Below are 288358 nucleotides of genomic sequence, written 5' to 3' on the forward strand. Positions count from 1 at the left end.
CAATTCACATTACACTAGGATAATTGGGTGCATGAGATCATGCCTCTGAAGTGATATAAAAGCATAGCTTGGATGTACTGACTGACAGCAGAAATGCAGAGACGTCACCACAAACTGATCTACAGGTGAAAGTTGCATCAGTACAGCTGCTAATGTGGAGTCACACCTGGATCGTTAAAGTAATCCCAAAGGCTATGTGAGTACATATTTCAGCAGCAGAATTGCTTACTTTAGACTGTCTTGTGACTGGGTCTAAAAGGCGTAAGCTGTTTGCCAGAACTATTTTTGGAATATTTCTTGCACCAAAGCTATCCCAAAATAAAAATCTCCATTATGATACAAACCAAACTCTGCATCACACCCCTTTAGTCCCTTTTAAACACTGCTGTCAGGCAATCAGCACTCTTTCTTTCACTTCTGTCAAGGTACAGCTGCTTGGGAACTAGGTCTCACTCTCTCAGCCACACTTACACCTCCAAGAAACTCCTCTGGGAAGCTTTTGACCAGCTGCTGAGGAAAGTGATGTAAAAGATCTTTGTCAAAATGAAGGATTGCTTATTTACTCAAACAGCTGCCAGAGGAGAGGGTTAGCCCAAGAGCAAAGCTTCATCGAGTCTAACTAAAGTTCACAATCTCCTTACAAATTTAGAATGTTCTTGTTTAATTCGAACAGCCAGGCTCATTGCCTGGCACTTCCTGGTCCTCCTTTACCTCTCTTGGTCTCACTCCTGCAACATCTTCCTCAAATAACTTTTTTGCTGCCTCACTTACTTCCCTATGCCAGCTTCTGCTTCCCCCCTAACCGTATATAGAAATGGTTTGTAAGAGTTCACTTATTTTTTGATCTTAGACCCAATGCTGCAGCCAGATAAATAGGCACTTCCCCTAAGCCTCTTCTGTTCTTTAAAGGCCTTCTGATTTTTTCTTTTGAAGATATTTTATCTCTGCCCTTGCTTCATTTCTGACTGCTCTTACCAACAACCCTTTGTCTGTAGTTCCTTGTAGCAATGTAAACAATAGCAAGTAGGTAAATTGAAGGATGTACACAATACTTAAAAATGAAACAGACACTTCCATCATCTATGAACTCTTTTATGAAGTACTATTCCAAAAGGTGGCTCTGAGCTGAAATAATTACAGTACTTTGAAAGCAAAGTAATTATTTCCAATTAAATCACTTTTATTGTGCAATTAGAGTGCCATATGGAAGAGTTTTTGTCTTCAGAACAGCTAGAAGTCAACTGAAGGATTGTAAAGACGCTGGTCGATTTCTCCTATGAAGGCAGGAGGAAGGTTCCTTAGGAACAAGCCTAACTCATCTGCTCACTGTCTTTTGCAGCCTCAGGTAGCAATTCAACTGGATGAATTAAAATCTGGTTCAGATACATTAGCACTACCTTTAAGCTCCTCTGGGAGAAAAGTCTCAACTCCTTATTGCAGTGTTTCCAACTTCCAGACTGCTTTAAGACACTAATGACAGAAAACAACCTGATACATACTTATGACTGATAAAAGGTGAGTAGGAGTCTGACAATTTTTTCATTCTACAGCTGGAGAGGTTAAGAATAGAACTCCTGAAAAAAGACGAGCCGGCATGTACAAAACTAGTAAGCTTTACTGTCCATTTCTAAGAAGAATGGGGAAAAAACCAACACCAATGTTTCCATGAATAGGTAAGAGTGAAGGCGGGAGAAATAAAGAAAAAGCACCCCTTCCCCACTCCCAGATTAGCTAATTTCAAGGCTCACTGTTCCCAGGCTTTGTGCTTTGCCGCAGATGTTGGCTGTGCAGGGGGATCAGAGCAGCAAGCTCTGGTGTGGCAGTTCTGAGGGATGGCTGTGAATGTTAGGGGCTGGTCCTGATGGAAGGAGCTATCTCACATCAAAGCAGCTGTGTCCTGCCGTGCAGCTGTTACAGTCTAATTAGTCTGCTGTTCCTTGCAGTTCCTAGGTAAATAACTGATGTTCTTCTGGACTTATTTTTATTCTGTGTTTGGGTGAAGCTTTATTGGCTATGCCAGTGTACAGCCTACACATAGTGCAAATGCAATTTGTATTCAACTACGTACATTGAACATGTGGCATCAGACATGAGAAGCTGGGAGTGTAGCTTCATCAAAAGCAAGCCCCAAAATCTGTGATCAATTTTTAGGCCTTCTCCTGTGTTGTAACTGGAGTTTATAACTGCTTTTTGACATTTTCCAGCCTTGCTCCACAAAAGCCAACAAGTTATATTACATAATTCCAATTCGTTATTGCAGACAACTTTTTTTTTTCCGTACATATTCATCTTCAAAGGTTTATCAGGAAGAGATTCTAAAATTCCAGGCTTCACTAACACAGTTGTCTCCTCAATAGAGCATCTTCTTGTGGCATACTTTATAGTTCTTAAAAAGGCTTTGTTCTTCCTCCCTGTGTCTCAAATAAGTTTCAGCAAAGAGGGACCAAAACCAGTCATGCTCTGCAAAACATTTTATAAAGGGAAGACCAAATGAAACCTATGTATGATTTTTTTTTTTTAAATGTTTAGCTTTGGCATAATTGTGTTCCCACTGATTAGACTGTTTTTTAATCCCATCTTTACCTTTTCCTGATGTTAAAATTTTGAAAGAATCATGTCTTAAGATTCCAAATACTACCTGAAAAATTTACATCAAAACTACCTAGTAGAAGAAAATTTGGACTACCAAGGAAATTATTATTTTATAGTGTCTGTTTTCTGCAGAACATTCTGGCTTTTTACTGAAAATGGAGCACAAGTCAAAATACTTCCCTTGGTTCTAAAAAGCTTCTGTAGTGACTCATGATGATTATAGTTTAAGTGCACTGCTCTCCTTTCTGGACAAGTTTATCTGTCAGCATCCCAGTTTCCATAGTCAAGGATGTGCTGCCAGTGTAACAGAAGCCAGTTCTGAAGATGAGAATTAGGGCTATAGCATGGAGGCAAGAATGGGACTGGGTTGCATATAACTGAGGAGGAATGGAGAGGATTGTATCACAGAGTTTCCAGGACAAACATGATCTTCTTCCACACCCACTGTCCATGTTCCTGTAAAATCCCTGCCCTAGTCTGAGATCAGTGGATGGTTTGTCCATGTGGTGAAAGGAGAGAGAGAGAAGGAAGAACATGAATCATTTGCCAAAATCATTATGAGATAGGGACTTTCAGAGCTGAGCGTGACAAAGAAAAGATAAGACTATTATACCAGCATGGAAAGTTCTCATCTCCATGTTGAGTTTGTCAGACAGCTCATCCCTGGTGTCTAAAATGCGCTTAGATACTGGCTATAGGCAGCTGAATTGAATGCTAGGAACTTTTCAGCTCAGTATGTCTGCAACAGCCACTGACAACATGACTGCCTGATCAGAATGCCTGGGGCCAGCTGAGTTGCCCTAGGGATTCCCATCTGGCCTCCAGCACTTCAGAGATGTGCGCATAGTCTCCAGCCAGATCCCTGTAGACATTTCAGATTTGCTTATGTGTGGAAAATAACCTATGGCCTATGTTTAAGCAGATTTATTAAACTCTTGGTGCATATCAACTCTAATGGAGCTTAGACAACAATCACACATGCATGTGGATAAGAAGGTTTAGGTGCCTTAACCTTCAGTCGGTTGCCATCCTGAGCAGATGAATGTTGGAGCCCTGAGAGCACTAATAGGCATAGATGCCACTGAGCAGTCTCAGCTGGGGCTTCTGCCTGCATCCTCTGCCCATGGTCCCAGGATAGAATCATAGAATCATTTCGGTTGGAAAAGACCCTTAACACCATCGAGTCCAACGTTAACCTAACACTACCAAGTCCAACCATTAAACCATGCCCCTAATCATCGCATCTACACGTCTTCTAAATATCTCCAGGGATGGTGACTCAACCACTTCCCTAGGCACCCTCTTCCAATGATTGACAACCCTTTCGGTGAAGAAATTTTTCCAATATATCCAATCTAAACCTCCCCTGGCACAACTTCAGGCCATTTCCTCTTGTCCTGTTACTTGTAACTTGGGAGAAGAGACTGACAACCACCTCGCTACAGCCTCCTTTCAGGTAGTTGCAGAGAGCGATAAGGTCTCCCCTCAGCCTCCTTTTCCCCAGGCTCAACAACCCCAGTTCCCTCAGCTGCTCCTCATAAGACTTCTGCTCTAGACCCTTCACCAGCTTTGTTCATCCACATTTCAGCTCAGCCCTGGACCTTCAGTCTCTGCTTGTGCTGTGTCATAGGAGTACCAGTCTCTAGCCTGTCTTTGGGCCTCACTGCTGGATGGACCTTAAATCTACACTGTACGTAGCTTCCCTCTTGGATGGACTCAACCCCTGAGTTCAATGCTGAAATTGTCCTTAGCCCTGTCTTTAGTGGTCTCAACTGAAGGGACTCAGGAGCCCAGTCTTCTTGTAGCCCAATCACCAGTTCTCTCCCTTGCTCCATCACCTTCTGCTCATGACTGAAATTCTTGCATGGACCCTGGCTGTGGGTCATCATTTGCCATATCTGGGACTGCCAATGGACCCTGTTACCAGAACCCAGCTCTGTCCATCATGTCAAGACCCTGCGGGATTCTGTCCTATTAGTGATGGCACTGCCTGCCCAAGCATCACCCTTAGGTCATCTATCTCTCTTCCTTAGGGGAACAGCCAGTCCTCACTGCTCCCTGACAGTGGACAGTATTTTTTTGGTGTAGGTGCTATTCATCTCATGGACCTATCGCAGATGCAGAATCTGGCTAAATATTTATAAATTGGAATACACAGCGGGATCACAGACATCATTGAAGATATCTTCCTCCCATAAGGTAACATAAAGAGGGTGTAAATAGTGTGTGAGAAGCTTTATAAGTGCTCTCCAAAATCGTGCATTCTGAAAGGTTGCACTGAAAACTTTTAAAACATCAAGCAGAAAATACTCAATCTGTCTCAGACTACAGAAAGCCAGGAACAACAAATCTGAAGGAAGAAAATGATTTAGCACCTGTGGGCCAGCATATCTTTACAACTACTTGGTGCCAACATTTGCTATTCTGCTGTTCGCATGACATGAGAGGAGAAAAAAATTTTTCATAACACAATAGCACATCAAAGTTAGCTTAAGTATTCCAATATGAGAAGAAGAAATATTTTAGAGGACTACCTGGCAGAAGGAGATATTTGAGAAGTTCAGCACGACCCAGCAGCTTGCAGCTCAGAAAGCCAACCATGTCCTGGGCTGCACCAAAAGAAGAGTGACCAGCAGGTCGAGGGAGGTGATCCTGCCCCTCTACTCCACTCTTGTCAGACCCCACATGCAGTACTGCGTCCAGCTCTGGGGTGCCCAGTACAAGAAAGACATGGAGCTGTTGGAGAGAGTCCAGAGGAGGGCCATGAAGACAATCAGAGGGCTGGAGCACCTCTCCTATGAACACAGGCTGAGAGAGTTGGGGTTGTTCAGCCTAGGGAAGAGGAGGCTCGGGGGAGACCTTCTAGCAGCCTTCCAGTACCTGAAGGGGCCTACAGGAAATGTGGACAGGGACTGTTTACCCGTTACCCATTACCAGGGGTAATGGCTTTAAACTGAAAGAGGGTAGTGTCGTGGTTTAGGCCCAGCCAGCAGCTGAGCGCCACGCGGCCGCTCACTCACTCCTTCCCCAGCATGATGGGGAGGAGAAGTTAACAAAAGGCTCGGGTCGAGATAAGGACAGGGAGAGCTAATTATCATCACGAGCAAAACAAACTGAACTTAGAAAGAGGGATTCATCTTATTTATTACTAAACAGAATAGAGCAAAAAAAAAACCCAAGTAACACCAAGCCTTAAAACACCTCCCCCACCCCTCCCCCCTTCCCGGGCTCAACTTCACTCCCGGCTTCAAACCTCCTCCCCCCCTCAGCGGCGGGGGGGGGGGGAATGGGGGGAGGGGGATGGGGGTTGCGGTCAGTGCAGCGCACGTTGTTTCTGCCGCTTCGTTGTCCTCGGGGGGAGGACTCCTCTCATCCTTCCCCTGCTCCAAAATGGAGCCTCTCCCACGGGCTACAGTCCTTCCCGAACTGCTACAGCGTGGTCTCTTCCATGGGGTGCAGACCTTTAGGAGAAAACTGTTCCAGCATGGGTCTCCCACGGGGTCACAAGTCCTGCCACCAAAACCTGCCCTGGCGTGGGCTCCCCTCTCCACGGGTCTACCGGTCCGGCCAGGGACTTGCTTCAGCCCGGGCTTCCCACAGGCCACAGCCTCCCTCGGGTACCTCCACCTGCTCCAGCGTGGGGTCCTCCACGGGCTGCAGGTGGAATCTCTACACCCCCTCATCCTTCCTGCATGGGCTGCAGGGGGACAGCCTGCTTCACCATGGTCTTCGCCACGGGCTGCAGGGGGATCTCTGCTCCGGTGTCTGGAGCGCCTCCTCCTCCCCCCTCCTCCTGCACTGACCTTGATGTTACATCTCCGCACTTCCCCCTCCGGATGTAAAAAAACTTCCCACCTTCTTAAATATGTTATCACAGAGGCGCTGATTGGCTTGGCCTTGGCCAGGGGCGGGTCCGTCTTGGGGCTGGCTGGCATTGGCTCTGTCAGACACTGTGGAAGCTTCTAGAAGCTCCTCACAGGAGCCACCCCTATAACCCATGCCCCCACCCACTACCAAAACCTTGTCACACAAACCCAACACAGGTAGATTTAGATTAGATATAAGGAGAAAATTCCTCCCTGTGAGGGTAGTGAGACTCTGGAACAGGTTGCCCAGAGAGGTTGTGGAGGCCCCATCGCGGGAGGTGTTTAAGACCAGGTTGCATGGGGCTTTGGGCAACCTGGTCTAGTGGAGGGTGTCCCTGCCCGTGGCAGGGGGGTTGGAACTAGATGATCTTTAAGGTCCCTTCCAACCCAAACCATTCTATGATGATTCTATGGTGATTCTATGATGAATCTATGAAAGTGAAGCTGTTATTAACATACACCACAACTGTGGGCAGTTGTCATCGGTTTTCCTGACATACATGAATGGAGATTTCCGATATTGAGAAACTACTGCCCACTGGGAAGGAAAATAAACAACATGTTTTTTTCTAGCATTTGTTAAATCCTAAATTAGACAATAACAGAGCACATGTATGAAAAATTTGGCACAACCACCTCCACACACAGCAGGAGCCGAAGAGAGTACTGAAGTATAGCACTGGTGGTTAGCACAGTGATAGGGTTCCTGTCATCCTCAGTGAGGCATAAGTTTTAAATTACATGCAAGACAAAAAAGGCATCTGTTCATGGACACCCTCATTGGCTAGTAAAACTTTACACTTTGGAAGTGCACATTGCTTCAGCTACAGAAGGAGCTCATGGAGTTGTTCTGAAGTGACCTGTCGTGGTCTGTTACTTCTGGACCTACTGTGACTTACTTTAATCAGAAAAACAAAGAAATAGGGATAAACAAACAATGGGACAATGATATAGTAAATCGTTGATAAAATATTTCCTTGAACTATTGACTTCTCTTTCTAGATGCTGCCAATGCATCTGAGAGGCAACCTACAATTCAAAATATTACAGATTCTAATCAGGCACATTCAGCTTTCATCCTTATCCCTGGCAATTATATTAGAGGTATAGGTATCCCAATAAACCTCTGTTTTGGAGGCAAGAGAATTATAAATATAATGTTGTGTACACACAAGCTGTTCTTTTCCCAACCTTGAAACTCCTTCCACCTGCTCTGCTGCATACTGAGGAGACTGTTGAAAAGATAGTGTCTAAATTGGAGCGTCTTTCTGGTAGCCCTGTCAGAAAAACAATTCTGTGTATTCTAATGCTCAAAGGATTTGCTCTTTAACACAGTTTTAAGATCTTGGAGAATGTATGGGGCCCAAAGCCAGGGAATAGGTCTACTGAAGCAAATTAAAAAGACAAAATATGGGGGGGTCATACTATATAAAACAAACAAGCAAACAAAAAACAAAACTGAAGAGGTTGTGTGTTACTTGATCAAAGAGAGGTAAACACATACGAGACAAAAATAATATCTGTTATTTTGTTCTGGAGATGGAAGAACAAGAGTTATTTTATGGTGGAGGAAGAGAAACAGAAGGTATAGAATGACACAGAGAAAAAATACCTGTAGATTGACCTCTAAGAAATAGATTAATGGTAATGACTGTTAGCCAGAGAGAAACATGCCCATGGTAGGCAGCGCTTCATTTTAGTCATTGAAAACTGGGCAAAACGAAACAAGAAGTCAATCTTGTATAAGCAGAGAGATGGAGGAGGTTACTGAATAACAAAACTTACCCTTCAATCTTATCTCTGACTTGAAAATATGACAGGCAGTCAGGAATGAAGCTGTAGAACAATACACACTGAGTTTCATTGTCTTCAGGAGGATGCGTGTAGGATTGATTTTGTATTTGGCAACTGGAAACAGAAACTCTTTTATTCAAAGAGAGAAAATAAAGAGCATGGATGATTTTTTGATTGCAGCTGAGTCAGAAAAGTCTCTAGATCTCAGTCAAAACAGACCTGTTAAAGGCACTGCAATAGCTGCTGCCAAAGTTGGTAAAAGCCTGGAGACATGTTCAGCCTATCTCTGTGCTAGGCTCAGTTTCATCCTTAGATATACCTGTAGGACTCTTGTTTCCCAGTTTAGTCATGGAGGCTGGTAACAGGACTTCAGGACTTACCCCGTGAGCTCAGGCTGCACAGCGTTACTGACTAAAAAAAGAGAAACTTTCAATCAGCAGCTGCAGAGAAATGTTTGGATAGCTTGGACTGACCTAGTGTTTCTGCCAAGTGAAATTCAATCATCATGCTATATTTAATTCTTTACAGTACTGAACTTTGTGATTCCTTTGTGATTGTGATTCCGTTGTTTTGTTTGGGCTTCTCTGTCCCTGCCCACTAGATGGCCTGATTGGGGTAGATGAGAGAGATTGCTCCAGCCTTGCAAAGGGAGTTGGAAGCTGTGCTGGGGGATGCCCTGACAAAGTTTCCATCATGATGAGTGAGATGCTTGCATCAGCAAGCCATCAGCAAGACACCCAGAAAGAGGCAGAGTCAATTAAAGGATCATAGAATCATAGAATGGTTTGGGTTGGAAGGGACCTTAAAGATCATCTAGTTCCAACCCCCCTGCTGTGAGCAGGAACACCCTCCACTAGACCAGGTTGCCCAAAGCCCCATCCAACCTTGTCTTAAATGCTTCCAGGCAGGGGGCCTCCACAACCTCTCTGGGCAACCTGTTCCAGTGCCTCACCACCCTCACAGTAAAGAATTTCTTTCTAACATCTAATCTAAATCGATCCTCCTTCAGCTTAAACCCATTACCCCTTGTCCTGTCACTACACTCCCTGATAAACAGTCCCTCTCCATCTATCCTGTAGGCCCCTTCAGGTACTGGAAGGCTGCTAGAAGGTCTCCCCGGAGCCTTCTCTTCTCCAGGCTGAACCCCAACTCTCTCAGCCTGTCCTCATAGGAGAGGTGCTCCAGCCCTTTGATCAGCTTCGTGGCCCTCCTCTGGACTCGCTCCAACATCTCGAAGTCTCTCCTGTACTGGGACCCCCAGAGCTGGATGCAGTACTCCAGGTGGGGTCTCACAAGAGCAGAGTAGAGGGGCAGGATCGCCTCTGTTGACCTGCTGGTCACTCTTCTTTTGGTGCAGCCCAGGACACGGCTGGCTTTCTGGGCTGCAAGCGCACACTGCGAGCTCATGTTCAGCTTCCCATCAATCAATACCCCCAAGTCCTTCTCCTTGGGGCTGCTTTCAATCCATTCCTCCCCAGCCTATAGTCGTGCTTGGGATTGCGCTGACCCACATGCAGAGACCTTGCATTTGGCCTTGTTGAACTTCATGCAGTTTGCACGGGCCCACCGTCTGGTGTTCCAGACCAAACAACCCCTTCATAGACACAGCTCCAAGCAGCTCTGGCGAATTCCAGGAGAGACAGGAGCAAGAAAGTGTTCTTTAGATGAACAAATTTCTCCTAGCTATATGTCATGGAGCATTCAACCAAGATATCCCCTTGCTCCTGGCTTCTTTGTGCGGCTCGTCTTCACCCAGACACTTCCCACTCTTCTTCTGTGTTCCCAGGCCTTTGTAAGGGCAGGTAACATTCTTCCTGTAATTGCTCCTCTTAACACAGAGGGGCCTCTTACCCTGTTGGCAGTCTCATTTCTGTGAATAGAGAAACATCACCCTTTTTTTCATTAAAAGTATGAGGCAGAAATGCAAGAAACTCACTCCATTCTCCCTGGACACTCAATTAATCCTCAAAGCCCACTTCCCAGCATTTAAGTGCAGCTTTCACCTCCAACTCATCAAGCTGTGGAGGAGCTATTTTAGTTCAGATCTCATTTAGCCAAAGGGTCTCTTGAGTGTGTCCTCTGCATTGGCAGTTGAGATCCTAGCCACCAGCCCTCCTCAAATAAATGGGAGAATTTAACTATGACATGGATAATGATGTTTTGTTTTTCTAATCTGCTGACTTGAAACTCTGCCTGATGTTTTTAGGATCCCACAGCTCTGCTGAAACCACCTGTTTTCAGCCTAGATCATTCTGCACATTTACTGCTCATCCAACTAAAGTGATTATTATTCTGCATTAGAAATATTCATTTGCATTTCACTCTCTTCATTGCAGTGAAATCAAAGGTCTTGCACAATACAGCTCTAGCTTTCCAAATTGTTGTGGGGACAGCAAACACCTCTGATGTCAAAGTGTATATTTTAGGGAAGGCATTGCAGGTATATATCATCCCTGGTGTTTTTACCAAGTTTAATGGCACAAACCACACTAATTGTACTATCTCCAGCCCATCCAGCATTCCTCTGGCTGCACGGTACTTTTAAGGGGAAAAAAACATAAAGGTCATTCTGTTTTTCTGAGGCAGCTACTCTAATATAAATGGAAAAATTCTGAGGGTGCCCAGCAGGTTTTCCCAAATCCAAAGGACTCAGAGAGTGAAGTGGTTTCAAAGAAGATATTATCAAAATCATCTTGGTAATCCTGACTAAATGTATGACGTGAATCGAGTGCTTAGGTGAATGAAACCTGCATATCAATGACATTGTGGTATCCCCCTACAACTCCTGGTACTAACTACTTCAACATGAGGCAGAGTCATGGGTAGTTGGGAAAGAGTGGAGTCACTCTGGGGGGGGTCAGTTTCATGCTCCTGTTCAAGCAGTTCTCCTTTGTGTAAATGGTTCCACACTCAGTGGGTCAGGCAAAGATTGTCAGCACCTGTGTGATGAGGGGCCCACAAGACATCTGAAGATGTAGCTTCAAATCCTGCTCTGCATCAGACAGAATAAGAATTGGAAGATTAATTTCACCTATTTCAGATGAATATCTAAATCACTAGATCTCTGCTAGGAATACCTTTGAAAACCTTTCTCATTTTGACAAGAAATGCCAACAAAACTTTTCTTGGTAGGGATTTGTGGGGAAAAAAAAAAATCATCTGTGGTCAAACATGCCTGACTATGCTATGACTAGCACTGAGTAAAACACCAGTACTGTTCTTTGGTGCTGTCTCAGGCTCCTGCCTTGGGCCATACTCATCATATACCTCTGATATTTCCTCACTTGTGATTTACTTTTCCTTTCAGTGGCTTGAACCACACCTTCTTCAAATTCCTCTCCTAGAAAAAGAGCAGTAGAGTCTGAAGTTTTTCCGCTGGGCTCTTTTCTTCACTTCCTGTAACAGGGCACAAGTGATGCTGCTGAGCCACTTCTCTCATGCATGAGTCCCTTAATCCTGGGATCTCCCAAGGGACAAAGATCTTCCCAAGCTGGCAGTACCTCCACCTTCCCAGGTTCTATCTCTGCTATTCTCTTTCTCTCCTTTTCTGGACTCACACTATAATGATTGTATGACTCAGGAGACTGTTGGAGTGAGAATTTCTCTGTGTGCTTCGATCTCACCATACCATCAGCTTCTGAAAAGCCATGACAAAGGAAAGCAACATCCACCACATGATCTTGGGGTGAGCTAAGAGAAGTTTGTTGGGAATCCACCTCCTCAATATACCTCCTCTGTGGGAAACATCATTCTACATTACAGAGGAGGAAGCAAAATGAAAGTTCTATCCTAGATAAAGATTTACTCCAGTGAGCCATTCGCTGAGTGTCCTCAGCTGGTGTGTAGCCAGGAGCCAGACTGAAACACAGATACACAAGTCATAGGCATTCCCTGATGTCACACTTTAGAATATGTGGGAAAAAATTGACTCTGCTTGCTACTTTGCAAAGGGGCAGCAAAAGCTCTGCAATGACCTGTCTTTGAAGTGTCCTTTTGTTTGGTTACAGGCACTGCCTGCATGGAAGTCCCGTTCCACAGTGTCCAAGTAAATGCATTTCAGAATATAGATTGTCAGTAATGCCATCAATCATTCAATGATATCAATGTCAGAATTTTATAGTTTCAGGCATCTGGAGTTCAGCATAACACTGATAACCCATGGCTATGTAAAAATAAATTGGGAGACAAGCTGGCAAGGTGGAACAGATTTACTCTTTGGGTGAAAATAGTGCTTCCCAGGAGAGTGCAGCAAAGCAAGATGCGTGCAAGCATTTCTGTACTGAGAAGACCAGAACAGGTGTCAGTGGAGCTGGCTTGGGAACGAATGAGTTGAGCTAAAGGATTCAGCGCTGCCATTCAGCAGCCTTTGTTCTGCTGTTCCTGAGAAACCATGATAGCAAATGAGAGGGAGTAAAGAGAAGTCCAGCTGAATGGTCACTCGATCTGCTACGTCACTGCTCTAAGATACAGTAAGAAACAAAATATACCTAGACACACACTGCACCCCAAAGGATGAATCCTGCCTGCTGAGGATTACTCGCTTTCCAGGGATGGGTGACTATGTTGGGTCTGGCCCTATGCCAAACACAGAACCGGAGAGAAGTTGTTGGACTTCCGCCAGCCTCTCTCTTTGCTGAGTCAAGAGAGTCTCAGTGGAATGAGAACGTGGCCTTGTATGTTCAGCTCATACAAAACACTGAGGTCTGCAAAAATACAAAGTATTATGAGAATAAATGTACAAGCGCCTATGACTCTGAGCTACTGAAATAATGAACAATGAATAGCTATATTTCAACAGTGATTATCCATCAATGATTAAAAAAAAAAATCCTCCCCGTGCTGCAGAAATTGTTAAAATTGAGCTGCTAGAAGCTGACTTTTTTAAAAGGAAATTCTTAACTTGTCCCCTTCCCATACTGCTGTATGTACAATTTAAATTGTAAGTAAATGAAGTTTTGAAATGCAAAGGTGAATATGAGTCAAGAATACATTATGCATAAAGTTTACATATCATGATGACAAGTGTCATCACATCTAAGTAACATCCACTGCACTCTTCAGAAAATTACTAATGCAGTTTGAATGCCTTCTTTCTCTAGTGAAATATGTACCAGTCAGATAGAAATACCTAAATACCAATATCCTCTACAGTTATAAAACATTAATACTTGCTTTATGTTGCTTTATTTCTTTATTCTTCTCATAATACTGTTATTTAATTTTATTAGGAGACAACATTTCAAGGCAATACCTGAACACAGCCAAACAAGTGTTCCTTTCAAACTCTCCTACTTGGTTACCTTTCCTACATCTCAGATCATGCTTCTCTTAACTGTTTCTGGAAGGTCCAGTATTTCTTGATGTGCACCTCCCAAAAATGGTGTCTGGCCCCTGAGGGAACCAGGTCTCTTTACTGGCCCTCATTCACCTCACTCAGGGCTTCCTCCACCCCTGCCCGTGACCCAGGACCTCATCACAGCCCATCTCAGGTGCCATCAGTCCCTGCCCCAGTGATGCCCTAACATGCCAGTCCCCAGCTCCACTGGCTGATGTCTCATCCTTAGCCCGTCTCTGTCCCCACAGAGGTGCCTGATGACCTGGGCTGGGGCTGCACGGTCCCACCAGCGGAGCGTCCCCTGTACCCATCCCCCAGAGAGTCCCCAGCCCACACTGTACCCTTACAACTGGACAGGGTCCAGCCACGACCTTACCAGTACGGAACAGAATGGCAGGATTATTTCACAAGCTTAAAAGACTACCTTTCTGCTTATGCACCACAACGTTTGTTTTTCCTGCAACAGCATGACACTGTTGGCTAAATTTCAATAACCCCCAGATCATTTCTTGCAGAACTGCTATTTAAGCAGCTGTTCCCCATCATGTGCTAATGTAACTGATTATTTCTGCCTATCTACAGTACCTTCCACTTGCCCCTAGTGAATTGCATCTCCTGTTCTTTTCTTTGTTTTTCTAGACTGTATCTTGAATTAGCCAAAATTATTTTTAAATCTGGTTGTGCCCTTCAACTACTGGTGCTCCTGCTCGGCCTAGTACTTAGTGTGAACAGCACTTACCCCATCATCCAGGCTTTTACCTCTGGTAGATATTTTAATGTGTAAATAATGCAATGCTACTGAAGTTAAAAAAAAGTCAATGATCTATAATCATAGACAAAATGATGCACCAGGATGTTTGTTAAGAGTTCCCGATTTTAGCTGGCAAAAGCATGCAAGCTGAATGATCAGGAGTACATTTACTACTGGAGTGGTTTTGGACAACTCTCAGTTCAAATCTGAGAAAGACTTCAATTTTCTATCCTGAATTTGTGGCACTAAAGCTTCACCACTTTGCCAGCCTTTTGCTAAGACTGTTAGCTTCCGTAAAAATAAGCAAAGCTATCGTCTTGCCCACTAAATATTTAAATACTTCCCTGCCATAATTACTGCAAAAAACTGAAAAGAGGTCAACTGTTATGTAAAGGCCATTGCTTGCAACTGCTCCCACACTTACTTCTCTTGTTTTCTATAATTCCATACCATTCTTCACTACATCTAAGTGCTGTGTCCCATCCTGGGCTGTAAATCCATTGGAACCAGAAATGTTTTGTTGTTACACATTTGTAGAGAGAGTTATGCAATGGGGTTGTAGTCACAAGTTCAGAGTGTAATTCAAAGAAAAAAAAAAGTATGCAAAAGCTTAGAGCTATCAAAAACACACTGTGCTTTCATTTTAGAGGCATCTCTCATATACTGTGATGTTACTCCGTGTTGGAGTAACACTTGGGATCAACAGACAGTAGTACTATAGGGTTCTTTTACTGCTAAAAGAAAATGTTTGAGCTATTGTATGCTGAAAACATCCACTGGAAATGTCTTGATTAGAGTGATGCCAAAAAACTTACAGCAGAGTGTAGTGTAACGTGGAGCTTCCTCCTTACAAAGCACTGCAATTTAAGATATTTTGTCTCCCCTTATGATTCCAGAACAAATAATTTTGTTTGCTTCCCTGTACAACTGATAGCAGCCACAAGCATCCTCTGTGTAAATTATTCATGTTGCCATTATAAACAATATTAATCATAATAACAGTACCTGTAGTTTTATTCTTATATGAAGCTATTTAACCTGGCTTTAGAGCCCTATAGGTGTCATAGGCATTCTCCATACCTGTTTCCTGGAAAAGGTTTTTGGATGTTCTGTAGATCCCTGTGTCACCTGGCAGTGAGATGATAATCTCCTTCGCTCTTTGGTAACGTCACAATGTTGAAAACAGTAGATGCAACCTTTAAGGCTGACATTGCCTTTTCTAGTCATGTAAGAGAAGATGAAATTAATCTCATGTGTAGGGTAGACCATCTACAGGCCAGTTTTAAATCTTCCTCTGGAGCACCAGCAACCTGCCGTTGCTATCAAAAGGAGACCAGATTTAATCTCCTACGGCAAATCCTGCAACACGAGAAAATGACAGGTTTTGGTGATTTAGAGAAATGCAATATCAAATAGTTTGCTCAAACATGAATCTGTTATCCTCTCCCTATGCCAAGGAAGATGTTATTGAATGTAAAAACAAGATAATAGAAAGGAGAAACAAGTACTCTGCTGATCCCATACACATTAATAGTATCATTTCAGAGAATGACTAAAGATTACCATGAGTCAACGATTCCTCCTAAACATTTTGTCTAAGAACACCTACCATCCCCAGCTTGACTGGCAATGAGCAGATTAACATGCTTCAGTTATGATGGGAGCTCAGTTTGAAATAAATAACTGTTAATATCAGCACACCAGGCATCAGTGAGCTCTCTGTGATACGGCAAGTCACTTAAAGGGTTATTTCACATACTCTTCATTTTCTAATGCAAGAAACCTTCATGTGGAAGATAAGGGAGTGAGGGGCAAGAGTTTTGTTGCTTGAGAAAAGTACTGCCTATGAACCCAGCTGAATTAAACCTTGTGCTAATCTGCAGGCCAGCAAAACACAGAGTCCTACACATTCGCATATGCAAATACCTGATGAAGCAATGTTTCAGAAACATAAGCCAGGTTCTTTCAAAAACCTGCCTGGCCTCCTGTCAGCTCCATAAAGAACTTCTTGAGAGCTCAACTCAGGGGCTCTGCAGCTAAGATGACATAGCGCAGTCTTTTTCGGCCCAGACTCACAGTATTTCTGTAGCTTTTACCATCCGTGCAACCCCAGCATCCCTGGAAGCAGGGAAGTCCAGCCCAGCTTCCAGGTTTCCTGGTTCGTGAAAGAAACAGGGCTGCAAAGAATGTTCCCAAGAGCCAAAAAGTTGGCTTCATATTTTATTTAAAAATTGAACAGAATTATTTTCCCCTAGACAGAAGAAGAAGGAGAAGAAACAAAAAGGAATTTCCTTTCCCTTGGAAACATGAATGTTTCTAGTTTTTGTTCCTGTTCCAAGGTTTAATACACGCACATAAGCACATGCATACACAACCCTACCAGACCTTCCCCCCTTTGATCTGACTGACAGGGGGATTTCCTCTTAGGATATATCTTATACTGCAGTAACTGCAGGATACTGATCTGGATGGATTTAAAATCTCATACAATATAACAGCTGCCTATTTGCAACCTAATTAGATTTATTGTATACATCCACAGGAAACATCTCCATCCTGTAACCAGAAAAACACTTTGAGATCTGCTTATGAAAACCTCTACATAGAGCTAAGAATAATTGTTCCAAATAAAAAAAAGTTATACAGAATAGCCTTACATGTGCTCTTTGGGGTTTTTAGTTTCTTTCTAATGTCTCAAATTCAAGTCTCCTTTCTAGTATTAATTTCAATTGTAGCTTCACCTATCGGGCTCTCACTCCTACCACTTGCTGCTTCAGACGATAGCAATTCAAGAATAAAACGCTTGCAAATGGTCTGTCTGCTGTAGATTGTAAAGATTTCACGTGCCGTGCGTTGAGAGGTGAATTTAATAGTTCACTTCCTTTTAACTTCTGTTGAAATTTACGTGCAAGTCAAAGGTCTTTTGTATTAAGAGGAAAAAAAAAAATCTCTTCTTCAAAGGAATCCCATAAAGCATCAAGAACTGCCCATTGCTTTGTAAAAAGTGTTATTCATTCAGCAATGCAGGTGCCCCAGGGATTCACCAGTTTTAACAGCGTTACAGGAGAGCGATGGCATGCGTAGAGGAGAGAGACGAGCGAAGAAACAGCTACTCTCTCAAACCTGGTTGGAAAAGGGTGAAAGGGTGGAGGGAAACTTCTAGGTGGTCCAGAGACCAATGTGAAGGATGGCAGTTCTGTTTTGGGAAGTTTTTTTTTTCAAATTATTGAAACTGCACTTGTTTTTAAATTAGGATAAAGGTCCTCCTTTCCCAACACAGAAGAATGGTCTTCTTTCTAATCAGTCTTGTTTGCTTTAAGGACTCCATCTTGTTTCATCTCTGGTTCTGAAAAAAAACATACCATCCACAAGGAAAATTTGAAAGAATAATTTGAAAATGAAAAATTTAAATTCACTGTTTGAATTTTTTTTCTCCTAAAAGAAGTTGAAAAATTCTATCATGTTAATGCCTTTCTGAAGGTTAATTTTCAGGGAAAGTGCAACAATTGAATGAATAGACAGATAGATATTTTTCAGTACAAAACAGCCTGGTTAATGTATTCCTGGTCAGCACCAGTGACCATGAAGTCATAAGTAAAAGACTTGCAATGATCACAGCTGCTAATCCACTTTGAAACTGGAGTAATAGCTGGGTGGATGGGGAAAGAGTAGACTTGGAAGAGAGAGGGCAAAAGCACAGTTCCACCCATTGGTTAAAAGGTGGATTATTCATCTCCAGTCCCTTACGTCCCTCGATGAAATTCACATGCTTAGACTGCCTTCTGACCCTTGTATGTGGGTACGTGTAGCTGTGAAGGGAGAGAGGGAGAAGAAATTCATTTGCATATGAGGTTGCTTCACAACAGGGAGAAGCTACAGCATGCACAGAAAAAAGAAAGGCAAAATAAAAAGAAAAAAAAATTCTTGTAAAATATAGATATTAAAAAATGACATTTCTTGCTACCCCTTTATTCTATAACTGACAAAAAAAAATATTTTTTCTTTCTTTTTTCTTTCATTTTGCTTTTTTTACCCCCCTGCCATATGGTATCATTGAGGTATGCAATAATTTAGCTTCATTGCCTGCAATGTTTAAAATATTTCATTGATATTTTTACTGTACTGAGAAAAATCATCTACAAACCCCAGCAAATGTTGGTTGTTTCTATCATCTGTTCAGCTATGTGTCCTCATCCTCTTTCTCTTGGATCTTTCAGTCCATGAAGCCCTGCTTTTCTTTTACCATGGCTTTCATTAATCAGTCTGAGTGCTTTGACTAGCTAGTGTTACAATTTTTAATCCATTCCCTTATGCCCTTTGCTTGCTTTCATACAGACATCATATTGAGATGTGCATTCATTTGAGAAAAATGATAGACAGGTCTTTAAAAAAGAGACTCAATCAATACCAGAAGTTTTTTTATTTTTCATTACTATTAGAATGTCTAAATTGTCACCAAGAAGAAAAGAAAAAAAAAAAAAAAGTTATAGAAAAAAACCCCAAACAGGTATGGAGGAAATGAAAGCTAATTTGCTCATATTCTGCATTTCCATCATTACTAAAGTTTCACATTTCATGCGTGCATGAAGGGATAGATAGGCTATATGTCGATTGTTCACTTTTCCTTTTTTTAATTATTTTGTGAAATCTGTATTTAAATAAAGAAGATATATAGTAGCACAAGTGTTCCTTCATAATGTGTTAGATATTGAGGCTACTTTTTATTGGAGAGCCCTGGAGTGCTTTGCAGAGCACAATGCCAGGCTTGCAATCCTGAGGACATAAATAGTCCCACTAAAGTGAATGAGATCATTATTTGCATGATTAAATATCATAACATTAAATTGTACATAAATGTTACTGCTGTGGGTAGAGAGGGGGAAGGAGTGTGACATAAACTTTCAGGTGACAGAAGAGGAATGAATTCTGCCTGATTTCATCCTTCAAAAGCCTTCTAGTGACAGTATTATTTTTAAATGGCTTTTAGTGATTTTGTGACACTGCCAAGTCATTTAGCTCTATTTTAAAAAAAAAAAAAAATCCAACAGCAACAAAGATTGAATAATGCACACTACTAATCCAGGGCCAACTGAGCCCTATCAGGACTTACAGGACTCAGGAAGTATGTGTGAAATTCCCTTGTTGGACCCCCAGCTCGTCCACCCTTCAGTGGCAACCAGGACTTTGGCAGTCCCACCTCTCTCCGGCTCCCCAGGATGGTTGGCCTTCCTCCTTGCTCTGCAGAGCCCAGAGCATTGCTGCAGTGGGTCCCTACACTCAGAAAGATCTTGGTAGCCTTGCATAAAGATGTCCAGTACTTCAGAAGCTGATATTCAGAAATATGTGCAGGAAATGTGCACGCCAATGGTTACCTAAACACACTGCACTGCTTTGCCATCACCACTGAAGAGAGAGTAGACTCACCAAACATGCAGATGGCACAGAGGTGTAGAGGACTGTGGGCATGGAGGAGGGCAGGTTTAGTATTCAACATGTTCTAAGCAAATTGGGCATACAGGATGGAAAAACTACACTGCATTTTAGTGAGGGCAAATGCAAGGTACTTCTTGTAGGCTGTTAGGCACATATGGAGCAAGTAACATCTGCCCAGGCCTTGAGGACAGCAAAGACGTTTCAGTAGGTCATCAGTTGTGGATAAGCCTGTGATGGGAGGAAGGCAGACATCTCACAGGATGTATAAATAGGAGTATAGATCATAAGATGCGGTTTTTAGACATAAGACATGTTTTAACTGAGATGAGTTGTGGGCATCTCACAGAGGGGAACAAAGAAACCATGAAACAAGCGTACAGAATCCAGCACAAACCAAAAACAACAATCAGAGACCTAGAAAATGTGACTCGTGGAGGAAAAAAAATAATGACAGAAATTAGGTTGTTTAGCTTAAGAAATGAGAAGAGGAGGAGGGAACGGATGGAAGAGGCATTCGTTAAATATGTATAGACTACTGCCATGATAATCTGTTCTCCCTGTCCATGGTGGGCAGGACAAGAAGTAATGTGCTTAGTGAATGCTGCAAGGAAAATTCGGGTTAGATATGAAAATTATGAGGATGGAGAAGCATAGAAATAGACTGCCTGGGGAGGTACAGAGCCTCGGTCGCAGGAACAATGGTGAGGGTAGAGCTCACTCTGCCATGGGGTCCAAGGACCCCCCCCCAGCACAGTAATTCAGTGATTACAGCAACATTAGAGAACTGAGAACTCTCTGTCTTGGCTTCATCTTATCTCTTTTCACTGGGTGTCTCCTTAAGATGCATTACATAATTGTCTCCTTTTCCTTTGATTTAGCATGATTCGTGTTGAGGAATCTGAATGAGCAAGATGCTTTCTTTCTGTGATCTGGGGTAATACCACCAATACTTATAATTTCTTTTATAAAAGAAATATATATCGTTATATAACATTTCCCCACTTATAGTAACATTTTCATCTTCAAGTAGTGCTGTGATTTCCATGGGATTTATCTAGGAGTAAGGATGTGTGTCTCTATTATTATTGTGAAACTAGTATTAACCCTTTCCAGGTTAGAGAGGTCATGCCAAACCACAGGAAAGACCCATCCCTGCTCACAAAAGCACCACTCATTCCTTATCTGAGCTCTCAAGAACAAGAATTTCCTCTGCTCATATCTGTACAAAACCTGCCTCACACATGGGACACAGACTTGGCTGGAGTCCCCAAATCCATTGTAGAGCAAATACAGAAACAATCAGTGAAATCCTTCCTAAATCTCCGTGCCTTCCTTACAATACTAATAAAAGGTGAGTTAATGACAGTCAGAGGCGTGTTCATGGAGGCTCAGGCCCACCGCAAGTCAAGCATCACATGCCATGTTCAAGCACCTGGACCGAAGCCAGCGCTCCGAGCAGGGTAGCACAGCGCCTTCCAGGCAGTGCCTCTGTCCACGCACATCCTCACTGCTGACAGAAGGCAGCTGCACATGTATCTCAGAGAATTCAGCTGGCATCACTCTTGTCTTTCGAAACACAAAGAAAACACCTCTCCCTCAATTTGCAACAGTCTAGTGTGTGGACTATTTCTGTTTCAGCTGCTTCTAGCAGCAGGGTTTCAGCCCCAAAGTTGTCTTTCCCCCAGGACAGGGTTCAGCCTCTTTGACAAGGTACATCCTGGGCAGAGGAGGGATGGGAGAGGTAAAGATGGATACCTCCTACCCCTCTTTGCCAGGCTGTGCCACTGTGCACAAAGCATTCCTGTTTGCTGGCACAGACAGAACCCACAAGCAGTGGAGCAGGGACAATCTCCTCTGCCAACGTGAGGGGTGTGAGGAGTGGCTCTCACTCCGGTCTCTGTGCACGGGACAGTTTCTGTTCTTCATCCAGTGGCTTTAATGTAAACGCTGACAGGATGGGAGCCATCAAACGTGCAAACACGCTCACTTAACCCAGAGTGGTTAAAGCCACAGTGCTGGCAGCGACAGCACCTTTCTCAGCGGGTCCGAGCTTGCCCAGGCAGAGGTGGGGTTGGCCCCCAAGGTTCCTCCACCCTGGGCAAGAGCACTAACTCCCAAGCAAGGCCTGAGGCAGCTCTCCCTTGTGCCTAGGCAGAGGGATGCCCGACTTCAGCATCTAGTCTCACTTATCGTGACAGATGGACGAATCTGCTAGGCACAGTGGGACAGCCCGGGGCACCCTACAGAAGCGCAACTTGGAGAAACAGAAGTGACAAACGGAGGATCCTGCTGGGAGCAGGGAACCTGCCCCGGACCAACCCCCTCCCGAACGCCCCAAGAGCCTCCGCCCGCCGTCCCCTTCGCGGCGCCGCTGCTGCGGCTGCTTTAACCGGGCAGGGGGGTGCGGGCAGCCCCGCCGACGTCGCGGGCATCAGCTGACCGCGCCGGGCTCTGCCTCCTCCCGGGCCGCCCGCCCGCAGCACCACTCCGGCGGCGGCGGCGGCGGCGGCTGGCGGCTCCGCCGTGCCGGTCCCCGCGGCTCCCGGGGCAGCACCCGCCGCCGGCTCCCCGCAGCCCTGCAGCCGCCGCGCTCCTTCCGCGCCTGCCCCTTGTCCTTTCCTCCGTCTCCTCCTCCCTGCTGCCGGGGGAAGCCACAGAGCCGGAGCCCTCCCTGCCCTGACCCGCGGAGAAGTTGGGATTCTCCCAGCGGTCTTCCCAGAGCTCTGAGTTTAGGACGGGATTTTCGTTCCCTGCTCTTTCGCTTTTTTTTCGGTGGGATTTTTTTTTTTTTTTTCCCTTCCTTTCTTTCTTTCCCTCCTTTTTTCTCGTTACCAAGCAAGCCGAGCGTCTGCGATGGATGGCAGCCCCGAGCCCCCGCCGGGCAGAGGCACCCCGTGAGCCAGGGCGGCGCGCCCTGTGGGGCATGCCCCGCCGCCGGGGGGATGCGGGCGGGCAGCCCCCGGCCGGCGGCTCCGGTGCCGTGACCGAGGATGCCCGCGACCCGGCCGCCTCTCCCCTCCGGCCCCAGCTCGCAGGGCTCCCGCTGACCGCAGCCGCGGGGATTACAGCAGCTCCCGAGGACCAGACCTCGGAGCGGAGCCCCGGGATCCCCGGAGAGAGGAGCTGCCCGCTGTGAACGGCTCTCTGCAAGGCGGCTCCCCCACCCCTCCGCGCCTCCAGCCTCCGGATGGGGCCAAGGATCGCCCGCCGGGCAGCGGGGCTGCGACCGTAGATGCTCCGCTCCTCCCTCCTCCTCTCCGGACCCGCGGCTCGGTTCCCTCCCTGCTCACCGCCCCGAGGAGGGCGCGCACCCAGCCCGCCGGGCCGCCGGAGCTGCGTTGCAGCCGGGCTCCGCGGGATGCGGCTCCGCGGGGCGCCGCGGGAGAGGGCGCGGGGCGAGGGCCGCCCGCGTTGAGCCAGCGCAGCCGCCCCGCGGACCCCAGCGGCAAACCAGCCCCGCCGCCAGCCAAACCGCCGGACCCAGGGACCTGCCTATAAATGTGATCCCCCCGCCGCCACCCCGCTGCCGCCACCCGCCTTTCTCCATCCCCTCCCTCCTCTCCCGCGGCTCCATCCCTCCCGCCCCCCCCCCCCCCCCCCGCTCCCCTCCCCAAAGACGGTGTCGTTCCCCCCCCCCCCCCCTCGCCCCCCCGCCGGTGTTCTGCCCCCCGCCAGTCACCGCCATGGAGCTCTCGGAGGTGCGGTGCCTGAGCGACAGCGATGAACTTTACACCATCAACAGGACCCCCCCCGGCAGCGGCAGACCCCAGCGCCTGCTGTGGCAGACGGCCGTGCGCCACATCACCGAGCAGCGCTTCATCCAGGAGCACAGCAGCAGCAGCGGCGGCAGCAGCAGCGGTGGGGGCAAGGGCTTCAGCTCCGAGGAGACCTGCTGCCCCAACCATCACCCCCACCCGCCGCACCACCACCACCACCACCACCACCTCCGGCGACAGTCGGCTGGCCGGAGTTTGGGCGGCGAGCGCCACAACAACGGAGGCACCAAAGTCTTCCCAGAGCGCACGAGCAGCAGCGGGGACCTGGGCTTCCTGCCCCTGGACTGTGCCCCCAGCAACTCGGACTTCTTCCTCAACTGGGGCTATACCTATCGCGGGGTGATCTTCCCCACTCTCCGCAACTCCTTCAAGTCCCGGGACTTGGAGCGCCTTTACCAGCGCTACTTCTTGGGCCAGCGGCGTAAATCCGAGGTGGTCATGAACATCCTGGATGTGCTGACCAAGCTGACCCTGCTGTTCCTCCACCTGACCCTGGCCTCTGCTCCCATGGACCCCATTAAGGGCATCCTCTTGGGCTTCTTCACTGGCATCGAGGTGGTGATCTGTGCCTTAGTGGTGGTCAGGAAGGACACGACCTCGTACACCTACCTGCAGTACAGCGGTGTGGTCACTTGGGTGGCCATGGCCACGCAGATCCTGGCGGCCGGCCTGGGCTGTGGCCTCCTTGGGGACGGCATTGGCTATGTGCTCTTCACGCTTTTTGCAACCTACAGCATGCTCCCGCTGCCACTCACCTGGGCCATCCTGGCTGGGCTGGTCACCTCTGTCCTGCAGCTCGTCATGCAGCTGGTTATCCCCAGGTTGGCCGTGACTTCCCTCAACCAGGTACCGTGGTGAGGAAAGGGTGGGAACCTTCCTCTTTCACCATCATTCTGGGTGAGAGGAGATGTGGGGTGTCCCGAGAGATCCTCTCCCTTTTAGTCAGGTGCTCAGAGGTTCGTTACCTGGAGGGGAGACTACAGGCAAAATGCAACCTTCTCCTCTCCCCCTCCTTGCTCCCCCACTGCCTATCCCAAGGTTTCACCTCAAGCTGGGGATGGGGACACTTGCTAACCACTCTGTCCCCTTTTGTACATTCACTGTCCCTTGAAATAGCTTTGGGGAGAGGAACTCCTGGGACAAATGGGGAGGATGGGTCATTTACCATTGTGGTGGGTTGACAACCAACACAACCATTCCCCTTCCATACTTCCAGCAGTGGTCCGTGGCATGAGATGACTCTGTCTTGGCCAAACTCTCCCACTGCTCATCTCTCATTTTACTTCCTCGTGCCTTTTGACTCTGCGTCTGCTGGGATGACTGATCCTCTCATATGTGCAGCGTAGCTTGATCTTGGCTATGGGAAAACAGGAGCAAGGCATGCTGCTCTTTTGCCAGGAGAGCAAACCAATGCCCCAGTGAAATCAGGGGAAGGTTCCCCTTGGAGGTTTTTTGTGGGATCCTAGACTGTCTTTGGAGGGCACCAGGAAGCCTCTTCTACTGACGGTCGAGGGGCAAACATTGTTGTGCTGCATCCTTACAAGTGATGTCTAGGACAGAGTACTGGTTACATGGGGGGAGCAGTGGTGCAGTGCAAACCTCTGAGAGGCACCAGGCAAGATACAGGTCTGAGGAGTTAAAAACAGGACTAACCTGACTTCACACTCATCTGGCTTCTTCTACACAAAACTGAGAAAGCACTGAACTCCCAACATCCCTGTAAGGCAAAAAACCCACTGCCTTTCTCGGGCAACTTAATCCTGGAGATTCTTGCTGCTCCCTCCCTCCCTTTTCCAGACTGTCACAGCTCTGCGCTACCAGTATTTCACAGCAGATTATCATCTCCATTTGGCTAGCTCCGGGGAGTCGGGGAGAAGGGGGTGGAGGTACTGGCAGATAATCCCCAAAGGAGGGAGGGTGCCGAGGAATGTGGTGTTGGTAGCATGTTGTTTATGTGAATGCCAGGAAGTGGCTGATCTTGCACCTGGAAGTTTTGATGATGATGGTCCTTGGCGCACATCTACCTCGCTCAGACCCTGGCCCTCCTGAAAACCCTGCCTACCCCTGTCCACCCCCTTCCTCCACGCACTCCTTAGTTGTGAGCTGCCCTGACCGCACTTCCCAGTGGCCAGGCTCACCCTGTTTGGGAAAACCTGGCCAGTGTGTTGTGCCTGGCTGAGCCCTGTGGATGTGAGACAATTAGATTGCGCGGAGTTAATCCCCAGCTCTCGGTAACGTGCTGATGAATGAAGTGCAGCTGCGCGCCGTGTCCCACTCCCATGCACTGCTGGCTGTTAGTGCTGGGTCAAAAGCTGTGTGAGTTATACTGATTTCTTAATTTACTTCCCTGTCCTATCCTGGAGCTATGAGTAATGCACTGCTATCTCATTACGCACAGGTATCATGGCTGTTTAGCTGTCTACACACACTCATGCATTTCCCACAGACATTTCTAACAGAGATGTTTCATTTTGCAGCCCGATACCTTGCCAGTTGTGTGAATGAACTGCCTTTGAGTGGTGCACAATGAGACATTACCAGCCAGTTCATTGCCTTCATGAACTACATATATAAATCTCCTTAACAGGAGCCGCACAGCTTGCCACACGTCGATGTGTTGATTTACACCGGCTCCTGCCTTCCCAGAGCCCACTTAACATCGCCTCATTACGCACCGCTTCGGCCGTTTGCCTCCGACCCCTTATAGCAGAGGCCGGATCCTTCCCCGCCCCGGGGTTTGCTCCCCACCCCGATGCAAAGGGGGGGAGCTCGGAGGGGGACGGGGACCCGCTGCCCCCCGCACCAGCCTCAGCGAACCCACCGCGGGCAGCGCTGCCTCCCCGCCGCGGCCAGATGCGCGGGGCGCGGAGCGGGGGAGGGCCGCCCGGGCGCTGTCCGCCGACGCGGTGCTGAAACCGCCGCGGCGCTGCGCGACCGCTGCGCGACCGCTGCGCGACCGCTGCGCAGCCCGGGGGCTCCCTCCAGCGGCCCCGGCGGGAGCCTGCCCGCCCCTTCCCGACCCCGGCCGCGGCCCCCGCCGGCTGCGCCCCCCGCGCACCCTCCGCGCCTCCCGGCTTAGGCACCGTGTCCTCACCGCGGGGGGTACCGCTCGGCCTGGGGGGCTCTGGGGGAGCCGGACTCGGCGCCCAGGGAGATGCGCAGCCCTACTTAGTTACTTTGTAGTGTTGCACCATTTTTTTTCGGGGTTTTTTTTCCAGAGAATTGCAGAGCACTTTCAAGTATTAGGGAGTGAGGGCTTTTACGGCTGATGAAGGGTATATACCTATTACTTCACAGGTGAACACAAAGAATTTAAATGACTGTGTCATCAAGGTTATATAGGAAATCTTTCAGACAGCGCAGATTTCTTCATCTTGCAGGCAAAGCACTCCCTTTTATCACAGGGCTTATTTTCCCAGGTGAAATACTGCATCTTCCCTTCAGGGAAGCCTTACAAGACTAAATGAACTATTATTTCATTATATAGCAATACCTGTCACTGGCTTGCTATGCCTCAGAATGCAGAGAACTGCTTACGCTGGACCAAAACCAGGAATTAAAGTATACAATGAAAGAAAAAAAAACAGAGGGTAAAACTCTGATCGTGGTACAGATAATGGGTTTTCCACTGATTTTTATGAGACCAGGATTTCATGCAGAGAAAATACTGAATTCAGTTCTGAACAGAAAGAATCGTCTACCTTGGAGTCAGTTTATTACTGTACCCAGTAGTATCCATGGGGACAATGATTCTGATCCTCTTCTCAGTCACACAGGTATAAATCAGTTATAAGTCTATCTAAACTTATAATGTTGCAACAGTTTATACAAGAGAAAAATCAAGTGCTGTGGTCTGTTTTCCCTTAATCTCTTAATTAATCTTAGTTTTCATTGATAAATACGTTCACAAGGAGTTTAAATCATTAGTAACGCTGAACACAAATATGCAGTACTACTGCCTGATTCAGCTTTTTGTTGAAGTTAACAAAGTGTGCATTACAATGAATACAAATAATGCCCATTGTTCACCATTTTTTCTTGCAGTAACACTTAAGAGGTCATCTGATTTTTCCTCCCTTACATCTCCAAAATTAATTTGAACCAGCATCCTAGGTAAAGATGAAGGAGAAAGATTGCCTTGAAAAGAGATTTAAAAAAAAAAAAAAAACCAACCCAAGTGCAACAAGACAAACATAAGCTCGCTAGTTTCAATCCTGCCAAGTGCTCAGTGCTTCTGCGGAGATATGACCCCCCCTTAAACCCAACTGACCCCAGCCTGAAATGCTGAGCAATGTACTGCTGCTCAACCAAGGGAGAGCCATGAAAAAAGGGCCTGATGCTGTGATTTAGGTAAAGGCAACACTGGTACTGACTTGACTAAAGATTCTGTCAGGAAGCAAATGAGAAACGCAAGTTCTTACCAGTAAACAAGTAAAGTGCATTGATTTGTGTGACTGGTCAGGTGCCGTGCTGGGGGAGGTGTTTGCCTCTGACATTCCCCAAAATGAAAGCTTCATTTGTATTGCATTCATTCTTACTTTTTCCTTGGTGATAATGTGGTATACAATCCAATATTTCTAAGACCATATATGTGTTTCAGGCATATGGGGAAGAAAAAACAACTCAGAGCTTCTTAGTGTTATGTAACGTAGGCAGATGATAATATAAATATGAATTTTGACAGGCTTGAAATTATGTAAGATATAAACATATTCTGGATTTAATCCTCTGCCTGTGCACTCTTCACTCATGTGAGTAAATGCTGCAGTCAGTAAGTCTACTCTTGTAAGTCACCTCCATAAGGGATACCTTGATGGATCAAGTCCTAAATTACGCATATTAAATAAATTTTTGAAAATACATTTAGAAATAACCTTGAAGTGGATAATACCAAGACTGGGAAACTCATTTTTTTTCCCTCTGTTAACATCTGTCATTCCAAGTCTAGGCACTTCTGTGAATTAATATAGCAATGTTTGCTTGCTTGTTGTTTTTTTTTTCCCCAATCCCTCTCTCAGACTTGTTTATTACTAATAGAGCAAAAAGTAAAATTAATGCAGTCACAAGGAGTCTTATAGAGTTAAATCTGTATAATTACGCAATGGTAACTGACAGCTTTTATATGCGTATATCACTTACATCTTTTCCAAAATCTGATCATAGATATCAGTATATGAGTATGTACAAAACACACTCATCTCTTCAAAATTTCTGCCAAATGCTTGTGCAGTATCTGTTAAATCTGTTCGATATAAGGATATCTCAAAGTTGGCTATCATTTGAGGATCAGAATCAAAACACTCCACCTTTATCCCCATGGTTGCTTTGACAGCATTACTTTTTGGTTTTCTGTCATAGTCCATTATGGATGACTTATAACCTGATCGTGTGATTTGAGACTGGCTTTTGATCTGGTTTCCTTTTATATCCTGTACTATCACCTGACCAGTATCAGTGGGTCACAGCATAATTAGATTAGAATTGGATACACTTTTCTCTGAAGCAGCTGCATCATTGTTGTGCTAAGTAGGGCAAATGCATCAGTTATATTTACAATTTGATGGTTAATTGCTTTCAGAGAGTTCCTCCATTTTGGAGGAACTCAGGCAGAAACATGAATGAAACCTGCTTTTATCAGTGAGTTTCAGCCTACAACATTTAGTGCACTTGTTCTCAGTGAAAGTTAGTTTGCTAGATTCAATGTGATATTTTTTTCTGCTATCAGGACAGACAACTTTTGGGTTGTTTTTAAGGTTTTGTTTATTGCTTGCCTGTTGTTTCTCATGGCCTAGAAAGAGGCATATGCTCTAAAATAGCAGCATCTAATACAAAATAATCACACACCAGAGCAGCGCACTTACAGCTGACAGTTAACAGCAGATCATGCTGGAATGATCCTTATTAGCCTGTACAGAAGACTGAGGGGATAAACATCTCCAATCCATCCTCTTACTGCACTTCTGAACCCTGTCAATGATGTGGTCTGAACAGGAAATATAAGAGGGCAAAACTAGAACCATTTAATGGATTCTTCTTCCAGAGGGCAGAGAAGGTGACAAGTGGAAGGACTCCTTCCTCCATTTTCTTTATTTCCAGTACAAGTACAAGAAAAACTAGAGTGTTTCATGTAAAAGGTGAATTTTAGTAAACAGAAGGGAATTAAGCTTTTAAAGTGATGCTTAGGCTAATGGAAACTCCAAACCTGAAAACGTTTATTCAGCTGCTGCCTAGCACCCCATCCCTGCAGGCACCTTGTTAACATCACATTTCTTCAAGTGCAGTCTTCTTGCACTCAACTGCACTTCTGTTTCTGAGCATCCCATGAAGTGCCTCAATGACTCAATGTTAAAGTTACCATTCAGCCTAGCCGGAATCCAAACACCGTTCTACTGGGGACGTGTTGTGGTTGTACTACACACAAAGTTCCTGCCTGATTTCCAAGCCAGATGAGAAGGGGATTGTGCTCTTCCTTTGTGTAACAAATGTGGTGATGAAAATGTTCCTGGAATGTGGCAGACAAAGGTTTAAATCCCTTTTTCCCCAGAGGGGAATGAAATCCACCTCTCTTACCTCACCAGAGAGTTTCCAAAGCAAACCTTCCCCCATTCTTAGCACAGTTGGTCTTCTGGGAAGACAAAAGGTTAAGATCCAGAGGGCCAAAAAAAGAAAGAAAGAACAATCCTGACTCTGTAACCAACTGATTAAGGAATTCATCTCTGGTGGTGTCCTTGCTGAACATTTTAGTGTTTTATATAATGCTGTTAAATCATTCCCTGGAGCACATGTTCCAACCAGCAGACTGTACAGTCTGGTCCCCTCTCTATGACCTGATGAACCTTGCATCTCTTTTTCAGAGTGATGCAGCTTCCCCAGAGAATTTCTCTCCCTCCTTACCTGCTGCCCCTCCAGCTCCTCAAAAGCAAATACAGCCTACAAGGAGGGCATTTCCTAGGGGGGCAGGAGATACTGAATGAGGGGTGAGCCTCCAGTCATTGAGCTGCTATATAGAAGATATATAGCTATTTTAAAAGACAATAGTAGGCCCTATTCAATATTTGAACAAAAAGATATAGACAGTGCCCTTGGGGATGGAAGGGATGGGGGTTTGGGACTTAGAATCCCAAATACAGGGAAAAAAAACTTCACAGTGAATCTCTAAATCCGGAGGAAAAACAAGGTTTAAGTCATACTCTCTGTCTTTCATAGTTCCCTCCTAGCTAGCTCTGTTCCCATCCATCATGCTGGTTATTTTGTATTCAGTCTGAGACATTAGATTATTTGTGCATGTTGTGTAAGGACCCATAAGAACATGGTGGCAGTCGACATAGGCTTCTGGCTTAAACTTTAGTAATCACATGGCTGCAAGTGAGGTGCACAAGGACCTTGATTTGTGACTTCTGAGCCTTTTTTTCTTCATCTAGCCCTTCCTTCAGGGACAAACTCTGTTTCACCTGCTCTGTTCTTGGTGCAGTGCAGTTTGTACCCATCCCCAGTGCAGAAGGGCCCGTAGAGCTGCAATCTGTCCCGAGGAGGGAGATGGACGCAAACCTCTGAGTTAGTGGTGCAGTGAACCTTGAGCGTTTTGGTACCAGCCTCACTCATTCAAACCAGGGATAAAAGAGATCTGGCTGGTCAAAAGGGATCAAGGACAAAACGTACCGAGTACTAAGCATTTCTTGGAACTAAGGATCTTACTAAGGGATCTCATTAGGGCCTGACTGACTCACAACAGCTTGATTTAGGGACCTGATTGAAAGTCCACAGAGTATAACATAAAGAATCCCACAGACATTAGGATCTTCAGGTGAACCAAGAAGATGATTTCTCAGGACCCTCTTTACGGAAAGCATTGCTCTGAATCCACATTTCTTCTGAAAGAGAACACAAACGTGGACATCCAGCTCCTTCAGGGATCTCTTGGAGTGAGCTCTGTCACTCTTATCTCTCCAAACACCCAGGTCTGCAGACAGAGATACCACTGCGGTGCTGCCTAATCTAGAACAAAAAATATCAGGAAATGTACACAAGGCAAGCTGCAAAGCCAGGCAGCCATTGGCTGACAGAGAAATATTTCATCATGCAAGTTTTGTTTATTAGCAACTATTTTAAGAAGTGCTGCTATTTCATTTGCCAGCTTCTTCTGCTGCAAGGTTTCCCACAGTTAGCCCTAGAGGAGAGAAGAAGGCTGCTCAGTTCATTAATTAACCATTGCTGCAGTCTGAGAAACAGCTGAAGCATATCAGTACAAAAAAATAAAGTACCCAAGCCAATTTCTTTTTTTTTTTTTTTCCACAACCCCAATTGTGCTTCTCTCAAACAGCCTGATGTTGATGTTATAATTTTATATGATGGTCTTCGTTTTAATCTAGAGAACAATTGCTCCTGGTATTAATGAAACACTATTTGAATGAGTTTAATGATTTAATTCTTCTACCCACTTGATTTTGTTTTTCAATTTTGAATTAACCATTACTTTATAGTTTGGGATTTTTCAAAAAAAATCTTCACTTTCCTTTGTTTTAACAGCACAGTCCCTTAAAAATAAAATGCATAAATCCCTCTTTACTGAAATCAATGGAAGCATTCAACAGCGGCAGAATCCTGATTAGGAAAATCAGTTTGTATCTTTGGAGACATTTGATCTCTAGGCACTTAATTTTTTCTCCTTTGTTCAAACTCTGCTGCTTCTACCTGGGAGCTACTCAGGGATGGAGCTATCTAGTCTGTGCTGCTTGCTGTAGGTCTACCACAGTGGGAGCTTCATCCACCAGTCCAGAGGTATCACCACAATGCAAATAAGAACTAATAATAATCAGGAAAATCAATCATCACAGAAGAACTACATGATATTATACTGTGTACCAGGTGTTTTATAACTCTGTAGTAAGGATCTTAGGTAAAGAAATTACTTAGATCTCATGGCAGTTATTCAAATAACTGTACAAGATCTAGATATACACATTCTTTTACCCTATGGTTCTCTGTCATATGTGAAAGTACATCTAACGCTTATTAGTATTAATAATCTTCATAAGCATACTAGATAGGGTTATAATTGGCATAGAAATCATCCCATATGTGCACAGTATGGATCTAATTTAATGTGCCAGATATGCATATTCTTTTAGAGGAAGGAGTGACATTCACCACAGATTTCAGCTAGGGACTGGGAATGAGGATCATTTCCATTTCATCACTAAATTTATCATTGGCCTGTGCTGACCCACACACATCACTTTGTGTTTCTGTGCTTCATTTGATTTGAAAATTTGCCTTTCTCAGTTGCTGTAATATGTGACTAATACATTCAATTTCTTAGTGATTTTTGTGCAAAACATGCCCATCACCTTCCATGATGCATCAAAAGAGGAATACTCTATTGACTTCTGTCAGCCACACATATTTTTTGTTAAATAGTGAATACATTGAATGTAGTGGGAATGTTTGCATATAACTTTATTTTATTATTATTTTTTTAAAGACCACATTCCACATAATTCTCTTAAGGGCTGGAAGGCATGTCCTATGAGGAGTAGCTAAGGACCCTGGATTTGTGTAGATTGGAGAAAAGGAGGCTGAGGGGCGACCTCATTGCTCTCTGCAGCTTCCTGAGGAGGCAAAGTGGAAAGGGAGGTGCTGAGCTCTTCTCCCTGGTACCCAGTGATAGGATACTTGGGAATGGCTCAAAGCTGCACCAGGGGAGATTTAGACTGGACATTAGGAAGCATTTCTTTACCAAGAGGGTGGTCAAACACTGGAACAGGCTTCCTAGAGAGGAGGTCGATCCCCCAAGCCTGTCAGTGTTTAAGAGGCATTTGGACAAAGCCCTTAACAACATGCTTTAACTTTTGGTCAGCCCTGAAGTGGTCAGGCCGTTGGACTAGATGATTGTTGTAGGTCCCTTCCAACTGAAATATTCTATTCTATTCTATTCTATTCTATTCTATTCTATTCTATTCTATTCTATTCTATTCTATTCTATTCTATTCTATTCCATTCCATTCCATTCCATTCCATTCCATTCCATTCCAGTGACTCCAGGATCCCTTTACATTAGACCATCTGTGCTGAGGGGATTTTAAAGTAGATGCCATATAGTTTATACAAGGCTGTGCTTTCAGCACTGGGCTACAGAGCCAGCCACCTCCTCAGCTGGCCTCTTTGTGATCCCACGCTTCCTGCTTTCACATCCATGCAGCTGACCAGTTTCAATGGGAGGATTGGAGAACATTGCCACCTTGATTGATCTGTTGCCTTAAGAGGCCTCTTTCCTAGGACTGGGATCCATAGATTCACACTGCTTTGCCTAGAACTCAGAGAAAAAAACAGAAATCAATGCCTGATCTTTGTGCAAAAGCTGTAAGTTCTTGAGCAGGAAGAAATTCCCTCCTTCCTGGGCACAGAGTGAAATTGTCTGAAGAAGATTGTAGGTCTCAGGTTAAGCTCTGTGCTGCCCAAAGAGTTAAGCAAAGTTAGGACATGTTTCAGCCTTCAGTCGATCCCTCTCCCCAAAGGCTGTAGCTATATTACCTCCTCCCAAGGAAGGTGCCTACATCCAGCCTGTGAGGTGGGAAAAGCAGCTCTGTGATGACTGCCGAACTACACGTGGGAATTGTGGAGGGAGGGTTGGTTGACCAAGGCCAGAAGAGTGCCTGCAACTGTTCTGGCAGTTTAGCAGCATAGGTGATTGCATTCCAAAGGTGTCCCTTGATGCTGTTTAGTGCACTGCAGGGTTGCAGCCTCCCCAGCTGCCTGCTCTCCTCTGAACTGCAATGAAGCAGACGGGGAGGTGTATACTTGGTTTGCCTGATCAAGGTGCTAAGGACATATAGTAGCCTATACTGTAAGCATTAAGGGAGCAGTATATCCCAAAATGGACAGAGATTTATAGTAGATTCCTCCAAGATCTGAAGGACCTTGAGAGTAGCCAGTGAAAATTGTTCTTTGAGACTTAGGCAGAACTTCTCATACGAAGTCTGCCCAAGGACATTACTGTAACATTTTTTTGACATTTCCAGAATGTAGCTAAATGCCACTCTGACTGATGCTATGATAGTTTCCATGTTGTCGCCAATCCCTAGAGTAATAGCAGCTTGTTGACAATAACAGGAAGAGAAGAATTTATTATATGTATTTACTTTGTGCTAATGTAATTGCTTTTTCTGCCATTTCATTAATCACCTGAGAGGCTACAAGAAATGGTAGAAGAACACATGAAGTGTTCCCATTTTCTTTGTGATGGTACAGGATGATAAAGCCTCCAATGATCTTCTTATAATCTTAATAGCTCTTCATGCTTAGAAATGATTTTTCCAATGACTTATCACTTTCTTTCCTGTAAAAATTTACTTGTGTCTGCTTATTCTTAAGGGATCCTTATGTACATTATCTGATGACAGCCACTCTTCTTTGCTATCCCTCCATAGTAGAATATCTAACTTAAGCATTCATTTACTCCAAATCCCATCAACAATCAACACAATAACATTTAAAAGCTTTAAGAGAGGACTCTCAGTGGTAATGTGACTTTGAAGAAGGGTTGCAAAAGAATGCATCTTAATTTTAAAGTCAAGAAAAGCACTCATATGCATAAAGATGAGTATAAATTTAAGTTGTTTGATGGCCTGAAGCCTTGAAACTTAGTGCAAGGATTTTTAAAGTAGCTGTTCTTTCGTCTTCAAGCAGCTAACAAAGCTTTTGTTGGCCAGATTGCTTTCCATGGCACTAGAATATGCTAACTTCCTTATTGCATTTCCAAATTGTCTATCCAAGTGTCATTTATTAAAGAACTATTTTGATGTTGTACAAGAAGGAAGAGTATTTGAGATACCTTCTGATTTTCTTCTGCAACACAAGACTTCCATAATTAAACTTGACACAGTTGATTTTTTAAAATCAAAAAGCAACCAATATATTTAATAAAATTGAGTAATAACCCATGTTTAAATTTCTAAAGGTCCAAACCACTTGATAGATTTACATATATTTGTATTAGACACAAATATTCAGCAAAGGCAATGCTGTGGAATTTTATGCTTTATTCTTTTTTTTGCAACTTGCTTTCAGGTTCAGTAATTACATTTGCAAGTCAAAATAATATTTACTATGTTCCTAAAGTTTGTGTATATCTAAAGAGAGTTTATAGGTGCAATTTAAAAATGGAAAATACACACAGCATTAATTAAGAGACATGCTTTCTAATTGCTATCATTAAAAACTCAAACTATAATCTGGAAATCAAACTGTCATCTTCTGGCTAACAGCAATATGGATTTAGTAGTTGTGGATTTGTAGAGAACCCGCAAGGTGCTTAGTCAGAGCTTAGTGGCCTTTACCATATAATGACAAGTCAAAGAATCTCAGACAAAAAAAAGAAAATGCTAGAGAAGCCTACAAATAAGGAAAGGATTAAAAATCCAAATCATAAACACAAACACAAATTCTCATAGACTTTGTAGGAACCCTGTGGTCTACAAAACACAGAAAGATAGGTGGTCATAGCAATTATTCCCAGGATAGTCATCTGGCCTAGAGTGCATTTTTCAATGTGATCTGGGTCTTAAAAGTACAAGGAGGCAGCAAGTGAGATTTTCAACACTCCACAAGCTAAGGGACTCCTGAAACCACTTAAGTGACTATAAGAGTATCTTGTGGGATTCCTTAAGTCCCTCTGACTCCCACCAAACTGAATAGAGTTAAGTGGTCTTATATGGTGTAGGCAATACAAAACTGGGAGGAGTGACTGATGCACTGGATGATTGCACTGCCATTCAGAGGGACCTCAATGAGCTGGAGAAATGGGCTGACAGGAACATCATGGAGTTCAACAGAACGGAAATGCAAAGTTCTGCACTTGTGGGGGAATAACAGCTCTGCAGAGAAGGTCCTGGGGGTCCTGGTGGACATCAGATTTATATCTGTGGTTTGCTAAGGACATATTGGATCAACCATCAGCCAGTAATATTGCTGATGGTGAAAGAAAATGACAGAATCTAATCATCTCTTCCAAGAGTCTAACAACTGATGAAAGGACTGTATTGTCAATAAAGTCCTGTTGAAGGCAAAGAAGTAGGAAAGAGTGAATCCAATGAATAAGGAGGGACCATTTTTACACAGTGAAAAATATTTTTCAGGTCATCATCAGCTCATTTTAATTGACCTTCAATCTTCCTCATCTTACGTTGTGAACCTGGTCTGATTTGTCTTATTAATATAAACAAAAAATAGATATAATTTTTATATATATATATCCCTGCCCGCAGCAAGGGGGTTGGAACTAGATGATCTTTAAAGTCCCTTCCAACCCAAACCATTCTATGATTCTATGATTCTATATATAAAATATATATAAATATATTCAGAGGATCATTATTATTGTACATTCTGTTCATTATATACATTTGTGGTGCATAGGCCACGTAATTACAAAGAATAAGAATTTTCCTGGTTGTTCCTGCTCTAAGCAAAGTATGTAAGTACCTGTGTACATTGAAAGATACGGCTATTGTCTCTGAAATCTTTGGGACTACAACTGACTTTAGAACTATTCTTAGATATATGGTATACATGAAAATAATGAAAAAATATAGCCATACAGTGACATAAGTAAATATAGAGATTAGTTCATGGCTCTTCTTTTGCATCTATATCCCCCTACACACTGGGAAGCCTCATGGGATAGTTTGTTGCTTGCAAAGTTGCTCCATATGTAACACCTACAATAGGTCTATTAGACCAGAGGCTGCTTTCTGTTCCCAGAGTAGCATAACACCTTCCCTAGGGCTGAGCATCCCATCCTGCCAGAAAGCAGGGAATTGGGCTTTTACTTTTGAAAAAACACAAAATCTTCCCTTCCTTCTCCAACAAAGAAAAAGCCCTTAGCAGCACACAATTGTAATTCAGGGAACATGGTGGCTAATGTTCTCTTCAAGGGCAATAAACTCTGACCTTGCCAGGATATTTTAATCATGTTTTTCATGTTGTGAAGGGCAATTCAGTCTTTCAGCAAAATGCCTTTATTTCCAGACTACAAAATCAGCATCAGCAGTTCAGAGCAACTACAGAGAAACCTTTAATGAAAGATTTTTAGGCAGCCATTTCTACTCCTGCCAGATACAGGAATCTCTTTGTAATGATGAATACTTTGCAAATTCATGCTGGGTTTTCTGTTCAGAGTAGAGCATGGCATAAAATACACATGTGGAATATGGGTGGTTTTTTTCTTAGTGAAAGTAGGGTGGTAGGTAGAGGTAGGTCATCCTGGGTTTTTTTTTATCGTTATCATCATTTGGAAGATAGGCACATCAACAGTGTCAACAGCGTGCCCAGGCTGCCAGGAAGGCCAACCGTATCCTGGGGTGCATCAAGCATGGCATTGCTAGCCGGTCTAGGGGAGTGATTGTCCCACTCCACACTGCGCTGGTGCGGCCTCACCTCGAGTACTGCATGCAGTTTTGGGCGCCACAGTACAAAAAGGACATAAAACTATTGGAGAGTGTCCAAAGGAGGGCAACAAAGATGGTGAAGGGTCTAGAGGGGAAGACATATGAGGAGAGGCTGAAGTCCCTTGGTTTGTTCAGCCTAGAGAAGAGGAGACTGAGGGGAGACCTCATCGCGGCCTACAGCTTCCTCACGAGGGGGAGCGAAGGGGCAGGCGCTGATCTCCTCCCACTGGTGACCAGTGATAGAACCCAAGGGAACAGAATGAAGCTGCGACGGGGGAGGTTTAGGTTGGATATCAGGAAAAGGTTCTTCACTGAGAGGGTGGTCGGGCGCTGGAACAGGCTCCCCAGGGAAGTGGTCACAGCACCGAGTTTGACTGAGTTCAGGAAGCATCTGGACAACACTCTCAGTCATATGCTCTGATTCGGCTGGTCCTGTGTGGAGCCAGGAGTTGGACTCGATGATCCTTATGGGTCCCTTCCAACTCAGGATATTCTATGATTCTATGAACAGTTTATGGCTTAGGAAACATTTTTCCAGAATGTCTGGATGATCCCATTCACATCCAGTGGTACTGCTACATTGCTGCAAGCTCTGGACTGGCCCCTGAGTTACCACCTCTCACAATTGCAAGTCCTGCAGATCAGCAATGTCTGCCCTTGTGATTCAGCAGAGTTTTTATTGAATACTGAGGTCAGCAGGAGCGCCCATCTCCCAGAGGAGGGATTGTCCAACTCTGAGTGGTAATGACTCTGCCATTTCAATTTCCAGTTGAACTCAGTATGCTGCCCACATGCTATAGGTGTCTTCTGAATCTTAAATATCTCTAGGTAACCACATTTTTCCTTCAGGGTGTTACCAGAGTTCTACCAGTCTTAGAAAGGCATTTGCACACCCACAAGGCTGAGCTGCTCGGAAGTGCAGTAGTTGCACCTCGTTGCTATTAACTAGAGAGAAAAAGAAAAAAAAAAAAAAGTAGTTTGGCGGGGTTTTTTTTAGAATCTGCCAAGAACTGAAAATTTTAAAACACAGACACAGATGCACATACTGTTTAGCTTTCATTAAAGAATTTCTTTTAAAAGAAACCTTCATAAAATTTTTCCAGTTGTCCAAATTTGTCTTGCCCATCTCCAGACATAGTTCCCAAATTTATTTATTTTTTTAATATCATCTTTTGAGGTATTTAGTCTGACTGGTTCTACTTTTTTATTAATATTTTTCTCTTTGAAGAAAATAATTGGCATGACTTAGAGGTTTTGTCTTTTTTATAAACTCTTTGTGGAAATAATACATAGGAACATGTCAGAAGGCAAGAAAGAAGGCCAGAATGCGTGACAAAAGTTATTTATGATACAAATACATTGCGCATTCATTGCAAGGATATGTTAGTTTTATGTTCACATAGCAATTAATTGAGCTGACTTTAACAAATGGATGTGGATGTTCACGAGGAGGGCAACATAAAGGAGTAATTTGAGCTTGTTCTTTTTTTTTTTACCCAGAATTTAATGTCGGTTACAGATGTGGTTACTGTCCAGTGTCGGCTATCAGATGCCAGCTTACTACGACAACTGACGTGTTTGTAGTGCTGTCTGTGGACACGGTTTTGCTTTCAGCACTGCATTGTCTGCACAGAAAGAAAAGAACTTGAACAGTGGGGCCTGGCTGGGGCCTTATTTTCCACTCCAAGAACTGATTTCATCCTTCTAAGGAAAAAAATTAGTTCAAATTGTTATCAAGAAGGAGACATAAGTGATTCCCTAGGATATCTGAAATGCTTCATTTCACTTGCGTTCTGATAGCTAACAAACCAAGATTGTTGGAGGAAACTGCTTAAAAAGCCATGAGAGCCAGCAGGCATATCTCCATCAAACAGAACAGGCAGTAAACACTAGAAAATGTCTCACCCTGTCATTAAATGTGTCCTTTCTCCTTGAGCCCTTTCATAGATTTAACTGTTAGTACTGTCTATTTCCAAAACCCATCAACCAAACGGGCAGGTGAGTTTCTAAAACTGATTGTCTTTGGTTTTCTTTTTAAAGGCTCGGCAGTAATGTTCTCTCCACTGCCTGAAATTCCAGTAAGAAATCCACTTTCCTGGCTAGTTCTTGACTTAAATTCTGACATTCTTTTTGTGCATTTTCAGCCTTGGTATTCATACCCCAGCATGTTCGAGGCCACACACAATTTCTTTTCAAGCACTCATCTTCTGAGTGCTCCTAAGAGAGCAATGTTTACGTATCATGACTGCTGCTACATCGATCTAAATAGTAGATAGATGAGCTAAATACTCACTAAGACCAAAACCTGCTTTGCCCAAGTGAAGTTCCCTTTGAAGCCAATGAGCTTCTGTGTGAGCAGGTTAAGATTGACCTTGCTCTGAAGTGGGTGCCTTTAAACAACCTGAACTGCAAAAATGTGGACAGCATTCATAGCCATGCAGTGGATCAAACCCTGTATGAATTTACAGCTATGCTGATGTAAAACATCTGGGGGGCTTCTCTTGTTAGTTTATGTCCATCAAGATTTAATACTCTCCGGCAGCTCTCACTGGTATCAGCAGGATTCATTATTCAACATCAGAGACAGCAGTTGTTTTGTCTTGTATCATTTATTTAATGTTCCACGAACAGTCCAGTTTCTATTCGCGTGCTTACACAAGCAGGGAAAACAAAGGCATGGCTTGTATTGTCAGGCAAGGAGAATTTGGCCCACAGTAAATATCAGGGTTTGATGTTAATCCCATCCTTATTTTACATCAGAATAAACCACTCTCTTCAAAGGAATTAGTCCTAGGTCATACCAGTGTCAATGCAGAATGAATCCTGTGCTATATGTCTCCTCTGCTAGCGAAGTGGCAGAAGAAACCTAATCCTTCATTATTTGTCTGTGGTGTATTCTGCCAGCCAAAGGACTGAGTCAACTTTTTCCCACAGCACTCTCTGTACTTTTGATGTCAGTCTGACTTCTTCTAGCTCACCACACTGAAGCATTCACCGTGACTAATAGCAAAACAACACCCACAGGTTTCACAAAGGAAAATGTTTGTCCTCGCCTAAATCTCTGAGATAAAGTTTTAATCCAGCTGGTCTGGAATGCTGTAACCTCTCATGGCTTTTCTCTGGTACATTTCCATTTGCTTCCACGTTCCTTGTCTATTTTCTCTCCAGGATAGTTTCTAATTGAGAGTAAAAAATTTTGAGATAAAACAGACTTCAAGAGAATATTGAGTCACGTTCAATTGTTCTGAACAAAATTCCCATTTAACTTTGAATGATTCATATCTTCTGCTGTGCCTAAGCTGCGTTCAGCTCATCTCTGGAGGACAAAGGCTCCTGGACCCTATTACCCCATCCCCAACCATCCTAAAGTTTTCCTTGGAGGTATATCCATATCTTCACAGGCTCTCCATTTTCTTCAGTCTCCTAAGGTCATATCAGCACTGGTTCTCAGTATGGTTAAGGATGCCTGGAATTCTGTGTACACTGAAGTCAGACTACAATTCACTACCTTTATGCTACCCAAGATTTCTCCAAAGTAAGGGCAGGCCTTAGGTGTTACTATCTGCCATGATTACAGCCCAATGTTAGCATCAAGGTTAGCTGAGAAAGTAGGTGTTCAGGATTTTTGTTGATTTTTTTTTAATGTTTTGCTAGGAAAGAACTCTAAAAATGCCTTTGCTAAGTTCTATCTTTTCTTGATTTTCAGAGGATCACCATAGTCAACAACAAAAGGAGATACTAAGGGAAAAAATAAACATAGGCAATATTAAATTGCTTTCATTGGGGCTTTCAGGTCACTTTTCAAAAAATAATTTAAAACGGAAGCAGAGCAGCCATAATGGGAAATTTGGAGAGAGGAGATATTTTCCTTATGATTTCGGGGCTAGCAAGCCTGCAGCCTGATCTGGGATCTGTAAGTCTACTCTTACCGTATCACACATCAATCAGCTCCAGATTCAGTGGGGAAACTCTGTCTCTAATGAGACCTGTGAAAAATGACAACCACTTACAGGTGCAACTGTGGGAAAAATTTAGTCTTACCATTCGCCTTTATTTAAAAATGCTGATAATAAAGTGTAAACAGCTTTTGTTTCCAACACTGTTTTGGCTTTTTTTGGGGGTGAATAGTTTAAAAAAAGATCGGCTGTGGGGGGTGGTTTGTTTGCCAGCAGGTATAACTGATTAACACAAACAGCCGATCAGTAGAGCTTTCCCATCAGAGTAGAAGCAGGCTTTGAAGGACAAGGGTGGTTTGGAAAAGGACACTCAACACTATGATATCCCTCATCTATTTTTCATTACCAATATTTTTCAGTATTTTTCAATTTACTTTTTAATAGGTATTAGTCTCAGTCTCACCCAGACTGGAGTGGCTTTCATAAGACAGTCTTTATTTCTTGATAGAGTCTAAGAGTAATTTAAGATCATTACGTTTTGCTATTTTTTTTTTTCCATTGCAATACCAAAGAGGAAAAAATATTTGCAAAATCTTGCCTCTTTCCTCCACCTATGGCCACAGCTTGATAATTTAGAGGAAAACACAGAGGACCTGGCCTAGCATAGCTTTTCATAGAAAAATGAAATCTTCTCTTGTGCAGTCTGTTGTTATAACTCTGAAGAATGCACCGAAGCAGGATGACCTGTACACAAATCATGACGATTGCCAGTTCCGTTGGGAAGAAACACAGAGTACATACTGCAGGTAATTCCTGGGATACGCATACATGTGATCAGATGAAAACAGCAATGATGTGTGTCAGAAAAGATGAACTGCTGTCAGCCCTACAAAAGTAATTATTGCTTGCTCAATTTTGACATCTAAGAGCCATTATCTAGAGCAATAAAAACAGCTGTGCAGAGCACCACCCTAAACTCACTTAGCAGAAATGCAGACTACCTAATTCTGTTTTCCTTAAAATGTAGTTAAACTCTTTCCAATGCTGCAAAGCAGCTTTGATGAATTTTATTATTTTTTTTCCTACCATTACTCCTAATCAGTTGTATAATCTATTAAGGAAAGTACTAGGAGTTCTTCTGCCTTGGCTATCTTGGATTGTCTCAGACAGAACTACTGAGATAATTTGAGGAAAATTTCCAAAGGTGACTTTCACTTTAGAGGTCCTAGTTTTACAGTGTACAGGCTCACCCTAAAACTCAGTGATGGTCTCAGACATTTCCAGACTGGGAGTCAGCTGGAATTTTTTGTCGCTGGAAAGTTATCTAAGATGTCTGATGCCCGGTCCCCAAACACTGGTACCTCTGAATTGGGAGACAGTTATTTACAATTCAGATATCCATGTATGTAATGCAAGGGGAAAAATTAGCATTTCCTAAGGGTTGGTTAAAAAAAAAAACGGGAATTATTTTTTATTCTTAATATTTAGGATATTGTGAGTGTGCTTCCCCACTTCAGATTAATTTATTATAAATCTTTGTTTAGATGGTGTAACTTTTATTAGGAGTAATTATTGCTCTAGTGGCTTTAAATGGAATGTGGCTTCTCTTGAATGTAATTACTTTGGTATTTGTTTTGAACAGTAAATGTGCAACTTGTAAGGGAGATCATCTTCTGCATAAAAAAAAGTGTAGGGAAAATTTTAGTGTCAGACTGACCTCCATGAGTCTGAAATATGGAAGTGCAGAAAGAGAAACTCCATGGCTGCCTAACACTCCCTTCTGAGCAGTGAGCAGGGGAATACCATCACTTCAACAGTTTCCCAACCTACCCTGATACACAGATTCACAGATTGGAAGGGGTTGGATGGGACCTCTGGAGACCATCTAGTCCAATGCCCCTGCTAAAGCAGGATCACCTAGAGCAGGTTGCACAGGATCACATCCAGGTGGGTTTGGATCTCTCCAGAGAAGGAGACTCCACAACCTCTCTGGGCAGCCTGTCCCAGTGCTCGGTCACCCTCAAAGGGAAGAAGTTTTTCCTCATATTCAGATGGAACTTCCTGTGTTCCAGTTTGCCCCCATTGCCCGTTGTCCTGTCGCTGGGCACCATAGAGAAGAGTCTGGCCCCTTCCTCTAGACATCCAGCCTTTAGATATTTATAAGCATTAACAAGATCCCCTCTCAGTCTTCTCTTCTCCAGGCTAAACAGACCCAGCTTGGGTTGCCATGGGCTGTTTCCAGTGTTTCTCTGTTGCACCAGCATTTGTGCTCTGCCTTGTTTTTTGCTGGGGTTTTTTTTTTTTTTTTTTTTTTGGGTTGTGTGTGTGCTGTTACAGGATCTCCTCCTTGTTAGATAGCACAGGTAATTTAAAGTAATTCCATAGTGTATCTATCTACTATGGTTTCAAAGTTACATACATTTGGAAAAGAAAACAGAGATTCCTATCTGAGCCTTTTACGTTTATCTAAATGCACTAAATGAGGTGAAGTTTTTGGACAATAAAATGATGACATCTGGAAGGTTTGGCTTTAAATTTCTCCTTGTAATTACCCTGCAATGCAGCTGTCTCAGAGTAGGGGCAGAAGGTACACAACCAGCACGCAGAAAACACTGAATAGGGAAAGCTATTCACATCAGAGGATAAGATCGTTCATCCTAAATAGGAACATTTCAGGTGTCCGTAATAGCATCCTGTGTGCAAAAAGATGACAAAAGAATGCTGTGCTGCTGAGTGAACGGGAGACGTGATCACCAGATTTCCTTGTGTAGTTCAGGACCAGTTCCTAGATGAGGGTCAGAGAGTTCAGCAGAGTACCCTGTAGCCATGGAGCACAGGTGCTAAAAATTGAAGATCATTTACTCGCCTCTGTCCATTCACCCGTATGCATGGGCTATGACCCTACTACTGACATTGTCCCAGACATGCCTAGTCACTTTAATATCTATAAAAAGATAAGTGCCAAAAAAAGGTTACCCAAAGTCCTAGAATAGATTATTTTTTTTTTTTTAATTAAGATTATGCCTGAATCCTAAATTTTGGAGAAGCTCAAGGTGAGTTAGAGGAGATGTGCTGAAAATCATTTGCCATTTGGGGCTGCTTGATGGCACTAGCAAGGTATATACTTGCTTGACTGCCTCTATGCATCACTCAAGTTATGTCAGCCCTTGTGTATCTGATATGATACGATTTTCCTGAAAGATCTCTTGTACCACACCATCTTGCAAAACTCTTGACATAGCTGATAGCTGACTTATTAAATTTTATGGTTTGAGCTACCTATGAACAATGTAATCAGACATTCAATTTTCTGCATTTCTAATGGATTCAATGAGAGGAAGAGCAAGAAGGAAATAGCTGTTTTTCTAACAGCAAATTAAACCCTTGTTCTGAATATTAAAAATACATATTTCGGAATTCTGCCTTGAACTAGAACAATTGATTTTATGCAAACGTGTCATAGTTCAGAGGAAAAATGGTCTTTGTTTTCTAAATCATTAGCGGTGCAGGGGCAATAAGCATGTTAGGATATTCTGCAATAGAAACAGAGAAAACAGTGTCTAGGATCAGTTACTCTCATTGAGGGTAATCTAATAATTCTTTGGGGTACACCCTGTGTTTTGATACGGCCAGCCTGCCTTGCAGGCTACAGATTTCATGCACATTAAAGGCCAGACTGTGTCCCTAAGTACATAGTGAAGTCCTCTAATGCCTGCTCTGGAAGCAACAAGACCAGGCTTCTTAAAAGATTTCAGCTCTCCTAGAGGCATAAATAAGATCTGAGTTTTTGAAGAATGAGCCAATGTTCTCATGGGAGCTGTGCACAGCTGAACCACAAAACTCGGTTCTAAACACAAAATCAGTAGCTGACACTGATACAAATGGGTTCTTTCTCATTTAGCAAATCAAGGGTGGGTAGGGTAACGCGCTGCTCTTAACCACCATAGTCTGAGCTTCGCTAAATTTACCATGAATAAACAATATACCTTTCTCCATCCCTGTCTTCTCAGGTGTATGGTATATTCCTGTCTTTCAGTAAACTATGACTATGTAGATCAGATAGAAGAGTTAGCGCTCACTCCAGCTGTGAGTAGGAGTTAAACAGCTGTTGTACTTATGCATTGGACGCTGTTTCTTCACTGAAAGGGTTGTCAAGCACTGGAACAGGCTGCCCAGGGAAGTGGTTGAGTCACCATCCCTGGAGATATTTAAAAGACATGTAAACATGGCACTTGGGGACATGGTTTAGTGGTGCACTTGGCAGTATCAGATTTATGGTTGGACTCGATGATCTTAAAGGTCTTTTCCAACCTAAATGATTCTGTGATTCTGTGATTGATTCCATGATTCTATGATTCTATGTAGAGGATCAGGGAAAGATGAGCTTTCTGGAAAGCCATGGCAGCAGTTTGAGCACCTTTGTGGGACACGTTGGTTTTCAATAAATGTTGATGAAGAAGCACCCATAAGCTAAAAAAAGAAAGGAAAAAAAAAAAAAAAGCCCTGCTATCATGGCCATTGGCATTTAGATGTTAGACCCAGGAGAGGTCAGAAGGAGTGAACCTGGGAAATAAAAAACCTCCTTACAAGGTGATTTAACAATAAGGCAGCAGTGATTTCAGTTTAATGAGTTGGCAGCAGTGCCAAGTATGAATGTTCACGTGCTTCCTCTCCCTGTGGAGGCTGTGCTGCGAACTCAATCAGACGACTGCTCTAGATAGGAAAATCACTGCCAACACCAAATGTTTGTTTTTAAGTTGGCCAGGTTCCCTGATATAGTTCACAGTATGGTCCCACAAATAATTGATCTGGCACGACAAAGGGGAAGCTGTGCTGAGGGATCAAGGTGGGCAAGAAGTAGTACAGAGATACAGGTACTTACTAGTTTCGCTGCCAGGAGCTTTGATTCATAAAAGCATGGTCTCAGCTGGAGATAGAATCTTGCTGCAGCCCAATAATGAGAGAGTGGTAGAGTCCGTGCTGCCAGATGTTCGTGTTCTGTACAAAGTAAAGCATTTTGGTCTCAAATCCCACACTTCTCATGCGACCCTCAGTTCATTCCTCGTGATCGGTTATTATAAGAGCATAAGTTATTTTCCCTCAAAGTAACCTAAGCAAGGGGGTGATGGAGAAGGGACAGAGGGCAATGGGGTTTCTGAGAGATTTTAGTTATAAAAACCAACCTTGTGGTGAGCTGCTATTTTTAGTTAAACAACTAATGATAAATCAGAATGCTTCTCCAAACCTAATTAACCAATAATAATTACCATAGCAACCCCTTCTTTATGTGGCACATGCTGAAAACACACTCAAAGAAGCACAACAGCTTTACTTTCCCTGTTTTCCCAAACCAGACAAGAACTACTCTAATCTGTTATTGAAGGCAATCCAAAATTAGAAAGCAAAATAGGAAAAGAATTAAATAATTTCCCACAGGGTTATTTCAGGAATTAATGAAATTCCTGCTGTTTAGGACTCATGTGCCTTGATAATGTCCAACTGGACATTACATTGAAAAGCATTTCTTTACTTTTCAGCTGTTGGTGAGATCAGCCCCAGCACTGCTCTGTTTCTACATGACAGAACAAAATTACCTACCAAAGAGGAAAATAATAGGTTTATTTTTGCAGAGCACAGTAGGATTTCTTTTTGCATTTGAGGTAGTAACACACAAGTTCAGTGTCCCCCTGGATTTCAGAATTGTTTCTAAACTTTTTCAGCTTTCTCTCCTCCCTCTCCACTGTGCTTTCCACGTGAAGGCATGCTACCCTTGCTTCAAGTATTCATGATGAAGATCATCTGTGCCAGTTACTATCTCTTAGGTCTAGCTATCAATCAACATATTTCCAATCTGTTGGGTTTGTTGAATGTTCGTAAGTATTCACTTTTCCTCAGGTTATGGGCTCTTTGGAAATGCTGAACTTGATCACTATACACTCCATAAATGTCTGTTACTGGCACATCTTAGAAAGCACTGAATTAGGAGACTCTACAGCTGACCTTATGGTTTTATAGAATTGTCCCTGATGGACAATTGCACCTTTTCAAAGAGGAAACTTCTGGCAAAATTAAAACACGCTTCGGTTAAAATTGTTGAAATTTTAAATTTTCTAGCATTTGCAAATCTTTCATTAAGTGACTCCTAGATGTTCATAAACTCACAGGAATCTGTGTAAACTCCAAATCAAGGCAAACTTAATTAGGCGCTCTTAACAGCAGAAATGCCTACAAATGGCTGTTATGCTTAGCCCAGCTCTGCTCTCAGTAACACACCTGTACCCTTCTGAATTTCCTGTTTCCTGAACTACATTCAGTTCTGTCTTGATAAGCTGTCTGTGGCTGTGGTTCACCTACCACTTTGCAACAGACTTGTGAGCTACTTTACTGTCTTTTCAGTGAATTCTCATTTTCCTGTTCTCTTACATTACTATACGGTACATACTTTGATTGATCCTTTTTCCTGACCAGCTGTGTCCGGTGCCTTTTAATTGTTTCTTTGCCTGAGATCTGGTGGTTCCCAAATCCACTCAAAATGTTATCTTGGTTTCAGCTGCCTCGACAAAGCCCTTTTTATACAATGACTGACAGATAACAATGAAATTATTTGAATCAATGTGCGCTGTCAAATTTGAACTTAGCTTTCTTGTCTGACCTGTGTCCTCTCCTTTCATTGCCTTTGTTTTTGGCTAGTTTTCATATTGATTTTGCAGAGGGCTCTGAGGTGCCATTATGAAGGACACTTTATAAATGTAAATTTATTTGACAAGTGATTTCTCTGTGAACTAAGCTCTTAATCACCTCCTATGAGAAATATGGGAAGCAGAGTTTTGAAGTAAAAATTTTAATGTCTGTTTCTAACTGCCTGCATGATCTTGTCAAGTAACTTTCTTTAGCTCTGTTCATCCTATTATGCGATTATGTACAACTGTAGGTTCAGCAGGGACAGTCATGATCCTGTTACACAGATATTCCCAAACAGTATGGTGATGGGTACCTTCTTGTTTGCATTTTTTAAACTTTTGAGAAGTAGACCTCCCCAGAGCCCTATTTAACATTAAAATGTATTGCTCGTGGCTTTTTAGGATCACTTGCTGTCTCTACTAAAGTTGCTTATCTGAGTACTGTGCAAAGTACAAATAGACTAAAGAGCTTATAGATGTTGTGAAAAGATTTTATTTTTTTCACACTATACCTCAGCTTTCCTACTGTGTGAGCATTGATTATCTTCAGGTCAGTCAAAAAGATGTGAAACTGTTTATGTCTTATAAAATCAGAGTCTGCCCTGGCTTGTGGCTCTTATAGGCAGTAGAAGATCCTGCAAGATTTCTGGAATTGGCCAAAATAAGCAGTAGGAAAAAGGATTGGCAATGAGAGACTCGAGTCTTATATGTCTTTTTTATTCTTTTATTAACAAGAGCCACAGATTAGTATCCTTGCAAGGCATAGTGCTTTACTCTTTAGGTTGGTTTCAATCAGACTACGTGTAAGGAAAGCAGATTCTGACTCTGAGTAAGCTGTTGTTTTACCTGTAACATGTTTTCCATAATTCCCTTTATCCAAATCAAATTATGTGCTCATGAAATCTAATTGAAGGCCAAATTCTACTGCATTTGCTCTAAGGAGATCGGCTGAAGTGAGTGGCACTAGTCCTGAGTATTAGCAGAGACGGGTGACTGAACTGGGCTCATGAGGAACTTGCAATTGAATTTGCAAGCAAACAAGAGCACAGTGTTACTGCTTTCACTGCTGAAATGCACATTTCAAATGTTGTGAAAGGCTTTTCTTTTTTTCATCCTATACTCTAGCTTTCCTAGTGTGTGAGCATTGATTATCTTCCAGTCAGGCAAAAAGGTGTGAAACGTTGACTCCTCCAGCCACCCACAACCGATTTCAGTTGTCCTGTTGAACAACATAATTCTGAACTGGTCTTATCTCATGTCAGCTCATCCTACACCTCTTAGTAGCCTGCACCAGAAAGGAGTTATCTCATGGGCTGAATTACTGTATTCTCTGTTTTATCTTGGAGCAAAGGCGGAAAGTGTCTGGGGGAAGCTGGCTGGTCCAGGGCAAACTGTCTCCAGTAAAACAGGGTACGGTAGATAACAGGGAAAAAGCAGTAAGCACTGAAGTGGAACAGTGAAAAATGCAGTGAGACAAAATAGTCTCAAATTCCTCCCTTTTGAAAAATAAAAGGCTGAAAGGGGTAATACTGTAAGTCAGTAAAATCAGGAATGGTGAGAGGAAGATGAATTGGGAATGATTAGTCACTGTTTCTCGTATTATAAGCATGATGTGGCACTCAAGGAAATGATAACGCTGTGAATTAAAGCAAACAAAAGGAGAAATTTTTATCACAAAGTGCCTAATTAAATTGTAGAAATCTTTGTCATTGAATGCCATAGGGGCCAAAGGTACAATTAACTTCAGAAAGTATCAAAAAAAGTTAAGCAGACAGAGTGTGTCACCTCCAGCTCAGAGGTGCTGTAAACCACAGGATCTTGGAAGCCAGGCAGATACAGGGATCATGCTAATCATGCCCTATTTCTCACAAGCTTTGCCTAGACATCTATTACTGGCAAAGGTTAAACAAAACTTCAACCGGAGCCAGGATGTGCATTCTTATTTAATCATGGCATATAAATTGTAAATGAATTCCCTGTACTATCATAGAACAATACTCCAGATTCAGAAATACGGGAATACATGAAGCTGAAGTTTCTGCCAGATGCATTTGGTTGAATATCAAATCTCACTTTCAAACCCACGTGAATGTGAGGAGCGAGACCTGTGAGATCTGAGGCAGAGCATTGCAATGAGATTAAGGATTTTTGCTAAATGTTTTCTCTCCTCTATTAGGACAAGCAATACTTTGATTTTGGGGGACTGATTATCAGCTAATACTACAGAAATGCAACCTCTAGCCCACAGTGTTCCACAACCACAGATTTCTGGAGCGTTCAAGACTGTTTTGACAAAACATCACTGGATGCTTGCTTTATTCTTGTAATGTATCTACTGTTTTATCCTTGTACTCCTACCTGGGCACTCTTTGTTGTCTGCTCTCGGAGACGGGATCCTGAATGATGAACACTTGATTTGTCCAGGCATCAGGCGTGTCTGTTCTGATGTTGTTATGATCCTGTAGGTATCACCTGTAGCATTAAGGTCCATAGCTGTCAGAGCCTGGACAGATCTGCTAGGCAGACAATGTGGCCACAGGGTAACGTAGCCCCCATCTGCTCCATGGCGGGGAGAGGCGTGTGATCCTACAAGACAGGGTGCACTCAGTGGGACCTCATCAGTGGCTGGGAGTAGACCTTGGCAGGAAGATGGGGAGCTGCGGTTTGCAGACTTTCGGCTGGTTCATTGTGCCCTGATGGCTTCTCTAACTAAGGTCACGATAAGCACAATTTCAACCCAGGGAACTGGGGTTGTTTAGTCTGGAAAAAAAGGAGGCTGAGAGGAGACCTGATCGCTCTCTACAACTACCTGACAGGAGGTTGTGGCCAGGTGGGTGTTGGTCTCTTCTCCCAAGTAATAAGCAAGAAGACAAGAGGAAATGGCCTCAAGTTGTGCCCAAGGAGGTTTAGATTGGATATTAGGAAAAATTTCTTCACCGAAAGGATTGTCAATCATTGGAACAGGCTGCCCAGGGAAGTGGTTGAGTCACCATTCCTGGAGGTATTTAAAAGATGGTTTAGTGGTGGACTTGGCAGTGTTAGGTTTACGGTTGGACTCGATCTTAAAGGTCTTTTACAACCTAAATGTTTCTATGATTAACTGAGAGGAGTTCACATGAATTTGTAAGATACAGGAGGGATGAGGCATTGGATAAAGCTGCTGAAACCACAGGTCTGTGTTCTGTCTCCAGTGGATGCAAATATTGTGTGTTTCTTACTCGGTTTCCCAAACAATCCTTACTTCAATGGTGTTGATGTCTCTGCCTTGCAAACATACAGAGCACAAAGAGGTATCAATGAAAGACAAATAAGCCACTAGCATTTACACTGTCCAAGGACTGACTCTCATTTGGCTCTTTTAAGTTCGTATTGCAAAGGAAGAAGCTGTGACGCCTTCTACAAGGAAAAAGAATGCAGGTCTTACGTAGGCATCAGTGAAGAAAAGGTCTGTGTAAACAGGCACAGGCTCTGCAAGCATTTGGCTGTCCTCTCAGCTTCCCCAGTTCAACAGCTCAGGATTCAGATTGTGCAAGCTTGTGTTTTGGCATCAGTTGAAAATGAATTTATTTAATTTGGTCAATAATAACAGAATAACTATTATCACTGATATTAATTCTTAGCTAACTGACACTCTTTGTTTTCCTTAACGTGGCTTTTTTTTTTTTTTTTTTTTTTCCCCTCAAACTAAGCCATGGAACAAATCACAAAGTTCCTTTTACGGAAGAGGCAGTGCAAAAACAAATTGTTAATTATGTTTGTAATCATTCCTGACTAGATCCTTGTGACTCAGTTCTTGGAAACATCATTTGTGGTTCAACTAGAGTTTAATGCCCCCAAATACTACATATTTCTTCCTCAAGGCAGAGAGACTTTTACACGTTTGATGTCTCTAATTAAGATCCAAGAGATTATTTTATGCAAACTTTCCTAACGGTTTAGTTTTACAGCCTACATGACTGCCAAACGGTCATTCTCTCTCTTCTCTCTTTCTCTTTTTGAGCAGCTACTTTTTGCTTCTCTTGTCTCATCAATTCCTATTTGTTCTTCATTGCAGATCGCAGCTCAAGCAGTGTTATTTATGTGTATGAACACCGCAGGAATCTTCATTAGCTACCTATCAGACAGAGCACAACGTCAAGCCTTCCTGGAGACCAGAAGATGTGTAGAAGCCAGACTGAGATTAGAGACAGAGAATCAGAGACAGGTATTGGAGAAATAATTCTATTTTTGTACTAACTGGAATTGATAATTGGACAAGACCATGCTTTTGTAGCCTTGCTGACTCCAGTGTGATGCCACCTGATTTGTGCAGGTTAAGTGAGTTTCATGCTGTTATTTTGTTGGTTTGTATCTATCTGATAGGACATCTTAAAGATTTTTGCTGGGAAACAGGATGAATAGAGAATGGCTGTTCACTGTCCTTTCGCATACAAAAGGGGTCATCAAATGAAATGGTAACTGGCAGGTGTTTAAAAAAGGTTCTTTACACAAAAGGGGTTAAACTGAGGAACTTCATGTTTCAGAGTGTTGTGGATACCGAAACTTTTATCAGTCAAGTGAAAACTAGGCAAGTTCATGGAAGTGAACTCTCTCAGGGCAGAGGAAATACTAAAACATCACTTCTGGCTCACAGATCAATTTTTGGAGCTGGGAGGCCACTGCAGGGAAGTATCACTGTGTGCTTTCTCTGTTCTTAAACTCTTCTCTAAAAATCTCCTTTTGGTCTCTGTGCGCAATAGCGTACTGGGTTAGGTGAACTTTTGATCCAAGCAGGTATGGTTGTTCTTAGATACATCATCCTTTCCCACCCAGAATAAAAGGCATTGAGTAAAAAGAACTTTGCTGCTTATTTTTCTTACCAAGGCAGCAGAAATGAGATGTAGCATGCTATACATATTTTGCATTCCCACTGAATTATCAGAAGGTTCACCTGCTGTTTAAAAACTTGCATTAAGACCAAGATACAACCTGTATATATATATTTATATATATTATTTATATATATTATTTATATATATTTATAAACATAACAAATATACGTTATACTGCTATTTCTTTCTCATGTGAACTTAGCCATTCATTTTGTCCTGTTGTATAGATACGTGTATTGCTTCTCAATTTTATTTCATTTACTTCTCGAAAGCCATGCTCTTATACAGAGATCTGGGAAGAGGTCATATCCTAGACTTTACTGACTGGTGACTCAGTATGAATGCATGACTGTGCTGAGTAATGCAAGCTGCCTATGCCAGAACATCTCTCCAGCCATGGCTGACTGAAGAGGTTTTCAGGGATGCTATCTGGGATGCTCTGTTCTCATTTTAACTGTAGGAGCACATTTTTATGGTTTTGGGTTTTGGTGTGAGTTTGGGGTATTTTGCATTTCTTTTCTTGTATAATCTTTTATGAACTAATATTTTGTAAGCTTTACTTTGATTATTGTTGTTTTGTAAAGTTCATTGTAAAAATCTTTATAAAACACTAGCAAAAGATTCCCATGTTCCAGATGATTCTGAGGATTTTCCATTAGAATTATTTTATTTTCTCATGGAAAATGAAATTTCTGCAAAGAATTTTTTTTTTTTTTTAGAAATTTAATTTTGCTGAAATTTTACTTCCTATCGGGAAAATGGAGACAGATTGTTTCTATTTGGGTGGGTTTAAAAAAAAAACAACAACAAAACAGATTTTATTTTTTGATGAAGGGGAAAGTAAAGGTTGGACCTGAAATATTTGGGTTTAGTCAGTCAATGTTGAACTGTGAATTTTGTCTTGGCCCAGTGCTTCGCAAGGCTTCAGGGCTGTGCTGTCCCCTGAAGGTAGAACTTCCTGGAGAGTTACCTCACCGCAGTTGAGACTCACCTATAACCAAACAAAGTAGTGTGTCATAGGCATCATATGACTGGAAACGCATAAGGGAAAATGTATTCTGGCCAAGAAAAACACCCACAAGAGAAAAATGCAGAAATCAGGACACCAAATGAAAGACCTTGTATAAAACTCAATTTAAGTATAAACTAACCCAAAATTTAGGAACAAAACATTTTGAAATATTTCCAATTAGTTTTGTTAGAAATTTGAAACTGTGTTATTAAGCACATCTATAAATATATATCTATTTAAAGAATGTAATATATATACTTTCTATAAACTCTCTAAACTTAAAGTTTCTTACAGCAGGGTCAAACTTTTTGTGGCTTTCAGTGGTGGTACTGCTACTTTTTATAGTAATGGGTGACATAGTTAACATCCCTTTCAAGGTTTGTTTCCACCCCACACAGCTTCCACTTCTTAAACTGAAAATAATAGTTAATTACCATGGGTAATTGTATTGCCATGTCATACATATGACACATCATATGAAGTATGACAGCTTGCCAGATAGGTCTTGTCCTTACTTTGTTTAAATCAGAAGACCAGTAAAATTAAAGTAAGAAAAAAACAACATGAGTTAAAGCAAGGAATGCAGCAAGGAATGGTATGCGCTTTCATATGTAAGTGCAGAATAAGACTCCAATTTTTTATAATTATAAAGGTTATATAAATGCTTCAGATATACTTCTGTTCATTACTGTGCATTGTTAAAACTAAGAAATCAAGTTTCTGCACTCTCAAATGACCCTTCCAATTTCTCAATATCCCTTATATTTGTCATCTCTAATCATCTGTCATTCTAATAACTATAAATGCTATTGCTATCATTATTCAGTATTGTGTAATGCTTATAAGAGGCAGTCATGGAAAGTCACCCAATTGTGAGCCAAACATTTTATAATCTATGTTTTCGAGACAAGTGAGAAGTACCATCAGATATGCAGAGCTGTACAAGGAAACAATAATACTCATAAGTAAGGATCCGTTTGGATTTTGGAGATTTTTAAGAATACTCTAATGAGTATTTGCAGATTGTCTGGAATACAAATATAAAGTTTCTACTGTATCAGCTTCTGTCTTGTGCTGGAAAGCAAGAGATGGTTCTGTATTTCCTGATAAATTTCATATAGATGAGCTGACTTTTTTCAGTGAAAGCAGTTTCATTCATTCATTCATTTGCCATCACGCTTTTTTGTAGAGTGTGATGAAAATAGAAGGTGAAACCACCAAAATCGCACTAGGGGGAAAAAAAACTCTTTTTTGTTGTTTTTTTTGTGCTACTCTGAGCTGAAATTTGGACAGTTAGATGTGACTGTTTTCCAGATGTTATTTTCCAGAAGTCTATGATCTCTTCCTTTTGTGGGTTTTTTAGAGTTTAAAGACTCCCTTCTCTATTTCGGTAATGCCATGGGGTCTTCCAGGTTGACAGCCAAAGCCATTTTGCTGTGTTGAAATGTCCATGTGCCATGTTATGGTCTCAGCTGAATAGCTGTAAATCTGAATTAGGTCCATTGGATCATTGTCCACAGAAAACATCCTCAGGTGCAAGTTCAGCTTTTACGCTAATTGCAGTTCATTCTCTTACTGCACAGAAAGGAAGAGGGAGAAGCGCAGACCTGTGTGATGGAAAGACTTTAAGGAGCCTGGCCAAAGTTTTTGAAAGCTTCTAAGGGACTTAATTTCCAGTTCCATGTTTCCAAAACTCTATACAGTTAAGCTCCTATACCTTTTCTCAGCCTTCCTCCCCCATCACCATTTACTCTCAACATGACTTTTGAATAAAATTTTCAGAAGTATTTCAGAAAGTTAAGTTTTAGTTGTATTTTCAAAAGTGACTAATTCATTAAGAATTTGATTTTTTTATTGTCGGGGTTTTTATTTTCAAATCACCTGGGGTGATTAACAAGTACATATTAGCATTTTCAATTACAATGAATTTTCTAACTCTAATCACTCTATTATTAAAGTGAACAGTACTGTAGATACAAAGGAGAATTACTCCAGCAGTCATTGCTAACGATGCTTATGCACTTAACTGTACAGTACTATCTGTGTGAAACCATTGGGAAATCCCAGCACTCTATGAAACTTAGAGAACATCTGTGTCTACTTCTTTTCCAATTTTCATTACAAAATTAGAATTTTGGTGAAGATCTAAAACATTTCGGAGCTTGATTTAGTTAAATGAGACCCCACTGCTGATGAGTGCCAGAAAAACTGTATTGTAGGAAGGTAGAAATACCAGAGAAGTGAGCCAGAGAAGGTAGCACAGACAAAATGATGTGTTGTAAAAACAGTCTCAGTTTATCAGTTATTAATTGAATCATTAATTTAAATGTTTTCTAATGAAATGTTGTTAGCTGTGCTTAAAATATGTAGTTATATCAACCAACCAAAAATAACAGCCATAAAAGGTCCTCCAGTTTTGTTTTCAACACATTATAATTGTGAATAAACAACAAAGTTCTCAATCCTCTTAAGTCCATTTCGTTCCAACAATATCATCACTTTCCACTACCTGATTGAAACTTTGGGTCAATATTTTGAGTCTTTCTTTTTACCTTGATTTTATTGTAAGGACACCACAGGTAATTTTGCTTTCATCATATCTGGGCAATGAAAACAGAAAGTATAACTTTCTTAATTAGCTACTGCAAAACTTTCAAAAACAATGAGTATGTAATCTCCCTCATTGTGAAAATGCTGTGAAGTTGCCTTAACGAAGAACAGGAACCTGCATTATGTTTCATTTTCAGTTCTATTTCTCATCATATAAATCCCTAAGTTTTAAATGAATGGCATATTAAATCCAGACACATATTGAAATTATGACTTTATGAAGAATTGAATTTATAATATATCTCTGGTGTCCTTACCTGCTCTTTCTCCAGCAATTCATCTTCACTTGAAATTTGTCTAACATTTTAAACCTTCAAATATCACCATTTAATTATAAAGGATCTCTCAGATAACTTTGTCACTCTGCCTCCTTCTCTACCACACATACATATACCAAGTTATACATATCTGAAAACAACCTCCTTATTAACTAACCTCCTTATTGTGCAAGGAGGTTAATATTTGACTTCTTACAAAATTTCTTATAACTGGAGCTGGAAAAGGAGGCTTAAAACGACTAGGAAGAGAACATCACAGAAGTTAAGTAGCTAAATGGCTTTAAAAATCAGTCCACCACTTACCTCTTCTCTTGTAATAAGATAGCAACATTACAGGACCTGCTATTCACAGAAAAGTCATTTTACTCATAATTAAGAGACCTCCTATGTCATAGTCACACTTCTACTCTCCCTCCAAGACCTCTCTAGATCAATAAGACTAATGAAGCCCAGATAAAGCAATAAGGAAATATAGGTGGGAGGCTGCTTTCAAGCTAAGCAAAGTTGTTAGACTGTATCCTACTAACATGAATAACCTCTGGGTTGGACTAATGTTCAAAAAAAACAAAGCCTCTCTGAAACATTTTATTTGTATTATTTCTGGTAGATTTAGAGCACTTGATGGTATCTTATGAAAGAAGGATTTTCTCTGCAGTTGTTTGAGATGTCACGTGAAATCAGACCAGATCTGTGTGATGCTTATATTCATTCTCTGGTGAGGTGTTTGTTTTGTTCTCACTGTAGCAGGTTCTGCATCATTCATGAAAAGAAAACTCCCTACTTGGTGTGCAGAGTTCACCAGCAAAGCTGCACTGCCACTGCTATGTTAAGCCATTGGGAGGGACTAAACTCAAATCGGAAAGAAATCCTCCAGTTTTTAAGCCCTGAGAAGCCAAATAAAGACAATTATTCTACTTTAGGAGTACATTTGTAGAGTTTCAGTGGAGTTACCTAGTGCTAGAAGGTACTAAATCCACAATGCATTGGTCTATTTAGCTGTATTGTTTATATCCCCCTCCAACACAGTCTTTAGCAAGCAGACCCCTTTCTCAGCAGGCATCATCTCAAATTCTACCAAGAGAAGGTCTTCTTATATGGAAATTAAACTCCTTCTCAATGTCTTCCCTAAGCCTTGTGAATATTTTCCTGGATGTCCAGAACACTGGCAGAGGAAATGGAGGTGAAGGCTAGAAAGAACAACTAAGAGAGTTGGTGGAGAACAACCACTGTCTACCTCTAATCTTGCAAGGAATACTCATGCGAGAAGGTCCAGGCTGGCATCATATGTGATCTACTGGGCTTCTGGGGATGCTTCCCATCAAGGCGGGATGAAGACAGGCATCTGCAGGCATAATTATGGGTTTGGTCAGATTAGTGAGGAACAAGAAGAAAAACCATTTCTTCATTAAATGGTCTAATGAGAAGTTCTCTACGAAAACACCCTAGCAGATATTTCCTCCCTGCATGTCCTGCCACTGGCTTACTGGACACTTACTTTCCAGCTAATCTCTTTCTCTTAGAGGACTCCACAAATTCAATTAAAGCTCATTTTGAAAGTTAAAACACATTGGATATTATTTCATTTGATTTCCACAAAGGATTTGAGATCAACCACCCTAAAGAACCATTTGTCCAGATGAGAAGAGGATTGTTTTGTTTTCTGGATAAACACACATTCTATTTTTCCAGTATCAGTATAAGGGCTGTAGAAGGAGAAGACATCCCTTACAATCATAAAATCATAGAATAGTTTGGGTTGGAAGGGACTTTTAAAGGTCATCTAGTCCAACTCCCCATCAATCAGCAGGGATATCTTCAACTAGATCAGGTTGCTCAGAGCCCCGTCCAACCTGACCCTGAAAGTTTACAGGGATGGGGCATCTACCACTTCTCTGGGCAACCTGGTCCAGTGTTTCACCACCCTCATCATAAAAAATTTCTTCCTTATGTCTAATCTAAATCTACCCTCTTTTACCTTGAACCCATTACCCCTTGTCCTATCACTCCATGCCCTTGTAAACAGTCCCTCTCCAATTTTCCTGTAGCCCCTTCAGATACTGGAAGGCTGCTGTAAGGTGTCCCTGGAGCCTTCTCTTCTCCAAGCTGAACAATCCCAACTCTCTCAGCCTGTCCTCATAGGAGAGGTGCTCCAGCCCTCTGATCATCTTTGTGGCCCTCCTCTGGACCCACTCCAACAAGTCCATGTCTTTCCTGTACTAATGATTCCAGAGCTGGATGCAGTACTCCAGGTGAAGTCTCACGAGAGCGGAGTAGAGGGAGAGAATCACCTCCCTTGGCCTGCTAGTCACGCTTCTCTTGATGCAGCCCAGGACATGGTTGGCTTTAGTCTTCAGAACAGTCTGCTGTTGGCATATTTAATCTCTCCTGTCAGTTATCTGTGGAAAAACTGTAATCAAGTCTTAATCTCTTTTTCTGTTAGAAAACTGCTCTGTTTGACTATTTGTTTCCCTTTTACCTCTACTTCCAGAGGATTTTTTCACATTTTCCTCTGCAACAATCTCTATTTCCCATAGCTTTAAGAAGCTCCCTACAGATGAAGTCTGTTTTGGTTTTGGTTTTGTTTTAAAAAAGCAGCTTACATGTTGTGTAGGTTTTATCAAGCTCTTACAGATCTAGATTTTAATCAACTGTCAGTACTTTGCAGCCTCTAAAATAAAAGCAGATTGAACTGAGATTGGAAAGGACATTTTAAGAGGGTTAAACACTGTGAAGTCATCCTTTTTTTTTAATATATGTGCTAAGAATATGAAAATCCCTCTAAATAGGTATGAGGATAAAGTTCAGATTTGGTTTAAAAAAAGTAATCAGAATTTTAGAGATCACATGACCATTCTTTTTCATTGCAAAAGTAATTTAAAATGCTTCATAAATAAAAATTATCACAATAATTGAGGCCTTAGTTTTAAAGGGCAAACAATAACCTCACATATAAAAAATCTGTATAGACCTCTGGTTGGCTATTGCATTTTAGTAATCTTTTTTTCTTTATAGGAAACAGTCAGTTGAATGTGAGATGCTCAGAAATGTTTCACAGTTGCCCAGACTTTCTTTCATCTTAGTGCCTTTCTCTAAAGAACCGTGATCCCAATAGAAATTTTTTCTCGGTGTTGCTCCTTTGGTACTTAGAGGATCAAACTCAAAGTATAACATACTGGTTAATCCAACAGGTGAAGAAATATGCAAATTTTATATTGTTCTTCACAATCCATATCCATATTGTGATTCAGAGGTGACCTCTTTCCTAAGTCCCCTGACAGATTTTTCCCCCTTATTGGGGTGGAGGGAAGCAATATTTACATGCACTTACGCTTTTGTAGGTGACAGGGAACAGATCATAGGACCAGCATGTACATTTTCTACATCTTCTTGTTTCAAAACACCCCATCTGCTCAGCCCACTCGCAGTAGAAAACACAACATTTTACATGTCAGATTTTAGATGTTCCTTCACATTTGCTGCTGATGTTTGTTTCTTATCATCAGAGCATAACCCCCACATTTTGCTTTCAAGTAGGAATCTAAGGTAAAATCAAGATAAAAATCATCCTCTGCCTTCTCTTCCATTCCTTGCAAATCTGGAGTAGTCATATGGACTTAAACAGAACAATGAGATTCACAGCCAATGCTAGAGAGATGGGAATCAGACCCTGAACTGCAATTTATACAGGGGAAAAATAATCCCAAAGAGTGCCAGAACTTCAGGCATAGGAGCTTTCCCTATAAGAAATTTGTGAGAAGGAAAACTCTGCTTTCCCTCCCTAGCAGATAGCTTTTGGATTCACTAGTGAAAAAAATTACTTTCTGAAAATCCGTGTGGTTTTTTTTTTTCATCTCTAAACCAGGCTGTTCAAATGCTGTGCTGGTCAATAGCGATTGGGACTGATACCTCGTTGATCATGTTTTGGCGGCCTGTGCCTCCCATGTTCTCAGCTCCTTGCTAAAGACAGAGGTGTCTAATAAAAAAAAAAAAAGCCATTATCACAGCTGCCACTGACTAGCGACCCATGCTGATTGTCTCAGGGAAGTGGACAAAGGTGAAATGAGTAAGGGGAATGAAATAGTTTCAGCCCCCTGCAGTGATGAGGCTCTTCTGCCAGCTGGTCTGCAGTACCGTCATCTCTGCTTAAATAAAGAACTCCAGGCTCCAAATTCATCAGGCTGGTACCTTTCCTGAGCTCTGAATATAGTTACTCATTTTAAGGTCATTTTTCTTTCTTGTTCAGGATCAGAACTTTCAGAGTACTAAGGAAAGTTAGTATAAACTGAGTGAAAACCCTGAAATGACTGTAGGAGGACTCTAAAAATGTTCTCACAAGCATCACAATTAATAGAAACTCTGTGGTCCAGATAATGGTTTTAAATTATCTGACCATGAGCAGTATCAATCCTAAGTTAGCCAGAGTCAAGTCACTGATGCCATTGCTGAGGTAATTTAAGGTAAAACAGAATTTTTGGATTAATGTTTATGAATAGGCTGAAGGTCTTTCACACCATTAGTATTTAAGTACCCACCTACAACCCTATTAAAAGGGATCTGATTTTCAGAAAGTGGCCATTACTCCCACCTATAAAAACTTCCCAGGGGAAGTTTTATTCAGTTTGTTCTGTTTAGTATGGGATTCTTGTAAGTTGCTGACAGGGTGCATTCCTTGTTTTGATCAGAACAGATGACCTCCTAGCTCTTTTCCATCTTGTTGTTCTGCAGTGATTTAGTCATATAAAGCTGAAAAATAAATGGCATGTAAGCTTGCTGTCTGCCATTTTCCATGTCATTGCCTGCAATAACTGGTACTGTTGAGAAATTTATATTTTGCTGAAGTTGCCTAGTAATTTCTGAAACAAAATGGAAAAAGAAGCATCAAAATGAATAGAAAGTAGAAACAGTGCAGAACAATTACATGAGGATTCAACAGCAGACAAGTCAAAGCATTCCTAGAGAAGTGAAAGTATACCAGGGCAGAGCACTATGGACAAGTCAGATGGGGCCATTCTGGTATTTTAGAACAAAATTGAGTTGTAGGAGCTGTTTTACTCTCATTTTCTATTCCTGTAAAGTAAGGAATGACTTAAGATTATGCCATTATGTAATCAGTCTCTAGTAGATGTGTCTATCTTTCTCTTGTTCTTAAGGTATGGCTTCATCCTTCAAGCCCAAACTAACGGGAATTTATGGAAGCAAATACACTAGAAAACAGTACAATGCTTTTTGTTGAGTGTGGTGGGTTGATCTTGGCTGGATGCCAGGTGCCCACCAAGCCGCTCTATCACTCCCCTCCTCAGCAGGACAAGGAGGGGAGAAAAATAAGACAGAACAAAAACTTGTGGGTCAAGATAAAGGTAGTTTAATAAAGCAAAAGGCTGCATGTGGAAGTAAAACAAAACCCAAAGATTTATTCTCTACTTCCCATCAGCAGGCGATGTCTGGCCACTTCCCAGGAAGCAGGGCTTCAGTATGTGTAGCAGTTGCTCTGGAAGACAAATGTCATAAAGAACAAACACCCTCCCTTTCTCCTCCTTTCTCTCAGCTTTTATTGCTGAGCAGACATTATATGGTATGGAATATCCCTGCGGTCAGTTTGGGTCAGCTGTCCTGGCTGCATCACCTCCCAAGATCTTGCCCACCCTCAGCTTACTGCTGAGGGGGGCAGAAATGTCGGAGAGACAGCCCTGATGCTGTGCCAGCACTGCTCAGCAGTAGCCAAAACACCGGTGTGTTACCAACACCTTGGTGGCTACCGATACACAGCACAGCACTATGGGGGCTGCTGTGGGGAGAATTAACTCCATCTCAGCCAGACCCAATACATGGAGATATGTGTCTTATTTCCATATAAATGTTTTTCTTCTGGATATTTTCCTCTCTACAATCGTTTAACATATAATAAAATAAAATTTAAAAAAAAAGATCATAATGAGATTTGGAAGAAACAAATTTACAAAACTATAAAATTTGCCTTTCTATATATTGGAAATATCTAATGGATTACTATGGGGCTGGACAGTATCACTTGTAAGCATAAGTGTTCATGTCAAGAAGGCAGGGTGGTAAGAGAAATTGTTTTGTAACTCGTGCTTTTCATCCCATGTCTTTGTTACATGGTTGGGTTTCACAATGGAACGTAAGTCTAATGTGATCTTCATTCAGGAGGTAAAAGATCATGTGTTGGGATCCAGAGGTTCTGAAATTATTAAACCATTGCTTGTACTCAGTATAGACACTGACGAGCACTGAATTTGAGACCTGTAGCTCCTACTGCCTAAGCTAAAAGACAGCTCAAATGACAAAGCAGTGTCATGAGATAGTTTCATGACCCAGCCCAGCAGATCTAACAGCTGGCCACTGCTGTCGGGGAACACAGCGTGGCTCCCTGCAGCTCTTATCCCCAGACATGTGCTCCCTCCCACTCCCGTGCAATTTAGTGGTGCTTGTGTGGCCTTATGGTGAGCTGATTCATTGCACCAGTACCATACAGTGTGAGCATCAGCTGCACTTAATTTCAAGATCAATCATGTTACTTTAAGAAATCATTTTATAAATATTATCATAAGTATTTCATGGAGGAATAAAATTTTTCACTTAAAAGATACACGCAGTAGCAGTAATAGGTACCACGCCAAAAAAATCGACAGAAAAGGTTGTTCTACCACTTCCCTGCATGCTACAGGATGAGCTAAGTGTTTATGAAGCTAAAATGATACTGGGAAGGCATGAAAATGCAAACTGGCAGCCCTGGAATCAGCCTTCTACTACTCAGGGAGCAGAGGGTAAGCTGGCATTAAGATTGCGATACTCTTACGTAGCCAACTGGCTGATGAGAAAGGCATCTCCTTTGACACCTGGCAATAGACTGGTAATCATCAAGCCCTGCCAAGATTTTGTAATGTTGTTTCAGGTATTAGAATCTTCAAACTACTCAACATCCAAACAAAGCAAAGGACCAGCAGTATCTTGCAGCCCTTCCCTTCAGCATGTGCTACATATATTGTTTCATGCTGTTCTGGACAACAGCATTGAGGAAACAATATCGGATAAAATGTCCTTCCTACAAGAAGTGTATGGAAGAAGCTTCTTCCTGCCTGCGTTACAACAAACTTTATAACACTCCTCAGTTAATAACTAATTAGGCACCATTATAAAAAGTCATGACTCTCATAAACATTGGGTTATCAGTTTGGATGAGACTCTGGTTACGTTTCATAGCCAATAGTTAAACAAAAGGAGACTCCAAAACCTCCTGTGTGATCTGGCCTTGTTCTTCTTTGAGAACAGCAGATGCCTAAACGGAACATGCAGCCAAGGATGGGATGAGTGGGAATGATAACTGCCAGATTTCAAATAAAAGAAAGTTGATATAGCTCATATCGCATATTGCAGCAGTAAGTAGTAAAAGCTAACAGGCAACCTCATAACCCCACAAGTCTGAACATATTAGATATTGCAGTTCCTTCCATATTTTTAATTACTTACCGTTGTCTCGATAATGCACAAGAAAGAACAGCTGCAAATAGACTGTCCATTGTGCACTAAGTAAGAATGAAGGAATTTCTCTTTAGAGCTGTTCATCATAATCAGAGGTGCTAATTTCCATTTTCTAGAGTGGCATCTACAGTAATTACATCTATTCTGAACATTGTCACTTTTTCAGTAGAAAACAATACCATTTTTATCTACTTCCTTTAAATATAACAGGAGCTCATGTACTCCAGAAAGGTTAAAACCACTGCTCTGAACAGCCCTTTTCTCATCCTCTTAAGTTCAGTGCTTAAGACAATAAAGCCTCTATGATATTAATTGGTAATGTTGTTAAAGCCAAGCTTGATGGTTCTGGCAAAACGATTGTTAAAAATCAAGATGGGAAGTGTGTAGCAGTTTCTCTAGAGTCTCTGCTGAGTTAAATATTTCTGGGGTATGTCCACTCCAGTTTTACGGAAGCATCCTGGGAACAGCCATAAGCAACCTGTTCCCCTATCCAAAGACTTCCTCCCACAAGGTGTATGTAGGTTCACCCATCTGAAAGTATGTGTAGAGGAAAACGACAACCTGAACTGAACAGTCATTCAAGAGGGGCTTTTCATCCCTTGGCAAATCCAACCCTGATAAAGATGTTGAGAAACAAAGGAAAATCCCAGGGCAATATAGGCAGCATTTCTTCATTTGTTGTGTGCCATCTAAAGGGAATCAGCGCAGGGAACTTATGCAGACAGCAGACCCTGTGATGTGAGGGGTGATGCCCTCACATGACCTGCAGAGAAGCCTTGGGGAGTTTGACCTTCCTCCTGGCAACCTCCTGCAGGCCCCAAATTGCTTGTTCATATTTTGTGCTTATTGGTATTTTGTTTTCTTTAATTACCACCAGTGGAAAGGTTTCCAGTTCAGTTTTTATTCACAAGCCTGAGACCTTGTGCACTGGTTAATTGACTGTTCTCAAAAATTCTTCCAAAGGTTCTTATTTACTCATCAGGGACATGTCCCACTTTTCCACAAATGTGCCTAGCTACATTTGTGCAGTTGTAAGCACTATTGATACCCCCTGATTACAGCACCAGGGACACAAGGGATCAGTGCATGCAGACCAGGGAAGCTGTTCAACAAATAATGACTATTGCAGATGCATAAAACAAGAAGTGGGCATTAGAGAAAGTACCAATGTTACGGTTTTAGGACTTTGAACAGACACGTGTTACTCATGAAGTTAATTTGTTTTAGCAATGCAGGATTTATTTCACTGTTCCTATATTTTCCTGAAGGAGATTGAGTACGACTCAACTCTGTATTTAGAGACCTCCAAAACTAGGTGACTACATGCTCTTTACATCCCTGAGCTCCCACTACAGTCAGCTGAGATCTAGTCAATACAGACAATGGAGCCCAGAGAGACCTGTAGTGGCACCAAAATAGACATTTACATCTGATCTGTTGAGTATCTCTCCAGACTCACTGGATAGATTGGAAGCTTAGGCATACCTACACTGTAGTCACCAAAATTCAGGTGTCTGAATCCAGACCTGAATTCTACCATCAGTTTGTTACATTTAGTGATTTCTACTGGTCTTTTTCTTTTACTTGTTTATTCTTTGGGTTAAAGGTTCTTTTTTCATTTATTTACTTGAAGGTCTGACTGCTCCATCTTAAAGACTAGAGCTGATTCATGTCATGAATGGTTAATAGGAGAATAGATCACCAGCTCTTTTGTAAGATCCTTTTGTTATCTTCTTTCTTCTATGTCTTTTCTCTTGAACAAATATATCTCTGTTCTTTTTCAAACCACTAACCACTACTGCTGCTCACCTTTGAATTGTCTCCACTTAGCCAATTGCTCAACCAGCAAGCTTTCAACAAAGCTGGATAGTGTGGTTTCCTTCACTCTAGAGTTCATAGCACTTCCTTATAAGCCCTTTCTCTGAAAAAGAGAAGATATTTTGTCCTCATGCCTCCCTCTCTGAATATGTCTTCTAGGAGAGACTGACTAGAAATACAAGGACTCTTCAATCATGCAAAAAGTAAGGTACAGAAGACTGTAGAAAAATTGCAAGTTTCTTCTCCGTGATCTGCTGCTGCTCTTTTGCAAACGGCCTCCACACATTTGTGCTGTTCCACAGTATCTAACTCTGTGAAATGGGAATAGTAATACTTAGCTAATTAAAAGAGGAGTTATTTGGCAAGGATCCTTATATGAAGGGGACAGTGACCTGACACTCATTCTCAGATAACAGAAAATCTTTTTTAACTGCTGGATTGAAGAAAAGTGATGTGAAAGGCCTGTCAAGAAGACATCCTGGTCCATAGAACATTAGCATCAGCTGTAGGAAAAGAAAGGATGGACATGACCTACACTAGAGTCCATCTCTCAGTGCCCGGTTTCTAGATGGGGCCTGATTCAGCATCCCCACCACCCTGTCAGTCTGGCATGGTGTAAAAGCAGCTCAGAGCAGCAAAGGACAGCTGATGCCTGTAGAGGGAAGAATTTTCTGTCCTTTGAATGTTTCAGTAATAGAGAAATGACTAGTGGCTGGAGTGCCTTGTAAAAATATATATAGACACACACACATATGCACATTTACATGTTATTTTTCTTGTAGTGTTCCTCCGTAGCATGACATATGTAATACAGAATAGTGACATGAGCTCTATATGCACTTTCAGTTGTGATCCTGACAAGAGCTCTTCACACGCTATAGTATTAATAGAGGAAGACTGCAGCAGGAACACAGTAATTAACCTCTGTTTTATGGGTCATTGCTAGATCTTATGTGCAGCCAAGAGCGTTTAACTTACCTTAATGAGTAGCATGAAGGTTAAGATATCAAATGTGCTGGGCACACTTTTCTTGGCTTAGTGAGCATGTGCCAAGTGAACTATGTTTTATTTTAAACAAATGTTCTAGAGCCACTGCTTGATACCTTCTTAAGTGAATGCAAACAAGGAGTATAAGCTTTTCCTGTTGTGAAAAAAGTACATTCTCCATTTTAGCCATATGTCTATGAAGAAATGGCCTTTTTTATGTTCTCTCATCACAGATTTCATAAGCAGTTCAATAATAACCAAGATTTCTGTTTGCTTTCTTTCTTTTATCTTCTTTTCTTTTTTAATTTGTATTCCTATTTGTCTTCCTACAACGATAAGGCAGGAAAAAAAACATATTTCTTTTTACAGTGAAAAGATTTTGTGCTATTGTGAAAGTATCTTCACAGGAACTCATCGAACACTTTAATCATATGTCTTCCTGAAAGACTGATCTAATTTATTCAAAGGATGGATTTATTATACGGTCAGATTGAGCAATGTATCTTAATAGTGAAGGAATAAGAGAATATATAGCCTAAGTGCCTTCTGTTATAGGAGGCTGAAGGATGCAAAATATCAAAAATGTTTCTGGTTCCTGGAATATCAATCAGCAGCTGTTCCCAAACATGCCGTCCTAAGATGCCATGGGACATTGCTTGAGAGTGGAGCTACCTTAGGGCTAGACATTCCTGTAAAACACTGGGTTTGCAGGAGTGCAAAGGACCTCCTGAGGGACTGGTTTTCTTCTTGCTATCACAAGCACCACACCCAGTGTTTACACATCAGAAGCAGCGTGGAGGATAGCAGAATTCCTAGGTGAGAAGGGTGGAAAAAAGTCAAGACAATGCAGATGTGCTAAAATTAGTACAACCTGTATGGGGAAACAGAGGTCTGAGCTGGAGCTTTTACCAGAATAAAGGATGAGCTCACTGCATGATAGCTCACTGCCTGCTCTACATCAGCTATCACTACCTGGCATAATTATTTTTATTTTTTTTTTCTCTCCCTCCCAAAGGCAGCCTTTGATTTAGTAAAGGTTTGTAGGACAGGTGGATAAAGATTAGTAGAGTCTCAGTTCTCTCATCTTCTGTGTTAGCATGTTATACAGGCTTTCTCTCTGCCCAGGAGAAAGCTGCCATCTCAGAGTGGAGCATTGCACACCTCCACTCCAGCAGAAGCTATTAGCAGCATGTGTTTTGCCTTAAGTAAACGTACAGTTCACCTCAGCTGGGGTTGCCATCTAGACAAATGAAGGTGTTTATCCACAATGTGTGTTCATTACAGCTGGGGATTGCTTACTAACCACTGACTAAGACTGCTCATAGTGGGAATTCTTCATGATCTTTATTGTAAAAGATGTAAGTTAGAAACAACGTTGCCTCCTCGGAATGCTGGGGAGGGGTGCCTTCATTTTTCCAGGTGTTTCATCTATGGCTACACTTGATCCACAACATCTAATCCTGCTGGCATTAAAGCCAACATTTTCATGATTGTTTTGCCTTTCTCTCTCATTCCACCTATCATCTCTTTTCGCTGTGTCTTGTTGTCTCTGAACACATTTTGCCCCTCAAGAAGGGACATACCCCACAGCCTGGATAATATCAGTTTATGTTATGTTCTCCTAATACCAACCTGCCTCACAACCACCTCAACATCAGTTTTTCTGGCAGAAAATAGAAATTATATATAACATCTTTAATCTTCTACAAAAAAACCTGATGGTACAGAGAGGAACTGATGCCAGGACTCCTGAGTGTTACATACTTTGGTACTTGTGAAAAGTGGCCCAGTCTTCATCCTTAAATATGATCTCACTGGAGCATGCCAAAACAGCCATGGGGGTAAGCAACTGCAGCCAGAAAGAGAGCTAAGCAGTGCCAAGCTAAATGCCAAGACACCATTATGGTGAAAGGAGAACCTGAAAGCTCAGAATCAAAATCTTTCTCTTTTGTAAGATTTAGGATTTCTATGCCAAAAAGCATTGTATTGCCTGTGGCATGCATTTTCACTTATATTTAATCTATGGCACTCAGTAGGGATGGTGATCTTCTTACAGCTGGTACAAGAATTACATATTCTTCTAAACCAACCTGAAATTGCCTTTTTCCTCATATTTCCCCTGGTTGTGACCAAAATAGACCTTTAGGAGACCAAAACTCTCCTGAGGTCTGAGAGGTGAGGTACAAACAGAAGAAAAGACTGCTTCTAACGTAAGGAATAAGTAAGAAATATGGATAGAAAATGAAAGTGCTGTATAAGTTAGGGTCTTCAGCCCAAATTAAGGCAATAAGAATCAAAAAAAATGGCCACTGCCAAAAAGTTGTGGCAAGGATGAATTTTTCACCCGGCTGGCTAGAACAGGACACAAAGCAAGATCAGGTTGGTTTGGCTGACCAAAAAAATCAGAAATCAATATTAAGATTTGGATCAAGTCTGCCTAGAAATGGTCATAAACAAAACACATCTATTTATGATGTGTTAGCTTCATACTAGTAATTAGATTTTATGAGGTGGGCTCTGTCCTGCACCAGGGCTCCTCTGGAATTGAGCTTATATCCTAGTTTGCAGCTCCTTCCTAGTGAAGAATTTCTTGACAATGGTGGTAATGAAGTATCTGTTTCCTTACATTTTAAAAGCTTGAGTAAGACTTAGTCCTAAAGACCTGCAATCTATTAGAATTTCTAAATATCTTAACACTTATAAGGCTAACTCCAGGACTCATACTTTTTCTCATCAAATATTTATATGGCATTATTTTGAATTACTTATTTTATTCCATAATCATATTTTCAGTAAAGAGATTTTGAACATTTTCTTTTCTGAAACTGATTTCTTCATATCTTTTTGCTCCTTCTTCATGTCTGGGTTCAACACTGATCTCAGCTCCCAGATTTGCAAAGGGCCTTTCTTAAACTGTGATGAGTGGGGTGGAGTGGGATGGAGAAAGGATTTATCAAAATAGCTGCCTTTCTTAAGGATGAAAGAGAAGAATAGGTCTGGAAACCACCTCTACACCCCATATGGCACTTTATAAGTGCTTTCTCCACAGTCGTATCACTAATCTGCTTTGAAAAATAGAGGAAGAGATTCACACTGCACTGTATTTCCTCCGTGGGTATTGCCTGGGAGACTTTCTTCATTGGTGTTTTCCCCCTCTTTACAGTCTCCGTATATGCCTGTCTTGCAAGTTCACATCTGGTTTTCTCTAGACCTATATTGCCCAAAATGTCATCTGAAATGTGGTGTTAAGTAGCTTACAGAACTGACATTCTCTTCTTCAGTTCAATAAGATTTCACTCTTTGCAATCCTGTAAAGCAAAAGATGGTTAAGAATTTGGAGCCAGTTAGTGAAATACTGCTAGCTTTGCCTCAGAGTGATTTGGAGTGATATATTCCAATACTGGACAAATCTGGTTAATCTAGAAAAGAAACACTGAGTGCAAGAGGACACAATAACAGTATTTCCGTACAGAAAGATTTTTGCAGGGAAGAAAGCAATCAGTGATTATCCGTACCCACTTTGAAAGGATAAAAAGAAAGCTTAATTTGCAGAGAAGCAGACTTGGGTGTCATACTTGCAAAATCTGCAAGAGCTGTCAAACTGATGAGCCACTGATACACGGACATTGTGAAATCTCTCAAGGGTTGATCTAAGCTTTCATACAAGAATTCAATAATCTTTTGAGAGCTTGGCTGACCCTACTTATATTTGGTTAGTAGTTATATTATGACAGGGGCTGGAAAGCAGCACTTTTGTGTATATGTGTATATGTACTTATACACAAAACCTAAATGTATAGGTACACTAATATATACAGATGTACTGTATACACACACTAATGATAAACTAATATACACTCATACTCTACTATTAAACATTAATAATATACATTACTAACACACATGTGCAGATATGTAATTATATCTCACTTCAACTTGTCTAAAATGCTTACGCTTCCTGAGTGTTCCTGAGGCACAGAGAAAGGGGAGTAGAAATACATTCCCCAATCTTCCTAGTAGAGAGGGACAGTTTGAATGGCTTTATTTAAAGAAGTCATTTGCATTCTTCCTTACCTAAATCAGTCAGTCAAGGGACATGCTAGCCCTGAGTCCTGGATGCACTTTCTGCAAATGCCAGCTCAGGGAGTTCATGCACATTCCTCCAGTAGCAGAGGATGGACCTAAGCTGACTTCACATGACTGGACCTACTGCACACGAGCAGTCGAGTCAGCCCTTCTCAGAAGAACCGTATAACACAACTATGTGTGCAGAAAGAGCTAAGGGACTCAAATTACAAGTATAACTAAATAATTGATTTTCATAATTGTCATCTAGCACCAGAGGGGTGGGTGTGTGCTCACACAGTAGATTTATGTCACCAGTTCTCTGTGTGGTCCAGTAGCTTCTTGGCTAGTCATCTGTACAGATGAGGTAACAGACTGGTTGGACACAATGATCTAACTTGAAACCACCCTGAAAGCAGGAGATTGACTGAACCTTCACAATTAAACATTGATGGACTCTTACAGGACCTGGGAATTTTGGGCAGTTTTAAAAACTCCCAGATGCAGCTCCTGCTTTGTTTAGTCCCATTTATATATTTAACTGTGTTAATTAATATTCTGGGTGGAGTGTCTCATCCAGGACCTTTGCTAGGTTTTTCCTGCTGCTGAAGTGAATAAATTGTGCATGGATAAGACATTTGTAAATACCCAAAGTAGACAGTAGAAACTGTCCTTGCAAAAACATTCTATGGAACTAGTCTTTTGTAAGTTGTTTAGATATTTAAGAAATGTTTAGTATGTGGTTAAAGTATACCAATAGCAATTAATTATGTAGGACTGCGGTTGTCACATGGACCACCAGCCAACCAGGTTATAAGAACTGAGCAGAACAGTCATGTGAGGAGTCTCTGCTGACCTAGCTGAAGACACTGCCATGAGGACCCTTGCAATGGAGACTCCCACCACCACTGGCAACCAGCTGTCCATTTTGGGAGATTTGAGGCTGTATGCGATCATCACTCTATGCAAACATCCCAATAAATTAGTTTCTTCTTTCTAGACAGGCACTCTGCCGTGAATGTCCATGCAATGAATGAGTGAAACCCTATGTGCTTCCTTAGGGCCTAAAAGATGATCAGGAGCAGGCTGTCATCTGCGGAACAACCCGTTTTCCCCACTCCTACATGCCTCAGGGCATGGTAGAAGGCTATATATTCCATGAACTGTTTTGGTGGCTGCTGTTGTACAGCCCTTACCGTACGATGTGAAGAATCCATTATGCGACAGGGAGATCGTACAAAGCCTTTGGGAAAAAGAACAGTCAGCTCTGGGTCAGCAGAACAGCTCAGCCCACAATCTGTCTGGGGGGGGATCTTCAAAAAAGAGGTAAAGTGGGCCACAAGCCAAATGAGTCATCCTGGAAACCTGCTTCACTGACACATATAAATGTCTATTTCTGAGATTATATATAGAGTTTTCGAGGAACTTTGAAATCCGGTCCCATTTGTCAAAATGATGTAAGCACTTCAATGCCACAGACTATCGAGAAGACCCTGAGATTCCCAAGTCACTTTAAAACTTAGTTCCTGTTAACTATTGTAACTCTATTGACATACAAACTAGTCTATGGCTAAAACTTTCCTATAAAACATTTCTTAGGTGTGCATTACTGTATATTATCCCTGTCTTTGATCTTTGACAAGACAACTAAGCTTTGTCTAAATGTTGTCCTTTTCACTAAGCAGAGTCAGGTTACTCTGCATACTTTTTGCTTTATTTATTCTCTGGTTTTTTTGTTGATTGTACAGTTTATTAAATGTATATATCCGGTCACAAGTGGTGTTCTCCAGGGCTCAGTATTGGGTCCAGTTCTCTTTAATATCTTTATCCATGATCTGGACAAGGGGATCGAGTGCACTCTCAGTAGCTTTGCAGATGACACCAAGTTGTGTGGGAGTGTTGATCTGCTTGAGAGTAGGAAGGCTCTGCAGAGGGATCTGGACAAGCTGGATCAATGGGCCAAGGCCAATTGTATGAGGTTCAACAAGGCTAAGTGTCAGGTCCTGCACTTGGGTCACAACAACCCTTGCGATGCTACAGGCTTGGGGAAGAGTGGCTGGAAAGCTGACAGATGGAAGAGGACTGGGGGTGTTGGTCAACAGCCAGCTGAATATAAGCCAGCAATATGCCCAGGTGGCCAAGAAGGCCAACTGCATCCTGGGACTAGGGAATTGATTGTCCCTTTGTACTTGGCACTGGTGAGGCCACACCCCAGGTACTGTGTTCAGTTTTGGGCCCCTCACTACAAGAAAGACATGGAGGTGCTGGAGCTAGTCCAAAGAAGGGCAACGAAGCTGGTGAAGGGTCTAGGGAACAGGTCTTATGAGGAGCGGCTGAGGGAACTGGGGTTGTTTAGCCTGGAGAAAAAGAGGTTCAGGAGAGACCATATTACTCTCTAAAACTACCTGAAAGGAGGTTTTAGTGAGGTAAGTGTCGGTCTCTTCTCCCAAGTAACAAGTGATACGACAAGAGGAAATGTCCTCAAGTTGTGCCAGAGGAGGTTTAAATTGGATATTAGGAAAAATTTCTTCACCGAAAGAGTTGTCAATCATTGGAACAGGTTGCTCAGGGAAGTGGTTGAGTCATCATCCCCTGGAGGTATTTAAAAGATGCGCAGATGCGGTGCTTAGGGATATGATTTAGTGGTGGCCTTGGCAGTGTTAGGTTAACAGTTGGACTTGATGATTTTAAAGGTCTTTTCCAACCTAAATGATTCTGTGATTTTATGAATGCTAAACACGCACTCTGAAAGTTCTGATAAATAAGCAACAATAAAAATTTTATCCTACTTTCAAATTCCTCTGGCCTATATCTGTTAATCTAGTTACCACTGCTTGAAATTCAGTGCTTGATATGTTTGTAAGTGATGTTTAGTGAGAAGCTTGTAATGGAGGTAATAAGTAGGATGGAACTTTAAATAAAGAACAAGTAAGCTTAAAACATTAGAGGGAAGAAATTCTAGGAAGAGAAGGAGAGAGAACAGTCCACATTCTGGACTCAGGTTAGTAATGTGAATTATCACAATTGGTCTGATCTTGAATTTTTAGAGGGCAGGGTCATATCTTAAATTGCCAGTTATCCAGTTCTTTAAAAAGGGCAGAGCTCAGTTTCCTGTGAAGTACTAATTCAGACTGATAGTGACACTTTGGTTTCCTCTTCCGTTTTAGGAACGGTTGGTGCTCTCTGTGTTACCACGGTTTGTAGTCCTGGAAATGATAAATGATATGACCAATGTGGAAGATGAACATTTGCAACACCAGTTTCATAAGATCTACATTCATCGTTATGAGAATGTCAGGTGGGTGCAGCAGACTCTCTTTAATGTTTAAGGTCTCAGATGCTTCTAAGTGTCTCTCATTTGAAAGTTTCCGTTCCATTGCATTATTCATTCATAAATTAGGAAATTAGTGTACCATTTTTTAATCACCGAGCAGATAAGCACTTTGGTGCCTTCTTTTACTTATTAGGATGGCTGGATGCCTTTGCCATGGCAAGACCCATTTGAACTGAACACTGGGGGCTGGACCATTTATGTATTTTTTCACTTTAATTAAGTGATCAGGTTTGCACAGAAAGGGGATCCCTGCCTGCACGTGGTCATAGATTCTGCCACAACTTTCTGGTTGACCCCACGTGCTGAGAAATGAGATGAAGACTTGTAAGATGTTCTGAAGGACATAAACATGTCATGTGGCTCCTCTGTTTAGTAGCCATTTTCATTCAATCATTCTTATAATTTTCCTAATTCCATTTCCCTTTTTATTCCCCTCTCTAAATTTTGTCCTTCCTGAAATTAGTTAGCGGGAAGGTGATAGTTATTGAGCTGCTACTCAAAGTAATAAGTCCTCATTGTACATTTACAACAGAATGATCAGCTTCCTCTTCATGATGTTACAGAATTTCTGATTTTATTGTGGTTCCTGACCATCAGAATATTTAGCTAAGCCAAAAATATTTGCCATAAATTTGTCCTAAACCACAAGGGCAAATGATTGAGTGTCCATCACTGAAGGAAGTGATAAATAAGCATCTTTGAATATGATGGGACATGGTTTGCTAGGAAAGCATGTACTTGGCCTTTTGATGAAACCCAAATATAACTTTGTCTGGATGAATTCAATAAACATAATTTGAACTTCTGCAGAAGAGTAAATTGATTATCTTCTTCTTCTGTGGCCTTGCAGTAGCTCAGACATATTATTTTATTAAATCTGGTGGAAAGTATCAGGAACCTTTACAAAAGGTTTGAATTGCACTACATTAAAATGTCTTCCATTACCCTGTTTCATTCTCAGAGTAAGTGTTGCTGTAAAAGAATCAAAATAGAGATAAGGTGGCCCTTCTGTTTGAATGGAAAAGAGTTGTAGTCAGGGGTGAAAAGTTGAAACATAATTTATGCTTAAAAGAGTTTTAGAATGAAAATTCTGTGTGTTTTAGAGTACAGATTTCAGGGACTAGATTTTTCAAAACTGGGTTTCACCCTATTTTTTCCTAAATGTTGAATACTGAACACTACCTAAACCAATGGAGTATAAATTCCAAAAATTAGTACCCAGTTAGGGTTTTTTGTTGAAGATGAGTTGAATTATCATTAGTCATATTTTATTGTCCACCTCATCATGACTGCATTTATTACTGGTTACGTTAGTGATTCTCTGATGCTGTCAAATTGTGATCTCATTCAACACAAATGAAAGATCAGCTACTCAGATTGTAATCCAAGTCATTAGTTGACTTTGAGGTGCTAACGAGGTTCATTTAGGTTATTTCCAGTCTGTGCAAGTATGATATGTATCTTTTTGAATGTTACAACTTCTTAAAGTAGGCAATACTTTTCCTTCTTTGGCTGTTAAGTACAGCCATTTGCACACCACTGAGTTTATATGTGTCTGTATGTTTCTCTATATTCTCATGTGTTCATTGTGGGCATGATGAACAGCCAAAGCTGCACAGCTAGAAAATTCACTGGCTGCTGCAACATAGATTAGAGCTCTGTTTGCAACTAGTTTGTTGACTAAGATCCTACCATAACTTTAAGCACCCAATTTGATGCACCTAGATTCAATGTATAATCACACTGGGCTCTCTGTGAAGTCAATGGAAAGAACAAGGATTCAGACAAATAAAGATTCATATATTAAGTAGAGGGTACTACACTTCTAACTCAGGTACTTCTGTCAAGTCCCTAAAATTAGATGCAATAAAGCTGGCCTGAGCCTGGGATGTATCAAGACCGTCATGAATCTGTCTGTTGTCTTAGGATTTGAGTCTTGTATGACACATGGATAAGTAAAGCCTGAAAATCACACTAAAAATTGAAATCGATGAAATCAAACCCATTGTAAAAACTAGCTATAAATAGACCCAACCTCAAAGAACACCTTCAGATACTAACAGACAGCTGGGTGCCAAGTCAATGTGTTTATGTAGCCCTCTATATTACGGGTGCACTATGCTTCAGTCTTCTCACTGATAAAGGGGGACAATTGTGCTTATTAACACCTAACTATATCTTCCTGAATGATCTGAAATTCCAAAACTGCATAACACATTTTTGGCAAAACCTTTGCTCCTGCTTGGTAATATTTCTTTAGTCCCTTCAATATTTGTATTTAGTACTTCAGAATATTCAAAGGTCTAGAGCAAAGGTAGCATGACTTTAAAATGGTCCTTCACCTGTAAATTTCTAGAAAGTAACTTAGCAATTCAGTTATCAAATGAAATAGACTGGAATATTAATATCTCTTCTTTTTTTAGCATTCTTTTTGCAGATGTTAAAGGATTCACCAACCTCTCCACAACTCTGTCAGCCCAGGAATTGGTTCGAATGCTGAATGAACTCTTTGCCAGATTTGATCGACTAGCACATGTGAGTTAAACACAGTTTATTTGCAAAGGGATGTGAAGTCAAATCTGTATTTGGGAGCTTTGGAAAAGATTCTATGATCGCTTTGAACAATATTAATTCAGATTTTCCCCACTGGGATTTTATACAGACACTGAGGTTGGAAGAAACTGAAAAGTTTCATCAAAAGTGATGAGTTCTGATAGGAAGTGAGAGCTCAGATAGTCATCAGAACTTTGTGTTTCTGTAGTGCTAGACCAAGAATGGCATGAGAGCAGATCTCCTAGGACAGTTTCTAAGGAAGTTTTGTAATTCTCCTCCTTGCTGGAAATAAGGCTGGTAGTGTAGGCAATGAAGTACATTTAACTGAGTTTAGCTGATAATTTATCCAACCAAATGTAGGCACCTACTATGGGAAAACAGAAATTACATTCTGAATATCATTGACCATGCTCTCTATTTACTATAAAGGGATCCTAGAGTGACTTGCTCTTATGTACACATCTACATCCCTCACTAATTTTTATACATTTCTGGTTCAGGGATATTGGGTATTTGTGCACCTGTTGCATCTAGTAAGACCCTCAGTGTCGTATCTCAGCTTGCAAATTAAAGTCAAGAAGGGCAAGATTTCCATAATTATTCAAAGCCCTTTTGAGTCAGCTATTTTTATCTCAAATAGCAATGTGTTTTCTCATGTACAGAGTGATTCCATAACCTATTGCCTGGACACTGACAAACTGGTAAATGCAATCTACAATATTTGTTTTGCAAACAAAAAAACCCATCAACTCTGATCTACATTAAAACCAAGCAGGGTGAAAGAAATTACCTCAGTCCTGTCTTTTTAGAAAGCTTGTAGGAGTAATCTCTGCTTCTGTATGGCTTAACAAAAATACCTACCCTAGCTGAAGAAACCTATTTTAAACCAAATTAAATGTATATATGTCACAGAAATATTTTAGGAAGAATATGTACACTATATGATTTATTGCCTTTCTTTACATTTCAATTTTGCCTAGCATTCTTGGTAGAAAAAATTCTTCTTTCATGCTCATTAACCATATTTTCTAGTCATTCCATAAACTATATTTAGCCAATAGATATTTTGTATAGAAGGACTAGATATAATAAAGCAGTTAAAAACAAGGAAGGCATTTACATCTAAAAGTGTAATCCAGAGAATCTTCCTTCACTTGCCACTTAACACGGAAGGCACTTCCCTGCTTGGTTTTAATATTTTATAGGAACTGAAAATTTTGCTTCTTTAAATGCACAGAGGTTTCCCCCTTCTCTGTGGTTTGTCATACATCTCCTACTTAAACCCCCTAGAAATCTTTCTGTTGCAGTCCTAAACTGATAAATGGAGAGAACTGAATGTGCTGAAATAGAAGTAGGTGTCCCAAAAATGTAGGTGAGTAATAAATATACTAGTTTGTCTAACACAGCCAAGAAGTTAATTTCTTACCCAGAAATTTGCAGAGTTTAGGACGACAGAACTTCTGTGTCTGCAAAACTTCATCATCAGGACAGTCACCTCTCAGGTGAATGTCCCAGTCACTAAATTCAAGACTTTAGGCTCCTTCATGTATTTTTTTTCCTGGTCAGTGAATTTGCTTTTCCCTTCTACACATCATTGATTAGACTAATCCAGTTGTAGCCACAGATGTTCTCCAGGAATACATTTGTGTGCTTTGATCAAGCTACTTTTCAGACCAAGCTAATTGTAAAGCTTTTTTCCCTGTAAGATTTATTCCTTCAAATAATTTTTTTGGGCTAGTTTTCTGGTCTGCCCCCAATTTTTCATAATCTCTTTTAAGGCATAGGTACTAGCACTGAAAGCAGTGTTCTGGGATTAACCTCCACTAGTGTGGTGGAGGTAGATCATTACTACTCCTCCTGTTCACTCTTTCCTTGATCACTGTCCAAAGATCACATGTTTCTGAACATACAGTGATGACATTATTGTAGTGAAACATATTATTTTGGGGTTTTTATGGTCTTGCTGTCTGATTATGACCACCATGCCTGCATGGCAGTTAATCATTCTACCAGTCTTATTCCTTCTGCAAATGTTATTAGCAATGGTTTCATACTTGCCTATACATCCCTGACAAGCCTTTTGGAAAGGGGTCCTTTCAAAACCTCCCTAGAAGTGTCTTCCACTAATGAGGATTACACATTCACATCTAGATTTCAGATCTATCACTTAACTAGTTCTTGATCAGCTTAACTAGCATAACTCTTTAAAATAGACACTGTTACTCAAACTCTTGGATTTTGCTAACAATTATTATCACTGCAAAAAATTACAGAAAGCTTGAGGCAGTTTCTTTAGATTTTAGGGAAAATCCTTATAAATCCTTATTTACTTCTAAATAAAAGTAGTATTTTATAATATCATATAAAGGATGGTTTGATGTGCTCTATCATCTTACATAAATCATATAGTATTAAAGACGACACTATTTCACAGCTTACTGAAGAATGTAATTTAGCTTAGTTTCTTGTTTCTTTTATTCAGTCTTCCTTCTTCTTGTGCAATGCAGAAGCAATGAGAGCTCTGAGAGTTTTTTTAATCTTCAGTCGGTTACATCAAGTATTATGGCATATGTTGATGCATATAATTAATAATAACAAATTCCATAATATCTGTATCATTACCACAGAGCACTTTTTGAATAAAAAATTAGAACTCAGTTCAATATTTCTTATAACAAAGAAATTTAATATTATGTTATGTACAGCCACTTCCCCTTTCTAATCGCTCTATGATATTTGTGAAAGATTTATAGTTATTAAAGATAAAAGTGACAGTTGGAAAGGAAGAAAAATAAGTTGGCATAAAACAGAGATGAAGAAAAGATATCCATCTACTGAAAGGCCCAAACAGAAACTTAATTAATATTAATATTTTCCTTAGGCAGAATTTTTGAGGAGAGAAGGGAAATAAGATGGCATTTGGTAAGACACTTAAGCCTAAAAAAGGTCCTGATTTGATGAAATAAGTTATTTTTGATGTTTGTTTTTCCTCTGCCTTCTCTGCAGTGCTAGATGTCAGCTGATACTATGATTTAAATTGTTTGTCATATTTCTAAATGTATATCTACACTGTGGGTAGATTCAGTTTCAGATATGATAAAGAGGAAAGAGTTAAACCTTTGAGGAGCAGACATCTGTGAGCTTTGTCGCAACAGCAGCTGAGATTTAGTCCAACATCACTGAGACCTAAAGTTAAAATCAAGCCACAATATTTTAATTTAGACACGCATACAAAGATGAACATACAGAGAGTCTTAGGTTTGAGTTTGGACCCATTCTTAATATGAAGTATTGATGCTGAAACTGAAAGATTAAAATCCACAGGTTTCATACAAGAATAAAATGACTGGCCTGTAAGACACTTCATCTCTTTACAGTCTCATCAGCTCTCGTATGACAAACCAGATTACCAGTGCTTCTTACTCAGAGGAACAGTAGATGCTGAATGGAAAATTCACACTTTAATATCAGCCTTTTTTCTCTTTGTGTGACTAGCCTGGTGTTAGCGAGAGAGTTATTTATGTAACGTGAATCACAGGTTGCTTTTGCTTATTAAAGATCTGAATAATTTTTTATTTTTTTTCTGAGAGGTGGTCTCTTTCTGTAACCTTGGTTAACTTCTCTCTTGGGAGATTGCAGACAACCTGCCAAGGATTCCTTCCACAGTGTATTACCTGTCTTACTTGTGACAGCGTTTCCAGGGGTGGAAACCAGCCTAACCAGCAGCTCCAGAAGAACGCATCAGCGTATGGCCCCAGTACAACACCTGCACCAGCTGGTGTCAAAGAGGGAAGAGTGGGAGGTGTTAAAGGCTCTTTTGTCTCCCCAGTAAAGACACTCCTGTTGCAGTGCTTTACTGTTCCCTGCCATGTTTAACCTCTGAGCTGGCAGTGCTTTGTTCTTTTGTGAAATGATTTTCCGGCATATAACCCGCAGGACTCTAGAAATTCCCTAAAAAAACCCTGTCTGTTTAAACATATATGCCAGTAAATAAAGGCGTGAATTTCTTCATGCATATATGTTTGGGGTGCTGTATTAAGAAGCAGAGTTAACTGGATTATGAGTGTACATATCTGATATTTAGTTAATTATAAAGACATTGTATGAATTTATAGTAATGGGAAGGAGTGAATGGTCTTTTTGCAGTGCTTAATTCTAGGGTGTTTTCCTTCCTCATCAGTGTCAATAGCTAATTGTCTAATACTAATGAAAAAACGACACTATTAGACAATGTTCTTACTAGAGTTGTAGTATTTCAGATGCTAGAGGGCCCAGTAAATCATCAAAAGACCTGCGTAGTCAAATAAAACCCAGTCCACAAAACAGTTTTAGAATTGATAATCTACAGGCACTTTATGAAAAAAGTCAGATGAAAATGACAGATTAAATAAAATTTCTTTTTCCAAATCTCTCTGTGATTTAGGAATCCACCTCACCTTTTATGTATCTGCAGTCCTAGAAATTCCTAAGGGGCAGAATTTCCATGCAGAATTGCTCCTACCTTAGCAGGAGAGAAACACACATCCTTAACGGATTTCTGTGCCTAAAAACACTGGCACAATCTAGTAATTAACACTAGCTGGCATGGATGGTTCTCACCAGACACAACAGCCACAGCTAGTTTTCTTCCACAATATGGCAAGGGACAGAAGTGTTGGTATAATATATTAGAAAACTCATGCAGGAACGTGCCTCAGTTCCTTCTGCAGGATGAGAGACCCCATACTCATATTTTCTGTCAACCTGGAGAAGTTCTAACCAACCTGCTATAGGCTATTCTGAAAAAAAAAACCAACCAAAAAAACCCCAAAAACAACAAACAAAAGCATTCCTTATATGATCTGTTAAACTATGTAAAAAGAATTTAATATAGGGCTGTATTTAAGTATTCCCTGGTCCAGGCAGAGGATGAAAGATTGCCACATTTTTCCCTTTATGCGTATAAAAAATAGAAACAGTCCTTGCAGCCGTGACCCAAACGTGGTCCTCCTTTCTGCCTGCATCACCGAACTCAAGAACTTCCCTCCATCTGGCTCTGTCAAGGTCCCAGCTCTGTTTTCCAAAGCGACAGAGCTGCAATAGGAGGAATTTGGATGGACCTCTCTCTCCAGCCAACCCCAAAACAGCCTGCTGATGAACAGCTTTGGCCTAGACCCATTCATGCTGAGAAAGGCCTTTTATCTAGGTTTCCTACACCTTTGGCAAATGTTTCAGGAACTGAGCTATTGTACACAAAGGCCAAGTCCCTGCCTCCTCCCACTCTGGCCGCCTTTTAAAAGGAGATTTATGTGTATGGTCTTCCTGTTCTGCAGTTCAGTCTCAGTAATTTCTTATCCACAGTGTTCTAAATTTTTAGCTTGAAATTATAAAAATTGCGAATGTGGACTTTTCTGTGGGATGTTTGTCAGCCTATGGGATTCCCTTCAAAACTAGGTGAAGTGATTAATTCACCACAGGAAGAACTGAAAAAGTAGCGTAACTTCTAAAACACAATCACTTATTTCCCCTCATCAGAAATTTAGCCGAAGGAAACAAGAAATATTAATTAAGTTTCTGACTGTGTCTTTCAGTAATTTGATATTTCTTCAGCTCCACTTTATGCCAATTTGCTTTTCTTTCTTTCCAATCACTAAGGGTGTATTTAATAATCTTAAACATAAAACATTCACACGTATGAGGTAATTATGAAAAATCTGCGTATTTTCTTTTGCTCTGGATTAAGGTGGTTTGGAAAAAGATTTCTTATCAATTGCCACTGAATTCATCTAGAATTATTATTATTAATAGTTGAGTGTTGGAGTCTGCTCAATATCCCCAGGCAAGATTTCTACTGATTTCAATTCATTTTGGCAGAATCAAGTCCCTTAATCTTTCACTTGTAGCAAATGAGAAGCTGCATGTGTATATTTTTCATTCATTTTCATTTAATATTAACTTGCAAGTCCTAGATACCATTGCAGTGAGATGGTTTTAAGAAGGGGACTTGAGCTCTAGAGTGTGAGGAAAATCTTGAATGCCGTTATTATCATTCGATACCACTGAAGAGTAGGTAAGCCCTTACAAAACTCAGTCTCCTATTCACACCACAGCAAGGCTACCCACATTAGCCATGAATCTAACCTTAATCTACTAATACAACCAACCTGACAAAGCACCTAGTCTAAACTGTAGATGTGATTAAACTACAGAGTTATCAGAGGGAATCTCAGGAGACCACGTAGTCCTCCTCTGCCAAAGGCAGACACCATTAGCCCTCTGTCCTTACTGGCAGTTGTTGAATTATCTTCTTCTAGCTGAAACATTTCCAGTCATAAAAAATCCACAGTTTACTTTTGAAATAGGTATGATGGGAATAATAAGGGAAGAATAGAAAGGGTAAGGATGATATAGTCAGATTGTAACACAGTTCATGTTTAACAGTCATAATGATTTGACTAACAAGAAAAAAAGGAAGACAAGGAGTCATTTAAGTGCTCTTTGTGGCTTCTTGTGCCAATAGAGACGCCCTGCCTGGCCCTTGCACCGCTCCAGAGGGACATACATCTTATGTCACGTCTGTTAGTCCTGCACGGGTGCTTCATGTACCCAGGGGTCTTAGTGATGCACCATGAGCTTTCGTGTAGACAATTGAACTGAAGCCCAGCCAACTGCTTTAGCTGTGAGCTGAATCAGTCCCTAGGCTTCACTGACTGCATTGCCTGGCTCTCCTTTGACTGTAGTGGCAGCCTTGACTGCTGGCTGACATATGGACACCTATATATAGTCATCTCCATTTGGATATCTCACTCTGTAGATGACTTCCTGAGCTTTGGCAAATGAGTGAAGAGATGACGTGTCTTGACAAGAAAAAGCATACATTCGTGTACAGCCGAATGGATTTCCTGTGTCACACACGTGCACTCACGTACTTCAAACCCTCATTAACAGGTCTTGTTATGCATTAACATTCTTCTTTCTTATTCTTATTAAAAAAATCACATCTTTTTGGAGCGGTCAGCCTTGTTCTGATTTTCAGCAAATGAGTAGACACGCAGCCAGGTGACAGAGGCCTCATCTGTCATTAATGGAATCAGCACTTCAACCAGTTTAAGTGAGTCATTAAGAACCAAACAGCTGAGATTTTTTTCTGTTGCAGACTATGTTCTCTAACTGTGCTGAATTAGATGCTCACTTACTAGGGGATTCCCACATCTTCAGATAGGCAGGTACTACAGGTACAAGACTGCATTATAAATGTTGCATTTAAAAATTTAATTATAATACTAAAATATGATACTACTTGAGACTTGTCTGTCTTTCTTTCCTGGAAATTGACTGGTTTTCCTTCCCCCCCCCACTATATTATACTATGAGGTTATCAGTTGTAATGTATTTGTAGTAGGTCTGAATGGACGTAAAGTGCTGCTTTTTTGCTTTACTCCACCTCAGTCAAACCAATGTGACGTTATAAATGCTCCTTTTACTTTATAGATGTAAAAGAAAATGGCAATTAGAATATGAATCAATTGAATGGCACAATTAGAAAATCCAAAGAATTTTAGAATCTGTGTTTTATAATGTCTTTATCTCTTTGCATTTTGTCTAACCAAGGAACACAGAGAGAAGCTTAGGGAAGCCCATTAACAATTTAACATGCACCGATTTATGCCATTGAGTCCTCACTACTTGTTGATTAATGTTTCCTAGTTTCACTCTACAGGAAAAAAAATAGGTAGAAAGTGTGGTAAAATTGAACCTCTTAATCTTTCCCTTGAGGAGGAAACATGTAAAAAATTAATATTTTGGTGGATTTTAGGATGTACAATTTCCATTGCAACCATATGAAAAATACCCAGTGTTTGCTTGTGTGGGTCTGTAGAGGGGTTGAAGAGAAGGGGACAAGGAAAGAGGAGAGTTACGTATGAATGTTGACATTTTAGAAGCCTGACTTGAATCTTGAATTTCCTTGTGAATCTTGGGCAGCTAGGCATTGCACTCTGCATGCCAGCAGTGGTATTAGCTGGAGACTTAGCCAAAGCTTCAAACACAGTCAGCTCCTGCTGATGGTTTAAGGAGATTTCAGGATGAATCAGCTTACTTTGGCCCTGTGCCCAGGGCAGATTTTACCCTTGCTGGCATGCTTAAAGCTTCAGCTGACTTCTGCAAAAGCTTCGGGTACAAGTGTGTAGGTTCCCTTTGCCACTCTAGGATTTGTAAAAACTTGTCTGAGGTTGACTACAAAGCTTCATTCCTCCTAGGCAAAATCTTGAATAATACCCTGGAGTCCCAGTCATTTGGCCAGTACTCAATTCCTGAGGCACAGTCAGCATTCACATTTGCTCCTACGTCCTACTTAAGGTTCTCTCTTCCCCAGTGGGTTTAGTGTGTCCCCACTTCTTTGATTAGTGCAGCCTCCACCACAGGTTGCTAGAGAGAAAGAGAAGAGAAAAATGGAAATAAATACCACAGGGCAAATTTTGCTATCATCTAATGAACCACTTTTACAAATCCTTATCCCACTACCCAGCAATGACCGGTCTTCATTTTAATGTTCTGTCATCACAGCTTTACTGATTGAGTGGTAATACTGCACTTATTATTTCAATGATTCTCCATCATAAAAACACCTCCCTGACTCAACTTGTAACACTGTCCGCCCCTAGGCACTTGCAGCTCTGTTCTCAAATTATTGTGGTCTCTGTTCCTGTGCACTGATTGTCTCCTGTGAGTACCAAGCCAGCGGAATACATTGGGCAAATTTACAACTAATCTTGGGCTCACTTGTTTTGCTTGCCTAGGAGCTGCAAAAGTTTTGGCAACTCAGGTATTTCTGCTCACTAGAAAAGGATCTTCCAAAGTAATGATCCAATCACTCAGTAATATGTTGTTTCAGTCTATAAAGATACTGTTAATACGTATTCAAGCAAAGAAATTCAGTATTTGCTCCTAGGGTAAAGAATGTCTTTAGCCAGATGCCAAATAAATGTCATTTCTCCACAGTACAAGCCTAATGCAAGACATCTTCTTTGATATCTTTGGCTTGCAGATACTTGGTCAGCTCCTGTAGTTGTTGGGAATGCTTCGGTGTGACAGTGGAAACTAGGTGGGAAGTGTTTATCTGTGGCAGGAAAGAGGTTTTTCATTTATTTCCAGTGTACAAAAGGGGCAGAAAGGATGCCCTGGAGAAATATAGTCTAAAATGCGTTATTCATTATCTCAGCTGGCATTTCTGAATCCTTGGCCTAGCTTCCAGCCTAACACTGACAAAGCCTTTCTCACCATCAGCAAGGTCATATCTGACTAGCATAACACCAAAATCACTATATCCTTTTAAACTGAAAACGTAAAGGTACTTTATTTCAGAAGTGAAATAAATCAATATTGTACTAATCACAAGCAGGAAACTTCCAGCAACAAATTGTTAATGTTTTTTCCAGTGCTTTTTTCAACTGCTTTCACATTGATTTTAAAATTATGAAAACATAACTGCAAATCTTTGCTTTCTCTTTGATACATTTACGTATAGGAACATCATTGTCTCAGAATAAAGATCCTGGGAGACTGTTACTACTGCGTGTCAGGGCTCCCAGAACCTCGTCAGGACCACGCACACTGCTGTGTTGAAATGGGGCTCAGCATGATCAAAACTATCAGGTAATGATTTCTTCTTCTTCTTCTTCTTCTTCTTCTTCTTCTTCTTCTTCTTCTTCTTCTTCTTCTTCTTCTTCTTCTTCTTCTTCTTCTTCTTTCATTGTTTTCTGACAGTATCCTGAACTTCATATCTGAGAATGCTATTACTAGACAAGTAATTCCTGTGGTCGTTCAGGAACCTCAGGATTATCACTGTGAAAAGGGCAGGGCTTTTTCGATCTATGTAATGCCTGGCAATAGATACTAAAAGCATTTTATTAACCTGTGCCGTTTCAGAGCCTGTAACGCGATAGCTGTGTGTGCCTCACGAGTGACAGGTTTCACAGATCTTAACAGCTCTCACTTTGCACTGTCATTTTTAAGAGGAGGCTGATGAGGAGGAGACTGAATTGCTTCCAATAATCTCTTTAATAAAATAAAACAGCAATATAAACACTGAATAGCTATGGCAGTACTTCAGCTTGGAAACTAACACATAGACAAACTCATAAGCACTAAGATTTGGCAGATGAGCAAATTTTACGTATTAAATTAGGTCGGTGCTTAAATCCACAAGGGTTTGAAGTGTTTTAATTAAGGGATGTGTACCCATCATGTAAATATGGTTGTGTTGCTGATGGATTATTGTGTTTTGGTGAGGATTAATAATAACAATGTTTCAATGGTCCATGTATAAAGCTTGTCCAATGATTTACCGTCACAGTGGCCAACATTTATTGACCCGAGAGGTTTTCTCCATCTTTTTTATCCTCTCTATCAATGTTGCTGAGTTCCCTTTCTCCCAACCCTTCTTCTGTTGCTTTCTTCCCTAAACCAGTGTTGCCTAACCTGAGCACTCTCCTCTTTCCATGGATGTTTTGCTGTCCAATCTCTTTGTCTGCTTCTTTTCCAGACTGCTTTCCTCCTTTAATCTGAGTTTGTCTCATTACATACATCCGACAGTTAATGTGTACTGCAGCTACATTACTGAGATCTTAACAGAGAAAGAATTTGACAAAAATTAATTAATGGAAAATGTAACTGAATAATGATTATGCAACAATGATCTCTAAGAAGATTGGATTCAATTATCACAGACTAAATGTTGCACAAAGTAATCAATATTTTGCTTCTGGAATCCCCACAGTGCAAGTGAAACATGAATTAGAGAACATACACAGATGAAAAAAGCTACCAACGTTGTTAAAAATTCCTGGACACATACATCAAATCATTTGCATTTGCTTGGTAATACCCTCTGCAGCAAACCCATTGTAAGTCATTCTTCTTCTAAGACAGTAAATTTCTCTGAATCTCCTTATACATGCGGAAGACTGTAACACCCTGGTGTCCTTTTATGAACCAGGTCTCAAAGGCAGTAATGCAGTAGAAATGGCTCTGTAGTTTTAGTACTTTAAATGACACAGTTATATTCAGTGGGAGCTGAGAAAACAAAGTCCATTAGGACTTTGGTCATCCTAGGCTAGTTCAGTTCAGATTGCTTCCAATTTATTTGATAATCTCAGTATCTGAATTTCTGACCACTCAATGAGCATGTTTTTTTTCCCCAGATTTTTCTGTTCAGAGTCTTATGTTACTTATCTTAATGTGTGCTCATGTAGTTCACAGGGAGGACCAATCCTTCCATGGGATATTACAAATACTTCAGTCCACATTTCTGACAGAATTTGTAATTATCTACAGTTAATTAATCAGAACTAAAATTAGTAGATAACTCTCACATTTAAAATGAAAAAAAAAAAAACCACAACAAAACCACCTTCTTTAGAAAACTGGGTTTCTACTGTACTGGTCACTGCAGAATTTGATTAGATCTAAAAACTGCTAGAAATGACATTTTGATGATTATAAAATTTTTGAGCTTCATCTGAAGATTTCACAAAATACATGTTTTGTATGTCCAAAATAACAGGGAGATGATCCAAGATATGAGAAACCATCATTCAGACTTCACAGTTACATTGAAGTTATGTAAATGAACTCAAAACCTTCTTGCAAATCAAAGGATGTTTTCTGGAGATTTCCAAAAATTTCACTACTCATAAAGCCTACATGAACAGTTGTTTCTTCTCCCTCTTGCAGAGGTACATCTTAGCTTTTAAATCTTAGCTATATTTTAGCTCAAGCACTTAGCCTGGCTCAAGAATTAGATATTAAATAATAAAAAAAGTATTATTTATGCTACAATATCCCACCTATAATTGGGATTTAGGCACCTAGATTGTGGACAACAATCCAGGTACTTTTAGAACTCCTGTATCGGTTTAAATTATATATGCAATTTAAATTAGGCAGACCAGATTTTCCCCTGCAGGTCCTCTAAGGTTCCTGCTCTCCATTGACAACGGGTAGTAGGTAACATTTCAAGGATCAGTACCAACACTTCTGGTGAGGCAATGCCCCAAAATCTATTACCTCAGGGTACCATTACTGAATTTTCCTTCTAGTCTTCTTGATGACTGCATGGTCAGCAGGACTTGAACGAGAATTTCAAATCTATTCATTGCACAACATTCATGCATAAAATAAATCTACATGGACAGATTGGCTCACAAGGGGCTTCTGGGTATTTTACTATAGCTCATATACATACAGCTAAAGCGTTAAATTATTGTTAATTGAGACTCCACAATTTGATCTTAAGCTCATATTAGACTTGAGTCTTGCTACTCCACTTCTCTCTTTGCAGATGTAAGGAACTGTTCAGAGCGCAACAAAACAAACCAAGGTCATTATTTTCTCTGTAACGATTTTTTGCATCACTGTGTCTTGTTACAAATATTATAAAAGAAAATCTATTATTGTTATTCCGCTCTGTCTTCTTGTACTTTGCTCCCTAACCATTGAGTACAATTGAAATACAACTTTCAGCCATGGGAAGGTTTCATGACATCTGATATTTACTCTAAAGCAAGGAAGCTTTGCCCCATCACATTTGTGCATGAGCAAAAATCCTAGCTCCGGCTATCTTGCAAAACCCAACCTCTTGTAAACTCTCTTTAGCTGCAGTTGGAAATACAAATTAAAATAAAAAACACAAGCTCTTCACAAGGGTTCATTTATTTTGCTGCTTCTCATATCTTTTCACACGCAGCGTAACTCTTCCTGTATTTAATTTTATTGTATTAACGCCTGTCTGTACTGACAGTTGATAGAAATGAGATACTAGTGGAATGTTTAGTCATCGGATGATAATGTTTCATTTTAACAGTTATCACTCCAGCTAAATGGGTGTCAGAGATAACACTCAGGGAAACTAAATCTGCAACTGCTCTTACCTATAAAAAAGAGCAGCCATCTTATCTTTGTCTTTATCTTTATGTCCATATGGGGAGGGAAAGATTTGTAGGAAGAAAGCAGCCAATGGTGTTTTCATTGTGTGTTAGTGAAATTCCAAAGCTGTGTTGGAGTGCCAGATGGATGGGATGTGTGATAAAAGTCGGGATGGAGATATCTATTTGCTGACAGTCAAATACGGAACATGAGCTAACAATAAAATGAGATAGTTTTGATGAGACAATTGCTTCCTTAAATATATTAAAATGGATGTAAAAAAGAACTAAGAGAAAGATACACAAAATAATAAAAGTATTTCTGAACTGTGATAGTTTCTAAATATCACATTATGCTCCAGAAAGAGGTTAGTATGCTTGTTCATTGGAGTTTTCCATTCTTTAGGTTGGGCTGTGAGGAGAGGAATAGCTGCATAAAGTGTAATGAGGAAAGTTCAGAGGGAAAGTGAGGTAAAGGAGAAAGGAGAGGAACCATGAAAGAAAGTGGAAGCAGAGGAAGAACTGTGAAGAGAGATGAAGGAAATAAATAATCATAAAGAAGAGGAGAGAGTACTTCCAAAGTAGAAATAATAGAGTACAGTCTGTCAATGTCAAGACCGAGATGAGAATAATGAATCTTGATGTGGTGGTCTCATTGAAAAAACTTGTTAAATATTTTTATAAGGGTGCATGAAAAAGTCACAAAAATAATTTTTTAAGCAGAAGAGCCTTTAAAATAAGAGAATCTAGAAGCTTGATCTGTTTAGCTGAGCAAAAAAAAAAAAAGGGGGGGGATTGAGAAGTTATTAGGTAGCAGCACATAAAAATTTTATGGTAGAAAACACTAGCTTTAAAAATGGGCGATGGTATTACTAAGAGAAGTGATGGCTTTTCTGTCCCTTGGTGTTTTCAAATCAAAACTGAATTTCTTCCTAGAGTAAATACTTCCTTCAGGCACAAGTTACTGGAATACAAACAAGCACGAGTGGGTAAAACGTACCAGCAGGTGTGGCACAGGGTATCAAGGTGGACAACGTAACTGTCCCTTCTGCTCCTCAGCTTGGGACACAGAGCAACGTTACGTGACAGGAGCTGCCTCCGGGGCTAAAGGTTGCTGCTTTCACCACCTCCTTCTCAAATGTTCTTATTCCTAAAATCCCCCTGACTGGGAAGAGAGGGGAGGGAGACTGTGTGAGGCCCAGCTCCTCAAGGACTCACTCACATGGTATGATGATGGAAATCCAACAACTATCCAGATAATGATGGAAATTCAAACAAAACTTTATGCTGGTATATTTGTTTGGTAAGTCAAGGAGTTCTGAGTGATTTCATCTCTTGTGATTTCATCTCTTGGATCATTTCCCACTAAAATACCATCTGAAAGAGTAATTATTATGACAGAAAAAATAGTCCCAGCATACAATGTAAGATAAACTCCAGAAATTAGATAACAGCTTGTCTTCATTAAAAGTCTGTAATTAACTACTAATATTAACATCAGTTCATGAGAGAGGAAAAAAAAAGAAAACCAAACCAAAAAAAACCCCAAACAAAACCCAAACCAAACCAAAAAAAACCCCAAAGCACAACTATTTTAGATGATCTCAGAGACTGACCTGGCAGGTATCCTGCCTTTTGCAGGCAAAAAATGCTTTTAATTTCATCTGTCAGATATTAAAAAAAATCATGAAGTGATCAATGCTGGTTAAAGAATTTACTTAGGCAGTGAAACAGCCAGAAATTGCTTTCATATTCCATGATTAATAAATCATTAGATAATAATATAATTGATCCAGTTCTGGATTCCTTCCACAGATTATTTGTTGTATAATGTACAAGGCTCAGCCCATGTTGTAACGAGCCCCGATTCACAGAAAACAGAATAATGCTTCACAAAACCAAAACCTATTGCTTCCCTTCATTTCTACATGGTGGTGGAAAGGGGCTTTGCAAGGTAGTCACAAGTTCAGCCAGCACCTTTCAGACGGGCCCCAGAGTGAACAGTTTTCACGTTGGGACTGGATCACATCGTCACCTCCACGTGTCCATTTCAGCCATCGACTGCGAACGAGCAGTGCGTCATAACAGCATATCTTTCCTTGTTTTTGCTGTTGGGTGACTATATGAACTGAACTGGGTAGAGACTAATAGGTTCGTGTACCTCTGAGACCTCTTTGAATGTGTCACCAAATACAATCAAAGCTATGTTGGCAAGATGGCATGGGAATGTATATATTTATATAGCTTTTTATAACATAGTTTTCAAATTAAAAAGCAGACTTCTGATAATATTGTTTGTAGCCCCTTGTGCTATAATAGTTTCCTGCTTCTCAGAGCAGACAGACATAAGAAACTTGAATACAGCTCTGGTTTAACTCTGTCCATGTTGCTATAGTATCCATGTGAACTCAGAGCAAGTCAGTTATATTAATGATGTCTGATGATATGAAACTTCTCCAGATAATAGTTTCTGCTGACACTGGAATCCAGCTCTAATTCCAAGGTAAACTCACCCTGGAGCTATTTTAAAGTGGCTTCTTGGGATAATATATACCTTAAATAGTAAATTCAATGCTGTGTAAAGTCCATCTACAAAATGTTATATCCTGTGAGTCACAGTACCTGAACTGTATTCTTTGAACTGTTCCGTAGTTTAGTTCACCCTGTTACCTAGGTTTTCTAAAAATAATGGGTAGCTCCATCGCAAGCATAACACAGTTCCCAGAGTCACACCAAAAAGAGTGCTTACCTCACTTCACCTACTACTGTCTCATGTCAGCACCAAAAGCACTTGAGTTAATTTAGGAAAATTCCACAAATCTGTTGAGTCAAAAAAAAAAAAAAAATTAAAAAATTGTCTATGTAATTGAACCTTAGGATCATAGGATAGTTCAGTTTGGAGGGGACATCAGGAGATTACTAGTCCCACCTTCTGCTCAAAGTAGGGTCAGCTATGACCCTTATTTACTTCAACCAGAATACATAGACTTTCCTACTACATCTGCATAAGGATGACCGTGGCTATGCCTTGATGGGTAAATTAAACAGCCCCAGGGAGTGTTAGCTGTCACCAAGAAAAAGTGGCACAGACTGGCCAACTCCATTCTTCTAAACTACTTTTGCTTCCAAAACTAGGCGGTTGCATTCAAATTGCCCACTGGAAATGATCTTTGTCACATGCAACCTCCTGAACCTGGAGACAGGTTGTGAGAGAGCTAGTTGGCCAGGAAAAAACATTCTGGGGATGTTTTAAATATCTCAAAGCATAGACAGAACCTTGCACAGTTAAACTGGTCAGCACAGATGTAGCCAGTGTGTCACCGTCTGAACCCGCAAGGTGTGAATTCCAGGGCATTCAGAATTTTGGCAGCTACAGAAAAGGTTGAAAAGCAGATTTCTGACTTCTGGCTCACCTTTACATGCAAATAGGAAAGCCTCTGATTAACAGCACAAAAATCAAATACCCGTCAAAGAATGCTGGCCAGAAGGAAATGCCAGGATCCAATTAGAATCAATTAAATTTTTATCACTGACTTAACTGAAATGAGATATGGTATGAATAGCATCAGTCACAGTTGCCTCAGCCTGGATAAGATATCAGACAGCTTGTGAGGTAAACAGGGCTGCTTTATGGATCATCAATAATCCAGCTTCATGCATGCCCTTTATCAAAGTGTTTGTAGAGAGCCTGTAAAACAGTTGAAACAAATATTTTTTTTTTTTTTTTTAATTAGAAGCTTCAATGATAGTTGAATAAATTTGAAAGGCAGAAGAACTAAAAGATGTGGAATGCCTGAGCTTATGCAAAATGAACACTTCATTTTTTCACTAATGCATGTTATTATTTATGAGAAGCTTTTTTTCTGAATAGATGACAACTACCCCTCTTGATGAAAATGATCCAGTGTTCTGTGTTTCAAAGTTTTTAATTGTTTTTTTCCTATAGAAGTATGTAAACAAGACTCTTAAAGTATGTTATAGTCTGGCTGTTAGGGAGATTGATTTGATCATTGTGAAGTTCCATTCTCTTCAAAATTCAGAAATTGGTTTCACCCCACATAACTCTAAATTTAAAAGAAAAATAATACATCCATGGCTTTTTACATACTAATCATTCACCTCACTTTTAAACTACAACCATTTATTCTTTATTCAATTTAAAACCTTACAAAAAAAGTTTAATGAAAACTAATGTCTCCACAAACAGGTTCCCAACAACTCTGCTCTCAGTCTTGTGTTGCAAATAATAAAGCGATGGGAGCAGGACCAGATTGCTGTTCTGCTTTGATTCATGTTCTGGACAGGGTCTGTTTAAATATATCTCAGACTGCCTGTGGCTCGATTCAATCAGGTCCCCTCATGTAATTAGTTTCCTACCTATCAACAAAAGAGTACACTGCTGTGAAGGGCGAGAAAGAGGAGGATGTGAAGATGGGGGCCCTGCAGGTGCACCAGCACTGCAGCAGATGATAGAAAAACAGAACAGCCTTCAGTCAAAGGATGCAGGCAGGTAGCCAAATCCACATTGACTGTAGATGAAGAGCTGAGATCAAATATCACCTGAGCAGCACACAGGAAGAAGTTGCTGGGAGGTTGTGAAAGACAGCAGATGAGGCAAGGGAGATGACAGGACCTTGATCAGGGTCTGCAGGGTCATGCAGGAGTGGGTGTGGACAGCACAGCTATATGAAGTTTTGGACAAATGCAGAAGTCCTATGTGGCTGATTGAGGCTGACAAAGCCTTTTCAGGCCATCATCACATTTTTATTATAAAGGAAAAGGTAAAATTCAGCAATCCTTAGTGAACACTCTGGAAACACAGGGATTGCACCATCATTTATACCTGATCTCTCCAATAAGATCTTTGTGTGTTAGTTCTCATATAGGGTACGAATACAAGACCATAATTTATTTAACCAGTATTTAACATAACAGAAGAGAATATAATAGAACAGAATAGAATAGTTCAGTTGGAAGAAACCTACAAGGATCATCTAGTCCAACTGCCTGACCACTTCAGGGCTGACCAAAAGTTAAAGCATGTTGTTAAGGGCTTTGTCCAAATGCCTCTTAAACACTGACAGGCTTGGGGCATCGACCTCCTCTCCAGGAAGCCTGTTCCAGTGTTTGACCACCCTCTTGGTAAAGAAATGCTTCCTAATATCCAGTCTAAATCTCCCCTGGCACAGCTTTGAACCATTCCCACGCGTCCTAGCACTGGGTACCAGGGAGAAGAGCTCAGCACCTCCCTCCCCACTTCCCCTCCTCAGGAAGCTGCAGAGAGCAATGAGGTCGCCCCTCAGCCTCCTTTTCTCCAAAATAGACAAAACCAGAGCCCTTAGCTGCTTCTCATAGGACTTTCCTTCCAGCCTTTTCACCAGCTTGGTTGCCCTCCTCTGGAGACAGTCAATGACCTTCGCATCCTTCTTAAATTGTGGGGCCCAGGACTGCACACAGTACTCAAGGTGAGGCCGCACCAATGCTGAAGAGGGACAATCCTCTCTTTTGACCGGCTGGTTATACTGTGTTCGATACACCTCAGGATGTGGGTTAAATTCCATGCCATTGATGATCACCCAATGCTAGTATTTGTCCAATGTGAAATACTAATATTTATTAGCAATTAAATACTATGGTACTTAAAATCTGAATTGGTCTAATAGAGTGCGTGTATATATGTATATACATAGAGAGATTGCATAAATATATGCTATTAGACCATTTCATTAAACTTGAGGTCCTTTTATTGTGTGCATTTTTCAATGAAAAGCTTTTTGCTCAATTATTCCTCTGGATCTAATTAGCTTTTTATTTCCAGATAAGGAAATCAGACATAAAATGAGAAATAATTATCTTAGTCTGAGCAAAAGAAAAAGGCAGACTGGGGAAATGATCATGTGGGGAGTTGTGTGATAATTCCTCTGACACTTATGAGTGTTAGTTTTGATATTTTTGTAGCATATCTATAAAAATTCTTCAAAACACATTACAAATAGCAGCATTTTTACTTCTCTTAACTCTTCTCATAACATTTAAGGCAACTTCAGAGTGGAGGAGTTGTTTTCATGTCCCATCTTCCAGAGAGATGTGTGTGTTTGTTTAATTTCGATATTCTGAGCCCTCTTGCTTGAAAACTAGTAAAGAAATTTGTAAATGAAAACTATAAACTCAGAGTATCAGAACACAGAAAAATCCATTCTCAAAGCTTCTTTTTTATTATTTTATGATTAACTTTTATAAATCTCTTCTTTTTAGATATCTGAAATATGTTATCTTCCTTATGTGATGAACAGATCTTGTTGCAGGCAAACGACTGCACTGGGACTTATCACATGTATGCTTTTCTCCAAGGTTTCAGAATATACAGAAAAGGGAAATAAAGATGAATTGCTTATTTTCAATTCCTCACATTTTTATACAACTAGTTTCTCTCCATTTTAAAGCTCTTATTTCTTCACACCACACCCCCCCCCAGCTGAATCGATGCCCCATTGAACCAATGGAAGGCCAAGTATTGAATGCAGTAAGCAATTTACCCTTTTCTCCTCTAAAGAGGGTCTGTCAAGGTCATGACTGAGGCATCTGAAGCAATGGTAGTTAGCTTCAGAGTTGTGAAATAGAGCTGTTTATTCTTTGCCTGCTCTGTTGTGTGATCTTGCTGTGCTGTTATTGACTTCAGAGACCGCAGAACTGGGACTCTACAGAGAAACAGCAGCCTCCTTGGTAGACCAACAGCAGCAATGTGCTTTTCCTATCCTGAACATGCTATTCAAATATTAATGAATACTAGCTCTAATAGTATTTCTGGTGTAAATAAATGTTGTCACATGGGAGGAACTGGAGAAGTGCAGTCTTTGTCATACCAACGGATACAGCTCAATGATTTTAGTTGTGAGCTTCCCACTGTGATTTGCTGGAGAATCTCAATACTGATTTGGAAGAGTCAGTCCTAGGTCTAAGACACCACTGAGGTGCCTGTGGCTATGAATGATATATCTTGCCTTGTATCAGAAGAGGAAGATGATAGTATTTTAACACAGTAAAAGTCCCTTTATAACCAATAGGTAATAAAGGCAATATTGTTCATTGAAAACATTGCTGTGACAAAGTCCTTTTTTTGAGACTGTTAACAAATACGCCCACGTGTGTTTACTTTTGAAGAGGTGAAATGGTCTTTGCCATCACACAGAATGGAAGAAACTGATTTTAGAGTCATACCGTTATCATAACAGAGCAAATGGTGTTCTGGTCAAATCTACTGAAAATAATTCACCTTTGGACAAAGAGTGACTCTGGAAAATTGCAGTCAATAACATTTTGGAAATATTAAAAATTATTCAAAAAATGTTATAGAATATAAAAGTATATAATAGTTTTTGTAATGTTGAATGGTCTTTTATAATTCCAAGCTAAAGGACTCAATGAGTCCAGACAATTGACTCAGACATCTTTTTCTTTCCCTATCTCTCTCTTTCTGTCTGACAGGAATAATAACATGTGCCACTGAACCATGCATGCAATTAAGCGCTTAATGATAATCTGGCTTTTAGAGTCATTTTATCACTACTTGTACTTTGCTACCTAGAAAGTTATCTCTTCATTTTACAGACTAAGTGGTTCTTTATAACAAATGACATCATTATATTTTACATCATATCCTTTTCTAAAAGATATGAAAAAACGTGGCATATACTTTCATGAGTCTGCTCTTGTTTGTTTGTTTGTTGTTTGTTTGTTTAAAGATATGTTAGGTCAAGAACGAAGCATGACATTGACATGAGAATAGGGATACATTCGGGATCGGTTCTGTGTGGAGTGCTGGGCCTGCGAAAGTGGCAGTTTGACGTCTGGTCATGGGACGTGGATATCGCAAACAAACTCGAGTCAGGCGGAATTCCGGGGTAAGGCAACGTGTATTTATTTCCCACAGTCGGAAAACATTGCCAACATGGTACACTGTTAACTTTGCCAATAGATTAACTGTCTTACATTATTTCATCAACTATGAACTTTTTTTTTTTTTTTTTTGGTATTGTGGGATTGGCATGGATTTGTGAGGCTATAGCCAAAAAGGGTAGAAATGGTTAGCTTGCAGAAGTATTGGAAAAGACAAAAATAGTTCTTTTCCTTTTCCAGCTATGATTTCCTGAAAAAGGTCAGTGGCTGTATTCAGCCCAAATTTCCCACTTAGATGTTGACCATTCCCGAGTTTTTCCAAGCTTCATTGTCTTGTCCTTTGCATTCAAATGCTGTTGTGAGGCACAAGGCTGTAATTTATTTTATTTCATAATGCACAAAGTGTGGGAAGAATTATGTGTTCATAGGTCGTTACACTAATAACCAGGTGTTACGGAGAGCAGGCTCTCTAGGAAGTCTTTTAAATAATTTGATGCTTTAGTAGATCTTTTGAGACATTTACGTCACCCTGTCTATATGTGAAAATATATGGTTTGCACTGAGCTGCCTAGTTTTCTTTGTCTGAGGTGGCTGATTCACCAGGAAGATAAAATGTTATTTCTGCCTGACAAGGCTTATATTTCACAATAGTTTGGAAGTTGAAAATCCTGAATTTGAATCAACAGTAGTGGTTGCAGGAATACTCTGTTCACTTTCAGTTCCACCTTCCAATGATGAAACATGTAACAAAAGATCCCCTACAACAATTCAATTTTTGGCAATGGAACACAGAAGCAATAGCAGCGAACATCTTTATGCAGAAAAAGTCTAAGTGATGCTGTCATCTTGAGTGAGACAAGTTTTAAGTCATCAAATCTGAGTCATGTGCTGTACTCCCTACACACACATCAGGATCTGTCAGAGCTGTCATGTTCCCAGGAAGTTAGAAAGCTATTATTTGCTTTATATTGCATTTGCAAATATGGGCCCATTCCACTGTTCCCCATAGTAGACCTTTATGCTAATATATATTCTTAGAATCAGCAGAAAATTAAACATTGCATGCTCTGAAAACAACTTCTATACTCTACATATGTCACCAGCGTATGAAATTGCAGAAAAAAATTTTCTTTCCCTGCTGTTTATCCCACGATAGCCCCAGATGACTAAGAAAGGTCACATGCTGCTTTGTTAACATGAGCAAATCAATTATCTAAGTTTCACCATCCGCACCTGCAAAAAGTCTAGTTTATTGCTGTTAATGCGTGCAAGTAGTACAGCTATTAATGAATAACCCAGAGAATGCAGCACCTTGCTGTAGTTGATAAAATGCCTGGCTAGGTTGCAGTCTATTGGAGCAGAGCGATTTCCACTCCTGTATATCAGTTTGCCAGCAGAACAAAGCCTGTGTGTGACAGCAATTCACTAAGTCCCTCAAAACAGTGATTTACATCAGATTTCCTAATGCGCAGAGCAGATTTAATAGAGCAGATAAGTTCACTTCAGCCTCTCCTTACTTCTCCCTGCCACCAGCATTCAAATCCCCTCTGCTCACCACAATACCGAAATCATTCCTATTCCCAGAGCTGCCCTGCTTTCCTCTTTTTCATCAGAAAAGCTGCCCTGGGGTTATGAATGGTCCCGCTCCCACAGTGTGAAACAAGAGCAAAGATGAACCACAGCCCTTTCCTGAGCACACAGCGGAGGGAGGCAGCTCGCCTGCCTGGGATGGAGAGGATCCCTCCACCCCATCTGGGGGCAGGAGAGAAGGGGCTCAGCTCTCCTCCTCAATGGTTGCACATCACCCTGGGACCTCATAAGCGTGGGCGATGCCGGGACAGATTGCCCTCAAGTGAAGGAGTATAGGCAGGCAGCCCAGCTGCTGTGGAAGGAGGCACTCGGGAGCACTGACAAAAAGCAATCATTTCTGATTTCCTGAGAGGAAAAATATGTGTCCACATCTGCGAAGGAAACCATGCAAGATCCTGCAGTGTTATTTCAGAGACACTCTTCTGCCAGGACCCCATCTTCTAATAGTCCTCACCTGGTATACCTAGGAATCAATCTATAGCATTGAATTGGCATAAACCCTAGCTAATAATTAATTTTCCAGGATGTATCAATGACAGGTACCATCTAAAGCTTTGGGCCTGATATATTTTCAACAGTAGGATAGGCTATACTTTTTGACTTCAGTACTCAGGTTCCTGATTTACTGGTTTTGTATAAAATTAGAAAGATGTCTTTCCACTATACATTTTAAGGGTTTTTTTAAGCAAGCTGTACAAAAAGTGAAACCAGAAAATATTTTTAATCTATCAACTATTTATTAATATTTTGTCCATTTAAGGGTATTACTTCAATAGCTAGCTCCACACTCTAGTTAAAGCTGTAATTTCCATTATAAAATCCATATTTCAGGGCTTTATAATGCAGTCTTCTCAAATTATATTAGTGGATACTCAGCACAAAGATAGTCACCCTGGCAACTAATGTATCGCTTTCTTTTTCTTTCTTCTTTTTTCTTTTTTTTCTTTTCTTTTTTTTTTTTTTAATTAGTACTTCACTTGAATCAATTTAGATTATTTGGGTTTCTAAGAGCTTAAGAAATGCATTGTCGTTCTGAGACGTCATATTCTCTAGTTTTAAAATCCAGACCAAAAGTTGCTTATATTTGAGAAATATTTTTACTGGTTTTTTATTGTCAGTTTTACTGACATTTGACTGCAAAAGAGTGCTAATCTCTGCAGACATCATAATGGCATGATTTCAGACAGTGAAAGTTGTACAAAACCTGTGTTGACTTCAGAGAGAAGCTGAGAAGGTTAAAAAATGGCTGATCTTTTAATTGCATACTGATATTTAATATTCCACATAGATCTAGATTCTGCCAAATTCTGATACTCCTGGGCATTTCACACTGCTTAAAGACAACTACCACTTTATTTTCTGGCAATACATGTACATCATACATGTACTTATAGACTTATCCCATCAGTATTTTATGCAATTTAACTTGGTAGTGGCATCCTTTAAGTTCCAGAAGAAAGTTTCCAAGGGGCGTGCTAGGACCATTTCCTCAGTGGAGATAAGCCAATTTGTGGTGCCTGAGAGAAATGCCTCAGCGTGTGTCATCAAGAAATGATCGAGAATTTTAGCTGACTCTGAATTTTAGAAATCTGTGCACAAGTCTGACTTTCAGAAAGTTCTATGCATCCAAAGTTTGAAAAATGAACCAATTTTAATGGAGTCACTACATTTATTTGCTTGAGTTAGATAAATGTCTAATGAACACCTCCTCTTATTGCATTTATGATGCTGCATTATAAAGTGTAACATGACTAACCATGTGGATGTGTTTTAGAGGTGTCTCCAATCTACCCTACACATAGGAGCTTGAAGCTTTCTTAAAAACAGAAATAAGAATGACCTACTTCCTTTTTTTTTTTTTTTTTTTTTTTTGTACTTGAACTTCTTTCTATCCTTCTCAAGGAGTCATAATTATGGTTAGGAAAGTCCAAATGCCACACACTTCCACGTTTTGTTGGAAGACTTCCAAAGCCTTCTGATGCTTTTGCAAAATTTGAGCTTTTCATGTCATTTCTTTGATTCAACTTCATTTTTGCAAAAGCTTTTTGAACTCATCACTTTGTCTTACCAGAAATTATCACCCCACCTGCCTTTATATAGTTTCCCTATTTTCCTAATTCACTTTAGATGCAATCAGATCACTAATTCTACCTGTCTAACTGAAGGAAATGAAAGAGCTTTCACACAAACTGCTGTAATGCATACCGTATATTTTCCTCTCACCATATTTACCTGAAGTGGCAATTTTCATTCCCTCTGAACAGTATTTTACTCAGGAAGGTGTCCCATTACACTATTACTGTGAGCAAAAAGTATCAGGTGTGAATATCGTAGTGTTTTTCCTGTGACAGGACTTTGTGCGTTCATGAGATCCTATTGATGTGAACATGCCCTGAGAGTATTTGTCCCCAAATGAAGCCTCTGCTTGTTGAATAGACTATTTCATTTTCTTTGTAGCAATCAGCATATACAATAGAAAACCTTCTATTTATCCATCATGTTAAAACTGATGCAGAGTTCATAAACTCCTTCTTACCTATTTATACTAGAGCACAATCAGTATTTGCTACTACTTATTTCACTTATGCAGGAGAATTCACATCTCCAAAGCCACTCTGGACTGCCTGAACGGGGATTATAAAGTTGAAGAAGGGCATGGCAAAGAGCGTAATGAATTCTTGAGGAAACATAACATTGAGACTTATTTAATTAAACAACCTGAGGAGAGTCTGTTGACTTTGCCTGAAGATATTGTGAAAGAGGCTGTCAGCTCCTCCGACAGGAGAAACAGTGGAGCAACGTTTACCGAAGGATCCTGGAGCCCTGAACTTCCATTTGATAACATAGTGGGAAAACAGAACGTAAGTCAAACTTCCTTTAATGTCATCAAGTACGAAAGCATGCTTGAGTGCATTTCAATAATGGAAGCCTCAGAGGGGACAAATTCATCTTTAACCTTTATTCTAACATGTACTGTAACAGCAGAGGATTAAACAAATTGTTTCAGGGAAGAAATAAATTGTGTATCCAAACTGGGGAAATGTCAGGGGACCAGAGGTTTGGGGGTTTTTCCAACTGAAATTAAATACTATGCAGCTTGGTTTTAATTGAACCAGCCTATAAAGAAGCAAATTAAAAGTAAAGCTAATGTTACAGAACTAGCTGGGACATTCTAGTCAGAGCGTGTATCTCATTGCATAGCTTCATTGCACTGCTATCCAAGCAAAGGGATGAGTGAACTGATGTTTTGCCAGAGGAAAAAGCATGGTATAGGTTATTGATATATAAGGGAAAGAAAAAAGATCTACCTTAAAAAAGCACCTTGTGAAAACAGCTTGTCCATTCTTCACTTTTATTTTTTCTTTTTTAATAAAACATATTATAAACTTAGATTCTAAGACATAATTAAGGTTCACTAGCAGGTGAGTTAGACTCTAAGTTCATGCATAGCTCAAAAGAAATATGAGATAATAACAACTGCTGCTGATCAGATCTTTTCCAAAAGCACTGCATGTCTAATTGCTGGCACCCTGGGAACCAACAATTCTTGTACAGTCATAAAAATCTCTTTGTGAAGTCTGCTTGCCTAGAGGAATTAAAGATGGAAAGGTTAAAATGCCCTCAGACACCACTCTTTTCACTGCATTTGAAAGATTGATGAGTCTTTATGAAATAAGGTCAGCTGGAGTTTTCTTCCACTTTTCTGAGGGATCTGTAATGACATGATATATCCTTTCTTCTGCTGCACATCCTTAGTCCTACTTGTCTGCACTGTCTGTTGAACTTCAAGCATTGTTGTGTGGAGGTCTTGCTCTGTCAACCGTCTTCTGCTTCTTACAAATCTGCTCAGAAGTGATAAGCCTTCACAAACAATCAGCCCATGGTGGTGTCTTCATCTCTTCAAACTTAACTGGAGCATGGCATAGTTTGCTGTTATATAAAACACCTGGTTTATATACGTTCTTTACATCTGTGTATCTGCATGTACACTGCCTTTTAGTATTCTCTGTATTTTCTTGGTCTGTCTCTATATTCTCATTTCATTAGGAATAGAGGTATGGGTGCATGCTGCTGTCAATATCTTCTGATCTCTCTCTGTTTCTTCTTCTTTCCCTTTAAGACATTCCAATTTCTGTAGTCCAAACAAATCTCTGTGGAGTGGGCTATCATTTCGTTGATTTTCTAAGCTAAACTTGACCTTGATACTAACAAGGATGAGGAATGAAATGAAGGACTAGTGTTTTTATTCCATTATTGCATAACTTCCACCCAACAGACTAGTAAAAAGCCCATGAAAATCATTGATGAAGGCATAAATGAACAGTTGTTTTAAAGCAGATTTTTGTTTTATGGCAATAAGCAATCCATTTTTAGAATAGTTTCTCACTGTTTTTGTAAGAACTTGTTTTTGTGCTGAAAATAGCTATAATTTTATATTACACAGCTTTACTATAAGCTTTTTGGTGGAGACAAGATTTTTAAAATCTGCTATTGCATGTGTGATTCAATTATTATGTAATTTTCAATTTTAAAGTTGAGACAATAGGCATTACTGCTCATAAATGATGTATTTCAGCTGAAAATTCAGATGATAGATTTAAATTATACTGGGATACAGTAGCTTTATCCGGAGGTGTGTCAGTCTTGGACAGAATAAGCATTTAATAGCATTAATTATGCAGCCTAAAGGTCACTGGGAGCAGCAAATGTTGAGAATCCAAGTAGCAGCAACTCAACAATGAATCACTCCTTATGTTTGAATATTTGCCAATAGCATTTAAATGATTTCTTTACCCAATATAAGTTAAAACAAAATTTGAGCAACTCTGATCACATGTGTCTTCCTTTTCGCTGTATTTCTGTTAGGAAGAATATGAAGTGGCAGCCTCTGGTGAGTTCTCTCACCAAACTCAAATTTATCGCAATTCGTATTCTTTACCTCAAATTCATTTTCTCTGGGCAGCCTAAGTCAGTGAATCGAAGGTGTGTTGATATGACTAAGGAACAGAATAACTCTCTATGTGGGCAGTCGCTGACATTAACAAAAGCTCCATGTGTCTGCAGCACAGCTAGCATCACCCTTAGCTCTGATGGTGAGGTAAGCCAAGGACGCAAGTGCCTGCTCTGAAATTCAGGCCATGCCCAATACGGATGGGGTTTTATGTTATTGAAACAAATGTCTGGGTTAAGAGAGTGAAAGCCTCATCCTCTAAAATAAATCAATAGCAGATGAAGTTGGATTTCTTCTTCTTACTAAAGAAGTAGCTGAAAGCATAATATGGTCACTGTGTGTGGTGCTGGAGGCACCTGATGGGCCTATAATAACTAGAATTAGGAAAAAAGCATATTAATATGTCTGTGTCTTGTATAGGCATATTTTAGTGGTGGCTGCAATGACTCTTAACAGTTATCACAAAATTATACTGAAAGACTGCCAAGATGACAGACAAGTATAAACAACAGGATGGAATTCAGTTTGAAACCAAGGCACCTGCATTTGTGTATATACTGACCATCCCAGGTATCGATGTCCCACCCAGCTCAGCTCCTAAACGTAAGGGTCTAGTGCTACTTGTGGTGCTCTAGGGTGCCTGAGACATCCATATGACATGGGGCTTATAAAAGACCTGTGATCATCTGGACTGTCAGAAGCCAGGTGAGAGACTCTGATGTCTCACATAGTGCTAAACACCTGTGCTGAAACATGCTGAGTAAGAGCTTGATTCAGCTGCTTCACTGTGGCTCTCTATGGCAGTTTGACATACCCTAGCCATGCCAGCTGGTCTCCACCACCAACCAGCAGTGCATGGCGTTCCTGTAGGACTTTTGTCATATCTCCTAGATCCAGACTGCTGTCCAGGATACCTTAGGGCATCTCAGCCGACCATAGCTGCCTATGATTGTGCAACTGAAAATATCCAGAGTGTATATTGCCAGTAATAGAAGCTTAAACACCAAGCACCTAGACACCTTCATTTAGGTGTCCCTCTTGAACCAAATTCTACCTGTATCCTGTCTCTTTCAATTTGTATTTCCCTCTTTCCTTCCAAGACCTGGTGTTTGCGGTATGAAATAAATAATTTGAAGCCTTCCTATAGTATTCTAAATGCCACTAATTAAAAATTTCCCTTCTTGTTGAGATCAGGATGCTTGAAGTTGTTGCATGAAAACTTTGCGGGAAGGAAGTCAAATCTAATAACAGCTACCTTTTTTAGATCTCTATACAATATCTCTAAAGTTGGAGTTTTATTATTTGTTTGTTTCAATTCATCCTATCTTTTAGTCTCAGATGCAAGTTTGGCTGGGTTTTTTGTTGCTCTTTTTTTTGGCGTGTATGTGTTCCTGTATGATGAATGGTTATTGTCAGCATCAGGAAAGTTCAAAAGCCCATTGTAGGATTCATAACTGTATCTTCCATACAGCTGTTCACAAAAGTGTCGATGAGGTAATAGGGAGAACCAATGTTTCTTTATGTTGGTATAACACAGTCTTAAAAGATGCAGAACAAAGAGGGTGATACAGAGACAAAATGTGGTTAGAGCATATTCTTGGGACAATAATCTGCATGATATTTTTCATTATTGTTATTACTAATTACAGGGAAGCAGTTTTCTTAAGTATGCGTATGGACATGAGAGAGAGAAGACTCCACTAAACTCAAATATGAATTTCCTTGTTATCCTCTGAAAATCAATGCAACTTTAGAGTCCATTTTTGCACCAATACTACTGGCGCTGTTGCCATAGTGGTGGTATTATATCATGTTCATCTACCATGCATTGTAAACCACTTCATACATTCAGCAAGAAGACAATTCTTTGTATTAATCAATTTTTAAAATATAATTTGAAGTAAAATGTAGTCACTTACTAGGATGAATTGAGATAATTCTCCTCATGTAAATAAAACGCAGTGCCCAACTAAAACATTAGGGACCTTCTCCACCCTCACTTCCAGTGGAAATATAGCAATATGAATTAATTCTGAAGAATTAATGCACACAACAGCATCTGATGTGATCTCCTCCTTTAACAGTGACTTCAGATCCTCTTGTGTGATTTCAGCCACCACAAATTGATAATAATTTTTCCATACAGCTCAGTTTAAAAGAGACAGGAATACTTAAACTAAAGTTGTGTGTAGTTATACAGTATTTATCCAGTCAACTCAGTGGATTGTTTTCTGGGGATTCAGCTCTAACCTTAGAATTTCCACTTTAACTCCAAGGCTAAGATATAGATTCAGGAATATCTGAAAATTTAGTATGAAAAAAGTTTCCTGGATACTTCTTTTTTCTCCAAATGTTGATGATACTGATTTTCTGGAGGGAAAATGGGGAGATTTGAGCAGAGTGCTTTAACAAACCTTCTCTACTGAAGTTCTTTTTCTACTAAGGCAAACAAGAAGATTGCTTTTCACTTCAACAGACAGAAGATTTCAGTCCTCATATCTTTTTCTACCTATATATTGGGGCTCTTAAGTCACTCATCAAAAGATGGAATATGAGAAAACAAGATACTATCTGTGACTACGGAGTCCTTGGACTTTATTTTAGGATTGTAAAGAAAGTTGTCACTTGGAGTTTGACAGTGGATACCTGAGACCCTTCCTGTGTTTTAATTAGCTCTCCGAGATTCATTAGAATGTAATAGCTGACTATACTTTGAATATGAACAGCGGAAATCTCCCTGTATCATTTGCTGTAGGTAATCCCATAATCCAAAAGAATTGGCTTTCCAGAGAAATCTATTGATAAATCCACCCCAAACTCCTGTTCCCAACAATGCCCAGTATGACATATAGCAGAAGATCTTTCCAGCAAGGACCTATGGGATAACTTTTCTCAAGCAGAACTGTATTTCTCATCCATAACAACTCTGAAATGTCTTATGCTGTGATGTATGAAGGTTTATATCCTTTCCATTCATTAACATTTCTTAACCCATGGGAATATCACAGGTAGTAGTTTATTTTCCCATTCAAGTGGGAAAGTGTTGCTTCACTGTGGTTTGTGTCATGAAATGATACCATGAAACTGGATTGAGTTATTCTCGTTATGAATGCAAACTCTTACCTTTTTCCTGAAGGTGAAGCACCCTTCATCGTATCTCTGCTAGCTCTCCTTTGTGAAGCTGTGCAAAAGTCTTTTTTTTCTTTGGTTAGACAATGGAATACCAAAGGAATAATGCATTTGGGACAATATTTAAAATAAGAATATGAATTACAGTTAAATTAAATCATATATTCTAACTGTAATCTAGACTGGCTGAAATATACCAGTAGTGAAGAAGAACATATTATTTGAAAACCCATGCTGAAGTAATCAGAAATGTCACCTTCTTCACTCCTGCCTAACTGATCTGTTCCTTTACTACACACATCCAGTAACTTTAAGATCAAGAAAAACATCATCACTCCTGTTTTGTGACTTCTGCTTTCTGTAGCTTCCATTCTTAGTTGTGAAAACACACCACTGAGTTAGATAACCTGCTGTGATTTTGGTGTGTACTGCCCTCATGCATGCTCTGATAATCAATTAGCAGAATCTGGAAAGTCCTAGTGTTTGGTGCAGCAGCAAACCTCCTAGTCTGTATAAAAGAGAGCATTAAAGTACTCCCCTTAATGTACTGTATGTGTTTAGTGGAACAGACTTATTATTTTACACTTCTGTAGATTTCATTGAATGAATTGCATGGAATGCTATAATGGTTTGCAATGCAACATGATCTAAAACATTGCATTTTTAACCCAAGGGGACCAGCAGGTTTATTCTGTTTGCATGTGCTTTCCCCTAGACTCTGGCTGCCCTAACAAGAAATTCAATAAATCTGCTTCCAAACCATCTTGCACAAGCTTTGCATGTCCAGTCTGGGCCTGAGGAAATTAACAAGCGAATAGAGCACACCATCGACTTACGGAGTGGCGATAAATTGAGAAGAGAGCATATCAAGCCTTTTTCACTGATGTTTAAAGACTCCAGCCTGGAGCATAAGGTAGCTGGGTCTTGGTAGCTGCATTATTCACAACTCAAATCGTAATAAATGTCCACTGAAGTAAAGGAGCTGTAGGTTCTAGCTTGCATTGATTGTTTTCTGGTTTTGGTTTTCTTTTTCATTTTGTTTCAGTTTTTAGAAGTTGGGGCTGAGCTAGAGGTCGTAATAGACAGTGTCATGATGCAGGTATTATAATGCTGCAATGATTACATTTTATTGTTGGAAAATGCCTACTCTGAGCAAACTCTGCTTCTGAAAACAACAGCCATTTGCCAGGTTTCACTTGCTGTCAAGTACAAGCAGTTTTCTGTCAGATGGCAGGTTGCTTTGGCACAAACGGTGATTGAGCATATTAATAAACTGACACTTCAATTCAAAACATATATCTATATGTATATAGATGTGTTTCTTTCATTTAGCCATAGGATCCATCTGATGTCCTCTAGGCAGCTGCTATGTTTATTTCAAGTCAAAACTGAATTGTCAACTCTTTGTTTTACATATCCTTTTTAAACATGTGCTTCTAAGAGGTAAATATTGTTCATGTCTTTGCTGCTTCTCATCAACAATATGATCTCACTAATTTCTATTTTAGCCTACATCCAGATGTAAGTTATAAATTAAAAAAGATAAGACAATGGGAGAACTTTCCTCACAAGCTGATGACATGGGGCAGGGTTGCACAGATCTCAAATGATTTCATTGACTTGTGTACTACTACAATGCAGCAACAGCAGGTCTTGCTGTTGTGCAAGATGTGCACTTGACTGAAAAGAAAGAAAAATAACAGGGAACTGGAAGCATGGAGGCCCACTTCGTCATCTCTTTAACCTCCACTGGAAAACAGACTTTTTTACTTGGCTTATGGGACACCAGCCCTCAGGTGGTATCAGTGGTAAAAGCTTAATGAAAACCACTGGAAAAGAAAAATTCTGCTTTATGTATATTTTAGCCCTTATTTCACAAGCAATCCTGCAGAAGGAAAAAGAAAGGTTCTTTTTTTTTTTAAAAAAAAGAAAAGATTTAATTTCTACATGACGATATTTATGACATTGTGACACAAGGTAGAATCCCCAAGGCCAAATTAGCTGCTACTGCTGCAACAGAAGATACACTGGTATTTCTTTCAGTGCAGTCATCATGCAAAGCTGACAGGGACCCAGAGGAACTCAAATCCAAGATTTCTGATATCCTGTGAATTACCATCTAAAGGCTCAAAAGTCATAAATAATCTTCAATCTCTTCAAGTCAAAAAGTCAAAAAATAAGGTCAAAAAGTCAAGACAAAATAGCATTTAACCTAGAAAGTGAGGGATAGTATAGTCAAACTTTTTTGTGCAAAAGAGGAAACAGTCTGGTCACAAACATCTTGCTGAATGAGGAAGCTAGTCAATGGTTCGCCTGGTCTTACATTATTATTTAATAAAAATGAGGCCTGAACATGGACTGGAATGAAGGGACACTGCACAGAATCAGATGCTCTATTCAGAATATAAACTTTTTTGTCATTTTAGACTTCACTATTAGCAGCCACAAGGCAAATCTATACAGAAAGAGTAGACTTTCATTTAAATGCAACTTAAGCAAGAGGAGGAGAAAAAAAAAAACCCATGCTTTAATCCATTGCATTACATAGGTCAGATTTTAAATATTAATAACATTTTGAATTGCATTTGGATGACAAAAAGTCTATTTAAAAGTCAACATTTTGAGCAGTTTTGATACTCTCATAAAGCTGTTTCAGCAGCCTTTCCCTCTGCTCTCTCCACCCCTAACCTTTCAGCCTGAAATTATGTTTTCTCCTAGCCATTAACATTTTGCAACTGCTTACATGACCTTCTACATCAGTACCTTGAGCTGCTCTCTGTAGCGTTGCTGAGCACGTAGAGAGTGTATGACTACGGGCTTCCCATCTCACACTGCCGTTTTCATTTGCTGCCAGTGACAGCTTCAAGTCAGAGGTAGCTCTGAAGCAAAATAACTTCCCCAATGTAAAATCTTGTGCCCTCACATTTAGCCATCCCACTTTCAGGCAGTGCTGGCATCTGCCTAAAACTTATTTCTTTTATCTGTAAGTACTTCTCACCCCAGACTTTACAGTTATTCAGCAGGCAGAACAACCGGTACCCATAGCTGAGGTTTTGATCAACAAGTGTTACGTTAACCCTGTTCAATGAGAATTGTGTTAATGCTCTGTACCTCAAACCACAAAGAAGTGAGTAACCATATGAACACTAAACTATATTTCTTCCTCCGGAATTAGTAACAAGACTACCATGCCGTGGGATCATAAATATTTTGGGGTGACTTGAATAGATCTGAAATGTCATGCTGGGCTTCTATTTAAACAGTCTGGGTTGTTTGGGGTTTTTTTCATTGTAAAACAATTGCAAACAGAGGATTTATGCTAGCAAGGAAAATGCTGTTTTGGTTCATGTAAGGTTTCAAAAGGTAAAAAAAAAAATAATTTCTGGAATCAGCATGTCCAAAACTACCATGGGAGCTAGCACTGCTCCTGGTTTACAAAGGTTTAAAAGACTGGTATATCACAGTAGTTTAAGCCATTGGTTTATCTTCCAACTCCTCTCTTATCTCATTGCTCTATGTCCTTGGTGAGAGAATAAACGATTCCACAGCAAGCAGTAACGGTTGCATCAGCGAATGGGTGATCTCCCTGAGGCAGTATGTATATTTCCGTATGAATTTTGTAATACTTCATTTTTCAGAGGATTTGTGCAGGATCCCCACCTGCTATATCTTATAGCTTCTTTACCCAAATGGACTAGTCATTACTAACCTGTATTTCACCCATTAGCACTTGATATCTCATGTAGAGACTAATTCACTCTTATATTTTCCCAATTTTGCTAGAAGTTATTTTCACAAATAGGATGTAGGCAGATAGACCAAAAGACTCATCACAGGAGAGTACTTTTAAAGGTAGCATGAAAATATACTAAGGATTTCCAAATATGTAATAGCTCATAAGGAAAATGTTATACTACTTTAGATGATTTCCAATAATTAAATATATTATTATGATGCTCCACCTTAATAGCAGTGACTTGGAAATATCAGTACCATATACTTTTGTACAGGATAAAGCATAGTAAGAGGGCAGGGAAGTTTACATGCTGGTAGGGTATTTGTTAATGAAAGTTTCCAATGTAAAGATTTGTATAAAGATATTCTAAGCCTTCCTACATATTTGTATTGGTGATATCCATAAAGTACATTGGGATCATAAATCAGACTGGGCTTAGAGGTGAAGTGTCTTCATATTTTCTGTGAGGTGAGCCCACTGAAAATATCAAAAGGGCTTTGAATTTCACAGTTCAGGTTTAGAAATTAAATGAGTAGGAAAAAAACGTTGCCCTCCCTGCATGCTATATCCTTGCAGACATGGGCCTCACCGCTTTCCTTCAACCCAGAAACTTCCAGTGGCAAGAAGGTCAGCAAGAAACACTGAGCAAACTCTGGACCTGTTCAGCATCTTATTTTCTGTTATTGATCAACACCTGGACCTGTGTCTACCATTTGATCTTCTCAGAAGTTCATCTATCTTTTCTCCTGCCTTAGGCTCCCTGATAGATCTTCTTCTGTCCTTCCCCTCTACTGCAGAAGTTTTTCCAGTGGCAAAAACACCATTGCTCTGAAGAAAAAAACCACATGGTCTCCCTTTTCATCCATAAGGTCCTATCTGAGTCAAAGAGCAGCAGTGAGGATAAGACCAAAAACTTTCCTTCCCAGTGGAGGAAACAAACACTTTCTCTAGGGGAACACAGAAGTCTGTTTCATTCCCAGTGCTCCCCTTTCAAAGAGCCCTGGGAAAAGAGAGGAGGGGGGGAATAAGCAGCATTACTTGGCAGAGGAAATTTGGCCTTTCTTATGCAAGCTCAGTTTCAGGTAGCTGGCTGGGCTAGTGGATAAACAGTGTTCCCTCAAGAGTGCAGTCGAACGGCTCAAGCCCCATGGGAAGCAGGATGAGCCTTCACTGCACCATGAGCAAGTCATGCCACTGCAAGGTAGGTCTGTGGGCTGTTGCAGCTAAGGTTTCATTGTAGAGTAGGTCACACCATGATTCTTCCTACCCTTCTATGCAGCTCTAGTTGGCTACATGCCTTCCCATGCTTATGGAAGTGCCTTGAGGCTTAGTCTATCCTTCAGTTACTTCTCCAAGTCATTAAGGGATAGACTGCTGCAGAAGTGCTACATTTATCATTGGTGTTTGTGCTGCCTCAGCTATGCTAACAATTTCTCATCACAGCATTGTCACTGATTAGACCACAGCATTCATCCTTTTGATATAACTCTCGACACGGCAGGCAATTCCATGTTTTGTGTTTCATTGGGTTAGTTTGCTATAATTTCCCTAAGGAACAGTTGTGGGTTTTCATGTTATATTTTAAGGAACACACTTTTCTTTTTCCCTTCGGTTCTCTTTTGTGTCGCAATCAAAAAAAGCCCTAGTCCATTATTTAAGCGGACTGACACAGTTCTGTTTCCCCACACATGAAATCAGGGTCAGTGCCTCTGTGCTTCCAGCAGCAAAATGGAGTTGTCTGTAAACACCATCAAAAATCATGTCAAAGTGATACTGCTTCTGCCAACAGTAGACACAGGGTATAATCACAGCAGAGGAGGACTCAAAATGAGGGATGCCAACAAATAAACGCCCTCTCTTACTCAGAACAAATGGGAGCAGGGAAGAGAGAAGCCTTTTTCCCATTTCAGGAGCTTCAGAGTGTTTTGACCAGATGTTTATAACTGAGATCAAGTCCCTACTGAAGGTCCACGTAGCAAATACGGTCTAAGTCTATACAGGATCTTTCTTCAAGAGCTATAAAGCTTCCTTCAGATTAGCTATAAAATGCAGTTCATAGCTGAACTCTCTCAATGTATGTTCCTGATATATTGCCTAATGGTTTTAATTTTTCTCAATTGTAATGCTCTCTAGGCATTTATAACTGCAGTTTGTCTTATTTCCAAATTGCCAGAGAAAGATTCTGATATCTGATATCTCTTTGACTGATTTCCTTTTTTTCTGTACACGTAACTCTTAGCTCCTTCAAAACTGCAAGAGATTAAATAAAACGGAGTTATTGTTCAGAAGAGGAAAAATGACTGGGGCAGGCGTCTGTGGGATTTTTTTATTAGGTGAAGAAAATTTAGTGGCACCAGTATAGGATAAAGAGATTTACAAAAATATGTCTATGGACCAATCTTCATCTGCTGTAAACAATTGGAGTTTAAGTGAATTAGCAGTGATAAATACCAGCTGAGGACTTGGGTAACATTTCCACTTTAACTGATCCACTGTGATTCACTGATGTATCAGTTACTCCTTTTCTTGGTAACTCCCATAAAAGGGGAACCTGCTAGCATTTTCTGTGGTTTGATATGATAGATAAAAATACTTTTGAAATAAATCATAATAATAATGCACCTCAGATGGCCTTTTACATAACAATACCTTTATTTGCTCCTTGGAGAATGCCCATATTGCCAAATTTCTGCACAGCCTCTGGATAAGTTAGGATACAGAGATCATGACCCACATTCCAAATAGTCACAGAATGTCCCAAACTATGTACTTTTCTTAAAAAAAAAAAAAAAGTAAAAAAGAAAACAGACTGGCCTCAGTTTGGCAAGCATGGAAACACCTCCATGACATCATGGATGCAGAGTTGCAGCTGACTTCAGTGTTTGTCTTCAGGTGAGGAAACCCATGGTTCCTCCGGTTATGCTGTTAGGCATTTAGTATTCTACTCAGCAGCACAAGCCCCTGGTATCTATTTGGGGATTTTTAAAGCAAATAATTTTTAAAAAGAGGCAACTAAGTAAAACAACTTTGTATTGCAAATTACAGAGTTTTGCTCTCTTGGATAAAGTATTTTACCAGCTTGTTAATTATTTATTTGTTGTGTTTCATTTTAAAAAACAAATTCAGGTTTATCCATTTATTAGCTCTTCCTGCTAATTTCCCCAAAGTGTCCTATATGCATCAGTCTTTATGAAACAACTGCATGAATTAACAGCTAATATACTCTTCTGTTTTTTGTTGGTTTTTTTTTTATTCCAGTATTCTCAAATGCGGGATGAAGTATTCAAATCAAACTTGGTGTGCGCATTTATTGTTCTTGTATTTATCACCGCTATCCAAAGCTTACTTCCTTCTTCCAGGTAAAAACAGAAATATATCTCTATATATCTGAAGGTGCTCTTGGGGAAACAGCAGGATAACATTTCTAGGATTGGCGTGGAATGAACCAATAAAATCTGCTTGTTCCCCAAAAGTGTCTGGAAATATTTTTTCACTTTTTTTTCCAATATTAACTACTCTTGTATCACATTATCTGCAGCTACATGTTTTCATGTGACACAGCAGCATCTACTGACATTATGTTTTTATGTTTCTAAGCAGAGCCCCCGCTGAGGTAAGTGGGAACTTTGTGTTGCAAAAGTTTGGCCTGCTGTTTCCAGGGTTGAAGTAAAACCTGATCCAGACTTATAATAGTCCCTCTTTGCTAAGTGACTGGTAATCACCTTGGGAATCAGTGATTTGGGTTCATTTTTTACATGCTACATAAACAAATTGTACTGTTGTGCGTTATTGCTGCTGATGATACATATTACCCAGCTGGGGAAAGCAACCTTGTGCCAAAGGGGAAGCAAGGAGGTGATCTGGTAGATCTTTTCTCACTTCTACTTTTATCTGGGGCTGACCAAGCAACAACTTCCTATCAAGGTGATGAAAATGTGACACAGGTGAAACCTCTGCATTCACATGTTTTGCATGGTCAAACCCATCAATTGGCATTTTTTTCTGCTATTTAGTAGTAAGAACACAAGTGTGTGTAAAAGGACTAAGGTCAGTTTTCTAGCATCATAGTAGAGCCAGCAGAACATGCCCACCACTAAAACATGCCCCTGGTTCCATTTGGTCTTTGGCAGAGCGAGTACTAAAATGGAAATGCCCAGATGAACATAATTCTCAGGTGGTTTCTAACACTCAGATTAACCTTATGTCTGCTTATAGAATAACTTTGAGAATACAGTATTTGTATAAGGAAAAAGACTTTTATTGTGTTACAGTAATGCAGCAATATTTTTTGGATCATCTCTGGAAGATCTGGTTAACCATATTTATGTCTAAAAATACCAAAATGGTGGTTAGATGCAGGCAGGTAACTGTACTCTGCAGCAGTGGTGTCCCATGTATTTCGTAGTTCTCAGCTGGGAAAGTATCCAGAGTAGTACCTGACCTGCTGCTCTTCCTTATGTGCTGTATTGCTATAATACTAATAAGTTTGTTTGCTTTTTTAAAAGTTCTTCTCCCAATACACGTTCAAAATTCTTTATTTCTGGTAGCTGTTGTTTTTATTTTTTTCTCAGTATGTACAAGAAGATTTATGGACCTTATTAATGGAACCAGTTTTCAAAAGATATTTCTGCTGCTATATTAATCACTGCTATACCAGCAAAAAAAAAATGACATTTTTTCTATCTGCACAGATTCATCTCTGTTAATTCCCGTGAGGGTGTCTAGTGCCATTGGAATTAGGGGAGAAGGAGTCACATAACCACTTTGCCTGCAGCTGTCTCACTTCCCGGTTTCCCATCTTGCACAGTAGTCTTGTGTTTTTTCCCTGCACTTCAGAAATGCTTTGTGGGCCTTTTTGTCACTGAATGTTAAAGAGGCTGTAAATATAAATAGATTCAAATAACGACTAGATAAATTCCTACAAGATAAGATCAGCAGAGGTTTTTAAACCTTGCTTGTTGCTTTAAACCTTATGGAGCCTTGGCCTCAAGAATGCCCTTAAAAGTTGATTGCTGGAACCTGGGAAGCTGTTTAGGGAAAGGATATTTACCACTATCCCTTTTGTGAGAGAAGATTTGGAGGCACATGGATGCTTTATGGCAGTTCTTATCTTCTTTCAGGAGCTGAAAATCACTGTCAAGATTTAAGAAGGCAAATTTTGGTCTTTGTTTTTCAAGTTCTGATACTCTGGTTCAAAAAATCTGTTTCAGTCTTAAAAAAACATGCCTGTTAAATGAGCGAAGGTCAACAGATGAGCAACCCTAGAATAACAGTATGAGGGTTTTTAGTCAGAAGGTTTCAATATGCTTGAACATATTGAATGAGGAAATAATCTGGAAGTTCAAATTTCCTAAATTCCAATTCTAAAAACAATTCAATGTATAAGCACATGAAGAAGCTATCACAAAATTGTGTGAGATTTTGATTCAGAGAGTCTTGGAGACAACTGCATGCTCATCTGTTATACCTCTAGTAGATATCACAGAAGTAAACGACCACAATGGAAAAGCATGGACATCATTTCCATGGAACAGCTAACAAGCTATAATTCACACCCGTCATGGTAACTTACCCGTTTCCTAACAATACATTTAAGTGTCTTTCAATGTATGCTTCAGAGCTCTGCTGAAAAAGGATGGAATTTTGTATACGCTCAAGTACATGTTTGAATATTTTTCTGAGCTGAGTCTTTTGGGGATTTCCGTAAATTCAGTGAAAGAAAACATTATTTAAATCATCATAAAACTTATCTTACTGAGGATCTTCAGAGAGTTTCCCATATAGGTTGCCTTAGTCTATGTGTTAAAGAAGGGAATCATCTTTCTGTTATTGCATCTACTTTGTATGGGAGTTTCAGAATTTTATCTCAGTTTATATCTGTCTCCCACAGGATAAATATTTGATCCATTTGTACTTTTCCCTGACAGGGCAGGCACATCACTGAATTTAAAAATCTTTGCAACAGTTTTCATTCTTTGAAATATTGAGTTGGGGAAATTACTCTAAGTGACATAAATTAATGTCATATTTCTGCTGTAATTATACTCTATGAAGCCATTATGTTACATTGCCAACCTTGCAGTGATTCATCTTCTCCATCTGAGAGGCCTGGGAGTTTGATTCATTTCCTGCAATGAACTTTCTATATGCTCACATGGGCAATAGATCATACTAGAGTAGATTGCTGAAATACTATTATTTCTGTCAGTTTTTCACTGGTTATTCTTGTGAGGGGAGAAAAACAGATTTCAGACATCTGCATCTTTTGTTTTACGTAAATTTTCCTTCTGGCTCAACTCTTGATTTGTGACTGTACACAAGGAAAAGGGAAGGCAAAAGCTGCATTTAAAACTTCACTTGATCTTGACAGTAAGGGAACCCCTGGAAAGAAAAGCATTTGGTCTTGAATGAAGAGGGCATCCAACCCAGGTGTCATAGTTCTGGGAGAAGTTCATGGACAGAAAAGTATTATGGATGTTTGTTCCTATTCCTCTAACCTTGGCTATGTCTTCTGCTGTACTTGATCTTATCAGCATGCTGCCAAAAAAATCTTAGCACAGATATTGGACTGATCCTATAGGAGATGTGCAGACTTCAGTTTTGCTTTTATCTCTAAGCAGGCATAAACAAGAAACAATCACGTGCAAGTTCAACCGAACAGCTACAGTGGAAGAATTTTTATTTCCTATACATTTATGATGAACAAATACAAGGCCGTGGTTTCTCAGGCACTTAAGCAGGTTATGCTGCATTTTGGATGATATCCCAGACTTAGGTCCCTAGGTGCTCCCTTTATAATATCTTAATTCAATAGCACTGTGTCTTACATGTAGAGTTTGGCAGTCCAAAATAAGAACTCATGTTTAGTGTCCTGAGGCCTGACCTCTTGAGCCTTGACCCTAATCTTTTTGAAAGCCTTAATTTGGTTTCATTTAGAGCTGGGTCAAGCTAGGTCTGCAGAATTGGTAGGCTACATCTGCATATATAGACTGCCTATATATATCTGAGGTATAGATAGAAACTATCCTTTCCAAAGAGGATCTCACTCATTTGGCTTTGGAAAGCAAGAAGGCTGGTACAGACTACTGTAGTGTGGGAAACTGAAGGAATTAATCTCACATAAATACCTGTCACTGTCTATACCCTGGAATCAAAACATAGCCACTGGAGAAGAGGACAATCAGTGGATCTCAAGGTGCCTTCCACCTGAGTAAATGTAAGAGGTTGCTGTGCAGTGAGATGAATTGTATCCTAAACTACACAGCTCTCTTGATGAGCCCTCTTGACTCTCTTGACTAGTTCTTCATGAACATACTGTCCATCTTTTCCCAGCTTTATTGATTTTCTCTACCTTGGCTTTCTGTGTATTTCCACAGACATAAGCTGCTCTCAAGGCATTGTTGCATTGTGTCTCTACTTGGTAGCCTTGGAACTTTCAGCAAGTCCTGAAACTCTTCCCAGAAAAATTTTAGTTGCGCAGAATGAAATCTGCGGGTCCTGCTCCAATCTTTGTTTCTTCGTTATTCACTCTTCCCTTCTTAATAAAGTTTGGTTTTACTGGCTATGTCAGACAAGAAAGTCTGAAGTAGATTGCACATTATTCTGTCCTGATACTTTAAAGGAATCATTGTCCCAGCAAGGCTGTTTGGATGATCAGAAAGAAATAATGTTTATGCAAATATTGTCATTAAAACACTATCAATCAGATTTAGTGTATTTGAATCTCTATCATCACAGCTGAATTAGGACATTGAAAATCACAACATTTTTGTAACAGGTAATATTTAAAATTAAGCAGGCTAAAGCATACAGCAATACAGTTGTGCACTTCAGTCTCTTTCAGTTTTGACACCTGTAGCTCATATGTTATTCATGTCTTTTTCCTCAACATGACCAACATTTCCCCATATATACTCTGACTTATGCCTACTTTTTTCCAAAAAACATATTTCCTTTTGAACATAAAAATTTTTGTGCTGTTTTCTCAAGGCATTTTCTACAAACATCAGTACTATGAGGAAGATGTACTGACAGTTTTCACATAAACTACCCAGTGCATCTTTGGTGTCTCCTTGGTGCAAATATTTTTGATTCTATCCATCAGCTGCAAATATGGCCAGAGCTAAGAAATGCCAGTTCCTTCACAGACTGATTCTCAGATATGTCCATGTATCCTCTCCTGCCATTATCTCAGTGTGGTTTCCTCTTCTTGTTGGCTACATATGTATTAGCTTACAGCGAAACTTTCTAGAGCAAAAGCTTTAGTTAATAAATAGGCTCAAACCACAAATCTGATTTCAGACCTGTATGAGTTTAGAATTTGTTCTTCTAGAGCAAAACTTGAATAGCCTGAAATTAAAGAGAATTTCAGGTAGGTTGAGATATAGTCCATTCAGATTCAGGGAATGGATCTGGCTGACCTCCTGAAAAATGAGGAGAGAAAAGCTATGTTGATGTTTTCATTTCTATTTCCACCCTTAAATTTGTCTTGCTGTGCGGCACAAGTGTACAAATACCATTGCACCCACTCAAGGAGAGGAAGGATAGGTGATGTATAGCAAAATCTGAAACTTCATGTTTTCAATAAGACAAAACAGAAACCTTACTAAGCAGAGTACAGCTTACCTACATGCAGCCACCTGGAAGTGCAGAAGTCTCCCTGGAGCACCCTGATAGGCCACTTTCAAAGATATCTTTCTGTGAGACATTATGATTAAATCACTTTAGTATACTGGCACATATACAACTACGTTACTAGAAATTTTAATTACTTAATTCAAAGCCTCAAGGTTAATCGTTATCTTTGTAGCAAACAGGCAAGGGAAAGCAGAGTGAAGAGGGGCAAGGTTTACAGGGGCAGTGGAGTTTGTTTTATTTTGCATGGATTTGATCTTTGGGAAAAGAGATACAGAAAGATAATGACTGACACAAAAGGGGACAAAAATCTTGAACTGTGAAGTGTTGAGTGTTTTCTTCTTAGTGAAGTAAAACAACTTACTGCATTTCTCAACCACTTTGATTACTTGATTGACTTCAGGTCCCAGATTTAAGCAAGAAAAAGTAATAAATGTAGAAAAATATAATGAAAGTTGGACTAGAAGAAATTATTTTTTTAACAGTTTATTCAAAGGAATTGAACCGTTTATTCTGCCTACGCATTTAACAATACTTGATTAAGTATCACATTTGCAAGACCAAAATTTACAGATTAAGCCAAATGCCATGGTTTATTTAAACATGTTTGGATCGTAGGACACCTTTTCACCTGCTTTACATTTTAAAGGACTTCCATGAAAACAGTAGGTCAGTTCTTTTGCTTTTTTAGTAACCAATGAGATTCTTAGCTGCTGTTAATTAATTAATTAAAATGAGCGGAATCTTGTATTTCTGTAAATTTTGTATCATGACTTGCTCCAGAAAACAGGCTGCATTATTGCACTCGCTTTAGAGTCTATGACCCTCGGTATAGTATGAGTTTAAGAAACCTGTGTTGTGCTGTATACAAAATAAAACTCTACTAAACTGCCCCCAAACTAGCCTACTAGAGTGGGAACCAGCTCATACATACGTGCATCAGAATCTTACAGGCTGAATAGATTTGCTCTGAAAGAAACCTAAGGGACAACTGAGTCCCAAAGGAAAGGACATTCCTGCCACTGGGACTCTATATAGCCAGAGAGAGGCACTGGCAATGATTTCCCCGGCTTGTTACTTCAACAGCAGTTTCTCAGCAAGAAACCATGTGAAGCAATGGCAGACCTATGGAACATGAACAAATCTTTGCTGACTCTGGCGTTTTTTTACCTAGATTAATTGTCTCAGATTTATGACAACTGATTTTTCCTAGTCTTAACTGTTTACACATTTATTTTTATTAGCATGGTATTGTGTTGAGGTTTAATGCTGGGTTCTCCTCTTTTTTTCTTTCCAGGGTGATACCAATGGTGATTCAGTTTTCTATTCTGATTATGCTGCACTCCGCTCTTGTGCTAATCACTACAGCAGAGGATTACAAATGTTTACCCTTAATGCTTCGGAAAACCTGCTGCTGGATTAATGAGACCTACCTGGCCAGGAATGTCATTATATTTGCATCAATTCTGATTAATTTTCTTGGAGCCATCATCAATATTGTAAGCTTCATAGAGAACCAGGGAATATTATACAGGGAAAAGATGATTTATGAATTATTAAGCTTGTTACAGGACTTGCTAACTAATGTGTTTATAAGCCAGCGATGATTTAAATGTAAAAGGCAAAGTACCACAGCTTCAGGAAATCCAAACTGTTGCTTAAACTATGTGTTTCTGAAATATCTAATTATTTCTTCCTCATGAGTATCATCGATTTCTAAAACCTTTTTGCTACTTTCTGTTCAATATATCCACCCTTTGAGGACCATTTGTAATTTTCTGACATGCTGATACACTTTCTTAAAGACTGTCAATCCAAGTTATGCTTACAGATATTAAATTCCTCATCTCACAGTTCTCCCATTAATCAGATTACTAAAAAAACCAAGAAGTGTCAACAAACCCAGAAAATACCTTCAAAGAAAGGACAGAGCAGGTCAAGCTGAACCAGTAGCCACAGCATGTAAAAAGAATTTTAAAAGTGTAAATTCTAAACATACCGTGCCATTTGCTCATTTGGTGATGTAACAAAACACTTCAGCCCAGATTCATCTTTGATGAATTACCAAACCATGGGCATGGTCACTCTCAGCTTGCTGTATTAAAAAAAAAAAAAAAAAAAAAATTTTTGTGCAGAAAAATGGGCATCCCCTAAGAATTTTTTTGATCATACTGGTCCCAATAAAGACATTTTCTTCTCTCTACTGCCCACACAGGGATTTCAGTCTGATTGGGCTCCCCATGTACAGAACAGCACTAAGACCCTGAAGTGCGATGAATCTAGAGCAAAGTTAATCAGTATATCTGATATATACTGATATATATCAATATATCTATATCATCAGTATATCTATCTCATGTATATCATATATCTAATATATATGAGTGAGGAAATGCATGTACCAAACTTTGCTTAGTAGCTATGGTTAGATAAAAATATTGATAATTTAATACTGTGGGCCTGGCTCTGTACAATGTCACATGGTAAAAGAGTGGGGTCTTTGTAACACATGTACTAAATAAATCCAGATATAATAAAGCCCTGATTATCTGGATGTCTTCAGAAATATGAGACAGCTTTGAATGAATTAGGCAGATTATCATGTCAGACAACCTGGCAGGTGTTGAACCCTGAGCCAAGAACAAGGTAAATATTAGACTGATAGATTAAAAGTAACATTTTCATCACCCTCTCCTCTTGTAGGGCACCTTTTGGCTATGGATTTAGCAGTGCTTTTTCATCTGAACTTTATTCTTTGTAAATATTTATTTCCTTCTAGATGAGACCAAGAAAGCATTTAGTGACAGTAATAGCAACTAGAACAACACAACAGCAACAATCATTATCCTGTAATAATTAACAATAATTATTATATCATTGCAGTAAGTATGCCAAAGTCTGACACTTCAAGAGTTTGCCTCATCTTTTGCTAACAGATATGAGATTTTATTTCATTCTATTGCTGTCATTCTTCCATGATTGAATTCAGGTTGCCAATATGCTAGGATTCAGCATTTGTCTTGGTTTTTTAGTGATACCATGCAGTAAGTGATAGGAGAGTTAGTTGAACAAGGAAGAATGTAGCCACTGATTGCTATCCTTAGAGAGAAAATGCAAATACAGTAAATGACAGGATGTTAAATAGGGCTGAAAACTTCCTGCAAATAAGGACAGATCACATAGTATAGCATTGTAGAATTGAGAGGGGTTTAAATCATATTTGACAAATATCTGTCAAGAAAGATTTTAGTAGAATTAATCTTGCTCTTGAAACAAGACCACCTCCACAAGGCTACCCATACCCAATTTGCTATGGATATGATAATAACGAGATTTGCCCCTGACTTGTTGTGGATTATGTTTTAAGATTGTGTCCACTGTAATCTTGTGGGATGGATAAACCAAAACCAGTCAAAATAAATATAATTCTTCTTACTCTCATACTAATGGGTTTCTTGAAGGCAGTAAACAGTAATATTTATTCTCATGTATTTAGAATAGCAATGACTTGAGTCACCGAGTCCTGACTTCTACAGGAAACCACATATAACCTCATTATTTCATATGTCAAAATCCTGCCATAATAATTGTTTACTTTTAACTAATTCCTGTACCCCATTTAAAAAAAAAAAAAAAAAAAGTGACTTTCATGAAGTAGGTACCACAGCAGCCAGTGGGGTTCCATAGAGTGGACTGCAGCACTCAGGAGGGATATGCACGTAGTTAAGAGCAGATAATCCAGCTCACTCTTGAGCTGTATGTGTCCACTGAATTCAAATGCACCCAGTTGGAGGGGACTAAGACAAGAGTCATAAGGCTTTGCTTTCACCAGGGGGGGCAAATGAGTCTTGTGGTTCTTTGCATCAAGTGCGTTCTTACTGTTATAAAATTAGAATAAAGTTTCTGATCCTGAAGGTCATTTAAAAAGACACCCAGAGTGTTTCTCATGGCACTCTGCCCTGCAGAGAGGTGCTGTACACCTCATAAACTTCCAGAAGGTACCATTAACTATCTGTTGTCACAGACGACTGCACAGACAACCTAGAAAATGTTGCTGCATTGCAGAGATGACTGAATTGCTGAAAGAACAAACAAGAGAGTGCCAAGTTCAAAATTCATTAGAATTTAATTATAAGAAATGGGGCCTCATTAAACAAACTCTCTAACTCTGTTGGAAAGAAAGACAGGAGAACTAGCTTGTGCATACCAGGTTGATGAAATGACCTAGTATAAACATCCAGATTGGATTAGTACATGTAACAGGAGACTCCATCTGCTTTAACTGTCAAAATATGAAACCATTAATTATTTTTTTCCTGAGTTCTAAGACCATGATGTATTGCAACTCAACACTGCTGTTTTGTTTATATTTAATGCAGTTGGTTTGAAATACCATTAAAATGAATGCAGGTCATAACAGCAAAAGGCGATACTGCATTCTCAAAACTATTTTATCATGAATGAATTTTCATTCCCTTCTATTCTAGGAATCACAGTTGCAGTTCTGGGCCCACACTATGCTTTGGCACAAGCCAATTCTGCATGACGCCATGGGATTTTGTCCCACATCTAGAAGGATAACACTGTCCATAGCAACACTTGGCAGTGTTAGGATAATGGTTGGACTTGATGATTTTGAAGGTCTTTTCTAATCAAAACACTTCTGTGATTCAATGATTCTAACAGAGCAGAAAAACCTGCTTGCAGACAAATGCGCACATGCAGTTTGATATCATCCTCCAAATTTAATAATTTTGCCTATAGTTTACAGCAAAGTATAAACATTTTGAGAGGGTAGTTCTTAAGAGTCCAACATCAGTCCTCTGAAACTCCCAGAGGAGCTCATCATTCCCCTTTAGCAACAAGCGAGCATAGGAAGGCTACTCAGAAGCTGAATGTTTGTAGTGTGAATAGCTCCCCCCTTTCCATGTCATCTCCACAGTATGTCTTCTTCCTGTCCATTTAGTCCTTGGTGCCAGTTAGGGAGCTGGCACGAAGAGCAGCAGGTCAGCCAGTTCCATCCCTGAACCCAGCCAGCCAGCCACACAAGCACTTAGTCACCAATGCACAACATAGCCCTGATTCTGTTTTATTTCTTGACAGCTATGGTGTGATTTTGACAAACCAGTAGCCCTGAAGAACCAGACGTTCAATTCATCTGCATCTTTTACGGACATCTGTTCCTATCCTGAGGTATTTCTGAGGGAATTTTTGAATCTCAAGCATGATTCCACAAAGATTACATGGCAACCACTACCTGGTATCAATGACCTGTGTTCCGGTGGTAGAGTCAGGTGCCTCAACAACACTGTGAAGCTGAACTTTTGTATCTATCCATGTGCTGATAGAAAAAGGAGAGGCGGGTTACAGAAGGAATTAATTTTATGATCTAATGGAGCATTACAACCAAGTTTGAACTTCATACCGAATCTATCCTGGAAACACATCTAGCAATGATTCAGTGAACCTACTGCAATAAAACACACTACTTAATTCATATGAAGCCAATGGACACTAATACTTCTTAGATAGCAAAGCCAGTAATCATTCTGCTGTAATTATTTTAAATTTGCATTTGGAGCAAAAAAAATCCTCTCTATGGTGAGCAAGCAGGCAGCAAAATCAATGGGTTGGTCATGTGCAGATAAAAGAAGTATGTTGCTTAGAAAGTGATATGGCAGTGTCATGATACTGCCAGCAGTACGCCACAAATTGCAGGGATGTAGACTTTCCTACAGAGGAAGTGTACTAAAGAAAAACTGTACTTAGAAAAATGAATGCTATCTCTCCTAAAGCTGTGTGATAGGAGTTAATTTAAACTACATTTGGGCTGTGGGTGTTGATGTTGCTATTTTAAACCTGAATGGCTCATGGCCATGATTGTCTCTCTATATCCAGTATCAGCTGCATGGATTGCATTTGACGGATGACTAATCATTGAGAAAAATGAGACAATGAAGAGATTAGAAAATGAAATATGAATAAAACTTCCAGGCATCATATTTTAAGAGAGTAATGGAACTAAGCTAGGCCTGCAATAATAAAAAAAAAAAAAAACAAACCAAAACAAAACCCATCCAAACCTGTGGCTTTATCCTCTCTTCAAGTAGCATGGGAAAAGGATTAATGATTGTCCCATCCTGATTAATGTAGATCTTGTGGAAGTTCAGAATCCAAAGGAATATAAATTATTTTCTCTCCGTTAACTTTTCATTACCAAATTACTACATGCGACATCTCTCCCCATCCTTTTTTCACTATACAGGATGCCCTTCTAATACAATAAAATGTCATCAAGACACAGAGGAGGATTTCTGCTAACATGGAGGTTCCATGCAAAATTACAATTTGTAATTTCACATTCTATTTTAGCAAAACCCTTATTTTCAAAGTGCCCTGTACCCCAAGAGGACTTAACTGAGCACTGAAATCCAGGGCAAATTTTATATACTTCTGATAACTTGATCCTTTATGTAGTTATTTATGGAGTGAATATGTAGTAACTGGTCACTGAAAGTAACCACTGCTGTTTTCTATTCAGTATTTTGTCTTCACTGGTGTGCTGGCAATGGTGACTTGTGCAGTCTTTCTTCGTCTCAACTCTGTCCTGAAGCTGGCAGTACTCCTCATCATGATTGCAATCTATTCTCTGCTGACTGAGACCATTTATGCTTCCCTTTTTCTGCAATATGACAACTTTAACCACAATGGAGAGTAAGTATTCATAGCCCTCTCTAGGAACATCTTTTTAATAAGGTAATTGGTCAACTCTTGCCAGAGTATACACGTATAATATAGCACCATAGTTAAGTATGGAGTGATGGTTGCAAGAGGCAATGACTAATCCAAAAAGATTTATAATGTGATTGTTTCTCAGGCCTTTTTATTAAAATGTTCATTTCACGAGGACATTTAAATAGTGAGCAGAGTTTGTCTTTTATGCCTCCCATAGTCTATCCATATTGCTAAATATATGCATTACAATGCATATATATTGGTTGCTTCTATTCTTGAAAACTCCAGAGATACTGACTGAAACTCTCACCTCAATTTAAGAAAACAGGAGTGAAAAGTTGATTTTTTAGGGGAAGGGTTTTAACTAAATAAAATTCAAACTATAATGTGTAGTTGTGAAAGACATATTTCGTCGCAGTGCATTGGAAGGACAGATTCCTCCTCCCAGGCTTCCTTCCCAGCAAGAGGAGTTGAAGAGGACAGAAGAGCCACAGTAATATGCAGAGTCAGAGGTGCACCAAGTGTTGCGATAACTGAATCTAGAGCAACAGTGATTTAGCTCATTCAGAAAAGCACTTCTTCAATATTTAATACTTGACCAATTTAGTATTGCAGTTGCGCATGCTTGGAAGCGCATGCCAAATGAAGATCCTCAGAATGACAGAAAATTACAGATTTGCAGTGCAATTAGTTCTCACAACAGCCACATGGTTACACATAGTAAGACTCTGCACGTATATCTTCCTGTTTCTAATGCTAATTGTGCTCCTACAGACCAATGATATGATATTTAGCATATTCACAGCAGAGCCCAACAAATATGACAAATGACAGTAAGCAATGTATCTAAGTAACTACATGTAGGAATCATAATCATTGTCTTTAATTTTTGTCACTAATCAAGCATGGCAAAGAAAGATTCTCCCTTGCGTGAAAATCAAAGAGAGTTCCGAGTAGCTTCTACTCCCTGTGTCAATGAAACTCTCCAGTGACTTTTATCACAGAGGAGTAAGAAAGAGCCAGGAACATCCTCTAGAGTAGCCAACAGCGTAGGACATAGGGAACTCAGCTGAGATGCTCCACATTCAGGACAAGGATCTAAACTTCAGCTCTGACATTAGGGAGTATGAGGTTCAAGGCTGTGTGCTCAGAAACTTATGTTTTCTTAGCTATACCAATCAGTTGAATAAAAGGCTTTGCAGCTCCCTACAAAACACAATTAGCTCATATATTTGTGGCTATAGCTACATTACCACAATATGCAATAACAGATGACTTCATAACTAAGACCTTTGAGGCTGTTGCCCTTAGTCAGTGTACAAGGGGTCCTTCTAGAATGAAATCTTTGGGAGGTTGTATTTCAGATGACTTCAAAATGGGAAACATTTGAATTCCAAAATATTTGCAGATGACAAAAGCTTTCTGCCTGTCTTTTGCTCTATACTGATGACTCATCCCATAGTGGTACATTTCCTCACAGTAAATTCTTCATTAGGCCCACAAAGTCAGTTCAGTTAGCTCTCTCACAAGAAAGTTTCCTTTTGGTTTAGTCTCCGTCAAGCTCTGCTCTTTCTCTCTTATTTCTCTGACATAGGAGTCCTCTTGTGGCAAATGTCACCTGCTGGTTTTTTGGTTTTGATTTTGGTTTGGATTTTTTTGTTTGGTTGGTTTTTTGTTGGTTTTAGGGTTTAGGGTTTTCTTTTTGGTTTTGGTTTTTGTTGTTTGTTTTTTTTTTTTTTTTTTTTTTGTTCCAGAATTATTATGGTAAATGGATTCAGGGTCAGTACTTTGCTTTATTCTTAGATCTCAAGGTAGACAGAAGAGTTTCCCAAAGTGTCTTCCAACTTCTGCTCCTTGTTTATTCCTTTATTAACTTTTTCCACAACTTCAAGACTTCAAGCTTTAGGCACCTCTTAACAATTTCCTCATCTTTCCTCATCTTCCTTCAACAAAATAATTATCAAGTATCAATGTTCCCTTCACCTCCAAATTTAGTTCTTTCTCCTTTTTGTTTTACTATAATATTTTGCCCTACCAATTCCCTTACATCTCCATTTATGTCTTTCCTCCTGGGAAACATGCCTTTTTAAATCCCCTGGTATTACAGAGATATTTACTTTCTTCAGTTTTGTCACCTTTGCACATAACTAATTTCTCCTCATATTTGAACTTTAAGTGTTCTGGACCCATTTCCCCTTATTTTGTTGCACACTTTCTTGATGCTACACACACAGCAGTTTCATACAACCAGTACCTTCTTGGCTCATTTTCATTGCTTTCCTACTGTCTGCAAGAGTTTCCTTTACTTCCTCTGTCATTACCAAACATTTTTTCTCTGCTCTCCTCTTTGTGGCTCAGTAAAAACAGTCCTAATTACTGTTCACCTTTTTTTTTAATTCCCCTTTGATCCACACCTCATTCCTTAACTCCCCTGTCATCTTCTCTGAACCTTTCTCACAAAATGGGGATGTTTAATTTTCCGCACCTGCCTTGGATTCATCTTTTATCTCCGGGCCCGTTCACTGGGCTTTTACTTTCACAGTTTGGAAGTTTCCCTTTCCCAGCTCCAGCCTAAACCTTTCCCCATCCAGATCCCACCTCCTGTACTCTGCAGGGGCTGTGGTGCTCATCGTTGTTTACCAACCTCCCAGGAAAAGAGAACGACTGACACACAGCTTGTATAGCACCTTTCAAAGTGAACGATCATCACCTTCTGTGTACCTACTGTAGGCTATAATTTAGTTATTTAATACATTTGTCTCCAAACAGTGAGCACTCTAATTACACTCCTGTTCTCTTGAACTAATTATTGCCAAGTTAAATTTTCAAATACAGGGGATCTTTTAAAGAACAAAACGTACCAGGGTGCATTATGAAATGAAACTTCTGAGCAATTACAACACTGACAAATCAATAATTGTATTTTACTTTGGATTTTTTTTCCAGCACAGACTTCCTGGGTACAAAGGAGGCATCTTTACTACTGATGGCAATGTTCCTTTTAGCAGTATTTTATCATGGTCAACAGGTAATGCAAACATTTGCTTTAACCATTCCCTATATCACTTGCAATTGCAGGATGTGACAATAATTACTTTCAAAATACCAACTGCCTTTTTATCCACTTGAACACATGACCTTTAACAATTTAATAAACCATATGCAGAATCTGATTAAAGAAAGCTCACATCTGACATTGTCTAGCATTCTTAAAGAACACGTGCAATATTATATTCAGCAATAAGCAAGTTATATTGCATTTTCTAATAGAAATTGAAGGAACAAACAGGACTTCATTTATCTTAGGTACATGTACAATCCCAGTGGCATCTGACTGCCTTGATGCACTTGAGTAGGCATAAAGCTGAAGTTTAAGAAAGGGAGTAACAAACAGTAAATAATAAAACTCCCATGAAATAGGTTAGTATGTTCATAGAGGAAAAACACCAGATTTGAGGAAATGAGGAAAATTTGCAGTTAAGCACAAACAGTAACTTCTTTGGGTCATGGACCACTTGCAAGAATTCTTTCACGTGGACCTAGATCATAAACCAGGATTTAGGGGTCTCAGAGTTTTAGGACTGATAACGTTGAGGAGGAACTGAGAAACCATGTATTTCAAGAATCCATACGCAGTGCACAGGCAGATTGAAGTACCACAAAACAAGATGTAAAATAACAAATGTATCGAGTAAAAGCCACCTAAAGCAGGATGTTTTCTCCACCACTTGTGGCTGGCAGTCTCTAGGCTGCTGCATGTTAAACATGCCGACTTCAGGGAGTTTCAGTGGCATAAAGGCAAAAGAAACCACTGCATTAAAGGAAGCGGCAACCACAGCTGCCTTTAGATGTTGTACTGCATGTTCAACTTGTTTAAAGATTTCCCCTTCGAGAGCATTAGGCTGATTAATACCAGCATTTCTCAATCCTAGTCTGAGTGAGGTAATAAGAGAGGAATGTTGCTGTGACGAATGACACAATATTATATACTTTCCTACAATAGCTTTCTAAGTTGTGCACATACCTACAGGCTCTACTCCTTCCATAGGAGAGCAAGAAGAAGGTAAGATCTAAATATTCTAGTAGTTTTCTTCCTTTTTATCTCCTTTTTGAGTAAATGAGGAATGAGTGAGTGGGGCAAGTAAGGGATGAAATGTTCTTTGTGCCTAGATTTAAGTGTGATGGCAAACAATGTATTTTGAGATATCTTTATCAGGACATAAAGCCCATTTAGGAAAAATATGCAAGAAATAAGAACTGAAATCCCAAATTTTTTATAAGCCTTATAATATTTCCAATTATTCTTAACATACTCAAAGATACAAATCTAAGGGTTGGGAATGGTCTAAAGTGAGAGTCAGTGCTAAGAAAGAAAACGCTAAAGGAGTTGAGGTAAAGCAGGACTAGGCAGAATCCAGGCAATGCTCTTCAGGATGACAATTCTGGGTGTAAATGTCTATCATCTTCTACATAAGCCTGATCTGGGTTGTTTAAGACTATTTTCCAGCCCAGAGGCCTGCTGGAACAACAGAGTAGAGTCTTTTTCCATCCTATTAATCTTCCTTATTTGATAAAACAGGGTGGCTGCACTCTCTTGGAAATGGTCCCTGAAATGTGTTAACTCGTGCAGGTTCTCCCAAACAATTCATAGGGCCACTCTATCAATGTAACAATATCCAATGGCAGTGCCTAGGAACCTTTCCTTCTATTGTTTAATTTCCTATTATAGAGTTAACCTAAAGGTCTCTGTATAAATACAAACCGAAAATATATATAAAAATTCTGTCCAGAGCAAATAAAAAAACATAAAATCACTTAAATAGTCTGAATTGATAGAGAGCACAGTAAATCCAATAAAGTTGTCCTCCAGCACAGCTTTGCTTCTCACAAACTGTGAAAGTATTCTGAAGCAGAATATCTTAAAACTTGCCTCATTCTAGGTGGATTTACAAAAAAGATGACTTTTGCAAGATGAAGCTTATGGACCCTTAATTTCTGAACAACTAACTGCTGTTCTTTGTCCATTGCGATTTAAAGTTAATCCCCAATTTTGCACCCAAAATTTTAAGTTAGATTCAAGAAAAAAGTTGTGTGAGACTGTCTAATGAGACTCAGAGCTTAAAATCTTGCCTGTACTTCAGCCAATAAATCTCGAGGGTCTCTGGTGCTAAACCCATAATTAAAAGTAGTTGCGTTGCTGTTACATGACATCAGGCTCTGCAGACTAATTCCCTATTAGAAATTCAATTTTATCTAGAAGCACACATTTTTAACACAAGTAATTCATATTTTAGAGCAGTGTTTCTGCAAACTAAACTTGAGAAAAAGCACGTGACAGAAGTGTTGTGGATAATTTCAAGGCTAGACTTACTCTCTTGTAAAATGTGTTCATTTACTGCTTTATTTTTTTAATGAGTTAAGTAGAACATTTGTAATGAACATAAACTATCCCTTAAAACCTTATCAAAATACGGTACCATATACATTTGTCTTTACTAGAAATACATCTCCAGTGAAAACAGACAATATAAACAGCCTCTTAACCCTGAGTGAAACCTTCTGCCATGGCTTTAAAAGGGAAGGTTTAAACAGTTGCAAAGAGGGAATAAAACTGCCCACCGCAGGCTCAGTCCCTCCTCTCCCACCACCCCAATTAGACCTAAAAAGAAACCTTATTAAACAGAGCACAAAATCCTGTCTGGTTTCTTTTAGATTGGGGATCTGAGTGTAGATCTTGCCTATCGCAGATGAGCGTTGTGGTGCAGGCCAGCATGGACGGACTGACTGGTTTGCCCCTCTGCTTCTGGGGGTCTTTGCTGCAAAGGAAGACTTGAACTTGGACAGGGCAGGCACAGCCAGCTATGAACCTGATAGCCTCTGGATGTCAGGGTTGCAGCTTAGCTCTACAGAGCCTTGTGGGAAGGAAGGAAGGAAGGAAGAACTAACATCCCTACACAGCAATTTATCTGCAACGAGCGTGACCTCCCGAACCTTCTTCATGCTTGGGAAAAAGGGGATGGATGAGGCAATGCGAAGAGGAGATCATTCCAATTGAAAGAGAAAAAGAGAGGAAGCGACATACCTAATTCTGCTATTATGCTTCAGGCCTCTTTGTTGTGCTTTCTATATTCAGATTTTAGTGTAGTGAAGAAAAGCTATTGCTTGTTTTCTCTGGAGTTAGACTGGTTTTGGTGGTTGAAAGTGTCCCTTTGGGACGTAAATCCTCTTTCTCATTCTCTAAAGAAGAATATTCTGCCCCTCAAATGCTCTTTACCTTATGCTTACCTTGCACATGGCAATTGTCTGCAGAGAGTTGGGTTGTACAGCATGTAGAGGACATAGGTAGTGTTAGACTTTTTGTGTAATGCATCTCCTCTATTTTCTTCACTCACTATTGGAATTAGGGGTGTTTCATAGAAATACATATCAGGGCAAGAAAACCTGGACATTTCAAGATTTGTGTTGCAGACAGTCATTTTTATTGGCATCACTGTTCCCAGGAATAATTCTTTACATATTCAAAAAAGAAACCCAAAACTCAACCCTATAAGGTTGTTGGTTTTAAAAAATATCAGAACTTAGCAAAGCATCTTCTTAAAATTTCCTATTTTCAAACGTCATATGTAGGACACACTTTTATCTCTGAGCTGACAGTGTCATCTCTGTTGTCCACTGATGATGCAAGAAGACTATTTCATGTTACAATGCAATTATAAATAACCAGAGTGACGTTATCTAAAATGTAAAGATTAGCTGCTGCTATTCTGAGCTAGGTTTAGAGATGTGAAATTTTCCTGTACAGCAGCATAAAAAATCAGCTGTGAAACACTGTACTACAGTTTTTTTGCAAAGCTCTTATTGTAGTGGCATTAAATATCTGAAGCACCAAAGAACTCAGAATCCACCAGCAGCACCTGCTCCAAGCCAATCTGTAAAATACTTTTAGAAATCCTTGCAAAACTGTAGTCAGTGTTGCCTTCTCAGCTCATAGAGATAAAAGTCAGTTATGATCTTTTACAGGCTCTGTCTTCTAGCACAAAAGGAAGAGGGAAGGAAACTGAAAAATGTTGAAAAAAAATATTTAAATATACTTTTTTCCTGACAGGTTTTTTGGTGCAATTAATTTAGGGAATTACTAGTCACAAGATGGAAGATCACAATATTAGAACTAGAAAAGAGATTAATTGTTTATAAAGGTGGCAATAGCGTCCAGAGGGCAAGTGAATGGCTGTTAAAATGCATACAAGCTTTGGAAGTTTCCATCAAGCCAGGCTCACTTTTAGCTTTTAGGAAGGAAAGCTCCCTGGAGTACAGTCAACCTGTAAGCCCACTTGCAAGGTTCTTTGCATTTTGTTCTGAACAGTTTGCCATTGGTCACTGCTGGTGACGAAAAATGTGGACAAGATGAGTCACTAAACAATGCTGAACATCCTCTTAGTCACTCTCACCCACCGCAGGCTTGCCCTTCACTTCAGCTTGGTACATGAATTATATCCCAACCACTTCCTTAATCCCAGTGCCTTTTGGCAAACCATTTGATGTCTCTCCCAGTTGTAAAATTCAGCTATGTGCTGGTATAATGCACTTCTCTGCTGGGTGTTTGATTATTATTTCCAGTTAGATCATCTCAAGCCTCACAATTATATTTTTCAGTTTACTGCACACAGATATATTTCCATCACTTTCAATAAGTCCATAGCTTAATAAGTGTGTTGGTTATAAGTCACCCCTTGTGCAAGCTATAATATCACCTGCCTTAAAATCTGATTAAAACTGTCTGTCAGCGTAATGCACCCAAACGCTCTGGCAGTGTCGGTCTTGTCCATGTGCTGACACACATGCCTCTCAGGCAAACAGCATGACGTTTCAACATGTTCTATCCTTCAGCTAGCAGACAGTCGCCATCTATGTAGATATGAATATGCATTTGTATATATATATAAAAGTACACAATGCATATATATATATATGCATATGTAAGCTGTGCTGTGCAGGGATCTTCCTTTTATTCTGTATATATACCACGCTGAAAACCACTTAACTCTGGTTTGTATCTGAGGGTATCAGGCACTGCCACTGGGCAGGTGACTGCAGGCTCTGGGTCCACAATACATCAGGGACAGAGTATTCGAGGAGGTATCAAATACCATGTTTTTCCACTGGCTTTTAAAAGACTTAAATTGCAAATAAGCACATGTCCCAACAGTAGAAATACCTCATTTTGGTGCCACAGGTTTGAAAATCCTCTTTAGCAGTGTGTTGGGCTCTTATATTTACTTTTGCTGAAAGATGCTTATCCTTGAGAGGTAAACTACCTGCCTCTACCAAGTGTTCAGAATGACCCTTGTGCTATTTTCTCATGAAACTGATTTCATTTGAAAACACATATGAAAAGGGGAACATATTTATTTCATACCAATACCGATATCTTCCAATACCTTATCTCCTGTCTGACTCCATTATCTAAATAATAAAGAGGTGTTTAAAAGGAAAATAATTTTGTGAAATTTTCTAGCCACTGACCATAGCAGTAATATGACAAATATTGTTTTGCCCAAGATTCCTCTGAGACATTCACCATATACAAGGCAAAGAAATAATCTTTTTTTTCTGGCAATGACATCAAATTCTTTCAGAGTCAAAGATCTTCAGCGGCACTGAAGGCGGTTACATGGCAGAAGCAGCCTGCCAGGCTGACAATACAAAGTCTGCTCTTGCCAGGTTTTATTTTTGCCTTTTTTATCTTTCTGGAACTACAGCTTGAATACACAGCAAGGCTGGATTTTCTGTGGCGTGTTCAAGCGAAAGAAGAAATCAATGAAATGAAGGAGTTAAGGGAGCATAATGAAAATATGCTACGGAATATTTTACCCAGTCATGTTGCCCGTCACTTCCTGGAGAAGGATCGGGATAATGAAGTATGTATGAGTTTTATTTTTGATACTTTTGTCTGCTTAGCAAACGTAAAGCAAATCCGTTAATTTGTTAGAACTTAGTTCTCAGTAGGATTCATTATACAAATACTGCCAATATTTGGTATCTGATCCACATTAAAAAAACATTCATGTTTTAAAATAAAGGGTTCTGCAATTGTAGGACCACATCTGGAGTGGTGTTTCCAGGTTAAGGCTCACCAGTAGGAGACACATGGACCTACTAGAGCAAGTCTAGCAGAGGGTCACCAAGATGATTAGAGGATTGGGGAACATGACATATGAGGAGAGGCTGAGAGTGCTAGATTCATTCAACCTTAAGAGGAAAACACTGAAAGAGGATCTCGTCGTTGTCTTCAAATACCTAACGGATGTTTATAGAGAAGACAGAGCCAAACTCTTCTCCAGTGTGCAAGTAGAAGGACAAGAGGCAATGTCACAAGTTGCAGGAAGAAAAATCTCAGTTAGATACAAGGGAAAAGAAATCCCCAGGAAAGTGGTCACTGCCTTGGAGCTCAGAGAGGCTGTAAAATCTCCAGTTTTGGAGATATTCAACTCTTAACTGAACGAGACCATAAGAGATTTGAACTAATTGACCCTGCTTTGAGTGGGAACTGTATTAGATGACCATCAGACGTCCCTTCAAACCTATGAGTCTATGAAAATCTAGTATTCCTAAAAAAAGATATCTAAATTTAACTGAATGCTTGTGCAACCTTAAGATAGCCCAGTGTTGCAGAAGTATTATTACAGCCCTGCCAGTTATCATGGAAGGAATCAGTTCAACAGGATGCAACAGACCTGAACCTCCCACATCTTCGGACCCAAGAGAACATTTTTGCCATTTCAAATTGCCCCTGAATTGCCTCTTTGGGGCAGTTAACAATACACCCATTTCAGAAACATAGTTTGTGGCTATGTTCCTAAGGAGTGTTTGTAGTACACAAAGAAAACTCTGACAATGGAGTCTCTGGATATTCCTAAAACAGATTTTGAAGAGACGTTGCTGAAAGGATAAAGGAAAGTCCAGAATTTGTTTCTGAAAGCAGCAGTAAGTCACTTACTCCTTATTTGAAATAAGGCAAATGTGTATTATAATATTATCTGTGAATAAAGGCTATTGTATCATGAAACTAGAATTTTCTAATGTAATGTTGGAATTATCTTTTATAATGAAGAGATTACAAATGTTGCAAGATTCAGGTTGCCAGCACTGACATATCTCTTTATTGTGCAGCAAAAAGGAATCAAGGCTACTGTTTTCTGATTGTACATTTTAGAAATAGATGTAGCTAGACGAATGAAACTGCACAAAGAGGAATCATTGTGTTCTGAAGATGTGATTTCAAATATCACCTAGGGAAGGACGACATAGTGAGAAGCTACAAGGAAAGGCACTTTAGAAATCAGTCTCTTGAGGAATTTTACACGCTGTGGGTATTAAACTGCCATAAAACCACAGCTCTGCACATGAGAAAATGTGTGTGTGAAAGCAATATCAGGTTAAAATGCTTCATTGCAAATGGAGCAGACCCCGATACCAACCATGAGTGTGTTCTGGCATATCTGCATTATGGATTTTCAGGGAATACATGTCCTCTCTTACACATTCATTCACATACACTGACATGCATAATAATCTTCAGAAGCAAACAGATGCCCCATGGATCACTGCTGATGTTTCAATAATTTGCCACTGAATTCAATTCCATCGCCCCTGCTTTTTGTAAGGCAATTTCCAGAGTGACTATACTTGGGGATGATTTATGCAGGAACTGCCTGGCTGTAGCATCCAGCAGATTTCAGTACAATCAATCCTGCACTTCATGTCTGGCCATTAAGTTAATTTCTCTGCTCTCAAAAAATGAATTCCCAAATGTGTACTGTAAGCATTTTCTCATGGATGTATTATTTCTGTTTTGAAGCTTCTTACCAAAAATAGAAAAATGGAGCTGCTGAAGGCTCAGCCAGTTGTTTTCTTTCTTCATGGTCTGAGGAAACAGTATGCCTGAGTGTATACATACTTCTCCTAGCACATATTGTCTAGTCCTCCATAAGCATCCACAAACTAACTTGTATATTACTTTGTTCTATAGCTATGACAGGGAGTAAGAGTGTCCTTAGAGTATGGCTTCCATGACCCAGCAGATGCTCTTCAGTGAAAGAAAGTGGAAGGGCAGGAAGGGAATCAGTCATGTTTTTCCTCAATCAAAGCTTTGGAGCGTCTTTGGAAACTAGCAGAATTTCCCTACTTTTATTGTAGGATGCATTTTTAAACAGTCTAGATAAGTCGCATCATTAACAGCATAGCACAGTACATAGCAGGAGCTCAGGATGCTTTTCTAGGGAGAAGCAGAATGTAGGAAGAAGAGGAGTCTGAGGTGTATGGCATCCAGTAAGTCCTTTTATCATGAGATCAAAGCACTAAAATTTCCTAAAGCACACTAACAAGAACATTGAGAAGCAACTATTCCAGGTCAGAATGTCATAAGAGAAGTCCCAGAACAGAAATGAAAGTATCATCTGCCATTGGGTAAAACTACAGAAGTTGAAGCTAGAAAAAAAATTAAACAAAAGAGAATGCATCAGGTTGTGGTATATTGGCCACTAGAAAAGCACACCAGGAATTTGGGGGGGGGGGGGGTGTGTGTGTCTGTCCTTAACATTTTAAAAGTTGAAATTAGTTTTGTTCCTAAGAATTTGTTTGAGTTCAGAGAAGAACTGACCACATTTTCAAATATATGACAAGAATGCATCCACGAATAAATCTGTCATTCAGTACCAGAGTGAATTATATGAATAACATAAGTGGAAGCTTATCCCAGGGTATACTTTATCCTAATAGCCTCCTGTCTCCGATCCCTTATAAGCTGCTTTCTGTCCCCAGTAACTCCATTATCACCCTCACTCCCGTTTCTCCTTTCAAACCCTAATAGCAAGAGCCTTTCCCAGACACAGGCAACCAAATAGCTCCATAGTCACCTTAGGAGAACCACAGTTAACCACACAGTAAGGGGTCTCTGAAAACCTGTGAATAAACAAACTTGTAAAGAGCTGCAGTTGCATGAAGTATAAATTATCCTCCAGAAAATGTGGTAGCTGAGAGGACTCTTTACAAAGAGGTCATATTAGACATTTTAAATGGTCCCATCTGATCCCTGTTAATCAACAAATTTGGAAATACATTGTCAACTGCAAGCATTTATGAGACAGACTTAAAGAATAATAAATAATAAAAATTAGTTTCCTTTTACTTGCCTAACAGTGTTTGATTCTCTGGTATTCATGCTTGCAAATGAATCTTTCATTTCTTCAAGTGGTTCCCCATATAAATCAAAATGGAATATTCTATTTCAGTTTTGCTAGTGTAGACCCCTGACCCACTGACCCCAGAAGCAGAAAGAGCAGGCTTTCAAAGAAAGGGCAAACCCTGCATATAATCTTTGATAAAAACATGAGAGCTGTCAGCCTCCTCCTATTGAACGTGGCTAACACTTAATGTACTAATGCTAACCTCAGATATTAAGGTATTATGCATGCAGAAAATATGAAACCTATTTTCATTGCAGCCAATTACATTCTTTTCCCTATATTACCACTTCAACTCATTTTTCCTCATTGTTCTTTCAGGAATTATACTCTCAGTCCTATGATGCTGTTGGTGTGATGTTCGCTTCTATTCCTGGATTTGCTGACTTCTACTCCCAGACTGAGATGAATAACCAAGGAGTAGAATGTCTGCGCTTGCTGAATGAAATCATTGCAGACTTTGATGAGGTAATACCAGCTACTAGAGAAAATCTGATAGTGCTTAAATGATGAGTTCCCAGGTGCCAAATATGTCATCCTAAATTATCAAATTTAATAACTGTTCTGCTTCCAATAATTGTCTGATTTTTTAACTCCAAATACAACTGTCTATTTCACTTTTTTGCACTTAGTTTTGCCAAACTTTGGTCTGAATGACCTAGTGAGATAGAGACCGAAATCAATAGTTACTTGAGTATAAACATGCATAAATAAAAGCACGATCTTCTCCAGTGTATCTAGAAGGAGAACACATGCCTTAGGGCTGTAGAAGAAAGAAGGATGAAAATATTTTCAACAGTTCTGGAAAGGAGTGGTCTAAATCCAAATAGATAAAGATGTTTGAAGACATTGGTTGAATGGACTCAATGGACATTAAAGATAAAACAGTGTCAAATTAAATGTGAAGAAGCAAACGTTGGGTAGAAAATGAAAGGTGGTGACATATTAACTGAGGAGACCTGTCTGCTCAGGTATGTTATACAGAGGTAAATGAAGTAAAGCTGCTTGCTTTACTGAGGAATTCAGAGGTGAAGGGAAATTAAAAAAAAAAAAAAATAAAAAAAATTAAAGGACATAGAAAGAAAAAAGAATTTATTTATGTATCCTGTCCGGTTAATTTCAGAAAGAGGAGATAGCAGCCTTCCAGTACCTAATGGGGGCCTGCAGGAAAGATGGGGAGGGACTGTTTATCAGGGAGTGTAGTGACAGGACAAGGGGTAATGGGTTTAAGCTGAAGGAGGGTCGATTTAGATTAGATGTTAGAAAGAAATTCTTTACTGTGAGGGTGGTGAGGTACTGGAACAGGTTGCCCAGAGAGGTTGTGGATGCCCCCTCCCTGGAAGTGTTCAAGGCCAGGTTGGATGGGGCTTTGGGCAACATGTTCTAGTGGAGGGTGTCCCTGCCCATGGCAGGGGGGTTGGAACTAGATGATATTTAAAGTCCCTTCCAACCCAAACCAGTCTATGATGATGATGATTCTATAAGATAAACAGGAGAAGAAAAGTCAGATCCCCAATGTAACTATTGTCGGGTGTAAGCAAGGAAAACCTGGAAAGTGAAGAGGAAGTCAGGAGCAAGTTGCATACTTGGTATTGCATATTCTGCCAACAAGTTAATAAGGAAGCTTAAACAGGTGGAATCATGTCCTGCAATGAGCCCAAGAGGAATTAAGAAAGGTGACAAAGGATAGATTGATGGAGAGCTTTGAAAAAACTTTAAAACTGGGAAGGGTGCAAAAGGCCAAAATTACTCAGCATGGAGAATTTTAAGCTATAGACTGCAAGCAGTTTTCAGGAGTATGTAGCCTTCCTGAGCTCCCCACGTGGTAGAAGTAGAATCTGAGCCATCTCTACGTAACAGTGAGATTGGATCTGTGTGCCAGACTGGAATGGTCCAGATAGAAAAGGGGAGGGGAAAGGAGGAGGTGGTGGTGGTATCGTTGGTCTGTGGCTCTGTTTTTGGAGAAGTTATTTAGAGGTAAAGTGGGAAATTGACATCCTTTTCAGAATTTTGATGAGCAAGGCAAGATTACTACTAAACTGGACAGCAGGGGAGAGGGCACATGGGTAGAAAGAAATCATTGAGAAACAGTAAAAAACCCAACCCAAGAAACCTGTGTTCTGTTTAACCTCTGCTTATCCCAAGGAATTTTTTAAATCGTTTCTGCATTGTGGAAGAGTGTCAACTGAAGAAGTGATGAGTGTCTTGGCAGCTTAAAATTAAGATGCAGTTTAAGAAAACAGAATTTGTTCCCTCAAAAGGAGCTGGATCTGGATCTCACATCCCACATGAGCTATGTAACCATGGAGCAATTGTCTAAAATGGAAAAGGGAAAAAAACCACTTAGGTTGGGGTTTGAAAAAAGAGAACATCTTTTACCACTTTGACTTTCAACTCAAAAAACATTATCAGAGTGAGAAAGATTGAATTTTTGAGAGAAGACAAGAAGGCATACTTAGTCTTTGCATCTGGACCAGTATTCTGCTCACAGACTGAGCATACGGAAAACTTTTTTCCAGAAAACTAAGGCTTTGACTGAGTTCAGACCTCTCCAGGGTTTAGAATACAACTCAATGAAGATTTGAGAATCAGTGTCTTTTTTATTTTTTAAATTTATTTAGTTTTACCTCAGTGCTCAGGTTTTGATTAGGTTTGGGTTTTTTTTGTTTTGAAGAGCAAGTATCTCCAAGGGCTTCAGAGGAAGGTTCTGGAGGAAAAGAGGAAAGTGGAAGGCATACAAATGAGAAAAAGAGATTAGGGGAAAAAAATATTATTTTTCTTTTTTTTATTCCATCCTGAGCAGCAAGTACCTAAGGCCTCTCACAAGTTTTGAAGAATTTATTTTCAATTTGCTCCTCTGGTGGAAGTTATGTTGTCTTCATTTCATAATTGGAAAACAAAGGCACAAAGGGGTAATTTACTTTCCTGCTTTTTTTTTTTTTTTTTTTTTTTTAAACAAAGACACCTTTTCCCATGCCAGTAGCTAGAACCTAAATATGAACCCAGATCAGGGTCTTAACTGCACCTTGGTCCTGCTCATCCTGGGCATCTGTATGGGGAATGTATATAGAGTGGTAGCTCATAAAAACTGGACCACGGTTAAGATTACCAAACTCTGAGAGACAATGAGATTGAGAGTTTATCCATATAATTGGTCAGACACTAAAATTACTAGTGGGAAGTAGAAGAATTCACAGGGGATGTATTCCTGTGCAATTTTAGTAGAAAACAAAACTACTCTTCTATGAGAAGAGCTCTGTAACGAGCTAAGCTCCTGCACTGCTTTCCCTATAGGTATAAATACCTGCTTCTTATCTCTGAGATCTTGCACAGCTGTCAGCATGTTTCTTGATTTACAGTTTTGTTTTTCTTTCCGGATCTGATTAAAATGATTATGGCTCAAACTTAATGCAAAGCCTATTGCTATGAATTAATTTAAGTTATTTTGTCGTGCACGTTCATATAATCTCCATAAACAAAAATCCATTGCTGCTGTGGCGATTACTGAAGACAAGGTTTTCATCAAAAGCCCTAACACAATATTACATTCAGGCCCCTAACACCTGCTCTGTAATTAATAAAGGACCTAATTAGGGACTGTATTATGTCCCAGACATGTTTAGTTGAATAATAGATATGTTCTTGGTATGGGTAGTAAATGAAATTACGTGATCCCCTGCTGACTGCTAACCTACTTCCAGCATGGTCATGCCATTAGTTTATTCTGTCTAAGCAATCTGAAAGGTGATATGCCAGACAGAACAACTGAAGTGAGTAATCCTACCCATGGAAAAGGAACCAGACGTCATTTCAGGTACAATGTTTCAGGGCCAGCAATATTTCCATGTCATGACTGACACTACATGATGTCACTGTTCCTTCGTTTTCATTATATTTCTTGCCAAGATTGCCTGCTGTCTCACTAGAGCCCTGGAAACAAAATGCAGATGTGCAGCTTGAGAGCAGAGCAGATCTGTTAGCCATGGGAAAGCTTTGCTCCTCAGCATCACGTGAACACTTCTGTAGAGATACCTAAATGTAGAAGCCTTAGCACAGGAGAGTAAGACATTGGTACCTGGTGTCATTTGAGATATCCCAGGTGATTTGAGACACCAACATGGGATCATCAGGTCCCATACTGCACTGTCAGAAAACTCATGCTGTTCTGGAGCCAGCCATTGGAGGTTTTTCAGGGAAGTATGCTCTAGATGACACTAGACATCTATATTTAGACAAATGATTTGAGTTCCTAATCTCAAATCAAATTCTATACCATGAGTCCCCTCCTTTCCTTACATAGATATTAGTAGTAGGGATGCTGTGTCCATAGGGCCAGGAAGATGTTTCTGAACACGAATTGACCTGGTTTGGAAAATGTGATAGGTGCACAAGAAGATCTGGGTTATTTCTTCCTTCTTTTTAGAGGAGTTTCTTTGTTAGTACAAAACAGAAGGCTTACAATCCAGATCTGTTATTTGGCTTTCCAGGTAACGGATCTACGTTAGAGAGTCAAAGTCAGTCAAACAAACAATAGTGAATGGTGGAACAGAACCTGCCACCAACAACTGCACAGGGTAGCAGCCCGCAGAGGAGTCAGGTCGTGACTGGTCTTTCTTAGGCAGCTGGGGAAACCTGGTCCAAAAGTCAGTTTTGGGGACTGTGTGATTGACTCTTATCAAATCATAGCCTTTACTCAGGATTTTTTGTTTCCCTTATGGCTCACAAATCTGTTGATTTCCAAATTATCCAGGCTTCCTGTCAACTGAAGCAGAATGGAAGGTGTTGATTTCTGGACTGACAAAATGAGATTTTTATTATTTTTTTAAAAATTGACGTATAGCATCATTATAGAATAGAGTTATATATAATTTCCTATTTTGTAACCAAGCACAGAGGTGCTGACAGGAGCAATTCATACATCAAAAAACAAACATGACCGTTGAAAATCTACTTTCGCAATTACCCATTTTTATATGATGACTGTAGTCTTAAGACATACAGGGCTAAACTCACATTCTTAGAGATGCTGCACTAAAAATAATATTGGAACAGTTCTCCTGAAATTGTGAGTCTTGAAGGATTTTTTTTTCCTTGTAATATTCTTTCTAGCCTTTTTAATCTATCATCTATGTATCTTAGTGATGTTACAGTTGGGATTTGTGCTTTAATAAGAGATTTCTAGTTCATCGGCTCTTTCTCCTCCCCCATTTTCTTTATCCTGCAGTGATTTACATGGTGTTTATGACAACAGATTTGAATATATTATGCTGGTACAAACAGAGGTTTCGGCAGAACACAGGATCCTGCTTTCAGACTTTGCTGATTACTTTATGATTGTGTGCCATGTCCTGGAACATTCTCTTTTGTTACTACTTTGTACATGTTTCATTGCATGTGTATATCCCAGGGTCTGACCTCCATATAACCTTGGCTGTACATGAATTGCAGCATCAAGCCATTAGTTGTTTTTCAGATACCAACCACATTCTAGTGTTTGAAAATGTTCCCTGGACTATCTTGGTAAATTAGCAAGCCTGTTTAAAATGTCATAAAAAACAGCTGTTGATTTAGGAATGAGTTGGAATATCTCTCCCCAATATCAAAATCCATCATCCTACCATACTGTGAAGAAAGTAATTGGTAAATAAACCATTATGTGAAGAAGCAAAGAAGCTATCTAACAGACAGGATAAAGCAGGAAAAATAAAAAAAGAAATGTGGAAACAATAATGAATAAGAAGAAAAAAGATAACTTGAGATTATTCCTTGTAAATTGCCTCACAGCCAATGGGTTCTTTCTTAAAAAGAGTCATTTTAGATATTTATCATGCATTTTAAATTACTGTGCTGTTTGCTGTTGCTTCCAGCAACCATCTGGAAATGAAAATATAGGCTGTTTTTAACCAAGACCATTTTCTCCCCTTGCCCACACACCTGGTGCACTCAGACTGCTCACAAAAGCAGAGCTACAAGAAATGATCTTTTTCTTTAAGAGAGCAGTTGGAAGAGCTGCCCTTGTAAAAGGGAAATGTAGATAATGGGCTTTTCTGGCAGTTTGAAGAAAAATGAGAAGCAGGTCAAGTTTTTGGACTTTCCTGACTTGAAAGGGAGCCATTAACTATACAGATTTGTATTCCCTGCGCGCAATGCTGTGCAGCCCCCCCATTAGAGACAGATGGTGCGATATCTGTACGCGAACAGCAAAGCTTCCGAGACCCCAGCGCTCTGGCTGACGTACGCTGTGGTTAGTTCAATGGCAAGGGATATTTTATGTTACGCCTTTGGTATGTTTCTCCCTTTGAATGAAATAATCCCTTTAGTTTTTAATTGACAGGAAACTCAAACCCACAAGATGGAAAAAAAATGCATGACAGTGTATAAAAGGAGGGGAAATGCTTCATTAATTTTTTTGCCTGATCACAGCAAGAATCTTTTTCATTTAAATCCCAACTAAGTTGACTTTAGAACTGAAAGTTTGAAAATCCTTGTTTCTGTGAACTGTTTTACTTAATTTCCAGGACTGCCTAACTGTATTAATACCTAAATTTATTAGATACCGTACTACTTGTCATGAAGTTTCCTGGGATATTTTGGTATTAACATCAGCAATACACATTTTTAAAGCCTGTGATGAGGTGATATGTGCCCATATCCCACATAAAACTATTGTCATTGATGCAGTTCGCAGCCTGAACTCTGCTTAGATCTCTCAAGGAATGTAAGGCTCTGGCTTCTATTTCATGGAAAGTTCTAAGTTTAACTGTGAAGATGGACTTGGAATAGGGACTAAACTGTCACTCCCACTCCACTCAGTGCTTTAGTCACTAGGCTAAATTTATTCTTCCTCTTGCAGATTCTCAATCTGACAAGTTCTTTATGCCTACTTGGCAAGTATTGGTATCCCAAATAGATACAGGTGTTTACCACTTCCCATCGATTCCCTGTATTTTTTGTAGAAGGGGAAAATACATAACAAAATTGCAAACTGAATGACCCAATGGACATACCAGTGTTAGGTCTGAGAGTAAATAGAGAGAAGCATGGGATACAGGAGGATTTGATAGCTCATAGAAGTTCTTTGGAGGCATCTACCTCCATCCATTGACTGTGTAAGATGGTTAAAATGGTTATTTTAATTGGGCTAAATTCTCTTTAACACTGGTCTCATCACCTGAAATGCTGCTGTAGCAGCACTTAATTTGTAAACTGAGCTCCCCCCAAAGAGATTTAGGAACACTTTCAAGTGACTAAGTCTTCTTATTTCCACACACACATACACAGAGAGTTTGTCTTCAATAATTTTCAGTGATTATACCTCAGGAAATGTAGGACTTGTCTGCATTTAAGTTAGGCTGGAAAATGCACGTGTTATATTATCCATTATCTGATTTACCAAACAGCTTTACAGAGCACAGCAGAATTTAGCTAGAATGCACGCTGTGAGTAGATGATGTTGCAAAGTCCTAGCTCAGTGTGCCCCAGAACCCAGAAGGAACTGTGCGCCAACTGGAAGATACCATGAGTGTAATGATTCATTTCGATATCTGTAGAAGAATTTTGCATAAAGAATTACAGAAGTAACAGTGCTTTTTTATATATGTATTAGTTACTAGGTGAAGAGAGATTTCAAGATATTGAAAAAATTAAAACGATTGGCAGCACATACATGGCCGTGTCAGGATTATCACCTGAAAAACAGGTAAGAAAATAGTTTTCTTTAAGAAGCAAAGCTTTTGGTGTGTCCAACCATTCATATTACAGAAGATTAGTGTCATCTTTCTGATGTTCATAGAGCTGTGTTTGCTAAAAGAAAATAGACATTTGCAGCTTCTGGCAGACAACAGTTGCACCTCTTGAGGAACTGAAATGTCATCTTGTGCTCAGAACAAAAACCATATGGATTTGTTCCTCAAATTTAGGTTTATAGGAGAGAAAAAAAAAAAATCTCATTTCAGTCACACTGATGTGAATCTAGAGCAGGTCTGTCTATATCTGCAGACATACTCTAAAGTTACTGCTGTAACTCAGACTGGAATCTGGCTGACAGGCTCCAATAATCTATGAAGCAAGAGGATCTAGTAACTGACAGCATACTTATGCAAGTATAAGGTCGCATTTATACATTTTTTGTGATGATGTAGCTGTATATCTACCGACAATGTGATAAACTATACATCAGAAAGAAAGGAGACCCATCAGTTCAACTGAAGAACATCACAAAGCCAGAAGTCTGCACACCGCCCTCACTTCCAGAGGTGCAAACAAAGCTGAGGACACATACACAGTCACAGCCATAAACCTCAGAGAAGTCAAATGAGAGAAATCCATTCATAATTACATCCAAGAATATGCCTGGAAACGGGGTCTCCAAAGAAATAAGACAAGGCTCTAAAATACATCCAGCAAGAAGTTGGCTGTTGCTGAAATCTGTCTTGTTTGGCAACCAGTGTCTCTCCCCAAGGAAGAGCATCACAAAAAAGGGTGTGCTGCCCCGGATCAGCCACAGAGTGGGAATCAGATCTGCCCATGTTGATTACAATTACCAGGAAAGCAGAAGCCAGATTAGCATGAGCTTTATAAACTAGAAAATTTCCATTGTTTGTTTAGAATACATTATAAAACATATGGAGTGTAACTAGCTGAGCATGTCCCACCTACAGAGTAACAAGCGATGCTAACAGATAGAAATCCACAAAACTAGGCACGCATGAGATCTTTGTTTGTTCCAGCTCAAAATGCTTCTATGCAGACATGAACAAAGCAGGACTGAACAGCAGGGAGGTAGCTAGTTATAGTTACACAGATCATAATCACTTCTTTTGACTCTTGATGTGGGTAAAAATTCAAAGGGAGAAAATCTTTACTGCATTTCCAAGACTGATTAACTCATCCATTTTCTTGAATTGTAACAGCCTAATGGTATTTTTATATATGGTTTTAAATATACTTATCTTCATATATACATGTCTATCACATTGTCAGCATCTAAGAGGTGAGGGCTGCTGAGGAAGGTTGGTATGCTGTGAACTGAATGAGGCTGATGACAAGAACCGAGCACGGCGTGAACAGAACAGGGTGATGACAGGGAGATGCTTATGTTCAGGATTAAACACTGAAGATGATGAAAATTGCAAAGGGCTGGACTGCATGCACTAGAGGGGACGTTCCTATGGACTGGAAATTTGTTTAATGAAAGAGTTACCTGGCTTCCGAATAGATCAGGTGACATCATACTATTATTGGGCCAAAACACCAGCTGTTCCTTACTCCACTGCCACTCAGAGAAACAACTAAGGAGTTCCCCGTCCTCCCTTGAGACTCCCTGCCTCACCACCAGCTCTATTAGTGTTCGGGAAGACCAAAACCCACTCCTGGTCCCCATCTGTATATCGACTGCCCTGCAGGACCGGGAATGGAGGGGAAGGAGCAGGGAGCAACGTGACTGCTCTAAGCAGAAGCAATTAATGAGTTACAGAATAGCCTTTTCTCTCCCACTTAACCAGTCCTAGGTTGCCTGGCTTGCTCTGTTGTTCCTGTTGCTATTCCATCCCAGGGAGCACTGGTACTGGTGCTTTTCCTGGGTGACAGTTTCAGCAAAAGAGAACTATCTCTTTCACTTATTTGGCTCTACTTCTTGCTTACGTGGGTCATGCCTGGTTCTCACTGGTTTTTGTCCCTTGCACCTAAGCTATCTCAATCCTCTCTATACTTTCTTTCTCAGCCTTAGATAGATTTCACATGCCTTGCCAATTCCCATGACTGCCTGTCAGATTATTGATAGGAAATTACTGTCTTTGGTACTTCACACTAAGCTTCTCTGTATCCAGGTACAGAAGTGTTGTAATATAACTGGGAAGCATTACCATTAATAATACCCTACATCTTTTGGGTCTAGCGTGTTGAGACTGTTCTTACAAATTTCAAATTCAGATACTTGGCACTTGGTGGGGATGGGTAGGAGCTGGGCAAAGGCAAAACTTTTCTAACATATTGGTTTATAACTTGCTTCTCAGCAATGTGAAGACAAATGGGGGCATTTGTGTGCTCTGGCTGACTTCTCCATAGCTCTGAATGAAAGCATACAGGAGATCAACAAGCATTCATTTAACAACTTTGAACTCCGTATTGGTAAGCATAGTTCAAACATGAGAATTAAAATGGGGTTTTGTCTGCAAGGATTGGACTCTGTCAGTGCACCCCAGAAGCATTGCAAGGATGTGTACAATTTAAAAGACTCCAAATATGGTATCCTCTGTTTTCAACTTGACTTAATCCCAGGCAAAGTTAGAAATAAGAAACACTCTGTAGAATACGAGCCCTGATTAAGGGACTGCAGGAGTTCTAAGTTTTAGTGAATTGTGAATGCGTAGCATAATTAAGCTATTGTCTTTAACAAGTCTGGCCAAAAACCCATAGGTGTAACACGAAAAGCAAACCACACCGTCCAGACCTAACTCCAAGCTTGACACTGGCTTGTACAGTCTCTAATTCATCTCCCTGTCTTAGATTCTTCTTCAGTAAAGGTGTAATAGTAGCTTATCCTAAACCCTGTGTGTATACTTTGGTTTTGCACAAAAATTGAATTCCAGTTCTGACCTGACCTGTCCCAGTGGCAGCAGCTCTGAATTGCTGTGATGGGGAACCTTTCATCCCGGATGGGATATCATGGATGGCTAGTAGGATGTGACATGAAAAGATGGCCTGAATATATGGCACGTAGCAGGAGGAAATCTGATGGCTTCTCATGCTGCCTGGCCAAAACTAAAAACCCCCTAGAAGAAACATGTCCTTTACAGGCTACCCTGCCACAAAAAAAGCTGAAGGGTATACATCAGTCACCACATGGAGGGTCGCAGCATTACTATGTGTGTTCTGCACTTCCTAACAGTTTTGAACAGAAAACTCCCAGTTCCCAAGATTTCTCAGGGAACTTGTATCTACTCTTAGTAAGTGTGGAGCACTTGCAAAGATTTCGTAGAGCATGAAAGTAACAATATTTGGAAACCATTTCTATCACCAATTTAAAAAAGTATTCTTTAAAAATAATCTAAAAAACTGAGATCCTTTTCCTAAAGATGTGCCTTTCACTATCATTGAATTTATTCTTAAATCACTGCTGTAGAAAAAATAGTCTCTTGTATATTATTGCTTGCCTTGAATTTATGCAACAAAATCTTACAAGATACAGTCTTTCAATAACTTCGTAGAATACTTTAATATTTTTCACTTCATGGAACATAAGAATGTAATTTCTTGACTGTATAGCCGTAACATTGTTGCCTTCAACAAGTGTAGACCCAGAAAGATCCTTCCAGAGAGATCTTTCCTACTACATAAGAATCAGTTTGCAGGAGCTTTGGCAATAGTGTGCAGAATACAGATGATATATAAGTATTGTCGTTCCACTGAGATGGTTGTCTGTAAAATAACTCTGCGGATATCACTTTTCATTTTTTCTAGCTTTTCTGCCTTTTTTTTTCTTACTTTCTTTTTATATACACCTCTTCCTTAAGCTTAGAGATAAGTGTATCTGAACCAGACTTCATCTAGTTCTTAAGTGCAAATATAGTTTTCGGCCATTCTTGTCTAACTGGCTATCTCTTCTCATTTTTTTATTTTTTTATTTTTTTTTTTTAATAGGGATTAGCCATGGCTCTGTCGTAGCGGGAGTTATCGGTGCTAAGAAACCCCAATATGATATCTGGGGCAAAACGGTTAATTTAGCAAGTCGAATGGACAGCACAGGTGTTAGTGACAGAATACAAGTGCCTGAAGAAACGTATCTGATCCTGAAGGAGCGGGGATTTGCCTTCGACTACCGAGGAGAGATTTATGTCAAAGGTATCAGTGAACAGGAAGGAAAAATCAAAACATATTTTCTTCTAGGAAGAGTTCAACCAAATCCTTTAATTCTACAACCAAGAAAACTGACTGGACAGTATTCATTAGCAGCTGTTGTATTAGGACTTGTACAGTCTCTTAACAGGCAAAAACAGAAGCAAATCCTTAATGAGAACAATAACTCTGGAATCATAAAAGGACATTATAACCGGAGGACTTTGCTCACTCCCGGTGGATCTGAGGCAGCAGCCCAGGCAGAGGGGGCTGACAAAACTGAGTTGCCATAATCAGCATTTTGTTTGTGTTCTTTTTTTTGTATTTCTTTTATATATAAAAATAAATATACAAATAAAAAGGGTTTAATTTTTTTTAGAAGAAGTGTGATTATTTTCTGGTGTGGTATTTTGATGAGATTCAGGTTCCTACATTTTAACAAATGGTGCCAGCATCTCCCCCCCCCAGCTGTGATTAAACTCTGAACTACGTCTCCAGACATAGTAGCTGTAAGCCACCATTCTGCTGTGGCAGCTGCCTGCAGAAAAGGGTAAGAATAAACCTCTGACTGGAGGGATTTAGAACACAAATTGTGTAGGGAGTTAATGGTGGGGGAAAAGAGGGAATATTGTCTACACTTTTCAGGTGAAAGCAAAGGCATAAAGAGATTGAGTAGGTTCTTCTCCCCTTTAGGTGCCTTCAAGTAGAGTTATACACATCTAAGCTAGTTGCCTGGTCTCCATAACAGCCAGGGAGAAGCTAGTCAATACAGCCAAAAGAATTTAAGGTGTGCTGTCTGCCAAGATGTGAGGATCTGAGATATAGAAGAGATGGACCTTGCCCTAAACCCACTGATTCCATTGAGTCCACTGGCTTTGGGCTCTTAAAATAGCCTAAGATGTCCCCCTCACAAGCAAGTGATTGCACTGTAGACAGATAAATTGCATGTTAGTATCCACCTTACCTCTTGCACTCAAGCCAGAACCTCATGGCTTTCCTGTAGGCACTATGTCATATCTGTCAGTCCCGTTTGGAGGGCTCAAACACACTGTGATATCTTATCCGGCACAAGACACCTATGAACAGACGACAGAGTTACACCTTGAATGACATGTCTGGAGCCTACAGCTGGGTCTATTGTCCAGTCAAGGAACTAATCCAATTCTCTGGAGTCACTTCCCAGAGCTTAGCTCTTAATCCCATCACCAGTGTGAGTTCTCACCAAAACAAGGGTTGTCTGAGGCTGGAAAACAAGTACGTACTGAAGTACAGTAGGAGATAAAGCTCACCGCCAAACTCCTGCTCAGTTGCCTCAAGAGGAGGAAAGGCCAAGACTCAGGATACTCCAAATTATTTGCGTGCCAGCACAGAGACATTCCTGCTGGGATGCTACAATGGCACACCTGGGTGTTACAAGCCATGCATCAAAAGGAGGATAACTTTTTGGAATATGGCTAATAAACTTCACCTTGGAAACAGTAAATATATAGCACAGGTTTCTATACGCATCGATGCCATGGTTCATACTGAGCTGTAAAGCTCACAAATGAACCTCTCATCAAGACTGTATGCTCAAAGGAACTGGGTTTGTCTCAGTAAAAATTAACTTTAAAGTAAATCACAGATGGAATTAGCAGAACCTGTAATCACACAGCAATCCCCAGATGAGACCTCACACAACCAATACAGTGCAATGTACAGATTATTTGTAAATACAGGCTTTGCTTTTTGCAGGCTGTTACCCAGTCCTTAAAGAAAACTGAGGTTTCTTGGGAGCATCACCACTGGATCAGTCACATTTTTAAAAGACGGCCAATATGGCTAGGAAATCTTGATTCCTACATTTTAGAAGACACTATTGTTTACTAACAAAAGAGGCAGCAAAACATAAAAGAATTTAATTGTAGTAAGATAAAAATAATCCTTTTCATTGTAAAATAACCAGATGAATAGGTTTGTGGGGCAAAATTTAATCAGCTGAGTGCCATCCTCAGAAATAGAAAGTAATAAAAATGACCAAACAAATTTCACAGAAAATTGTATCACTGAACAATGGGTCTGAGCACAGAAAGCAAAGACCAGTCTGAAATGTTACACCCACTGATGATGCTGCCAGTAACTGAGCTCTCATTCCAAATTAATTACTCCTTTGAATCCTCACTAATATAATTTTTTATGCCACACAAGGAAAGCTGATCCCCTCAGCTCACCCAGGCCAGTGCTGATACTGTAGGAGATGAAGACAAGGAAGGTCTAGCATCTGAAGCTCTTAAATTAATTTCACATTTACAGTGGTATTTGAGGCACTAAAGAAGGAAGTTTTGGCTGGTTTAAACAGTTCGTGAACAGCCATCCTCTCCTTCGCAGCTAATTTCTGTGCTGGATGGGTTTACTTCTCCCCATTCTCTAAACATTTAATTCTTGCTAATATTCCAGCTGAACTGGTTTTCTAATTCTCACCACTGCCGCCAGCCTCTGTAATGACAATTAGCAGCGAGTGGACGGTGTTAACTAGATAACGGGATTGGAGACTGGAGCTGTGAGGGCAACTTCATTGCTCCTTAGCATGGGCCCAAATCTCCTGCTTCTTATCATAGACACGGATGGATTTGTGTGTTATCCTTCTCAGAATCCCCATGAGCATAACTATGTTCCTAAGCAAAATTGTCTGCTATGAAGCCTGAGTCTGTGCTGACCAGATAAAGAGTTTGCTGAATCAGCTCATTGCCATGAATAATTCTGTAGCGAAGAATTTCACCTGTGACTGCCGCAGGTAAATCCCTGCTTGGGACTATTTGTCTACACTAGATGGTTATTTGTCACCCCAGCAATTACACTGCTTGTTCCTTTTCCAAGTGTGATGACCTTAAAGGTTCAGCAATGTTATTTCCCATTGTAGCATCTGTTTTCAGCAAAGCAACAGCTATTATTTATGGTCTCACTCTTCTAGTTTTACTCCGTGACCTTGTGGTACTACTAGAGTATCCAGCTTTCCCTCACAACTCTATCTTCAGGGTTTCTTGTTCATACAGGATAGAATTGCTCATACAAGAAGGGTCTATAAAGCCAAAACACCTGGTTAATACCCTTTGAAACATGCATGCCTGGGTTAATAAAGGTTAAATTGCCTTGATATTGTACATCTTTGGCCAAACCACCTAGTCAATATTAAGAGCTTCCCTAGATTTTCCCCATTAAGAGGAGAAAGCCTTGGCAGAAACTGCCTATACTCTTTGATGTCGCCTTATTTATTTCTACAAATTTGCACTACAGAAACAAACAGCAGCCAGCTGCTTACTCAGAAATTTGTACCTCGGTCCCCCCAACAAGCTCTGTGCCATAAGCTCTGTTGACTTAAATGTTTTCTAAACAAACAGGCTGAAATTCAGAGCTTTCTTCTTTGAAAAGCAACATGCAATCAACTACATCAAGGGGAGTTTATTCCAGCTTTGAGGTACTCATTCTTAATCATTAAAGGAGATGGAATATTGACTATCTGGACAATAGTTCTGTACCAAAACCATTACTCTGTAATGCTCCAAGTGCATATTTGCAACCATCGCTCCTATATTCTAGCAAAGATCATATCTGTGCAAGAGTGCTTGTTTGCAGGACAGTGAAAAGGTTTTAGTGTTGATTAATCTATGCCATTCACCAATTTTAGTAGTATCTATGCAGAAAGTCACATTTAGGTTCTGATACCTGTCAAGGTATCTATTCTTAGCTTATATTAAGTCTCAATACAGAAGAGAGTTTACCTCTACTGAGCACAATGTGATAAGCGTGATATCATTTAGAAGTGTGTGCTGAGAAAAAAAGCAATTCAAAAAATAGCCTTTGCACACAGAGCAAAAATATCGCTCACTGTCCTCAGCTTTAATTCATTTCTGAATACTTCACAGTCGTTTGCACGTTTTGAAAAGCACAGGGGAAAAAAAAAAATCATCTAATCCTTTTCTCATTAGCAGAACTTCAGCTGACTTTCCTAAGTGCAATGGGAGTCAAGGAGTTCATACAAATACACAGCACGGCAAAGGTGGCTAATAGCCACATGTCCTGTCGCTGCACGCTGTCAGGCTGCAACACAGGGAGCAGAGAGCCTGGCTCCAGAGCCGACTTGACAAACACATAGTGAAATGACCAGAGGAGCAGGAAATAACCACATTAACCATCGTTGGCGGTACATGGTAAGCGTTATAATTGCACAATCAACTTATTAACCTCCCCATCAATCTTTTGCTGTTGCTCAACGGCAGTGACACGATTAAGCATTTGTGGTTTCCCTAGCTCTGTGCTTTGCTGGAGGACAGAAGAAAAATATGGCAGTGGAGCAGTCGGCAGATGCGAAGGAAGGGGTAAAAAATTCAATATCCGTATCTCTAGGCACTTAAAACTTATTGAAGTTCAGTTAGTATTTAAGGAATGCTTTCATTAGCTCTCATGGTAGAACAAAATATTTCCTTGGTTTATGTAACTTTAGTAGATAAGTCCCAATTTTTTCCCCAAATAAATCTTTTTTTTCTATTTTCCACTAAGCTCTTTTTTAGGTGACGGCTGTCAGAGTTACAGATGCATCAAGAGACCAATTCATTCAGCTTTTTCATGTGAAAATGACAGCAACGCGCAGGGCTGGTTAGACAGCATCTCCTGTAAAATGCCACTCCTGTTACTTCCCCTGACCTGGATCTCCCTCAGCCCAAAGTGTTGGGTTTTTTTTCTGGCTGATAAATATGTTAATATTGATATGCTAGGCATCTGTTTCATAGTGCATGTACCTTTTGAGGGTCTTGAAATCAGTGCCTCCTTCAGCAATGCAATTTTTTTTTTAAAAAAAAAAAAAAAGCACCACCATTGCCACATGGAGAAAAAGAAGAAATCTCAGCTGATTTGCTGAAAATCTAAGGTTCTGAAACAAATGACATATGGGTGAAATTACTTTTGATTGCAAAACCCACTCCCAGCAGCAGTGACATGGGATACACCAAGGGATATTTTCACAGCAACAGAATATTAAGTATGATTTTAATTAACTCATCAATTACTTAAAATAATAAAAATACAACGGCCTCTTCCTACTCATCTTTCCTCACAGAGACTATGTGACAGGCTGTCAGTTTTCTAAATCTCTATAAATCACCAAGTAATTTTGCTTCAGATGAATGTCTGCCTTCTCTGGATGTGCCCGGATTGATGCTCTGAAGCTACATCCAGGCATCACATCCCTGTCTCTGGGGTCGGCACACTTTGTGTGGGTAAGACCAAGGCTCCCAGTGGCACCAGCTCTTCCCTCATGGTCCTGTTCCTGAGAAAGGCAAGACCAGGGGTTTGGGCAGACTGGGAGCTGTAGCCTAACACTTTTCCCATCTGAATTAGGGTGGGAAGAAGACCCTAGCAGGACCGATCCCACAAGGTAAAAGTCAAGACACTGCCTTTACAGCTCATTCTTCGTTAACAGCTTAGTTACCTGCAAGTTGTTATAATGGCCACTCAGCAACTTGGCTGGCCCAGACCTGCTCACAGGATTTTGAGGGCACAGACCGCACTTTCCCTCCGTGCCACAGCCAACACTGCAGTGTGCAGTCACCTGCTGCCCCATTAAATTCCTACTTTCCTGGCAATTAACTTGGCAGGACCCATTACCTCTCAGAAACTATCATATGGATGTTAGCAGACAAGTTTTCATGGAACCATCTCCAACAAATCCTTTTCTGACTTTTATTTGTTTGGAGGTTTGTTGTTGGGTTTTGTTTTGTTTTGTTTTGGAGGGGGGGGGGGGGTTATTGCTTTCTGCAGAACAAACAGAAATCTGTGTTTTCATAGTTTCCATTTTATTTATCCATTCAGAATTTGTTTGGAAAGAAAAAACACACCTGTGTCCAATACTTAAAAATTAATTAAGCAACAACATGCATTCCTTTTACCCTCTCAGACAAGGTTGGTGATGTGTCCATTGCAACTTAAGGCTCTCCACCTTACTTCCCTCCCAGAGGTATTTCACTCCCAGCTCTATGAACTGAAAGATTCATATACAGCAGGTTTGCAAGGAGACCTCAGCCACCAATTCACCCCATCTTTCTGCTCTCATCACTTTTAGAGCAAGAGGACTAGTGCAGAAGGGCCTTCATGGGCCTGAGAATGATGTAAAAAAAGAAAAATTCTCAGTGAAACAAGTTCCAAGTTATTTTGAGCTTTACAGAAAAAAGTCAAGATTTTATTTTCAGCTTTAAACTCACAGTGAACACAGAGAGTGCCAGTATCACCCGTTGCCCCTGGAACACAGTTTCACAGGTTTTATGTTCACATTTGTTGCTGCCTCTGCATTTAAGCTGTATTCCCATGCAAAGCATATTGACATTAGCCGGCCTTGGCTAGGCATAGCAACCCATGCCTTTGTATGCTGTCTTGCGGGGCATCACCTGACAAACATACAATAAAGAAAAATTTTGTAGCAACAGCTGCCATGTGAACTTTCACTTTCAGACACTTAGCCATACTGTAATTTCTATTCTTTGATTAAGAGTCCGAAAAGCATCCTTACAGCTCCAATCTATTATCCCTTTTTTTAAAAATCCATACTGGAATATGTCTTGTGGATGTCAGAAAGTACTGCATCTTACCATCAACACAATCGGGAAGAAGCTCGTTTTGCTCCATGGTTAAGATATTACCAGTTAAACAAACAAACAAACAAGCAAACAAACAAAACCCCAAACCAAACAAAAAACAAATAAAAGCAACAAAATAAAACCCTTAATCTGTCTTTGGAGCAGAGACTGGTATCCACCAGAGTTCCTCCTTTGAGGTGGAAGCCACTACATGTAGACAACAGCCATCGTCACCTTTGCTCAAGGTCATAATATCATATTTGGGCATCTGTCTTCTGTGTAACTCAATTTTAGATGTCAGGCTCTTTTAGCCCTGGTTCACAGCTTTTTAATAGTCTTAGTTACTCCACGGCCAGCAGGAGTAGGGAAGTGATTGTCCCCCTGTACTCGGCACTGGTGATGCTGCACCTCGAGTGCTGTGTTCAGTTTTGGGCCCCTCACTACAAGAAGGACATGGAGGTGCTGGAGCGTGTCCAGTGAGGAGCAACGAAGTTGGTGAAGCTGTGTCCAGAGAACAGGTCTTATGAGGAGCGGCTGAGGGAACTGGGGTTGTTTAGCCTGGAGAAAAGGAGGCTGAGGGGAGACCTTATCGCTCTCTACAACTACCTGAAAGGAGGTTGTGGCCAGGTGGGTGTTGGTCTCTTCTCGATAGGATGAGAGCAAATGGCCTCAAGTTGCGTAAAGAGAGGTTTGACATTGGATATGATGAAAAATGTTTTCACCGAAAGGGTTGTCAAACATTGGAAAAGGCTGCCCAGGGAAGTGGTTGAGTCACCATCCCTGGAGAGACTCCATCATTTAAAAGATGAGCAGACATGGCACTTAGGGACATGTTTAGTGGTGGACTTGGCAGTTTTAGGTTTATGGTTTAACTTGATGGTCTTAAAGGTCTTTTCCAACCTAAATGATTTTATGAATCTATGATCTTGTGATCCCTAAGACTGTCAGAGATGACAAAAATGTGTTCATAAAAATTCTGCTGGAGGTCAGTGGCAGAACTGAGTCAAGTAGTGTGGCTTATGGAAATGAAGGCTTCACTGGAGTTAATTAATTTAATTCCCATATATGAATACTTTCATGAGCCAAAAATAGTAGTTTATTGAGATGTCTTTAAGCTAGTGAAGAAAAGCAGAACAAAAATGATGATGGGAAGTTAAACAAGGTCAAATTGGAAATAAAGCACATACTTTTGACAGCAAACATGATTAACCACTGGAACAAACCACCATGAAAAACAGTGAATCTATTATCTCCTGAAGAGTTCAAAACAAGATTACAGAGACCTTTGTGGAAATTATGCTTTATTCAAATACAAGTGCCTGAGTCCACTGATAGAGGAACAATGAGGCTTTCTACAATCTGTGAAGTCCCAACAGGCAGACTGGATATTTCAAGATTATTATTTTTTTTTTTCTAAATCCATGAATTTGGCATTATCTCTTCACCACTGAGATAAACAATCAAAACAGAAGGCGGCAAAATCTTCAGTCCTGGGAATATTTCACAGCTCTTGTTAGTACTGACTGAAGATGAGGAAGGCAAACCTTTTCCATTTCATGCCTGGAAAAAACATAATTTGTTATATGTCTCCCTTTGTGGAAGGCAACGGAGGCGTTGCAAACCAGTAGCTCAGCTCAACGGCAGACACTCTACCAAGTAACTTAGCTTCCCTATCACTTATATAACTGCTTCATTGATTTTAGGAAAAAAAAAATAAAAATCTCTATAGTCAAGCATCAGAAAAGAAATTGAATTACTCCCCCAATTGCGTTGCACCGTTCCCTCCGCAACACCTCTCACTGTGCCATTTCTCCTTACTTACTCCGGTGCTCAGAGCAATAACGCCTCATCGCATTTCTTCTAAGTAAGGGCTGTAAGCCCCACTGGGGAAGAGCATTTGTTTCTTAACAGGGGTCTTTTCACAGACGATTTAGTGAGATCTCAGGAAATCTTTGTGGTAGTTGAGTTGTGTGACCTTGGCTACAATGAGGGTGTTCATCCTCTCCCTTATAACTAAACATGTGGTCTTGAGTTAAATGGATGAAGAGTCTGCTATAAGAGTAGGTTTTTATCACTACATCTCCCTGTCATTTTTGTATAAGCATATGATACTACATATATAAGATAGCCAGCCTGACAAGGCTTCTGGAGGCTTTTGTTCCCCAGCTAGAAAAGCCTCTGGTGAATAGAAAACACGGGATGCAGTAAAAGAAGAATGGAAATAAAAGCTTCCTCTGAAGTTGTGTGGGGGGAAGAAAGAGAGACGTGTTAAATGCTCAGAAAGTATCTTCCAAATAACCCAATTACCTATTTGCAACCTGTAATTCATGATGCATTTCTCAAACTTCTCACAAAGGCTGACAAGAAGAATTTTTCCCCTTCCCTTCCTTAACTGCATCGTTACCTAATTCTGTCACCAAGAAGAGAACAAGTTAAGTCCTAATATTTCACTTGGATTAGCAGTTCCCACCAAACGACAGAGGCGAGAGATTTGTACTGGAAAGTAACAATGGCAAGGCAGAATAAAAGCCTCTGCTGCTTTGAATTATTAATAGTGCATCACCGCAGTGCACATACCAATCACACTGTTCTCTTTTCTGGTGCCTCAGGAGAAAGGAGCATAGTTTCCAGCGTACTTCAAGCCTTTTAAAAGTGCTTTGTGTCCACCCAGCTATTTCATACCAGGGATAGTTTCAGGGCAGGGCAGACTTCTTAAAGACATATCATCCCGCTTAGGGGCATGAAATGAGGATTTTGTGTGGGTTATTTTGGGAATCCATTTTCAACAGCATCTAAATGGAGGGAGAACAGTTTAGTGCTCCTAAACCCTTCAGGCTCCGTTAAAAAGAAAAAACAACAAAAAAAGAGACTTATAAAAGCATATAATTGTGTCTGAATTGCTATGCACCATGATTCCCTTCTGCTGGTTGTCTCTATGCAGCTTATCCCACAGGTTCTGATATTTAGTCTCTTCCTAGTGCATCTAACAGGCTTGACTGGTATTTTTGAGGCAGAAGAGCAACTTCTTGAAGACAGCCAGAAAGAGTTTTGCCGGATGCCTATTAACGGTGTCCTGGAATCTATGTGAGTCATGGGAAACACCAGCAAGCACAGCTCAGGGGCTTGTCAGGGGTGTATTTGCAGTGTCCAAATATGTGTTCTGAAATATGATGACCTTGCTTTCTACCCAGTTTGAGGTTCAAGCTGCACCAGCCTAGAGTAAGCTGTATCCATAGTGCCCTTTACAACAGCCCTCGCAGGTTGCTCCTGAACTACTTAAAAAGTTCTTTCTGCAGAGACATCTTTATTTACAACCTGTCATCTCTCCTCTGTCTCTGATGGATTAAAACATTCAAGGTGTGAGAGCTTGCAGAGGAATCATGAATCTATCTTATTAGATTAATTTACCTAGAAAACTTAAGATTGTATTTCTACAGCAGAAGCTCACTTTATACTCTTTGAAAGAAGAAAGCATTTAAAAGCTGAAACATGTATGAATAACACAGCAATATCTTTTAGCACCTGCAGGCAGGATGAAACTATTGGCCCGAGAGATGAAAAAGATGAAGCACACACAGCTTACCAAGTTACTAATTTTGACTCCTGTAACAGGGAGTAGCCTCGCTCAGGATAAATCCAGCCTGTTTATCACAAGCCAGCCAGAAGCTGCTTTTGGGTAGGTACCTTCTTCACAATGCCACCACAAGGAGATGCAGGGATAATGTATATAGAGCTGTGGACATTGCTCGTGGGCACAGTCCTTCTGCAATTTATGTCCAGGGACCAAGGTTTTTATTATCTTGTACTGAAAGCACCTGGGGCTGGATAATATAAATAAATTAGTTTTATGGCCCAGCACAAAATTAGCATTTATTTCTGACCTTGATTGCTTTTAATGTATGACCTGGAGCCTGCCAGTCTACCAAGTCTTGCAATTTCTATCCCAACCGGCGAGACAGCAAATACTTTCCTCGGTGGTACGTACGCTGCATTTCTTCAAGCATTCATGGGAACCTAACTCCTCCCAGCTGCATCTGAAGACTCTTTTTCTCAGGTCAGACCTCGACTTTGCTGATGCAAATCTCAGTCACAGAGAGATGGATTGGAGATCCATAAGAATAAATAAGCCCAAAGTTTTACTGGAGCACCAGCCAGCTCAGCTGAGACCCTTCTTCTCAAGCCAAACAGCATAAAATGGCTACCGGCATCTCAGACATCCCTGTGAATTTTCCTCCTAATCTGATCTTTCCTGTTGACTCTCCCTCACGATCACGATCCCACCAGTATCGAAAGGCCACTCTAGGGACTAGTCTTGGCACTGTTTATGTTGAATTTTGTACTCCTGCTGGATTCAAGCCCTCAAGAGTGTGATGTTCATTACTGTAGTTGCCAAAGTACATTAGGGACTGTTAAAAATGAGAAGTTGTTTTTTGTTTTTGTTTTTGTTTTTTCCCCAGAGCAATCAGATCATAACAGATACCTTTCCTGACCTTTGCTATAGCACTTGGCTGCATCACATCCAGTTTGGTGCTGAAACACTTGTATACACATTCTTACAAAACGAATTTAGCAGATGAAACTTCCCACACTTGGCATTACCTGAACCCTCGTTAGAGTTCAGTGAAAAGTCTTCCATTGCTTTCAGTAAGACAGCTGGTCCCATGATCAAAGCAACGGAAGCTATAAAGCTAAAGCAGAAATAGAAAGGGTGCAAAAAATTGCATGCAGAACACGCACATGGGCAAGCACAGGCTCAGATCTCGATATCTGAAACAAGCTACCACGAAACCAAGACACTGCTAAGTCTCACCTCAGTTTTAAGTCAATAAAGACCAAAACACCTAAGATGTTAGAGGGGGGAGAAGAAAAAGAGACAGTGCAATCTCCTGCTGGAGGCAGGGAGCTTGGGGGGGGGGGGGGGGGGGGGTTGGGAAACAACAAAAAAACCCCACCAAACCACAAGAATTTCAGAAGGGTTGTCTTAAAAATTACTCTGGAAAACAACCACATCTGCTGACTATCGTAGTCTAATGCATCTGAAAATCTGTCAGGCTGCTTGCAGAGGAAAAGCACCAGCATTAGAAACACTTCCAGTATTTTCTGAGATCCATTTACTGTGTAATCATTGTTTAGGTAGCTATGAACAACTTTCCCTCTTTCTTGCTTTCCTGTGACACCCTTAAATAGCACTCACTCTTCTACCAGCAGAGAATGCTAATGTGCAGAAAGGTCAGGTGCTTTCAGTCCTCTACGGTGCATCATTTTTTAAAAGGAGCTCTTAACTCACGTGGGCCTCTAACAAATATCATCAGATGCTCCTCTCACACTCAGCACCCTCTGCCTGGAATAAGGCAGGCAGATATGTCCAAAAATATAATGCGATGGTATTTATAGCTGAGAAAAAAGTTTAGAGGGCAAATTAAAGCAAATGGAAATCATCTGACTTTGCTCAGAGATCACATCAGTTTCCGAGAAGGTCACATAACTTTTCTGAGTTTTTCAGGTCAACTGTAGGGCCCAAACCAACCTGGAGAGATTTGACAAATCAATTGGGAAATGTGTAGTTCTGATGTGAAATCATCATGCTCTCAATGAGATAGGAATTGAAATGAGAAGGAGGGGGACAGGGAGAGCAGATGTACTTTTCTAACCTGATTTCTTCCTGGCAGTCCCCAGCATTTCCTGTGTTTCCCTTCAGCCTGGGACATGGATTGGTTTAGTATCCTTGTCCTTTACAGCAGCCAGATGTGCCATGAGGACTTAAATGAAAGCAACTGAACAATAACACCCAGGACATCACTATTCTCCCTGCTGGACCTCAGGGAGCCCTGAACTTTACAGGATTGCAGCTACCCAGTGTATACATCTCTGTAATTCTAACGCAAGATGCTGCAGTAGTCAACACAGCTGTACTCCAGCTGCACAGACAAAATCTTGTTCCCCTCGAAGGTACCAATTGCCATTGACTCAGTGCCTGCCGACATCCTCTGGCAATTGCAAAGTCTGTATAAACAACCTTCGTGACATATTGCAGCTCATGAAGTCCTGGGACCTCTGTCGTGTCTGATCAGGAGGACAGAGCCTGAGACCCAGCCCAAGCCTGTGAATGGCATCAGTCACTGGCAAGTCATCTCGATCACCTGTGAGAAATAAAACTTGCTTAGTATTTTCACCTTGTGTAATGCATAACCCAGCACTTTCTAACATAAAAGCAGAAGGTTAATATTAAAAACTCTTTCTACTGGAGTTATTGTATTAGAAAATCCTGAAAACTCCACCCTATGCATTATATTCTCAAAAAAATTACCTGCCATGAACAAAATGCAAGGTCCAAGCTGCCTGGCTAATTCATCCTGCGCTGTTTTTATATTACGCCAAATTCTTGTTGATTTGTAATAAGGTTTCTACCCGAGGTTGGAATCCCACTTTACTTCACTCCATATGGTGTAAGTGGAGTTAGTTATCTCTTCGGTTCCCCTGGAAATGTTATCAGACAGAGGACCATGTGCCGTCGTATGGTGGATGAGGGAAAGTGCTCTTGCACTACTGCAGTCTCCCGTGGGACGCCAGCACCCCAGAAGGCACTGCTAAAGGGAGAGAGGCTTCCCTGGTACCTCTCATCTCCATCGCTGCGCACAGATCTAACATGGTGGGACTCCAGAGGACTCCTTGAGTGGGTCTCAGGCTGTATTAATCATTTCACTAGCTACTTCTGAAAGTGTGTCTATAGTGACAGCCTCAAAGAGTTTGCAACCGAGGTAGACATGGGATGAATAGGGAAGGAAATGAAAACCCCTAAGCACTAGAGATCTGTTTGATGCTTCTTGGCCTGTTCATGCCAGAGTCAAAATTTCATTTCAGGTCCTTGATCCTAACCCAGACCTAGAGAACCGTGTTGTGTCATTTCAGACAGTGTATAAGGTTTTTACAGGCTGTTTTGTTGAACTGACCATACACATCTGTCAAACTTTTCTTTCTCCCCATAAACAAACCCTTATGGAAGAGTTCCTGCCTGAGGAGTCTAATCCTCTTAGAGCCTCAAAAGAGACTCACATGGATTTTTGTCTGTTTTCTGTCACTGTTAGAGGATTTGATTGATTCTTTCATTATTCTTCCAGCTCAGAATAATGGACAGTGGCATTTTGCTTGGAGAGATGCACATTGGCTTAAAGCACACTCCCAGTCCATCCATCTGCTAGAGCTCTGGAGAGCCGAGCGGTACTTACTATTTTAGACATTCAGTCTAACACGGAAAAGATTTCATTTTCCTTTGCTTGAAAATGTTACACTCAGTGCATAGTTGTATCTATCTCATGTGTGTTGCTCTTTTTGTCTTAACTGGGGCTTGGCCAGGGCCTTTCCTGTCCTGGAACAGATTTAGAGTTGATTCTTGCAACTCTGAAGGGACAGGACCATGCACCCCATCCCAGCAGGCCATAGCAGAAGCATCACACAGAGACCACATGAAGACCTGGTGCCCTGGTGCCAGGCAGATGTACCGTGAACACTTTTCACAGCTGCAAGCAGGACCCAGCAGGACCCAGCCTGCCGCTCACAGCGGTGCATAAAGCATGAAGTTCTGCGGTGAATGTTGGACCGTATCAGTCTATGAGTAGCAGCAGACAGGGCACAGTGGTTATCACTGCCAGTTTAAGTTTGAGGAGCCAGGCTTCACTAAGAAATCAGAAATAGGCCAGTTTGCAGCAAACAAGGGGGGACAGAGGCACACAGAGGTAACACCAACCGAAGTTGCCCCAGTCCCAGTTAAGACATCGGCTGGGTATGGCTGCATCTACCACAGATGGCAGTGGGGACACAGTCCACTTCTCCATCCGAGCAACACGTTGGAGCACGTTGGTGTTTCCCCTGGGGAAGATGCTCACGTTTGTTTTCTGGCAATCAGGCATATGGTGGAAGAATACCTGGGTCTTGCACCCTGACCCAACAGTTCTTTGGTAACATTTAAAGCAATAGTTTATCTGAGTCCTCAGCCTCAGCTAAATTGTAATGCCTTGGGTTACACTCATTGCTTGCTGCGTTTCACATCTCATTCCACCACATTCATTGGAAGCAACCAGCATGGAGTGGGATTCTGCTTTGAATAAACAACCCTGTCCCTGTGTCCTCTTACGTGGGTTCTGGTGTCACCCGGAGCACACTTTCTGTTGGGTACAATCAGGCTGTGGCGGTAGCAGAAAACGCCTCCACCCTGAGGTTACAGAATGACTGAGATTTGGGTCTGCATCCAAGCTCTGATACTGCCCTTGGAAAGATACCTTCACTTTCCTATACTAGGGGGGGTTTATTATTATTTTATCTGCCTTCTGTTTGTCATTTATTTAGAAGCTGAAACATTCAACATGGGGAAAAGTCTCCTGTATATTTTAAAGGTAATTAACATGCCGGTGCCCTGGTTGCCTGCAGGATTGCAGAACACATGAATGAAAATGCAGGATGCGACACAGAACCACTTCTTTGACTAAATCTCTATTTGCATTCAGCACAGCCACTGTGGCACACAGACGCTCCCCCAGCAACTCGAACCAGCTGTAACACCCTGGCTCTTGCTTGAAGATCTCTAGGTAAGGCTGCTAAACAACAAAATCCCCCAAATCAGGATTCTTTTATTACTTAGGTGGGATCTTGGGATAAAACAGCCAAAAGCGAGATAGTTTTGTGGTCACCAGGTCGTTCTTCAAGTGTAACCCTCCCCGTTTGTGTCAGTGCTTCCTCAGGCAAAGGGTGGTTTAGAAAGGGAGGGAGGGATTTGGGGTAAAGCACTTAAATTCTGTGAGAACAGAGCAATTAGCACTAGAGATAAGGATGCTGAAGCCCAGGAGACCTTGATAGCTGCTGTGCTGTTATCACATGACCGGGGGAGCACATTTGAAGGTAATAGCAAGTAACTTCATTAAGCTCTCAATAGATTGGGAAGCTTATAGAGCATTAAAAAAACAAAAAAAAAAAAAAAAAAAAAAAAAAAACCAAAAAACTCTCTCTTTCTCTCAGCAGGTGGCTTTCCACAAGCTCTCCTAGTTCCCACACAATGGTATTTTCAGTATCTTATTAAACACAGTAGGAAACTTAAATGCTTCAATGTCCTTGAATGTTTTTGTCGCGTGTTTTGGCAACCATTTTCCTTTGCTGCCCTCTTGTGGGATAATAGACAAAAAGTCCATTCAGAACAAAAATAAAAGGCTTCATTCACCAAAATATGTCCTGACCTAAATTCACCTAGACTGGAGACAGATCTTTGTGAAAGAGCTTGTTTTATTTCATACAGTTTCTTCACGACAGGTGTTTTTCTTTGAATGCCAGTCTCTGTAGGGTAAAACAGCTCAAATGTAAAATATGTATTCTGTAAAACATCATTGCTCAGGCCAGGTGAAACCAGCATGAAAAAAATTTTCCTTAAATGAGCTGAGGGGGGGCAGGAGGAGAATATACATATATGCATGTATACAGTATATACCTATATATACACAGGTATTATGTAAATGTGTATATATATATATGCACATAGAGAAAATACAATATATATAGGAGTTTACTTAATGCAGCTCAAGCAGAGTTCTCATTCTGACTGCCGTGACTTCTAGGACAGACAAATAAAATGCTCTTGGATTTGCTCTGACGCCAATCCTGTTCTTGAGAGACTCATCCCATAACAATTTTGAAGACAAAGAGTCAGACAATATTATCAGTCAAATTTTGCATTCCATTAAATATGGAAACGTGACATGAATAGCCAATATATGATGAAGACATTAAATGCTCACAAGTTCCCAGTGAGGATGAAGAGTGGTCTAGTGAGCCTTCATTGCATTTGAGAGCCACGTGTTTTTCTGGAAACTCAGTTCACAAGAGAAATTTGCAGCTCAGCAGTTCTGAGGATCCCAGTGGCACTTGCGCTGCGCGTGCATCTCACATTACAGATGGCTTTCACCTCTGCAAGCACATTGTTGTCCAAGGTTTTCCAAGGAGAGATCTGTTCCTTGGAGTAATGCAGCTTTAACCCTAAAAAAGAGCTGGAGAAAGATCATTCTTGGGTTTATCTCTTTAAAGAACTGCTTGAGCTGATGAATGCTGAAGATTACACAAGTCCTGTTTATTATGAAGGAAATAATACCTTTTGATTTGCACAAGTATGGTTATGATAATAAAAATTACATTGTATGACTCTTTATGCAGACAGTTCTTCTTATCCAAAAATAAGGAAAGAACAGAAAATCCTCCAAAAAAAAAACCAAAACAGAAGAGTAATCAATTAAATGCTATAAGGACTGCTCAAATTGGTAGGAATGACAAAAGTCACAGGCAATTTAAGGATGTCTTCTCCCAGTGACATCATGAACATACAGTATAACTGTATGGCAGTAAATCATAAGAAGTGACCTGAATGTTGCATTTTATAGCCATAGTAGGTTTCCTTTCACAGTACTAGTCTATTAACATCTTTAATTTCCACTGAATAATGGTGCCATGTGATCTTTATTTATGAGTAAGCAAATGTTATTATCCAATACAGGGTGGCCCAGAGCAGATAATGCAATCATCTCTGGATGAGCTGCAGCCAAGGCTGCCTCCAGCTTGCTTCCCTGTCAAGGAAAATATCCACAGAGTACGTGACATAAACCTGTGAGGCCTGAAGGTCTTTATGTCATCCCAAAACCCTGCGGGACTGCGGGGCTCTGTAGGTACAGCCTTGCAATGAGACACGGTCTCTCATTAAGGTACTGAAAACAGCATCAGCTGAGACACTTTAAATGTGCTACCTGGGAATTATTTCTGTCTCTTTTTTTTTTTTTTTTTTTTTTTCTCTCCAGTTAAAATTTCCCTCTTTAGGAAGACAAGGTTTGAATCCCACAAAAAGCAGGTAGATATTCACATCTTTCAGAAGTGGCTGGGATTTCCAAAACTCAAGCAGTTTATACTACCCTAAACTCATGGGAAGAGTTTTCAGCAAGATGCACCAAGTCTCTTTGGTCTGTCAGCAGCCTGATAACAAAACCAAAAAAAAGCTTTAGAGCAGCCATTAACAGGCAGAGCAAGGATCCTTCTTCCAGAAGTCCACCACAGATCCCTTTCAGATGTCTCTTCTTTGGGTAACGGTGGCACGTACAAGCAGGCCAGGTTAGTTTTTTGGGGGTACCTTGTGTACACTAAATGTCAGCTCTAAGGGAGATGGATTTGGGCGATTACCCCACCTCCCTCCCCGCCCCCGCCCAGATTTATTCATGAAGCCAGTGCATTCTCTAGGATACTTCACAGTCACTGCTGAAGTAAGTCCAAACATGAGACTTTTATATAAAATGCTGGCATTTCGAAACATGAGTTCACCTCAGGGGATGTTTTCAAAGATCCCCGTCAGCACCCTGCCATTGTCACAGGAGAATATCCTCCGGGTCTTCCTGTTGGACCGTGCTGCACCTCAGCTTTTAGTATTTCTGGACTCCAAAATCCAGGACAACTACACATGTTTTGTGTTCATGATTCTGTGATCATTCAAAGGAACAAAGAGCATTATTTATGTAAATTCACTGAATTAGTTAAAAAAAGTTTAGAGAGAGAGACCACATATCCTAGAAGAGGACATTTGGCAGATGGAGTGGGGAAGTTAGTCATCAAGTAATTCATTCATGATGCTGAAGCAATGTAGAACAGCTACTTTCCTGTTAGTTTTGCAGGAAACAATAGCAAATATCTTGTCAAAAGTGGTAAGTGTTGTCAGCCAGGACCTCAGTTCAAGAGGGTGAATCACTGCAGTGGAATGGATTAATCTACTATGAGCTTGGCACTAAAATTTAAAGGGTGCTAGCTAGGGTCTGTTAGAGATAATGAAGTAGGCATCACTAGGATGTGCTTTTCAGCAGTTTATCCCAAAATATTTTCCAATGGCTATCAGCACACAGCTACAATTCTACAGATGAGAAAACTAAGGCACAGAGAGGCAAGTCAATTTATTCAAGGTCACTCAGCAGGAAAGAAAACTCCATGCTTTGAATTGGAGACCAGTATTCTGCCCACTTGACCACACTGCATAATGTTTGCATTCTCTGAGGCCAGAAAATGCTCCATTTGTTCATGTAATGCCTAGCATAACTAGCTGTGAATGCCTTTCTTAGGGTGATGAATGCTATTCAGTGTGCAAAATAGTCTGGCAATTCACTGATGCTCTCCACTCATGTGAACTCCAAACTCTCTTTACCTCCTCTGTCCATGTAATAGCACACAGTAAGAGAAAGCACCACCTTACCATGGAGCCAGGCAAATGTTATCATCAGTAATTTGCTACAGTAATTACTGTTTTGTTTAAATCAGTGTCACTTCAATAAACTCATGTAGTGCCTGTCACGTATCTCATTAACAAACAGTCCAAACATGAAGGGCAAAAATACCTGTTGCATTGACATGTGGGGAAGGTGTGCAAAGGGAATTAGGATGCTATTCTGAGCCAATGCAAATTTCTGTAAATCACCTATTGGTGCAAATTGGTATAGCTCTGTTGCATCGACTGATGCTACATTAATTAACACCTGCAGAAATTCTAGCCCATAAATCATCATTTTCCTCATGTCTAATTTAAGGAACAACCTAACCAATCTCATGCTCTGAGCATTAAAAACAATCCAACACCTTCAGGTCCTAATTTTCAGCAGTCATTTTTCTTACGTCCTCATACAGAAACTGGCAAAATGAGTGAACTCAATGTCAAATCACAGTTTTCCACTCACTGACACGACAGTAACATTTAACACTCGCAACACACAGCATAAATGACGAGAGAAGGAAGTAATGCCAATTAGTATGTGGCCTGTTGATTTTCAGTAATGAGCCACACATTCAGTTCTGCAACAGTGCAGGGTTACATAGAAGAGTCCTGGTTGCCAAACTGCACTGACAGCCCTGCTTATTCATACTTCGTGAATTCACCACATTATTTTGTCTGGGAACACTAACAATACACTTATTCACTGGGGAAAATAATATATCTCACTTCCAGGCCTTTGATTTGCTTTGCTTCTTTCTTTACGTTGTCTTTCTTTTTTTTTCCTCCTTTTTTTTCCCAATAGCAGAATCCATGAAAATCTAATGAGTTGCAAAATCACATTGTACTATGTTATGGCTGGAAGAGTCACTATGATTTTCTCTTACTTACTTTCATATTTCAAAAATTTCTCAGTTGTGTTGCTCATGGGAGAAAGGAAGCATATATTTTTCTTTCATCAAATACATTTATTATTGCCGTATATAAGCGCCAACAAAGAGCAAGTCCCTTTTACCTTTATACCTTTGTATGCTATATCCTTTATGTGTTATCCATGGAGTATAACACAGAGTCTAGGATAATCCCAGTCCCAAAATTCTCCAATTAAAAGGAAAGGACCGGCACAAGCTTGGCATGGGCATGGGAGGTATGAAGGGAGGCAGCTCTAGTGCCTTTTACCCTTATGGAGGTGGGTTTTGTCATAGCATGTGAGGTTTTGTAGGGAAGAAAGAGCCAAACAGAGAAATTAAACGGAGAAAAATCAGGAGCAGAAGGAGGTTTAGAGTGATGGATGAGGCTCAGCCTGATAGTACAGCGAAGTGTCTATCCTGTTTATGACCATTGGTTTCAAGAAGAGGCTGCCCAAGCTCACACAGAAGGGTGTTGAGTACATCCCAACCTCCAGACCCATCTGATTTGCCTGTGCACCTACTCACTACCAGGTCCCTGCAGAAAGCAGAGGGACACCTATGCACGCCATATCAACTACATGACCATGCCAGCTAGCTTGTCCTGAGACCTCCCTAAGCCTGCATGATGTTGAAAAAGAGATACTGGGTAGGTCATCTCTGCATGGAACTGTAGGCTCCAGGAGAAGAAGGAGTCCTTACCTCCACCAGCTGTTCCCTAGTTTATGCCCTGCTCAGGTGTTATTTATTCACATCTGATGAGATTTGGAAACGTTCAGAGAAAAACAGCTTGGTAACACCCCAAGGAGAGCCTCATGTATTCATCTCAGATTGACCTAGGGGTCCTGGGAGGTTTCTAATCAACAGACTTGATTTTGAGCTGGGTCTCACTGATGGTTGGACAGGATTAAGGTTGCCTGTGACTGCAAGACTGCAGCCTGCAGTGTTACGATCCAGGTGAACGTAACTTAACAACTTTGTTGACGTGTGCGACCTCTGCATGCCATAGTTTTCTCTGCCCCACAGATAAGTGGGGAGTCCCCTGTACAGCGTCCAAAATGAAGGGAGCGAAACCTCTGTCCTGCATCTACAGAGCTGCTGCTTTGTGTTGGGAAAGATTATCTATCAGGGAAGGCAGAAGCTGATTTCCCATTTTATTCAATCCCCAAATACTCTGGGGGCAGTTCAGGTACCTGTACGTAGGCATACAGTGCCATTTTGTATTTCCCAGGGTATCCCATCCAGGTGTCAGCTGCTGTTTATGAAAGGTGCAGGGCCCCTACCCGTCCCCCGTCTCTCATCTGTTTTGGGAGACCTGCACTGCAGGGGAGTGGCGTGTCTGAAACGCCACGACTGAGCCACGGTGCCATGGCGTGGAAGAGCATCTCTTGTCTCTGTGCTCTGCAACTCCACCCAGCCCTGGTTACAAGACCTTATTTAGCTAGATTAATTTAGCATCTAATCTTTTCTTTTTCATTTATTTTCTCTGTTTTCCCAAATGCCTTATTTTTTGTTCTTTGAATCTTCACTATTCTGAATACAAGACCCTGTGTTCAATGATGCTCTGGATACACAGATAAGACTGACACCTCTCAGCTAAATGATCACTTTGCTTTGCTCAGTTTGTTTATGCAGACCGAAAGTTTCAGCAGTAGCTTGTTGAAAACTTTCACAGTCGTGGAAAATAGGACAGAAAGGAAGAAAGCATCTGGGCCATCCTCCTGACCCAAACCCTGTCAGCTCTACCTATAGCATTCCCACAGATATATTTCTGTCTCTACATTTTATTCAGCACCATTAATTTCTGATACTCCTCTACCCATTGCCTAGAACAAAAATAATTTTCACTGGATCATTTTGCTTCTTTTCCTCTAAATTGAACCTCATTTTGTTATTTGCTAGTGGCTTTGTGTCCTTTTGTCATTATTACTCTCTCCTGCCTTGTGTTCACATTTCCCTTCAATTTAATAGTCTAAGAATCCTATTAACAAGCAGCTTACTCAGCCTTCTTAGACCATTAACATGGGTGTTAAACAAGACTGACTCTAATGATAACCCATCAACCACATCTTCAAAAATGCTGCAGTTTCAGTGGGTGGTTTTTAGCCAACTTGCCTGCAAAGATATTTTGAATGAATGTTTTGGGTAAGATTTATTCACACACCATTCACAATATCTTGTTGAAATCCAAAGCTGATTCTCACTTTTCTTTCATCCATCTAGATCCTGATATTTACAGAGGGCTGCAGATGGCAAACCTTTGCTAGGTAATTTTGTCAGAAGTTAAGTCTTCAAAACACATCCCATGCTTTTTTGCACAACGTCAGTATTTTCTTCATTTCAGGACACTACAATCACTTTATTTGCAATTTAAGGAACAGCAATTTCCAGGATTATTTTCCCTTCATCTTCTGAGCACTATTCTCTAGATTTTCAGAACTATCCCAATTGTCTGATGCTTGTCAGACAACATGGTGTTATTCACTGGAATGAATGTATTTCTTTGTCATTCGGACTGTGTCTCAGCTCAGGCGAGGTGAGAAGAAGAAAGAGACTCTTTCATAACACCTGATGGGGCAGTTGGACCCTCCATCTGGGCACCAAGCACGTGGCAAATGAAGGCGATCGTTGCTCTGAGAGGAACCATTCAGCAAAATAGCACAATGGCTCTGTTGTGCTCTTTTGCCACTGCTGAGATGCTGTAGAAGATCCCATGACGTTTGGGTGGGTGATTGATGATACACAGTTCTCAGAAGTGTGGCATAACTGGGGACCTGAGCATTCCTGCCTCAGCAGCTGAACCACTGGAGGTGCTTGCTTGCCTCATGTCCCTCTGGGATTCAGTTCTCCCCAGACCTTCCCTCACCATCACATGAGGCCAGGATACCTCATCAGCGCGTTATGAAAAAGAGAGTGTAGATTCCAGCCTATTGCTTTCTAGCTGGTGTCTGCATTACGCGAGCCACAAAGCTGGGCAGTAAGGGCTATGCAGACCTGGCAGATGTCTCTGCCTTGAGGTGACTCACTAGCTTCAAACGGGGTGGTTTAAGAGCTTGGCTAAGAAGGGCTGATTAGTTTTGGGAGATATTCTTCTATGCTCTTAATTGATTTTATGCTTAAGGAAATTTAGGCTGTGAGAGACTTAGCTTTTCAGATAGCAGAGAAATTAGTTATTCACAGGAATAGGAGGCTGCATAGATCTTTGCCCAGCTCTGTGAGTGGGAAAAAATATTCCAAACCTGTGGTTAGATGTCTTGAAGAACAGCAACACGATTATACATTTACCAGTCTTAGAACAGGAAATGATCTGTGTAATAGACCCCTAATTCAACCACCTTCTTTAATTAGGAAAGAATGTAATTAACATTGAAATCACTGCCTTGAGACATAGGATTACAGGAAGAGTGAACCACTGGACAAATTCAAAAGTTAAGGATATTTAAATGGCCATTTCACATCCAGAAAGTGTTTCTGAACTACTAAACAGTGATAACTTCTCACACTCTTGACCAGTTATATTTTATTCTTCTGTTGTTGCATAGGAAACATTAGCAAAAATAGTGCTTTCCTAAAAATATATCAGACATACATTGTTATCTGCTCAGAACTAGCCCTCAACAGATATTCACAGAGAACTCACCAAGCCTTGCAAAAAAGCTTTTAGTCTCTCCTCTTTAAAGTGAGAGAAGTATCTGCAAAAACTTGCATATATTTTTTTAGACATCTTTCTTTGATGTCTTCACACATGAGCTCCCATTTGTGCACCTCAAGTCTAGGAAGGGATTCTAATGAGATCTGAACTAGCACACTAAGGATGTGCATTTTACAGAGCTAGTAAAGCAGACAGGCATTTTCTAGAGAGATATATCAGTAATTGACAGTCCCTGAAGAGGACTCATTTTTATTCCAACAGAAGGCTTCCCATGGCAGGGCTATAAATCATGACTCCCCTGTCAGCTCATAGCAAAGAGTCTCACACTTAATGCCTAACTAAAGGCTTGTCTCCTATCTCATTAAAACCAGCTGGAGCCTTTCCATAGTTTCACCAGGCCCCAACCAACTACAAAGAGATTGTGATTAATGTTTAACATTGGTAAATTCAATACAAATGGCAGTGTTGTTAGTAACTGACTCAGAGTTTTTAATTCCACAAGCAACGAGTTGAAATTAATTCTTCTTGAAGACTTCTGGGCCTATGTCAGTTCATGTGTATGATGATGCAGGTTTACTCTGTCAAAACACCAAACCTCCAGAGCTGTAACTGATGTCATGGGGTAAGTGGGCACAAAAAGCTATGGGAAAGCACAGTTAAGTACTAAGAAGAGAGTTTAATCCAGTGTTATCTGTCTGCTCGCTCACGGACTGGCACCTTGCAAGCCAGACCCTAAGAAGGAATTCATACTGACTCGTGGTACCTGTCCTGACCATCTGTCTAGGTGCCCTTGTAGTCAATGGTGAGTCAGTGGAGTTGGGGTTGTGACCCATCCAGTCAAATGTGGGCACCTACCTTGCAGTGAGACAAATCATACCCCACACTCTGTTGACTCTACTGAACAGATCTCCACTGACTATATAGGGACCCCTTGGTCCCACATAGGAGTCTATATTATAAACACCTAAAACTAAGCGAGATAAATCCCTCCACAGATACCTCCATCCTGGCATTTGGGGGCAGTTGGTGTCATACAAAGTTGCTGGTAATGTAATGCAAAGCTGAACTGGGATCCTGGAAGGGAGGTCAGCTCTTCTGTGCAAGGAGAACTGCAAGGTCAGAGGTCTTTTTGCAGAGAGAGCTGGGTCAGCATTTCAGTACTTATTGTCCACACACAAGATATTCTAAAGTCATTCTACCTCCCCTCACTCTTTAATGACCTCAGTAAAAGGTAATGATAAAATCCTACTATACTTTTATTTTTCAAGGCTTGATGGTTCATTATCTTCCCTCTTTGCTTGTCAGCAAGCAAATTGTTTGTTTAATTCTCTAGCTTATGTTGAAGCCGATATTAATGTACTTCTCTTCAGAAACTCTCTTTTAATCATTGTTATTAATATGATGTCTATCATTCAAGAAAAATTCAGGTTTTTCATAAGGATACTACACAGAAAATTAAAGATGATCTCTCATGGCTGCTGGAAAAAAGTTCCTCTATTATCCTTCATTATCATAATGAATTGTCACCACTGACAAGAAGCAGTGCAAAATGAGGTTTAAAAATATCCTGCTTCTCAAACTAAAGTTAATCAGGTCATCCCTAGGGATGGAAAGATTTTAGTTTGTGGTATCTGTCAAACACTCAGCAAGGGAAATAACCTGTACAGGTATGTCAGAGGGAGATTTCAGCATGCAAAGCCAGAGGGGTTTCTTCATTAACAGCAAGATATGAACACCCAAATGAGATTAGTCTCCTTTAACTTTTGTGCTTTTGAGGTCATGCAGCCATTTTACTGTTAACAGAAGACAACTGAAGAAGTGTTATATCCGTATTACTTTAGGAGTGTTAATGTATGAAAAGCCTAATTCAAGAAAGATCACAAAGATTCTGGTAAAAGTCATAACTGACCTGAGGCCTGAGATGTTGCCTTCCTCACAGGATCATGCTCTAATGCATAGTCTGCAGCTCTGGCCCATGGAAAGCTCTCTCTGACCTTTTACGTTGTCAGTTTTAACCTACACAAAGAGAAAGGATCCAAGGTCCAATCCTTCCAACTCAATCAATGTGGTTGTTTCTTCAGCCCATATGGAGTGGGATTTACAAATTTGTCTTTTAATAACATTTCAATTACCTTGCTTCTATACCATTATTTACCAGCCATATACCTATAACTAACTTCTTTACAATCCTGGAAATACTGCACAGCATTAAATTCCGTACTGCTGGGGTGTTTTATCAACCCCTCACAATTACGTAGTCAGCAATCAGTGAAGATATTTCACTTGAACAGCAATTACACTTCTTGCCATCTAATCAAGATAACGGTGATTGACATTGCTGCATCTTCATAAAACAGATTAAGTTTTCCTCTTGTTAATTTATGAAGACAGTAATGCCTTATGCAACATCATATTTGAACCTGTCCTCACACGTCACATACAGACGAGTATCTGCTCACAGTACACAAATATCTTTCCTTAGAAAGAAAATGTACACCTTGAAAACCTAATGTAAATTCATATTTTATTCAAAGTGAAATTTATGAGCTTAAATTTTGGAAACAATTAACTAGCTCTACTTGGTCAATGATGCCTCGAAAGTAAAAAAAGAGCATATAAAATTAATTTAATTAGTGAGCTAAATTATTTTACACAAGCTGAGGAACAATGAAAAATAAAACATTTTAAGCAAAAGAGAGATGGAAAATGAACCTCCCAGATTTCCACTGCAAAGAACTGGAGGGGGCTGACTTCTGGAGTTAGCAAAGGACTTTCTCTTTTACCAGCTATGTAGATGGTCAGCTGAATTAGCATTGAGGAAGAGCATGCATAAGTGTGAAAATTAGGAAGTTATTTGAACTTTCTCACATGACATTCTCATAAACAAATGGAATATAGTCTCTGTTAATCCACCTTGAAGGGTCTGAACAATCGGTTGATAACTACTTTGTAAAGTTTCATATCATTAGCTGGCTATAATGCAAAAACATTTCATGAGGAGGTTTAAAAGGGTCTCTTCTGCCCTGTCCTAGTCAAGATTCTCATTAATAGCTTGGCTAATCTAATGGCACACACTCGTAAAAGCACCTGAGATGAGGGACAGAGTACACATCTTTTTATACATTAGATGAAGTTCAATAAACAGAAGTGTCACGTTGCATTTCTGAAGGAGAAATAAAATAAGCAAACACGACATGAAGGACAACAGGCCTAGCAATAACATGGAAAAAATAGACTTTGAAAGACACATCTGGGCAGTGCTTGCTGCTGCTGTCCAAAAAGAAAAATTTCCTTCCATGAGGAATGAATAGGTGTGATGTGTGTAAGCTGTGGGACATCATCACTCTTTTAGACCTCACCTCACTGAAGCACCAGTTACAGAACTGAGCTCAGGGATGCCAGTGAGAGTCTAGAGAAGAGGAACAAAAGAGATAAACACTGCAAAATACAGCCTCTGAGAATGTTTTTCAGGAAATACTGTGCTTAATCCTGAAAAGAAAAGATCAATGCTGAAGAAACGGTAGTGCAGGGGAAAAAAAAGAAGTAGGGGAAAGGAACAAGAGCAGATGAGACTTAATAAATGACAGTTGGTACTAGAAGGAGTCCTGATCAGCTGTTCTCTAACAGTGCTCCTAATTCCATTTTCCACATGTGCCTACATGAAATCCTGAGTTTAATTTCCAGCATGGGGAAATCTAGTTAAATCTGAGGGAAATATTTTCACAACATGGCTAGTGAAGCATGGGAAGAAGATACCTGCAGAAGACCATGGACCCTCCTTCCATGGAGTTTTTGAGTCTTAGCTGGGCAAAAAAAATGTCTTTCCCGTGAAATGGTCAAAGTTTAACCCCTCACTAGAGCTACAGCTTATCTTCTGCGATTATATCCATCACAGCTGTGCCCACATTCTCTGTTTGCTCTTACAGCAAACTGTCTGTCAGGGACAGTCTGGATACACTTGCTCCTATTTTAGTACCAAGGTCCTTCCAGTCCAGTATTTTTATGATTTTTCTCCAATGACTTAGATGGACAAGTATCTTAAAATATTTACACTTGGTGGCAATAACAACAGATTATTGTAGCTACTGTAAATACCTGCAGTGAAAAAAAAAAGTTAAAATTGCATGACAATTCCAGCAGGTGATTCCAGGAGTACTACTTTTATTGCTGTAGATCAAAGTTATGATGATTTATCATTAACAACTCATGTAAAACAAATCAAAGTAAATAAAGTGGATTTAAAATGTCCAGTGAATCTTATGAGATAGTTACAGAGCCCCAGGAACGAGCTTTCACCAGGGCTGTGACTAAATTAACTTTAAAATTTACAGTTTTCTTATTGCCTTAAGGGTTGAATTGTTCATTGCCTCCCTAATACAATTTTCCACATCTCCAATCAGCAGCCTTAAGAGAAGATATTGCAACTAGAGGATTTCCTAATCTTTGCTGCCAGCTCTGACTGATGTTCTATTTTTGATCAACAGCCCTTCATCGTACGTCAGGGCTGCGTCCTCCCTGGTGTTTGATGGCTTACCTGTCCTGTACAGTTATCACTTCTGGTTTGCAGAGCTCACTACCTTATAAATTAAAATGTGGCTTAAGAGTAACCACCCACCTAACTTTCTGTTATCCTTCCGGTTTCTGGTGGCTTTGTTTCAGAACACTTCCTTGGATAGGTAACACCTTTTCAACTTGTGTAGGAAATTATGACATTATTCTCAGGAGTGACTGATTGGTTATATGGTTGATCTTAGGTGAAATAAATGGTAATTAATAGAGAAGAAGAACATTTTAGCTTCATATCACTATATAAGATCTTTTAAAATTACTTTCAATTCCAACTCCATGAGACCAAAAGGAACCTTACTTTGTATGGTCATTTTTGTGACTTATGGGATCAAAAAGAACATATTTTTCCACTTGATAGTGATTTTCCACCCCTGTGAAATGCTTCATGCCGGAAAAGAATGCAACAACTTATTTCCTGAGCAGAGCAAGACAGGACCAAAGGAGGAATTGCAATGTAACGTGACAACTTCCTCAGAGCACTTTTGAGGGGGTTCAGTGAACCACCTTCAGCGCATATGGCTGAGCCAAAAGACTTGATCCAACCACAGCAATTAAAAATCAGATAAGTAATTTAGCAATGAACTTAGCAGGGGATTTTGCTCTCCGCTTTCACACATGCATTTTTTCAGAGGCAGCCTGTGTGTGGTTTGTTATTTTCTTGCACTGCCATTGTAATTTCTCAGCCTTTGCTCACCGCAGGGAGGCAACTGCAGAACAATGAAAGTTTGGCAACATCACCCATAAATGTGTTACAGCTTCAGCTAGCCTCTCCTCCACAGCAGCACACCCTTTGCTGCCTTCATGCGGGTTCCTGAAAGGTTTCACAGCAGTACTGTTCGCTGTCCTGTTCCAAAACAAAGCAGTGCTCTCAGAGATCACAAATGTATCTGCAAATGCTCGGTAAAGCTCTAACACAGTAGGATATATAGGGCCCTATCCTATTCATACTGCCAGTTCCTAAGGGGAACATGTAAAGAAAGCTATATGCAAAATGAAATAAAGTGCGTTGCATAGTTATGAGCAGTGATTGAAAAATTGCAGCCTTAGAGGTATAATCTGATTCCCGCTGCTTTTTGTTCGTTATTTGATAGATCCCATATCAAGTTTCTACCATAGTAGCAGACTACAGCTCATATCCCTCTTGATCCGTTGCTGCAACCATTGCCGCTGAAGATAATATTATTATTTTATCAGATTCCATACATAACAGAGTGAGACTGCAAGATTACTGGTATGTCTTAGTGGTCTCTTGGCTCCACATAAAGATGAAGAAGAGGCTGACCTGGCTCAGAGATAACAAACCTGTGGAGAGAGCAAATCAGGAGGGAGGAAGGAAGTCTTCTCCTGGAACCTGCATGTGGGATCAGCCCTCCTGTCCCCACCTTAGGCTCATGTAGCCACCCTACACTGAGGGACAAACCTCTCTTCTGTGGGAAAAACACCCAGGGTCTGGCATTGCAATTGTAGTATTTCCCTGGCTTTGTGGATTGGTCACTTCAACAGGAGAACTTACTGATACATTTATGAAAAAATGTTGCTTGCATTTAAAACTACAAAATTTTTAGAGTCACATGGGAATCGTATGTTCATTTCCTCATATGTCTTAAAAATTATAAGCATAATGATAAAAAAGTAACTATACCCTGAAATATGCTGGTTAAGTACTGTGTGGTAAGTAGCCCCACTAAATGCTCTCTCTCACTTCCTCACATGCCTTAGTGTTTGTTACTTTTATATTATTATACTGAAGATTCATCATAATTATAAACTCTATCTCAGAGTTTTCATTAATCATTATTTAACAAACCACAGATAAACCTAATCAGATGAATGTAAATTCATAACTCCTGAAATCTCTTAATTGATAGATCACTGGCTCAGCTAGTTACTAGAAAATAGTCCATATACTGTTTTAATTGATACATCTCATTAATCATCTGTAGCCCTATAATGGGTGTTTTACAGAGTCTGCAAATGCTATCTGATTACTTCTGGGACTGGTCTCGACAACACAGGCCAAGAACTGTTTGACTCAAGGCAACTCTGACGAGTTACTTCCCAGGAAAGAAAAGCTAGGCAAGGCTTCACGTGGGATCTCTCACAATGTAAGGAACATAGGCTACGCCTACACTGCTGAACGCAGCTTTGAGACCAGACTCATAAACAGTCCATGAGTTTACACCTGAGGTGTGCCCAGGTAAGTATCTCATCACCATGAAGGTTATTTACTCAGAGTTTTGGGGAAGAAAAGCACAGGATGGGAAGTATGCAGTGCTACAGCCACACTTCCCACACAGTGTATCTATAAGCTAAAAGAATTTAAAGTGGGAAAGCCCACAGACTTCATACTGGTACAACAGCAAACTTCCTCACTCCACCTCCCACATACACCTTAACCCCACTGGGGCAATCCTTCATCTTGCTCTGTGCTACTCTGCACCCTCAAACTAACGATCCATGCCCAACACTGTATGGTAGGGTGGAGAGCCATCATGGAGGGCACCAGGCTTCTTTCTTTCTATCCCAGCAGTCTGGGGGTGGCGATGGGTGTAGATTTTCCTCCTGCAAGTCACTTGCATAGTTCAGTAAGTGTGGAAGGAAAGGTACACTGTGTTGAATATAAAACTGGCACAGCTTTTCCCAGACAAGAGTGGAAACCAAGGAGCATGTAAAACTGACTCAAACGATCTAGCATAGAACAAGTATGTGCCATTGCCTCTTCAGAGATTTGATGAAAATCTGAGCACTGACATTACATAGACACAAAGAGGAGCTTAAATAAAGGATAACATAAATAGAAACATGTTTTGCAACCAAGATCTAAAAATACAGGATACTAAATATATGGGCTCTGTTTTTTCTTCTTTTATCTAGTCCTGTTGGATTAGTATATTAAATTATTCAGGCTGGATTGATTAAATAAAATCTCTGATTTTCCTTTCAATCTTAAAATCTTTCATTGCCTGCAACCTAGCACAATTGTTTTGCTCCCCACCCCCCCCTCCCCCATGTGCACTGCAAGGCAGAAAGTTAATATGCTCTTTGCAAACAGCACAATCAGCTAGGTGATATTGGAATGCCTCCGAAAGCCTCAGCAAGTGCAATGTGCTCAAATCTCTTCAGCAGCAGCAGAAGCCTTTAGGGATAAATACTCCATGTGATGTGGTGGGATTTAGCTTCATGTCTCCTATTACCTTTCATGCAAGGCACACAGCTGAAGCTTTCTGCACCATGTTAAAAATGTAGGCCTTGTTGTTTAAATATTGAACAAAATGTTTAATGTGAGAACATCAGTTGCTCTTTCTTTGTTTTTCAGCCGCTATCAAAAGGGGATGGAAACAGTTTATAAGCTTTCATATTGGCTCCTGTCACCAATGCTGCTATAAATGAGGGCGCCATTCAGCTAAAATGTGACCCCCAGCCAATGGCACAGAAATGCCGATTTTAATTTCTTTCACAGTTCGTAAATGCACACACAGGGAATGTTAAAATTCCCACCCCGTCTTTCAACATCACAGGTGCTACAGGACGACAGAGTGCAGGGGAAGATGAAGGCATCAAATTCTCATCTCAGGAGGGAAGGGTCTGCCTCCCACCAGGTTTAGGAAGTACTGGTTGATGGAATTATGGGTCACCCTGCGGAAAGTGCAGCTGCCATATAAGAAACAGGAATAAGGATCATCCCCAGACATGGACCCCTTGCCACTTGCTGTGCCCTTTTATCTGGAATATTACGGATATATGCTCCCGTGTTACCATTTTGCTGTGTATTTGTCATGCTGTGGAAAGGACGGAAGCCACAGAATTTTCTCCTCTCATTTCAATGTAAGAGTCATTTTACGCAATCAGTATGAGAGGGTTTTATATGAGTACAGATTTTTGAAGTTGGCTTTTATGTGATAAGTATTTAGCACCGATAGGCTAATCATAGTCTTCCAGGACCTATGAAGCTCCCAGGAGCACCCAGGAACCACAAGGAACATGAAGAGATACAACTTCATATGAAATATATAAGCCCATCAAACTCAGTAAATCATAGAATCATAGAATCATAGAATCAAAGAATGGTTTGGGTTGGAAGAGACTTAACGATCATCTAGTTCCAACCCCCCTGCCACGGGCAGGGACACCCTCCACTAGACCACATTGCCCAAAGCCCCATCCAGCCTGGCCTTGAACACTTCCAGGGATGGGACATCCACAACCTCTCTGGGCAACCTGTTCCAGTGCCTCACCACTCTCACAGTAAAGAATTTCTTTCTAACATCTAACCTAAATCGACCCTCCTTCAGTTTAAAGCCATTACCCCTTGTCCTGTCACTACACTCCCTGATAAACAGTCCCTCACCATCTTTCCTGTAGGCCCCTTCAGGTACTGGTAAGCCGCAATTAGATCTCCCTGTAGCCTTCTCTTCTCCAGGCTGAACAATCCCAACTCTCTCAGCCTGTCCTCATAGGAGAGATGCTCCAGCCCTCTGATCAGCTTCGTGGCCTCCTCTGGACTCACTCCAACAGCTCCATGTCTCTCCTGTACTGGGGCCCCCAGAGCTGGATGCAGTACTCCAGGTGGGGTGTCACAAGAGCGGAGTAGAGGGGCAGGATCACCTCCCTCAACCTGCTGGTCACACTTCTGATGCAGCCCAGGACATGGTTGGCTTCATGGGAAGACAGAAATGGCCAAAGTATTAAAATAGATCTATTGCTAGCTTATAATGCTGTGATGTACTTATTATTCACCTCTGATTTCCTTCTCCAGCTCTTCCTGGTGGTTCATGCTGATATCCCGCTTGCCAGAACTGCTGATCTCCAGGAAGTGGTTTCATCCCTAGAGTAAAGAACATGCTCAAGGCAACTGCTTAAGGGTCTTGGGCTGGGAAACAAAGTGGCCCTCCACGTAGGTGTACTGAATTGTCATTGGGAGGAACCCTTCCTTCAGTTGATCTTGTAGGACTTGGTCAAACAGTGTAACAAAATACTTGCTATCTGTCAGGACAAAAAAAGCAACCAAGAGAATAAGGAGAAAATTGAATGGAAAGAATAGTGAAGAGAATTGGAGAGTGGCAGAATAAGAAAATGAGGGAGAGAGGGAAATAGGATGCATTGGGCTTGTGTGGCAAGATTTTGGTAGCGTTGACAGATCTGCAGGGGTGGCTTCTGTGAGAGGATGCCAGAAGCTTCCCCCATGTCCAATAGAGCCAATGCCAGCCAGCTCCAAGACAGACCCGCTGCTGGCCAAGGCCACGTCCATCATGATGGTGGGATAACAGAGTTAAGAAGGGGGAAAAAAGGCACAACAGAAATAGCAGCTGGGCAGAGGAGTGAGAATATGTGAGATGAACAACTCTGCAGACACGCAAGGTCAGTGAAGAAGGAGGGGGAGGAGGTGCTCCAGGAGCTGGAGCAAACACTCCTCTGCAGCCTGTGAAGAAGACCGTGATGAGGCAGACTGTCCCTGTGCAGTCCATGGAGGTCCATGGTGGAGCAGATATCTACCTGCAGCTCATGGAGGACCCCACGTTGGAGCAGGCGGGTGCATCCAAAGGAGGCTGTGACCCTGTGGGAAGCCCACGCTGGAGCAAGCTCCTGGCAGGACCTGTAGCCCCATGGAGAGAGGAGCCCACGCTGGAGCAGGTTTGCTGGCAGGACTTGTGACCCCGTGGGGGACCCACGCTGGAGCAGTCTGCTCCTGAAGGTCTGCACCCCATGGGAGGGACCCAGGCTGGAGCAGTTCGTGAAGAACTGCAGCCCGTGGGAAGGACTCACGTTGGAGAAGTTTATGAAGGACTGTCTGCTGTGGGAGGGACCCCATGCTGGAGCAGGGGCAGAGTGTGAGGAGTCCTCCCCCTGAGGAGGAAGGAGCAGCAGAGACAACGTGTGATGAACTGACCATAACCCCCATTCCCCATCCCCCTGTGCCATTAGGAGGGAGGAGGGAGAGAAATCAGGAGTGAAGTTTTGCCCAGGAGGAGGGGGGTGGTGGGGGGAAGGTGTTTTAAGATTTTGTTTTTATTTTCTGATCATCCTACTTTAATTTGATTGGTAATAAATTAAACTAATATCCCCAAGCCAAGTCTGTTTTGCCTGTGACGGTAATTTGTGAGTGATCTCTCCCAGTCCTTATCTCAACCCACAAGCCTTTTGTTAGATTTTCTCTCCAGCTGAGGAGAGATTTTTCTCTGTCCAGCTAAGGAGGGAAGTGAGAGAGTGACTTTGGTGGGCACCTGGCCTCCAGCCGGGGTCAACACAGTCATGTGGAGAACACAGCAAGATTAGGTCTATGAAAGAGCTTTAGAAAAGCAAGATACATAGCAGATATAGCAGTCCCTATGTGCGGACAAGGAGTTGGAAGAATTGGGTCCCACTGTCTTAACCCATCGTTATTGCCATGTGATTTGACTTCCTGGATCACTCAGGCCACAGAGTTTCACTCAGTGATTCTGTTTCATGTCCATGACTGAGTTAAAAAATATCTTTTTAGAGTAGCAGAGTGGCACAGAGTATGCATTTAAAGGGTGATGGTTATTTAATCACTTTGTAAAGAAAGGTTTTCAATGCTTAATTAGCCATTAAAACATGCAATTTTTTTTTTTCCAGTTTGAATTTGCTAGATTTAAAAGAGACTGTATTCTGTCCTTTTCTATTATATTAAACAGTCTTTATAGTGGTCACCTTTTCCTCATGGAAGCATTTATAATCTGTCATCAAATCATCTTCTCACCTTCCTTTTTGTTAAGCTTATCTATTGACCTTCTTTAGTGTCCCTCCCTAGTGCTGTCTCCAAAGTTTCCTTAGATAGTTCTGGAACCTTTGTTTCTTAGAAACTAAAGAAAATGAACAAAAAAAATCCCACAAACTATAGTTGTAGAATTCATCATTCTCCAAGTGCAAACCTTAGCACTGGGTTCAGTATCCTAGCACTGAGCTCCTCATGCAAAGGTAATATTTTCTTCCTTTTCCTGATTAGCATTTCTTTTCCACAGTTGCATATAAGGCTTGGTCTCTAGTTATTTATTACAAAAAGAGTCAGCGTTCATCTGGTTACCCTCAGGGAAGTCTGAGCTGCCTTTTTTAAAAACACAGTTCTTTATTACAAAAGTATATCTTAGTCACTATGATGAGCATTAATGTAGCCTGTGGTAAAAGACATATTGCATGAGTCCATCTTGCATATGTTCTAGATCACACAGCATAATTCATCTTCCCTTAGATTAACTTATCAGGTTTTGGGTCATTCTACATCTTTACTGCTTACTGTTCTATCATTTCTTCTGGCTAATAACTAGTGACCATAGACTATAAGCTTAGAATGGACTTCAGTAGATCACCTAATCCATCCTGCCAGACACAGGTAATTAAAATCTAGGAAAAGTCCCCATGAGGTGAGGCTCAGTGGCTGTCTGACTGAAGACACTCCAGTTTCACAGCTGGCAGCACACAAGGGCAGGAGAAGGTATGACTAGCATTTCCATCTGCCCATCTTGACTCCTTGGCATGAGTGATCATGTACTGACTCACAACTGAATCACTTGGAGGTGTCCTTCAGTGCTGGTCCCCAGCAAAGTCCCAGCTGATGCTTTTGAAGCTGGAAGCCTTTGGTGACCTAACAGCAGCACAGTTGTCCCCTGGTACACTACTGGGATGGCTGGCAGAATTTCAGACAGACAAGCAGCTCCCTCAAGATGTGACTCCTGGATTTCAGAAACCAGTGACCCAAGCAGGCAAGGCTTTCCACAAGAGGACACAGTTAAAAAGTGGCAGCAGCTGCTGCCATGGAAGACTCTGTTGGCATCACAGCACAGGACTGTGCAGGGGCATTGCAGCCTTAGGCCATAAAACTGAAGTTGATGGTCTTAATGTTTCCTACTAAAATCCATGTGGCTAAGCTTAACTGGTTCTGATAAAGTTGTTTCTTATTAAATAGAGAGAAAATGAACAGGCAAAAACATTTAGAAGTGTGTCTGTAATTCAGAATATCATTAAAGTAAATGAAGAAAAAAGCAAAAGAAGGCATTTCTCTCCATTTTCAATTCCACTAATAGCAGTGATGCTGCCTTTGGAGGCCCTGAGGCCTCTGAAAAAACATTACTGTCCCCTTTCTGCAGGCTAGGATCCAAAAGGCACAGAGATCAGCTGAACTGTGGAACATCACACGGTCATCACTAAGTATGGGAGCCGTGAAAAAACCCACAGGTGTCTGACTTTCATTTCTATGCACTGCTTAATAGATTCATTCTATCCCCCATTCATTCAGAAAATACATAGGGTTGTTGTCACTTACAAATGATTTACTTCAGTTCCCATTTGTAGCCACATGAATGGTAAAATTAATCTGTATGCAAGAACACACAGGACAATGTCAACTCACTTGTAAAATGAGGTTAACAGGCTTCTGGTATGTTTTCTGATCACTTGCCACCAAAGACCTGTCTGATTGCTTATTCTCCACTTATTTTCTTAATTTCTACTGCTGACATTTGAGATTGTTACACACCTAACCAGGAAAGAAGACCGTGCTGACAAATTTCCAGCATCTCTGGCTAAATTGCTGATGGATTACCCTAAACTGATATACACCACGTGTGAACCTGCATTCTTCTTGGGATGCAGTTGATATAAAAGGGACACGCAGCATTGAGCAATATCTGAAGCCTCCTGATTTCTCTCCCTCCTCCCTCCTAATGGCACAGGGGGATGGGGAATGGGGGTTGTGGTCAGTTCATCACACGTTGTCTCTGCTGCTCCTTCCTCCTCAGGGGGAGGACTCCTCACACTCTGCCCCTGCTCCAGCATGGGGTCCCTCCCACAGCAGACAGTCCTTCACGAACTTCTCCAACGTGAGTCCTTCCCACGGGCTGCAGTTCTTCACGAACTGCTCCAGCCTGGGTCCCTCCCATGGGGTGCAGACCTTCAGGAGCAGACTGCTCCAGCGTGGGTCTCCCAGGGGGTCACAAGTCCTGCCAGCAAACCTGCTCCAGCGTGGGCTCCTCTCTCCATGGGGCTACAGGTCCTGCCAAGACTCTGCTCCTGCGTAGGCTTCCCATGGGGTCACAGCCTCCTTTGGATGCACCCGCCTGCTCCAACGTGGGGTCCTCCATGAGCTGCAGGTAGATATCTGCTCCACCATGGACCTCCATGGACTGCACAGGGACAGTCTGCCTCATCACGGTCTTCTTCACAGGCTGCAGAGGAGTGTTTGCTCCAGCTCCTGGAGCACCTCCTCCCCCTCCTTCTTCACTGACCTTGCGTGTCTGCAGAGTTGTTCATCTCACATATTCTCACTCCTCTGCCCAGCTGCTATTTCTGTTGTGCCTTTTTTCCCCCTTCTTAACTCTGTTATCCCACCATCATGATGGACGTGGCCTTGGCCAGCAGCGGGTCTGTCTTGGAGATGGCTGGCATTGGCTCTATTGGACATGGGGGAAGCTTCTGGCATCTTCTCACAGAAGCCACCCCTATATCCCTCCCCCCACTACCGAAACCTTGCCATGCAAACCCAATACAATAATCTTCTAGTTTCACTGATCTCTGTAAACAAAACCTTTGATCAGGAGGTAAAGGGTATTATGCTAAGCCTTAGTCCTGTCTTCATCAGATCCACCTCCATACCTCCTTGGATCATTTCTGACATAGAGTATTAAACAGCATCCATCCCTGGATATATGCTCCACATTCTTAGACTGCAGTACAAAGTCCCTATGACTAACAATTTTTTGTACATCTGTCACTAAGAGGTGCTGAAGCAAGGGGAAAAAAAAAAAAAAAAAAAAAGATGAGGTAGTTTCCCCAACAATTTCAGTGTGCAGTTTTATTTTGATTTTCTTGACAAGATAATATTTAGAATTTCCCTGGTTATCCTCTTGGTTGCTAAGTGACAGCAGAACTGAGGAAAACTCACTTTGCAGGAGAGCACCCACAGAACACTGTTCTCAGGATAACGCTTTCACTATTACAGTGCAACACATGTCATGGAAAATGTTAAGCTAAAGAACATCCAAGAAAAGGACTCCTCCAGCAAAGCTGACAGTTTCCAATTTTGAACTGCATCAGTCACTGCTAAAAAAAAAAGTAGGTTTCAGAGTGAGATCCATGCTGTCGTATTTGGTTGATACTTCCATTTCATACAGCAGCCATCCTAGGGCTCTCATTCAATGGATTCTTAAGCATGCTGCCATAACCCAGCCATGCAAGGACATGTGTGGTATCAGTGGCTAAATTTGTTCTCCAGAAGATTTGATAGCAGTGCAGGTGCAATCAAGGAGTGGTCTGTCTTCATGTGGTTTCCTTAGAAAGACTGCCTTTACAATCATCATTTGAGTATGACTGGGCACGTTCTGCAGGCTCTGTAGAGGCTGTATCTAAATCTGTGTTTCCTGGCTTGTGGTTCACAGGTATTATTACCCTGACAAGATCTAAACTTCTCAGGGTGTTATCCAGCCCTACATTCAATGGGCAACCTTGTGGTGGATTTGGACCATATGACAGTGCAGTGGCACAGTAGAGCAATATCTTAACACCACACAATTTATTCTTTCAGAGCAGGGAAGATGTATATGTATATTTGAAAAACAACAGGAATCCTATGCCAAAATTTTGTGTGGTGAGTCATCTTTACAAGTATAGACCTTCCAAGCTTTCAGGTTTCATAGAGTGCCACTTCCTTTCTCCCTTTTGTACCTGTTCTTGTTCACATGAAGTTTGTACACATTCCACCTGAAAAAGAATCTCTAACCTCAATTCTAGCACTTCTGCCTATGCCCACACAGAAAACTGGATGCCCAATGCCCACTAGATAGACAGTCTTTTCTTCCAGAAGATTGAGAAGATACTTGAAGGACAATCAAAGCTGGTGTTTCCAGACTGCTTTCTATATATCAGGTTTACAGCAAGGTTTTGGCAGCCAGAGGGATGTGGGGAAGGACTGCAGGGGTGGCTCCTATGGGTAGAGACCTGCTGGCTCCAAGACAGATCTCCTGTTGCCCAAGGCCGAGCCCATCAGCAAAGCAGGCGGTGCCTCTGTGATAACATATTTAAGAAGGGGTAAAAAACGTTGCTCAGCAGCTGTGAGAGAAACAACCCTGCAGACACAAGGTCAGTGAAGGAGGAGGGGAGGAGGAGCTCCAGGTGCCAGAGCAACAATTTACCTGCAGCCCATGGTGAATACTACGATGAGGCAGGCTGTCCCCCTGCAGCCCATGGAGGTTAACAGTGGAGCAGATATCCATCTGCAGTCCATGGAGGACCCCATGCTGGAGCAGGTGGATGTGCCCTGTAGAGAGGAACCCATGCTGGAGCAGGTCTCCTGGCAGGAGCTGCAGCCCACAAGAGACCCATGCTGGAGCAGACCATTCCTGAAGGACTGCATCCTGTGGAAAGGACTCATGCTGGAACAGTTTGTGGAGCACTGTCTCCCGTAGGAGAGTCCCCATGCAGAGCAGGGGAAGAGTGTGAAGAGGAAGGAGCAGCAGATTTGAAGAGTTATGGACTGACCTCTCGGACAGGGGGTAGGGGGGAGATAGAAGACTCAGGAATGGAATGAAGTTGAAACTGGGAAGAAGGAGGGCAGGGGAGATGGTTTTAGTTTTGTCTTTGTTTCTCATTGTTCTATTCTGTTACATTTAATTGACAATAAATTAAATTAGTCTTCCCAAAGTTGAGTCTGGTTGGCCCATAATGGTAATTGGCAAGCAATCTCTCTGTGCTTAAATCAACCCATGAGCTTTTTTATTTTGTCCCCCTGTCCTGTTGAGGAGGGAGAGTGAGAGAGCGTCTTGGTGGGTGCCTGGCAGTCATCCAAGCTGAAGCCATCCCACCCTGATGGCATCACCACGTTGTTCATCAACAGGACACAGAGCTTACGTTCTCTGAGCAGGTAGCTGTAATGAATATCTGTGCCATAGGCCAAGGCAGAAACATGATTAATCCACTGAACAAAATGGTTGTCACAATTTGATATAGATATATCTCAGATCTACAAACCTGCTTTAGCACACAGGTCCTTTCCCTGGCTTCAGTGAGACTGTTCTTCTATTTAAAACTGCTCACATATTTGAGAGTTCTGTTTAGCTACAGTCCACAGCCAGTCTAGCAATATATTAACAGTTAGGGTTAAACCTAACTGCAGTCTAATCTTAATTGTACTCTAAAGACACAGAAGATATAATACTGCATATAGGAGGCAACCTCAACATTAATTCTACCATGAAGACAAATGCCTCAGACACACCTCTCTAGCAACCAATTCTAATTGAGACTCTTCAACAGTGGTGTTCAGTGGCTATAATTACATAGTTATTTAATGATAAAGATGGCCATAATAGGGTTTCTGTGCATACTCTGCTTTTTTGTATGCTTTGCTACACCTGGGGTTTTTTTCAGTACAAATATTAATTGCACCTTTTTTTCCCCCCTGAAATTACCTTTGTAAATATTCTTAAAAAAATATTGGAAATGTGTATTGTCCTAAATTAAAAGTATGGGGTTTGTATAAACAAATGACATATCCATTAGTCTTAATCATACAGGTTAAGATTACCTATTCAGAAATTCTTACTTAAAAAACCTCCAAATACAGGTACGTAGGTGTATTATAGGAGCATAGGCTTTATGTTTTGCAATCGGGCAGAATAAGATTCATTTAGAGCTCCAAAGAGCAGTTTGGTTTAGTTTCTTGTTTTGCTTTTGTCTTGAGCCTTCCAGTGAGGTGAAAAGATTCTATCCCATCTGTTTCATTTTGCACTAGTGCACTCCTTGCAGCACTTTAGTATTTTTCTATGTTGCCTTGCCCACTTATGGGCTGACCAGCTGGCCAGGGATCCAATGTAGCCAGCTGTCAGATGCTCAAAGAGGGAGTACCTGTTCTAGGGAGGGGTACTAAACTGATTTGCAGCCTTCATAGAATTTTGTGAATACCTACTTGTAAAATAATCCTTCTCTTGCTGGTTCTGTCAGTGAATTAATGCAGTACTTCTCACATTTCAAAGTGGTTCACAGCTTGGTGAATATTAGTGATTAATTTATAAATGTGACTTCAGAAGACCAGCTTGGTTCAATCTGTTTATTGACTGAAGCTACAAAAGACCCATAACTAATGAGCTTTAAAAAAATATGTATTATGAAGTCCTTTGCTCTTGCTCCTGCTATAAGCAGCAGATCAAAATGAAAACAAATTTTTAAAATGCAGTTATATTTACAGTCCCTGCTGATTAGTTAATTGCATGTTTTCTGTAGCCTGACATAATCTCTATTTGACCATCGAATAAGCAGCTGTACCAATCTACTAAAATATTAATCATAAAGACCACCTACAGGCCTTCCTGTTTTCTAGCAGCCATCTGGCTGGTAGAGAAAACCTGGCTCAGAAGGGAAAGTAAAGAAAAATGCAGAACTCCGAAATAGCTCATAGTTAAAAAAAAAAAACAAAAACCCACAACCAACAAATAAAATAAAATTAAATTAAATTAAATTAAATTAAAAAAAAAAAAAAAAAAAAAACAAGCTCTGGGTTAGCAATCTAACAACTCCCCTCAAACTGCTAGGTGAAATATGAGTTCTTGAAAAGTTTATTCAGACCTAATAGCATAGCAAAGCACCTTGGAAGTTTGTGACACAGCTTATAATAAGCACATAAAACCTTATGCTAATGAATAGCCAAAATAATGGATGATAACAGGTGTAGTTGAGACAATATTTCATATTTTGAAAGAGGCAATGGGATTTTTATAATAAACTGTGACTTAACGTATCAAAGTGTCTGTGTCAGACTTTAATTTAGCAGAAGTATGAATCCCCCAAGAGAAACAGAGCCAAAAACTATTTTAAAACTACAGCCTAGTTTTCTGAGCAGATTTTCATACTACCTGCTAATAGCCATTTTATTGTTATTTCACAGTGTTTTCTAGGTTTGGCTTGCAGCAAGGAAGGTAAGACATGGACTTGTACCTCTCACCTTCAAATCAGCCACCATGCAGGCAGCACTGCCCTGTACATCTCTGCAGGAGATTTACAAGTTGCTAAATGTTGTTCCTCCTCGTTAGACTCTCTATTCTCTGTATACGTATGTAAGTGTATATTTGCTCTTGTATACACAGGGGTTTTATTTATGCTATAATTACAGATTTTGCCACAGCACCTCGAGTATATAACGTTCTTTTAAAAAAGCCAAAAGTCATTTTATAGCCTTAGTCTGGCCTCGTATCAAATTCTCTTCATGTGTTTTCTCAACTGTAAAACACTTTGTTGGTAGTTATGAGGATTAATGAGATGATATTATGAAAGTACATGGAAAGTAAAAAGTTTTACATTAGATGCTAAGTATGATTTGTGTTATTGTTTATACCTCTAAGGCTTTGGTTGAACTTTAAATGCCACCAGATATCAAGTGGGCATTTTCAATTCTGTTATATCTTTTCATGAAAATATTTTAACCCAAGCAAGATGAAAGTGGTTTTTTGAGAATAAATTTCATTACTCTCATTTTCTTACCTTAAAATAAACCAAAACCTAAAAATCCTAAAAAACAAGACTGTGTTTTGAGAAGAACTCAAAAATAAAAAGACTGTCACCCAGATTGGCCCATCAGGTGAGCAGCTACTTCTCCATGTGTTGACCAGAAACCTGATTCAGCCCTGCATCTGTCATCACTGTCCAACAAAGCAGGACTAACATGTCTCTCACCCAGAACCACCTGGACTGCTTTGCCTTGCCTTTTGATGGCTGACTGTGGGAGATATGATTGGGAACCTGAGATGATGTTTAGCTGGGTTACTGTGGGTTGAAGACAATTCATAGGAGCCAAAGGGGGCTGCCTCTGTAAGGAGATGATTACTTGGAAAGAGTATCCGGGAGACAAAACCAGGTATTCCCCGCACTGATTTAAGGGATGAGAAGGAAAATAATTTTGAGAATTTAAAATTTGTCTGTCCTCATTTTCCCTATCATCTATTATTTTATGCTCCCCATATACAGAGACATGGAGCTGTTGGAGCAAGACCAGAGGAGGCCACGAAGCTGATCAGAGGGCTGGAGCACCTCTCCTATGAGGACAGGCTGAGAGAGTTGGGCTTGTTCAGCCTGGAGAAGAGAAGGCTCCAGGGAGATCTAGTTGCGGCCTTCCAGTACCTGAAGGGACCTACAGGAAAGATGGTGAGGGCCTGTTTATCAGGGAGTGTAGTGACAGGACAAGGGGTAATGGGTTCAAGCTGAAGGAGGGTCGATTTAGATTAGATGTTAGAAAGAAATTCTTTACTGTTAGAGTGGTGAGGCACTGGAACAGGTTGCCCAGAGAGGTTGTGGAGGCCCCATCCCTGGAAGTGTTCAAGGCCAGGTTGGATGGGGCTTTGGTCAACCTGGTCTAGTGGAGGGTGTCCCTGCCCATGGCAGGGGGGTTGGAACTAGGTGATCTTTAAGGTCCTTTCTAACCCAAACCATTCTATGATTCTACGATTCTACGATTCTGTGATTTGGGGAGATAAAATGAATGTCTATAAATAATTTTGAGCATCCCAGATTAGTGATTTGAAAGAGCAGATGGATTATCACTGGGTAAGGTACAGTATAGTCATGGTGATAAAAAGGATCATCTTGACACAGGCTAAAGCTGACATTTTTGTCTCTTTGATTTCACATTCAGTTTGGAGTAAACCGGGTGATTTTTCCTGGAATGATGAGTTGTCTGCGTGGACACTTGTGCCTAACCCTAGATGAAGCATATCCAGAGGTCTACGTAGATCCAGCTTTCCTTGTTTTTAAATCAGTGGGAAATGTCTTGCTGCTGGTACTAAAAGAAAAATGAGGCCTGTGTTTGACTATTTTGTCTCCAAACTACTTGAATTTCACTCTTGAAGACAAATCCAGTACCCTTGCCAGACAGCTTTTTAGAAGACTGCAGCAATTAGAAACCCAGGAAGAACAGATTTGTTGCTCTATTCCTATGGTTGCCCAGACACTGTCAATAAAAAAAGAAGCTGGCTGAGAACAAGGCGGAAACTCTGAACTTTCAGACTTATCAGTTCTGGAAATTACTTATGAAAAAACCTGCATTTTTAGACCCAGTACTAGCCAGACGGAAAATGTTTATTTATTTAAAGAAGACTGAGAGGTTGGTTCTATCATATTCAGAGTACATTTTTTTGCAAACTGCTGATCTTACTTATTATGGTGTAAATATAAATATAGAAATAGGTTGGAGTTTTTCGTTTTATTGTGTTACAAGTATAAATATAATTGTCAATACTACAAAATGCCAGAACTTGCCCCATCAGGTGCAAATTATCTTTTTCAATTTACCCATTTTATGACAACAAGGAAAATGAGGAAGATTTAAAATAACTCGTGAAGATGAATATAAAAATTAGCAGTGTATATGCATACATGTATATATATGTGTGTATATATATACATACATGTGTACACACACATTCTTTCAGACCCTTGTGTGAGTCTGGTTTCTGTTCTCCCCCTGTCATATTCATTCTAATTTCATCAAATGTGAGAGAAAAAGCCTGAATAAAATGTTAGTTCTTCAGAAACTCCATAAACAATGTCCTGACAGGTCTCAACAAGGCACTTACTAAGACACTGCTGCTGGATTTGAAGAGATACTCAAAGTGTGTTTTGATCTGACCTGTGTAGGACAGAGGCACGTTCACTAGGGACAGATAAGGGGCAGATATTGTCCTCAACAATACCTGCCAGTTGCTGATTCCAGTTTTCAGATTGAAAAGTAATTCTGCTGTAATCCAAGGATGTTAAATTAGACTTTCCCTCAATTAAGAAACATGTTACATGTTCTGCTTTCCCCCTCACTATTTGCCTGGGGATATGAACTTAGATATGAATCACTGGGTGTTTGATTTTTCCATTCAACCAGACTTGCCTGTAAAGCAAAACTGCAGTTATAAAAAAGTTACTTGAGAAAGAAGCCACCTGAGCTACTTGTGTGCATGTGTCGATACTCAGCATTTCAATTCCTAAGGCCAACAGTGAACATGTGATAAAATGCAGGAGAAAAGGCCTCAGGAATAAATAAAACTCACAAAAACATCAGTTTCCTCTCTGAGGTCTAGTAGAAAGCCAAGTTTTCAACTGGGAACTGCAGCCCTGTTCAGGACAGCAGTTAGGTGCCCATCCTTGTTCGCCATGGGATGAAAGCACGTGTTTCACTCCTTAGTGGAAGGGGGACTAAATGTCTGTGTCACCAGGTCCACAACCTCCTGAATACAAATGTCTTGGGATTTCAGATGTCATAGGGAGAAATATTTATTTTTATTTCAAATAGTTCTGCCTTCCCTTTTTTATTTCTCTTTTGGCCCCTTTCTTACCTCTCTCTGTCTTGGGGATGAATGCAATACGAGTCTCTGCTCTGCTGACCTTGTGGAGGTCAGTGATGTTCGCTGGAGTTTCAGTTTTCTCGGGAGAAGATGATGGTGGAAAAAAAACCCTACTCAGCATAGGAATGAAACATTTTCCCTTTTTTAATAGCAAGTGCTCGTTGCTAGAACAGGCTCGTGTCTCAGAAGCCCCGTCTGGCTGCAGGCAGGTCCTGCCATCACTAGGGCTCGCAAGAGAGCTGCTGGAGCCAGCCTTGGCTCGCCGCAGGACTGCAGCTCCTCAGCTGAGCCCAGGCTGTGAGGCATCTGACTGTGTCTGCCTGCTGCCAGGAAGAGACGGAAACCTTGGGGAGGCAATCGGCACAGTGGGGAGTGTTACAGCCCTCGCTACAAGAAATCAGGGGATGGCCGGTACCCAAAGGAGCCAGGCTCAGGGGATGCTGCCAGCTGTGCCTGGGAAGTGATCCGTCAGGGGCTCAGCCCTGCCCCGATCTCTGCTGCTCATCACCCTCCATCTGGGTGTGCTGCCACTCTTCCTGCCCTATTTGTGAGCTCTTACCAAGCAAACACTGGTATGACGTCTTTTTCTGAAGTCTCATTCCCATGCAAGCCCTGACAGAGCGAGAAAAAGAATTTTCTGAAACAACCATGCTGTTCCACCCAAACAAACATCTCTGAGCACTGAAATGCCCCATGATCATTTCATATTTAACCACATGGCTTCTCCTGGCATGGTCGATAGTACCACTGCTGGCATCAACAAAGTGTGGATTGCACCTTGACACCAGCACCGACATTTCACTGTCATCTCCATCCCCTTCCAGCATCTCTGGAGAGTGCTGCTGGGAAGGGGAATGCGACCAGCTGCATTTCTACAGCACATTGAAAGCCACTTCTGTATGCAATGTCTTTACAGGGCTGGGACAACTTGTCATCGTTATTATGCCACACAAACCCTTTCCTAAACAACACGGCTGCTGTCAGAAATCTCTTTGATAGGCACTCACTGCCGGCTTTTAAAAATAATTGGTTTGTATTTTCACAGGTGTTAAGCTTGTGTTATCCCAGTCATTTCATCACAGGGCAGGGTATGGTGAATTACGAAGGTGCCAAGGCATCACTGAAGTAAAGGGGATCACCCCCTCCTGGACTTACAAGAAGAAGAGAGAAAAGTTCTCCTACCTACTCCCACTTAATTAACATCTCATTTGCATTTGGCTATGCAGCTGCTCAGCTGCACTCCCATAATGTGCAGCTCTGAGATACGGGGGGGCTCTGAAAACAGCATTTGAGTAAACATTTGTTTTATGTTGCCTGTTGTGTGCCTTGGGTTCTGCTAAGCCAAACAACTGATAAGACTAAGACCAATGCACTGGGAAAACTTGGGGTTTACTGGCCATGAACGTAGCTTGAGAGGGGCAAAGACATGGTTTATGCCCCTGCCCTGAATCCTAAAGTGCCTTCCCATGTGTGAGGTGAGTGTCTGAGCACTATTTGATGGAAGAGGAACATAGCGGCATCTTGTCCCTGTTTTAAGACTCCATCCCCTTGTGACTCTGTCGTTCAGATGAGGACATCGCCCCTAGGAAATACACCGGTTTTGTCATTCCTAAAAATTGGTCATCACATTTGATTTAGGTGAAATTGCCTTTTGGGGATACACATGATTCACTAGTAGAAATTCAGTCTGAGCTCAAGACTGCCTTAAAGAAGGGGGCAAAGCAACAGACCTGCAGCCCTTTCGAAAGCAAGCCTCTTGCTGATGTCAAAGGCTGTTACACCAAGGATTCTCGGAGCCAGGATCTTCTTGGTCTCCATTTTAGTTGTCTAAGACTGGTCTTCTGAGTTAAAGGAAGGTGTAAGAACTTTGGGTTTTTTGAACCTGTTGGGTAGTATATGTAAGGCCTCATGACCTCATTTTCCGGGGGAGGTAGAGAGCACAAGAAGAGGCTGGGAGACCTGTATCTGATGGCTCCTGTAAAAAAGAGTGGCCTGGGAGGGATGTGGAAAAGCAGAAAAAATCCAGCAGCATCCACGAATCACTGCAGCTGTGTGGCTGCAATGTGAAGGATGGAAAGCTGGAGAGCTGATGAAGAAGAAGGGTCTTCCAAGAGCTGACATCCTGATTTCTGGGGTGTCTCTCCAAACAACTCATAAACTGAGAAGCTTGCAGGTCATCTGTGCATTTAGGAAATCAATTGACTAGATAAGAAATATAGGGCCTTCATCGTCCTTCCATTTGTAGGCTACTGATAGGAACAGCTAAGTTCCTTATGGAAATAAAAAGATAAAACAGTAACAGTTCCGCCCCGAAGATATCACTATATAAAACAAAGATAGGGGCACTGAAGTAGTTTGACTGACTCTCATACCAGGACTCTTTGAGCAAGAGGCAGAGTAGAGCAAGAGGTCAAGGGAAGAAACCCAGGAGCATAAAAAAGTGAAGGATCACACTGAATGAGTCCAAGAGCTCATCCTGGAGACAAAATTAAGAATTTTTGTATTAAGAGCTGGGGTGGTTCTTAGAGAGCAGAGGTGTTATTACTCATTTCATTTCTCCTGTGTTCAGGAAACCAGGATTTTCTACATTAAAAAAAAAATCTTGAAGATTTGCATCTATTCTCTCTCTCTGCTCTTTAGAGAGCAAAACAGCAGTTTGAATTCTCCTGTCCATGTGGACTATGAAAGGCTGATGCTACTTTTCTGGTTTGCAATGATTCTATGACCCATTAATTAAAATGATTGTAGAGCACTTGGAACCTCATATTAACGACACAGTGTCTGTGCGTTTTATCACTTTTTTATTGCAAATCTAGAAGCTAGACAGTACATTTCTCTTCTCTGCACGTTTTTGCCTTTTTACATTTCTGAAGCACTGCTCTCTGTTTTTTTTCTCTCCTGGTTTTTAACTATGATGAAGTTTAACTTGCCATCTTTTTTGTTTACATCCCTGTTCAGCAGCATCTTCATTCATTACCTGTCAGCACAACACCAGGAACAGCAGAGTTTCAGAAACCACTGGTGCAAATATCTCCCAGTCCTTTATCAGAAGCGATTAGTCACTTTGGGTCAGAATCATCTATCTAGGTGCCCTCCTTCTAAATATATATGCACTGTTATTCCCTTCAACAAACAACTTCTTTGCCAAGCTGATGCACACTGACAAGATAGCCATGAGAAAGTAACCTCCATAAAGCAAAGCAAGCCTGAGTCAATGATACAGAATGTGCTCCTTTTTTTGAGTAATATATGATCTCTGAACTTTGCTTATGCAAGCAGTTGAGAGCAGGTGCAGCTGCTTGTGGGAGAGGCAAGGTTCAGCACATTGATGAAGTGCGTGTCAACCCTAGAGCACTGGGGACTTGCCTCCCCAAGCAGAAGGTTGGGCAGAGTACAGAAACAAAGGTTCTTGTAACCTTAAAGACAAAGGTGAGATTCAGCTCCCATGTCTTCATCCATCTCAAACTCCAGATTCCCTCCAATTATGGGAAAAGTGGGACCAGGCACCACATCATTGAAAACTTTCTTCTGTGATACCTTCAGTCATGCTCTTCTCCACTGACTCCAGAAGGAGCATCACATTTGCCAGCTCGCGGAGGGCTATTAGTTGAATCCAACAGTTCTTACCTTCCCAGCCTGGTTAGCAGATGCAACTGCCTCACCACCTCAGAATTCCAAGGGAATTCCTTCAGCAGGGCAAATACAAACCTTGCTGCCCACCAGTGCAACAAAACAGTACATGGAACATCACTGGGAAACCTCATGGACTTCATCTTCCTCCTGATTCTGCTGTGGCAGTTTGTTCATGTGGGACATGCTCAGAGAAACAACTCCACTTGACACTTCTGCCAGACCTCCTATGACTTGGTACTTTAGTCAAAATGTCTAAAAGGGGACCTTCTCCATCACTCATTGAAAAAAAAAAAAACACCCCCCCCCCCAAAAAAAACCCCACAAAACCACAACAAAAAAACCAAAGCAGAAAACAGTTTCTGGACACACAGAAACTAAAAGTCCTTCCTATTTCCTTCATCTCTCCCACCTCAGGTTTTATGATCATTTTCAAGTGTTTTGCTGCACACATGAATCTATCTTTGTTAAAAAGCAGAACTCACAATATGGAAAGCAAAATAAAAAACTCTTCTCCCAATAGAGATAATAATACAGGAAAATGTTGTCTTTACAAACCGTTTTCGTGTGTAGTATCTAAATCTAGTAATTAGAAAAGTAGATTGATTTATCAGCTGGTATGATTCAATACAAAGATGTAGAGGCCAAGAACTACAGGTACAAGCTGACATTTGAGTTTGTTTAAGGACAAACTTACTCTTTCTGTTTATGCAAAGAAGAGTGACAAGGGCAGGACAAGGGGAAAGAAGTGTAGGATAAAGCCACAATGACCACAAGTCACTGTTCATTTAGATGATCTTTTTGGAAGATAGATACAAGATTAAAGTTTTCCTAAATGAAAACAATGGGATGAGAAATTTGTTTATTCCTTTATCTCATCCCACCTAGCTGAAGGACAAGTTACTGCTCCAAAGTTTTGATTAGCACCTCTAATTACTAGCACTCTGCAAGCAATAAGGGAGGCAGTGCTTGGAAGCCCTGATCTGGGAGCTGAATGACATCTGAGCATGGTTTGTCATCTCCTGAAGGGAGCTCAGTGCCTCCTTGGTGCAGTCCGGAGATCTGCCTGGTTATTTTTAGAGCATCTCTGGTGACAGTCATTCAGTTTTCCTAAGGACTGAAAAAAAAGACAAACAGACTGCCTTTGTAGTTAGAACAGGCTGGGGCCAAGTGAGGCTCCTCAGAAAGAAATCCTTTTTCCCTCCCCTTGTGATGAAAGGCAACCACGAGTTCTCCTGATTCTTCCTCTCATTGTTAGCGAGGGTCATTTCAGCCCCCAGCTGCTCACCCAGGGCTGTGGCAGGGCCACGAGACACAAAGCCCATGCAGACAAACCAGGGACAACGGCAGAGTGCAGGTTGTTACCAGAGGCAGATGTTCCTCTCCATCAGCTTGCTCAAATCAGGCCATTACTTGCCTGTCATCATTCTTCCTGCTTTGCATCAAAGCAAGGATTTGGGGAAATGAGCATCTCTTAGTGGTCTCTCCTTTTGTATATATGTCAAAATCTAATTTGAAGAGATGCTGAAGAGGCAGGGACTGTTAATCTGAAGGGCTTCCAGGCTGGACAGGGTGGTATCTGTATGGCCACACTGAGAGTCATATCAGCAGGCTCTGGCCAAGGTGCAACAGCAGCTGCCGCTACCAAAAGGGAGCTGGGTGCCCTTTAGACCCTCTCTGTCCCCAGTAAAGTCATTCCTGGCAAGAAATAGAAATAATGTGCCATCCAGAGAAACTAGCAGGTGCTTGTTCTGCCAGTTCTCATTCAAGAACAAGGAGGCATTCACCAAAATTGAAAACTGAAAGTTCAAAACCAGTAAAGTTTTCATACATCACATGCAATTAAACTGTTTCCCCTGTTATACAGCAAGTTATCAAGGTCTGGGATTCAGCAAGATGGTAAAGTGCACAAGCAATTGCCTGGCACGCTCTTGATGTCCAAGCTGCCCTAAACTGACTAAAGAGATAGGATTTGGAAGAGCTGATCAACCTCTGTTTAAGGATTTGAAACTATTTGGCTATCAGAGACAGGGTGACAGGTGGTGGAGCACAGGGACATTCAGGTGACCACCAGAGCTAAACCTTCCTCTGAAATATCTAAAGAAATAGCTTGCATTTTATGCAACCTGGTTTATGACAGATGGACTGGAAGGACTGAACCACATTTGTTAACTTCTGGTCGGGTTTGTCAAACACTGGTTAAGCCTGGAATTAAACATCAGGTGGCCAAGTGCCATGTATCTGTGGTATCGTACTAGCTTCATGGGATGTAGTGTGGCTAGATGACATAGTTTCAGCCTTGAATATTGTGCAGACCTGTGGGTTGCTGCATGGACACCTTCCTCCAGGGACGTGCATGAAGTAGCGTAGCAGCGGCAGGGTTTAAACAACAGTCAGTGGGGTTTCATCCCTGCTCTCAGCTGACAGGAATTGCCATGTTTCTTTACAAGGGCCCAGATTTGGAAATATCAGCCCCTTTCCATCTCCAACAGCCATCAGGATGTTCTGGCCTATACGCTTGCCACACCAGTGGAGAGAAGGGGAACAATGGAGTGGGAAAGGGTGTACCAAGGTAGTCGTCCCCGTCCCGTCCCCCCCCTCCCCGGGCCCTTTTTCCATGGCAGTCAGTCCCCATCACATCCCTTCCTGCCTGCTCCAAGCATTTACACCTATTACTGCTTTCTTTAGCAAATGCTTATTTAGCCTGGGGCCCAAAACTTAGTGGCTTTGCATGAGGACATCCTAACCATGCCCTGCTGTCACTCCATCCTTTGCCATGGGCTTACAGGGAGTGGCCTTAAGCCAATCACTCAGTTTTTCCACTGATTTCTTGGTTGAGGGTGGGGGGCAAGGAGATTATTGTCTGTCAATTGACAATTAATTGTAGCTTTAACCTTTCAGGGACATAACACTGTCCATTTCAGTTCAGGAAGAAAGAAGAACCTGTTTTCAGAGCTGAAGGCTCTCAGTAGTAGCTTCTTATCTAGGAAATGCTTAATTTCACACCAAAAGTTCTCATTTCTCAGTAGACTATACTGCCCAGATACCTATCCCATGAAAATGGCCATCACCTTAGTTTTGCAGGTAAAAGCTAATACTTTAGCTCCTTTCCCAACAATACAATATGTGCACTTGCATTTGGTGTGTTATTGCATAATACCCATACATTTACGGAAGACTTTCTCAGACCAGGGCTGCTATCCTAACAGCATTGCCTTCACGCATAAACAACACAGAGAACATCTTGCAATAACATTTGTTATTTATAGCAGCAGCCAAAAGTCTTCTGACTGCCTGTTCTGCCTGAGGGCAGCCCATGCCCATCAGATCATGGCCCAGCTACTCCAGAACACCTATTTATTAGTTTGCTGAGATTCAGGAATGGGTAAGCTTTAACAGGTCTGCTATGACTCATCATAAACAGGAACCAAAGGTCTCATTTAACCAGCTGTTCCCTAGTGCAAAGTGCAAGGTACAGCTTCTGCAGAAGTGCCTCTCTCTTCAGCTATTGTAAAACCTCATAGCTCTGCTGAAATTAAACTTTAATACCCCTTTCAGGAGTTTTACAGTCTAATGTTGGTTAAGGTCCTTCAAATTATAATTCTAATAAGTTTTATTCCTGACTCTGCCACTGACTTGCTTACCAAAGAAACTTATTTTGCTTTTGCATCATTGTCCTCATCTGAAAAGAGATGTACTAATATTAAGAACCTTTCCTTTTCAAAGAGCTGTCAAGCTCTGAGATAATTCGCCCTACAAGATTTAAGCACTGTTATTATAACCTTGGTCTACCTTGAAAGCAAGGATTATATTAAGCCAAAGATCTGTTTTGAAGACATTATTGTTGCTGAGATGGGTCAAAACAGCAATATTTTTGCAAGAAGGCTACGAGGTAGCCTCACATCTCATCATTTCAGTCTTGTATGACTAAAGGGAAGCTAAATAAACATACAAGAGAGGCTGGATACAATGAAACAGGGAACGTGTTTTACTGGGCCTGATGACATTTGTTCCTTTTGAACTCAGTGGTGCTGCATGCCAGAAAACTTCCATTCATCACCGCCAATTCAGAGGTTCTTTGGCATTTGAAGTAAATAGCAAAACAAAAGTAAGATAGTGTTTAATAAATGGCACACTGACAAGCCTGAGCCCATTTTTCTTTATATAGAGAAATACTGAGTTATTCTATTATTTTTTTCTAATGGTTTCCTTCCTTTCTGTCCCTTGTTCCCCATTGCTGGTTTACAGCAATAGAATAATCACTGGGCCAGGTTAAAGCTGATATTTTAAAACCTTTTTAATGTCTATATCTTGATGATAAATAGTAACAGCAGAATGATCTTTCTTTGTGTGCCATACTGCACATGAAAGAGCTTCCTGGAGACACTACATGAGGGAGACCACACTTACATCCAAGGTAAATACAAGCCAGAATTGTCTATGAGGCTCTTTAGCAGTGCAGCACTTTTAGGTTTATAAATAGGAAAGTAGTTGTTTATGTAAGTACATAGGGGGAAGCAAAGTTTGGGGAAGAGGACATGTCTTCTGTCAGATCAGCTCATAAGGTCAGAGAAGATGTGCTTTATCAGTGCGCTTAGACCAGGTGGCAATTATTGCAGATGCAGTAACACTGCTACTACCAAGGCATACACATTTAAAACAGACATGCAGAGGCTCATGTAATGAACATGAGGCTCGTTATTGGCTTCTGCTTCATGTTACGCTATAGGTAGGACATACATAGCATCACAGCCATGATTTCCCAGCCACTGCCTGCATCAGACCTCCCAGATTCATCTCTTCCTGTGAAGGGAACCGTGCAGGATGAGCGGCTTCACTACAGTGTGGAAGAGGAGCACTGGCTACTGATGTGCCATGAAAATGGAAAGCTATGTTTAAAAAAGCCCTGGCTGTGAACCTGGCAATGAGCATGAGTCCTGGCAATGAGCAAACCTATTCATCAGGGGAACTTCTCAAACAGGGAAGTTGATTACAACAGATCTTGTGTGTGATGCTAAACTTTGAGAAGTCCTACATGAACAGGACTTAACCCACAATTTAGGGCCTAAATTCCAGAATACTTGGAATTTAACTGACATTTTTATGTGTTTTTTGAAACAACAGTAAGAACTATTGTATAGCTGGGCATATACCTGAAGTGTGATTTGCATTGTTAAGTGTAGGAACAAATTATAAAGCCAATTAGCTAATGTGCAACACAACACAATGAAATGGTCAATGAGTAAGAGGAGTCAGAGCTAAGAGTCTTTGTGCTCTGGCATATTCTCTTGTGGCTGCTTCATGCGTGGTTTCTGATCAGCTGTATGCAAGTACTGTATTGCTTGTGAGACCACATAAATAAAAAAAAGACAACATAACAGCACAAGTATCCTAGGGAGAAGGGTCAAAGCCCCTGGCTGAAGAAGACCATGGAGGCTGGCTGAACATATACTACTAGAAGGCAGTCCAAGCCAAGCATCACGTAATCCAGCATATTGTCCAAGTCCCATGACCTAGTGCATAAGGTCTGGTGCACTTAGAAACAAGATACTTGTGAGGTCTCAAAAATGAGCTATGTCTCTGTATGAAACATTGATGGTTTTCTTCAGCTATGTGGTGCGTTGAAGCTTTTGGGGTTTTATTTTATCAGAGCTGCTTGAATCAGCCCTGCCTTACTGAGAGGCCAAGGACAGACTGTTTTCCCCAACTGCTCCACAGCCTGGGTGGCCTTTGAAGCTGACCGTTGTAAAAGCTGGACACTCTAAGTAGACTCTAAGCTCTAGAGTCTTAGCTCTAAACAGACTGAGAATGTATTACCCATGACAATTGCCTATGGCTTGCAGAAAGGAACAAGAGTCTCCCTAAGTAAAGACAGACACTAGAAACATCCCAGCTCCTCCACCGTTCTCTCCCACTAAGGGTCCTTAATGAAGGCATCATGGTGGAGTGTCCCTTCTCTTTTGATCCAACAAGTATAACCTAGCAATTCACTTAAATTCCAGTCCTCTGGGACTAATAAAAACATTGTTTGGCCCTTTGCACAGTGTTTGTGGATAGGAAAAGTTGAATATGATAAGGAAACTGTAAGTTACTCCACCACACCTCAAAATGAGAGGTGAAGATCAACAGCTCTATCCCAAACACTGCCTGTGTGGAACATTGGCATACACAAACCACTTAGATATGCTACTCCCTCTCAGACCTTTGTTATGGCTGTCAGTCACATGTCAATAATGATCAAAGAATTAAAGCATTCAGCAAAACTTCACCTAACACTTCTGTCCTTCTCCAGTAATAATCATCTGTCTCAGATTACTAGCAAGCTAGCCACGAATTTCAGTAGGTTTCTCTCCTGACACTGATGTCTATTGAAACAGACTAGGAAAAAAATTCTTCACAATGTCAACATTATATAAGCACTGCTAGCCAAAATTTTCAGAGCACTTTGTGGACATGAATTAATTAATCTGCATAGTGGAAATAGAAGTAAAGCAACTTTGACTATTGTCCCTTTAGGTTTAAAGCAAAAGTGTACAAGCTGGTTTTGCATAAATTTATTTCTGGGTCAAGCCTTGCGTTCTTTGCCAGCACCAGTACTCACTAGAGAACGAAAAAAAAAATATGCAAGAATGGCAGAGAGTGGATTAAAAGTTGCTTTCAAACATTGCCTTGAAACGTAAGTTTTACAAGGAAAGAGCAAGTAAAAGTGCAATAATACCTTCAGAGTTAATGAAACAGAAATAGCATTTTAACAAGTTTAGGTCAATAGAGCTCAGTTGTGAAGGATTTTCATTGATGCTGTGCTAGAATGGAAAGTCATTATAAAATTCTAGATGTGTTCTATTTCACAGCAGATCAAAATGTAAAATCAGAGCTAAACCTGAGAGTAAGGAGATCCAAATTCTGTTCTAGACTGTCATGTGACAAATCACTTAAAACCTTCATATCTCTATATGTCTTCTTATGGCCCCTCCGTCGCAAGACCTTAGATAGTATCAGCAAGGCTGAATGATGGTGATTAAAGGGGTCCTTGTCCCTCAGAAGAGCCTGAGCACTACACCCATTTTGCCTGGAATGCTGAACTCAAGAGATGACTACAATATTTGTGTTTCGCTTTTAGCATAGACACGTATTTGAAAAGATTTTCCAAGCTTATTTTGGCCCTTCTCTAAAATGTGGTCCAGATAGTCAAGACATGCAGAGGATCAGGCACTCAAACGTTAGGTGTGGGTGCTGGGCAAAGCTGGGTACCAGGGAGAACACTGTAGCTCTAAGGAAAGATTGGGTGCACTTTATTTCATTATCCAAAGTTTATTAACTTCTGAATCACTGCCATGGAGAAACATTGACATCATATGTGGTTCCTTTCGGACCCTTCCTGATTGCCAACTTATGGCCACAAGGACACTGTGTTCATCCTCTCTTCTGTACTGCACTATTCCATTTCCGTCATTCTTTCAAAGCTTACTGTAAATTATCACTTGGATTTGTTTGTATTTGCTGTTTTCTTAAATTTTAAATTTAACTTCTTCCACCACCTTTTTATTTTCAGCCCCAACCTAATAGCTTCAACGATGGGACAGAATTCAGAGATGGGACAAGTTGTACTGTGCAAGCCATATCTAAAAAGTCGCAAGAAATGGGGCTCTGCAGTTCTTATCCCTACGAGCCAGAGCGCCGTCAGTTCCTTCCTGATGGTGCACCACAGCCATTCCATCCCCTTTCCTGCTTCAGCACATACTGACAATGTTTGACATGCATGCAGGCAGCATGGATGGGTAAATTAATTTCATCACTTGATCAGGCACGCATGGAAGTATAGGACCAGAAGGAATGACAAGAGACCATTTTGCCCTAAGGACAGGAATTTTTGTTTAGATTGTCTGTGTAAAGTTTTTGCCCTGCTACTCATAGCAATTATCAGTGAAGAAGATCCCACAAAATCTGCACTGTCTGTGCTTAGCATCTTTCATATTTTGAAATATTTTCCTAATATACACTTTATCTTTTGCTAAATGTGTAAATAGATTAAAGCAAACTAATTTCTTCCTATCCTACTACAAGCACAAATGATGACATTCTTATTGGCCTTGTCACATCATTTTGCACACTGACTGACCGTGACTTAACCTACTCTGTTCTAGATTAACATACTTGCTTCAGCCTTTACAAACTTCATTTGTTTCTGTGTATTTCATTTGGATTCTTTTGATGTTGCCTATATCTTTTTTTTTTAAGTTATTCTGGAAGTCATACCTCTTCAGCCTTACATCCAAAACCTTGCTCAATACCTCTCAGAAGAAAATTTTTCAAACTTGCAACACCATCCCATTTTAACGTAGAATCAGTTTGTGATCCACTATACTCATCATACTCTTTTTGGCAGTTGTTGTACTAATGCAAGCATTAGCCACTTTATATCTGTCTGTTTTTCATCCCGAAATACTGCACTTGGCTCCTGACTTTCACTGAATTTCATCTGACTGATTTCAGACACCCTCTCCAATCCATCAAACTATTTTCAAGGCTGATTTCCGACCACGAGCTTACAGCCCACTTCCATCCAGGGGTCTCTTCAGCCGTCCTGAGCATGTTGCCTCTTCATCGTCAAAATCACTCTCAAAAATAATGACCAGCACAGGAGACTGCACTGGGCTCCACTGAACCCCTCTTCCACTGTGAAAATCCACTCTTTCTCTGTGGTTCCTCAATCCATATTTACATCCACTGATATCATTTAGACACTGGTATTTAACCTAAGGTCCTATTAATGGAAAATGAGGAGGTGGAAATGAAGGAGAACAGACTAACACAACCCATTATTTGTTCTGCCCTGTTCCTGTGCTGGTGAACATCAGCTGTCAGGGATCTAAGCGGTATTCTCCTAGTTTACGTGCTACTGTTGATCAGGAGACCATCACTAGCATCATGAAAGCTGGATCTATAATTTACTAAACAGATCTCATCTTCTGTGTCCGCACAATTTTCTAATTCTCTTTCAAAAAAAGGAAATTAAATTAGTTTGGCCCAATTTGTTATCGACACACCTACGCTCATTGCTTTTTAAGCATCTTTTTATTATTCTAAAAACCTGCAGAAATTGATTATTTAATAATCTTTTCTGGTACCTACCTAGGTAACAAAGTTAAACTAGCTGATCTCAAATCCCTGATATGATGTACGCTTGCCTGCAGTCCTCTGGGACCACAGTGCCCTTGCTGATTTCCCGGAGATAATCACCAACAATTCAGAGCTGCCTCGGCTAGTTCCTTAAATCCGCTCAATTCTATCAGGCCCTGCTGAGCTGAACACGTCTATTTTATATAAATAACCACTGACTTTTGGTTCACTCCCTGATCTCATTTGCATTTCAATCTCTTTGTTAAAATTAATTTTGTCATGTATCTAGGCATAAGTAATCTTTTTTGGGGGAGAAAAGTGAAGCAAAAATGGCAATTATTTTCAGCCTTCTCTGCAATAACCCCTTTTCATTTGTTCTTCCCATTAAATGATGGGCTGCTACGCACTCTCTTTTCCTTCTTTATATTTCTAATGTATTCGCAGAACATTTTCCTGTCAGTTTGGTGATTTTAAATGTTGGATTAGGACTAGGACCTTTTGTGTTCAATTTTTACTTTGGAGAGAATTTAAAGAGGAACAGGGAAAGAATCAAAGGAGAAATCCAGTGAGAAATTGAAGTAAAAAGAAAGGACAGGGCAGGAAAGGAACAGAGGAGATGGAACAAAGTGTCAAATACAATAACATCTCAGTAACTTGCAGTCACATTTTATCATATTCAGTTTAAAGATTTCTTCTGTGTGTGAAGGTAAAAAAAGTTAATCTAGGAAAACCATACTGATGTTTTAAAATTATTTCAATTTCTGGGGACATGTGAAGGGGGAGAGGTGATCTGTGAATCTGAGTCAGTCCGTCATCTTAAAAATCAGTTCCTGTGTTTTCCCAAAGCACCACATGAGTCACCCAGGCCATTTTCAGCTCTCCCAGATGATGCAGTGGTAAAGGTCACTTTTCAAACACACTTGATGTCAGCAGTGACCCTTTGATACCTGGTACATTTGTGTAAGCCAATCTCTTTCAGAAGCGCACCTCCAAAGACGCTGTTAATGGAATTGGGTCATTGTTTTGCCCAGTCCCAAAGCCTTGCAAGGTATCCTCCCAAAATCCCCACCAGCTTCACAGGTGCCAGGATTTCACCACATCCTCTTCCAAAGGGAAGAAAGAGACAGATTCTTTGCTGATGCCTCCAAAGAAGGAACAAGATCAGGTCCATCGAGCACACACAGTGCAGAACAGCCAGCTCAGGGGTAACATTAATACAAGCACTCTTTATTATTTCTCCTCTAAGGGAATTTTTTGCCATAGGACTGCAGGGCAGGTGTGATTTTAAAGATGCTGTACTAGTGTCGTGCTATTTTTCTGACCACTGTCAGTATGCTTGCAGAAGAGAGCTGATCTGCTGATAGTACCTGCAAATTTGTCACCTTTGGAGAATGAATTAATAATCTGGTAGAGAATTATCCCTCCACCTCCCTCCTTAATGACTCCTTGGCTTTTGTGAGTCTGTGCACAGGTAAAAGATATCTGGTTGGCAGGTTGTGAATACCTGCGGGCACTTAGCATGCAGTGTTTGCAGCACACTCCTTGGATGGCTTTAGATTCTTTGATCTGACTTGACATTTCAAATTTATAGAACGATATTGAATTTTAACTACCTGGGAGAAACCTGGCAGTCCATGCTTTCCACAAAGCAGCCATGTGGAACAGGTACAATGTGGATCACATTTAGAGTAAAGCTGTCAAATATTTGGTAGCTGTTGCTAGGGGCTCAGAAGACTTTTGCTACTCCATTAATTAATGTTCTTTTATATCATGCCTCTCCTAGGGTTCTTTCCGATTTAGAGCTATGACACTGTGCCTTGGACTTTGATATCAACTATGACTAATACAACAGCCCGAGCACGTTGGATAATTTAGATCTAAAGCAAGAGGAACAGATCCAAGTCTAAGGAGTTGATGATTTTAAAAGGTGTGACCAGAGAGGAAGTAAGAGGGAGGGAGGGAGGGATAGGTTTATGGGCTCTATTCAAACAATTCCTCTTAACCTACATATTTGTCCCTAAAAGGCATTGGGGTTTTGCTACAGTTTCTTTTTTTTAATAATCAAAATGACCAACAACTGCCGAAATAAGGCATTTTTTCATGCATTGACAGGATAACTACTCACTGGCATAACTAACTCAAGGCCAGCAGTCTATCACAGCAGATCTTTAAATCAAGAAGAAAATTATGTTCTAGCACTCCACAGAAGTATCTATGTGATGCAGGATCCCATGGGTGACATCTTATGGCATCTGGTAGAGAGAAGATTGGATTATTTTATCACAGTGTTTCTTTTCAATCTTAGTATTTTCTCTTTCTGATTTCAGTCATGTTCCAGGAAAGCATCTCTATTTCAGACAGCACTTAGCCATATGCTTACTTTGCAAAACGACTCCTGCTTAAATCCTGTGAACTCTACGGTGAGACGAGTACATGCAGTAGAGTTCATTTGAATTTGATTTACATTAAAGGCAGGATTCACCGTGCCAGTGAACTGGATCCTAATTTCTTTCTTTTTCCTGCATCATCATTAAACACCGTGTGATCATTAAGAGCAGCCTGAGTTTGCACTTGCAACTTTGGCTCAGGTCTGCTCAGTCCAGATCCTGTGGGTTCTGGAAAGCCAAGGGTATGTTAGATCCTTACATAACCTCAGCAGCTTTGATGTGGTTTAGTTGAATAATAATTCCTGCATCAAAGAGTTCATAGTCAGCTTCAAGTTCTTGGCCCTATGCTACTCACCCTCCAGAAAAATAGTCTCTTTATCAGTGCGCTTTTCTACCACTCGTGGGGGCAGCATGCACGATGACAACGCCAAGTCCTCCAGTGTGATTCAGGGCGGGTTGGTCAATGCTCAGGACAATACCATCAATCAGGAAATTAATTCGCTGGATTGTCGGCATTTTCAGACATAAGTTTGATGTTCAACCCGAGCCTTTTGTCCTTTACTGTGTATTTTTAGAGGCTCTTGCCACTGGCATTGGTGAAATATTTACAGATGAATTCTTTGACTTTTGTTGGCATCCAAATGCTCTAGGTGGCAATTAAACCTCAAAATAGAGCGGTGACAAATTTGGAGTTGTGAAAAAAGTTTCTTTGCTCAGGACAATATTTTCACTTCAATCTATTCACTGAATTTCTATTGAGATATACAGGAAGTTTGCCCAAGGGCCCTTGAAGAGAGACTAACCGTTTGTGCCAGTATTGCATAAAGATTTTAAAAGCATTGTGTTTCTGTCCTAAAAGAAAGGCACTGAGTACTTGGAAAATAAGAGGTTGAAGGAAGAAATTCAAAGGGATTTTCCAGCCCTTGGGTTTGTGGTTATAAAAACAGCATTTCTGGGTCAGAAGGCATCAGAAATGAATAAAGCTTGTGTTTCTGGATTAAACTGGATTTTTATATCGCTAACAACATATCAGAACTGGCATTCACCTAAACTGTGGTCCTTTGAAGCTCTGGGTGGTGTGGAAAACCACATGTGGAGCCCTTTGTGGAGCAATTAGCTCATCATTTAATCTTTTCAAGGATGCACTTTAATCTACCTCATCTTTTCTTCCTAGGTCAGTAATTTCAGGCCCCTAATCATTTTTATTGCTCTCCTGAATGCCTTCTAATTTCCAGTAGTTAGAACTTAATGCAATATGCCCAGTGCATTTACAGCAAAGCTTCCAAGAGCTACAAAGAGCTTCAATTACCTCTTTGGTCTTTAACTGCAATTCCACTTTGCTTTATTTGCTGATAATATCAAACTGATAAATTATATGTCCCCCATCATCACAATGTCTGCACTCAAACTATTTTCCACACACTATATGAGACCAGCTAGGATTTTTCTAACACTTACTGTGTTACTTTTTTGTTCTGTATTTCTAGCCTGTTTCTCTGTGTCTTATTTTTCTGGTTTCATTAGCAAGCACAGAAGCTTTAGTCCGTTTAAGAGCTGTATTCATCTGCTCTAGTTCATGTGAGTGATCACCTTGTTACAAAAATCTGTCAATTATAAGGAATTAAGGCAAAATGCATGTGACATCAAGGAAAAAAAAAACAAATCTGGATACAGCCCTGCCTCAGCACACTGTTTACCTGAAGAAAGGGAAGGCGGCCCCATATGGGCATCAACATCTGGACTCCCTTTACAGTGAACAGAAAGAAACGGATACTTTCATGAAGAATTTTGGCTGGTCTGCTTTAGGCATCTATTTTGGCATGACATGCCCTAAAGATGCTTTATCTCTTCACTGACTGAAAGGAGCAGAGGTTGTCTCTCTGATGGGTAGCTCTCTACAGTGTAGGTGTCTAAGGCAGGTGAGATGAATCCCATTTTATCTCCCTCCAATTACAGCCCCACTCAGAGTCATTAGATGCCTAATTTCAGCTATAGCAGCTACACTGACATCTGAAACGGGGGGGGGGGGGGGGGGGGGGTGATAAATGAGTCAGATCAGGATTCATTTCCTAGGATCTGCACAGGTAGTAGGGAATTCTTAAAACACTTAAGCAAAGCTCAGAGAATAGGCTAATTACTAGCATCTCTGGCCCACTTTCACATTTTTATTGCTTTGATCATGAGAGCCTTTGAGCCAGACTCCTGCCTCTTATATTGCACATGTACAGAATCTAGCATAATGAGCCCAGTTTGCCTAAGGACCCTCTGGGTGTGACTTAAGAAATAATATTAGAATAAAATGGTATTTTTGCTTTTTCTAAACATAATTCAAGTGGCCAGGCACATTATCCTTAGTGGATATTTGTCTGATCGTATGCTCAATTGTGAACATCTTCTGTAAATGTCCTTCCTGCAATGAATGTTAAAGAATTTAGCTGGCCATTATTATTAAAGGCAAATTTCAGCTTCTGGAAGCTGAATAGTCTGAGCTACAGCTCAGGGTGACAGAAAACAGTGAGTAGATATATCCAACAAATCAAGCACCATAATACCTTCACATGGATACTTTCTTTTTAATTAAAGAAGGTTTCTGTAAGCTACCACCGTGCCTGACTCTTCTTAACTCAGAGATCATAGCAGAGCTGTGCTCTGCAAAGTAAAACATGATGAAATGGTAGATGTTCATTCAGTGCTGCTCTAGTACTGTCCATCTCTCAAGGTCATTAGCAAATCTGCCTAAAGCCCCATTTGACAGGCACCTAAGTTGCACGAGTCTAAGCACTGTAAAGCTCAGTGGAAATGATGAGATTTCACAAGCTATATTCAGCTCGTTAAGATATAAGCAGTCTCTCTCTGGGCACACACAGGTCTCTCAAGCTGAGCAAGCTAGCCCAGGAGCCAGGGTTGACCTGGCCACTCTGTGACACGTTCCCAAAATGACAGAACAAAAACCAGCAGGTCAAAATGATAGCCATAAGACTGTTTTAATGCACATGAAGTTTTATATCACCTTGGGCTCCAGATTCAGTATTTCTTATTTCAGGAACAAGCAGTAATAAATAGTGAGAGAAAACACTAGTTTTTTACTGGATAAATAGTCCCAAAGGGATATGCAGGACAGACTTCTTTTTTCCCCATCTCTTGTGAAAGAACTGGCTTCATCCTCATTTTTCATTCATTCGTGCTACTTCTTGCAGCAGTAACTTTGTTGAGACTTTCAGAAATGGCACTGGCCTCTATTTACATTCCTGAGCTTTCCTCAGTCATCCTCAGGGACGATTCAGTACCCCAGAAAAATGGGAGATCTCCCTGGACTGGGCACACTGGAGATGGTGGCAGACTTTGTTGTGACCCAGGCTCTTCTTGTCACGTACAAAATGTTGACAGGAATTAGCCCACAGTGGAAATCCCTGCCTCCTTGGGACACTGAGGAGAACAATCCTATGTTTAAACATTCCTGAACATCCCCTAGGAACAGAAGACTGGAAGGATCTCCTGGGCCAAGTCTCATCCCCAGCTGCCACAAATCATGGACTTCGGTCTATAAGCTGATCACATTTCAACTTAAAAGAAAAACAGGAGGAGGGATTTTTGTCCTCCTTACAACTACTGGAGGGTCTTCCAGAATCTCCCTGCAGCAACAATTAGAAGCATTCTTCTAACTTCTAGCCCAGATTTATCCATAAGCAGTGGGTACCTAGTTGTTCTAGCTGTATCCTTCAAATTAATTCATTCTGATCTTTCCCTGGTATTCACCTGTTGGTGTATTTAGAGCCAACAGCCACATCCCTTCTCACTCCTTCTATGGAACCAGACAAGGCCCCAGCTCAGTTAGACTTTTTTCAGTTGATGAACCCTCCCTTCCCTGGTCACCACCGTGACCTCTCTCTGTGACTGCTGCAGTATAAATTCATCATCCTTTGCAAATGGGTGATGAGAACTGTGCAGTATGCAGCAGAACTTAACACTTTCCTGCTGGAAATACTTTCCTTGAGACACTCCAGGACTGCCTTTGCCTTCTTCACAGCTGTATCATTTTTGTGGCTCACGCTCAGCTTTTATCTGACTGTTACACAAAAGTCTTCCCTTTCCTTAGTTATTTCCTGCTGATGAGCTCCTAGCTTATAACAGAAATCCATCTTATTACTCCCTAAGCCTCAGCTATAACAAAGTATGTACGTTTCTAATTCCTAATTAGACGGCTCCTAACATCCTGCTGAAATCAGTAGGAATCAACTGATGCTACCCTGCTCCCATCGAAATCAGTGGGAATGAGGTTTTTTAGTATACAACAGACTAAAAGTTATCAACTTTTCTTTAAGATGTTTACAATAGAAACATTATCAGCAGGAGACCAGGCACCACAAAACTTAATAGTTCTAATAATTATTCCTGGAGTAATAAATCAGAAGTTGCCTTTAGAGACCTAGTAATGAATTCAGAAAACAAAATGAGTATGCACACTGATTTGACAGCATCCATTCTTTTAAAAAAACTTTACTAACTGAACAGCCTTGTGCTGTATCTTCTGTGTGTAAAGGGGAAAAATGTTGGTACAAAGACACACAAAAAAGGCAAAAGACTGATGATAATATAACAGTTCTGGCTTTTCTCACTGAGTCAGAAAATCCAAGTGGAACTGCGTTGAAAAGAAAATGGTCCCTCCTAGCCTGCTGGTCCCATAAATCAGTACTGGTACCCACAGTAATATTTCAGTTGCAGGAGTTCCTATGAAGAAATCTTGCAAAACAGTCTTTGCAGAGAGAGTGAATTTTGTTTATTGTATTCTCCTCATCATAATTTGTGACATTAACCAAACCTGCCATATGTTTTTCTTAGTCGTACAGTCTAGCATTGCCGTATTTCTAAATTATTACAGGATTACACTGCTTGGGATATCACTTGAAAAAAAATAAAGCACAAGAAGAAGAGAAAATTTTTTGATGCAAAAATGACAATAATTTAGGGTTGAGTTTTTTCCAAACAAACCAAACCCAGATAATTATTTCTTGGAACTAGACTGTAAGAATACTTCTGATCATTGGGTTCTGCAAAGTAATAAAAGTGTGCACTTTACTTCCAACCTGCTTTATAAACAGTAAATAATGTAGTAAGCTATAACTATGAAACAAGATGGTATTATAATAATTACATTACTGCTCAGAAGCAAAGGCATATTAATTTTCTTCGAAGACACTTAGTTTTGGAATTTTACCAAAGATGACTGGCATTTCTTCATGTGTCAGAGATAAGCCTTTGTTACAGAAATGGCTACAAGAAAGGGGAAACCAGAACAACTGGGAGTGGTTCTCTGTGGCAGCCCATTGCAGGGACACAAGAGGCTGCAAGGTGCAGAGCCATAGTTTGGCTGCAGCTCCTCATCCTCCTCACAGCACAGAGCTGAGACCTAGGTCTACACCCAAAGCACCACTCTATTCACCCGTCAGTTAAATAAGGAGGATTCACTTCTAACATTAGGCTCTTTATTTTACCAAGTAAAAGGTCCAAAGTACTTTAAATCATCTAGCTATAGCAAGATTTCCCTGACACGAGCATTTTGGAAGAAAATTGCAATACTACCTTACAAGAAGTCCTAAGCCAGACACGGAGGGTGACGGAGATGTGGCCGAGACTTCAGGGGATACACAGAGCAGCCTGAAGTTACAGCTGAAAGTTTTGCCACCCCATCAGGCTTTTTAAACTACCTCAGCCCCCAGAAAAGTCCAGATTTATAGTTTCAAAGGTAACTTTGTGGAGCTAGTGTTGTATATTGAGGAAGCACCATGAAGAGACTTAACCCCAATACTGTAATATTAAAATAATATTTTAATGATGAGTGAGATGCTCAGGGGTTGCCTAAAAAGTCAGTTGTGGATGTCTAAGTAGCAAATATATGTTGACAGAAATATTCCCATTCTGTAAATTGACAGTCAGGTTGCAAGGCCAGAGGGCAGCAGGGCACCAGGATCCTGCAGGGTGGCACAGGCCATTGCATTCTTCCTAAAAAAACTGCACTAAGCATGTGTTTAATAGAGATGACTAATCTTGTAAAGACTTCAAGTGAGGGTGAGTTCAGCACCTTTGCTGGTAGTTGCTCCAATGTTTAATTAACCCTGTCGCAGAGGGCCATCAAATTTGTCAGGCATGATTTGTCCTTAGTGAAGCCATATTGGCTGTCACCAATCACCTCCTTATTTTCCATGTGCCTGAGCATAGCTTCCAGGAGGATCTGCCCCATGATCTTGCCAGGCACGGAGGTGAGACTGACCAGCCTGTAGTTCCCTGGGTATTCCTTTTTTCCCTTTTTAAAAATGGGGGTTATGTTTCCCCTTTTCCAGTCAGTGGGAACTTGACCAGACTGCCATGACTTCTCAGATATGATGGAGGGTGGCCAGGTCCCATGGACTTGTGCACCTTCAGGGTCCTTAGATGATTTTGAACCTGATCTTCCCCAACAGTGGGCAGTTCTTCATTCTCCCAGTCCCTGCCTTTGCCTTCTGCTACTTGGGTGGTGCGGCTAGAGCACTTGCTGGTGAAGACTGAGGGGAAAAAAGTTGTTGAGTACCTTAGCCTTCTCCATATCCCAGGAAACCAGGTCTCCCATCTCCATCTGGAGAGGGCCCACATTTTTCCTAGTTTTCTTTTATCACCAACGTACCTATAGAAGCTTTTCTTGTTGCCCTTGATGTCCCTGGCCAGATTTAATTCTATCAGGGCTTTGGCTTTCCTAACCTGATCGCTGGCTGCTCGGACAGTTTCTCTGTATTCCCCCCAGGCTACCTGCCCTTGCTTCCACCCTCTGTAGGCTTCCTTTTTGTGTTTGAGTTTGTTCAGGAGCTCCTTGTTCATTCATGCAGGCCTCCTGGCAGGTCGAGCTGCCTCACTCAGCACCAGCGTCTCTCCTGATGTGGTGGGTCTTTCCTCTTCAGTCTGCAGAGCAGTGAAGCGATTCTGCAAGGGCACCTCAGGCTTTGTGATAAGTATCTTCCTCCCGCTGGTCCTTGCCCTCACAAGGTTCCATTCTGCTGCATTATTTGCCCCCCTCCTTTCTGTGTGTGCCAATGAGGGAGGTTTTGGCTGTTTGGCCATGGGCTGTGGGTTCACTGCAGACTGCACTTGGAACCAGATATCTAACTCCTTCTCAGCCTCCCTGATGTTTCTCAGCCTTCTCACCACCTTCTGCAGCTCAAGCTACCACTGCAGGAGGTCCTGCCCCTGGGCACACCTTCTGCAGGCGGGTCTGCACCTATCCCCACCTTGGGAGAAAGGTCCAGGTGGTTCCTGCAGCCTGAGGTCTGCACTGCAGCCTCTCCCTTCAGCAGCTCCATCTGGGTGGAGGCATCAGTCACCACTGGGGTAGATGGTGCAGAGCCCCCAGCCAGAGCTGCAGCCTTTGCTCTCGGACAAGTGCCCACCATTCTGCCTTGAGGGTCAGGTAGGGTGGGTGACCTTGACCTGTCACAGAGTGATGCCAGGTGTGCTTCACGTGTCCCAGTCGGCCAGTGGAATGCCCCTTCTTCAAAGAGGTGCCCTTCCTGCCCTGGCTGCCGCCCCATGCCGTTTGCCCTCCCTGGTCACAGCGCTCGTGGCAGCTCATGCTCCGTGGGCTGCCTTGTGTGGGTGTGGGGGTGGCCGCCATGGTTCTGGCAGCGCCCAGGTCTGGTCAGCACCTTCTGCCAGAGCTGTGGCTCCTGATGGGTAGCTCCACTCCCCCGGCGTTTCCCTTCCTCAGGAAACCCCCTGTGCACCGAGATCTACTGCTCTGCTGTGGGTCGGGCCGGCACCGGAGCAGCTCCCTTCAGTGACTGACTGACTTTTATAAACATACTCTCTTTTTTCATATATCCCCTATGGAGACATTTTCTTTCCTTCCTGTCCTTGTACCTTGATTAGGCCTTATAAGACCTAATTTTCTGGATGAAAACTAAAAAAGCAGACATTTCCAATCATCCTTTTCACAACACGTGTTAACCAGCAAATATTTATTATCACTTGCTACATCAGTGATGAAAACATCAATCATATGGTATCAGACCAAGAGCCAGTGTCCAGACAAGTCCTGTACTAATGGCCCCACTCAGGAACAGCTACATTAACAACTCCATTGCAAAATCTGTCAGTGATCCAGTTTTTCATCCATCTATTTTGTGCCCTGTTGATTCCTTTTAATCCAAGATTTTAATCAGTGTGTCAGGCAGTATTAAGTGAAGCGCCTTGGAGAAATCCAAAGGTACCACCTCAGCACAGCTGTCTTAATCATCCAAACCTATAATCTTATCAAAAAGAGATAACGGACTTGTTTAACAAGATGTACCTTCCATTAAAACCATATTGCCTGGCGTCATTTACCTGCTTAAGCCCTAACTCTTCATTGACAGAGTCCTGAATTCATTGACCCACTGTCTGGCCCATAAGGAACATCAGGCTGATTGGTCTTCTCTGGTTTATCCCTTTTCTCTCTTACTATAGGAATCACAACAGGACTCTGTGATGATATGGTGTTGCCTTATTTACCATGATGAACCACAGAGGGTTAGGGTAATTCTCACCTCAGCACTTCTCAATTCTTAAAGGTAAATTATTTTCTTGATTTGTTTATTTGAAGAAGTCTGTTATTAAATGCTGCTTCATAGCTTCTTTTGATATGGATAGTAAAAATTCTATTTCATCTACAACATTGCTTTGGCTAGAGTTTTCTTCTTTGTTTTGTGTCCTTCAAATACAGAACAGAAATATCAGCTGAACATTTTTGCATTACTATTTATGATTTTGTATTTACTTATTACATGATTTTACATCTGTAGCCAGTAAATGACTTATACCTGACCTTGGCTTTTTTTTTCTCCCCTGAAATGTTTGTTCTTATTATTTGTAGTCCTGTCAATTGTTGCTATTCTACTGATTCTTTAGCTTTTTTCTGTCTACTACTTATATTTTAAAACTTGCAACTTACATTCATGGTTATCAACTCCTATTTCTTTCCTGTTCTTTACATTTGGGAAATGTTTATGCTTCACAGGTGCTTCTTCATACAGGCTGTGTTAAAAAAACAAAACAAAAAAACAAACAAAAAAAACCCTAAAACGAAACAACCACTTGTGTTTGGATCATCATGATTTTATGGACCTTCAGGAGTGTTCAGATAACCAATTTACAGTGTTAATTAAGATTTGCCACTTGTGTTCCCATATTGCAAACATGTTTAAGGAGAAGACAGTTGTGTTATCCAATGAAAGCTGGTCAGAAGTGGTAACTGCTAAACATCTTACACTTTAGTACTTCAAATCTGTAAGTATTCAAGAATTCTCTCTGGCCTGGAATCACATATGGCCCCGTAACGGTAACATGAGTTGTGATAACAAGTGTCTCCTCTTTTTCCTTCCCTTCCAACATTACAAATCCTAAAAGATTGTCCTTACATCGCTCACCTGTCTTCCCCAGCATCTTACTTCTCTGCTACTGAGACACAACCCTCCTCTCATTTGCAATGTCTCCCAGGATCTGTGCAATGAAGTTTCTATGATCTCACCAGTTCCAGTGCAGATCACTGCCAGGGGACTGCACCTCCATACCTCAGGATCTCATCTGTATTCAATAAAAGCTTCCCCTCTTCCTCCTGGAAAGTAGCTGCACTATTCTACTCTTCCCCTTGCAGGAGACCTTGTCAATTTTCCTAAGACTTTTCTTCTCTTTTGGCCAGTCCTAACTACTTTCTGGGTTGCCTGGTTTGAGTTGGAGAGAAGTTTTTTTTCTTTCTCATCTTTTTGAACCTGTGCTCCAGTTAGTTCTTGCATATTGTTCTCTAACCACATAGAGAAACCATTTCCTTTTCTCTCCTTTTCCAAGCTGTTTCTTACTCCCTGTCCTTGTGATACAACCTCCATTTCTGTGATAGGATGTGCTGTGCTATTGCTTGGATCTGGAGGTCATCTCTACTCCTGACACATACGAAGATGATCAGCTATTCCTCAAGAACATAGTTCTTCTATACCTTATAGGCACAGACTCTTCCTCTTCAGGCAGGAATATCCAAGGCATGTCATGACTACTGATTTCTCTACCAACACTTGATAGTGAATTAAAGCTGTACCTAGAAAACAAGACCACTAATCTTTCTCCCATTAATTCCCATGTAAAATCCATTAACTAAAGAGAATTTATTTCTTTTTGTAACCCCTTACATACTTCAGCAGGAAGAGACTGGACAAAAAATGTTAAATAATCTCTTTCTCTCAAAGAGAACTGAAACAAACTACTGATATTTCAGACCAAAAGCAAAATGTAGCTCTTAGAGAAGGTTAGCTGAGTTTGTTTCACTATAAAATCCACTATTTCCAGAAATCCAGACAGGTAAATTACCCACTTTCCCTCAGTTCAGCTGAGATGTATTTTGTAAATGTTATCAAGTAGAAGACTATCTTTATATTTGAGTATACTGTGGCATCTATATAAACAATGTACACTGGGGGAGAAGAGATGGAAAAGCACTCTGATTTCCATTTAAGATTCAATCCTACCATCCTTGCGTACACAAAACTTCATACATTTTCAACATATGGATACAGGATCAAAAGAGGGAGTGCAGAGTAAAACTTCCTACCAAAAAAAGTGATGTCAAAAGCTGTCTATTGAGTCTCCCATTCTTTTGTATAAATTGCAGATCATTTAAATGTCATAGAGATCTGCTTCTCAAAGCTGGACTTCTGAGATGAGAAAAAGGAGATGCAGAATCTAGGTCATGTAATTTCAGATCCTGCAAATGTCAACAAAACTTCATAGTCTGGGGTGATTAACATTCAACTGCAGCAACTGCTACAAGTAAAATCTTTTCTTTTGTTCCAAACCCTTAAGGCTGTAGCCATAATGCTGTCTGTTCAGAAATTATTGATGCTGGATTGGGTTTCTCCTGATTGTTCAGGTGTTCTCCACACAATTTTCAAAATGGTGCAATTTATACATTGATTTTCAATACCTAGTTTATAAAACATTGGAGCAGGATGAAATGAGCAGTGATGAGCCTATTTGTGTGCATCATTGAGTCTTTCTGAGTCTTGGGTGAAAACGTCAGGCTACTGCAGTCTTAGGTCTTTGTAAGTGTCTCCACCATCAGGTTTTTGTACTCCCCTCTGTCAGGATGAGGGCACACAGGAGGGCAGAATGTGTTTTACTGTACCTCAAAACCTTGATCCCTTGAGTTACCCTCCTTGATAAGGGAGGGAAAGGGATGAAATCCCCTAGGGCCTGGATTAGCTGGGGAGGGCAGACTACTGCAGTTCCCCAAGGGCCATTTTCTAGAAAAGTCCACAGCCATGGGCCACTAAATAGGTTAGGCGGCACCGTTACTATTTCAGTGTACTTATGGAAGGAGACAAGGATTCAAAACTCCTCCAAGGGCATCTTGTGTTTCAATGTCTTTCATCGGCCAGGTGAGCCACCTCAGTCACTGTTAGATCAATGCACGATGCTGGAAAGGCACCAGCATAGGAAAGGGGCAGCAGTGCAAGAACAAGTCTGGTCCCGTTTGTTCAGTTGTCTGTAGATGTTTTGAGCATGGAGCACCTCCAAGAATGGACCTTAAATCAGCAGGTTACTGCTTGGCAGACTCTGCCACGTGCAATTTACTCTTCCTTGGAATTCCTCGGTGTCTCTTTTGCCCTGCCTTGAAGAAGTATATACAGTTAATTTATTACCACACCTGCTGTCCCCAAGGTATATTTCAGAATGACCTCTCTTTGACTCTCTGTTATTACCATTCCCTCCCATCACCATTTGAATCATATCCCCTTCCTGCATTTTTCCCATCTGAATTTCAAGGGGCTGGGGAAGCAGAGTTTAATTACAGTTTCACTGGCTTTATTATGGCACCGAACCCCAAGGCCTGGCTATAAGGGGAGCTTTATAATAAGCTATAATGATCCATCTTTCCTTATGTACTGTGAATTTTAAGCCCCCCTCACTCATTATTTATTATTTCAACTTGGTATATGAATTATTTAATTCTCCCAAGCTCCAGCATGTATGAAAATATGCTATGAAGCAATAAAGATCTAGACTTTCTTCCACTGAAGACAAAAACCCAGCCCCTGGCAATTTCAGTGGAAGCCGCACTAACCTGTAGGATTGTTTAAATGGAAATTGCTTCATTACCATGGTGACTTACCATGTTATCTACAGAGTTGGCTTTCAAGACCCATGTAGTAACTAAAGTAACACCCTGATGCAACTCCTAAAATCAATTCCTGCCACCGCAGGGTCTTGTGGCATTGCTGGAACCTTACCTTCTCCCATCCTCTCTGATTTGGTCCCCCAAACTCTAGCTTAGCTATAGCCTGAGGTCTGAGAGAGGGCATTGATATGATATTTATGGTCTATGTACAGAAACTACATGATATGAGGCTCTATTTTGGCTTTAAGCCTGGAGTAGGTATGAAAGATCATTCCTCAGGACTGGTGTAGACAGTACTCTTCCAGGAAGCAGTCACTGGGTAGGATCCAAGCTCTGCCAATGAAAGGAGCGAGAGCCAGAAGGGATGTTTATGCATCTCCTGGAAGGCATCTGAATCTAAGGGAACAGATTCCAGCCTCCTAGGCAAAGGATCCCCCCCAAAAAAAACCTTCTGCAAAGCTCATCTCAGAAGCTCACTTCCCTTCAGCAGCAGCTGTCTTGAGGAGGATGGAGATGCTGCCCGTGCCATGCTCCTGTCTTCTGTTGCTATGGTAATCCTGAAGATTTTTTAGGACAGAACTTTACAAGTTTCATTATTTACATTAGGTTGTTCTCTTTGTTTCTTTCCACTTGTCTTGCTTATTTCCCACTCTCCCGGTTCCCATGGACTGCCTGTACACATCGTTAAATAATTAACACTCCTTTGTATTATGCACCTGGGAGAGCATTGCAAACATCAGCCATAAAAAGCAATTTGAAAGTACAGAAATTCCTCTCTGATTTGAAATTAAGCAGGGAAAAATGTTCAACCCTGAGATCATATTTTTCAGTGCATTTACATTTCCATGTCGCTCACAGCAAATAATTTTAAAAACTTAATTTGCATTTCAATTTTTGTCATTCCGTAGTTACTTTTTGTATTTCACTCCACACAAAGAATGGAAATAGACTGTGAAACTTACTGGAAGCTAACAAATCTGGCTCTTCTTTTCTAGCAAAATGATGCAGTGTTTGGCTTACGAACCCAGCAAGGGAATAATTCCAATCAAAATTGTTTTCATTGGAATGCTTAAATACAGAAACATTTCTATTGGTCTGAATCTTCATTTCACAGAACTTAAATTCAGCTCTAACTTGACTTGTTGGTGTACTTTCTGAAAAAGCCTTCTGCATATATTTTCTTCCTTGCCTGCAGACCCCGCAGTTGACTAACCCTTAAACAGAAGGTTTTAAGTGAAGCTATTGAGACTTGTCTGGGGACAACAGGATCCCAGACTACTTTTGAACCTAGTGATAAGCTTTAACACTTCTACAAAGAAAAAGAAGTCAAGCAAGAAAAATGTCCCAAAATATATGAGAAAACAAGAATTTGGGAAATGTATTGGGAACAAACCTGAAACAAGGCAGCCCTATTTTCTCCTAGCTATTTGGAAGTGGAATAAGAATTTTTCAGGTTTTTTATCTCCTCTGGGCTGGAGTTAACCTACCTTTCGAAGTTCTTTAAATCTAGAAAAAATGTAGAAGAAAATCCAAAATTGGCTCTGTGGACTGATTTCCTTCCATTAGACTTTATTTTTCTGTAAAAAAGAAAGCTTAACTTCATTATTTTCATGTCCAAAAACAACAGAGAATGCTTCCAAATGTAGACATACGGATTTAGTGTACTTCCACTGAAAACATGTGTAAATCTCCAGCTACCTTTCTTTGCCTGGAGCAAAATTCCTTACCCTTCTTAGCCCTTGAAATCAACTGCAACAACAAAAAAAGGATGATTTCTGATAATTAGCAATTGCTTGTGATGGAAGAAGAAGGTAACTAGGAGGTCATCTCAAAGGAATATGATTAACTATTTTTGTGATGGTCTCTCAGCTCCAGAATAACTCTCAGTTAGACCACCACAGAAATAATATTTGCCCCTTGTGACATTGAACATATCTCTGCAACACATTACTTCAAAGGCTTGATTTTGTTTGTGGCTTTTTTAAGCTCTCCCAGGAGAACTTCCAGTGACAGTCCTTGTGTTGGGGAAATGGGTCAGGGCTGAGCACTGGTTCTCTGGAACTCACTGTGGCTATTAATTAGTGTGTATACTTGGAGGATTTGAAACAATAATACCAGTTCTGCCACTAGCACGAAAACAGAGTCTAGCTGTTGTTCAGCAGAGAAGAAATATCTTTTTTCTGACTACCTATCAGTAATTAATCACAAGGCTTTTCAGAGGAAGAGACAGTGGCAAGTGGAACAGTTTCCACTGTCACCTTGTTTTTAATGAGCAGGGGATCCTGATTCAACACTTCCTGCTATCTTCTAACATAGGTCAAGCCACAGTCTGCAATTTTTATCTCAAAACTTCTGTGCGCCATATTATTATGCATGTACATACCACAGTGGTATGGTACAGCAGTTCATCTGCTGGACCTAAATGAACCCACCAAACTCTGAGGGGAGGCACAAAGGGATCTGGTCTCTCATGAGACATGAGTAAGATCACTTCCATATTGCTGGCCACCTGAAGGCAAGGAGGCAAGACTAATCCCCTCTCCCTGCTCCCAAAGTGCAGGAAGAAGGTGCCACGTGGCTGGGGTTGGCTGGCATCCACTGGGCTGCTGAGAGGCTTTGGACCCTGCTTGCTTGGCAGTCATCTCCTTAACCGAGTGCCAGTTCAGTGCTCTGTAACGCAGCTCAAAGCAAAGCTCCAAGCCTGAGCTCTGCTGTGAAAACACTGATTGAGAAACAGAAGCAAAAGATGAGGTCCCTGTAGGCTTGAAGGAGGTAGCTGTAGAGATGAAGAGGTCATCCAGCGGTGAGACCGCTTGCTTCCAAGGGGGGAATTTGAGCTAAGCTTTTGACCTCCCACAGACTTCCAGTGTGGAATCAAAGGCAAATTACATGGTCTACTTATGTTTTAGGTTGTCATGTACAGCATGGGCATAATTCTAATTCCCTGCATCATGAAATTGTTGGGAGGATGAAATGGGGAGGTGCTCCCAGAGTACAGCAGTGACAGCCACAAAAGCATGTAGGATCTGAAGCCCTGGGTGGGACACAAGTCTGGATCTTCAGCAAAACTGAGAGGAGCTAGCATGAGTCAGCAGTCTGCCAGGCCAACACTTACCACAGGAGAGGTACTGGGGCGTAGAATGATGACTTTTCATATTCCCACAGCAACTTCAGAAAATTGTAGTAATATTAATAATAACAACCATTCACTGCACTGTTAACACCCAAATACCCAATGCAAAGCTCAACTAAATTTCAGATCTCCTCCACTGTCATGAAAAAGGTTGTGCGATGCTGACAGTCAGAAACAAATTGTTTAGGGGAATGAGGAAGATTGTAATGAGAAATGTCAGGGAGACAGAAATAGCTGGTCCCCTCACAACTTCACCCTCAAGAAATAATTTCTTACAGGATGAGACTGGGGATGGAACAGGGTGAAGGAGGGTTATGAATTGTGCTATAGAAAGTCCTTGTTAGAGAGAGCTCTATATAAATATAAATCTTGTAAAGAGAATTTTTTGCTCAGCATCAGCAAAAAGGCAACACTGTTCTGTGAAGAATGTCACGAGGTATGATGCTGTAACTGAGGAGAAATTCAAAGTTTAATTGTTTGTTTATTTGTACTAGAATGAACAGTATGCACATTTTCCATCATGTTCACACTTGCATCTGAGACCTTGTCAAGTGTTAGTGTGTTTAACCTCATGAAATCCTTCAGTAGGCATAGGTACAGTTGGAGGACACAGTTTCTAGGACAGCTGACTGCCAAGAACAAACTTCTCCAGTTAAAAGGCAACCATGGCCTAGTTGCCTTCTATGCTTCTACCAAGATGCAGCATAGCCAGCCAAGGATGGGATAGATCGAGGATGAATATGGTGGCTCTAGGGAGCTGTGGGCAATACTTTGCCCTGCTTAAGATGTCAGGCTCAAAGCACACAAAGAAGGATGAGCAGAAGAGGAGGATGGTGCATGTTCTTCAAGCATATCTGGGGGCTCTTCATCCAACCCAATTTATGCCTGAGATAGACCCACCTAGCTTAGACCTGAGTTTCTTCACCATGTGCATTTGCATTGCTCATCCTGCCTGAGCCTGCTAGGTAGTGTAGAGCAACTTCCACCATGGCAACTTAGAGTGTGAACAGCCACAGATGTTAGCATTCAGCCTTCCAGCCTCATTAGAGCCTCATTCCATAAGACTCAAGGGGGGTTGTTGAAAACTAGGAGCTTAGAGGGAGAAAAGAAGCCACAACACAGAAGGCCATGAGTTACATTTGCCCTGCAGCTGCCTTTCATCAGCTGTTCTGCAGGAATGTGCACTAAGTCAAAAGGGAGCAGCCAGGGTGGTCACGCGGAAGGTGTAAAAGGATGTGGTTGAAGTGTGGTTGAGCAGCCCAGCCCCATGTCCTGTCGTCTCTGGGGGCACCGTGTGCAACACTAGTGAGGGTTTTCTCAAGGGATTAGCAATTTTCCTATTTTTAAATAATTTACACAAAAGCATCTTCCTTTCCTAAGTCTGGTTATTTTTAGGCAGAGAAAAATGCTTATCTATATAAATAATCAGAACCATATGGCCTAAGCATTCCAAACAGATCAGTTAAACCAGCTTTCCAAGAGAGGGACTTTATGTGTTTGTGTGTGTCTGTAAGTATGCTTAGCACAGATGAACTGTGTACTAGCCTGGCCAGCCTCAGAGACCTGAGTGCAGGATTGATCCATTACAGACTTACACCACCCTCTGCAGCCAACGAAGCTTCCTACAGCACCATTGCAAAGGTGCCTCAGGCTCTGTAAAGGAGGAGACAGGTCATTTTCTGCAGCATATTCATGCGTGGATGCGTTTTGTGCCTGACCCAACATGGCCAGTAAGTACCAAGATGAGTACAGAAATGAAGATAAATGCAATTTGTCTTGGAGCTGCTAAAACATCTGAGACAGTCCAGGCCACCAAGGTGAGGAGAGGGTTGGAGAACTTGACATATGAAAAAAGGCTGAAGGAATTGGGTTTGTTCAGCCTTGAGAAGGGAAGGCTAGGGGGAATCTGATCACAATTTATATAGGTATTTATAGAGAAGATGAAGGTACTTTCTTCACAAAGATGCACAGTGACAGAATAAGAGGCAATGGGCACAATTGGCTTCAAGACAAATTCCACCTGGATATTAAAAATATGCTTCACTGTGAGAACAATTAAACATTGGAACAGGTCCAAAGCAGCAGTGGAGTCTTTGTCACTGGAAATATTCAAGACTTGGCTTGGCAAGGCCCTGAATAGCCTAATCTAAAGCCTGCTTTCAACAGAAGGTTGGATTAGATGATCTCCAGAGGTCTCTTCCAGTCTAGATTTTTGTGATTCTGTGATTCAGAGTTCTTCATGTAGGTCAGCTATCCAAGTGTAGTAATTAAAAAAAAAAATAAATCCCCTAAATCCATCAGCTGGGCTCAGATGAAGAAGTAGGGCTCACAGCCTATTTCTTAATGCTCTAAGTTCTGCAGGCCCAGAGGATTTGACAATCTGCGGGAACTGAAAGTGCATGCAAAAAGGAATTAGTTTCCATATTTAAGACAGGTGCACACAAAGTGACTCAGATGAGTTTATTTTTCACCATGTTTTGCAATAGAGCTGGTCCTGAGACCCCAACTATCCGGAGAATCCCAGTGGAGACCCCCTGTATTGCACAACAGACTGACCATGTCAGTATAAAATGCAAAAGGATAAGCAAGATCAGTTCCTATGTTTCTATGGAAGACAGTGTTCCCTGTGCTGCAACTTCATCTGTTGGCTTCCACTCCCATTCTGCCACATGTCAGGTCTGTACAGAGCTCTGAGATATAAATTTCCATACAGGCAGCAGGAATCATGTAGCAACCAGCACATGGGAGCTGAGGAGACAAACATATACCCCAGGAAAGCTTGTTTATTTTTAGGGCTGAAGAACCCACTAAAAATCTGTTGAAGAAAACAAAAACAGAGCCCCGTGGTGACAGCTAATGATGTAAGTAAGAAGACAGATGCATGTGTGTGCGGAGTAGATTAGTTGAGAGACCACTGCCAAAATCAGTTGGTGTATAATTTTCAGGTCATAAAACTGTTTTTAATAGTAGGGCAGAAGCAGTCTAACATTGCTTCTCTGTTTACTTGTTTGTTTTAATTCCTAATCCCAGGAAGTAGTCACTTTGAGCATTTCGCACTGTATGTATGCAGTCAGCAAGTTTAAAAATTAAGAGCCTCCACTGGGGAGTGAACGAAGGTCTTTGTGCTGCCCAGCCTCCAGCTCTCCTTGGCCAGCTGAGATTTTCCCTCATGTGGGGAGCTCTTTGATGGATGGTATAATGGGGCTCAGAGGGGTACTAATCCCTCCGGGTTTAGGAGGGTCGAGCAGAGGGTATGAAAGGCCACGCTGAAGCAGACTCCGGCAACTCTCAGCCAACAGCCACTTTGGCACCATTCCCAGCCAGCATAGGTTACTGCAGTCTCTGGAGTATTTCTAGCTCCTGATGGGGGTAGGAGTATAAGAGGAGAAGAGAGAGAGAGAGAAAGTAGGCTGCAGCATCTGTAAGTCCCTCAGTATAAAGTGCACTCCCAGGCTTCCCTTTATAGACACACATATATGCACACACACCACTCATCCTTGGCCTCACATAACCAGGAGAAACTGGGCCCTGGATGAGGGAGACTGCCAGCAAACACAGCCATGATAAACTAGAAAAGCAGATTCCCAATGGCTGTCGTGTCCCCAAACTCAATAGAAGATAATTAATTTGTGCTTACATTGGGGGCTATAAAGCCAATTGAAGTGGGATGACCAGCAGAGGTGGGATGCCCCTGGAGTGGTCTTCTTAGAGATCAGGAGAATTTCAGAATGTTGATCATCGCTGCCAGCAAGGGGAACTGGTATATTTATAGATACCAAAAGTTAACGGATGACCAGACCTCAGTATTGCTAGTGTAGCTGTACAGAGAGGCAAAATGGTGAAACAAGACTATGTGGCTCATCACTATGTTTTCCCCCACCTCACAGTAAAAGAGACACAGAACAACTATTTTCCCTAGCTCTCCTCTGCTCTTATCATTTCATAGAATCATATAATCATAGAATCATTATGGTTGGAAAAGACCTTTAAGATCATCAAGTCCAACCATTAACCTAACTCTGCCAAGTCCACCATTAACCCATATCCCTAGGCACCACATCTAAGCATCTTTTAAATACCTCCAGGGATGGTGACTCAACCACTTTCCTGGGCAGCCTGTTCCAACGATTGACAACCCTTTTGGTGAAGAAATTTTTCCTAATACCCAATCTAAAACTCCCCTGGCACAACTTGAGGCCATTTGCTCTTGTCCTATCACTTGTTGCTTGGGAAAAGAGACCAACGCCAACAATCTCCTTTCAGGTAGTTGTGGAGAGTGATAAGGTCTCCCCACAGCTGCCTTTTCTCCAGACTAAACAACCCCAGTTCCCTCAGATGCTCCTCATAACTCTGGACCCTTCACCAGCTTCATTGTTCCTTATTGGACATGGGCCAGCACCTCAATGTCTTTCTTGTAGTGAGGGGCCCAAAACTGAACACAGCACTCAAGGTGTGGCCTCACCAGTGCCAAGTACAGGGGGACGATCACTTCCCTGGTCCTGATAGCCACACTATTCCTGATACAAGCCAGGATGCTGTTGGCTGCCTTGGCCACCTGGGCACACTGCTGGCTCATATTCAGCTGGCTATCAACACCCCCCAGGTCCTTTTCCGCTGGGCAACTTTCCAGCCACTCTTCCCCAAGCCTTTAGCGTTCCCTGGGGTTGTTGTGACCCAAGTGCAGGACCTGACACTTAGCCTTGTTGAACTTCCTACAGTTAGTCTTGGCCCATCAATCCATCCTGTACAGATCCCTCTGCAGAGCCTTCCTACCCTCAAGCAGATCAACACTCCTGCCCAACTTGGTGTCATTTGCAAACTTACTGAGGGTGCACTTGATCCCCTCGTCCAGATCATGGATAAAGATACTAAAGAGAACTGGTCCCAATTCTGAGCCCTGGGGAACACTGCTTGTGACTGGACACCAGCTGGACTTAACTCCATTCACCACAACTCTTTGGGCCCAGCCATCCAGCCAATTTTTTACCCGGTGAAGAGTACACCTGTCCAAGCCATGTGCAGCCAGTTTCTCTGGGAGAATGCTGAGGGAAACAGTGTCAAAGGCTTTACTAAAGTCCAGGTAGACAACATCTACAACCTTTTCCTCATCCACTAAGCAAGTCACCTTGTCATAGAAGGAGATCAGGTTAGTCAAGCAGGACCTGGCTTTCGTAAACCCCTGCTGACTGGGCCTGATCACCTGCTTGTCCTGTATGTGCCACATGATGACACTCAAGATGATCTGCTTTGTGACCTTCCCCAGCACTGAGGTCAGACTGACAGGCCTGTAGTTCCCCAGATCCTCCTTCCAGCCCTTCTTGTAGATGGGTGTCACACTGGCTAACTTCCAGTCAACAGGGACCTCCCCAGTTAGACAGGACTGCTGATAAATGATGGAAAGTGTCTTGGTGAGCACTTCCACCAGCTTACTCAGTACCCTGGGGTGGATCCCATCTGGCCGCATAGACTTGTGTGTGTCTAAGTTGTCTAGCAGGTCGCTAACCATTTCCCCTTGGATTACAGGGGCTTCACTCAGCTCCCCATCCCTGTCTTCCAGCTCAGGGGGCTGGGAACCCAGAGAACGACTGCTCTTACCATTAAAGACTGAGGCAAAGGTGGCATTAAGTACCTCAGCCTTTTCTTCTTCCTTTGTCACTATGTTTCCCCCTGCATCTAACAAATGATGGAGATTCTCCTCAGCCCTCCTTTTGTTGCTACTGTATTTACAGAAACATTTTTTATTGTCTTTTACAGCAGTAGACAGATTAAGTTCTAGCTGGACTTTGGCCTTTCTAATTTTCTCCCTGCATAACCTCACAACATCCCTGTAGTCCCCTTGAGTTGCCTGCGCCTTCTTCCAAAGGTCATAAACTCTCTTTTTTTTCCTGAGTTCCAGCCAAAACTTTCTGTTCAGCCAGGCCAGTCTTCTTCCTCACCGTCCTGTCTTTTGGCACATGGGGATGGCCAGCTCCCGCACCTTTAAGATTACCTTCTTGAAGGATGTCCAGCCTTTCTTGAGTCCTTTTCCCTTTAGGACTACCTCCCAAGGGGGTCTGCCAACTAGTCTCCTAAACAGGCCAAAGTCTGCCCTCCGGAAGTCCAAGGCAGCAGTTCTGCTGACCCCCCTCTTTACTTCTCCAAGAATTGAAAACTATCATTTTGTGATCACCTCGCCCAAGACAGCATCAACCATTACATCACCCACAAGTCATTCTCTGTTCCGTAACAACAAGTCCAGTGGGGTACCTTCCCTAGTTGGCTCCCTCACCAGCTGTGTCAGGAAGTTATCTTCTACACACTCCAGGAACCTCCTGGACTGTTTCCTCTCCACTGTATTGTATTTCCAGTAGACATCTGGTAGGTTGAATTCTCTGACAAGAACAAGGGCTAGCAATCATGAGACTTCTTCCAGCTGTTTCTAGAATATTTCACATGCTTCTCCATCCTGGTTGGGATGAACAGACTCCCACCATTATACCTGCCTTGTTGGCCTTCCCCCTGATTCTTAACCATAAACACTCAACCCTATCATCACCATCATCAAGCTCTAGACAGTCCAAACACTCCCTAACATACAGGGCTCTCCCACGGCCCCTCCTTCCTTGCCTATCCCTTCTGAAGAGATTATAGCCATCCATTGCAGCACTCCAGTTGCCATCTTTCCGTGATGGCAACTATATCACAGTTTTTCTGCTGCACAATGGCTTCCAGCTCCTCCTGTTTGTTACCCATGCTGTGTGTTTTGGTGTAGATGCACTTTATTTGACCTATTGATTTCGCCACCTTTTTTTTTTTTGGGGGGGGGGGGGAGGAGCCCTACTTCCTATGTGGCCATCCTCAGGCACTTCTGTGGTTTCTAACACATCAATAAACCTTGCATCTTTGCTGCCGCAGGGCTCTCCATCCTCTTCCGCCACTGAGACAGCAGACCAAAGGACCTCACTAGCACACTGTCCCACAAATATTGTCATGCCGCCTCCAGGCTTATCTCTAGCAAAACCGGTTTTATCCCTTTCCCCCTTCAAATCTAGTTTCAAGCTCTTTCAATGAGCCCTGCTGACTCCTGCACAAAGATCCGTTTTCCCCTTTGAGACAGGTGTACATCATCTGTCACAGCAGACCTGGAGTTGTGTAGATTGCCTCATGATCAAAAATCCCAACATTTCGATGATGACACCAGGCTTGGAGCCAGGTACTGATCTGCTGTCTCTTCCTGTTTCTTCCCTCATCATTCCCTGCAACTGGAAGCATAGAGGAGAACACTACTTGTGCTCCTGATCTGTTGACCAGTCATCCTGAGGCCCTGAAGTCTCTCTCGGTTGCCTTCAGACTTCTTGTTGCAACTTCATTGCTGCCTACCTAAAAAAATCAACAATGGATAATAATCTGAGGGCCGTACCAGGGTAGGAAGCTTTCTCTTCACATCTGTAACCCAGGCCCCAGGGAGGCAGCAGACTTCCCTAAGAAGTGGGTCCAGTCAGGATATGGGGCCTTCTGTTCCCTTCAGAAGGGAGTCTCCTATGACAATAACTCATCTTTTTTCCTTTGTGGAAGCAGTTTTGATGCAGGGCATAGTCTGAATTAACCTCAGCAACACCTCCAAGCTAGATGAACCATTTCCATTAACATGATTGCAAAATGCAGTCCTTTTGACCTGTACTGAAGGAGAGAGAAAATCAAACACACACATCCCTTAAATTCATAACTTTAAAGTTATTTACCTCTGCTATCTCTATCCGACTAGAGTATTGTAGGGGCTTTCTGTCACAGCAATATTTGTCACTGCTCTGACTTCAGCCTCTTGCTTTTTGTTGGTACCTTTAAAGGACTAGTTTTTCTTCTAAACTGGTGCTTAGTTTTTAATCAGTGTTTAGCCCCATTACTCATCTAAGTATTCATTATTCTCAGTTCGCTGATATTTATTCATCCACATTTAATCAAACTGAGTTCTTCTTCATCTGCTCTTCACAGCTTCCACGCTTTGACTCTGGTCCCTGGCGTACCCAGCTGCTTTTCTGCCTATAAAATTTCTCTATAGGCATTTTATTTTTTGCTTCATGCGTAGTTAGGAGCCGGAGATGAATCTTCCCTTTGAGTGATTGCTTTAGTATTCATCCCTTTTATGTGCCTTTTCGTGTGCATTACTTGCTTTGTGTACACGTGGGATTTGTGTCAGGAGGTGCTAATTTCTTCCTCTGACGTGGGTGTTGTAAGTGACAGGCGTTAATAAGGTTTGATCTGTGACTTTTACTTTACTCAACTTAAGGGTTTTTCTTCTCACTTTGGCTGTATCTTTAACGCCTTTGATAGATGGCATACAACTGCATATCAAGGCATATTAGAAAGGTCTCATTGATATTTATATGTTTAGTATGTACTCTACTCTCTCTGTGAACTAATCCTTTGACTGAAGAGCTTTTCATTTTATGCTCATACTTTCATGTTTCTTCCTTGAATTCCAAGAAAAATGCATCCAGTCCTTCCCAAGGGAGCTTTGGAAAGGACAGGAAAAAATAGAGTCACAAAGCAAGGAGTGTGACAAAGAAATATCCACATGTGTGTTTAACCCTTGCTGTCCCTGCAGAAATTAGATTTTATTTTTGCTGAGACTGAGATTTTTCAGTAGTTACTGACAAAGATACCCTTCCAAAAAAACCTTTCCTCAGGTTGAGACTTAGCCCTGGCAGCAATGACTCAACTGCTACAAATCCCTAACTGGAAACAAGCCAACCATTAACCTGGTTTGGAGTCTTTACAGAAAATGGTGGCCAGAAAGTGACTTTGAACTTGCCTCTGGGAGCCCCATAGACTCCAGCCTTTCCTGCATTTGATGTATTATCCACATACCATTGCAGGGAACCTACTGTGAGATTTCAGCTGCAGGAGTGGTGCATTTTTCTGCATCAAGTTCTTGCAGCAAAAATTGATGTTTCCTTTGGAAGGGGCAGCATGGTCTTGTCAAGGCTAATAGTGTTAACTTAGATCATGTTCCCATCTCCTTAAGCTGCTGTTTCTTCTAGCTTGCTTGTTATGTTAAATGCTACCTTGGCTAGTATCGGGGCTGCAGTGTAGAAATCTGCTGCTGAATTGTTCAGTCTCTCTCTATAGTCAGTGGAGAGAAAGGGGAATTTCCACAGGACAGTTCATCGCATCTGGGAATCAGTGTCAAAGCTGGAAAGTAAGGACGCAAGGACTAATCCAGTTGTTGACCTCTGTGTGGTGTAAGACAAGTGCCACATTTAAATTGAGGTGACAAGAACCCCAACCTTGCTACCTCTTCAATGACTTTTGGCAATGCTTGTTACCTTCCCATGATGTTTCCTTGGTACAGAAGAGCACAAGGATCTTCTCAGCCTCACAGGTCTCCTCAGACATGCTACTCTGGGCTTACTTCATTGGTTTACTGCTGAATATTGGCCCAAATTTAAATACACTGGCAAAGCTTTGAAAAAAAATCTTTTAAACCATCCTGCCAATACCCTTAAATACTATTGGTTTCTGTGTTTATCCTGTTTGAGCAGAAAAGGCCTATATTATCTACCACACCTCAACTTCTGCATTTTGCGATGCCCCTGAAAACTTCTGAGAAAATGAGAAACCTGCCCACCATGAAAGTCCACCAGTATGTGGGCTTTCTCAATGGCCAAAACCATGTCTCTGCAGCCTCCAGCATCTGAGGTGAACTGGACATTTGCTGTTTGCCAGTACTAATATAAATCTCCTCACATTATTCTCCTCACCAAGCAACAGGTCATTAAGGTAATAACAGTAATTTAAAACTATAATTATCCTACCAGCAGGGAGGGAGAGAACAAACTATGGAAGAGCCATTCATTTATTTCATGCTCAGTGGGGTGTCCTAACATTATAGAATATGCCACCCTGAAGAGTCCCATTTCCAGTGAACAGGAGCCCACATCACAAGAAGTCACATTAACAGCCATAGCAGAGAGGTCAGTGAATTTACATTGATCCAGGATACCAGCTGGAAACAGCAGGGGGTCTTTCCACAGCACCATGTCCTGCCACGCCATTGCCTATCTTCCATATGCTGTGGGAATAAATAGAAAACGTTAGCCTCTAACTGCCCTACAGCCAATAAATGTCACATAGGATTATTTTTTTTCTCAAATAACCATTTACATTTAATTTGTAGCTGTTGAAATGGGAGACAGGAGGAAGGAAATTCACATGTATTTATGTATCTCACAAGATTTCTTGATGATTTTGTCAGACCTGCCCTGAGTTAGTCACACGTTTTGCTGTCAGTGGAAATGTTTGTCTCCTCAGATTTTCATTGGGTTAAATACACATTTTTATTGACTGCTGGAAATTCCTCACTGTAGCTGTGCACTGAGGGGAGAAAGTCTGCAGGCAAAGAGAATAAAATTCTTGAGGACTCGGTTCTCTGCCACCCTGTACTAAACATGGCCGTTCACAGCTGTGCTAAGCAGACGTAAAACTCACAACAGGAGTAAGCATCCACTTTGCAGTCATGTAAGTGACCATACAGGGTGCCAAGCATCAATGAGTTGAGTCTTTGTAGTGGAGAGTCTACAGACTATGGAAGAAAATGGACTTTCTGCATGTATGTATTTTAAGTAGCTTTGTGTATATATGTGTGCATAAAAAGATAGAAAATAAGCATTTCAGACTAGCCATGCCTCACCCCTTTGAACTTGTTAAGAGCTCTATGGCACAGATGTTAACATGACCATGAAGAGATGTTGTTTTCTACTTCCAACATCTGGAAGAGGCTTCATCTGTAATGGGCAGATGGGAGGTAATCAACAGAATCAATGTTGCCTGGGGTGCCTTTCATCTCATCCTGAAGTAGACATCTCAGATAACTGAGATGAATCATGCCTGATCATTAGTTATGTAAAGAAATTAAATACATAAAATTAGGATGAATCTCACCACTGAAGTTTACATCTGTGTAAGAAATCTTCATGACCTCTGAAGAAAACAAGAACATATCCTCAGAGATTTGCTATTTCTGTCCTACCAAAAGCAAACACAATTTGGTTTGGCTCTTACTGATAGGCTAGAAAACAGAATAACTTTAGAGACCAGAACTCTCAAAGTCAGTAAAAAGGACCACTGTGGACATCGGTGGGTTTTGAATCAAGCCTACAAGCAGAGGCTGAAAAAGATCTTCACATCAAATACCTTGAGGTAGGAGCAATGTCACACTTTTTATCATTGGTCTTCTGGCCCACAGACTTGCTGGTGTTCTCCAGCCAGGAGGTCCCCCATAAGGCTACTTCGCCACTTTTCACACCTGCATTTCTTCCCAACCTGTTGCTGGACTTTCTGAGCTGTGTGGGCAGAACTGTTTGTGAAGCTAGGGTAGATCAAACCCCCTTTCACAGAAATATATTGGGTTTGGTTTTTTTCTAAAACCAGTTTAAATTCTCTAGTACAGTTCATCACAAAGGGTTGTGCAAAAACATGTCAAGGATTATGTGGGAGTGAGAGCAAAAAGAGACAGGTGTACCTTGGGCAGGCATTGCTGCCAGTGCTTCATCTTGGGCTACCAAAGCCTGGGGGTTTTGATCATAAAGTGGGAGTCTCACATGTTTAATGGTCTGATCATCCCTGCTCAGAGTGCTCTTTGCTACTACAAAAGAGAGACTCCGAACAAAAATTCCCTTCTGATATAGCTGTCTTTTTTCCAAGTATCATATAATGAAAAATGCTACGGTGTTCCATGGTAATGTGAACCACTTGATTCAGTATTTAGCAATTTAAACAGGTGCCAAGCAGGAAAGTTATTTGGGTATTTTCCAGAAACATAGTTTATCATTAGAAAATGCCAGTTTGTTGAAATGGAGACTTTTCTTGGGAATATGCCAATTTTGATGAAATTTTCATAAGAAAGGTTTCCATGGTAGGATAGAATTTCTGGTCAAAATGCCAAAGAGAAAGAGAGACACTTCTCCCTCCTTTAGAAAAGCCAATATGCTATTGCTGGAGCAACTGCTGAGGTCAGGACATCCAGCCCCAAATCCATACCCAGACCACAGCTTTCACCTGGCTGTCCAGTTACTTGGTTGACTAGCTCAGCAGCCCATTTGCTGCTCTCTGTTGACTGTGTTTCAGCATCTCTTATAAAGCCTATTCTGCATTCTCTGAATAATTATTGGTGTAGGAATTTGAACCTTAGTCCAAACAACAAGGCTTGAAACTCAGCCAAACTCTTTCTCCTTTCCTGGCCAAATATTATTTATTCATTAGAAATGCAGTCATTGGAATGAATAGCTGTTACTCACTTAGCCTTAGTGTGTGCCCCCAAGTCTCAGTAGTTGTGTCTATGCAGCACTAAAGTGTGGTGTCCATGTTTATATCCATGTCTAGTTTGCCTTCCACCCACACGGCAACCTTGTGGATAGCCTGCAGCTTGCATGTTGGGGAAAAAGTTCCGAGCAGCAACATGTGAGCCAAAAAATTGCCTGCGTGGTCCCATATGCTCTGACAGACACATCCCAGATACACCGAAGTCCCACCTTAGTGAAGGTCCGGTGGGTGGGCCTGGGCTGGGCTGCAGAGTAAGCGCCGTCTCAATGAGGACAGTAAATGCAGACGCTATCCTCAACAGGAGTTAAGGACATTGAGCACAGTGGAAGATGCCCATTAGGGTTGTCTGGATCAATGTACTTAGATGGATTAGTTGAAATTAGGAGAAGTCTTATTTATTTAAATTCAGTGAGGGGTGCTGGATATGAGCTTTTGGTTTTGGCATGTCTCTGATGTCTCCAGCTGAGTGAACTTCTGACTATTTTTGCTGGTAAATTTCCACAGTTTTATGTCCTTACTGTCATCTCAGCAGACAAAAACAGCAGGTCTTTTTTTTTAACCATTTCATTATACCCAGAGCTAGTGAAGTAACATCATTATGGATAATTATCAGTGAGAATTTTTTTAAGTTTTCTCCATGGAGTAAACATTATTTGCAAGTACATGATCCATCAGGGTTCTCTGAGGTACAGTAGTGAACAGCAGCATAAACACGACTTTTTTTACCATGATCCGAATAGACTCTGTTTTCTTATCTACAGACACAATGCTTTGGCTTATGCAGGAAAGGGTATGCAGGAAGCTTACTGTATCTGAAACTTTTTTATTCTGTATCCCACAGACCAGTGTGTTGAATCGAGGCAGAAAAAGTATATTTATATACTCGGTTATGGGGAGGGGCAGGTTCTCACTGTTGCTGAGTCAGTAAGAGTAGGTTTAGCGGGGGAGGAAGGGGAAGCATTAAGACTGCAACAGTTGTTTCCCCAGTCTAATTTCCAGTTACACCACTTGACATCCCCCAGTCATGAGATGACAGTGCGAGAAAGAAGCTGCACAGCAGCTGCCTCTGCCCCGCAGCAGCAGGCACCCATTTCCGGGGAGCTGAGATGTGCGCAGAGCTTTGGGGTTTGCTTAGTCAAAGTGGAATTTGTGGGAGCAAAGGGTATTGGTAACGGTGAAGGAAGGGACAGAAAACAACCGAAGAGAAAGTCTTTGTGGGAAAAGTTCTATGCTTCCTTTACTGCTGCCAAAGACGCCCACCAAGACCTTGCAGGTAAAGACAAACTAAGACACTAGTTACTACCACTGTCATTTCTCACTTTCACAGTGCCACCGGCATGTTGGTCTTTCCTTACAGGGTGATTTATAGCTTGCATGTATGGTGGAAGCGACAGTCAGCTGGCACTTGGCAGTTTTGAAATCTCAAAAGCACACACCCCTCACCCCCTTATGTACCCAGGAGAACATGCATTTCCTTCTAATGTAACAAAGGGGTCATCAGGGGTGTAAAAGATTATTGATTTTTTCCCACTGGTAAATTTAATAGAGGACGGACAGATGGAGCTTTGAAGATGAAAAGAGTAATATTGTCAAAACAAACAGATTATAAAGAAGATTTATTTAGCAAACAGCTCACTTTAAGGCATTAGTTTGAGGCAATCTATGGAGTGTAAGATGAACATCTATCCTCAGCGTGCCATTGGTTTCTAGACAGTCTGTACTGAAATAAAAATTGACTGCAATTCCGCTAAAATGACAAATGTCTTCTACGATATGAGCATCTTAAATATTTATGGTTTTGATCATTATGGTATAGTCCAATGCTTTATTACATTTACATAGACTTGCAAACACCTAATAAACAAAAAGAAAGATTAAAATCCCAGTCCTAGAGAAATCTGGACATTTGTTACTTCCTTTAGTCACTTGGGAAGGAGTGTGACAAGAGTCTCAAAGGATTGGGCCTCTGTTGCATAGCTTATACTCAACATCTTATCAACAACAACCAAAGGATCTTAGGCCCTAGTTTAGCAAAGCAGACAATGAAATCTAATCCTGATTAACAAAACACCTAAGTGCATGCCTAGGTTGCACTTTTAACAGCAAAGAGTTAAACATGTCCTCAAGTCCCTCGCTGGCCAAGGAGTTGAGGTAGGTAAGTGGCTGCAAGACGCTGTTAGCTACCACATCATGCCTGACCCACACGTCACTCTGCCATCTGGCTTGGGACCAAAATGCAAGTGAAACCATTTTCATCTCTTCCCAGCAGACTGAAGCCACACCTGGAGTCCCAGGATCTCACCTGGGAACGTGACAGCTCACTGGAAGGGCAACAGCCACAGATTGTTGTCACAGGAGGTACTAATTTCCACACACTGCTTTTCTTCAGAAAACTGAGTGTTTCTCTTTCTCTGAGAAGATATAACACAAAGGGAAAACTGTTTGTTTAGATAAAGTTATTGACATGTAGCCAAGTGTTTGGAATGGAGGCAATATAGCATTTAAATTGTGGTGAATCACTTTGCACATTGGAGTAGACTTGGAAGTTCATTGCAAGCATTTCAGAGGTGGACATAATGCAAACTCTTATTGGATCTAAATCAATTGCTTCCTTAAAATCATAAAAGGGTCTTAAATATGTATAGATGAGAGGCCATCGGTAAATTTTTATTTATTCATAAGCCTCTGTCTCTACTAATTGCTGCGTTTGCAAGTATAACAGAAAATGCAACACAGTCCTTCCTTCCCTGACTTCCTTCTTGATTATAGCAAGACCTGATGAAATAATTAATTTCTGCAAAGATTGTACAATTAAATGCCTGGCTATTATTTCACAGGTATGAAGATAAATTTGGATTAATTTCATTGTATTCAGGGCTATAAAATTTACATGGGTGGCATCAGTACCAGAGCTTATATACGGTTCATTCAATTTCTATGTTAGTAAGCTTTGAGGATATTAGAGCTTCACAGCAGTTTATCTGGCAGAATGCACAAATGTCACCAGAGATCCCAGCAGAAATTACAAACTTCACAAGTACTGAGCTATGAAAGAGATTGTAAATACTATTGAGTTTTTAAGATGCTCTCAGAGATCCAAGTATTTGCTGCAGATGGTATCAAAATTCATCAGTCAGCCTCCTGGGTAAATAGTTGAAGATTTTATCCAGGAATTAAGTAAATATTGTGTGCATATATATATATATATATATATAAAATATAATATTTAGGCTAGTTTACACTTGTTCTGGGACCCAGAATTTTAATTCCTTCCTTTTTCCTCTCCCTCCCCCAAAATAAAAAAGGGAATGAAAAGCCTCTTATTTTTCATAGTCTTGCCTCAAAAATGCCTACTCTGATTTATCAAAAACTTTGTGGAGAACAAACATGTTTCTCACAGGACACCACGCACCAGAGAGCAGAGCAGAAATTAAGGGATTCCAGGAAACATTTCTAAATCAAGCTCGTAGTGCAGAGTGAGTTTTAGCCAGAGATGACTGAGGAGTTCTGCTTTTTTGTTTGGGTTTTGGGGTTTTTTCCTCATTGTTGTAAAAAAAAATAATTTCTTCAAAATGTAAACTTAACAAGAAATTCTACTGATTTTTTTTCTGGAAAGATTTTGGGGCCTTTACATGGGCAAAACTGGAACAAAAGCAATTCCTGTGATGCTCTGAGGCCCTATAGCTGGGGAAATGGTGTGGAACTAAGATGAAAAACAGTAGGTTCAGTCTTTCCTAACTTGTAACGACAAAACCAAACCTTGGTTCCCCACCATTTGCTTGCCTTGCTTATTTGGGCAGTAAACTTTCTAAAATAAAAGTATTATCTATCCCTATATATGCAGCTAGATTTGAATTGGGGCATCTGTATTATTTTAATAACCAATCATGCCCTTGTGCATTTATTTCTAACTGCTGCCACCCAGCTATCTGGACACTGACCATGTTGTATGTGATGTGTTCAACGGAGAGACTCTGAGTGTCTCTGCTGCTGTGGGAACCACACTGGCAAGCGATGGAGTACAGGCTGGAAACATCCCCAACCAGACAAGGCTGCAGGTGCCATTTCATCACAAGAACTCACTGCAAGGAAAGACTAAGGATGCTACTTCTCTGTTTTAAGGATAGAGATGAGGATTGGAGTTGACCTTAATGAATCTCTTCTTAAGACATTCTGAGCATGTATTATTTAGCTGGGTGCTGGCTATGCTAGGATTACCGTGGTAGTTCCTAGGTATTTAAAAGCCTTAAACCCAGCCTGTTCCTGATTTTCTCCCTCTAGACACAGACTCTAAGACCTTTTATCTTTGCAGTAAAATCTTATGTACTGTTTCTCTATTGACCTCCAAACACAGTCCATGTCAGGCTGAAAAGCTTTCATTGAGAACACTTGGACAGATAACCATTAACTTTGGCCTCACATGCAGCGGGGCATGCATGAGCGAGAGCGGATCTGAGGACAGGCACTGTTATCCTTGGATTCACAACTCACTTCTGCTGCAGTGTTTAAAACCTGTCTTGCTTCTGTTCTCCAGTCCCCAGTCTTCAGCTACTTTAAGCAGTCTAGTATCAGCTCAAAGTCACACAGTGACTTCAGCTCCAGATCCAAATTTAAGCTAGTTTCTATAATCTGACTGCAGTGAACCTCCAGGTTTTGGCTCAATATAAGATTGCAGAATGTGACACAGAGAGTTAAACCTAGCCAAGGAGGATTTGGGTTTGTTTTCTCTCCTAAAAAGAAGCTGTAATCCATTCAAAGAATTACCAAGGTATTTTGGAATCAAGCTAGCTCATTTCTGAAGTTCACACTGAGGTAATGTGTTATTAACCTCAGTTGTTCTGTTTTAATCTTCTCTGTCCATGTGAACAAAATTGGGTTTTGGCTCTAGCTTAATCAAGAAAATATTCATCTACCATCCTGACAAAATTCAGAAGTGAAGGGAGCTGTGTGAAGGAGACGACAGCAAAGGGCACGGCAGTGCTATATTCTGCTGAGGTAAAAAAGAGAAGGATAGACACTATTTTCCAGATCATTTCATAGAATCATAGAATGGTTTGGCTTGGAAGGGACCTCAAAGATCATCTAGTTCCAACCCCCCTGCCATGGGCAGGGACACCCTCCACTAGACCAGGTTGACCAAAGCCCCATCCAGCCTGGCCTTGAACACTTCCAGGGAGGGGACATCCACAGCTTCTCTGGGCAACCTGGTCCAGTGCCTCACCACACTCACAGTAAAAATTTTTTCCTAATATCTCATCTAAATCTACACTGTTTCAGCTTAAACCCGTATCCCTTGTCCTATCACTCCATGCACTTGTAAACAGTCCCTCTCTAGCTTTCCTGTAGGCCCCGTCAGGTACTGGAAGGCTGCTATAAGTTCTCCCTGGAGCCTTCTCTTCTCCAGGCTGAACAACCCCAACTGTCTCAGCCTGTCTTCACAGGAGAGGTGCTCCAGCCCTCTCATCATCTTCATGGCCTCCTCTGGATGTGCTCCAACAGCTCCATGTCTGCCTTGTACCGGGGACCCCAAAGCTGGATGTAGCACTACAGGCGGCATTTCATGAGAGTGGAGTAGAGGGGCAGAACCATTTCCCTTGACCTGCTGGTCATGCTGGTTTTGATGCGACCCAGTACTATGGGCTCACCTATAACAGACTCACTCAAGTGATTAGAGGTCACATCTCTCATCAACACTGACCACTTAAGCGCTTGGTGCTGGGTGGTTAACATGCCCTGGGGTGCTCCCAGCTTGGGAAGGAGGGAGACAGCCTGAAGGGAGGGGAGGCTGCTGGGCTCTGCGATCTATCAGAGACAAACCTACTGGGGAGCCCCAAGTCCTACACGGATACCACCTGCTAATCTCCTGCTTTACTCAAAGCACCAGGAAGCATGACAAACCAATAGTGATTGTGGCTAAAAAAGTTCTCCAGAAGCCACCAGTTGGCACTTTTCATCAGTAGCTATAATCCAGGCTTACTGGCCAATTCCTTCTGAGCTGATTTTTTGCCATGTAAAATGCACCTGCCTGCTCTGCTGTACTGATAGGCAGAAGTAAACAGGAGCCAGAAAGCCTGGGAGTGGAGCGAATGGGAAATGCCAGTTAGCACTCAGAGATACGATGTGCTCTGTGCAGAAATGGTGGTGTTTCATGGCCTGTAGTATGCCCCAGGTCAGGCTAGAGGATCTTAAAGACTTTCCCATCTAGGAAATATGGATGATTATTTTGCAATTTCTTAAATAAATAAATATTAGTTGTTTACTTGTCCTAAAAATATCAGAGCAAGTGTCACAATCCGGAAATATCTTCAACAGTTCACCAGCCCTCCTCGTAGCAGGGAGGCAAGGTGGTTAGGACAGATGCCAATACGAAAACATCTTGCACAACATCTGGCAGGGCAAGAAGGTGGGGATGTGGGTGGCTACATCTTCCTGAAGGGGGTCTCAGCTCTCAAAAGACTTGGAATCATGTCTCAGGAGCGTGCAAGAGTAGTTTGACAGTAACAGTGCCATATAGTTTATGTAGAATCTCCAAAGAGCTGCTCACATCTCTTCTCTCTGTCCTCTTGGCAAGGAGATCCAGATGCTGATTTCACTGAAGTCAGCAGATTTCACACTCCTTTCTCTGTTTCCTGTGAAGAGCAGTTTCTGTCTTTGTCTTTCTCTTTAATTAATTCTGCATAATCCAATTGCCCCTTTTGGCATTCCTGATTTTTAATGTTCTCAGTTTTATAAGGTTTTTGATGATAACCCTTAAAACTAAAGTGCATAGCTATCTATTTAATCCATTTTTCTGCCTCCCTTCCTTTTCATCTGTGTAATATGATTCTCTCCCTCCTCTTTTTTTTCTGCAGACTGCCAATGCCAAAACAAAGCTAGTCTTATTACTCTGGTCATACATTTTTAATGAATTTTTGTTTCATGCTCGCTATTCCATTTTTGTGAATAGATTGCTATCTTTCTTTCATGTATTATTATTTATAAAGCTTTCTCACAGGTCTCCCTGCTGAGACTCTTTGACAGTATGTCTCAGAGAAGTAGAAAGATGCACATCAGCTGGCCAGAGAGAAGCCAATTCCAGTGAACAGACCGGCATTTTTCACTGGGGTTATTGGGAGCCCAAGCGCTCAATACTGCATCTTCACTCAGGCTGAGCACAGCATGAAACAGAGCTCCATATTTTCTTTGTGGAGGTAGCTCAGGTGCAGCCTGGTCAGAAGAGTGTCAGAGTGAGCGTGTGTCTCTGCACCCATTGCACAACTGCATGGCCATGGTGCCATAGTCTCAGAGGCAGACTCCTCTTGGTCCTTATCCCGAGGCTCTCTGGTGTCAGCAAAGATGGAAATCCCCACTGTCCACTCAACCTCCACAACTGTATACCCTCTGGAGATGCTTTCATTGGACTAGATGCTTTTTTCAAGCAGTATTGCATAGACTGTCAGCTTTTCTGCCTCTATTAGGTGTGGTTACTCCAAGAACATTTTTTGCATGCTGCCTCTATACCTTCCATTCAGGCCTAGTTTATGTTCACTTAGTATTTAGGTTTTGAACCTCTGGCTCTATGCTTTGCTTTTTCCCAAGAAGCCTGCAAGGGCATTTGTCTTTAAAGTCTTGGAAGGAGTCATTTCCCTATTATGATTCTACTATTTTGTTTCCATACTTGACTGCAATCAAGAAGGTGCAAAGTCTGTGGATTCTGGCTATTCTTGCATTTCAGCAAAATAAGTAGAAGTCTTTTCAGGTGGACAGAAGGTTTCGCATTTCCCTGCCAGAGAAGAGCCTGATAAAAAAAGTCTTTTTTTTTTCTTCTCCCACCACCACTTTTGTGGTGTGATCCATTGCACAGAGATCAAATAAACTGATCAGAAAACTTCAAATATATCACCTTCATGAGGACTTTTCTTTAGCAGCTAGGACCAAAACTACTGGTTTGTCAGTCCTTTTCATGACTCCAATACATACTATCTCATATAATTAAAACCCCAAAATCTAATTTTGAGGGGCCTTCATTGATCGTGTTTAACGTATATCACGTATCACATCCCTGTCTCCAAACTCGTTCTGCCTTTAATCTCTTCAGACACAAGGAGTTATCAAAAAATTCACATTGAAGAAGGTCAGAAACCAATCTGTGGCTTCATGTTTCATCTCCATGGGACACGTGGTTCAAAATACCATCACTGTCAGCAAAAAATCCCCCTGCATTGCCTCGGAAGCCATTTGAAATATCTAGGCTTAGATGCTACATAACAAGAAAAAAGAGAAGAGAAAATGTCGATGAGTGTTCTGCAATAGTAGAACATGACTGCTGCCACAGACAGGGTGTATCAGGTTTGCATGGCAAGTTTTGGTAGCAGAGTGGCTTCTGTGAGAAGCTGCTTCCCCCATGTCCAATAGAGCCAATGCCAGCCAGCTTCAAGACAGAGTCGCCACTGCTGGCCGAGTCCAAGCCCATCAGTGATGGTGGTAGTGCCTCTGGGATAACATAGTTAGGAAAGGGGAAAAAATGGCACAGCAGAAATAGCAGCTGGGGAGAGGAGTGAGAATACATGAGAGAAAGAGCCCTGCAGACACCCAGGTCAGTGAAGAAGGAGGGGGAGGAGGTGCTCCAGGTGCCAGAGCAGAGATTACCCTGCAGGTCATGGAAAAGATAATGGTGAGGCAGGCTGTCCCCCTGCAGTCCATGGAGGTTAATGGTGGAGCAGAGATTCCACCTGCAGCCTGTGGAAGACCCCACACCGGAGTAGGTGGATGCACCCAAAGGAGGCTGTGACCCCATGGGAAGCCCACGCTGGAGCAGGCTCCTGGCAGGACCTGTGGACCCATGGAGAGAGGAGCCCACACCGGAGCAGGTTTGCTGGCAGGACTTGTGACCCTGTGGGAGACCCATGTTGGAGCAGTTGGTGAAGAACTGCATCCCGTGGGAAGGACTCACATTGGAGAAGTTAGTGGAGGACTGTCTGCCATGGGAGGGACCCCACACTGGAGCAGGGGCAGAGTGTGAGGAGTCCTCCCCCTGAGGAGGAAGGAGCAGCAGAGACAACGTGTGATGAACTGACCACAACCCCCATTCCCCATCCCCCTGTGCCATTAGGAGGGAGGAGGGAGAGAAATCAGGAGTGAAGTTTTGCCCAGGAGGAGGGGGGTGGTGGGGGGAAGGTGTTTTAAGATTTTGTTTTTATTTTCTTATTATCCTACTCTGATTTGATTGGTAGTAAATTCCCCAAGTTGAATCTGTTTTGCCCATGACAGTACTTAGTGAGTGATCTCTCCCTGTCCTTATCTCAACCCACGAGCCTTTTGTTATATTTTCTCTCCCCTTCCCAGCTGAGGAGGGCAGTGACAGAGCGGCTTTGGTGGGCATCTGGCCTCCAGCCACAGTCAAGGCACAGCCAGGGGTTCAGCTACTTAGACCACGGGACTCAGTTTGGGAAACCTGGTCTACCCTGGGCTGATGGGGTCCATTTGTCAGAGAAGGGGAAGAGCATCTTTGGTCATAGGCTTGTGAGGCTGGTGAAGGTGGCTCTAAACAAAAGTTGCCAGGGGAGGGGATCCTCAATCCATCCCACTCCTACCAGTTTGATGTCAATGCTGGCAACAGATGCCCAGAGCTGGGAAAAGGATCACAGGTCAGCAGGAGAGCACCCGAAGTGCAGCACAAAGGAATCCCAGCCACTCCAGCCAGTCAGTCAGCTTCATCGGGGGCCCAACTGAAATGCCTCTATGCAAACGACCATAGCATGGGGAATAAAGAGGAGGAGTTGGAGACATGTGCATGCCTGCAGGGCTATGATCTCATTGGAATCACAGAGATGTGGTGGGATGGTTCTTATGACTGGAAGGACACAGGCTCTTTAGGAAGAACAGGCAGGGGAGATGTGCAGGGGGTGTCACCCTCTGTGTCAATGACCAGCTGGAGTGCCTGGAGCTCTGCCTGGGGATGGCTTTGGGGAGATCTTATAGCAGCCTTCTAGTACCTGAAGCAGCCTACAAGAAAGCTGGAGAGACACTGTTTACAAAGGCATGGAGTGATAGGACAAGGGGTAATGGCTTCAAACTGAAGGAGGGTAGATTTACATAAGATATTAGGAAAAAAATCTTCACTATGAGGGTGGTGAGACACGGGAATGTGTTGCCCAGAGAAGCTGTGGATGCCCCATCCCTGGAAGTGTTCAAGGCCAGGTTGGATGGGGCATTGGGCAACCTGGTCTAGTGGAGGGTGTTCCTGCCCATGGCAGGGGGGTTGGAATTAGATGATCTTTCAAGTTGCTTCCAACCCAAACCATTCTATGATTCTATGATTCTATATAACACTATATAAGAAAAGCAAGATTCTTCAAATACGCAGATGTGGATTTTTCCATGTACTTTATTTCACACAAAGTATTTAACCCATAATTTCTTACCTTCAAGTTTAAGCTATCTAGGTTCTTTTTGACGTGCAATTTTACCAAATAAAAGATCAGTAAATACATTTTATGTGGCCACCTGTTTTCCCTGTAAGGCAAAAATGTTATAGGAAGAGAACAGTCTCACAGCATTTTTATTGTTTAAAAAGAAAATTGTACTTTCTAGAAAATTCTGCAAGTACACTGTAAATCTGGCTGCTCTGTTGGCTTCCTTTTCCAAATTCCACAGTGATATGGAGGACTTTGTACACAATAGTGGCTGACATTTGAATAGCTTGCAAGAGGTTTTTTCTGTTAGCATCCCAGCCTCAAACACCCAGCAGTATATTTCCATTTCCCCCAAAAAAATGTTTAGAAGGAAAATAATTCAGAATTGAGATGTCTGGAATTATTTTTGGCCTGAACTTGAATCACCTTTGGCATTAAACATGCCTTTCATTTTGGCGCTTGAACTTTGCTCAAGGAGATGGGGAAGAGCACAGGCACAGTGCCATGTTTCAGAACAAAATACCCATTTCACATTACATTCCCACTGCCTGTATCTAATTGCATGTGAATATCTGACAGGAAATGGAACAGGATACTCAGCATTCAATGCTTTTAGGAAACAGATAATCGGTAAATTGCTCTTTGCTATAGTTAAAGGAATGATTGTTTTACTGGACTGACCAAATCCAAATTGCACCAGGGATGCCAAAGTAGACTAACAATCTGTATCCTGGGTGAAAATGGGATAGTTCTGTCTTTTTTTGTCTTTTTTTTTCTTTTTTTTTTCTTTTCTTTTTTTTTTTTTTTTTTTTTTGCTGCATTTCTTTCCCTAGTCTGATACTGTCTTCTTCTATGTGTATGATTGGTAAGGAAAAAAGTTTAACTTCAAATGGTGTTAAGATAATTAGCTGTCGTATACGGTTTTTGCTTATTCCCCAGCCAGGATAATGTCATCTATAACAAATTATCAGGCTTGGCCCTACATTACAGAAATGAGCTGTGTTCCTAATGATCATTTTCCAGCCTTTGAGATAGAAAGAGGCTTTGCATTTTTGGAGTGTCTTGAGACAGTGATATATTTGAATAATGGTAATAAAGTGGTTCAAAGACATGTAAAACTTTTTTCTTTTCCTTTTTATCTTTTTCTTCTTCTTTTTCTTCTTCTTTTTCTCACTTCCCTGAGGAAATGAGGGGAAATAATCATTCTGAAAAAGAAGCTTTCCAAGCAGACACAATACTCTTAACCTCCACCGAATGGTAACTGTTAATGACCTTCCTATGAAAATTTCCCTTAAGCAAGTTTCTTCTAGGCCATTGTGGTTGGTGACTCCACATTTCTTATGTCTTATGTAGACATGTTCAACCATTGCTCGGCATGATGGCATCTAAAAGGTTGTGGTTGGGTCCTCACAGGTCCATGCTGACCTACTGGATCTTTCCTTTCTCATTTCACTCAAGATCATATTCCCACCTACTTCAATAAATTACAGAAACAATTGAAGTGGGTTTTTGCTTTTGCCTTTGCAGGGGATCAGGAAAAAGAAGTGCATCAGCTGGATGGCAACTTTTCTTGTCTTCTTTACGCAACATGATCTGCAAGTGTTCAAGGCCAGGTTGGATGAAGCTTTGGGCAACCTGGTCTAGTGGAGGGTGTCCCTGCCCATGGCAGGGGGGTTGGAACTAGATGATCTTTCAGGTTCCTTCCAACCCAAACCATTCTGTGATTCTATGATTCTAAGTGGTGCTGATGTCATTGGAGTGGATGTGATTTGTGTACCCACCACGGTCCCAGTCTAAGAACTGTAGAACCGTTTTCTTGGACAGTCAGCAGAACTTGTCATTTTGCCCAGTGTGGTTTTGTTAGTGTTCATCACTTTAAAATATAAAACACCTATTAAGGAGCAAAATTCTAATTGAATGATACAGCTAGGTAGGAAAATTCAGAGATGAGCCCAGGGGAAAGTTTGAGTAGCTTTTGCAGTTCTAAATCATTTTCCTTATAATGAGAAAAGGAAACTGTGAGGAAAAGAGTATGAATATCTAACAAATATATATGACTTTAAATAGGGCTTGTGAGCAGCAAGATTATATTTTACTTTGTATATTCCTGCATGAGACAAATAAAATATTTATTTTAGAAAGCAGAGGTGCAATTTAGATTAAAACATTTGAAGACTGGTGTGCCAAGTGACAATGAATTTAATGATACTTTACAGTCTTTGGCATCTCTAACAGTAGGATTGTGAAGCACTTCATTAAACTTTACAATGCCCCTGCCAGGTATTGCTATTAGAGACCACTAAAAGGAAGGTGACTTGTCCAAGGTAGCAATACATTGGCAATAAAACTCAGAAGTCTGAGGTTTACTCCCTGGCCTAACTATAAACAAGAACTATGTCAGCCCAGTCCCTCGCCCTGGGGTCTGGCAGCGTTGTCAGACCTGCACGTCATGGTGTACGTGGTGGTTGATGCTTGCAATCACACCTTCTTGCTGCCTCTGTCTTCAGCCAACTCAATGTGTCTGCTTCCTAAACACCATCGCACCTGGAGATTAGCTAATTTTTGTGGATTTTGTATGGAGAACACCAAGTTCAGCAATCCCCATCTGATGTGTGATTGTATGGCAGTTAAGAGACAGTGTTGCTGTACAGAGTGAGAACACTGGCTTTTTATTGTAGGAGCAGCACACACAGGCAGCTCTGAAAAATGATACAGATGTCCATTTGTTTTTTAAAGATACATTAATCTTTCAGAACAGTGTTTCTGAAGTTGCATTTGGACTTAGTTTTTGTTAACATCCCATATTACTAATTGATTTTTCTGACCTTCCCAGCCCATATGAAAACAGGGCGGCTGGGACTGCTGAGGGAAAGTACTGTGTGCTACCACAAGAGCCACATGGCTGGCAGCCAGCAGCACAATTACACCACATGCCTGGAATGATAATTGAGATATTGTTCCCTTCCTTACTTTTAACCTTGATATTAGCACTGATGCAGTCTTCACTTGACAGAGTGACAGATAAGATGAGCCACAAAGATTTGTTCTGAAGGCACTCTATAGAAGGTCCTCAGAAGGGGCCACAGTGAGAGTCCACTTGGGTTCACCTGATGAGGGATTGCCTCTGGAGAAAAGAAGATAAATTATTGTTGTTATTAATTATTACTGTTGCTGCTGTTACTGCTGCTACTACTACTGCTATTACTATTATTACTTGCTGCAACCAAGAAGGATCTGGGAGGTGCTGAGGTGGTAGTTTCTACTAAGCAGGAGGCAGGAAGGAGAAGTACATCTTGTCCCAGGAGGAAGGTCTACCATTTTTCACTCCTCCCATCCCCTTTGTACAGCTTTTCCAGCCTCTCCCACAGCTCTGTTTCAGTTTTTTGCCCTCTCTCATTCTCATTTGCCTGTAGCCTGACCTCCACCCCTCATCACTGGGGCTACAAAATTCCTGGGAAGCCTGAGGATAGTTCCAGAAGTTGGATCTGCAACAGGGAATGAAATCCTGAGTTGAAAACTGAAATCAGAAGTGGGCCACCAGCAAAGAATTTGGCAGCATCTTTCCCTGGGAATTAGACCCTTTGGAGATCTGTGGTGCTCAAGTCTGCACAGCACATGATGAGAGACAGTCCCTCTCCTCAAAAAAAATTACTGTCTATGCTTCAGAAGGGAGGCCAAAGAATGGGAAATACATGCTGGACAACAATAATCGAGGACACAAAATGAGATTCATCGAAAGAACTTTGCTTTAAAATAGAAATGAGGCAAAGGGGAATAAACAGTGGGAAGACTGCAAAGCATTTCATATAGATATAGACTGAAATAGGATTTCCACATTTTAGTATTCCTAATTTTCAGAGGGATTTTTTTTTTCTTGTATTTTGGGGGTTTTTGATCTGGTTTGGTTTGTTGGGGGTTTTTGTTTGGTTTTTTGGTTTGGGTTTTTTTTGGGGGTTGTTTGGATTTTTTTTACATAGAAGGTCCAGATCTGTTCCTTTTTAATTTTTACTTTTCTTCAGGCAGAATATTTTGCCTTTTAGGTAATGAGGTATTTTTTTCAGTAAATCTCCAAGGTTTTCTCTATCTTGAATATATGTAAAAACTACTTCTACATTGGTTTAACACTTCTATTCTCCTTAGTGGATCCTTTTATCAACATTTTACACCTTTTACACACATCTTATGGGTACCAAGCTGGTAATTTTTAAACCCAAATTTACCATAAGAAGTCAGTCCAAATTTAATAACAAAATAACTTAATAACCATACACACAGCACCAGCTGAAACAAAAAGCCTCTGAGGCAACATGAGTCATAACGATCCATTACTTGCTGTCCTTTGCTTTTTTCCTCTTCTGCCTTCCACAATTAAATCCTAATGGTCACAAGGAGATTCTCTGGGGCTTTTTTCACAATGCAATTTTTCTCAAAAGCATCTACAATTGCTCGTGCGGTATTGGTCAAAACATACAAATAAGCTGCTCCATCTAATATTTTTAAAGTAGGATTTTACTGCCGGTTGGAGCAGGTTTTAAGTGCTCTTTACCAACTACTGTTTGATGAAGATGTTTATAGAGATGTACTGCACTGTAGGCGTGGATGCAGCCACAAACTTCATGGGGACGGCGCGCTACTGACTCTCCCATCAGACTGAGCACTGCACTGAGCACTGCTGATGGAAAGATTAAATCCATTTAACTACTACCTTCTCTTCCTTCTACTCTCTCTCCCCCAGGAAATCTGTCCTGCAGCAGAGATCAAGGCATGCAGATCGCATTTGGGGACATCTCTGGTTTTGTACTGGGGCTCAGAGCAGTTACTGCAAAGACGTGATGTCCCAGCTACATCCTGACTCCTTCTCTCGCTGTCTCATCTCTGCTCGGCTTCAGAAGCTGTAAATTTCCAGCCACAAACGACACAAGAGCTGAGTGAGGATAGCTGATTTGGCCGCTCCTATTGGAAAAAAGAAAGGGGGAAAGAATATTAAAAACACATCCAATAAATAAGATGCCAATGTCAATTAATTAGAGAGAAGAAATAGTTTTGAGTTGTCCACATAGAGCAGCACTGGTTTAGTGACAATTTTTTCTTCTTTAAATAATCAAAACCAGTGTTGAGATTTCTGGATGGGATATGAAGGAAAATTCAGGGGTTTAAATACATAGAAAAAGAGGAAATTCAACATTCTTATGGACCCAGTCTGGCATAACACACATAGCTCAGTTCAGTATAAGCACAAGAGTTCAAGTTCAGACCGACACACTATGCTTCGCTCATCATTGCTGCTCTCACAGAGCCACAGCCTACCATCCCTTCTGCAATACTGCCAACCTCAATGTTTTTTATTACATCTCACATTATTCCATTTTTTTCTTAAAGACCCTGCTCCTGGCAACATGCATTGCACAAGAATCTCAGCTTTCTCTTGAAGAAAATTAAGTTTCCAGACCACAGTGTTGCAGGACAAGGCTTGGAAAACATGAATCTTAGTCAAACCTAAAAGCCTCAGAAACCAGAAGGAAACTCAGAAGAATCCAATCATATTTTTCTTTTTTCTTTTCTTTTCTCTTTCTTTTCTTTTCCTTTTCTTCTCTTTTCTTCTTTTTCTTTTCTTTTCTCCTTGCTTTTAAACTAGTCACATAATTGTTCTGATACCAGACTCACGATTTCTGAGTGCCTGAGGCTGGCAGTCCTACTTCCCAGGATGGAAAGAGTCTAACAGTTCTGAGAGAGAGGCAAAATGAACGCAACAGCATCCCTGAGCTATGCAAAACTTCAGTCCACAGGGACGACTCCTTACATACTTTGAAACCAAATGTCAGGCTGTGTCTGCTTATGGCTTCCCTCCAGGCTGCCTTCCCCTTCGATGTCTAATTGCACAAGCTGGGCAGGGAGGCTCTGTAAATATTCAGCAAATGCACCTGAGTCAGGAACCTCGTCTATGTAATCGTCATAGAGGGAGGCAGAGCCTTCTCCAGGTTGTAAATCCAATCACTTTCTGGAGGTGCTTCCATTGTCTGTAGAGGAAACCTTCTGATGACCACGATCCTAATCTAGGCATATTAATTAAATGCCTAAACTCAGGTTGAATGAATCTAGGCTGAATCCTCATGACTTCAACAGCTGCCTCTCAGAAAAGTGAGGACTGAAAAGATCTTTACTGCAACCATGGAGTGATTCTGCAACTGAGAAAGCTCTTAAGAAGTGGCTACCTAAGACTACATCACAGAAGAGTTTAGATAACCCACTACCCAACATACATATCTCATTTTTCAAAGTGTGTCATACAGATAAAAATATCCACCAGGTTCTTTCATTGTGCCTGCAGGAGATCATGGTGGTATTAAAAAAAAAAAAAAAAAAAGGTAATAGCTTCCTTCAGATGTGCATTAACAAACACATGGGCTTCATACAGAGGTGACTTTAAAAAAGTCCTTTTGATTGGATATTTCAAACCACAAACTATTGTGGTGGTTTGAGGGGTACACACTATCCCTCACAGCAAGAAGCAGGGGCTTTGACTGAGGAATCACTAAGCAAGAATATGCTTTCTGTACTGTCCATGAAAATACCTAAATATCTCCTTTTGGACACACTCCTCTCAGACCTGCTGAGTCAGCTGAATTCAGCAGCGGTTCCTTCCACACAGGCTGTGCTCTGGGCAGCAGATGCAGGGGCTGACCAAAATTTTCTCTTCAGTTCCACTCCAAATATTTGTGGTTCCAAATACTGGAAACAAGAACCACGCATCTCTCCATGCCCAAGTGTCAGGGAGAAGAAGGTAGAGGTAGCCCTGTGGGATGTGGATAGGTGGAATTTAAAAGGAGAGGAGAAGAGGTTGCAGAAGCCATGGGGATGTTTAGGAGGAGGATGGTGTGATCAGAGGCAGAGGGCAATACATAGATGAAAACAACAACAACAAAAACGTGGCTAAACAGAAGCAAAAGACTTCCCAAAGTTTGTAAATACCAGAATTAAAGTTTCCAGGGCAAACATAATTGGCCCCACTCAGTATAACTTTATGATATGGTCTTTAATTAGATGACCACATATTTTTCCACGGGGCCTAAAGATCATTTTCAGTGCAGGGATTGTGCGTGTTGCTGGGCACAAAGGCTGATGTCCCCAGCAGTCCCAGACAGCTGCAGGGACAACGGAGTGGAGCTCTGCAAGCAGCAGCAAAGATGCTCCTGCGACTAAGGAAAGCAAAGCCTCAGATCCAGCAAGGCAGGGCTCTTCCCCTGCCCTCTGACACCATGTGGGGAAATCACAGATTCCTGTATCGTAACAGCCAGTTCCTACTTGATGTTTTTCATTGGATATGTGGCTTAATACTCCCAGGTCCAGAAAGAAACGTACGCACTTGAAGCCAGCAGATGCTACACTATGGGACGACCTGACGCATGAGACGGACCTTCCTCAAGTCCCCCTCTCCGTGTTACAGCAGGCTTTGGACAATTATGTCCTTCTAGTAAACTCTCATAGAAGCACCAGAGAAAGTAGTCTTTTCAAGTCACTGGAGGGCTGGATGGTGCGTTCCAGTACCAGGGTCACAACCTGCCCGGAGCAGATAAACTAGCTGCTGGGGCTGGGCAGAGAATCAGCGCAGGACGCTCACCCACACACATGCAGGTGTTTGAGAAGAGGCTGCACAGCCATCTTTAACATCAGCATTACCTCTTCTTTTGTCAGCACCACCCGCCAGCTGCCACGTTCCTTTAACACTGCCAGCGTGAAGATAACGTTAGCGCAGACGACAGCAGCAGAGGCCCGCGGCTACGTCACGGTGCTCCCCTCGCTGCTGCTGCTGGGCTCAAACATGCCAACAGCACTGGGCCACCTCATGGAGGTCATTACCCGGACCCCCTGCATCTCCTCTCCTCACGTTTTATCTCTTTTTTTTTACACTGGTAGCTTTTATCCTCACTGCCTTTTCACACAATGAGACGTGATTTTAGTCTGGGTTTTTAATCCCTCTCATAATCCAAGGAAAATCATCTAAAGTACTCCCAGGTCTTTACTATGTCGCTACTGTTACAATGGTATCAGTACTGTCATTTCAATTTTTCTGTTCAGCTCCGACACTACAGGAGCACTCTGGATGCACACACAAAGATTTGCAAAGGCATTTTTTGCTGATCCGAAGAGGATCGCGTTATTTTGGACCTTCCTTTTAAACATTAACACAAAGGAAAATGAAGCAGAACCAGAAAGCAAGCAAGCGGCTCACACAGCAAAATCTCTTTCGAGCAGAAATGACTCAGCCATTTTCTGCTTAAACACAAACACATCCACAAAAATATCCCTGCCACATTATGCAGAAATCACCCTTATTTCAGCTGGAAAAATAAAGAGCCACTGAAGCATTATGAAAGCGGCCAGAGCCAGCCAAGTCCTGTGCCGAATCCACCGCGCTGCCCTCCCCCTCCGCCCTGCTCTTCTGCAGCTTAAATCTGACAAAAAGAAAAGGGGTTTGAAAATCAGGAGGGGAGGGGGATCATTCCTGGCCTGAAATCAGGCTTTTGCTGCCAAGTTTCAGCCAGAAGCAATTTCTTACAGCTGAGTTATAAAACTCTGGGAAGAAAAAGAGGCTGGGAGAGAGAGAAGGGAGGGAGAGGGAGGGATTTATAATGGAAAGGCAGGCATGACCTCCACTTCAGCAGTGCTGATGGGTGATGCTGGAGTCTTCCAGGGGATGAAAGGTTTTCATTAAACCAAAAAGATGAGACACCTTCTGATAGTAACAAGAAAACTTCTTGAGATCTTTTCTTTATTTTTTTTTTTTTTTATTTCCTTTTCAGGCCAGTCTTGGACATTTATCTGAGTTGTTTTAAAGTGCCTGTCAGTTGAACCACTGAGTCATATAATCAGATATTGTCATTTTACTGGTGACAATGCTTCTTGAACTGTGTTTTTGGCTTCTGTTTTACCTTTGGCAATTATTGAACACTCCCTAAAAGTTCAGCGAGCCCAAGGCCAGTAGATATCAATTATAGTTCGTCTGCATAAAAATTGCTTCTTAAAAATCATTTTCCATGTTTACTAAGGTTCTCTATTAAATGCTAAAAAGCTGGAATTGTCTAACTGCAGACCAGCAGCTCAAATACCAGCCGTTAATCTGTTGGCGACTATTTAAATACAAGGCTGTGCTTGTAATTCAGGACTCCTCTGATGCCCCAAGTATACGTATAAACACTGAAGAAGAAAAATGTGCCATAGATGTAGGGGAGTTGTGAAGCGACTTGGCTAATACCACACATCATAGGCTTTTGGCAGATGGAGGACTCGTGTCTCATCGCAGAGTCCAGAGCTGTGCACTTTTTATCGCTGCTCTGACCTCAGGAGAGTGTTTCCCACCCTTGGTAATTAAAGGGCGCACTGTTCATTTGGAAACAAAATACTAAATATACAAAGAAAAACATTCACAGAAAATTTGCTGCAATGTTGTAGCAATGTGGGATTTCTACTTTCAACTGAATAAAAAATAGATTAAATGTTAAACATTCATTTGTTACTTTTATTTTACCCCTGTTTTGCTCGCTTGCATGTTTCTGTGTAGGAGGATTTTGCATCAGTGGGAATAGGGTTTACAACATTTGTGTAAACACCTTCTGATACTCCACACCAGTCAGCCTTGTGCAAGAGTTTTGCTCTAGCATAAACTGCTTCTTAGTGAGCTTGAGGTTGACCCATCCTGTTCATGCTGATACGCCCTCGCTCTGACCTACAGAAAACACCACTGTGCAGAAAAACAGCAATTCTTTCTTCAAGCCATTTACGTCTTTGGTCTTGTGGCTGATACCACTAAGCACGACAGTATCTATGATTTAGGTAGAGGTTTACCAGAGATCAGCTACCAGAGGTCAGTGAACAGTCATTGACAATATCATCTACGAGACAGGATCTGATTTAGTTGAGAATGGAGATTTCTAGTCATTGCTGATCTTGAAATGCTTATCAGCTGCATAGTACGAGCACAGGGCAGTGCCTCGGACTTTGCGTCTTATACACTGCTGCATTTGGGCTTGAGGCACCAGGAGCGCAAATATTAAAGATAAATGATGTCCAAGTTGGTTGAACAGTTCATTTATTTTCTGTTTTGACAATGCTGTGAAGGGCTTCATCTGTCCCTGGGCCAGTTTGAGGAACTGGTTGCAAAAGGGAACTATCGTTGTTGGGTTTTGAGGAAGCAGTGACTATGCCATAGCCTACGGAGACAGATAAATTCAGCTGATGTTCGGGAATCATCCTATTCATCTGCTGGTGGTTGTTCATATGCACGGTCATGTGGAAGTCACTGATTTAAGGCCTGAATAAGAGATGTGAAGGAAATGCTCACCTTGCAGTAACGGGGATTACAAGGCATGAAAACATGCCTCCCTCCTCCAGACATGGCATATTTTTGTAAAAGACCCTTCAGTGCTCTCCGCTGCACAGCAGCCATTTGTGTAGCTAATTTATTGTATATTATCTAAAAATAGTGTATGGTTTTGTATCAAGTACCTTCTGCTCTGTGTCAGAATTAGGAATATCCTTTCCAGTTGGACCATATCCAATTACCAAAGTTACCATTGATGCTGGAAAGTATGAAAAAAATAAAATCCAAAGTTATCCTTGGATTTCATTTTATGACAAAGTTTTGCCAAACCACATTTACATGCTACACAATTTGGAAAAGGAAATAGATTAAAAAATTTTTAAGATCTTTCAGAGCTGAAGTCCCATTTTTATATATCACTTCAGCTAGATCTTCCAAAACAGGTAAATATCTAACTCCCACTAAAGTCATTTGAAGGCAGTTGGGTTCTGCATGTCTTAGATATTTAAAACCTATGGACTCCAAAGGTGCGAGATCTTACATCTTATTCAAAGTCAAAAAATTGAGCTTGCAAGTGATTTGTCCAGAGTGAAACCATTTAACTAGAATCATCCTGCTGTCAAGAAGACTTGGGGTTTGACCTAAAATGATGTCCCTCACACTTTTTCCACTGGAAAACTGCAAATAAAGCCCCTCTGATTTTGATAATTCATAGTGAAGATGCTTGGCTTGTCTTCTATAAAGTTTCATGTTCTTATGTCACAGCTGGTGTAAACTGGCCCCAGTCCTGGCTAGATGTTCAAGGCTGGACCTCTCAGTGAGTTCTAGGGACTTTGTATTGTCACTGTTTGGCACTCAGATTCCCCACGTTTGCTTCTTTTTGAAGTCTGGTGCCAGTTTCACATGTGAAATGTCCAATCCAAGATGCTGGTTTGACTTTGCGTCTCTGTCAGCTCTGCAGAAAGTCAGTAATTACATCCTAAACCAAAACCAAAACGTAGTTAAAAGTAAAATGCAATGCAGAAGGCTAACGGAAATGCTTCTGTCTGCTCCTAGATTATTCAGTCAAAAGTCATTTTTAGGTATCTGGCCACTTCCCAGACTTTCCTAAATGGAAAACTCAGTGAGCTCTAACTCCACTCCTTTTCGATGTTTGTCGCCGAGTTGAAATGGACTGGAAAGATGCAGGACAAGAGGCTGTCTGCCAGGAGGCAGGGTTTTCATCCCACTCCTACACATAAAGCTATAAATCATATTCTGCCATCAGATCATTATTTTTCTTCTGTTTCTTATAAACACAGCAGCAGCATCAAATGAAATATGAGCTTTCCAAGGCTGTTGGATTTCCTTGTACGTACTGTAGAAGGCAACATTTGCAGACATATGGCATGCAGGCTGCTCTTAGAGAAGCATTTTGAAAACTGAACTTGGACATTTTTCAGTCCAATAATGTGTAGGTGGTCTGCGTTACTAACCCTAAATCACTTCAGTAGTAACTATTTTTCCCAGTCTTACACATCAGTCTACATGACATTAGGTTTGAGGGGTTTTTGTTAAATAGAAACCTCAGCTATAATCCCCTGAAATGAACTGTAAAAGATTATCTTCTGTATGCGTGGCTCTTTTTTTTTATTATTATTATTATTGCTCATTCTGTTACAACACCCAGGAGTATGTGGAACAAGCACATACCACTTGCAGTGCTCTGGTGAACACGCTTCGGGCAAGCTGGATCTACTCCCCGTTCCTCCACCAATTTGTCTTTCCTCCTGCCTCTTTCCTCTCCTTCTCTCATAGAAGCGTTGTTGGGATAATAACACAAAATTTGTCTGGACTTCAGTTGTTCTGGGAGAGGAGGGCCATGGAAGCACCTTGGATATTTTGTTAGTTTTGACCTTTTGGCTTACATTTAATTCCCTCTCTCTATATATATACACACACACACACAAAAGTGGAGGTATATACACATGTATATTCATATGCATAGATAAACATGTAGATCATATATTTTATAATGAATTGTTTTTATATGATTGGCTATTAAGTTACACTCTTCTGCATGGGAACTGGGCTGCATAGGCCTTTTTGGAAAGGGTGCATTTCAGGGATCACCATGGAAAAGAGCAAAGGAAGAACAGAGACAGATTTCTTTTGGCACAGGAGCTGTACGGGTACAAGCCTGGAGACTACAAAGGGTGATGCAGATTGTTGTGGCGGGCAAGCAAGCATGGAAAGCTCTGTGAAAAGACAGTGAGGCAGGAACCGACCACATGGGACCTTGCATCCGAGGGTAGCAACATCGTCCTGACAGCAAGAACATCCAAAATCCTCCTATGAACTCTCATAAGCTTTGCTTCTCACATGCTCTGCCTCTGGATGCTCCAAGCCTGCTGTGAGCAGTGCAAGGGCTGGACCCAAGCCCAGAGGTCCCTGCTTGCTGAATTGGGGACGGGGTGCCCTAAACCACAGCTGCAACAGCATGTCACACATGCCCAGGGTTGTTTCTCAGCTTTTGGAGAACAACCCCTGTCTGCCCTGCAGAGCAGGGTGGCCGCATTCAAACCACCCGTGAAGAAGGACCCCCGTTCCATCCTGTGTCCCAGACCACGGCCAGGGGACATTTAAGAGACAGCCAATTTGAGCCAAGCCATAACAGTGCCTGGGGCTGGGCTGGTATTTTCACAGCACAGATAATCAAGTTCCAGTTCCTAGAAATGTTCCCTGACACCATTTAAATCACTGGTATGAATACAGCCCTTCACCTTGCTCTAGCCTCAGCGCGGTGCTCAGACGCGCACCCGGGAGGAACTCACCCGCAGCCAGCATTCCTCTCTGTAATTCCCTGCCGCGACATATGGCAGATGTGGCCCATCTACTGCGAGATTGGTCTGAGGACATCTTTTGTGCTGAGCGTGCAGCTGGTTTAATCGCACCGTGCACCTTTTAACATGATTGCATTCATATTTATTGCTGTACTGACACAGGCAGTTTAGCTACATTGCTGATGGATGCCCTAGAAAACCTCATACATTAGCTCAGTTAGAAAACCTGATTTCCTGTCTCTAAGTGAACAGAGAGATGCTTTAGACACTGATACAAATGTCTTATAATCCATCTATAACATACCATTAAGGAAATTGTCTTGAGACCAGATACTGCCAGATTGATAGTCTGTGTTTCATTTGCCAATAGGTCAGGTGCAGACGCTATTAACAAATGCATCGAGGCCTTTTTAAAAAAACTACTAAGCAATTTGCTCCAAGGCTAACCTGCAGCAAGGAGTTCCTTGAGTTAATTATTCACTGTGTCAGTGCAGACAAAATCCCCCAAGTAGAATTAATAAAACACTAGACAGCTAACCCTGAAGGGAATATTTCAGAGAAGGATCCTACATTGGCAAGGACGTTGAGTAGATGACATAATAAGAAAAAGTTAGTCCCTTTTCTAATTTCTGTTTTCAGAGTTTACTATATCAAATCTCAAGCACATTACATGCTTTGGAGAACTTATTCAGCCCTGAGTGCCTCTCAAACTAATTTTTTCTTTGGATATAATATTTCTCACTGTTGTCTCTTTGGCCTTATTACTGCTGACAAGCCTGATGGGTGCATTCACACTCAATTCAATTAACACCTACTGTTTGTGCTCAAGTGTTCGTAGTGAAACAGCTTTAAAGAACACTTTGGATAAACCATGAAATCTTGTTAGTTATTTGCATTTCTTTGTTCTCAACCCACCTCAGCTTTTAGTTTTGTCTGCAGAATGGTAAGTATTTAATGCTAATGAAGTAAAGAGCACAGGCAGAAGCGAGTGATCGAATAGGTCTTCCTCACAGCTGAACTCTGAGATTTTAAGCAGTGTTTAAAATTCAGCCAGAGCTGTGACTGCGTTTTCTTGTGCTCACTCAATCCTTGATCTTGAATTGGAAGCATTCATTATTTATCCACATCTGTCATTCATAAATCTGTTTATTATGAAAGGGATTAGACACTTGCCCCATACAAATCCCACTATTCTATAGGATTTATAGTCGTACCAACCTTCTCTTTTGAAAATGCCACTCTCTGTCCTTTAGCAACATTGAGCAGTTGCTGCCATTTACATAAATGCAGGATAAATTGCACATCGCAATGGCCCTTCTCAAAATAGCTGCGCTCAACCACACTGACATGCATCTTGCCAGCCACTTGCACTGAGTAAAGCAGTAGTAAGATCATACGCAGCACAGGAGAAACACCTGAGGGTCCTTCCTTCCTCCCCCACATGAGGTGGGGGAAAATCAGACCCTCACACCAGGAGTTTGGAGTTACCCTGGACAACATATCTACCATGTTGGCACAACCGGTGTCACCCTTGACACACGCAGGGGCAAGTGGCACAAGAACAAGTTCCACAGACTGCACGGGAATTAAATACTGGTGGGAGAGCGATGTCTGTAGTAGGAGTGAACAGATGACAAAGAAACAGCACTGGGGGATCAAAACCATGGCAGACTTAGAAGTTGTCCTTAGAAACTGAGCTAACAGACGGTTCTTACAGGCAGCAAAGGGAGGCAGACAACCTATGCCAGGTTTTTTCACCTGATGATAGGAGATTTATGGTACATACCATTCCAAAGGCAGGTCTTTGAAAGGTAAGCATTAGAGCAAATATCCTTTTAAAATGCAAATTGTCTACGCAAATGTCCCCAACCAGCAGCATAGATCTGAGATTATTTTTGGATTTTTTTTTTTGTTGTCACATTATTCCTGGCCTGAATGGGATGACAGCACATTGAGTAACAGGGCAAGATCACTTAGTAGAAGTACAAGGAAATGTGACCATTCTGACAACAAGCTTGTTTTCCTTCATTCCCTGGCCCCAGGATAATGCGGAAAACTACCGATATATAGCCTGAGTTCAATTACTTCTAGGCACTACCACGGGCACTCAAAAGCAGATCTGGTGGTGCTACTCCCCGCATTTCTGAGCACGCTCTCGGCTACGTGTCTGAGCTGGGCGTTGAGCTCTGCTTCTCTGACCAGCCAGCTCCGCGCAGCCAACACAGCTTTCCCCAGCAAGGAAGCAGATGGCTCCTGGGACCAGAGTCATCCCTGGCGTAAGTCATCGGGTTTCACTGAGGTAGGACTGCAGCTACACTCATCCCAGGGGTCCAGACCTCGACTGCTCATCTGCATTGCCATATGCTCCGCTATAATTGTGAGCTGTATAGTAAAAAACAAATATGCAGCTTAAAGAAGCTTGCTCTGTGTGGTGTTATTTCACTTAAGGATTAGGTGAAACAGCCTCACTGAAGAAGGCAGTCTCTTGCCATATGCCCACACAGACCCAGGGCTCCCCGCGGAGGTGCCGCAGGGCAGAAGGGAGGTGCGTGCCATAAGCTATGTGCTAGCTCTGTGCCTCTCTGTTGTTAATGCCCGGCTGTAACAAATGGTATTTAGAGAAATGGATCTATCTTTAAACGAGGCCTCATTGGGTAAATACCTGAAATCCAGCAAGGACTATCCTGCATTCTCAAAGAAGCAACCTTGGACCTTATTAATACCAATGTCAAAATTCCCACTGCCATCAGTGAGCCCAGAGCATCACCTTCAGACTCCTCTATTTCCATGCACAAATTCAGAGCTATGAAATTTTAAAAATAGAATAACCTCAGCTCTTCTTAATGTTTGCAACTCTGAGGCAGCACTTAGTTACCTACAGCTCTCCTTTCACGCAGGAGAAGCAATTAGCGCAATGAGTACCACACACAGAGTCAGGCACATATATATCACTGAGCATCAAGCTGTGACAACCAAACAGGGCACCAGAAGACAAATAGGCAAGAACTCTATTTGCTCCTGAAACAGGGACATAGGAAAAAACAAACAAACAAATAAAAAAACCCCAACCTCAAATTAAAAAACCCCAAATCTGACCATCAATGAGGAATGGCAGAAGATTAGACAAGATCAAAAATAAGTCAGCTGTTAAAATTGTAGTACGTCTTCAGGAAGAAAAGTTTAACCTGTGTATCTGACATGAAGACAAGTGATTCTGAGAGTTTCATAGGCAGAAGCTATATCCTTTATCATCAAACCAATTAGAATAACGGGCAAAAAGGAGGCAGGCTGGTGGGCACACAGCCTTCCTTCAGGTCTGTGAACTTCTGCAGTTGCTTTTCATGGACACTACAACCTTACCTCAGACTTTCAGATACATGCCAGGTCCTACCCATCTCCCTTTGAGATGAGGGAGGTAAGAGGGTATGGTCTGACTTTGACCTGTGCAAAGCTTCAAATCATTGTCTGAAATACAACTCTGTAATTCCAGCACTTGTATAGATACACAGAGTGAAATCTTACTGGGAAACTAGTCAGATATTCCCTTCATGAATCAAAAGGAAGGGCAGAATCCTGCTTCCCTTTCCCTGAAGTGCTGTTCTGCATGGCTAGCAGAAGTAAAACACTATTTATGTCACTAGCAGTGGCATATTTTATTCTGAATCCTTGCAGGAAACAGACTTGTCGAGTAATGAAGGGACAATAACTATAATAACTTCTTTGGAGGAGAGATGCTTTAAAATCACAAAAAAAGTACTGAGCATGTTGCTCTTACCGGAACCATTTATTTTGCATCTGCTCCCTCAACCTTCTCTCGAGTTCCAGTTATGTATGAACACACTCGTGTGCGTGGAGGGTACATATCCACATGAGTCCAATAGCCCAAGAATTAAGAGTCATGTTTTCCTTCACTTTGATTTTGTATTTCACCTCTTCATGCAGTTCTACTTACCCCATGGCCCTGACTTCAAAAACTCAGGCTGATAAAGTGACAGAAAATCTTTCTGCAACTAGCACAATCATTCCTATTGTCTCAAAATATATCCCAAACACATCCGAAAGCTTTCAGATAGAGAACAGTGGTCTTAGTATTAAAGGAATTTCATTCATTACAGCTAGAAAATAGACAATTATTTTGCTATCAGATTCTACTTAGCTGGCTGTGAGATACTCATTGAATTATTTCATGTAACTATCAGAAAGCCACAGTAGGTATGAAAACAATAAACAAATGGCACTGATTTTCTTCTCATTTACTTTAATTTCATACCCGTTTAGATTCAGTTAACCAGTTTTTCAATTAATACAAATGAGTAGGTTTCTATTGCAACCAATAACTCCAGAGTGATGCCATCAATTGAGGTTTAGTTCAATTAAGCTCAGTGAAACTACTGCTATTTATGCCAAAGTAAATAAGTAAACAAGCAGGTTCCATATTTTATATTTTATTATAATTTTCCTTATGAAAACTATTACAATGTATATATGAAGGAAAGTATCGGAGAGGTAGGAATGGACAAATGCAGTACATCCACAGGATGTCCTAAGCAGGAAGATAAATGTCTTTTATTATGTACAATAATTAGCACTGAAAACATTCTCAGCACTTCCATGGTACTGCTCACACAGCAGCTTGGTTACAGCTGTCTTTTTGAGCTCGCTTTTTCCAATGCCCCAGACAGTTCAGATCTTAGTTCGCTGCATAAAGATGAAAAAATTAATTTAGATTAAATGTGTCAACAGAGAGTAGTTCCATCACTGAAGTGCAGTGTCTCATCTTAGCCTCTACAAGATTTCCAGTAGAGACATGCCCATTTACTCGCTTCCCTACTCACTCTGTAGAGCTCTGTAGGGTAGAGATAATTTTCTCGTACCTCGATATGGCTTTGATTCTGAAAGGGAGAGGCATGGATTAAGGAAACACCCCAGCTGAGCAGCTGTTATTTGTGAATCTATCCCTCAGGCTAATCATGTAGCTCAAGACCTAATAAAGCAACGAAACAGGAGCCTCAGTGCTGGCAGGGCATTTTTTGGCATGAATTGCAACTCATCCTAACCAAAAAGGTAAAACGGTAAAAAACTACAAGGGTTACATTTAAAGCTGTAAGATGTTGTTCTTAATCAACCAGATTGTGAACCTCTTACCCCCACTTCGATCAAAAAATAGAGACAGGACAACCCCCAACAGCCTGAAATTTCAGGTACTTTGGTGAACAACCAGGAGAGATATTTTTCTGCTAAGGTTTGAAGCAAATCCACAAAGCCATTTCTAAACCAGCAGCAATACCCTGAAAAGCATGTGTTCAGAAATAGTCCTATTTGCAAAGTCTGCTCCCCATGTTCATGGACCAACAAATTTCATGGGGAATTTCTGCATCAAACAGTAAAAGAAAAAAAAAAAAAAAACAAAAAACCACCACCCTTTTAATTTATAAATGGACTATATTTGATCTTATATCATCAGGAGACAATCAGGAGGCAACTCCAAAATTGCTAATATCATATTTCCAACCGGTGCTTTTTGATCTCCACATTAGACAGCTGTAGATTTATCTTACCTTCCTCAGATATATTTCCACCAATTATAAGTCAGGAGGCATGCAAATTACCAAATTTTCAAGTTTGGGAACAAAACCCGGCAAAACTTGGCCTCTTTTAAAGGGAAAAAAATTTTTTTAAAAAAAATGAAATAATATTTTTTTAAAATGCCCCAAACAGGCACTGTCACCTCTTTACTCAGTGGTTGCAAAGTCCATCCAGGAGGTAGAAGACTGAGGTTCAGTTCCCAATTTTCACACAGAGATCTGAACCTAGAGAAGAAAGTTACAGATGTTGCACAGGGGAATATTCTGCTGGGAAATACTTTCTAGCTTTTTGTTGTGTTGTGGTTTTTTCGTTTTTTTTTTCCCTGTCAATGTTGTTCCACTGTATATAGAATATTGAAATATTCATTAAGCCAGAGAGAACGACTGTATATCATGGGGTTTAGGCTCTGCAGTGGAGAGGCAGGACATCACTCTCATGAATATTTCAATATTGTAAACAAAGTAGAACATACTCTATCGGAGGTATTGAAAAAACAACCTTTCTTCTCTCTCCCTCCTGCACTGGGAGACACCGAACGGTCTAGTGATTAGGGGTCGATCCTGGGGAACTAAGGTGGGTTCAGATCTCCTCAGGCAGATGAGGAAACTAAAGCCTTATTTTCTGCATTTCAAATTAGTCTCTTCCCAAATGAACTATTGAAAGAAAGGAGACAGGTGGCTTTTAAATTAAGTAATCTGTCATTACGTATCTCTTTCTCTTTTCTCCCTCTCAACTTCGAAAATGACAAATTTATCCTGACTTTTGGAACAGTTCTAAGCTTACTGAAATGCCACTTTTGGGGAGAACACTTAACAACCAAAGCTTACTCAAGGTCAAGCATATTTATATGGTTTTCACAGCCCTAGGTTCAACTCTAGCATTACACAAATTATGTTTTGGCTTCTTTTTACACCTCCTCATATTTGGACAATTTCTTACCCCATATCTGGCTGTGCAGTGCAGATTGGGTTAGCAAGCTGATGGAAAAAATGGTCCAGAAGGACCCTCTGGCACGTGAACATTTCCATTTGGAGGTGGAAATCCCTGATTTGGTGGGGAAGTAGATGGAGGGGTTGGAGGGAAGGAAAGTGGTGCCTAGGAACCCAAATACATCTTACTGTAAGTAAACAGAGATCTATCAGAATTGATACGAAAAATATTCATCTGATGTCTATGTTACAGGATTACAGCCTGAAAGTTGAAAGTTACTACTAACTGTGCCAGAGGCTGGAATTAGTCCGTGATGTATTAAAGCCACAGCATCAGTAGCTGGAGTGGTAAAATTCTTGTGAAGTATCTCAAAAAAGTCCTAACCACTATTACATTTCTGTCTTTAAAAAAACAGACAAAAAAATCAACATGGTCTGGTGAGCAAGGCTCCCTGAATTATGTATGAGTCCACATTAAAGGCACAGCGTGGTATTTCTTCACAGGCTATATGGAATGCAGTGCTGCTTTCCTACCTAGCTAGCCTGAGAGAGTAGAATTTAGGCCAAATGTTTAATTTGATCGTGAAGTTTGCTTTCATTCCTATACAGTATAACTTGGGGGCATGAATAAAGTCAGGTAAAATCTGGAACAGCTGAGGACTTAGCAGAGCCTTTGGATGTTCAAAGCTTTATCTTCCCTGGGTCTGAATGATAGGCACACTTAGATCAGGACAAAATTTCTTCTGTTGCCTTCAGAGCTGAGAATATCTCTTTAGCTGGCTAAGAAAATAATGTTTGGGAAATCTCTATGTGAGATTACATTATTTATATTATTTATTTTGCCTGAATTTGTTCTGTAGCAAGCATTCTGGAAGTAATGCAAGTAAAATAACTTCGCAAGGAATGATATAAATGCAGTCAACTGTCATTGCATATAGCTACAAGAAACACTTTCCAGATATATTCACCTAGTTTTTTTCAAAGCAATTGTCACAGGAGAGTTCACTAAGAATTCTAGGTGATAGAAATTTTACACACATCTTCCTACTGCAATTTATTCACAAAAAAAAAAGAATCCCTAGGCTCCTAAGTACCAGGGGAATCACTGATGTTCTGGGAGATAGGCTGTTTCGTCGAGGCAATGAGCTTGCATGCATGTATATGCTCCTTATAGACATGCGCAGACTCAGGCTATGTCTGCATTCCCAAGCGAAGTGGTGCAACAGGAGCACGAGGTTATCCTATTGCAGATTGCAACAGCAGCAAAACCATTTGTGCTAAGGACCTAGCAGCTACACTGCACACCTCGTGGTTTTACTTTAAGACAGCTCTCATCTGGTCTTCAGCACAGAACTCCTGATAATTGCTGGAGCGGTTTAGGCACTTGGTTGCCTGGAGCACATCATTTGGCTTACTTTCCTCTGAAGGGATCTGGCTCATGCACTCTGAGACAAATGATGCAAACCAAAACATGGAGAGTAGGGACAGTCAGGAGAGTCAAAAGCACAAAGCTTGAAGCTAAAATCTTGCTTATTCCTGACTTCAAACCCATTTCTACACTGTTAACTCAACTCAGAAAACCACATGCTTCATAGAAACCTCCAATCTCCTTTCTCACAATGGTGGATAAAACCAAAGACTATTCCAAGCCACCAAAGCCAGGACCACAGAGCTCATTACAGTAGTGCAGCCCCCGTGGTACCTGTGAGCCATCCTGGATCCTTGGTGATGGCAGCTGGAATGTTATGGACTCCAGGCTGGAAGGGACAGCCATGGGATGTCTGCCCAAGGTCCCTCCCTGGGGAGGAGCAGGTGAATTCATTCATGCAAAGCACTCTACCGAAATGGCACTAATGCTGGAGTAACTTCATGACACTAAAAAAGCAATTAGGATTATACAGCTACATGGAGTTGATGACTCAACCGTCCCAACTGGCAAGAGATTAACCTTCCTGGTCAGTTAATATCAGGATGAACCTCAGACCAAACCTGTCTATATTGAACAAGAAGCTACTAAAATTTAATCTAAGGGTATTAAACAGACCTGAGAGATGTCTGGTGGCAAACTGGTAGTGGCAGTAGTAGTAGAAGTAATACTATGTGCTTTACTTCTTTGGTGGTTATGCTGAAGAACATACACTGGCAAACAGCTCATGCCTTGTAATGCCTAAATTGAGTGAGATGGAGCATTCACAGTGTTAGGATAATACCAATGTAACAGCAATTTCTGTAGTTATCCAAACCTTTGAAAAATTCATAGGGCTCTGGTAAACCAAAATATCTCACCAGCTTCACTGGAGGTCCAAACCAATCTGTTTTAATACCCATACACAACTATAAAACTCCATGATGCTCAAGTTTTCCATGTCAAAACAAAAATACATACACCTTTCCTTCTGCAGCTCTATCCCAGCCATGGAAAATCCCCTCTTCCACTACTCAGTAACATCCTGAAAAGGTGTTACCAGAACCAGATCCCATAATTGTGATTCAACACATAAACTCACCTTTTAATGCTGTGTCAGAAATCTACAAAGAAAGAACTTGAAACTCTCATAGTAATAGAAGTAAATTGTCCTAAAAATGCACCTAAGACTTTGGAGCTGAGGCCCACATCTTGGCAGGCACAATGGAGTTGCAGCACATTGCACATAAATAAAAATAATCTAAATCATTTTTGGTGTCTGCACATCTCACACAGTAGGGATCAGACCCGACTGGCCTCCTGATGACAGTGTCATATAAATATTAGATATTAATAGTACTGTTACTGTTAATTTGGCAAAACATGACACTGTGTAAATGGAAGTTTGTCTCTTTTGGCTGCGCTGCAACAAGGAAAACACATGTTGTCAACATTTCTAGCTGGATGGCTTGCTTTTACAAATGTTTGCTTTTCTTAAATTAACATACATGAGGAGTTTGGGGGGGGCGGGGGGGGAGCTGTTGCTTTTACCTGAAGTCTTTCAGCCCTCTTTTTTGTGAGTCACATTTACACCTACTGGCGATCTGGCCTTGGGTGACACTTGTCTCTAATTCAGAGACAGTCTCTTATTCATCAGATAAAAACTGGAAAAAGCTATCTAAAACCATGCCTGTCTTTTACTGTGTATGTTTTCATGCAGTTCTTGACATAAATGTAGGTCAGAGACTGAAGATACTGGCTGGAGCAATTAAGTGCTCCATTTGACACAATTGAAAACCAAATAAAATACTTGACTGTTCAACCATTATATATACACATTTATTCTTATGTGTTGTAATTAGGAAATATTTATTTTCATGCAATCTGGAGCCACGATATCAACAGTGAGAAATAAACCTCATGAATATGGCTGTCAGGATATTTGCCAGCATTCTCTCTTCTTTAGCATAACAAAAATGTTTCTACTTTACCCCTTTATAAATGTACTTGAATCTTGGAACATGAAGTATAGACTGGAAGAAGAAAAAGTCTGGAGGAGGTATCCCTAACCCTTTGTAAGTACATATGGTAGAATATGAATTGCACTCTTAAAGAGCTCTGCTACTAAGAGCTTGCAAGAAGCTCTTGGTAGAAGATCTATGGAAGCCTAAATGTTATTAGTCACAACACAGCACAAAAGGGTGAGGTTTTGTTGGCCATTTCATTTTGAATGAGGAGAAAATAAGAAATAAACAGGAAAAGAAGAAATAAACAGGAAAATACAGGAACAGCTGTGACCTCTAGAAAGAAAATATGAAGACACAATGAAGAAGCACAAGCAGGAAGAGTGGAAGCTGGTAATGACTCTGTGTTCAGAGCTGACTGTTGAATGCTGGTGAGAAAATCATGGAAAACTCCTTCATTACCTCACTGGGGAAAAGGGAAGAAACAACACACCACAGAAACAAATAACAGTCTTTGTGGAGATATGTGGCAGATTAATCAGCTGAGATAATGTTCTGGCACTTTGTAAACATCATGAGATATATGCAACTGCCTAAACTGGGTGCTCTATGAGATGTCCAGGAACAGCAACTGAAAGCCAAGGAGGACATTCAAGGGCATTTCAAGCAGCACCAGACACTTTCCTGATAGTAAGCCAGCCAAACTTAGGTGTCTGCATGTGTGGTAGACGTCTAAAGTCCTGTCTGCAGAGGCTGATGTGTCCAGTGTAATTTTAGGTTCTGTGGAGTATCTGTTCTGGTCTTCATCTGCCGCTCGCTGTCATATTGGCCAATCCACTGCAGATGTCTCAGATGTCCTGGGGGATCTCAAACAGCACTAGGCTTGTGTTAAACAACAGCATCACTACAGGCAATGGAGATGCAAGGAGAGCTATTCAGCCATTCTGCCTCAAAGCACACACCCAAAGGTGGCCAGTTGCGTTCTTCTTTCAGTTCTCTGGACTGGACCTTCATTAACTACAGTGTAAGCTTAGATACCTCATGCACACGTAGACCCCTAGAGTTAATGTACATTTAAGTGTTTCACTCTTGAGACGAACTCACCTAAGGAAACACAAACTTGGAGAAATAAGTCTAAATCTAGGTAAAAGTTAAAGCTAGTTAAGAAACTGTATTGGATTTGTATGGCAAGGGTTTTTTTTGGGGGGGGGGGCGGGGCTACTACAGGGGTGGCTTCTGTGAGAAGCTGCCAGAAGCTTCCCCCATGTCCGACAGAGCCAATGCCAGCCGGCTTCAAGACAGACCCGCCGCTGGCCAAGGCTGAGCCCATTATTGATGGTGGTAGCACCTCTGGAATAACAGAGTTAAGAAGGGGGAAAAAAGACACAACAGAAATAGCTGCTGGAGAGAGGAGTGAGAATATGTGAGAGGAACAACTCTGCAGACACCAAGGTCAGTGAAGAAGGAGGGGCAGGAGATTCCCCTGCAACCTGTGGAGAAGACCATGGTGAAGCAGGCCATCCCCCTGCAGCCCATGGAGGATGATGGGGAGCAGAGATTCCACCTGCAGCCCATGGAGGACCCCACACTGGAGCAGGTGGATGCACCCAAAGGAGGCTGTGACCCCGTGGGAGGCCCATGCTGGAGCAAGTTCCTGGCAGGATCTGTGGACCCGTGGGGGACCCACGCTGGAGAAGTTTCCTCCTGAAGGTCTGCACCCCATGGGAGGGACCCAGGCTGGAGCAGTTCGTGAAGAACTGCAGCCCGTGGGAAGGACTCACATTGGAGAAGTTTGTGGAGGACTGTCTGCCATGGGAGGGACCCCACGCTGGAGCAGGGGCAGAGTGTGAGGAGTCCTCCCCCTGAGGAGGAAGGAGCAGCAGAGACAACGTGTGATGAACTGACCACAACCCCCATTCCCCGTCCCCCTGTGCTGCTGGGGGGGAGGAGGGAGAGAAATTGGGAGTGAAGTTGAGCCCGGGAGGAAGGGAGGGGTGGGGAGAAGGTGTTTTAAGAGTTAGGTTTTATTTTCTCATTATCCTACTCTAATTTAATTGGTAATAAATTAAACTAATTTCCCCAAGTTGAATCTGTTTTGCCCATGACAGTACTTAGTGAGTGATCTCTCCCTGTCCTTATCTCAACCCACGAGCCTTTTGTTATATTTCCTCTCCCCTTCCCAGCTGAGGAGGGCAGTGACAGAGCGGCTTTGGTGGGCACCTGGCCTCCAGCTGGGGTCAACCCACCACAGAAACACAATACAGACCATGGGTCAATTCAATTGCCTGATGTTGCCTGGAAAAGAAGGCTGCCAGCCGTGCAACCGGTACGCCCACCGCAAGGCTGCAGGATCAACAACTGATTCATTTCCATGCAGACAGTGGAGTCAGCTGCAGTGCTCATCCCAGCAACAAAAACCATCAGTATAAGGCTGCAAAAATGTGACTACATGTTGGCAATGTACAAAAAGCCATGCTTTTCACATCAGATAAATACAAACTGTCATTAAGAAGCTCTTACAAAATACATTGCCTGCATTTTATAGGACCCAGTGGGGGGTAGGACAATGTAAATTCTGATCTGGTAAAGCTGAGCCAGAGAATGTCCTCAGGGTGAGACAGCAGCCACTGTAGGTCAAGCACTGTAATGGACAAGGGTACATGACAAGGAATTGAAGCTATAAATAAGCTCCTATGCAGCCAATGAGACATAAGAGATGTGCAGTGTAGTCACTGAGGAAGGAAGTTACAAGGCTGCAAAGAAAATGGGTTGTTACATCTCTGGAAACTAGCACAGACTGACTCACTAGTCTAAGCTATTGGGCATCTGCACCAACCCAAAAACACTGAACAGAATCGCAAAAAAAAAAGTGTCACTGCTCGTTACTGGTGAGTGAAGCCAGAGCACTTGGTTCGTTCAAGGCAGAACTGTCTGCTGACCATTGCATCAAGACAAGTCTTTTGGGGAAGTGCTGTGGATAAGGAATTTCTCTGGGATCGAGCTTAGCCTCAGTGAGGCACAGGGAGGATCTGGTGAACATTGAATCACTAGTGGAAACCCAACCAGGAATGTTTACACAAGCTTTTCAGAGTGAAACCCAGAGTTTGCTGGATTACGGGAACCTCTCTGAGCACACAGTAAGGTGGCTATAATCTGATGGGGCAATGGCACAAACAGTTGGCAGTTTGGAATTACACGGCCGGCTGAATCACAAGGAGTAAATCCTCCTGAATGCCCAGCAATACAGAGAGCAAAGCATGCAAAAAGTATCCTAGCTTTCAAATCCCAACCAGGTTCTTGGAAAAGATCAAAACAGACTTTTAAAAGGGGAATTACATCATGAGAGAGAACTTTCCCAGCTTCTAGTAGGTGGATAATTTGGAAGCCATTCAGGCAAAACTCCGATGGGGAAACAGAAAACACATTTTGCAAGATATGACATAACCAGATCCCGTACTCAGACAACCGAGCACATGACACAGTAGCAGAGTTCAAGTGACTCAGCATTCCAGGAGAATTTTAATACAAACTCTCTTCTCCCGGGTACACACAAAGCAATAGGGAAACCAGATCAGCACTAAATAGCCTGAGCTAAACATCCATCTGGACAAAAGAACAATCGCGCAGGCAAATCTGGCAGGCTTACGTGAAATAGCAACAGACTCGGGACAGCAGAAGAAATGAAACCAGCAGCAATAGGAGAGTAACGGCAGGGAGCTGGAGCCCTTGTAGAACCCAGGCCAAGGCCAGGAAAGCACTGCCAGACGCTCAGGAATCAGCTGAGTCAGAGGAAAGGGGAGGTAGGAGAGGAGCAGTCCCCATGGAGGACGGCGCTGAGCTGCCCGGGGCAGCAGGAAGGCAAATCCTGTGCTCGCAGCAAGCACGCGCTGCAAGTGGCAGCTTTCTTCAAAGATCGGCGTGTGAGAAGGAGACTACACAACTCAGTCCACAGCAAAATGACTGTGAAAGGAATAGCCACATACCTGGAACTTCAAATTAGCAAATACTTTAAAAAAAAATAAATCCAAAAACCAGAGTAGTTAGTGCAACAACTGTCATAAAGCTGAAAGGGAGAAGTACAGGTTGCAAAAGCACGCATTTTGAAAGAGTCACTAGAGGAGGCAGTCTGGGTGCACGTGATGGGTGCTGAGCCAGAGAGAGGAAGACAAAACCCTTTGGGGACCTCTGAGTAGGCCAAAAGGAAACATAAACCTGAAGCTCAGATCCCTATTTTTTTTTTTTTTTTTTATATTCCCTCCTAGCTCTTGCAATATCTGCTGCCCCTTTGTGTGCATCCGCAAACTCTGTGGGTCAGTACACCAAGGAGATACCACGTATTGAGCTGGAAACGCTGCAGTCTCTCTTCTGTTGCTAAAAGTCTCACTAATACATTGGTTTCTGCAGTTCTGCTTCAAACTGTGCAGAGACACATCAGCACAGTTCCTCCTAATCCTCTCCTGCTCAGACATCCCCCATTGCTCAGGCGCATTTAACTGCTTATTAGGCCACCGCTACCTTAAGGTCAATCATGATTATGCCATTTAAAATTTCCGAGTATTTCTTTCCTATTGACTAACCACATCATACAATGGACTAATTAACCCACCAGGTTCTCATTAAGCAGTATTCCTTCACTCTCCTCCAGGACCACAAGCTGTGCTGCAGATTTCCTCTGAGTTTAGGAAAATAACAAGATTCATTATCAGAAATGGATTATTTTTTTTCCTTCGGCATGTCACAAGGCCCACAGTCAGGTTTAAAATAGCAGCCCCCAGACCCTGAGGTTCAGGGCAGGATTTAGACAGCCTGCTGCAGGAGACCAGGACGATGTTTCAGCAATGCTGTGGGGAATGAGGGGAAGATCCCATCACGAGGAGACCTGGATTCCTCCTCATGTGCCCAGGATAGAAGAGAAAGCATGTTTTAATCTTTCACAGACCATGATGCATTAAATACCACTGCTTAAGGTAAAAGTCTCACCTTGGAGGCCACAGCCGGTCTCCAGCCAACCTGGTCTCCTGCTCTTGGACAACTGTTCTGGCACCCCAGAGCTGATGCTCACCAACTGCCTTGTTTTCCAGAGGAAAAACTGCAATACAGATATCTAAACCCACAAACAGAAAAAGGTGCTGAGCCCAACCCAGCCTCAATTTACCCACGCTTTAGGTGTGTGACAGCTTCAGACACCACCCAGTACTGAGCAATTCCTACATCTGCTTTGGGCACCCGTCCCTTGGCACGCCAGCTGCCTTGGGTCCTGATGAAGGAGCATCTCTCACCTCCGTATGAACCCTGCTCAGCCCATGAATTCACACCCAAACTTCAGGCTTTGCAGCTCAGTTCATCAGGACACCAACGTCCTCTGGTCAGACAGGCCAAAATATTTGATTCTCATCATACTTACATTGGCGGTGAACAAATTAAACACCAGTGTGTGAACAGGTGCCTCAGGTGTGAATCGGCTTTAAGAACTGGAAAAACCCTTAAAAACTGATTTATTCAAAGCATAATGGACCCTTCTGTTGTGTCTCAATATCTTCCAGGTCAACATGGACAGTGTTTCTGATATTGCTTGCCCCCAGTTTAAGAGAGAAAGTTTCTCAGTTTCCCAGTCGTTGGCCCAATGATGTGATTTGGGGGGTGTTAAGATTGCAAAGGAATACTTATTCACCATCTGAAAGATCACTGATGTGTTTCTGTAATGAAAATGTATGCTAATTTGTATTAAGTGTAATAAAATGTCTATTGTAAATAAAAAAACCTATTGGCCTGTTGTAAGTAAAAGAAAGAACTTTTAAACCAATTTGAGCACAGAAGTGGATCCCCCATTTCATGACAATCAGCAGCATGTTCCCATTTTGAATTGCAAGAAAAAAGCAAGACTTCAAAAATTTTCATTAAAATACAGGAAAAAAATCATTTGATCTGATGTGTTTCCTGATCTCAGTCACTTTCAAATATTTCATTTAAAATTTAATACTGTTTAACTGTTTGTGAAAATGTATTATTTAAAAAAGAAGTTGTTTTCACTAAAATTAGCATGTTTTCTTTCAGACTTTTTTGAATCTGATGTGTTTTTTTTTAATGTGACACTTGTAAATGAACTCATTTTTTTACTAAAACAGTTGGGCTTTTTTTCCAGTTGGGCTATCAGAAAAGGTATACTAGAAGATTACAAGCCCACTTTTACCTCCAATAAAATATTTTCCTTCCATATAAAATTTTAATTTTTAAAGTTTCTAATTTTTTATTAAACTGTACAAAGGGGAAATACAAGGGATAAAACATTCATAAGAAAGAAAATCCATATACAGCTAAAAGGCTGTATATTATATGAACTACATTAGCGTATATTGATTTTATGAAGTTATCTTTCAACTGCTAATTATAGATTCGTTACAGGATTATAAATCTTAATAAAGTGATTGAGTCAATGTATTAGAAGGAAGAAGCCCTTTCGAGTACATGATTTGCAAGACCAAACAGGTTTCAGGCTGCGGAAGATCTTTGCGTGAAGCCAGGAGCAGCCTGACAGGGCTTCTCCCTGCCTGTTCTGCATGGGTGGGATGTCTCCCCTCCGGCCCTCGCTGCAGAGGTGGAGCTGGGACTATGATGTGAAGAAGGGCCGAGCTGCAGAGCGATGCCATAGCTCACCAGGAAGCTAAAGACCTCAAGTAATGTGTGTAAGAGGAAGCAGCTTCCTGAAAACTGAACCAGTGACTAAAAAAGCTTTTTTAACAGACACTTACAGTTGCCTGGGAATATTTCCTGTTGTTCCAAAATCCCTAGACAATCAAAACTCAGTCCTCTGCTCATCATCTTATGCAGTGTAAACTGTTAGTTTTGAGAGAGACAAATACATGCATCCTAAGAGCACATCCTTATTCAAATACTGATTTTAATTTGGCTTTCCCAAAAGTCACAGCATCATGCACTATTTGATGCTAAATGATCAAAATGAGATCATTTGATCCTGGAAAAATACCACTGTGAGCCACGGAAGTGCTGAGCACAAAGGATAACACAGGCAGGTTCAAGTAATTTCAGCTGAGAAACTTCTTGTTCAGATGACTCCAGACTGGGATCCCTATGCACAGGTAATCCAAGAAAATGTGGATTACATAAAAACATAGTCCTGAAAGAGTAAGGATGACTTCAGTGAAACATATGATATTCCATTTGGATCCCAGCTGCAGACATTCCGGGAAAGCTTAAAGCAGTAGTCTCCTTATTTGTAAATGACAGTGGTTCACTTGTGCACCCTAAAAGCCACATTTAACCCAACCGGTGAACTCTGCCCAGCTCTGATTTACAGCATGTTCTGTTTTACTAAACCTACTTAGTCAACATATGGGAACAAGGATGGAGGAGGAGCTGGGAACATCTGCTTTCCTTGTCTTGGGCTTGCACTATTGCTGCATACAGCTTTTTGCTCTGGAAGACTGTCAAGCCTGTAATAGTCACCAACCACTTGGATGCAACAGCGTGCACTGATGTTGTTGCTGTGACTAACTCGGGATTTTTCTAGTTTTGACCGAGTGCCAACGTGCCTGGCAGTTCCTTGCAGTCCTGGCTAGCAGGGCCGGTGGCCAGGGTCTCCACACCACACGTCCATCAGCCACCTCGTGCTCATGCTAAAGGTCATCCACGTTACCAGTGAAACAGCTGCTTCTTATTAACAATTTCCAATAAGGTGATTCTGTCACAATCTGTACCACTTCTGTCACTTTGTGCATTTTTGGGACGAGACCGTTATTTTCAAGAAAGACCAGCATTTTCATTTCAGAGGCGGCAGAGAAGGAGAGGAGGCAGCCAGATGTGGCATTTGGCTTTGGAGCGCGACAGGGCTCGCGTCCAGCAGACGGAGCAGAGGTATGGCTCTGGTATGGTCGTGCTGTGCAGACTGGCTGGCTTCTCTCAGAAATAAGATGTCTCCTCAAGAAGAAATTGGCACAAATCTTATGAAAGGCTGTCCCTCAAGCCTCTGCTGCCCTGGGATAAAAAGGCTTGAAATGCTCTTTCTAGTCCTCATGGCTACATCTATGAGCTTTTACCCTCAACACCATAATTTGTTCGAAGCGTGGGAGGAACTTGACTCTTCCCTTGACAAAACTCTTACCCCAGCACATGCAGCTGGAGAAATTTCTGCTTGTCTGAAACACCCGGCTGCTCTTGGTCAGAATAATGTGTGATCAGCATTTGCACAGAAGCAATCCCCCATGTCTGTGTTTCGGGCAGGGGGCTTGCCTCAGCCTCTCTGCACACACCGCAGCTCTCCCACAAACGTTCTTGCTCCCTGCTGCACTCCCAGCAGTGCACGAAGCCTCAGAGCGGGGAGCGAGGGGGCTGCTCTGCTTTGCTTTATTACCATGATGATCAGTTATGAAATCAGTGTCTCCCAAGGCACAACAGTAAGCACTCCGTGATGTGTTAAATCACTATAATGATGGCCATGAGAGATGGGTTCAAAGATGCCAAGAGCACGGCTGACTTAAGGGAAAGAAAATGGAGCAGCTCCTATTGTTGCCACAGGGCCAGATCCTGCCACTGGTCCTTTGAAATCACTGCAGCATTAAAGAGTTGACAGCCGATTTGGCCAACTGGTAGGTGGTGAAGCAAGTCAGGGCCAAAGACTAACCTTGAGCAAGGGAGGAAATGTGAGGAAAGCCAGAGGCTCACTCAGATGCCGTTTGCAGACTGCACGACCGGGATGCTCAGAGAAACACCCAGCGAGAAGCGCCAGTCTGTGAACTGGAACAGATTAGTCAGATTCAGGTTGTACCACACAAACAAATCCCTTTCCAGACCCATGTCCTCCAGGCAGCGGACCTGCTCCCCAAAGCAATGATCTGGGCCTCTGAGCACTGCGGGGAAACAGGAGAACGGTGAACTGGAAAATGGGTCTGAGAGCAGCTGCGTGCGCTTCCCAAAGCAGCCTCTGCTCCCAGCCATGCAAGGACAGGCTTGTCTGCAGCTCAAAACTATCGAAAGTCACCACTAATGAGTGTCTTGAAAAACACTGCTATTTTTTGTCTCCATTCCATTTCTCTCTCTCTTTATTTTCAATCTTTCTGGGTCACACAATGCCAAAGGATGTTATTTTGGTTGTCTTGCATGTTTTCTCTTAGTGCAGCAGATGAAAGGTTGCCCCAGACACTGTGTTGTCCGTGGCTTTGTCATTTTTCTGGCAGGTTATTTCCCACATTGCAAGGTCATCCTGCACTCTTCAAACCACTGAACCAAAGGAGTGCTTGGTCACCACTTTTCCAGTAAGTAGCAACTACAATTGCAGCTGTAGAGAAATTAATATCTCCCAGGCTTCCCCATCCCTCTCTCAACCCCAAACGGAAGTGTTTCTCAGAGTGCAAAGTACAGATCAGGACACTACTGCAGGTGGTGTCATTTCCGTGTCATTCACATTTTTCTCACACCAACAGTGAAGCAAAGAACAAGGCAGTTTGATGCAGGAGCCCTCGCCGGGTCCTGCCTCCCTGCATTAAACCCAAGCTCCAAAACCCTGCCCTCCCTTCTGGCACATCCTTCTTCTCACTCCCCCATGTGGGTTCATACACTTCTTTCACACTGTTGATATGCTACCCGTTCCTCATCTCCCTGTCTGTCAGCTCTTTGGGCCTGCTGGACCCAGAAGAGGCAGCACGATGTGCCACAGAGACAGCAACCTGATGCCAAGGCAGAACATAGAGAAAAGAAGCCACAGCCCAAGATCACGACCTCGACCTGCCCTGGCCCGCTCCTACATCGTCCCTGCCTCCGTCCATACGTTCAGGCTGGTTTTATCCATTAGTTTCCCTGTTAACACCCGGCTCTCTTGCATTTTCCTGAGGAACCTGATTGATCCAGTGGGTTTTGGCATTGCTCTAACAACCAGCTCTGTTTAACAGATGTCACGGGATTTTCTGAAGACACAACTTTGCTTGGGCTGACTCACCATCTGCACGTGTCTCTGTGTGCATCCTCTGACCCCACAGGCCAACCTCAACCAAACCTGGGAGGGGGGCAAGACATCCCCAAGTGACTGCATCATTAGCCATGTTAGAAGTGAGAGACCCAGCTAAGGAGAAGGCTGCAAAGCATACTCAGCCCTTGCTGGATACAGGAGAGGGATCTCATTAATACTTGAATGAACATCAAGAAATAAACATCAATAAGCCTCAAGGCAGAAGAGGAATTCAGGTGCATCATTTCTGATCATGAGGTAACTACTTGCTTTCAAAAAGTCATTTGAATTCAGAGCCGCCAAGGCCCACCTATTACAAATGACTGATCCTGTGATCGCAACGCACTGGGGAGGAGGGTTGCCCAGCGCTTCTTGTTCTCTCACCTCCAGCTACTTCATCACCCCAGGCCTGGCCTTTCCTTTTAAGAGAGTGTTGCACAGTTTTACCCGGGTGTTGATAAAGTGGTAAAAGAGAGGATCTGGATCTGGGCATGTTAAAATATTCTCAAATATTTGGGCAAACAGCTTGAAAGAAGAAAAAATGCAAAGCACTCTGACTCAATCTGTGCTACCCTGAGTGAGTGACAGAGGAAACTTGGTAGCCTCAAGGATTTGTCAGATAAGGAACAAATCAACACGAAGATGTGTCCTGAGGAACATCTGCCAGTCTCAAAAAACGTGTGCACATCTCCATCATGGTGGTTTTCTGACACCTTCAATAAGATCTCAGTGTGTTTCCATGGGTACTTCAACTTCGATTTTCTGTGTTATCCTTCCTTCTGTGCTGCTGTTGCCTGTGCAGATGGTAAGGAGACATCACAGTGGGCTTCTGGAGGTACAGTGTGGATCTACAAGTTGGCTTGCACACCCCTCCAGGGAAACAGCTTGGTCTGGACCATTGTTTGTGCTTGCACACCAGTGGGGTCCCACCCCTGGCCTTCAATGACCACCCCTGATGATGCTCCTTGGAAGCGAAGAGCCCCAGACCTGATTCAGATTGAGAATTACGTGGTCTCTCTCGGTCTTCTTAGATCCTAATATCATCCTTGATGTTACCATGGTATCATCTGCTGAAATACCACGGTATTTCTCCTAAAGAGTTTTCCTGTGAAAATGGAAAGGAAATGCTGGGTTGAGGGAGGAAGTTTAAAAAAATAACAATAAAAAAAATTAAAAATCGTTGCATCTGGTTTATATAACTGCACGGAATGTCTAATAAAAAATATGACTCTTCTTTGATTCAACACCATGCACATTAGGTAGAAATGGCACCAGTGACTGGAGCACACAACATAGGCTTTGTCTTACGGTATAAATATCTGAAGTTATTCTTGAAGGAGGAATGAGCTGGAGTTTTTGTGACAGCACTAGTCAAAGGACAGCCCGTAGAAATGCAGAAACCCACGCAACCAAAAGAGACATGGAAAGAAACCAAACCAGAGGAAAAGGCAAAATGTTGTGATACAGCACCAACTGTATTTAAGAAAAATTAGAAGCAATATTTTGCTTGTCTTTTTAAGTGACTTAATGATAGAGAAACACAGCAGAAACAGCCTTGCAATTGAAAGCCATCCATCTCACCACAGGAAGGATTATCACTGGCATTGATCCTCCCAACAGCTTCTACCAAACAACACACTTCTGAACAAATCGGTTTGTCGTGCCATTTTCCAGACCAGGTAGAGCCACTACCATAAGAGCTAACAAGCTGAAATGGATTGTTATTTACTTGGGCCAGAGGTCTGATTCAGCTTTCAGAAAGACCCCAACCCTCTGAGAATTACAAGGAAAAACTACAAGTGACACAGAAATCACTGAAAGCAAGGCTTGGCCATACAATAAATCCAGCTTTAGCACACCTGGTATCAAATAAAGACCACTGCAGCTTCATAATACAAAACATTTATCTGATAAAGACTTGCTCCAGCATCTCAAATTTGTTCCAAAACTGTGGGCAGGTTGACTTCACCCTGAGAGGCTTCAGGCTGGGAAAAGTTATCACTTGCTTCCATTGCTTAACTTGATGGCAGACCTCTGCCATCCCAAAGCCAAGCTTAAACCCAGCATGAAAACACAGAACCAGCCTGAACTTCATGGTGGGTGCTCAGCTAATGCAATGGAAAAGTGGTTCTCATTCTTGTCTTTCCATGCTCGGTCTCAACCAAAATTAGTGCTGCCGGGTGATATGTTAATGCACAGTCCCCATAGCGGGACTGCAGTCTCGCTGTTTTCCTACCTCTATCTGCGGTTTGAAGGAGGTGAATTGATTGTTTTCCAGGGAATGCTTTGGAAAGACACAGTGAACGAATGCCAAAACAACAAGCAATCATTGTCACTACAATTAGCTTGCTTTGACCGGGGTCTGAACTGCAGCAGCATGCCAGATTCCTCCACCCCCTCAGCGACTCGGATTCCTCCCCCCCTGAAAACTGAGGGATGAAAACCGGGGCTGTGTCAGCTGGCAGCGTCCCACCTCCCCGGCGCTGCAGGCGGTGAGATCCCCTCCCCAGCACCCTGTCCGCTGTGGCCCAGCAGCCGGGCGGCGGGAGCAATGCAGCCAGCGGCTGATGGACAGAGCGGGCGCAGAAGATCTCTTTTCGCTCAAACAAGCTTTTTAACCACTTTCACCTCCAATTTTCCTCTCTTTTGCCTCCCTGTGATAACGTAACCCATTTTATAGGACAAGATAATCTGAGACTCAACGGTAATTACCCGCTTCTCTGCTGAAGTTCACGGCTTTATTTGCGACCAACCTCTCTGCCTACAGCATACAACCAAACCCACCTCTGACATGAGAGGAAACGAGGGTTCCTCGTTTATATTTAATATTTAAAAATATTTTAAAATATTTTTCTCTGTCCAGGCCTCAGTATTCAGTGTCCTAATGTCGGACGTTGTTGATTTCTTCTTCTTCTGCTTGTCGGGGAGCAGGGTTATTTCTGAGATAAAACCAATGTGCGTGTGTAGGGATGTATCACATTTCAGCGCCACCTGCAAGCAGAGCATTTCACAGGTAAATAAAGAGAATCGTCAGTTTAAAATACACGATACCCATTTAACAGAGTTAGGAACTGTCTTTTAATGGCTTCTTGATACCTGAAGAGGCCATCCTAGGAAGATGCACGCATGCATTTTTGGTAGCAAATGACACTGAAAAGAGCTATTGAACTCAGTAAGTTTTTCACATGATTGGATAGGCTTTGTGAAAAGTGCCTGTGTGTGCACAGCCTCCGTGGATCCACACAAAAATAAAGAAAACAGCTACCTTCCACATTTCTCTTGGCTATTCCTTTTCGCCCATTTTCTTTTCTTTACAGCATTTTCTTTTCTTTATTCTTCAGACATCACTGGTAACAGCAGCACTTTTCAGTTCTTAAGTAGAATTCTGGGTGTGCTGGCAAATTGCAAAATATATGGCAAGGCAAAAAGACTGTGGTTATCTTCATGTTGCCTACTTTGGAGGAATATATCGTATTTGCAGCATATTTCATTGCTCAGTTATCCCATTTGTAATAATGCTACAACTGCTACAACTGATAAAAGAAAACTTTCATTTCACTCAAATGTTTTCAGGAACTCAAAAAAATACACTGAACCAAGATGAAAAGTAAAAATAATGAAAATACTTTGTGGATCAAAAATCCTGAAAATATTTGGGTTTGATTGAAAGCCTTATTTTAAGTATTTGGAAGTTTTTAATTTAATCTTTACCTTATTTATTTTCCCTTATTTTTCTTTTTACCTATTAGTGCCTTACTCAAAAATAATCCATTAATTCATATATTAATGTCTCTATGAACTCCAATAGCAAGCATCTCAGAAGTAGCTGTTACATGTAATGTTCTTTATTTAGATTTATGCTACTTAACATAGAAACAGCAAAGCAAAACACCAATTCAGAGATTCAGAATCAGCAGGATGTACTGCTCCCATCATTAGTTAAACAGTTAGCCTTTTTCTATTTCTCGACACCATGATTTTCCCTCAAACAATTCAACACACCTGGACACAGTTAGGAAGAAAAATATAAAACACCTCCCAAGTATTGCAATTAGGTTTGGTCTGGCAAGTTCTGCATCTGTATTCTGGTGGCAATTGGCTTCTGGCGCAAAAAGTTGTGCCAAAAGTAATGTTTTCTTTTGCATACAACATATGGAGCTTTTTTGCTGAATTCCACCATGCAGCGTGCTTCTGGTAACGTTGTTGTCCAACCTGGGAGCAGGACAGCCCAGCACCGCTAGTCACTGCTGGGAGTGCCAAGATGTTATCAGTGCTACTGAAAGGGGAGGGTGGCTTGCAGGTTGGTGAAATGGCTTTTAATGCAAAGACTAACTGGCAGCCAAAGTCTTCTAGCAGGGGGGTTTCTGATCCACTTTTGATGGCCGTGAGCACACTCAAACCCAAGAGGTGGAGACGGGAAGGGGATTTATTGAAATGTGAAACAAGGAAAATACCCAATTTGCAAAATTTTCCAGCCTGAGCCTGTACCTGCAAATGGCGAACTTGTGCATCACGCTGGGTGTAGCTGTGTCTCTAGCTACCGAGTTTTGTTTTATGTGACATATCTTTGGCCTCAAACACAAAACAGATTTTCCACACAGAGCACTTGCAAAGAGCTCGATGATATTATTTGCAAAACATTTGTGTTGTTTCAGCTTCCTCTTAAACTGGTATTAAAGCACTTCTGAAGATGGTTTTCAGGCCTCATTCATAACTTATTCATATTATCAGTTTCAGTAAGAAGCATTTTCTTAGTGAAACTCTTTAGAAACTGAAAGTAAATTGTCACAAGCCAACCTCAAAACACTAATTTCTTCCTCAACCTTCCAAAACCTGAGGGTAGTAAACGAGCTCATCACCACACAAACGGATCCTCGGAGGGGGAGAAGCATCCAGCCCCCTCTGTGTCCACTCGCCCGTCTTCCAGCTGGTGAGTTTGGCCTTGAGCCAGAGTTGAGGCATCACATTAACGGTGGGACCTGATTAAAGGGATCCAAATATTACAAGAGAAGTTTTGTAGTTCTTTCTCCCATGCCCACAAAAACTTTGCTTTCTGGCTAATGTAATAGAAATGCACTTGAGGGGCAGAGCCTGATGCAGATCAACGTGGTCCTGGAATAACAGCCTGAAAGTGCAGGGGAGGGATTTGCAGAGAGACTTGTGGCCTGGATTGTGCTCAGGACCTGGATGGAGCTGGGAGGGAGGCTCTACCTGCTGGGGTCTAGCTGGACATATCCACAGCGCAGGTTGGGAGAAAGCCTTGAAGAAGAAATTAGGACTCTGGAAACTGTGAAGTGTTCAGTCTGGAGAAGAAACTGGGCAATTCAAACTGCAAATTAAAACAGCCCTTTCAGGTTCAGAAGCTGGGCCAACCAATCCCAAGGAGATGTTGTGAACCAACAGGAGTGCTGCAAGGCAGGTTAGGGGCTTTGAGGGTTTATGGCCAACAACAGCATGTGTGGGATAGATGTGGGTGTAGGAGCACAGCAGAAGCACCAGCAGAAAAGCCTGGTCAGCTAGGCTGAAGAGTGAGAAGAGTTTGCTTTTCACCAAAGCATTTGCTACAGCCCCTGCAGAAGGAGAGTTGAGGCCAGAGCTGATGTGGGCTGAGGAGATGCCAAGCTACAACTTGACCTTCCTGTGTGCATGAAAGGCCCAGCAGCTGGCTTAAG

The 288358-nt window shown here is 41.3% G+C and overlaps 1 protein-coding gene across 3 annotated transcripts; it reads left to right on the plus strand.

The window, feature by feature from the left end:
• The first annotated feature begins 22247 nt into the window (after window positions 1-22247).
• On the plus strand, window positions 22248-151603 carry ADCY8 (adenylate cyclase 8). Of its 3 annotated transcripts, XM_075743311.1 has the most exons (18): window positions 22248-24393; window positions 52622-52771; window positions 74876-75006; window positions 77466-77577; window positions 87101-87228; window positions 98240-98398; window positions 102574-102844; window positions 108779-108976; window positions 115058-115158; window positions 121731-121932; window positions 125537-125626; window positions 126975-127147; window positions 130115-130196; window positions 135928-136086; window positions 139732-139878; window positions 147017-147109; window positions 149424-149538; window positions 151051-151603. In XM_075743311.1, the coding sequence occupies exons 1-18, from the start codon at window positions 23455-23457 to the stop codon at window positions 151536-151538; spliced, it is 3738 nt and encodes a 1245-aa protein (XP_075599426.1). In that variant the 5' UTR covers window positions 22248-23454; the 3' UTR covers window positions 151539-151603. The 3 variants fall into 3 exon arrangements, with proteins under 3 accessions (XP_075599426.1, XP_075599427.1, XP_075599428.1); XM_075743312.1 differs by lacking the exon at window positions 147017-147109 and having other exon boundaries at window positions 22832-24393; XM_075743313.1 differs by lacking the exon at window positions 108779-108976 and having other exon boundaries at window positions 22832-24393.
• Window positions 151604-288358: the final 136755 nt, after the last annotated feature.

The sequence above is a fragment of the Balearica regulorum genome, chromosome 2 (genome assembly GCF_011004875.1).
Source record: "Balearica regulorum gibbericeps isolate bBalReg1 chromosome 2, bBalReg1.pri, whole genome shotgun sequence".
NCBI classification, from domain to species: Eukaryota; Metazoa; Chordata; class Aves; order Gruiformes; family Gruidae; genus Balearica; species Balearica regulorum.

Bases quoted from the DNA above. Each gene is read 5' to 3' on its own strand.
- ADCY8 (XM_075743311.1), top strand. From the start codon at position 23,455: ATGGAGCTCTCGGAGGTGCGGTGCCTGAGCGACAGCGATGAACTTTAC. The intron at 24,394-52,621 runs GTACCGTGGTGA...TCTTCATTGCAG, and splicing joins CCGTGACTTCCCTCAACCAG to ATCGCAGCTCAAGCAGTGTT. The intron at 52,772-74,875 runs GTATTGGAGAAA...CTTCCGTTTTAG, and splicing joins AGACAGAGAATCAGAGACAG to GAACGGTTGGTGCTCTCTGT.